General features: G+C 41.5%; 3 protein-coding genes across 7 annotated transcripts; 1 reads left to right on the forward strand and 2 right to left on the reverse strand.

The window, feature by feature from the left end:
* Window positions 1–2,687: 2,687 nt before the first annotated feature.
* Window positions 2,688–202,072, reverse strand: LOC135431192 (RNA-binding protein Musashi homolog Rbp6-like). Of its 5 annotated transcripts, none has more exons than XM_064686165.1 (12): window positions 199,534–200,201; window positions 180,569–180,609; window positions 124,202–124,283; window positions 109,709–109,793; window positions 106,766–106,807; window positions 60,277–60,369; window positions 18,524–18,572; window positions 10,680–10,762; window positions 10,521–10,605; window positions 7,016–7,051; window positions 6,830–6,913; window positions 2,688–5,432 (listed from the first exon to the last, which is right to left on the reverse strand). In XM_064686165.1, exons 1-12 carry the CDS (start codon window positions 199,647–199,649, stop codon window positions 5,185–5,187), a joined length of 1,044 nt encoding a protein of 347 aa, XP_064542235.1. In that variant the 5' UTR covers window positions 199,650–200,201; the 3' UTR covers window positions 2,688–5,184. The 5 variants fall into 5 exon arrangements, with proteins under 5 accessions (XP_064542235.1, XP_064542237.1, XP_064542238.1 ...); XM_064686166.1 differs by lacking the exon at window positions 2,688–5,432 and adding an exon at window positions 6,043–6,237 and having other exon boundaries at window positions 199,534–200,193; XM_064686167.1 differs by lacking the exons at window positions 180,569–180,609; window positions 199,534–200,201 and adding an exon at window positions 169,188–169,274.
* On the forward strand, window positions 32,237–33,184 carry LOC135431190 (GTP:AMP phosphotransferase AK3, mitochondrial-like). The gene has a single exon (XM_064686160.1). It carries the CDS (start codon window positions 32,292–32,294, stop codon window positions 33,018–33,020), a length of 729 nt encoding a protein of 242 aa, XP_064542230.1. The 5' UTR covers window positions 32,237–32,291; the 3' UTR covers window positions 33,021–33,184.
* An 874-nt stretch (window positions 202,073–202,946) lies between the features above and the next one.
* Afg3l2 (AFG3 like matrix AAA peptidase subunit 2) lies at window positions 202,947–207,215 on the reverse strand. Its single transcript, XM_064686171.1, has 4 exons — window positions 206,863–207,215; window positions 206,336–206,802; window positions 204,866–205,258; window positions 202,947–204,798 (listed from the first exon to the last, which is right to left on the reverse strand). Exons 1-4 carry the CDS (start codon window positions 206,944–206,946, stop codon window positions 203,301–203,303), a joined length of 2,442 nt encoding a protein of 813 aa, XP_064542241.1. The 5' UTR covers window positions 206,947–207,215; the 3' UTR covers window positions 202,947–203,300.
* Window positions 207,216–210,270: the final 3,055 nt, after the last annotated feature.

Genomic DNA, 210,270 nt, shown 5'->3' on the forward strand with positions numbered 1-210,270 from the left:
TAAAAATCGATGGGTTAAGAAAGTCGACAAAACAGCAAGAGGTTACATCACGTTTTTTTCCAAAAGCGGAGTCAGTTTGAAAATCAAAACTTTTTTGAACATTTTTTTTAATATCTCAGGTAAGTAACGTTATTTTTAACATTATTATCAACATCATTATTCTTGCGCAGGAGGTCGGCGGAGCTAATTGTTTGATGTTTTATTTGAAATATATCTCAAGCTGTAACTCACCTGACAGTGCCTGTGTTAGGAGCGGTGTATTGTTGTTGGGGGTCAGCTGCCCATTGGTTAGATCAACTGTAAGTGGCAAAAGATTAAGCAGAATTTCGAAATTAAATATGGACCAGAGCAATTAAAATGCAACTAGTTAAGAGTTAGGGCATATTAATAAAATACCTAAGATATATAGGAGTATATGAAAGTAAACAAAGACTGAGTTCTAAGAGGTATATATAGAGTATATAAAAAAATGAATGAACGATTATAAATAGTAAAGTATGTTCTGAATGCTATAAATGGATCTCAAACATAAATGAAGGCACAAATTAAACAGTATACGACTAGCTAACGCTGTTGTAATAAAACCCAAGCCCAAAATGTAACTAAGGTATATAATGTATGTATGTCATGTTAGAGATATGTATATAAGAAACTACACGACAGAAATAGAACTAACTAGAACGCAGGTTATAAAAACACAAAGTGCTCGCTGGGTTATTAAACGAGCGTTGTCGTAGTCCTCTACGCTGGCTGGATAAGGGCGAGGGGGCGCGCTTGGCTAAATAAAACCCAGACCAGAAACGAAACTCAGTTAGAACGCTTCGTTGGGGCGCACTTTTCCTTTTTCCTTTTATTTATTTTTTTTCATTTTTGGCGCTTTTTCTGTTATCATTGTTGTTGTACTTGGTTGTTGTTGTTACGGTCACAGCTGCTGCAGCAAGTAAAAATACGCCAGCGCCAATATTGAAATGACAACAGAATGGGAATGGCAATGGGAATGGGATTGTGAAAGGGTATGCCAAACGGTAGGGGGAGGGGGCTGTGGTATTGGGCTAAGAAGTAACGGGTTATGGCTAACGGATTACGGGGTAATGGCTAGGCGAACGGGCGGTGCGGTGCGGTGCGGCGGGCAGCGACTGTGAATGTAGCAGTTGCATTTCCGGCGGAAACACAAAAATTGATGTAACGTAACGTGATGTTACGTAACGAGGCGTGGCTGTGCCAGACGTTTGCTTATTGTCCTCACTGTCGTTGTGCGTGCGCGTCTGTGTATGCGTGTGTGTGTGTGTATGGCGCCAATCAAGTTTGGCTTACTTTTAGTTTACGCTCTTTGGAAAGCCCTGCGCGCCATGTTGTTTTCATTAGCGACGCAGCAGCAGCAGCAGCAGCAGCAGCGGCAGCGGCAGCGGCAACTGCGAAAGCTTCTGGCTATAGAAATAGCGGTAACTGCTTTTTCTAAATAAATAAGTTTTTAGTTACAGTTTTAGCTGCAGTTGTTGTTATGGTTTTCCGCTTTTTGTAAATTTATTTTTTTTTTTATATTTATTTTTGTCGTGTTGCAGCTGCAATTTTAGTTAGTTTAGTTGTCGGGCTTGTGGTTTTGCTGTTTTGGCAAACAACAGTGTTGTCTAACAAGATGCCAGCGCCAAAGTTGTCAACGTGGTTCGATTTACCAACACTAAAGGAGCAAGTCTGTCTGTCGTAGTCAACACTTATTTGTTAAAAGGAGGAGCACAAGATCTTAAATGTGAAATTGTCAGCCCTGGTTAACTATGACACAAAGTGATTAAAGACGTTTCAACAGCTACTTAAATTAGTAAACAACAAAAGAAATATGTATATAGTTAGATACTTATCAATATCTGAGCTACAGCTTTGCTCCATTTTTCAACACTACACAAGTTATAGTTTTTTTGTTGGCACATAAAATTAGTGTTGACTAAGCTAGTTTTTTTTATAGAAGCTACAATTTTTATCTTATTTTTAGTTGGTTAATAATACAGTTCACAAATTTTCGTTTCAAGTGATTATAAATGTTTTATCTTTTTAATAGCTACTACTAAATGATTGTCTGTATGTATTTTTGTCTATATAATTATGTTTAGTTTTTAGTTGCAATTCATGGACTCGCATATAAGTTTGTTAACTAAAGTTATAGTTGCTATAGTTAAGAAAACACTACACATATAGATATTGAAATAGATATATGTATATATATATATATAGGCATGAGTATACATATGTGAGCTACGGACTGCCGCCGTTGGGCAGTTTACAAATTTAGTTTTGATTGCGCTGCTTGCTAAACTTCTGCTAAAACGAATAACTAACGGTACGAAGTACATTTAATAATTATAAAATGTGTGTTAACGGCTTTTCGAACAGATATATATATATAAATATATGTTAGGTATAGAGAGAATGCTGTGGGATTATGCATTTTGTATATTAAGACGACCATTAGCTGACCTTGTTGGCACTTGATGCTTGTTGTTGTTGTTGCTGTTGCTGTTGTTGATGTTGTGGCCGTTGCTGTCGCCGTTGTCAGGTTTATTACGCATACGCCTCGTTGGCCACTTTGTTCGAGTTAGCTTCCATTTCCACGTTTTTGGCTGCTATTTGAAAGCGCTTTCAAACGCTAATAATACAAAGAGCTGAAGCCTTGCGGCCAGAAAGGATAGACTTGGTTTTTGTTTCGGCTTTTGTATCCGTTTTTTTTTTTGTGCATTTATTTAGTTAATAACTTTTCGTTTTTTGCATAAGCAATTTGAATTCTGCGTTGGCAATTTTTTGTTTTGTTTTGTTTTGTTCTTGTTGTTGGTTTGAAGCGTTTTCTTATAAATCACAGTATATACGTGTAAAATACATAGATATGCGTATGTGTGTGTGTGTGTGTGTGTGTGTATATGCTATATAGTTGTGTGTGTGTAAATAACTCGCAAGCATTTTATAGTTTAGATACCTCGAAGCATTTGCCTCGGCTTTTAGCCTTTGTCCTTTGTTATACATTAATTTAAATTGCCAAAAATTTTGCGATAACTGCATTCAATTAACTAATTAACAGCTTTTCAATTTATAGTTATTGATTTGTATGTCTGTGTGTGTGTGTGTGTGTGAGTGTCTGTGTGGGTGTGTGTTCTTTTTTTGATTTAATTTGATTTAATATATGTATACGCTGCCATAAATATTATATGTATATATAGTATAGTATATATAGTATTGATAGCTAAGTTTAAATGTCAAACTTACAATTTATGCATAAATGGAAAGGACATAGAAAAATTGCATTTTTCATAAACTTAAAGTCGCTCTTCGAAAATGGATGGACATTAATATTGTATTTTCTGTTCGTATATATTTTTTACTTTTTTTAATTTATTATTATTCCTTTTGCATTATTGTACAAATGAAATTTGATTTTGCTTTTTGTATAAAATAAATATATTAAACTTATTTTGTATATTTTTTTATATATATTATAAATATATTTTTATATGTATTGTATATAGTTAATGTATTATTCATATAGAAATTTCAATAAAAAGTTTTCGCTCATTTCGGTAGAAATTTTTGTTGGCTTATTTCAGATTCAGTTTGATGCACCGATGAAAGAACTTATGCAGGCTATGCGATATATATGAGTAGAATTAAAGGATATCCAAAACAAAAAACCAACGCCAAAATGTATTTATTTTGATTTTATTTTTGTGGCTACACACATTATTATGAAACAGAACAAAAAATGTAGCTAATTAATGAACTTTTTCTATGCCAAAAAATCTCTGCACGTGTGCTTATTATCTAAAACTCAGGGGACCCAAACAAAAAACGAGAAAACGAAAAAAAAACTGAAATACAGAAATTATATTATGCAGGAAATTAATTAAAGGATAATAATGATACTACATGTGACAGGCTGGCTAAAATGTAGTTTTTATCTAAAATGCTTTTCGTATGCATTTCGCGCGGTTTATGTTTATTTCTGTTGTTGTTGTTGTCGTTGTTGTTGTTGCACACGACTAATTTATGCAGATGTACTACAAATAAAAATTTGCATTTAAATGCTTACAGTAAAACAGTTTTTATAAATAATAGATTTGTGTCCCTGGGACCAAAGCCAAAATGGTAGATTGGGCTTAATGAGAATTAATGTGGCGAACGCAACGCAACGCAACGCAACGCAAGAAATTACAAAATAATATTAAAAAAAAAGCACAAATATTGGTATCATTTATATGGAGTGTTTACTGTTTGTGTGCGTGTGCATTTTGTGTACACATTGTGTCATAGCTCTCTACGGGGCGCTACACGTACGTCTAAAGAGTTAAATGTGTGTGATTATGCGATTATGTTGACCTAAACACTACTACATGTGGCTATATATGTGTGTGTGTGTGTGTGTGTGTGTGTGTGTATTAAATAGTTAATCGAAAGCTACAGAACTGCGTACGGTACAGTTGCCGCCTTATATGTGCTCGGCTCTATAGATAGATATATATTTAAATATATATATATAGGGGGTATATATGCGCAACTAGGGTTTTAGCTAATCGAACAACGCGTCTAGAACAAATGTTTATATGTAGCTAAGTACGTGTGTGTGTGTGTGTGTGTGTGTGTGTGTTTAGAAAGTTTCCATTTGTCAGCTATACGGAGGCCACATAGTACAGTGTGTACACACATGTATGCGCCAGCAGCTCTATATGTGATTATATATGGGTCTGCAATTACAAATACTTGTATAAGTTTCTGTTATTTGTTTTTATTTATTTTTTGATAAATCGAGTATTTGCTTTATTTGTTTTATTTGTTGTTGTTGTTGTTACCATTCACCGTAGAAACAATCTAAGCTAATAAATTTTATTTGTGGTTGTTGTTGCTGTTGTTGTTGTTGTACCTACTTGTCACAGTACAAATGATTTATTTTGGTTTGCGTATTGTCGTTGAGACCACAGAAACAAAAAAGAGACAAAATGGCAATGAAATATTAAATACAATATCGCAGGCCTCTCTCGTATATTTATGCTTGCTTGTTTTTTCCTTTTTGATTGTTTTTGTTTTAGTTTTTCTTGTTGGCTTGGTGTTCTTTTTTCTGTGTAGCTTGTATTCTTCCCGCTCTCTCAGACTTGCTTTCGGCTTATATGGTTTATCTGTGTTGTATTTTGATTTTGTTTGATCTTTTGTTTAGAAATTTATGTTGCCCAGAAACTGCGATTTGATTGCCGCCGTGCGCGCTGTCAGCGCCGTGGCCAGCGGCAGAGTCAGCGCCTGGTGGTGTTGATATCCCGACTGGGGCTGATTGTGGATAGCAGCTGCAGCTGCAGCAGCAGCAGCCGCACCACCGCCAGCGGGGCCAGTGGCAGCTCTGCTGCGGCCCGCATTCGTGCTACATGTGGTACCATAACTTCTACCGATGCCACAAATAGTTAGGCCTACAAAATCACACGATACACAAGATAGATTGCATGTAGAAAGAGACAGAGAGTCAGGCGGGGAAAGACACAGAGAAAGAGAGAGAGAGAGAGAGAGAGAGAGAGTGGGTGACTAGCTAGGGTTGGGACGAATACGTCATATTCGCATTCGTGAAGCTCGGTAAACTAATTCTCTTTCGATTTGCTTTTGTAGATATTACTTATATTATATCTAACTCTGATCCTTCGCTTGCGACTGTAACTAGTGTTGGATTTGAGTACTTAAATGCTTGCAAATGCATTTCAACATTCGTTCCAACCCTAGCCAAAAAAAAAGAAGAGATTGAAAAAAACAAAATAAACAACACACACGCTGTGCTTGAGCGGGGGCGGCGAGTGTTGGGTGTTAGGCCTAGTAGCGCGAATGTGGTGGGTTTTTTTTTGCAGTGTTCAATTGTTGTTTTGGTGCAAATGATATAAACACAAGACCAAGCAGCTTTAAATGAAAGTAATGTGAGCAATGTCTAAATAATGAATGTCTTAAGAGCTGCTTTTACAACTTTTTCTTTTCTTTTCTTTTGGTTTTTTTTGAGAGTTTATTTTGTGCATTGATATGACGAACGCTGGAGAGTTCTTTGGTTTAGTGTTTGTTTTATTCATGTTTTGAACAACATTTTTGGCGCTGCCGCGAACATATAATACTCGATTAATATCAGATCAGCTATGGATCGTTGGGGGCGTTCCTAGGCCGTGCTGCTGGTCGTTGGGGCAACCATATAATCACCGATCAGTATGCGATTCTCCGGCATTACGCCCATAACACCAGCTGTGGGGCAAATAAATAAGAAAAAGAAGAAAAAAGAAAGAAGAAAATGTCGATTTTTTTGGGTTTTTCTTGATTCAAACGAAACAAATCAGAGGAAAATAAAAAAAAAAACACAATACGAGTAATTGAACAAATTATCGAGCATGAAGTTAGTATGTTATGCTAATACTTATTACAAAAACATACATATGTACATACATACATACATAGGTAGATCGATACATATATGTATATATGTTGTTTACAATTGAACTAGTTCGTCATATCAACTAACACAAACTGCAGTGCGGGGGTTGGGTTTGGCTTGGGTTTTAGGGGCTTCAGTTAATTTCAAGAGTAGTCACAAAACTTGCTCGAATGCACTTCAAATGCATTCACACACGCACACACACACACACAGATACACAGATACACACTCTCACGCACACACATACGAGCAGTTAAGGGCGTACGACATATGCAGAGGATTCTCTATATATTAATTATATATGCATATATAAGTAGTTAATAGTAATAGTGTATCTGTGTGTGTGTGTGTGAGTGACTGGGTGTGTGTGTGTGAGAGAGTAGAAGAGTAGTTAAACAAACTTACCAGTTGGATAGGGTAGTCCGAAGCTCGGATAGCCGGAGTAGCCGCGACCAGCGGCATAGGCAGCATACGCAGCTGCCGGAAAGCCTGCGAGAAAGAGAAATCATGTTAGACAACCGCATCGTAGACATAGCCTAAGATAGCATATAGCTAAACTAATACGAGTGCTAGGCATTAGCTAGTTCTTACCTTCGGGCAATGTCCCCAGACCCCACATGATGTTATCTAAAAATGGCGCATGGCAAACAAGAGAGAGAGAGAGAGAGAGAGCACAAAAAAGAAGAGCATAAACATAAATAAATTACTAACATTCATAAGTGCGCATCTTTAAGAGCTAAGTACTCCAAACAAGATCAAATAAATAAAATTTATATATATATATGTATATATGGTATTTGATAAAAGTCTAAGAATATAGTATTAAAGACTGATTTACTATATATGTATGTATGTATTTCATTTAGTGTATGTGTGTGTGTGTATGTGTGTACTTAGCGCTCTAAATGTGTGTTAGGCTATGTAACTAAGAAACAATCGATTAACAGTTATCGATTATTATGCTATATACTAATTTTTAGAGAGAGAGTGTGTGTGTGTTGTGTCTAAGATATGTTTTTTAAGGCTGCGCTGGGCAGTTGACTTTTTGTTTTTAGTTTCTTAAACAGCCTCGACTTTCTGAGCTATCTATATGGTATATATAGAGTTACAGTTATTTCAGTTGTACCATCGATATATGTAAGTTAAGATATGACACAAATCTAAACACTTATTAAGTATGGTATATAGAGTTGTACGTATGTCTGTTTAGTTAAATATAGTTGATAAATACGTAGACATTGTTCGACTATATTGTTGACTAAAACACATTTAAGAACTATGCTATATGTAAATACTATTATATAATTGAATTGCTTTTTTTAACTAGTGTTCTTCCTGGACACGGGGCAATTCTAAAGCCTCGCTGCGCATTTCTACAAAAATGTCACAGACTGTCGGGCCATTGCATCCCCGTCCACAACTAATTAAAAAGTTGAAAACAAATGACGAAAAGTGTTTACACACACTCACAAATTGACAGTTAAAAACTAAACTAATTATAGATAAAAACACTACAACCAAATAAATAATAAAAAGGTATTCAGAAAAAAAAACCAAGAAGAAAAAAATATGTAAATGGCAACAATTTGACAGCTAGTTAAATGTTAATGTAAATAGTTGTTCAAATTTATTGTAAATTTTGTTAAATCCATGCGCTTGCTCATGGTCTCGTTTTGGCTGCCATCAATCAATCAATCAATCAATCATTCGTTCATCTTTGGCATCAATTTTGGTCGACGGCTGATTTCCTGTGTGTTTTGTTGTTGCTGTTGTCTTTAGGCTTATATGAGAGTACACTATTACAATGGATAAACAGTCAAGTATAAACTAGAAATTCGAAGCACTTAATGCGCTTATCGTAAGTAAGAATATGTGTATTAGTATGTATGTAGAATACATATATATATGTATATCAATAGCTAGGTTCATGTTTAGTCAAATATTAATGGCTAGATGGAAACATGTATTAGTAATTAAGAGGCCGTAGTGGCCCATTATTTTAAGTATGGCCATCAACTGTCCACGCTGTAAGGTTGTAAAGGCTTCTTCTGCGCTCTAATTGACATTATCAATTAACCAGTGTTGGGTTGCGTCCACAGGAAACCAACGAGCAGACAGACAGCTGCCATTCTAATGCCATTCAGCTCTACAAATTGTGAATTGCACTTTCAAATATTTAACTAAAATTGTTTGAGAGACACACACGCACACACACACACACACAAAGAGTCTGGGTGTGTGTGTGTGTGTGTGTGCCTGTCAGCTCAGTTTGTTGCCTACTTAAATGCGGCTTTACTTAAAAGCTAATTCGATACATTTGCTAGTTATGACATATTGTTATTGTTGTTAATTGTATTCGGGACTACAGATATTCATTTTGAAGAGCTATTGTTATGAGCTGAAGTTTAGATATAAATATAGATATATTGTAATTGGGTAACACAAGGTAAATGTTGAATATGCATATTATAATACAAGAATTACATATATAAATGATTTACCTAAAAGTTTTCTGTTTTTTTCTTTTGACAATTTCAATACTTTTTCAATAGTTTTCGATAATAGATATTTTCGTGTTTAGTTTTTTACATATTCTCGGTTCTTAAGTTCTAGTGTTGCACAATGTCTAAGACTTACACGCAGCTTTTGTTTACAGTTACTTTTACGATCGCCTCTAAGTCTCTAAATATCGATTGCGCAAATGTTATCGAACAATCGATGCAAAACGATGTTGAGCAAAATCTAAGCAGGTCTCTAGGACCTGCTCTTTAAGTATGTTTAGCCTAGATCTTAAACAAATCTCTTAAGTTCTATAGAAAAAACGAATGCGTCCACTAGTTAATTATCAAGTTAATTATAAATTAATTTATAAGCGGCCACGCATACGCCGCGTTGCCTAAACGCCGATTCGGTTAGACACAGATTACAAGTAGAGTATGCATGTAAGTTAAGTTAAGATATGTATGTACATTTATGCATATGGAGTACATGGCTAGGGAGAATCGTACACGTAAACCTAAGACCTATGAGTAAATGCGACACGTTCGCGCTTTGGACTTTGAGACGGAATGAGAGAGAGTTTTGTGTGTGTGTGTGTGTGTGCGTGTGTGTGAATATATTTGTTATTCATGTTGTGCAGTTCGCAGCTGACCCGAATTGGATCTGAACTTTGGCATTTAGCCTGAATAGGTTAGAGTTCACGAAAGGAACGCTCACTGCGGCCTGGGCGGTCAGATGCCTGGCAGCTGATACAGAGAGGCGGCCGCTGCCGCTGCCGAGGCTGCGCCGGGCATCTCCAGGCCCGCCGGCATCGCCAGCAGCTCGCTGAGCGGATAATGGGCGGCGGCAAGCGCGGCGTTTTGACGCAGCTGCGCCTGTTGGGCAGCCGCAGCGGCAGCTGCTGCTGCTGGCGCCGACGCAGCGGCCGTCAAGGCGCCCAAAGTGGCAGCCGTGGGCGTGGCTCGAAGGCCGCTGCTCACAGCGGCAGCGGCCAGCAGCCGCTTATAGCCCATAACAGCGGCAGCGTCCGCATAAAGCGAATTGGCCAGCGCGACATTGTTCTGAGTGGCATTGGCGGCAGCCGCATACTGCAGCAGCGATGGGGCGCCGCCGGGCGCCGAATTGCCGAGGGGCAGAAGCGAGGGCGCGCCAGCTGCAGCGGCCACAGCATGGGCCAGCGATTGCTGCTGTTGTTGATGCTGCTGCTGTTGCTGATGCTGATGCTGTTGGTGGGCGGCAACAGCAACTGCTTGCTGCTGCTGCTGCTGCTGATTGGCAGCAGCGGCGGCTGCGGCCACTGCAGCGGCCGAGATGTGGCTGGGCAGCGGATAGGGCGTGTAGCGCAGCGAGGCGGCCGCTGCGGCAGCGCCCAGCAGCTGATGATGATGGTGATGATGTGTGTGTTGTGGGTGTTGTTGTTGGTGGTGTTGGTGTTGGTGTTGCTGTTGTTGTTGTTGTTGCTGTTGCTGATGCAGCGCTGTGGCGGCAGCGGCTAAACTACTTGGCAAGAGGCCAGCGGCGGCGGGCGTGGCAGCTGTTGCCGCCGCCGCGGCCGCGGCCGCCTGATTTGCGTGGCTGCCCCAGACTACCAACTCACCGTAAGCGGAGCGACCGGCCGCGCGGGTCTTGGCCAGATTGGCCGGCAGCATTACCTCCTTGGGCTGCGCCTTCTTGCACTCGACCTGCGGAACAAGTAGACGGTGAGTGGGGCTGTGGGGCTGCGTTTCAGCGTTTCATTTGGTTTCGCTTGACTTACCATTTTGTTGTTTATCTCATGGAAATGAATTTCACAAACTTTGTCTACCACATCTTCGCTTTGAAATGTAACGAAGCCAAAACCTGAAATAAAGAAAGAAAGAACCAAATCAGAGAAGTTAAAAAGGCAAAAGAGTCAGCGAGTCAGCGAGCCAGAGAGTCGGAGACTCGGAGACTCGGAGACCCGGCGAGTGGGCAAACAAGTTTAAGAGCTAGCTGCAAAAATTGAACGAAATATGCTTTTGTGCGAGCGGCTAAATAATTTACTCAAGTGTCGAGACCGAGACGCAACCAGACAGCCCACGGCCCACCATGGCCCACCCTTCATCCATGCACTCCACTTGCCCAGCCCCTACTCCCCCCACTCCCCCCACTCAGCCCACAGCTGACCTCAATATGCGGCAGGGACTCAAGTGCCGGCTGGGCCGAGTAATTCAAACACTGCCCTGCTCCCAGAGTTTACATAGCAAACTTTGCCCAGCTCTGGAAATAACCCAGCCGAGTGCATAATAAGTTTGTCATGAAGTTTTCGCCCCCCATCCCCGCTTTCCACTCACCCAGCGCTAACTCCTAGAAAATGCTGAGTCAGCGCGTTCAATTCCTATGCCGAAATTTTGTTAATTTCTCCAAAATATACAATCTATTATAATCGTACTTATAAATTGCAGCGAGTGTGCAAAATTTAATGGTAAACACTTTCAAAATTGTAAATTTAATCCTTGAACTAGTTAGTCAACAATTTTGCGGAGAATATTAAGTTGAGAATAGCAATAGAAGTGTGCCACAGAAATATCGAGTGCTTTATCGATAATGTCGATAACAATTAGCCTATCGAGCGTTGTGCAACACTAATATGCTCTTTTTTATGGCCCTTTAAGAAGGTTATTAGGATTTTGTTACGAAATAAACATATGTGCTTATATCCAACTACATAAAGTATATATATTCTTTATCAGCTTCAACAGTCGATATGATATAGATATGTACATCTGTCCATCGGACTCTATCTATGCAAACCAGTCTCACTTTTAAAGCTTTCGTCATGAAACTTTTCATAGGTTCGTCTTGCTATTGCAGACAGTAGATATGACGCAATAGGCCATATCGGATCACAATTGGATATTGTTGACATAGTAACAATCGGGCAGAAATTTAGTTCTTCTAAGAAAACTTGTTTGGTTTTTGCTTAGATATCTGAATCAAATCTAGCTGTCACTCGTTTCACTATACTCCCTACATATAAGCACAAGCTTATCAACATCAGACTATCATAGAGCTCTAGAGGAATAATCGGAGGATATGCGAGGAGAACTATGAAGTTTTGTTAAGATATCTCGAAGAAAATAATATTTTTGTACGGATAAATATTTCAGAATTGTGAATTATATATCTCTGAGAGCAGGTCATTTATAACTTAAGCATATACATATTAAAATGTTTTATCTATATAAAAATATCCTGTTCTTCGATATAAATAATTTATAAAAGTGCCCGCAAGCCATTTGGTCACGGGGGTATTTTATCTTCCATTCAATTTGGCCTCTTGTAATGCTTTGGATCTTGGTTCAGGTTTTTAATGCTTGTTTACATGAAAAGGAAAACGCAAGGATAACAAAGACCCAAAAATGTCCTTAGTGAAGCTCCATTTCGCATTTGCTGTGAGCTGTGTGTGTGTAGGTGTGTGTGTGTGTGTGTGTGTGTGTGTGTGTGTGTGTGTGTGTGTGTGTGTGTGTGTGTGTGTGTGTGTGTGTGTGTGTGTGTGTGTGTGTGTGTGTGTGTGTGTGTGTGTGTGTGTGTGTGTGTGTGTGTGTGTGTGTGTGTGTGTGTGTGTGTGTGTGTGTGTGTGCATCTGCTCTCAATTTGCCAGCTTTTCCTGGCAGAGCCTGGCGCTTTGGTCTTATCGAGGTTTTTCAATTAGCGCAATTGTCTCAGATTTGGCCTGGCCAAAAGGGCTGTGCAATTAGCAAGGCCAAGTGCAGACACCTGATGCCACGCCTCCCTCTGTCCCTCTATGTGTGTGTTTGTGTGTGTGTGTGTGTGTGTACGTGTGTTTGCCTTGGCATGCGGGCGTTGGGCGTAGCTGACAAATTAGTTGAAACAAGTAACAGTAAACACGCAGGCTTATTAGCGACATGTGCTGACTCCTTTGCACCCCGTCTCTCTCTCCTCTCTCGCTCTCTCTCGCTCTCTCTCACTCTCTCACTCTGCTTCTTGCTCTTTGAAACAACTTGTGGGCGTTGAGAGTCTCTGCTTGCCCGCCCCCCCCCCCCCCCTCTCTCGCTCTCTCTGCTGCAGCTACTCAGCTGCCTTCTTGGTATGTTTGTGTTTGTTTTAATTATATAAAATTAGCGCACGTTGCAAGTTGCACGTACATAGTTGCCACTTCTATAGCTGCTGGCTCTGCCGCTGCTGCTGCCTCTGCTGGTGCTCTTGTTGCCTCTGGCCACTCATAAATCAGTCGAGCGCCGACCGAGTGGCGAGCAAATGAAGCCAGCAATTTCTTTTTGGATGCCACCCAGCACCCAGACGGCACCCACACGTAACTCAATCAAAAATGTATCTGCTTGCTGCAAATGCGGCAAGAGCCAGAGTCAGAGTCGGAGGCAGCATGAAAAATGCCCGGCGGCAGGAGTCGCTTTTGCTAGTTAATTCTGCGGCTGCTTTGCTACCATTTTTACCTGTCGAAAATTTCCCGCAGGACGAGCCACGACTCGAACCTCTCCTGAGTGCCTGACGATGCTTGTGCCAACTGCAGAAATTGCACACTCATGCATGTTATTGCCAAGTAACGGCCACAGATATGGAATATCTACCTACATATATGCTTATATTACAGCAATAGAGACAGCACCGCCGAGAGGGTGGGGGGAGGGGGGTAGGGTTTGGGGTGCCGTTTGCCTGGCAGCCGTTATGACTGCGCTGCGCCGGCTTGCCAAAAAAGAAAAATTACAAAATTTTCAATTTTAATATTAGTGGCGGCTGGCGACGCCAACTGCCAAGCCGTTGCGACCGCCCCCGCGCCGCCCCCGCCCCCGCGCCAAACACCTCAGTTGCAGCCAGCAGCCCCCGCCTCAAGCGGCTGTTTAGGCGCACGTTGTGCATGTCCTTGGCTTGCCAAATGAAATTCATAGCATAGTTTAGGGCGCTGCTGTCGTGTATCCCCAAAAAAAAGCTACAGTAGTAATTGCTGGGGCTCAACATTGGCTGCCATTTGCCGCTGCAAATTGAGAACATGTCTGTGAAAATATGATATTATATTTTTCTAATTAAGTTTCTTGTTACCCTTTTAAGCCTTTGCTCCAGCTGCTCATATTAATCGATGTGTTGGCCGAGCAAACGCCGCATTGGTTTTTATCGATAAGTTTAGCAGTATTTAATAATTTTTCTCATCTTATTCTATTTTATTCGTGTGCTCATGCTTATCGATAAACTGGCTAACCAACAGCCAACTTTAAGCACAGCCTTGCTTTTTATCGATAAGTTTAGGAGTATTCAAATATTTCCACATATAAGTGTTGGAAACGTTGGAAGCGCAGCCAACTTCAAGCTGAGTGCAGTCTTACTTTCTATCGATAAGTTTAGGAACACTTAATTTTCAGTCTAGCAAACGTAGCCAATTTCAGCGCAGTTTTTTTTTATCGATTACATAAGAAATGCTTGATAATTAACTGAACAAGCACATCCAACATCACGCACAACCTTGCTTTTTATCGATAAGTTTTCCTTATTATAGCTTTATTCTTCACGTATTTTCTTCCCTCGATCTGCTCAATTATATCGAAAAAATTGCCTTACGACATATTGAGTTCCTCAGAAGTATTTAATAATAAGCTTACTAAAGTTTATTTTCCCCCATTTTTTTCTCATTTCTCTCTTTAATTTTTATCGATAAGCATGCCGAGTGAGCGCAGCCAACTTCAAGGTCAGCTCAGCCCTACTTTCTATGAATAAGTTAAGGTGTATTTAAGAAATTAGTTTCTGAAATTTTCTTTTTCCTTTTCAATCACTTAGCTAGCCGAAATTCTTTTCGATAAACCTGCCGAGCTACATTTTATCTATAATGAAGAAGCTTAGAAGATTTAGTTTTCATTTATGCATGTTGAAATTTATAGTTAACTATGCTAAGTGCAAAGTTCTTTCATATGCAACAAAATCTTCAAACCGAGCTCAGTTGCATGTATACTAGGTACTACTGTACTTGCGGCTGTTGTTGTTGTTGTCACTGTTGTTGCTGTTGTTGTTGCAGATGTTAGTATGCCAGCCTATATTGTTTTATGGCATATTCATATAGTTTTCGTTTTCCGAGTCTTCCCAGCCCCAACTCTCCCTACGAACCCCATAGATAAAATGCTTCGCTTACTTGTTTTTTTTTTTGGGCGCCAACTGCAGCCGTTAGTTGGAAAAGCGTCGCTGCAAGTTTCAGTGACCAGGCTGCCTTTTCACTAGCTGTATGTGTGTGTGTGTTTCTTTCAGCCGTGTTGTCTGTCTGTGTGCCTGTATTTCTGTCCGTCTGTCGCTGCACACATGATTTATGAATGAGTAACAAACTTGCTGCCGTGTAGCCCGAGCAACCAGCGACGTCTTTGCTCGCCTTTTTTCTTTTTTTTTTTATTCCTGCCTGTGTGTGTGAGAGTGTGTGTGTGTGTGCACACGCTGGCAATTGCCACATGTACGCTAAGGTACCTTCTCTTCACTTGGATCGATAAAATGCAATTACAGGCATATCGCAAGTGCCAGTAGGCAGCGGGCAGCGGACAGCGGGCGACAAGCCATCGGGCCCTGGAGCGTCCGTTAGTCCAACTCATGGCAAAAGGTCGTACATTGTCCAGGTTGTATAAAAAGTCGCCATCGTCGTCGTGGCAATGAAGGCTACAGCTACAACTAATACCCTTTGATTAACGACACACATTTTCTATTGACTCGCAGCGAAAGCGTTGCCTCGCCGTGTTAATGCTGTTTCGCTGGATTGGTGGGTGGTTCGGTGGGTGGTTCGCCTTGGTGGCTCATTGGGGCAGTTGGCCCTGTGAAGTTGGGCAGTTGCCGCTGGCTCGGTTGGTTCGGTTGGGCCAACTAACAACGCTTGCATATTTCATCGTATATGCATTTTGATCGACCCGAGCAATTGTAATTTGCAAAATTACCGTGTCCTGCGAGTCATGTCAATAGTCGAGTCGAACATTAAACGTCTTCCATGTCATATTCATGGGAAAATCACAAAACGAGGTTACATTTAATGCTATTTTTAACAAACGTACTCAGAAGCCACTGACAATTACAAATTACTCCACTTCACTTGTCATAAGTCAATTTATTTCCACGCTTGCTTAACCATTATGCAAATGTCTATGAATTTTAAATACTCAATCGAAACATTGTCAAAATGGTGTAACTTGATGATTGCTTGAAGTCCAGAATTCAAATTTTAAACATGAACTACAAACGAGAAAATAGTTCATAGATATTAATGTGGAATCTTTCTAAGCCAAGGCCACAATGGTATACCTCATATAAAGCGATTGAGTTTCGGAAGTCTAGAAAATGAATTCTCAAAAATGTGGTTCCTTGAATTAAAGGTAGAACCTAGAGGCTGAAACTGATATTTCTCATGATTAAAGACGATGAAAGATTGAGTTTTAGCAAGATTATGGGAACTTATAATGGTAGTATATAAAATTTGCCTAAACAACATTTTTGTAGAATCAATCGATAATCGATAATCCTTGACAGAAATGAATTCATGAATATCGCTTACGTTTTGGCAAGGTAATGAGAGTTTAAAGTCTAGAATGGGCTTATAATTGTTATAGTTACAATATTTTAGTTTAGTTTTATTTTTGGTTTAGTTTTGTCCGCTTAAGGGGAGTGTGTGCCTTATTGAGGGGGAATGGGTGTGATCTGATTTATGATAGTTCGATTATAAAAGGTGGGCCAAAGATTGGTGTGCGCCTCTGTTAGAAAAAGTCCGTCTATTAGGAGTGTCCCTTAGGCGAGTTTTCACTGTAACATGAAAAAAGAATATGTTTTGTTCAGATTTAAATGCAGAGCCAATCTAAAGTCGATTCCATAACCGAAAGTTTTGCCTCATGAAAGTCGTTTGCGTTTTACCAAAGTCTTATTAAAGTCTGCCAGAGGCATTTGCTAGGAGCTTGGCAAAAAGAGAAAAGCCTTCAATTTAATTGGCTACTTATTTCGTTTTCATTTGAAATGGGAATTGAGCTTGGCAATCAGTCTAAAAAATTAATAAAAATCATTGCGCGCATTGTTCTTGTGTTGTTTCTTCTGTTTTATTTACCCGAATAAATCTGCATGCTGGCTATTTGCAGTTTCTATATATATTTCTCTCATGTATTAATCTCTCAACAGTTGTCTCTCTCTCTCTCCCCCTCTTCCTTGCTCCCTTTCTCTGTCTCTGTTAGTCTTCCGCTCAGTCTCCCGTCTTTCAACTGCAGCGCAACACATAATTTTTAAATGGGGCGCTGCTTGCTTTTATTGCCACATGCAAAGGCTGCTCCAGCTACTGCTACTGCTACTGTTACTGCTGTAACTGCTACTGCTGTAACTGCTACTGCTGCTGTTTCTGGTTGAGTTTTTGTGTTTTTCATATGACTGCATCATGATGCAGCATTCGGTACTCCAGCGTCCAATTAAACGAAATGTTCTGTGGGTCGCGCGCGCTGCTTATCTCTCTCAGCGACGGCGGCGCCCCGAAGTATGCAACAATTTTTTATGGGCCGCATACAAGCAAAAATCATGTTTCCTTATTCCCGTGTGCGTAATTTGGTTGGACAGTGTGCACCGGCCAGCACGTTAACAAGGCCAGCAACTGTCTGTCTGTGTCTCTGTGTGTGTGTGTGTGTGTGTGTGTGCAGGCAACTATTGATGCATGCTCGACTGTCCAACTGTGTGTGTGTGTGTGTGTGTGAGTGAAGCAGCTAATTACTTTTGGACAACGACATTGTTAGCTGGTTGTCTGTGTGTGTGTGTGTGTGTGTGGGCGGCCGAGTTGGCCTCTGGTGCGGCTTTAGCTGCAAAATGGACACATCAATCTTAATGTGCCGTGTCTCAGGTGGAACTGCTGCTCCAGCTGCGCGTCTCCTGTCACATGTCAATGGGCATTGGACTCGTGCGCAATGCGAATTTCGGCGCGTCATTTAAAACTTTAATAAGCAAAATTGACAACGACAAGCAGACGAGAGAAGAGCCTGTGCCTGGCCTGGCCTGTGCCTGTGCCTGTAGCTGGCCTGACCCCAAGCGAGCATATGGCCCAAAAAAGCGGGGCAATGGGCGCACTCGTGCGCTGCAAGTTCGTGTAGCGGATGTGCGCTGGAGATTTAAGCCCTTCATCGGACAACAGCCCGCCCCACCCACTGAGTCTCTGTCTGTGTGTGCGTGTGAGTGTGTGTGCGCCCGGCTATATCCGGTTGCATTGCCAGGTAATCTTTTCGGGTCGCTTTCCCTGGCTATCTATCTCGCTCCAACATCCTGTTGCCTGGCCATTTTAATGCCCCCCTCCCGACGCCACCGCACCGCGCACGTTTTAAAACTGTATTAGCTGTTTGTGCCCGGCTATCTGTAACGGTATCTGTCATGCATTTTGACAGAGCAGTGCGCAAAAACGCTCGCACTTCCGGCTCTGCTCGGCTCGGCTCGTTCTGCTGCATCGTTAAGGCCCGGAAACGGAGCTGTAAGAGCATCGGCATGTGTGCGTGTGTGTGTGTGTGTGTGAGTCGGAACCAGTCAGTCAGTATTATTATAACGAGTATTATTGTTGGCATTATTGTTATTGTTATTATAATCGATTAATGCTTATCGTTTATTGTTCATTGTTATTATCTGTTAGCTCACCTCTGTGCCGATTGGTCTGCTTGTCGAACATCAGCATTGCGTCCTCGATCTGTAAATAGAAGACGAACAACAAAAATTAGCTTTGTTAGACAAGTTGAAAAATGTTCCGCGCTTTCATTTTCTGTTTTTTTTTTTTTGAAGTTTTCAGTGCGCGCAACTCAATTAATGGCCGCATAAAAGCACTGAGCAGACAAAACTGCTGCTAATTGCAAAAGTGAGCGCCAACAATGGCCAAAGCACACACACACACATACACACACACTGGCATACACACATACACACTGGCAGTTGAAAAGTTTTGGCCATTATGAGGCAAAAGGGCAACTTATAATGATAGTTGACTGACAAACCGGCCAAACTATGCAACTAACTAACCGAACAGACTTTGGCAGTTGCCCGCCAACTGCTTCCAATGATGAACTAACCGAGAGTTAGTCTCTCTTCAACTTTCCCTATACCATATTTTCGTATACTTTATTATCATATGCTAATTGATAGATTTTTATTGCTAAATAGAGTTGAGCTTAGTTGTGACGTTAATAGTTTTATAATCGCTCGGGTTTAGTCTATGTCTCCGTCTATTGCTTATATTAGCGAAAGCTGTGTTTTGTCTTTGCAACTAACTAAAGTAGTAGAAGCTAATATAACTAAGTTGACATGCTCGCTAGCTGAGTTATTTAACTAATCGAGTTCGAATTTCAGACTAATTTCGAAGAAGAAGCGCATAATTTGGAGAAAAAGGAAAATTAACTTTTACTGCACAATATGCACGCACAATCATAATAACAATTAAAATAATAATAATATTAAAAATATTCCTTATAATGCGATACTACGAAAAGGCAGCTGAATGCAAGCTTCGCCTGAATTTCCCACTCGGCTGCTCTGAATTTTCCATGCCTGAGCGCGAGCTACTGCATTTAACAGCCACCACCTGCACAGAATCTACCTGTATATTAATTATTAATTAAATCTTGGGGCTATTTTATTACAGCTCAAACACTTTTACCCTTTGCCGCTGGAGTCCTTTTGACATTCTGTTAAGGTTGTTATCATACACAGACTATAGCTTTATTGGTTGGCCACGTCCTTCAGCTGGCGGCTGCTATTCAATATCATAATATGACAACTTTTCGCTTTGCTCCTGACGCTAATTGCACGTTGGCTGTCAAAGTTGGGAGCGTACATTAATGAGCTGCCTGCCGCATGCCGCATGCCGCACGTTGTTGGCCGCGATCTTGTTCCGCTTATGGCCATTGATTAAGTTTAATCAATGGGCTAAAGGCAACTTCTGTGCATTGTAATTAAAGTGCAGCCGCTGCGACGACGACGACGACGACGACGACGGCGATAACAACAGCCTTATAAAAATTAATTAAGCCGCAGTTGAGCCTCGAACTCGAACTGAATGCCTGGCCGCGACTTGCCTCTTGCCACTTGCCACTTGCCACGCATGTCGTCGTTGTTGTTGCTGCTGCTGCTGCTGCTGCTGTTGCGTTTCACAGCTCTTTAAGTGCAGCCGTCGACACAAGAGGGCACAACATTGTTTTTCAATTAACAATCAACAACAATGCCACAAACAATGCGCGTACAAAACCATCAGCTGAAGGTTGCACGCGCCAAATGAGACAAAAATTACCTGCTGCAACGTGGCCGCAGGGTTGGGGTGGGGTGGGGTAGGAGAGCTGCAAGGCGGAACTGCAATTGCAATTGCAATTGCAATTGTTGTTGTTAATTAAGCGGGCAACAGTTGCGAAGGGCGCTATCAATGCTGCTGCCACGCCCTGTCATAATTACGCTCAGCCTGGAAGGCGGCGCTCATTATGTGATTTGGGGGGGGGGGTGGGGTGGTGCGTCCGTCCGCAAACTTTAATTCTATTAGCAAAACGTTAAATGTGCATGCCCCACAAGTGGGCGTGGCAGACAGGCAGCCAGGCAGCCAGGCAGCGGACACTAACAAGCAGGCGCTGCGTAATTTTATTTAAATCTGATTTCATTAATTCGTCATAAAACCCACCTCCCCACCTCGGCCCAATCAGAGCGCCGCCTGCGCTGAGAACTTCAAAAAGCCATCAACGACAGACGTCGCTGCTAGATTTCACCCCGCCCCGCCCCCGCCCCCGCTCACCACAGCCGCTGCCCGTGACGGCTAGTGGCAGCCATTCATTTGGCTCATTTCTGTGCACAAAAATGCTGCGCCCGCTGAAAATGCTGCCGCTTCATTATCGTAATCGCTATATAAAACAGCGGGTAGACGGCGACAAGGACAGACACTTGTCTGTGTGTCTGCGTGTGTGTGTGCGTGTATTTTATGCGTTTTGCGGCACATTATGTGGCCGTGTCCTAGACGAAGGAGCCGCCGCCGCCGCCGCCGCTGCTGCTGCTGCTGCTGCTGCTGTTCCTGACATTAATGAATGTTGCTCAGGGTAAGCAGGAAAAACGTAAAACCCGCAGCGGCTGATTTTTATTTTCGCCTCCTACATGAGCTGCGCCCAAAACCCAAAAAGCAGCCATTGACAAGCGAGCAGCAGCAGCAGCAGCAGCTGCGGAAGTGCTAAGAGGAAGTAAATAATCGCATATATATCTAGATTTGACAGGTGTTTCGAAAAGCATTTTCTGCCTTAAATCAATCACAATTAATTAAACATTAAAGTGGTTCCCAATAGAAGTACAGCAATATATAATTGCATATATTATTATAGATAAGCTTCACTAAGATTCAAATAAATAAATAAAATAAATGTAAAAAAAATAGTTATTTATCGGGAACAAACTCATACAGACGGACAGACAGACGGGCACGGCTAGATCGGCTCGGCTATTGATGCTGATCAAGATTATATATACCTTATGGAGTTATGACTGTTGCATAAATTTGCATAAATACGATATACCCTTTTTACCAATTTTCAATAACTCAGGGTATAGAAATAATATAAAAGATGTAAAATAAAATATATATGCATTATGAAAAGCGAGTCGGTTTCGACTGAAATGAAAATTCATAATTTTCTTAAAGCATTCAAATGTAAAAATTATAAAATAAATATTTTTAAAATATAAATAAATTTTGAAAAATATATAGATATAAATCCGCTAAAGAAATGGGCCAATTATTTTGACAACCAATTCAAATGTAAAAATTAAATAATAAATATTTATCAAATGTAAATAAATAAATTTTAAAAATATATAAATATGTAAATCCGCTATAAGAAATGGGTCAATTATTTTGGGCGCAGATTCAAATGTGTCTTAGGTATTTAAAATTTGCATTGATTACATACATTTTAATTTCCAAAATGGCATAGCAAATATTTTTAAAATTTTGTCGATCTGCCCTTGAATATTTGCCTTGCCTTCAAATTGATGTTGAGTGCATTTGAATACATTTCTATGCAAAGCAATCTCTGGCTCTATCTATGCCTAGCTATACCCTATTCATGTTCAGGCAAAATAGCGTGAAATTGTGGCGAAATTGATTTTTGTACAACTTTTGCCTTTTCGTCTCGTTAAATCGTCAGCAGCGACGCGTCGCCCGCCTTCGGGTTTCTGCTGCAAAGTCCTTCAACGAAAAGTTTTAACTGGATAATTTACAGTAATTCATCTTGCTGTCGTTTTTCCCGTGGTTCTTTTTTCCACTTTCTTTTTTTTTTTTTTTGACATTTTATGCGGCCGCTTGATTGCGACAATTTATACGGCGTCCGGCTTTGGTTTTTGGGCATATTGACAAAAAAATAAAATAAAATAAAATGAAATTTGTTTGGTTTCGCAAATTTTAAAGCTGCACTCGCTGAATAGACGCATTTAATGAAAGCGCAACGGGCGGCAGGGGCGTGGCACTGGCGCTGGGTAAGTACACTTGCACTCCACACACTACACTACACTTACTTATACTTTTTTTTTTGGCTAAACGAGAAAAAAGAGGAAGATAAATGAAAAAAAAGAAGAAGAGGAGAGAAAGCAGCAAAATGAACTTTTTGGTTGCTGGACGTGCGAGTTGTCTAAGTGCCGGATTGGGGGATGGCACATCTTTCAAAAACTTTTCGGGGCGACAGCAAAAAAACAGGCAGCAGTAGCTACTCTATATGCCAAATATCTGCCATATATAGCAAGAGCTAGTCTATGTGTGTGTGTGTGCGTGTGTGTGTGTGTGTGTGAGCACATGACTGCGTGCGGTTGAAATATAGATAAACTTTTTTAAGCTCGTATTTATTACATATTTGGCTGTAAGTAGAATTTAAGTTGCTTTTTGCCTTCAGCGACCCGCACGGCGTATGAGTAATGCGCATATAAAAGTGGAAAGAGTCAACCAGAGAGATGGAGGGGGAGAGAGAGGGGGGGGGCGAGGTAGAGTGGTCTCTCGGTGCACTCGAGCGATATGTTTGCGACAAATTCGCAATCAAAAACGCATCAATTCACCAGGCGGCAGCAGCCGCGCGCATTAATGAGCACGGCGCCACAGCACGGGTCATACAAATGTGTACACTCGCACATATGTATACCATATATATATTTCAATTAAAAAAGGATTCCGATTTGTAATCCGCAACTTGATTTGTTGTTGCTGCCATGAAACCAGCCATGAATCCGACAAACTCAACATTAGCAGCACGAATGAAACGCAAGTATGAATATTAAATTGTGTATGGAGATTTGAGCAATTAAGTGAGACAGAGACAGCAATATCGAGAGAGAGAGAGAGCGAGAGGGGGGGGGGGCTGCGCTTGCACTGAATGGCAAATGGCAATGATGGAAAAGCTTTTGCATAGTTTATGCCCTTGGCTTAGTAGATCAACTATTAATGGAAGAAAGAGTGAAATTTTATGGCACGCAGGAAGCCAGAGGGTGCCGGGAGGGAAGAGAAGGGACGGGTGGGAGGGGGGGGGGGGGGGGTTCTACAATCGGTACACAAAGCTGCCCTTAGTTTAGCAAAGGTCACAGCAGCATACAAAGAGCAAATAATATTTACATATGAATGTTGTGCTGAGCTCGTGCGTGCGTGTATGTGTGTGTGTGTGTGTGTGTGTGTGTATAGCTTGTCACGGAAATGAAGCAGAGTTTTTAATGCGGTTGACTGATTTGGGTTCTCAATTGAATCTTCTGCTGCTTGAATACAACAACAACAATAACTACGACAGCATACGGAATGCCCCCAGCTACTCGTATAGCTATAAGTTCGTTATGCTCTTTGTGTGTGGTCAACAATAGTTGCCAGAGGTCAGAGTATCATAATAATTATATTCCCTTTGATGCCCGTAAGTGAGCAGAGACGTCGAGTTCTTAAAGTTTGTTCAAATGTGCTTATATTTGAAGTCTAATGGCCGATTTATAAATTGTGAAGAGGCTTGGCAACTTTTCACTTACATAAGGCGTGCTTCTATGTGTTTCACAAAGCTGTCAACATATTATAAGTCTTGCAATTAGTTTAAGGCATGTTGAGAAAAGTGTATACACGCTTTTCAATCAATAAGATAGGTTTTTTAATTTTTTTGTTGACTTGACAACATTTTCATAACGCAAGCTACGCTTCTATGCGATTCTCAGAATTCCGTGTACTTGCCTATCTCAATTTACAGACTTAACAGCCCTGTCTTGGCTATTATTACAGTTGCAAATACTTTTTAAAGGTAACTTCGAGGTAATAATGCCTAAGTATTAACATTTTTCCTTTGGCTGATTGGCTCATTATTTTGCAACTACGTTCGCTGCTTCCGTTCATGCTTTTATTTGGCTCTGCCAGGGAAAGTATTTTATAATAATGAAAAGCGCTGCGTAAAGCCGGCAACTTGTCATCACTTTTAATGAGATGGCCACAGCAAAGTTTGCCACCTTTTTTTTATTTGGCTCTTGGCTATTTTTTGTGTGTAGGTTTTTTAAGCTTTGCAGGGGCGGACGCAAAGTCCACACAGATTCGCGCTAGCTACTAAAATTTAATTAATATCGATTTCGGATTTGAAAAGGTTCAGCTCCGTTGGGGTCGGCTTTTGTGCACACGCACACCCACACACACACACACACACACACACGCACATACATAATGTAACGGCCAGCTTTTGCGGCGTGGCCAACAACAACTCGAGAGGGTTATGTACAAAAAATGAAGACGAGCGCACACAAAAAGCGGCCCAGAATAAGAAGTCGGCTGGAGTGGGGGCAGGGGCGGGGGAAGGGGGAGGGGGGCAGGATGAAGTGCCATAGAAAGATGTTACAGCTTAGGCAAGAACTTGCATGCCTCGGCAGTGAAAAACTTTTAATCTTTGCGAGCATAAGTAAGATATATGTACTTTGTGGAGTGCGATTCCACATGAGATCGCACAAAGCGCCTATATACAAGTATATATATATATATATATATATGTATGTGTGTGTGTGTGTGATGTTATGATTCAAACGAAAGCAGCTGCTCAATATTTTGTAAGGACTTGGACTGCAGACTTGCGAGTTGAAATTGAGATTTCTAATGGGATTGGTTTTCGGCTGTGCCCCGGACAGGCGGTTAGACTTGCCCGGCTCTATATGCATGCATATATATCGAGTATATATAAATATATATATATATATGTATATATATAAAACAACTTGCTGAACAATTTTCGTTAATTAAAATATTTTCAATGTGTAGTTATATATGCTTGTTACGGCTGCCGCTGCTGCTGCCGATGCTGCTACAGCTGGTCGGCAGTGGGCCCCCCAGGTCCTGCCGGCCTGCTAAGGATGCTCGAATTACAAAGCAAATTATAATTTCATGAAAGTTAAACGAGCAACTCTCTGCTCAGCTCAGCTCAGCTCAGCTCGCAGCTGAGGGTCACAAGTGGGCATGCAGTCGATGGGCTTGGGCTTGGGCCTGGGCTTGGGCGTGGGCGTGGCCAATGGGCATTGGGCGAACAGCTCTGGCTGCGCACTTGAGTGCAAAGGTGGCAGCGGGTCGCACCGCTGCGCCCCAAGATTGTGAATTAAACATGCTGAGATAGAGAGGGCGAGTGGGAGACACAAAGCAAGAGAGAGAGAGAGAGAGAGAGAGTGGGCGGGAGACACGGGCAGAGACATAGAAGAAGATGGGCCTTTGGTGGCAGGTTGACCGGAAGCATTGGCCACTGCCCCAAAACTCAGCGAAGAACGAGCGCATAATAATAATAATAATAAAAAAAAAGCAGCGAAGAATATAAAGCTAAAAAAACGGGCACTTTTTTGTGCAAGTGCGAATTTATGTCTTCAATTATTCAACGCCTCATTTGTATGCCCCCCCAACCAGCATGCGCCCTGCGACGAGTGGGAATGTGGTAGGGGGGAACCATGCTAAAATGCCAGCATGCATTTCCGTTTCCGGCCAGTGCAATGCGAACGCCAACGCCACCGCCAACATTGCATATGGCTGCACATGTGCGTCGTCCACGTTGTCCTTGTGCTCGCTGTCGTTTGCCTCTCGCCTTTTGTGCTCCCCACCCGTCCGCCCATCCGCGCATCCGCCCGTTCGTCCGTCCGGGCAATTGAAATTTCAACTGGCGCAAAAGTAATTCAATTCAACGGCAGCCCCGGAGACGTAGACCAGCCACCAGCCACCAGCCAACAGGCATCGGCATCGGCAGGCAACCAGTCGAGGCGAGCCGCTCCCCTGCATATCCTTACAGAGCTCGAGCAGATTCCTTTTGCCGGCAAGCGGCAACAACGCATTTAAGAAGTTATTGTCATAAATGTTTGAGTTTGTTTGTTGTTGCCGCTTCTCGCAGGCCCCCGCCTCCTCTCACGCCCCCAGCAGCAAATCAAATTCTGTTGCTGTTGCGGCAAAGACACAACTTTTATTTAGCCATGTTGAATGGCTGCAAAGCCGCCCACCTACCTCCACCCATGCCCCCCTCCAGTTGCGCCGCCTGCCAATTTGCAATTCTAATGTAATTTTTTCGCGAATCATAAGTTAGAAAATGCCTCACACTCGCCACGCCCAGGACTTGTGTCGCCTTTGAATGTGTGCATTGTGCCTGGGGGAACACGCCTTTTAAAATGTCCCGGCCAATGTCTTTGACCAATTGTAAACTGCCCCCGGATCGGGATTTTGGGTCGACTCGTTAGTCCCACAAATCGATCAGAGCACAAACACAATGAAGAATAAAAGAAAATATGCTAATTTCCTGCATGTTCATTGCGTAAGAAAATTAATTCGAAATCTAAAAACAAAAGCTTCAAATTTCCCAAAGACGAACTTTCAATGCTCTAAAGGCCAAGTCTTGTGGAAATAGAGAAGGAAACTTTTGTGGAAAACAAGCCGAAGAAATTACAATTATTGTCCTAAGTTTCGTTTCAAAGGAATGAGAAATAGTTGACAGATTTATCGTATACTAAACAAAACCTAAAAATAATCAAATTGAGCTTTTAAATCTTTTAATTTTTCCCAGAATTATCTGCACTTGGCATTTCCGGGCATTAGTTTGATTTTTAAAGCGCCGTCTTTGTAGAGGACATTTCAAAAAGGGCGCAAAAGGATAAAAGAAAACCAACAACAACACAAATACAAATACAAAGGCAAACAATGCGTCGCATTTACATTTGCATTATTTAGCATTTAAGCGTCACGCGTTGCGTAAACAAATTGTATAAACAACAAGAAAAGCGGGCAAGAAAAAATAAACATAAAATAAAATCAAACACAAGCGCGTAATTCATTAAACAATTTTTTATTTGCCCAAATGATGCTGCTGGCGGAGGCGTTGCAAATAAGCAAAGGCGTGGCTGGAGGCAAAATAAATAAATGTAAATAGGGCTTAAGGGAGACAAATTCAAGCCAAGGCAAGACTCGGCAGTTGCAGCAAATAGTTTACAGGCTACATTTTCATTTTGGGATTAATTACAACTGAGCTACAGTTGAGGATAAAGATATTATTGTTATTGCATTAACATTTAAAAATATTATATTTACAACTTCTGTTGCGAGGCTTTTTATGAGAAATCGCTCTGAGCTTTTGTCAGCAGCAGCAATACGCTTAACAGCTGCTTAACATAATGTTAATAATACAGAGCTCAGTCAATGCTAAGTATATTAATCGCTTTGCAGAAAAAGTTATTTAAAATTAATATTTCTCAATTGATGTTGACTTTTCGTGTTTCGAAAAGCATTCCAATTTGAACCTGATTTTTTTCTTACTTATTAGGCATTACATGACGCTTAACAGATGCCTAACAGAATGTTAATCATACAGTGCTCAAGCACTGTCAATCATATTAATCGCTTTACAAATCTTAATGTACTTGCAATGCTGTCAATTGCAAAGCAGCGAAAACTTCATAACTATTTTCATCAGAAAGAAAAAGACCATCACGATCTTGTTAAAAGTATAAAGCAACTATTAAGCAACAAGAACTTATTATTGGAATATATGTATATACAAACATTTGCCAATGCAGTTCAGTAAGCTATGAATAATGGAAACGAAATTTATGAGCAGCCCGGCTCATGGAAACCTTAGTAATGTGAAAGGAATATCGAGGACCTGGTTGGCAATCAAATGTTGGAATATATGTCTGTGATTTTTACTTGAAGTGCTACTCGAATAACCAGCAGCTGAGGGGCTGCTCTGGACACTTTTAAAGGCTGGTCACACTGACGCCCACACCTGCCCCTCCCACGCCACCCTCCGCTCGCTGTCTCGCTCTCGCGCACTCACACAGTTGCACTTATTGGTTTACTTGTTTACATGACAAGCTGCTCGTTTTCACACTCTTTCTTATTTGCTTTAACATTTTCGCATGCATATGCAAGCAGCCCCACAGCACACACACACACAACACACACACAAGCAACACACACACTAAGAGCACGTCTGTCCAGGCAAGCTCGCAGTCTATCGCTGTAGAGTTGTGCCTGTTAAGTCCTGCGGTGGCATTTTGCACATACATGTGTGTGCTATGTTGTGTGTGTGTGTGTGCTGTGTGTTGGTGTTGGTGCACTTTAAGTGCGCTTGTATGCGTTGCACTTGTTTGCAGTGTTTTTACATCGAATGTTGATTGTACAAAACCACTGAACAAGAAAAATTAATTATACAAAAACGTCACCGCCAAACAGCTACCGAAACAGTTGACCCAACCCAAGGTGATTGTTGTTGTTGTTGTTGTTGCTGCCCCCTGGTGTTGTTGTTGTTGTTGGTGTTGTTATGGCACCTACGCTGACGCTGGTCGAAATTTTCGTATACGCTGCAAATAAACGGGATTTTGTGCCTAACCAAGAGACAGCTGGACAGCTGGACAGTTGGGAGCGACAGAGCAGACAGATGAACATGTGAAGATACATGCATTGTTCAGCATATATGTATTTCATTATGTTTATTTATTATTTAACGTATTTGGCATTAGCAGACACAGACACAGACACAGACACAGAACTAGAAACGGGCATAAAACAATTTTAGTTCTCTATAAATATATACACCAGGGCATATGGGTACGGGCCATGTTGAGTCAACCGCAATGTTTAAAACGAAAACTAATAAATCATACGAAAAGCAGACAAATAACCAGCCACAGATAGAGATAGCTGAGCGAGAGAGAGAGAGAGAGAGGGAGAGAGAGAGGGAGAGAGAGGGACGACAGCAGCTGCTGCCCACATTTCTATGCTGAATATAAATCAATTTATGCAAGCGCTTAAAATACGCAGCAAAATGATTAAAATTGGAAAATGGACAAAATATAGAATTGAAATCAAATAAAATAATCGAAAAAAAGGAGAAGCGAATTTTTGGCGCATATAAATTTGTTGTGGCAAATGCCATTTACGGCCAAAAAATTGGTTCGAATGCGTCCCAGGCGAGGCTTTTAAGCAAATGCAAAAATACTTGTAGCATACTTTTAAGCGCGAGCGCTTAAAACGCAGCCACACAGCAGGTAGGCGTGGCAGGGGGGGAAGGGGTGTGGGCGCGTTTGCTTGGCTTGAGCCAAACGCCGCGGGCTGCTACGTGTTCAAGTGTGAAGCTGGCATTGCCACGCCCACCGACAAACACAAGCACCAGCAGCAGCACCAGCAGCAGCAGTAGGCGTGGCAGCGCCCAGCGTCTTGTGGGCGGCACAAATCGACGCTGGCAACGCTTAAGTATTTTTCATTTTTATTTTCACGTTTTACGCTCTTTTCTGGCGTTGTTTCTTTTTGTTTTTGCTTGTTCGGCGCACGGAAACTGCGTTTTTTCCTCCCCCCCCCCCCCCCCCCCCAACATTTTCTGCTTCTTCTTTTTTTTTCGCTTTGCATTTTTCTATGGCAGTGCATTTAGATGTTGATGTTGTGCTCAGCTTTTGTTGCGGTGCTTAGAATTGCTTGCCGGAGCCGCATGCACCCCCCGGCCCCCCACGCAATCCACGCCCCTGCTCCCCACAGAATTAAGTTTTTATTTCAAGCAGCTAACGGAAGTGTTGCTGCGCTTGTTGTTGTTGTTGCTGCTTTTGTTGTTACTGTTGTTGCTGCTGCTGTTGTGTGTATGCGAAATTGCAGCTAAGAAGTAAGCAGCGCACAGGGAAAAGAGGGGGTGCTGGAAAGGAAGGGGGGTGAGCGGGTCACAGCTGCCCGCAGGGTTAGCAGGAACTTGAAGTTTTATTCTCTTCTGGCCAGTTGTAGCCAACATTGTGGCACATGGATGGAGCAGCAGAGCTGATGACAACGACAATAACTGTAATGAAACTGAGATAAGCTGCTGGTACTACTACCTACTCAGCCAGGACGAGGACGAGGGCGGGTGAGGGCGAGCGGGGGGTGGCAGCTGAAATAGTCGCCGCAGGAGCAAATCGCCTGCTCATTTGTTGCGCCATTGTTGTTCGCCTGCCGCGCTGAATTGTTTGAAATGAAGTTTTGCACGACTCCAAGATGATTATCAAAGGGCCAACTTGCAACTGAAACTGAGAGCTGAAGAGCAAAAAGTCCACGTCCAACTACAAGTCCAAGTCCAAGTCCCAGCAGTAGACAAGTTCAAAGCTGAGTTTTAAGTTTTGATTTGAAAATAATTAGGAAATGCTTTCGGTAAGCGTTTATCCAAGAAAACAAAAAACATTTAGATTTACGCTTGACAACTCATTTTGTGTGATTAATTAACTTAGAAAAAGGGGACCTTTGGATTAATGTCAAATAAATCGAAATAGGCAAAATTCAAATAAAACATTTCTTGGCATATCTTGACAATTTAAGTTGATTTGCTTGGGCAAGTAAAGAAATTGAATATTTCTTGTGGAAATAAAATAGAAAATCTCACAAAATTAAGATTTTCCCAAATTGAACACTTCATGTATATAAGTTAACAAGTTAAATATGATTCTTCTTCTTATTTCACAGCTAGCGCTTATAATTCTCAACTGGTTTTAGCGCGCGCTTCAATATTCCCGCTGCACATAAAATTTTTCCCCTTTTTTGCGTGTTTTCAATCAATTTTCTGTTGAAAATAATTAATGAGTTACTTAGCACTGATTGGCCTGGCCCTGGACAGCCACAATTTTCCGCTCGCTAACGCAACTTAAAAAAACAGCTACTCTGTATATCAGGCTAGCAAGTGCATAATTTAAAAAAATCGTTACTTTGTTACCATCCCCCCAAAAGCGGGAGCAACAGCAACAACAACAATAAGAACAAGAAGAACGCCATTTATCCTGGCGCACGAAGTGGACTGACAGCCTCAGCCTTCAGTTGACGCCTTCTCCGATTCCAATGTCGTGCTTGCTGTCAGCTTCAACTATGCTCCCGCACACACACACACACACACACACACACACACACACACACACACGCACACACACAGCAGAAGAAAGACAGACAAACGGTTGGAACTCTTGGCGTTGACATTGCCAGCCTGCAGAGGCCCAAAAATATATTTTGCGTGCTTCTGTCAAGTCGCATTGCGTGCGGGGGTAGCTGAAGCTGGAGACGGGGATGCAGAGGAGGCTGCCTCTGGGCTCTGAGCGACGCCCATTCCTCATGTTTGGCGAGTGATTTATTTGACTGACACTTTTTTCTGCGTTGATTGCATCGTAATCCCAACATAATGAGTACTGTTATATTTCATGGCCATTCTCGTTGCAGAGAGGCCCAAATGAAGTAGACAATTTTTCAAAAACAAAGACGATATCTAATGGGACGGCAATGGGGGACGGGGCCATGTAAACGTTGGCCACCAAATATGGGGGCTGGTCCATTGTGCATGTGACACACGTAGGCCACTTGAGGACCCCAATAACGGACACGGACACACGGACAGACGACTTCGGCCCTGGCCACAAAAATTATTGCGCTCAAATTTCCATCATTTGTTCGCGTCGTCAAGTTTTGCGCAATTTTCCGTCCAATTTTTTTTATATATTTTTCTTTTTTTTTTTGCGAACTATTGCAACTATTTGTAATGCTTCACTTCAACTGTTTCCAAACGGCCACAAAAAATATGCTCCTTACACTGGCAAAAAAGAGGGAGCTATTACATAAACTGAATTCCATTAGGAACCGAATCGATTTGAGTCCGAAATTCTCACTAAAGAACAGTTGAAGATTAAACTAATAGAAATCATATTTTTCTAAAAGATTAAATAAGAATAAATTATTTGTAAAGTGAGTGAGAGCAAAAGTTCGAACCAAGGCATCGGTTCAAATCGTGAACCGAATCTTAAGAATCTTATATAAGATCGTTTCCCAATCTTTATATATGATCTAGCACCCGTTTGAAGGGCGAACAACCGAGCATATCCGTAATTTTTTTTCCCCAATTAATTGCTTTTGCTTTTAGCTTCAAAATTAGTATGCGTATTGCTAGGAGTAATGTTTATAAACTTTCGGTACCTGCAAAAAGTGCGTGGATTCCGTGCTCTAATCATGGGTCCGCCAGGCAGCGGTAAGGGCTACGTATCCGACAAGATTGTGCAAACTTATGGCGCTGTGCACATCTGTGCGGGCGATATATTGCGCAAGCATATACACAATCGCACAGTACTGGGTAAGAAGGCATCCGAGCTAATTAGCCAGGGCCTTCTGCTGCCCGACCATTTGTTGGCCGGCGTAATTTCGACGGCCGTGTACAACGTGAGCAATCGGAACTTTATCCTCGACGGATATCCGCGCACTCTGGCACAGGCTAAACACTTGGAGAGTCTTCTGAAGCTGGATGTGGTCTTCAATCTGGATATACCTGTGGAAGCCATAATTGACGTGCTCAGGCATCGCCAAATACATGTACCCTCTGGCCGCGTATACAATGAGGGGGACAGGGCGCCGCTCGTGCCCGGGCGCGACGACCTCACGGGCGAGCCCTTGGAACGGCGCCCCGACGACCGACCGAAGGTTGTGCTGGCTCGTTTGGCCGCCTTCGATGGCCAAACGAATCCGGTAATTCGATTTTACAGGAAGAAACACATTTTACACACCATCACTGGGCGAAGCCACGGGAGCTTGTGGCCGTTGGTTGAGAAGTTTCTGAAGAGGCGCTGGAAAGCGTTTCCGCCGCGTACCGTCAGGCCGCCGAGGGAGTTAAACTTGATCAAGCTATGCTAAGTCGAAATTGACGGTATTAATTTTGGATATTATAGGGACATTTGTATACATTTTATTATGTGTTAGGCTTTAAGGGATCACTTCTTAAATATTCTGACAATTGAGCTGTGAAACCAATATAGGATCTCATTTTAAAAGTTTTAATAAAGGATTAATGAAATAAATCCCAATTCTTAATGGAGGATAGGTCTCATAGGTCTCATTAGAGCTATCTAAAATATAACAGTTAGGGTTAAAACTGCCAAAATACAGTATAACAGTTGGCGTTCCAGCAAAGTGCAAGGCAAGACATTTTTGGCAAAACTTATTAAAGCGGCATCGGAACTATTTGCCGTATAACAGTTTTATTCGTTGCTGCCTCATGACAGTATAACAGTTGCTATTCAAAGCTATTCAAGCTACAATACAAGAAATCTCTGGCAAAACTTGAAGAAACATAGATTCGGAACTATTTATCTAAAGTATAACACTTTTGTTTGATGATGACACATGATTATGTGAAAGTTGCAATAATAGCAAGCTGTAATAATAAACTGTTATACCAGCTGTGTGTATATGTGTTTTTATAATAAAAACCCGTATTTATTGTAATCAAAAACTGTTATACATGTAATCTGTGTGGCAAATGTTCCCAAAATAGCTATGTTGGATTTCTCAAAGTGAAATACTTGTATTTGTATGAAAAATGGGGTACTTTGGTATAATTTGCCACTGCCGAAGAGAAGCCTACGCCGCAGTTGAGTTCGTACTGTTGGAATTTGTTTTCGTACTCTCTTGCATTTTTCAAACATTGTCAGACAAAATTTACGACAGAGATTACACTATGCGAGGCAGGGCGGGGCGAGGCGTGGCGAGATAGGTATATGACGAAATTGGCTCAGACGTAGGAGCTAATTTCTAGATCCACTCTACGTCCAGGCAGCAGCCGAGTGTCGTAGCCGCAGCTGTGTGCGCTGGCAATAAAAACTTTTATTATTGTCACACGTAGCAGCAGCAGGAGCCAAGTCCAGCCATAGCTCCAGTTTCAACTCCTGCATAACCTGCGTACACACTTCCGTTTTCCGCTTTGCGTTGTCCTTTGTTTTGTTTTCTTGTTCCTTTTTTTTTTGGGTGGAGGTCTGAGGGGCTGAGGGGAGCCAGCAAAATTGAATAAAATGGCCTCAGTTAATGGTTGTCGGGCTGATTCAGTTAGCGCATAAAATGAGCAGGACCCCGAGCCTCGCAACTACCCGCTCCCAGCATCCGCTTTGCTCCTGCCTATGCCATGCGTCCCCTCCTGGCTGCTATCCGCTCCTGCCACTTCCTGTGCGAGCAGGCTCTGCTCCTGTGCCGTGCCTGTGACTGTGACTGTGACTGTGCCTGTGTCTCTGTATATTTTTGGTCACAAATGTGGCACGGCCTAAATCTCGGTTTTACGAGCGCATTCTTTTGTTTGCGGCCGTCGCCGTTGCCCTTCGCCATTGTTTTGTTTATTATGTATTTGTTTCATTTTTACATACTTATTTTTTGTCTGCTTCTTCTTTTCCAGTCTTTAGTTGGCCCATTATGCGACTCTCTGGGCCGGGGGGTATGTGTGTGTGTGTGTGTAGGAAGGGGCGCGGGGGCAATGTGATGTATGCGTTCGTATTAAAATGTAGCTATGCGCCATGCATATATTCCGCACAGATTACACGTATAACAGTCTTTTTTTTTTATTCATTTGTATAACAGTATAACAATTGCCGTATAACAGTTGGCAATGCAACAAATTGCAGTCAGCACATGAATAAATGCATACGAAATTCAGCAAAAAAAAAAAAAACAAAATGTTGGGAAAGTAAAAGATTTGACGCACGAAAATTGCGAGGAGTACGGCGAATATTTTAGTCGGTTGGCAACGTCAGCCTCCAAAGCCGCATTTAAATGAACGACGAAAAGTGCAGACAGTTGGACATGCAAATGTCAGTGTTCAGCAGAGGATGAGGTTAAGCAGCGGGCTGAGAGATTCCGAGGGGGGGGGGGGGGCGGGGTGGCAGTTCCTGACGAAATGGCCGCTCGCTGGTTCGTTGGTTGGTTGAGTGTTTAAAACGGCTATTGTGCAGCTTGTGGTTGCTTTGCAAATTGAATAAAAGTTCATTCGAGTGTAAGCGAACCGATAGCAGCGCACCAACACAACAACACACACACACACATGGGCAGTCCGGAACAAAAAATTGAAGGGGCGATGGAAGGAAAAGGCAGAAGAAAAAAAAACTGCGAACCAACGAACATTGAATGAATGTGAATGTAATCGTTTTGCAAATGAAAATTGATTTTTGAATTGTGGGCACGGTCCGGTCTCTCTATCATTCGAGCGACTCAGCTCAGGATAAACGTTGCGCAATTTGGGTTTTAATTTAAAACGCAAAATTTCAATATTATTAATTTAAATGCACATAAAAAAAAGAGTGCGAAGCGAACTAAAAAAAGTGGCATAAATGATGCACAGCTTAAATATTTGAATGGGTTGCCTAATAATAGTGCCAGCCTGCGATTGCAATTGTGGCTGTGTGTGTGCGTGTGTGAGCGTGCGTGCGTGTGTGTGTGTGAGGGTGTGAGCGGGTGCTGTGCGAACGCAGAAAACTATGCTATACATTTTTTATGCTGCCCCAAGAAAAGCAACAAAAACAAGCGGAAAATATGCGCTTCCCAGTTGACGGCTCCGGCACCGGCTCCGGCTCCGGCTTGGGCTGAGCCAAAGCTTTTCTTATGCCACAGCGTTTTGCACGATTCAAAGGACCAAAAAAGAAAAGAAAGGAAAATAAGAAAATGGAACTAGCGGACGGACAATCAGACAGCGAGAGGGAGAAAGATAGAGACAGACAGACGGACGGGCAACAAAGTGGATTTGAATTATTCAAAAAATGCGATTGTTATTTGCAAAATGTGCAGTGAATTGAGACGCGCACAGACAGGCGAAGACGAAGACGTCGACAATTCTAGCTGCGATTTACGGTGAAAATAATGTTGTATTTATGAGTCGGAATAGTTCGGCCTGAGAGGCAGGGCGGCAGGACGGCGTGGTGGGGAAACTGCACACCAATTGGATTCAATGATAGTGGGAATTGTGCTGTAACTGGAAGCTGTTAAATGTGAAATTTATGCAGCTGAAAAGCATCGAAATTATGGTGCATATAAAAGTTTGTGTATAACAGTTGTCAAAAAAAAACTTATTAGAAGACAGAAGCACTTATGACATTTGTGAGGAACCCCTTTTGATGGCAGGGCGAAAAGCGTTTTTGGAGCGAAATGATAGGTGTTATAAACTTGTGTATAACAGTTGTATAAAATGTTGCGTAACGACAGCAATTTTTGAATTGATGAATCATAAAACTATTCGAATAGCTCTTCGAACAGTTTGACAGGACATAGATAACAATGAAAGCTGTTTAGAACTTTGTATAACAGTTGTAAAATGTGTGTGCAAATTGCTATGAACGAAAAAATTTGTTGAAGTGATGCATCACAAGAACTAGTAAAGGAGTTTCAATAACATCATGGCAAGGGCTTATAGATAACATTGTCAGCTGTAATAAGCTTTTATATGACAGTTTTAACATACGAAAGTTAAAAAATAGTAACTGTTAGCTATATGATACGTAGTGAATAGTATAACACATTTTATTGCAGCTGTTAAAGGTAATTAGGCTTACATTATGGCAACTTCAATGCGAGTATAAAAGTTTTGAAAACTAATCGACAGAAAAACCTATAAGAAGTTTTTATGTAAACTTTTGCCCATGCATATGTTGTAGTACAAGACTTTTTTCAAAGGCTTAATACTGGAGGAATTATATACATGATGTCTATAATATGAAGAACTTGTCTTAAAGTTTGTCAGCTTGCTTGTCAGCTTGGAGAGTTGTATAACAGTTATTAAGAAACTGATGCAGCTGCCAATGCTGCCCATGCTGCGCAGTATAATAGTTTTCAGGGAAAAACATGAACACGGCCTTGCCGTAATTGACAGCCCCATCATCAGTCTTGGCTGTTTAGTCGTTCGTTTGACAATTTCTATCCATATAACAGCTATTTATCATCACAGCAGGCCACAATAGCCGAGCCAAGCACCGCACCAGCTACGAATCGTTGCTGACACTGCACTTCCCTGTCGGGCGCCAGTGTTGGCAAGTCATTTAAAATGAAAGCGCAGTCAGCGCTAGCTGTGCACCACCCAAGCCAGCAAATCACCAACCCACAGCCCATTCAGAAAGCCTCGCCTCATTCCATCGAAAAAACCAAAAAGGTTTTAATCAGTTATTCATGAGGCCGAGAGCACGACGTCAAACAAAAGCCGCTGCGCCGGTTGACATTGAAAGCCAGGCGGCCAGCCGTGATGCGGCGGTCAGAAGAAAGAAGCAAGAGCTGCAGCATATTAATGCGAACGAGAGAGAAAAAAAATTTATGAGCTGGAAAAAAGGCTGCAACTAAGCTCATTGCAGGCAAGCAGGCAACTCCGGCAATAACAATTGGCTGCAACTTAAAAGGCGAGGCGGGCGCCAAAGAGTTTGTTTATTTTCGGAGCGGGACAAACCGAAATGGAGACAGACACGCGGGCCAGAGGGGAGGGGTTGGGAGACAGACAAACGTACAGACAGACTGACAAATAGAAGCAGCAAAAGCTGCGCGGGATTCAACATGTTTGCTGCTGCTGCTGATGATGATGAGGACTGACTGACAACTAAATGATGTGGAGGGGGGGGCTGAATAGAGGCAGGGGGAAGGGGCGTGGCGTCTTATGTTGACGGAACCACTCCAAACTAATGAGTATGCATATTGTATGCATGTGTGAGTGAAAGGCTGTTTGTTGCCTTTGTTGCAACAACTCAAAATGCACTCGGACGCCTACACGAGGCAGGTGGCAAGAATAGCAGCCCGCGTATGTGTGTGTAGGTGTGTGTGTGTGTGTGTGTGTAGGTGTCAGGGGCTGGGTTTGCTGCTTGACGCTGATTTTGTTTTGTTGCGCTGACAGAGCTTCAAATTAGTTGGCACAAAACATAAATGCAAATGAATGCGAGCACTCCACAAAACGGGGGTTGGCAACGCTCGCAACCCTCGCACCCTCACACCCTCCCGCACTACCAGGCAGCCCTTGCAGCCCTGGCTGAGACTTATTAATGCAGGGCTGATTGGACTTTTTGTTTGTACACGCACACACAGTCGGGCTCATTGCACTTAAGTAGCTGGGTTTTAAACAATTACATTGGACGCCTTAGCACATTACGAGTCATGTAAGCGCTACCTTTCCCCCCGTTCACTCCCCCCCTCCACCGCTCTACACCTCGCGCTGTTTCATTTGTGCTGGTGTGAATGCCGCTGCTGATTGAAAATTCTTGTGCAAAAATGTTGACGTCGACATTGCGTCTGACATGCTGCTGCTGCTCATTACATTAATTGCTTTGGCTTGTCTCTGCGACAGCCACAGACGAGGCCAGCTGCATACGGTGCGTATGCGTATTATGCATGCGTATCTGTGTGCGTGTGCACGAGTGTGTGTGTGTCTCGCTCTCTCGCTCGCAGTCGCAGTCGCATTTCAATTTCAATTTTGCAATTTTGGCAGCTGCCAGGTGGCACTGTCGCTCCAACTGTCTCTCGCTTTGGCCCATATCATGGGCGCAGCCAAAAATTCGAGGCAATTCGCAAGCCTTTTTATCGCCTCCTGCTGCTGCTCCTCATCAATTTAACTGGCTAACAGATTTGCGCAGCTGCTGCCCTGCTGCCCTGCTGCTCCCCCTCTGCCCTTACATCAAGCTGTCCAACTCTCCGACTGTCTGTCTGTCTGTCTGTCTGACTGTCTGTGTGTGTGCAGCACGTGAAATGTATGTCGCCTGTCAAATTACTTGAATCTCTGCTCTGTTCTCTGTCGCCCTCTCTTTCTCTCTCTCTGTCTCACTCGCTCTGACTTGCTGCTGCAGTGTCCCTGCTCGGTTGCCAGCTCAATGCATTTGGACCCACATTTGTGCGCTTGGTTTGTCGTGCCAGTCAAGCATAATATGATTATGTAGATGCTGTACCCTCCACACACACACACACACACACACACACACACAACCACACAACCACACACATATGTGTACACATATATATGTATAGATAGGGGCTTGGCATTATCCCATTTCCCCTACTCTCCACGAATATACGACTATATCTACAATAGTGCGCTGTCAAATCGTATTTATTATTTTATGTTTTCATTTTGTAAATTGCCATTGCTACTGCTGGCTGCTGCTGCTGTTACTGCTGGCTGCTACTGCTGTGATTACACAGAACAAAAAGCACTATCTGTCGATACTCGTATGTGTCTCTCTGTGTCTTCCTCCTTCTGCTCCCTCCTCCAGCCAGCCGCCTGTCTAACTAATCGACTGTTGCCGGCGCGCGTCAAGTGCCAGCGGAGCAGCTCCACCTCGTGCCTGACTGCCATGCCCCGCCATCCTCTTGTCGATTTTCATTGTGTGTGACGGCCAAACAAAACCAAAAAAACAACCACACACTCACACACATACAGAGATTGAACTGAGTGTGTGCCGTCTCAAAGTCCCTTAGCAATCAGAATTTGGTATGCAAATTTGTAAAATGGAATTGCATCAATATTAGAAATCAATATTTGGTTCACACAGCGATTAAAAGATAACCGAAACGGAACCAGTACCGGAACTGGAACCGGTAGCGGAACCGAAGCAACCGCTTAAAACATGACAAAATGCTTTCAGTGTGTCAATTTGCCAAATGCGACGCGAAAAGTTGTAGACACCTTTGGCAAAATGGCTCAGGCCAAACGTGTGCTTGACATGCAGGCAAAAGAGTAGAGAAGGGAGATGGGTGCAACGGGGGAGGGGGTGCTTTGACCTGACGTCTACTGCGTGTGTGTCTGTGTGTGTGTGTGTGCGACTGCTTTGGTGGAAACAGTTTGCAACTAATTAAGCAGCACGCACAATCTAACATGCAAGTTAACACCAGCAGCAATTGCTAACATGAGGAGTTAACATGAGGTTGGAGCAGGGGCTGCTCGTGTGTAGCTGCCGGGCTGCATAGTGGTGCGAAGGTGCTCCAAAATGGAAATGGAGCGGACCTCAGCACAAGATACTTATCACAGCTCTTAGGCAATCAATTAAAGCACACGTTAAGCAACTCGGCTGCTTATTGCGAGCTAACTATTTCCGCAACTAATTTCCTAAACAATTTGCTAATCTTTATGTTTAAGTCTTAATAAAACATGTCTATACAAAGTGGGCTAAACATGGGTCTTAAATGGTTTCAGTTACCAAAAAGCGTAATTTAGTGTAGGTATTAACATATTGTGAGAACGAGTTTTTTTGGGTTTTTTAGGCAAATCGAATTTCTGGGGAAAAAGTACTTTGGGGTAGCTAAGGAAAAATCGTGAGTACAAACGAGCATTTAGAGTATTGTTGCGTAGCACTCAAAAAGTACTCATTGTCTAAAAATAATACTTTAGGGTATCTATCAAATATTGCGAGTATAAATGAGTATTTTGCGCCTTACCAAATTTTCAACACATTTCTAAGCCTGCTTGTCCCACTGTGCCTGCTTGAGTAGGTAATATGCAATAAAAGCGATATGCTGCCGCCCGATGTTGCCCCCAATCGACGCGATATGCTCAACACATTTGACCGCAGTTAACAAAGTTCACACACACACACACACACACGCACACACACACACATACAAAGGACTGTGAGCCTGGCTCGTTGGCATCTATGTGCCCGGGCACACAATAATAAGTGACGCATTTAATCTGATTTGCTTTATGACATGTTCATGACGAGAACAATTAAAATGTGCGGTTGGCTAGGCAGCAGGCCATCTAGACCAGGCCTGGAGGGTAGCTCGGCAGCTGGCAAAATGTTGTTGTTCTTGTTGTTGTTGTCGTTGTTGCTGCTGCTGCTGTTATTGGCCGGCGTAAAAAGCAAATTGTTTAATGTGCTGTGAATAAGTGACAAAACAGCTGAACTTTGCGTAGGCCTCGCACACACACACACAAACACACACAGATCTAACTGCTCCCCAGTGGCTAGTCACGGGGCCAAAACAGCACACGCTCCTCTGTTGACTTTATCGATGCGTTTGATGGCTGTTGGTAGGCGGTGGGCGGGGGGTGGCGCTGGAGTGTGAGCGGGGCCTGTTCTTATCGCACGTAAGGGTTTGCGCGCTTAATGCGGCTGCTGTGCGGCTGACATTGTTGATTAGCTGGCCCGTTGTGTGCGTGCGTGTGTTTGTTTTATTAATGGGCACTGGCCCAAAATGTCGTGCATATATATAGACATACATATATCTATATGTGTATATATAGATATACACTGCCAAGACTTTGAGCCCAGTTGCAGCGACTTGGCTCAAAGCTAGCGCCAAAACTGACAATTGTCTGGCCATAATTGCGACAATAATTGCGCATAATGCGACAATGTGCTCGACTGCTGCTGCTGCTGCTCCGGCTGCTGCTGCTGCTGTTCGTCTTGCTGGCTGTCTACTTACACACGCCCAACTGGCTCCACACCAGCAACTGGAGCCACGCCCCCTACTGGGAGCGCCCCTCACGCTCTTTGACTGCAAACTTTGTTGCAGTTTGTTTTTACTATTGTTTTGTAATGGCAAAATTATAGACCCCAACGTCGACCCATAAGCTTCATTTCGCTGGCTCACTCTCTCCATCTCCCTCTCTCTCTCCCTCTCTCTCTCTCTCTCTGGCATGGCCAAGCAGCCGCCTTGTTCATCTTTGGCATTATCTACTTCCGCCATAAACAGCAACAACTTTTCATCTTTGTGCCAAGGCAACATTTTTGTCTTTGTCGGCGACGCTTTTCCACGCTCGACTCTTTCGTCTTTTTCTCCCCCTCTCTCCCTCTCTCTGCCACTCTCACACAGTTTAACAAGCGCGCGGCACGTTGTGCATTTTTATGATTTTTATTTTGATTTCCTTTAAACTAACTTTGCTGCCTGCCACAACAACAACAACAACAACAGAATCGCGCGGGGACAGCGGCAAGCAATCGTTGCTATTTTTGCAAATTGCCTACAATGATGGCCACAAGTTCAGCTTGGCCGCAGCCCGCTTGCGAGCCAGCCGGGCCTTAGCCGCAGCATCTCAGTTTTCTTCCTCTTTTTTTTAAGGCTTGTAGCAAGGCCTAGAGGGGAGGGGGTTGGGGCAGCCAATTCCAGTGACTGTTGTTGTTGCCTGGTTTTTCCTTTGCCTGTTACCCGGAAAATATTATTTCGCTTGACTTTTACAACAGCCCAAAATGGGCGGGCGTCCCAGCCGCCCCCTTCAGCTCTCCCACCTCTCTTTAGCAACTTTTATTTTTTTTTGTAGTTTTTGTTGTTGTTATTGTTTGTGTCAATGTCGCTGTCGCCGTCGCCGTCGAAACTATTTTGCTATTTGTTTTGCCTAACTCGATTTTTCACTGGTTGCCTTTCGTCTGCTTGGTTGCCCGTTCGCAGGATCCTCTCGCAGGACAGCGCCTGACTCTGACACATCTGAGACAGCACACACACACACACACACAAACACCCTCACACACACACACACACATGGAGATAATACCAAAACACATTTGACAAAGCAATGGCCGAGAATTTTTCTATTTTCAGAGCCTCAGTCTGTCATTTTTTTTTTTTGTCCTGTGTTTTGTGTTTTTCTGATTTGCCATTCATTTTGTGCTTGTAATGATTTTCATGCTAATCACAGCAATTGACGCGTACGCCACTTTCTCAGTATGACAGTCAGTCTGACAGCCAGTTTGTCAGCCAGTCAACATCATCGAAGTGCGCCGCTCGTAATCGCTGCCAAATCACAATTTCATATTCTTTTTATGCCCTTCACTGAGTGTATAACATAATAATTCTGCCATGTGCTTTGTCGCACATTGAGCAAATGATCTTTGTCCACATAAAACTGATTCTTGATTTGCATAACAAGTGGAATCGATGTTTAACTCAGCTCATATCTATGCTAAGTTAGTTTTCGATTAGTTTCTTGGCTATTTCGATATTGCTTAGAAGTTTGCATTACTTTAAATTGCTTTTGACAATAAACTATTTGGATTAAATAGGACAAATAATGTTCGATTTTGAAGAGAAATTGCTTTTTGGACTCGTACGAATCTCTACTAACGATTGGCATTAAATCAAATCATCAATTGAGGGGTTTAATTTAATTTTGAAATATATCGGGTAAATACAGGCTTATTTTGGTTGTTGATTTTAAATTATATTTTATATGTCTACAAAATATTAATAAAATATAAACTGTTCAATTATCTAAAGCAAAAGCCCAGCAAAGCTGCGAATGAGCTTTAATGCATTAGCTGAATGTTATTGAAAAAACTTAAAGTTCTAGAAGCTTTTTATGATTGTAATCAATTGTTAGAAAAATCAATAAATAACAATTATAGAATTTAAATTGAGGAAAGCAACAGCTAGCACAGAACTGCAAAAGGCATATTCTACGAACTGAAAGAAAGTAAACTATAATAACTAAAAGCACAATTGAGTATTGTAAACTGTTTGTTTCTAGGAACTTATGTGTTTTCCGCCGAAAGAGTTCAGTTGAGTGCACTGACAAAGCTTTGCTTCCCGGAGAAATCTCCCTTTTCAAACTGAATCCTATGCTTATCACCACCCGACCTTAATTGGCTTGATTTTAGTAAAGAGCTAAAGCTCTTTATGCAGAATTTTCAACAGAATAATAATTAATGTTGATTTAACAAATTCTCTGTTCATTTGCAGCGCAAACAACGTTAGTCGGATGAAACTTTACAATTCCGGGAATTGTCTAAATCAGGCACTTCCCGGAAAAGTAGTTGCGGCAGGAGTTCAAAGGAATTTTCATATAACATATATTCTGTTCAAGCGCATTTCATGTTTATCGTAACAGTTTGTTAAAAGTTCAAATAGATTATATTTTATTTTTTTGTTCGGTTGGGCGCTTCTGCCCTATTGAGAGTTTGGCCATTGATCTATTTAATGCGAGGGCATTACGTTATCATTTATTGAAAGGAAAATTGAAAGTATTTATCACGTTGCTAATAAATGAATGCCTCGATGGCTCGAACGCTGCTAAGCCATTGCACAATTTTTCAAAGTTGAAATTAATAACGTTCGTTTTTTTTTGTTTGTGCTTTTCTTATTTTTGTTGGCTTTGCTTCGACAACGTCGAGGACTTTCATTTTGCTTGCCTTTAATTTTTCTTTTATCTGCCATTGAACAATGGCCAGCACAATTTGGGTGATGAGCAGCCGGAGGAGGAGATGGGGGAGCGGGATGAGGAGGCTGGGGTGGCAGCAGCAGCAGCCAGCATAATAAATTAAGCGCTGCCTGGGCCCGTTTGGCTGCCACTTGGCCAAAATAAATTGCACTAAGCGAAAAATAACAACTCAATCCACGAAACGAACGGACAAGCGACAAAAACTGGCGGCCAGAAAATTGAAGCAGCTCCAGCTCTAGCTCCAGCGACAACGCCAACGACGAGCACGACAAATGGCAAAAAGTGCGCAACACAATGGCCAAAAGGAGCACAAGAAAAAAAATAAGGAATGAGTGGAAAAAGGGATATAAACAGATTACGTCGTTATTGGCGCTGACCAGCACGTGCCCACACACACACACACACACACACACACACACACACATGGAACAGGAACTGGAACTGGAACCCGGACGCGTAGCCCGGACCGGACAGCGAGCATCTATGCCGGGCCGTTGGATTTCTCGATTGATTTTGCGTTGTCGCTCGCATCACCTGCAGGCTAAGCTGCTTTTCAGCTCAGTCCGGCAAATAGAGATAGTTAGAGAGCTGGACTAGCTGGGCGAGCTGTCCGGGGATGCAGTGAAGCGTTAACGTTAACGTTTCGTATAGCCTTTGTCCTGCTGCTGTGGCACATGTTGTTGCTGCTGCTGCTGCTGCTGCTGGCCCCGGACCAGGTTGACAGCGCTGCATTAATTTCATGTCGCCGTCTCCTGCGCTGACATTCCTTGCCCCAGGCAACGGCCCCCTCAGGTCAGCTACTGGCAATCGTGCAACAATTCACGTGGCTACCACTTCTTAATTAATTTGTTCATTTATTGCATGGGACACACGTTGCACAAGCACTCGGCTGTCTGGTCTGGTCCGGTCTGGGAAGCTGCTTAGAAGCCGCGTTGATTGAGTCTTTAGTGCAAACTTTTAGAGTTATCTTCCGGCGACAGCTGCGTTCAAGTTTCTTTTGCCCGCTTTTCTCACTTTACATTCCGCTTGCCCGACGGCTTATGAAAAACAATAACAAAAGCATAAATCAAGCAAGTCGGATAATTTTTGTGTGGCGCTTCTTTTTTTTCTCCCTTTATTTCTATTTTTAGTTTTTTTCTCTTATCAATTTTTTTGTTGTTGGTTTTTTTTGCTGACCAACGGAAAAAACAACGATGAGAAAAGCACAAAATTTTAGCAGCAGCTGCATTTTTCATGGCCCGCTTCACGGCAATGGCCACGTGAATGGACAGATTGTGAGCCATAAGCCATAAGCTTTAAAGCACCTCCACAGCAGCAGCAGCAGCCGCATTGTTCAATAGAACCAGCTCAAGAGCTGAAGAGCGCCGAAAGAAGATGATTTTGTCACTGATTGCCACGCAAAGTACTTCAATGCAAACAAAAACTATTCCATATGGAAACTAAGCAAGCTTTTAGAACTGAATGTAAAATTGTTGGTTTTGGAGTATTTTATAGACAATTGGATTTATGTTTATGATGCATTCGAAACGTTTTAATACTCTTTATGGAATACCATTTATGGCTGGCAGATCAACTAAATATAACGTGGCTATGATTCGCCTTGAGTTTGAGTTCGTAAAACTGGTTCTTCGTTTCATTTAACTTAGCTTGCGGTTTGAAACTTGGCTTAGATAGCAAAATTTAAGTATCTACTGAACTTTATATCATTATATTCATTAAATTAGCAAATGTTTTATTAAATTTCCTTCGAGCCGTTTTGGTTCAAGCACAAGTTTGCAGCCTTGATAGAAATTTTTATATTTATAAAAATATTTGTATGGGTATTTTATGAATAAATATCAAACATTTGATGCACATTTTATAAAACATGGTTTCCTTAGAGAAAGGGGCGCCATTTATTAACAAGTAAGAGTAGTTTAATCGGGCGTGCTCAACTAAAAGATACCCTAAGCCCATCAACAAGCTAAAGTTAAAAAGAAATCCTTTTCCGCAATTTCGTATGAGTCGCTCTTTGGAAAACGAAGCCTAATCCTTTATGAATCAAAGTTAGAATATTCCTTCTGTTCGATTCCGAGCTCACGCAGGAGAAAAGTGTGACATTGGCCTCGAACAAAGCAGCTTTATATTAGCTCGTAAACAAGGGAGAGTTTAAGTTAGAAACGGTTGCATAAGCTTCTTGATTGTCTCTTTTGTCAAATTAACTTGAGCAGTAAACTTTCGGCTGTCATTAGTGAAAATAAATAAAGCTGGAAAATAGTTTTGAGGCAGCTTCAACCGGCTGCAGGAGAGTCAGCAGCAACTGGCGCTAATCGCTGGCGCATCCTGTGTAAATCACTTGAGCTCCTTTGGCCCGCTGCACTCAACGCTCTCCCCATGGCCACTAATTTAGCATTATGCAAGTCAGCGCTCGGTTTACGCTGAAGACGTCCTTCATTATGCGTCCATTCTGTTCAGGTTGAGGCTGCCCTCTGAGCCGGAGCTGCTGCTGCTGCTGCTACTGCAACTGCTGTAGCTACTGCTACTGGTACTTATTATTTATTGCGCCTTAGGTAATGCCCAAGTTCCAAGTGCCAAGTTCTTTCAGTCAACTTGCAATTTTTCATGCACGTTCATTATTATCATTGTACCTCCACCCCCCCCCCCCCCTGCGCCCGCTCTCTGTCCGCTCACCCACTCGAGTTTAACTGCAGCAGCCGTCGCTGATAAGCGACGAAAATGTGTAGAAAGCTGAAAGTTTTGCACAATTTTTTATGCCAGCGGAAGGCGAAATGAGTGAGCGAGCGGGCGAGTGAGTGGGAACGGAGGCAGCAAGAAATGCAAGAATTTATCACTGCAGGACGCAAGCACCGAACGGCAAAGGCAAAGGCTGAGGCAGAGGCAGAGGCAGAGGCAATGCCATCCTCTCAGAGCTTCAGCTTCAGCTGCAGCTGCTGGGCAAATAAAAGGCGAAAGAAACTGCAACGCGCCATTCAATTTGATTACTTGCATCATAAATACCGGAAGCGTCAGAGTATTGAGGCGCCGAGCTGCACCCCTCTTCCCCACCCTCTCCCTCTCCCTCTCCCTCTCCCTTACCAAGAATTGCAGTCCGAAGACATGTGCGTGGGTAGCTGCCACCCACGCAGCGCACTCGCAGCTAGCTGCTTGAATGACGGCGGTAATATCCTGTGACGCATTGACGCAGTGACGCAGCAAGCGGCGGCCTGATAGCTGCAGCAGCTCCTTTATGCACTCGAAAAGAATCTGCTGCTGCTGCCTCTGCTGGCTGCTGCTGCTGCATGAAAGGCATTAAAATGGCAGCACACTGCAAAAACGTATTAGTAACAGACTATTGAGACGCTAAAGTGAGGCGGGATGCGGGGATGCGGCGGCGGCGGCGGCGGATGGGACGCAGCTCGTGTGAATTCTTACAAGTGCGCAGCAAAATGACTTATGTGCTGCAGGCAACAGCCACAAGAACGACAAGGACGAGCAGCAGCAGCAGCAGGACGACGACGACGACGACGACACTATCGCCAAATCAGCAGCGCAGCTTGCATAAAAAATTTAAAGCGCTGGCGATAAAAAAACATGGGGGTAGAGCACGCAAAATGACTTTGCTGGCACACACACACCCGCACACATGCACGCAAGCAGCACATAAGTGCTTATGCTATAACAGGATGTGCTGTGCTTGTGTGTGTGTGTGTGTGTGTGTGTGTGTAATGACTGATCGTGTGATTTTTTATGCCCGCAGTTGCGTTGAAAGGCGATTTATCTTGGACTGGCTGGTTGACTTCTCGCTGGCACAAATCAAACACACTCCCCCACACACACAAGCACACTCACACACACACACGCACAGCAAACTGTAAGCTGAGCATAAAAAGTGGCAGAAAAATAAGCAAAACAAACAAACAAAACGCGTCTCTGTCAAAATGTAAGTTGTGGTTGTGCATAGGATGCCAGCAAAACAAAAAATATATAAAAAATAAAAAACGGGGCAAAAATATCTAACTAGCTTAGAGCAAGAGCAAAGGGTCAGAGGGGCAGAGGGATTGGAGGGAAAAGGGGCTTGGATTCAGTTCAGTTTGCCTGGTCAGCGGTTGGCAGAGATTAACTTTTGGGTCGCTCAAAGCGACCACAGCAAGTGCTTTACATTTAAAACACGGCGCCAGCAGAGGCGGTGGCTAAAACAACAAGGGGGCGTGGTCAGCTCAACAGAGCTTGTTAGTGGCCAGAGACAACACAGAGAGCAGCAACAGCAGCAACAGCAGCAGCAGCAGCAATTGTTGTTGACAAAAGCGCAAATGGCAAAGCCGCAAGCCGCACAGATTAACAATTAGTTTGCTTTTTAATTTTATTTAATATTTATAAACGCACAGCAAAGTTGAAGAGGGGAGCGGCAAGGGGCGGAAATTTAAGCTATAGCGCTGGCATTTTGTTGCTTAACAATTTATTCAGATAAATTCTGCATTTTGGCGAATTAATTGGAATAAATCAAACTTTTGCGCTGAAAAGTAGGCAACAGTTTATAACTTTTTAATATTAAGTATACGCAACATTGGATTTTAATTGCTAAAGCTAGATACGAAATATAGCAATGTGTAGGAATGTATACTCATATAAAGTATATGCTAGTAGATGTATGAAACACACACACAAGCCAAACTGCTTTGGGGCTGTATTTTGCAGCATGCGAGTATATGTCAATTATTTGAATGTTGTGCGTTTGTTTGTTTGTTTGTTAGCTGTTGTTAGCTGTTGTTTTGATATATATTTATGTTTGCACGCAGCAGCCACACAACAAATACACGAGTGCGACAAACATAGCGACAGCCAACTGCAGTTAAAATGAAATAAAACATGAAAATGAATTATGATACATGTGTTACTTGGCCGCGCCCATTCCCACAGAGAGAGAGAGAGAGTAGCACAGCCAAAAAAAAAGGAGAAACATTGCGACTGCCAGGCAGCAAGTGGCAGCAGTAGGAGCAGAAGGAGCAGCAGCAGCAGCAGCCACTCATTCATTTAAATGCCATTTTAAACTTAAATGAAAGTTTATGGCTTTTTATTTGCATTGTGCGAGCGCACGGCGGCTGTCCTGTTGCCATGTTTATACCTGTGCAACGCATATGCCATATCTCGGGTCTATACGCTTCCACTTCCCCTTCTATTTTCCTCTTTTTCTTTTTTTTTGTGGCTGGCACAAGCAATTTAATATCCAAATTCCATTTCTTTGTGCTGTAGATAAGTCTTTATTAAGCATTAAACTGATGTCCCTGAGTTGGAGTTGAATTTGATGTCAAGCTTGTTTTAAATTGGAACTTTATTATATATGCAGCTTATATGCAGGTTGAGCTTTGAGTCGAAAGTTAAATAAATTATTTTTATTTCATATATCTTATTGCATTTCAAATTTTTGTGTAACTTGGAAATTGTTTGATAATATAATACCTTTTCGCAGTGTTGAAAAACAATAGAATACTTTTTGTAGTGCTAAATAACAAGCTAAAACTTTTTGTAGTTGTTCAAAAAATAACTACGAATACAATTATATAAAGTATCTATGAAGGAATAACTTATTTAATCACATCAGTCCCTAAGCAATGCTCCAAGTTTGAGTTAATTTGAATTTAAGTTTATTTTTTATAAGCTTTTAAAGTTGAATAGGTCGAATTCATGGTTTTTTAGTGCTGTAAAACAGCTAAATGTACTGAATTCTAGTAGGAAGAATAAAATAATAATCATTCAGCTTTCGGCTTCCTAAAAAAGCTGCAATTATTTTGAAGTTAATAATGAATTGAAGAGTTGCTATTGTTTCCAAAGCAATGTTTGGCAGTGTTAGAAAATAGCTGAAAATATGAAATTGTAAAGCAGAATATATATTTGCAGATATACATATATTTAGATTGTGCTTATCTGAAAATAAGTTCAGCTAATTGCCTGTTTGTTAAGCTTTCAGTTTCAGTGGAGTAAAAGAGCTTGTATTAAATCAATACGAGTAAAAGCAGAAAATGTTTAACAGTGTTGGTAAATATTTTTAAAAAATACAACACGGAATATAAAGTTAAGCAAAGCAACACGAATAAAATAAAATAACTGAAGGTATCTGCTAGTCGTACCCGATTTGCATGCATATATGTGTTGCTATTGTTCCTGTTGTTGTTGTTGTTGTTGTATTCGTGTTGTTTTCGCATCTGTTTGTTACATTTTTTAGGGCTGTTTGCATGTAAGACTCTGCACAACTGAGCTAAATAGAAGGGAGCAGCAGGGCATGACAGTATACGACTCTAACCCAGTAGATCAACGCAACAGCAGCCGTATCATGTTGTTGTGCACTGTTGTTTGTTGTTTTATTGCAAAGACGTGCACACACACACAGCCACACACAGCCACACACACACACACATGTGTCATGTAAAAGTCGGCACTTTACATTCGCCAGGGCAATATTTTATTTTTATTTTTATTTTCGTTGTTAGCCAAAAATTCGTTACCTGACCGAATGGCAAGCCAGTCAGTGTCAGCAGCTACAACACGAATTGGAAAACACGCACAGGGAAACGAACAACACACACACACACACACAGAGACACACGCACAAACTGGGAACAGCATAAATCAAATTAATTTTGTAGGCGGCAGCATGCGCCATTTGTAGCCCGCGCCCCCCCTCCATTTTGTTCGCCTGGCGTGCGTGTGTGTGTGTGTGCGTTCTTTTATTTTAGCAGACACTTGCTGGCAAGCCGCGTCGCTGTGCCCAAATGAAAAGTGCGTTTTAATTGCAAAGATGCCGCCGCGTTCGGCATTGCGATTCGACGCTAATTAGGCGCACAATTGCCACGAAATAAAAAGCAAGCAAAACAAAGGCGCGTACGTGACTATCTCAAGCTGTCGATCCTCTGCTGCCTGCCTGCCTGCCTGCCTTGCCTCAGCCATGTCCTGGCTGCCGTTGCTGCTGTCAGTTTGCGATAAAACGTACTTTTAAATTGTCGTCGCTGGCAACGCACGTGTAGTACCCGCCGCTGCCACCGCTGCCACCGCCACCGCACACACTTGTATTCGTATTCGTATCATCAAATGAATATACGCTTATTTGCATCTCTCGCGAGTTGCCCAAAGATACGCACACACACACACTTGCAGCTGTAGCTGGTTAAGTTGTGTGTGCACAGATTGAGGCGTGCCTGAAATTGGGCTGGAGTCGAGACGAGTTGAGTCGCGTCTATAGCTCGCTTGATGCCTGACAAAATGAGTTTTACAGCATTTTCTCGTGTGTGGGTGTGTGCATGTGCATGTGTGTGTGCGTGTGTGTGTTTATGTAAAAGGGCTGCCTGTGCTGCTGAAAGGTTAACCTTTGATTCAACAGCTGGGCTTTTAAATTAAGATTTTGCCGGTGCTGTGGCAAAAAAAAAAAACCAAAAAAAAAGAAAGTAAAAACCAGAATTTGCCGTTGAAAATGAGAAAAGTTAGAGAGGAGGCGCATTCAGCTTTCGAGGCCAGCAGGCCCTGCTGTTTGCCCAATGCAATAATTTGGCCAAGTCGATGAGACCAACGGCAGTTAGTTTGCCTATGCAGTCAGGCGTCTGTTTCTGGACCCCTCTCTGCGATTCTCAAGCCGTGGCAAACTTGGCAAACTAATTTGCTTAGCTTTGACCTTTCGCTCAACTCTCTGAGCAAATCTCATAGTTTTCCAGTTGCCATTTTAGTTGAAGTTCAACTATTACAATATATGCTGCTCTCGGTCCGAACATATGGCATTTATAGCCGGGAGTATTGCTACCTCATCTACATCTAATGATATTGAATAAGCACTTGAAAAACTCATATAAAGTAAACAATTGATTTCCATTACGTACGTGGCCAGACTCTTGTGCAGCTTCCCCACTGAGTTGTGCTGCACAGACGGCACCATTGGGAGCGCAAATCCTGCTGGCGAGGGAAATGGGCGGAATGAGTTTGAGTATGTGTGTGTGTGTGTGTGTGTGTGGAGCGGGCAAGTGGCAGACGCTGACAGGGAAACGAGAAGCCGCAGACTTTACAACTTGCCATTTGCTTACCCAACGTTTACTTGCAAATTTCTTTTGGCTCTGCAGATTTTTGCATTTTTCTTGCCCACCCATACACACACAGCCAACTGTGTGTTTGCGAGTGTGTGTGTGTGTGTGTGTGTGAGCTTCTTGCGAGTTATTTTCATATTTGTTTAAAGTCTATTTACCGCAAGTTGACAGTGAAATATGCGAAACTAGCGCGTAGCCAAATAAGTGCGACAGTTTCCGGTTACAACTGTGGCAACTGGGCGCGGTCGGGGGCGGTGGCTGGAGGGGCGGGGTATTGCGGGCTGCGGGCTGAGGCTTGCGGCAGGATGAGGAGCAGCAGGAGATACAGCCTGTGCTTTGCCTGCATGTCATTGCGGTTTGTTTGTTTGCTTGACTTGCGCCTGGGTAAGGATTTCATGTGCTTGAGCAGCAGCTGAAGCGGCAGCATAAGAGAGGCAGAGAGAGCGAGAGAGAGCGAGAGAGAGAGAGTGAGAGAGAGCGAGTTGGTAAGACCAACCGCAGCGCTGGCTGTCTCTCTGTGTGTGTGTGTGTGTGTGGGCTGCCTGCCTGTCCGCATGACAATTTGTTGTGCATGAAATCTGCTGCTGCTGCAGTCGTCGCTGCTGCTGCTGCTTCTGCTGCTACTGCTGCAATGTTTTTTTGCGCAATTTGCCAAAGCCAAGGCAGGAGATATGCAGATATACGGCAGACGAGACGCATGAAAATCGACTACAGACCCAGAGCCAGAGCCCATAACCCAGACTCAGACCCAATTCTAGTCGCTGCTGCTGCTGCTGGCTCAGGTTTTAGCTGGAGAGGCCATGGCCCAGGCAAATAGTCGTCGTCGTCGTCGTCGTCGTCGTTCTGTGTAAACAAACAGTTATCCCTCGCTTGGCAGGACGTATTAGATTTCTGGTGGTGCTGCGGTTGCTCCTTCTCTCGTTGTTGTTATTATTGTTGTCGTTGTTGCATTGCCTAACCACTGAGACGGAAGTAATGTGTCTATCAAAGCATTAACAACGTCTTCGTCTGCACTGGGGGCTCGTTTCGTTATATTCCCTTCTTTTTTTCTATTTTTTTTTTTTTTTGGTCTGCTTTGACGCCGCCGGGCTTTGAACATCATGTGAAAAATCCATAATATATGCCCCTATATATATATCTATGTGTAGATATGTGTTTATGGCAGCTCTTGCTGGCATTAAACGCCTTTATGCCAAATTGAACACAATTAAATTAGTTGCGGCCAGGCAGGGGGATTAGGCTACAAATTGCCAGCTTCATCAGCTGCAGCTCAGGTGTTCTTCTTGTTGTTGTTGTTGTTGTTGTGCTTATGTACAACTAATTGGCAATGTAAACGACAGTGCAGGCTTTGAGTGCACACGCACACACATATTGCATAAATATAAACATAATATACATATATACTGTTAATTACGAGCTTAGATGGAGGTGCTGAAGTATTTGTGGCTTGTCAGACAGCCAGCCTACCTACCCTCCCCCTCCCCCTCTACCTTCACCCACGCCACCTCAAGAAGCCCACCAGAGCGCCCACATTGACATTTCGAGCAGCATCAGAAGCGGCGGCAGCGACGTTGTCATGAAACCTTTTGCTAAGGATTATGCAAATCTGCCACTCATCATGCACACACACACGCACACTCACGAACACACACACTCATGCATAGGCACAAAGCCTTCATTTACATTTACATACGGCTAACTGAAGATTTGCGCTTCATCATAATTTATGCAGCTGGAAAGAGGCACTTCGCATTCGCAGTACCTCAAAAATTGCCCACAGTTATGGCACACACACACACACACACACACACACACACACATACACACGCACAAGGACAACACAAACAGAACTGACTGACTGACTGATACGTCAGGCAGGTGAGCAAACAAACAAGATTGAAACTCTATCTATGCCACACACAAGTGCATATACCCTTTTTGGGTTATTTGCAGGAATTGCCGAATCTATGAGCCAGATATATAGCCGGATATGTTCTATAGTAAGGGATATTTTTCTATTGTCCTATATAGGTGCACATAAGAATATTAGACGACTTTCAAGGAAAGCAGAAATGGCTTAAAATCTGAGTTAAAGTCGTTAAAAATATCCCTATTAAGAAAATATATTTTCTTCCTTTTTACAAAGAAAAGAAATGTGGATACGCTTAGATAAGTAAAAGGATATAATTATATATGTTTATTTGTATGTTAACATCCTTATATTTATATCAAAATTTCATTCTTTTTGATACTCTGATGCAAATGAAAAGGTAATATTACCATGGAATATATCTAATTGTATTCTATTTGTGAAAGTTACGGTTTTACAATATTAATTAAATTAAATTCATTCAATTTGCATTTAGATCATGAGCTGCCACATTAACAATTTAGTCGCCGAATTATGTGAATTGTAATATGTTATTTCAAATGAAAAACAATTTCTGATTAATGCAGCAAGTAGAACGTTTCAAGCGCTCGACAATGTCTGCTTAATTTTTAATTATAATCCAATAATGTTAAGTAAACAAACGTAGTCGAAACAATAATAAATAAATAATGGAAAATGCAAATGAATTTTATGAATATTAGCAAAGAGCAGCGCCCTCCTTCTGCTTTCTATTACCTTTTCTATTATCATCCAATTAAATGATTAAACTCGCTTTAAATTGAAAAAAGTTCTTTTGTATTTTGCATTTTTGTTTGCAATTCATTTTGCATGATTTGTCATAATTAATGCCCTAAGGGGCAGCTGCTGCTGCTGCTGCTGCTGGGAAGCTGGGAAGAAGAAGCTGAGAAGTAGCCAATGCCAGTCGGTTGGACATTTGGCAGCTTTGGCTGCACTTTTGCCACTTGGCCTGGCCTGGCCAACACGCCCCCTCCCCCTCGCACATAAAATGCTTATGAAAAGCGCTTAAATTAACTAACCCTTGGGCCATGGCAAAGCAAACACCGTAAACACCTTTAAAAGCCACAGGGCGATGTCTGCAGGCTGCCTGATACTGGCCACTGCAATTTCCATACCTCGAGCCATAGTTCAGGCTTGTTGCAGACCGTGTTACGAGCCGGGCTGAGGAGGGGCGGGCTACGGTTGGGGGACGGGAGGCTGCGAAGGGTTTTTGCAAAATGTGTAGTTTATTTGCAATTTTTTAGCCAAAGAGCTTTGCATTTTTGTTGGTTTTGCTGCCTGGTTTTCTATTTCATTCTTTTTTTTTTTTTTATATATTTTTGTTGCTTTCTGTTCTGAATCTCACTCTTTAGTGGCCCCGCCTCGCACCGCTCCGACCCGCTGGGGCACGCCCCGTTCGCCCCTTGCCGCATGTGAAATTTGTGTTATCGCAGCGCTTGCAGCAGCTGCAGCAGTTGCAATAAAATCAGTGGCAAAGGTTGCAGCAGCTGAGGTCAGTTTGGGGTCCACTGCATGTGTCTGTGTGCGTGTGTGTGTGTCAGTGTGTGTGTGTATGCGTTTTGGTGTGCCAGTTAAATGTGAAGCATTTGCACTAAAAACTTGCACAGTGAAAATTTGAAATTTGCCATTTGTTTTGTTGGTTTGGTTTTCGTTTTGTTTTCCTATTTCGGAGAAGAGAAAAACATTTCTCTGATTTGCATTTAAAAGGTGTGGCAACTATCGGGCTTATGTGCGGGCTCGGGTTATGCCAGGGGTCGCCAGATTTGCAAATGGTTGGCCTCTGCCGCCGTCTCTGCCCCTTCAATGTATCTGTTTGCAAATGAGCGCCCCGCACATTCACAGATAGACAGAAGGGGCAAATAGAGCGGTCGGGAGTGAGTGAGAGGAAGAGAGAGAGCTAGAGTTTTATAGCCTCACACAGTGGGGTCTTAAAACTTGGCTGTTAAGCAAGTAACGCACATAAATATAAGCTCTTAAGCAGCATATATATGCACATAATATATGAATTCCATAGGAAGTAAAAACGAAATCTGAACGCTTAAGCTCATTATTTTAAAGCTAGCTTAAGGCAAGCGTTTCGCTCAGCAGAATTTAAGGTAAATCATGAGGTGTTATCGCCAAATGCACGCCTAGGCAGATAAAAGGGCGATAAGAGCAAGGTAGAATACTTAACGAAAACGTTTCTTGAATCTACTTTTCTATATCCGTAAATCCTAGTTTCGTCTCATATTTCCTACAAGAGATCTATTTTATTTATTATCAATTAACTTTAATTTAGGAAAATGAGCCACGTTTTTCATTAATTAGAACTACCTTTACACTTAATTAAGCTTAAACTATTGTTAAATTGTATAAATTAACTAAAAGAAAATAAAAATGTTGTATTAGACAAAACCAACTTTAGAAAAAACATTGGTTCAATTCAGTTTTAGTCTCGTCTGAGCAGCTATTTCGCTTTGATGTTCGGTTCGTGGTTAATTCGAACCGCTTCATTTGAAAACTAGTTTGCAGCCTTGCTAAGAATGTTTATCATATGCCACATTCTCAATAATTTCTTTATTTGAAATGCTGCTAGAAAAGATATCATTCGACAAAAGTTAAATATGTTTTAATTCCACAAAAGTGTCTCACTGCAAGGGCATTCGGAATTCGTGGAGCTATTCGCTGGCGAAACTTTTACAAAATGAAAAAGAATTGCAAACAATGCAGTGCAACATTTAAAACATACAATAAAATGAAATGCAAATAAAATGTGCCGCTGACACGACAGTGAAAAATAATACAAAATGCGCGAAAAACCAGAGGAAAATATATGTATATAAAAAAAAAAAAAAAGAAAGAAGATATTTGCGCTGGCAACATAAAATTGGCTGGTTGTTCGGGCCATAAATTTCTATATAGACAATATCTGGATGTTGTTTGCGCCATTTCGCCTATTCGGGGGCATTCGTCGGTATATTTTGCTATTGTTGTGATTGTCGCCATTCTACGCAACATGCAACAACTATTAATCATATTGAATGGCTCTGTTCCTGCGCCTGACTGTGTCATCCCGGCTAATCAATCTTTACCGTGTGCCGTCCTCTAATGGCACTGACAACGACAAAGGCAATCTTCCTTTCCGCCGGTCTCATCCCCCCCATCTATTGCGTAGAAGAAAAATGGCCGATAAAGTCATTAACGCCTGGCTGGCCACCTGCCCTGGTATACACGGCAGTCCACTGATCCGGACACGGATACGGACTACACAAGGAGCTGGCCGATGTCTGAGCCGGCGGGCCAGGCCAGTTGCTATTTTGTTTATGGGCGGCGGCGCAAATCTCTTTGCGAAGCCGCTGCTCAATGAGGCGGCAGGCAAAAGCCAAAAGGGGATTAGTTGTAATCAATAACTTGGCCAAGTAGTGTGGAGCCAGGGCCAAGGGCTGACTGGTCGTCTGGTCTGGGGGAAGGGCCAGCTCTGCCCGTCCGCTGTTGTTTGCCTGTCGAAACTTTTGCTCAGGGAAAGAAAGTAAGTGGGAGCTTGGGCGAGGACTACCCTCAATGTGAGCCCTTTGTGTGCGCCAAGTTATTATTATAATTTTTCTTTTTGCAAATGCGGATTAATTGAAAAGTTTGCCATTAGGAATTCGCGCTTGGTTAAGTTCCTTTCGCCTTTGTTTCGAGTCGCAATTCGCCAGACTTGGCTCTCGGCCCACGCCAACGCAAACGCCCACGCCCACCTATGAAATATCCATTTTGTTAGGTGTTTCAACTATTTGATCGTTATGGATTTTGACAGCTTCATTCGCAGTTATGATGAAAATTACTTAAAAGCATTTTGCACAGCGCTGATTTGATTGATGGGCGTTTATGTGCCATGCCCGGCAGCGGAGGCAGGTGTTTGGGGCCGGAGGCATCGTCATTATATTCGCATTATCGACTCGTCGTGGGCGCGGACGCAATGAGGCATCGCAAATGCCAGTTGACGTGCTGGCGGTTGAAGAGCTGACAAAAAGTTGCGCCAATTTGTGTCAATTATCAGGAGGCTGCCAACTCTCCGCTTGCCCCTTGCCCCTTGCACCAACCCCTCCACCCAATCGCTCCATCCTCCGATTGGTTGCGTTTCACCTGGCCGTTGAGTGAAGTTTCGAAATCCGTCGAGAGTTTCGCGGAATGTGGGGCAGCATTTAATGAGAAAACAATGAATATAGCCAAGGCTGCAGGAAAAAACTGCGGCTTTCCGCATGAAAATTTGTTGAGAGTTGCCAGCTTTCAGTTTTTCATAATGTAATTTGAGCCGAAAAAGTGCCAACAGCAGATACGATTGCTTTTTTTCGTGTAGCAGCCAATTTAAAAGTGCAAAGCAATTACAAAAGTTAACTAGAGTTCGAATGTACTTTTTAAGCATTGTATTGCAAGAGCTTTAAGGGCGCATTGAAGCTTTAAGCTGTATTCGTTGTGAGCAGCGGTTCAGCTTTTGGTTAACTCCTTCTACAACACTTTTAAGAAACTTGGCTTGAAAAAGCTTCGAAAGCTCTTGAAAGATTTCTTGTGTGCAGCTCAGAAGCTTTTGGTACACTCGTTTTATTAAAAATAAATGTTTGAAAAGCAAGCGAAATTTAGCTAAAAGCTTTAAGAGAATAGAAGAGCTTTAAGTTGTATTTAGCATGTATTTGTGTTGTATTTTGTTAGAACATTTGTATGTTATTTCGCTTAATTTATGCGCAAATATTTTTAAAGATTATTATGTAAACTCAAAATCAAACTAAAAACATTAAGAGAACAAAAGAGCTTTAAGCTAGCTTTACTATGTAAAGTTCGAGTTGAGATAAGTATAATTGAAAGCTTTAAATTCAAAATAGAGCTTCAAGTCGTAAACACTATATGCACTGTATAAGCTCTAGAATAACACTTTTATTTGCAAAAACTCTTTAAAATGTTTGTCTAGAATAACTGAAAGCTTTCGAAAAATTTATGAGCTTTAAACTGCATTTGCATATAAAATTCCCTATTTTCTGAAAAATGCATATATGCCGAAAAAAAATGTGAAAATCATGTTAAAATCAAATCTAAGGCAAATATTGATGTAACTTTTCAACAATATTCAAGCAATTTACACTGCTCGTTCAGTTTGGCTTATCCTTATTAAGGATTTATGCTTTAGCATGCGTAGAGCCTTGAAGGATAGGGCGGGGGCTGGCACAAAACATTTTGCATATCGTTAATGAAATCCTTGCTGCACACACACCGAATGCAGTCTGAAGCATCTACTAGGCATACTGGGCGCTCATTAAAATCGAAGAGCGTCGAAACAAATCGATTTTCGTTTAGTATCGCAATCAAGAACACAACAATTTTTGTACTCGTGCTAAAAATTTGTTTTGTGCGCTATAACAAGTCTCTGTCAGTCACGCCCCTCCCCCACTTTCCCCCTGGCAAACCTGGCTGAATGGAGAACTTAAAGAGCACTCGAACAGCACTCAGCCGCAAACACACACTCGCACACACACGCACACACACAAACACTCGTTATGCATGTGTGTAAGCTGCTGTTTAAGTGGAGTTTGCCTTGCTGCAGAGAATTTTTGGGCAAAATGTTGGGGTTGTAGGCGCCGCATCGACGTGTCGGGCCATCGTCTGTGCCTTGCAGTACTTGTCAAGATTGAATTTGCCACGGATATATAGTACATATATTCCATTTCTCCAATTTTTTTTTAACAAGATTTTTTTTTTTGTGATGTTTTCTTTTTTTTGGCATTTTTATTGATCAAACAAACTGTGGCAAGTGGCAGCCAGTGAAGGTGTCATTGCTCAGCGGGGCTTATAAGCAGATACTACCTATACACACACACACACACACACACACACACACAGAAATATATATATACAGATATATATATAGTTTATGGAGGGAACACGCGCAGTGCGCATAAATTGCATGATTCGTTTGGGCAACTGTCAGTCGGATTTTTCATTTTCATTATTATTATTACAAGTTGGCAGACATTGCTTTATGGTTCGTACAAAAGAACTAGTTCCGTTTTATTTTCTGTGTAGTGTTTTTTTTTTTGTAGCAAGGGGCTTACTTACCGGACCAAACTGTTCAAAGTAGCTTTTGACATCCTCCAGCGTGGTGGGCGCCGAGAGGCCGCCCACAAAGATTTTCTTCGTTCTCGTCACCATCTGCAACAAAATGAGAAAAAGTGGAAAAATGAGAAAAAAATTGTGAAAAAGTATCAGCATAAATGAACGAATGAGCGCGTAAAGCGCAAATGGCAAATGCTGCTTAATTTAGCTGTAGCCTGGCATTTAAAAATGCATTTATGGTAAGTCGCTGAGCGCGGCGCGCAGGGGATGGTGGGTTGGGGAGAGGAGGGCGGGTCGGTGTTGCCCCAAAGTTATGGCCCGCCAGACTGCGAGGAGCCGTAAGAGTCGCTGCTTCTGTAACTTACGGCAACAACTTTCGCTATGCGTCGGACCATTTTGTGCACTTTATGTAGTAGCCGCATGTGTGTGTGAAGTGTGTGTATGAAACGAGTGTGCGAGCGTATGTGTGTGTGTGTGTGTGTGTGTGTGGCAGTGTGTGCAGCTGGCATATTTAAGCTGACAGTTTCAAGTGCCAACTTTACGCAGTTAGCGCAACAGCAGCACCAAAAATGATGGCGAGGCAAAGATGGCGCGGAGTGTCGAGCCGCACATGTATGTGTGCATGTGTGTCTGTGTGTGAGTGTGTGTGTGAATGTGTAACTATGCAAGTGTGTGTGTATTGCAACGCCAGCCTTTTTAGCCCGCAGGCAAGCGTAAACTGTTAACGTTAAGTGACGGCAGTTAAGCGACAGTGGGGCAAAAAAATATACAAAATTTGACTACAACTGGTTCCGAGAACTGTTTTATTTACAAGCAGCTTTATTTGAAATTGCACTTCCAAACCAATTTAATTTCCTTTACAGCTGCTTCACACAATACGAACCCAAGCTGGTTCCAAGAACTGAATCATTTTGTAGCAATACACGTTATAGCTTGTCTATAACAGGAAATTTCTAAAATAAATGTCTGTAATTGAAGTTCTTCACACGAACTGTTGCGGTTCAGAACTAGTTATATTTCTCTTACGAAGAAACTGGCTGCTAACTAGCTCCAAGAACTGAATCATTTGAAAGCGAACAATATTTGCTGATGAGAAACTTTCTATGAAAAGCAGTTTCAATTGAAGTGCTTGTTCCTGTTCCTAACAAGCTCAACTAGTTCCAAGAACTGAATCATTATGTTGATGAATAGATAGTTTTGGCGAAAGTACGTGTCGCGAACCATTTCAAAACTAGTTCGATTTCTTGTGAAAACTTACAACTTTTTTAGTTCGCATGTCGGTTCAATTGGAAATGAATGAATCGAATGATTCAAATGATTCACTTGCTTTTTGATTGAGTCTAGAGTTAAGAATGGGTTCGTTAAGCACGCTTTTTCTTTTTTTTTTTTTGGTTTTATCATTTCGAAATTTTGCGGTTTTTAAACCCGTTCTTTTTGGCCCCATGGTTGGTTTGTTCCAGCTGTAGGGCCGGATGAAGCTGATGACGCTGATTGCACTGAAGCTTGCAAGCTGCAATTTATGAGCACACAGACAACACGCTGCAGGGCCCGCCTGGGCTGGGGGAGGTAAAGGGGGTGGGAAAGGGGTGTGTGTGTGTGTGTGGCAACAGACGGCTGGGAAAGATGTGGGATACGTCCGTTAAGGAAGCTAACGATATGTAACAGCGGTGCTGATGTTTCTGCTGTGCCAGCAGTAAAATTCATACAATGTCGTAAAATTAAAACACTTGTGTTGTCGCACCAGCTCTCACACACACACACACACACACGCAGGCACACACACACACACGCACAACTACTAGCATAACTACAAAGTTAGTCATGCAGCTTTTGGCAAGGCAAATCGCTTTTGGCCCGTGTTCTGGCCTGGCCTGGCCTGGCTGCCAGCTTGGCCGTCTGCCCCAGAGTCCCACTCTCTCTCTCTCTCTTTCTCCTCTGTCTCTCTCTCTCTGTGTTTGTCTGCGCTGCACTTTACACAGGTTGGGCAAATACAGAGCAGAGTTCGGGGTCTGGCTAAGGGTCTTCCTTGTGGAGCCTGCTCGCTGCAGGCGGGCTGCTAACAATTTGCAAAAAAAAAGTAGAAAAACAAAGCGTGGAGAAAAAACCGTCAAGTTGAGTGCGCTGCAAGAAAGTAACAACATGACGTCCAAGACAACGTTGAACTCCGACTCCGGCTCCGGCTGCGACTCCGGCTCCGGCACCGTCTCCGGCTGTGGCTACTGCTGCTGCCGCCGCCGGTCATCAGACATGACGCACAAAATTGCAGCGTTGTTAAAAAGCGATTCGAAACAGCGTCCGCCGCCAGCACTTTGTTGTTACTTGGCTCGAGTCGAACGCTAATCACTGCCAATGAGGCAGCTACTTAAACTAATAAACTGGCTAGCGACCGGACTCGTCCTGCGGCCGGTTGGCCTCGCAATGTCATCATCAAATATATAAATGAGAGAAGGGGTGTTCGCCTGTGTTTGGGTGGCATCAGCGATAGCTCGAAACACGCCCAGCGCTGATAGCGCGGCATGAATCAAAAACAAAACACACCCAGCCGAAAAAGCGGAATACAACAAAGAGCCCCAACTCAGCCCCAATCCAAGCCGAACCGATGATCAGGCCAAGCCAACTGGCGACCTCAACAAATGGAAACACACACGCATACTAACGATGTGACACGGCATTTTAACGGCCACCGCACGGCGCAGCACAGATTAGGAATGTCAATATTAGCTACGGCGAGCAGGACTCGCAGCTAGACTGGGAGCAGGACATGGTATGAGTTATGTGTATATATGTACATATGTATGGCCAGAGTTTGGGCGGGGCCTGGCCCTGGGCCTGCCAAATTTTGACAAATGACGTCAGAAGTGGGCGTAGAGGAACTGTAACTCAGCTGAGGTAGGCGTGCCTCGACGACAGGTTACAAGAAACTGAGCTCGTTCACAGATATCCAGCCAGATAGTCGTCGAAATGTTGTCGAGTACTCGACCGGAACACTTGCAAATGCCAGGCCTGGGCCTGATTACAAAAAGGTGTTGTATTGGGCAGGTCTGTTCAGACAGGCGGCATAAAATGCCCAAAAGCAAAGAAACTTTATTAATGAATGCAATTTAGATGGCAGCATTAAGCCAGAGTGAAAATCGAAAATCAATTCAATTTTGGCCAATCCTTGGGAGCTTGAAGTCTAAGCAGATTGAAGATTTTTAATCAACATTTTTGGCCTGGATTTCGATATGAAAACTCTTGTTTACAAACTAAAATAACCGATATACCAATCTAAGGCCAGCTTTTAAGAAATCGATTGACTCCTGACAAACTTTGGGCAGGTTCTAAAACTTTAGCTACACTCTTCGAACTTCTGAGAAGAGTTTGAAGTCAATAATATATTTTTTTCGATTTGAAATACCAGGTACACGCCAAATATGAAAGAAAAAACATTCTCTATTGACTTTTGACAAGGTTATCTTAATTTTAAGAAAATAAAAGTAATTTACTATGGAATTCCAATTCTAAGAGTCCAAAATTGTCACATAAAATCGAACAGCAAAAATCTAAACAAATTGGCTTTGCAAATTGAATAAGACATTAATCTGAAGGTTAAAATCGTCAAAATCAGTTAAATGGTAGAGAAAGTTCTACAATTTTTCAGGCTAGGCAGAGCTTCGTCTATAATTTGCAAGATTTTTAGACAAAAAGTAATTTGTATTAAGGCATACAAATAAGCAAAAAGGTGTGTCCATATTTAAATGCAGAGTCAATCTAGAGTTTGGCCAAATGGCATTCTTCACAAAAATCGATTTAATTGTGCCAAAATATGGCGTGCATAAAATTCATTAATAATTTCAGATTAAAAGTAGAACTTCATAATATAATATTTCAGATTTATATGCAGAACTAGTCTAGAGAAAAAGTAGAATTAAATATAATTATTTCACATGAAAATCGTGTGATTTTTGACAATCTTATAAAAGTTTTAAGGCCAGGAAACATTTTATTTAAATATTTAAATAAAATAGTTTTGTTTGAGGTTTATTTATGGAATTTTGACATTAAAGTTCTTTAAGAAAACTCCGTTAAAAGATTTAAATGTAAAACATTTGTTTTAGATTTTCTTTCATTTATTTTAATTTAAAATTTGTAGAAAATTGCGATTACATTTTTTTAAATGCAAGTTTCTTTTTGGTTTTCTTCTAGAATTTTTATAGCTGTAAATTTAACCATTCATTTGAAAATTCGTAGAAAAAAGTATTAAGAGATTTAAATGCAAGTTTTTTTGGGTCTGTTCTGTAGTTTTCGTGGAAGCCAAACAATTTTAAAAGTTCTTTTTAATATAAAATATGTAAAACCAAAAAATAGTTTTAAAAGATTTAAGAAAGGCAAGAGTTTATTAAGTATATTCTGGAAGTTTTTGTGGCTAAGGTTGATTTTTATATAAAATTCAAAAAACCTTGTTTTTAGACATATAAATAAATATTTAACAATAGGTTTGTTCTGGAATCTTGTAGCTTAGATTTTTGGCATCATTTAAACAGAAACTACGTAAAAATATGTGTCTTCACAGATTTAAATATATACTCAAAGTTGAGTTTGTTCTGGAATATTTGTGGCTCACATTTATCACATTCTTTGGTAATAAATAAATTTTTGGACAACGATCTCAGTCGTTTGAGTTCTGGCAAAGCTGATAGAGTATGAAATAAGAATACTGCGAAACGAATTGAATCGATTGTACTTCACTTGGTTTACTTTCACATTTGCATTTTCACAGCTCTTTGAGCTTATTTTAGCCAGCATGTTAAATGATATGAATATGGCCCTAAATTACGGCCCAGTTAACCCCGCTGCCTCTTAAAAAGTTGAAGTAAGTAGCTCTATAAACTGGGTTTTAACTGCACAAAGTTAAGCAACTGCGCGTGCAATATTTTGACTCAAATATATAGTTGCTATCATTTCCACCCTCTTAAGCTGCTTTTAATGGCCTGCCAGGTGGGTTGTTATTAACTGTGTATATGGGGGAAATTGGGTAGGAGAGGAGGGGAGCAAGGGTCTGAGGAAATGCCCATCAGCGCTGGCAATCAAGCCAGCAACTGCCATCATCTCCGACGTTTCGGGTGGGGGGAGGAGCTGTGTGTTGCGAGAGGGCAAAATCAATTTAACACTTTCAACTAAATTATTCATTTTGCATAATAATTTTCAAATCTGTCAAAATTCACACACACACACACACACACTGATACACACATTGTAAGCAGGCTTTTATTTGATACATTCAGCGGTTGTCGGCGTCTGCACTTTCACACGCTTAGGATCGCGATAGGGATGTTGACTGAGTGGGTTGGGTTTTAGTGAGCGAGGGGTTCTCGACGCCTGTAAAAAGCACTCAAATAATTCCCAGGCGTAAGCTAAACCAGCGCCAAAGTTGCCACGCTGCGCACAACAATAGCAAACAGCGCACACACACACAGAGGCTGCGGGGGCGGTGTGTTGCTAAAGTGGAACTGAGACTAAAAAGTAAAACCCTTTAACCGAGCGTAGGCAACGGCGCCACGCGAAGCGTCACAAATTCTGTTAAGCGAAAATTTCATCAACGCGGCACGAGAAAATTTCCATTCGCCATTCAGGCTGTGACGCCCGCTCGTACGCCCGCCCGCCCTCTCGCTGCGTCCACCCGTCCATCCGTCCGGTGCCGTCCGTGCGTCCTTTTCGTTGTCAAAATGAAAGGAAAATGTCTCATAAATCCTTTTAATATTAAATGAGCTCGTTCTGCAGCCCACCTTCCCCTCCCTCCCTCACCCCCCCCCCCCCCTCCCTACAACCCTTTCATGCCACAAGTCGCGCCACGCACACACTTAAAATTATGTGGCTAATGGGAGCAACTTGGCTGGAAATTGCGCGAACCTGTCGAGAATGCCATTGCCAGCCAACTTTTGCCAGCCATTCAAGGATCTACACATGTTGCCAAAGCAGAACCCCGATACCCTCCCCCGCCTCCTCTCAAAATTTGTATATCTGATTGTGGCAAGACTTGTGGCGGGAGGTGGGGGGGAGGGCGGTTGCGCCAAAGGTTTTCGGCGCCAATTGTCATTAAATGTAATTTTTAAACCTGTTAGCAGCGCGCATGTGTGCCATAAAAAGGGTACGCTATGCCCAATGTCCTTTTGTCCCTTTTCTTTTATCCCCCTTTTTATTTTTTGTTTGTATTTACGTGCCTTCCCCCAAACATTTGGTTTTTATTGTCAAATTAGTCGGGCAAGCGGGTTTATTAAAGTTGTTTTGCGACAAAACTCTTCATGTTCCTATTATGTTATGTTATGCATGCTGTGTGTGTGTGTTGGTGTGTGCCCAAAATTTGATGCGACACAAGGCATTTACACACCCAACTCCATTACCGACTGCCAATGCCAGCCCCAGCCCCAGCCAGCGCTTTGCTGTCAGGCAACGACAACAATTTGTAACATTTGCCGCACTTCCCGCAAGCATTTTTGAATGCGGCAGCGTTGGGGGATGAGGCTTGAAGTGGGTGGCAGTAGGGGGGCGGCCTAGTCGTCTAACCCACTCAAAAAGCTTCAACATCATTCAAAGTGACAAATTATCCATGCAAATTTTACAAAATGGCTGCCAGGCGTGGGCGGCGGGCAGGCCGAGAGAGAGGGGCATATCGAGCCCGTGGGAAAAAGTGTTGCATACTTATGAGCGCGAGGCGCCATTTGAAATATGAGCATTGAATGAAGGAAAAGTTTGACAAAAACACACACACGCACACACACACACACACGCTTAGCTAAACGTAATGTAATGCACAACAAAAGGCCTCTATGTATATTCGAAACAAGGATACGTTCTGTTTAGGACACGCTTCAAATGTCTGTGCCACTGTCTGCCTGCCTGTCTCTGTTTATCACCGTATTGTGTGCGTGCATGCGTGTGTATGTGTGTGTGTGTATTGTTGCTGCTGCTGCTGCTGCTGCTGGCTATGCATATTCGATATGCTCCATCAATGCCATTGTGCCTTTGTCTTGCTTTCAATTAAAATGACCACACAGCGAGATGGAAACTCTAAGCCTGCCGAACAAACGTCCCGCCCCCTCCGAAGGGACACCCGTATTGTGCCCAGTTGCTTGACCGAAAATTTGTGCAATTTCCGTTACTAATACTTTTTGCTCAATTTCCTTCGCATACACACACACACACACACACAGCACACACTCAGCAGGCAGACACACTGTTGATTTATTGCCCTGGCAAATATTTTGCGCCTTAATTTCGTTGATATTTATGCGGCAATGTGTCCTTGTGCAGAGCCAATAAACACGTTTGTGCCACTGACAAGGGATAATGGGCTTCCTGCCATATATATAAATATATATACATATAGATATATATAATGGTGTGTGTGTGTATGTATGGTAGTTGGCAAATCAGCATTTGAATATGCCCCAGGGAGCTAAAAGCTGTGAGGCCAGCGCCATCAAAAGGAATGCAAATCGTGTGTCCTGTCAGTCGTCCTGTTGCTCCAGCTCCTGCTGCTGCTGCTGCTGCTGACTCGGACGGAGCTTGTAAATCAAATGAAATATATTACGAGAGCCGCATAAATACATTTGAAGATTGATGTGTAGCAAAGCAAGCGCACAAGAAGAAAGAGTTAAGGAGCGAATGGAATGTGAGTGTGTGTGAGTGTGAGTGCGTGTGTGTGCGTGTGTGTGCGTGTGTGTGCGTGTGTGTGTAGTGACAAGCTTAGCTTTGCTGGCATTTTAATGAGCTGCTGCACAAACTAAACACAAGCTAAAATGGCGCATCGCTCACAAATTGACTGCCACACACAGCTTTTGCTGTACTGTATGTGTATGTGTGTGTGTGTGTGTGTGTGTGTAGGGGCAGAGTCGCCTTATTTATGCATAACAATAATGAATATTATACAACAAGCCCGAAATGTAATTCTGTGTAATTAATTATTAATTTATGCGCATACATTTAACTCACACGCATTGTCGTCGACAGCAGCAGCAACATGCTCGCAAGTAGGTGTGTGTGTGTGTGTGTGTGTGTGTGTGTGAGTGGCATTGGCATGCTGGCACAATGGCGACTGGCGGATGCGGAAACTGTTTTGCTGCCGTTGATGCTGCTGCCAAGTCAGGCATTGTTGTTGTTGTTGTTGCAGCTCGACTAACGACCAGCAAGGTCTGCGCTTGTTGTTGCTGCTGCTGCGGCTGCTGCTGCTGCTGGTCGCATGTCGACATTGTTGTTGTCGTTCTAATGTTAAGTTGAATTGTCATTAAAATTGTCGTCCATAATTTCGACATTAAATACACATACACACACACGTGCACACACACACACACACAGCATCAGCAGCAGCAGCAGCAAGAAGGATGTATGTAAATTGTGTGCGGGCTGCAACACTTTTGCGACTACAGCATAAATGCTTGCCGCTGTGCGTGTGCGTGTGTGTGTGGCGCGTGGTTAAAAAGTGCCAACGCAGCATGTTTTCAACATTGTTTAAATTTATATGGCAGACAAGGGAGCATGGCACAAAAACAGGACCGTAGCAGCAACAACTTGTGCTTAAAGTTTTAAATTTGCATAACTGAGTGCAGAGGCAGACAGCAGCAGAGGGGGGGCGGGGGGTCGGGTGGCTGCAGTTAGTTAGTTAAGGGGCAGGAGGGTGGGAGGGGAGGAGGGGTTGAGGGGGGGCTAGTTACACTTATGGCAATTACTGTGCTCATAAACTACAGCAACGGACCCCAATCATCATTAGGCAATGGCCATTACGTAATTATCGCAGTTGAGCCTGAGGTGGGCATATAATTGAAATTTGTGGCCCAAGACAATCACAGAAAGAGCGGGCGGGCAGGCGGACGACTGCTAAAAGGGGGGCGGGGGCCAAAAACAATTTGGAGTCAATTTCGATAAAGTTTTAGTGCTCGTCCGAGCCCGAGTTTCATTTAACGCTAATCACTTGCAGCAACGAAACCGAATGTTACGAAACGAGCCACAACAAAATGAAATTCCTGAATTGGCCAAAAATAATTTGTCTTTCAATTCGCCGCAAACGAACGTGAACTTGTACATAATAGTTGGGCGCCATAGTTGGTAGGGGGTGGGGGAGGGGGAGGGGAGGGAGGAGTGAGGGGGTGCGGTACGTGTGCTATTTGGTTTAGATTTTTGTTTTTGGCCAAGGTCAAATGGCAGCTGAGCGGGCTTAGGTGACGGTTTTGCTTAATTAGAACATTCATTAATCAAATCAAAACCATTTGCCGCCCCGTGGCAGGACTTAAGCTGGGGCTGCCGGCAGCGGCAGAGGAGACCGAGGACTCGAGACTCGAGAAAATGCGGACAGGAAACTTTTGCCGAATGGCAGCCAAACACGCACAAAGATATGCCAAGCAAGAGAGAGAGAGAGAGAGAGAGAGCGAGAGAGAGCGAGCGAGGGAATAACCAAATAAATTCAGTCACATAGAAAAACGACAGACGGCATTACAAAGCGCAGAGATTGGAAGGACGAAGGACGAGGCGAAAAAGGAAAAGGAAACGCGAGCAAAAAGCGACCATTAAAACACATTTGTGTATCTATTTTTAGGGTAAAAGCAAACCAGCCCAATTCCAGCTCGAGCTCCAATCCAAACAGCGGGCGGTAACAGAATTTGCTAAAAACCCGAAACCCAAAACCATCAACAATAGCAACAACAACAACAAGCACTATAAGAGGCTAAAGCAGGAAGAGGAGCAAATGAAAAAAACTTAAAACTACTTTAATTTATGGCGCACGCATTTCTGTGTTTAGTCTCGTCCTGAGCTTTGTTTTTGTCTTGGGCGCCGCCAAAGCAATCAGTCAACAGCACGAGCAAACGATCCAATCTAAAGACCAAACTCAACTAAGCTCCCAACTCTACAGTTTATATAGTACATATATACTCACACACACACACACACATATATATATATATGGGTACATAGTTTAAGGAAATGCGCTAACTAATAACCCAAAGACACGACAGCGCACGAAACGTGCAATTAAAGCACATGAAATTCAAATATTTGTCTTGCCAAACGGACCTTAAATTAAGTTCAAAAGTGCCAGATATAGATTAGCTAGCATACCCTGAACCCCTTGAAAATTGCTAAATGGGGTATAATATATTTGTGCCAAATGCATGTAACAGGCAAAAGGAAGCATCTCCGACTCCATAAAGTATTTATTCTATTATTTATTCTTTACATCTCAGATCCTGATCCCATAACCTATCAGAGGTAGAGACTTTAAACGTAGGTCCTCCTATTGCACGCGCAGTATGAGTAGTTTTCCGATAATCGATAACTTGCCCCTTTTACCAGAAATCGATAAAAATCGATATAGGAATACCTGTTTTTTTAACCAATAATTCTTAGGATCGGCATATATTAATTCGTTTTTTTCTCGTCGTATAAGAGAAGTTAAATGAGGGTTCAGGGTATCACCTAGTTGGGCACTCCCGACTAGAGCCTCTAACTTGTTTTAGTTTGCTTTTCAGATATCATTACGATTTAAATTTATCTGGCATTTTATTAGAGTCCATTAAGAAAAAATACCTACGAGATGGATCCTTAAACTTTTGTAAAGTAATAATTACAATAAGAGATTTACATGCCATATAAAAATATGCTAAGCACATAACAAGCTTGAATTGAAGCATGTAAATAAAATCATTTGAAATGGATTCGGTAAAAAAATGCATAGCAAAGCAGAAATATATGAATATTCCAGATATCAATCTATGCAATTTGTAAAGGAAGGAAAGAAAAAAACAACTAACGACTTTTTGCCATAAAATATGCATTTGATTCATGCTGAATATAAAGTAATTTCTTTTCATTGCATTTACGTTAAGCGGAATTAAATATAATAAAAAAAAAGCAGCTGTCACATTTTTTAAAAGGACACAAAACGCATATCCTTATGCCAATGTCAGTCACATATTGGATATATATAAAGCGAATGAGTCTGATTTTACCATAATTATAATATATGTATTATTCAAATGATATGATGATAAAAATCAAGAGCTGTTAAAATTCACTTCTCATTTTATCTTTTCTTCTTCTTCTGCTAAGTAGCATAGACATATTTTTTTGTTGCAATTATTTGTTTATGTTTTTGCTTCTTTCATTCGCATATCGTTAAGGTTTTTAATTCCGTGCGACTCTCAACTAGACGAGTCGCGGGAGCTTGAGGTCAAAGTGAGCTCCCAAAGCGAAGTGTCGTCTGTGACTTTGGCTCGGCTTTTCAGTTCTGACATATCTTTAGCTGTCTCCTGCTCTGCCTCCTCCTTCCCCCCCCTTCTCCCCCTGCCCACCGCTCTTTCGCTCACTCTGCGCCCTGACAAGCGGCTAAATTATGCATAAGCGCACTACCCGCCGCCACATTATGACGAGGCAGCGAGACGCAGAGCTGATGCAGCAGGCGGCTGCCAGGATTATGCATGACACTGCGTGGCCAGAGGCGGGCTTGCAGGCGGTGGCTACGCAAGGGGGGGTTGAGAGGTTGCTTGGGGAGTGTGCAGCACTCTTGTCAACGTACTCATCACATTTCCCTCTCTCTCCCCCTCTCCCTCTTTCTCTTTCTGCCTACCCGCCCCGCATTAAAGCAAACAAACAGCAAAATATTTGTATGCTAAGCCAACACATGCGACAGCAGCTGCCACGCCCCTGCTCCCATATATCCCTCCCCTCCCCTCCCCTCCTCCACCCACTCTTGGCAGCCGCCTATTGCGGCTCAAGTATTTTGCATTGCTAAGCAGAAATTATAAATCAGGGCAATTGTTGAAGATTTGCAGCCGCATAACAAAATTTGCGCAGCAACGCTCGTGGGAAGGGCGGAAGCGGGGCCGCGGGGCGGGGCCGGGTTTGGTATGCCAGATTCCAGATGCCGTTTGCCGGCAACACCAACAACAACAAGAACAAGAGGGCGGCCGGCACGCACACGCCCCGCTGCGGTCGTCCCGAGCGACGGTTGACTAACTGACTGACTAAGTGACTGACTGCAGGGACAAACGCAGCCGGAACGTGCACAGGCAGGCAAATACTTTGGCGCAAAGTGACAAAAAAAGCAGAAGAAGGAAGCAAAGAAAGGTAAGCTTTGGCAAGCCGAATACTAAACACCCTTTGCAGAGAAGTGTGCTGGGCTTGAATGCCGAGTTTATTGAAGATATCTAGAGAAATGATTACCAGGAAAAAGTTTTTGATCGATGGGAAAAGCTTTATAATAAAGCATTTCGCAAAAGATAAAGTAGTTTAAGTATATGCCAGTATATGGTTAAGATATCTAAACACATGGAAGCTAATTATATAATATTGTAGTCTTATCCGGCCAGATAAACGAGCATGGCTTTATCGACTGATCAAGACTTATATATACTTAATAGGACTGAAATGTCTTTTTCTATACATTACAAATTTCATAACTATATTAATATACTCTCTACAAGGGCATCAAAAGTCATAGGAAGCGAAAAACGCGCCAAAATGAATTTAACGAATATGAAAACAAGTAAAGCAGACAAAGAGACAGGCAGAGAAAGAGAGAGAGGGAGGGGGGGAAATGGAGAGAGGGCAAGCAGAAGAGGGAGAGGCGCGTAGCTGAAGGAGATGAGATGCGACGACTGAAATCATAATTTAATTTAACGTATTTTTCGTTTACCCAAAGACAAGACGAAAAATCACACACACACACACACACACACAGAGAGAGCTGGGCGGGCGGGTGTGTGCGGGGGTCGTCACAGTGCTGCCAGACAGACTAAAAGCAGCGGAAATAATGCGACGTTTAAAAGTGTAAAAGCCGTCAAGACAAAGCAGAAGAGCGGCATAAAAATAGTAGTAGTAACAGCAGCAGGGCAGCAGAAATATTTGGAGCAACATTTTCCTGTTTTTTTTCTGTTTTTTTTTTTTTTTTGTATATATATATTTTTCGGGTGTGAGTCACTTTTGGTAATAGAATCGCGCCAAACGCGTTTTTCGCCTGCGATTTTAATTTTAGTAATGGAAGACAAAGGAAGACGACAGCCAGACAAACGGACGGACAGCTGCTGAGACGGACAAATAAGCTTAGCCAGCGTTGCCAGCTGCAGCGCGAGAAGACACTCAGAGAGCTAAGAGAAAGGGGCGGGGTGGGGAGATGAGCTGCTGCCTCTTGAAGCTGAGATTTATTACGCCACGTTGCAGTTTGAAGTTGTCGGGCCACATAAATCTGTCAGAACGTCGACTGGTTTGAGAGCTGCATGGGGCAGGGGCAACAGCAGCAGCAGCAGCAGGGGGCAGCTGGGCAGCAGGGGGGCAGCGGCAGGGGGCATGCGGGTGTTTGCAATGCGCTGCAAAAATTTACACATGATTGTTATTATTTAACGTTGTTGCTGGCGCCGCGCGGCTGCTGCTGCTGCTGTCATGCGGTTTTTTAAACGATTTTTATTAGTGGCAGCGCGTAAAGCGGAAATAACGGCCACGCGCCGTACAGTAGACAACACATTCGCATTCACACACACACACACACACACACGGCCGCACATTTGCGATGCATTTTGCATGGCGTGCACGTAAATGACCGCCAACGATTTAAATTGTTATCCACCTCCCGCTCGGCGGGCGCGCGCGCGTGTGTGTTGTTGCCTGAAATCAAAATGCATTACGTATACGCAATAAAAAATTACGTAAACGTAATGTGTGACGCACAACAAAAACAGCATACTGCAACTGGCGACTGCGACTGCAACTGGCGACTGCATTTTATGCGTGCCGCGCATTATCATTTAACATTTCCTGTGCACAAAACGGGCCAAGCAGGATGTGGTGCTGGCAGGATGAGGCCAGGTCAGCACCAGGAATTGCAAACGCACTGCGAATTGCAAATAACAGAAAGGTGCAGTTGGGGGAGGGGCAGACAATTGATTGGCGATTCAGACTAGATACTGCCACTGCCAGTGCTGTAAAACGCTCACAATTTCTATTTAGCTTGCAATCAAATTAGAATTTCAACGGAACATGGCCAACTTTTATTTGCCAAATGGCAAATGAAAATTGTGGTGTGAGAAAAACTCATGAAATGTTTATTAAAAGAGCGCAAAATCATAAAAAAAAACATAGTAACATTGATGCATTGACAAATTGAGCTTAGTTTACAGGCGCGTCGTATAACATGATTCGTAGTAAAAGCTTTTTATGGCCAATTCTCGGCCGTCAACTGCGTAAAATTCTGTAATCAACGCACTGCAGCCTTCTAGGGCCATAACAACAACAAGAAATTCACGAGAGACACCAAGTTGAGCAATTCGAACCGTTTGTGACTATAATTCTCAACTGGTTTGCACAACAACTGAATGCCCAAACAAGGGCAATGAAATGGATTTCTATCAAGCAAAAGTATAAATATCTTGGGGAAAACTAGCAGAATTTACCATAGGCATATTTTATTTATGATTTGTAGATATTTTTGCAGAGACGTTAAGGTCACATGCAAAGGACAAAATTCCAGCTGCAAATGTGAAAAATGAGCGGAAAACTTAAGCTCATTTTCATTTTATTCACACTTTGACGAAAGTCGACTCCGCTGAGTGGAAATGGGAACCTCAGATAGAACAGTCCAATTTAAGCTATCTGCGAGCGCGGCAAATTAATAAAAAGTATCATTTGAAAGGGAAAACAAGTTTTACAGCCGCTGGTAAATGTATATAAATAGCTCGCATTCCCCGGCCTTGTTCGTGGCAAGTTTTATGCTTCACATTTTAGTTATAACCTCTCTTCCGTGGAGAATTAACCCGCACTATCTTGATCAATCAAATAGTCAGTCAATCATTCAGCTTGTCAGTTTGTCAGTACTTCAGTCAGTCAGTTGGGTTAATCAGTCAGTCAGTCACTCAGTCAGTCAGTCAATCAGTCAGCTTAAACAGTTTTATATATGAAGAGAGAGAAGTAAGAGTAGAGTAAAATTTCCAAAATGATTTCCAGATTATCAGCTAAATCTCAAGCGTTTTCTCTATTAGTTTAGCTCTAAAACGTTTTTGACTTTTCTGCCCCCCTCCCCGGGAAAAAGTGTTTCATTTTTTAATGCACATTTCGCACAGTTGCCAACGCCAGAAAGGAATGTTTATTATTATTGTTGTTGGCCTTACACACATTCTAAATGCACTCCAGTGTTGTGTGTGTGCGTGTGTATGTGTGTGTGTGCCCCCTGTTCAGAGCGAAAGCAAAAGCGAAACCAAATATTTGCCTGCTGGCAATTTTACTTGCTTATATTTTCCATTTTTCTTTTTCCCAACTGAACACGTTTTCTCTCTCTCTCTCTCTCTCTCTCCCTCTCTCTATCTCTGTCTTTTTCCGTGTTGTGCTCTGTCAACTAATCATATAGAAAGCACTCGCGCTGTCAATCTGCGACTTACTTTTGCTTCTACTCATATTTTTTTTTGTTATAAATTTGGCACAATAATTTGTTAAATTATTGCGCATACGCCGCGTGTGTTTGTCAACGCAAATAACTTGGGAGATTTACGTATTTTTTTATTTTTCTTTACTTTTTTTTTTTTGTGAAGAGCGACTTTGCACTTTGGGGCCAGAAGCAGCTCATTGCCAGCGCAAATAATAAGCGTAAGTAAATTTATAAGACAAACAAACAAACAACAAAAACAACAACACGAGTGAGCAGACAACAAAAATAAAAAAATGAGAAACTTGCAGCCGGGACAGGTGGTCGCCACCAGCTGTATGTATATGTGTGTGTGTGTGTGCTCCACTTGTCGACGCCAGGCCAAAGCCAAACAGCTGCGGGCCAGGACACGGGCAACTTGGGCAATATTCATTCTGGTGGCAAACAAACACGCAGCAGCAACAACAACAATCAGCAGCAGCTACAACAAGTATAATAACGCTTTTGGACGCTGCCATTTGCGGGCCAAGCCCCCCAACCCCCAACCCCCTAACCCCCCTGTCGCCAAGCATCGCGCTAGTTGATGAACTTCGTGTTCAAGTTGTGTAGCACAAGAGTTGACGCCTGCTGCTGCTGGTAACTGGGAAAGCAGCAGCAGCAGCAGCAGTCGGAGCAGTCGGACAGCCGCCAGCTGTAACACTGATAGCAATTCCAAGAGACAACAGCAACGTGTGGCGGGACGGGGGCGGGGGCGGTGCTTGCACCTTGGACAGCGTCGCTTTTGGTGAGTTTTTGTTTTTCTTTCAGTTTATTTTAGTTTCGTGTGATGGCAGCAGCGGCAGCGGCAGCAGCAGCCGCCGCCGCTTGGTTTGATTTTATTATGTTTTTCTTTTGGCACCACCAAAAGCAGCGCACCACGCCCCCCCAACCACCCAACCCCCACCCAAGCCACTGAGTACTCAGTCAGTAGATGGTTTTGGTGTTTTTGGCCACATGCTGCCAAAAGTTCTTTTGGCCCGTTGGCTGCTTTGTTATTTGGACTACATCGACAAGGCACAAGCTGTGCTCCCCAAGGCACGCTCTGACCTTACTTGAGATGGCGCTGCGGAGTGGTGCGGGGTGGTGTGGCTGCTGCGCCTCGTTTCCCTTTTTACAAAAGCCCCGTTACAATATCAAGTTAATTGTTTGAAATAAGTGCCGGCAAACCCAGGCAGCAATTGCCTAGGCTCGACCACGCCCACGCCCAAGCTCATCGCAAAAAAACCCATCGGCTGGGCTTTTGCTTTTTGCTGAGGTTGCGGTTTCTTTTGTGCCGCACACTCATTTCGGCGGCAACTACCCACATTTATAGTGTTGCGGTCTCTGTTTGCCAGCCAGCCAGCCCCAATCTCCCTACCCTCCCTTCCTCCCTCCCTCCCTTCCTGCCGTCCCGCTGCCCCCTTTCTTATCAACTGTTGTGTTGTCACCGCTCGCAGAGCCCAGCCCCAGTTTTCTTTTTGACTGCTGTGTCTGTCTTCTGGGCGTTGCATGAACTTTTTGCCCCCACTCCTCCCCTCCCCCCACCCCAGACAGCAGCACGCTGCAAGCCCGCACACAATTTCACTTTGACTCACTTTGCTACAGTCGCAGTTTTCGCCTTCGTTGCCATTTCCATCTGCCAGTTTCAGTGTTTGGAGTGCACTTTTCCGTACAACTTGAAATGAATCTAATAACTTGGCTGCCCACAGCCACACACACACGCATATACGCAGTCGAAAAACAATTGTTTGACCCTGCCGCATGTTGCAAGCTGCAAGTCGGTGCACCAAAGCGGATTGTTGTCTTCTCTTGGCGCAACTTGTTGTCGAGTGCTTTGGCATCAATTTTTATGCACTTGCGTTGGGTATTTTAATTTTCAGCTGCGATAGCTCCAATCTTTTGGAATATATATATATTCCTGATCAGTCAGCTGCGATCTATTGGCATATATATATTCCCGATCAGTACTAACAGCTGTGTCGATATAGCCAGGTCAGTCTGTCTTCGTCTATGCGATCTACTCGTTCATTGTTTAAGCTCTATTCATGAAACTTAGGCTCGTCTTTCTTTATATGCAGAATATAAGTCCGAATCAGCCGAATCGTATTACTATATCATATATCATATAATAGGTATCGACAGTTAATTTTTTTTGGTATAAGAGTTTTGTTTTTCACGATTTAACCAAACTCAGCTTCTAATAATTTGCCTTTGCTTTCTAAATATGCGCAAAATATTATCAATTTCGAACTCCTTTATCACATAGCTTTATATAAGCATAGAAAACTTTTTTGTTTTACAAGATATCTTAACCCAGCTTAGATTTCTTCATTTACAATCAAAATCATGTCAAGATAGAAGATGGATCGTTCGAAAAAAGGATTTGTTGTCAGGAAAACTTTATTGATTTTTAAGCTAACTTAACCCAGTTAGAAATATTCAAATTCTACCATGTTGCTTAACTATGATCAACATTTTATCAATATGGAACAACTATATAATATAGCTATAAAGGAAAAGTCGTTCTCAAAGCGATTTGTGCTAAAACTTTTCCATTTCTTAAACTTCTCTCTAAGCAAACTGGCGATTTGCGAGTTCTACTATGTTCAACATAGAGCCAATCGAAAAATTAGATATTATATAAAAAACCTTTCTGTTAACTTCTTACTTAAATGTTAAATACTTAAGAGCATTTAAATTCCACTCATATATCTCCAAAACCCTCAGCCAAATGTCTGCAAGGGTATTTAAACTTCAACGTGTTGCAATTCGCGTTTTTTCTTCGTTTTTTTGTTGCTGTTGTTTCTCGTTTGGTTTTTTGCAATTTTCCAGTTTCCTGCACTCAATTCAAATATATTTTACAAGCAGCCATTTTTGCTTTTCTTGTTGCTTTTTGCTTAGTTTTTAAGTTTTTCGCACAAAGCAAAAACGTTAACAGCTCCATTAGTGCAATTTATTTGTCAGACGCTGGCCCACACACACACACACACACACACACACGCACACACGCACACACATACACACGCACAGCCGGGGCTGGAGTTAAAGACAATGTAGACAAAGCCCAGGACTAAAGCCAATTCAAAGGCTGCTTGTCAACTTGATTGTGTTTGCAATTTCATAAAATAACAATTCACAGCTGCCGCCCCCCCCTCCGTTTCCCCTTCTTAACCCCCCACCCGCCCACATGCCGAGCTTGTTATTTTGTGTTGGATGCGCTGATTGCCGCCGGCGGTTGTCACTTGGCGCCTGCTTCCTGTCGCCTGCCTAAGTAACTCGAATGGAATGCGTTTGCAAATAATTTGCAAGGTGTGAGAGGGCCAAGTTTTTGCTTTTTTCTTCTTCTGCCTGGATGCCCCCCCGCCCCCCGCCAGCCCACGCTCCTGGCATGCCAAATTCAATTCACACAAAATACCCGTAATTCAACACCCCGGCAAAAGCCACTCCGCTGACTGATTGGTTTTGCCAAGCCTTGGAGTTTTCATTCCCAATGCCCCAAGACCCCCAAGACTCTGCCCAAGACTCAACTACCCAAGGCACATTGAAATGAGCTAAAAACCGAGCTGTTTCTTCTGCTGCTGCTGTTTCCTCTGAGTCGGCTACTCCGTCTGTTGGCTGCGCTGACTGCTGGTGAAAGTTTCTCTCCGAGATTTTCGCCGTTGTCGTCGTCAACGTCGACATCTCAAGCGGCTCGTTGACATATTTGTATTGTATTCAATCGATGAATTTTCTGCGCGCTTCTGGCTGAGTCAAGGCAGCTTTACCCTTAAGGGAAAATGACTTATTTTCTTACGCACACATTGAAGTGGCTCCCAGCTCAAAGCAGCTGGCAGCACAACTGCGTCCTGACGATGTCCCGACGATGTCCTGGCATGCTGCCTGCCTGCCTGGCTGCTCGACTGCCTCGACTGCCTTGGCTGGGGTTGATTGCTTGTGCGTCGACATTCGTCCTGGCAAAAAGTTTGTGCCGCACACATTTTTTACTTGGCTGCCTGCCTCGACTTTTGCCGTTGATATTAAAATTTTAATAAACCCACGCACGCTGACTGCCAGCTAGTTGCCCCCTTCCCTTCCCCGCTCCCCCTGCTCATCTTCTGCTTGTTGCACTTGACGGAAACGCGTCAGTTGGGTTACCCCTCCCCCGCCCAGCTTATGCTCCCAGTGTGTGTGTGTATGGCACGCACATTACGATGCGGCGACGCGTAAAACGAAAACGTCGTATTTGTGTGATTGCCTCGACCCTACAGCCCTCCCGTCCCCCTGCCACACCCCGCCTCATAACTTCTTGGTCCCCAGCTGGGCTGACAATGCCAGCGATTTTTGTGTCGCACGTGAAACATGTTGATAAATCAAATCTCAACGCAGTCAATGCCAATGCCAATTTGGCTGACAATTGCTTTTGGTTTTTGCTTTTGATTTGCGGCTTCCTTTCTTTTTGTTTGACTCCGTCTCTCTCTTTCTCTGTCTGCTCCCCATCTGCATGACAGCTAATTGCTTGTGGCTACCCATTCCTACACTCACACACAGATACACCCACATACACACACACACTCACACTCACACTCACATGCTGGCTGGCTTCATTGTGACAGTTTTATGGAAGGCAGGCATCGCCTAAGCCCCTCAAGCAACGCTTAACGGCAGCTGCAAAAGGGACTAAGCCAACGCTTGGACTCCATGGTTTCCTCTCAATATGGACGGACGAACAGACGGATGGACGGACGGACAGATGGAGGGATGAACTGAGAGCCTCACTGACTTGTTGGCTGTGTGTAAGCAGTCGGATGAGCTCTGTTATTCGCCAGCTGATCCACTCGCAAATACGACAAAGTCAACGAAATAGCAAAGCACCTTACAAAAGCATGCCAAAAGCAAAGGCAAATGTAAGCAAGAAGACAGGCAATTCATGTAAATACCCTGCTGGGTTATTATTTCAAGAAAATAACAAAGTGTGTGTGTTCTTCGCAATTGCTTTTTGCAAGTAAAACACATTAAAGTCAACATAACAGCAAAACACCTTACAAAAGCATGACAAAAGCAGGAGAAAAGTAGGTAGAAAAACTGAGGTGCTTACAAGTTGAGTTGCACGCAATACGCTTTCCATTTTCAAGCTCTTAAGTATTTAAAGCAAATTAAATACATAAAATTGAGCACAAGTCAACGAAACAGCAAAACACCTTACAAAAGCATGCCAAAATCAGGGAAAAAGTAGGTTGTAGTAGGTAGATAAGCAGAGGTGTTCGCAAATTCAGTCGCAGGCAATACTCTGCGTTGTTTTTAGGATCTTAAGAATAAATTAAAGCAAATAAAATACATAAAATTGAACACAAGTCAACGAAACAGCAAAACACCTTACATAAGCATGCCAAAAGCAGGCGAAAAGGTAAGCAGAAATGGGAAAATCATGTGAAAACAGTCGCTGGCAATACCCTCGACTATTATTTTTATTGAAATAGTCAATTTTAAGTGTTGTCACGAATTAAGCACACAAAAATCTAACTAAATTTAAACAAATCTTATTTGTGGAAAGTTAAAGAATTTAAATACGAAATGAGTTTTCCCAAAACCTGCTCGCACTTGAATATTCTCTCAGCTAACATACATGTGTCTCGACCGTAAGCCCGGCTTCTGTTGTCAACCACATAAGCCTTGTAGAACCCATTATAACTATTGCTAAAACCTTTCTATCGCATTTATTTGATTGCTTAGATTTTGGCTATCTTATTCTTTTGTTGCTGGTAAATTCCGAAAGGACTAGACATTGATAATCCTGTGCTGCAGCTTTTGGCATGTCACGAAAATGGGCTTTGCGGTTGGGCTGGCGAGCTAAGGCCTTTAAAACTGGCTAAAAGGCAGCAATGGCAGCTGCCTTCAATTAAATCAAATCAAATAAAATAGTTAGTAAATAATAAAACAGTCGAGAGTCGAGTGCTGAAGTGGTTGGCAGTTTAATGCTCGTTTACGTAGCCAGCTTTTATGGCCACGGCAATAGACGAGAATTTTATTATAGTACTCGCACAAACGTCTTTGGGATCCAGTCGCCCAGGCAGTCAGCCAGGCAGCTAGTCAGCTGCGGAGGCTCTGGCTCTGGGTAAAGCAGTCAACAAACCATTAAACTCAAGTGTTTACCACAAGCCAAAGTCACTAGACACAAATCTAAACTGGCAGTTAGACAAGCACCAGAGCCCCGAACCAGCAGCAGGCAGCCAGCACCAGGCACCCAGCTAATGTGGCTTACGACTCTTCCACTTTGAGGCAGGCATCATCAATAGGTGTAGCCTGACACTGCACATTGCACTATGCCAACTACTTGAGCACGGAGACCGGAGAGTGGAGACCGAAGAACGGAGCGCTGTCGGTGGCAAGGGCCAGGCAATATTTATGGAGCAGGCGGCGTTGTTGGAATATTTGATGAAGATTTGGCAGTTAAATTTAACTGACAGCTTAAGCAATGCTCTGGGGCTAAGCTCCGCTGATAACATATAAGCGAATTTCGAATTTCGCTGCTAAAAATATATATATTTCTAGCTGCGTTGGGTTCGGTGAGAATAAAAGAAATCGACAAGAGTTTATGGCAGGTGAAGAGGCTAGAGGAATGCAAGAGCACAACCCAAAAGGATTACGTTTGCGCTTATAATTCTCAAAGTGTTCAGGCGCTGACTATGACAATAGCTGAACAGCGTTGCCAGATGTTAGATTAGGCAAGCACCAGCCTGCTTGGTGGCAGGGCAAAAGGTTTGGCAGTGTTGCCAGATCTTGGAGCAGAGTTTAGCAGGCTTATAGGCATTATATTCCCTATAAATATATGTTGGAGTAGGGCTTTTAGTTTATGGCATAGAACTAAGCAGCGTTGCCAGATCTTGGATCACACTGAAGCTGACCCTTAGATTATTCGAAGACAAATTAAATATAAATTAAGATACTATTTTTTTAGCACAAGTTTTATTATAATGTGTATAAATTTCTAACTGGCAGGTCTAGCTGGTTTTGTCAGATGACTAAGATGACTAAGTGTTGCCAGATAGTAAACATATATCATATATACATATACATATACCAGTCGCAAAAAAGCTACTGATCGAATGTATATGGCTTATAAAACAAGTTTTTAACTAAACTATGTAAATATATAAAATGGCAGGGCTAACAGGATATGGCAGATTACTGAGCAGCGTTGCCAGATATCAAATCAAACGCAAGCTTAAGTTTTGAGTAAAACAGCAGCTTCTAAAGGACTTAATGCTGCTTTGTGCCGCAAATAAAACATATTTAATTGATTTTTTTTATTTCTTAAACTTTAACTCCCATTTAAGCAATTTTACGGCTAGTAATAAACAAAAAATCAGAAGCACTTCAAACAATTCAGTTTATTTGATGGCATCTTAACGAGTTTTTGGCTAGTTGCTTGGCGCAAACGAATTTAAAATATTTCTGACCAACAGTTAAAATGCAGCAAGTTTTGCCTTCCGATTTTTATGATTTAAACAGAGCCAAGGCGCGCATTCATCAAAAAACAGCTGTAGGCCAACAGCCAGCTCCCCTCCCCGAAAAGAAAGGAAGAACCGCACTATAAATACTTGTATATATATTTATATATATATATCAGCTTATTTATGGCCACTTTTCGATCGAGCCTTTATTCGCGTTTACAGCTGTGCTATAAAATTTATGAGGCAAGTCTTGCCAAGCGGCCAGTTTGAGGCGGGGTACGGAAAAGTCGCGTTGAGACACGCGAATTGCCAACGCGTTACGTTTTATGCGCGCGGTGCGTAATTATTTTTATGACATTTTTTTCTTTTCTATTTTTTTATTCTGTGCGCGCTTGTCCTTTGTGTTCTGTGTGTGTGTCCGTGTTGAAGTGTTGGCGTTTGCCAAACAAATTAAAAGCAAATTACAAGCAACAATATTATAAACAGGTACGAGGACGCGACGCGACGCGACGCGAAGCCAACTACAGTTTAGATGCGGTGTCCTGCAGCAAGGATAGCTGGAATTTTAATTTCTCTGTTGTGCTTGAGGCGGCGGACGGCGGGTGGGCGGGCACACTTGAAACGATTTACTCGCCAAAATCTTATAAACGACACGTTGTAATGGATGGGCACACACACACACACACACACACACATAGGTGAGTAACGAGCGCCCCCAGCGAAGGGTGACGCTGCAGGGGGGGTGAGGGTCAGGTGTCGTTCTTTTTGGGTGCGAAACGTGCCCGACTTTTGGACATAAATTAATTTATTGCGTGCGAAGCGAAATATGTAAAAATAATAGCAAATGGAAAGGAGAGCAAAAAAAAAAGAACAACAAATAAACGACAAGAAATACAAAAATAATTCATTGCATACTTTTCGGGGGGCGCAAAACTTTCATAAACAAAAACAGTCGAGAGAAAATTGGGCAAAGAACAATAATTAAGCAATGTCTTATGGTAAGGGGGAGTGGTGGGAGGGGGGGGGGTGGGGTAGCGGCTACTTACAACGAGTTTCTTTGTTGGAATTGTGGCGGTTGTCGCTGACAGCGGCGTCGGCGTCAAGGGCGGCGCTGCTACTGCCGCTGCTTGAACTGGCGGACTAATCGCTTTAATTGTCGCCGGCGCTGGCAGCGTTGGCAACGGCGGAAGCGGCGGCGGCTGCTGAAATAACTCCGCTGGCTGCTTCACGTAAAACAGATTTACTCCAAAGTGTGAAATTTTGATTGAATTTATAGCAACACCTTCGACAGGAAAATTTCTGGATGAAAGCGCCGAGCAACCGTCGGCCGAAAAGCAAAACAAAGAGCGCGTTTACTGAGCTCTTCCCTGTTGTTGCAAGTTGTTGTCGTTCTTGTTGCAAGTTGTTGTGCTTGTTGTGCTTGTTGTTGTTGTTTTGTTGTTTTTTAACTATTTGTTGCTTGTGTTCGTTTCGTTGTTTATCGCTATGTTTCACAACTAATTGAGAAGCTCTTGAAATTGCCGTTTAACTAATTGCATTTGCGTTTTTATATGTTTGTTTTTTATTTACGTTTGTTTTTTTTTTACACTACTAAAGCTCAATGTTAGACAGCGCGTAAAATATGTCCTGCTTCTTAGTTGCTTGCTGGCGTATTTGATTTGTTTTTTATTTGTTGTTGTCGCTGTTGATTGCACTTGAACGCGTTGCGAATCACGTGAATAAAAATCTCGCTACTGAGTGAAGCGCGTCGTCGTCTACCGAAAAATTCGCCGCTATTGACAATAAATTGAACTGCGTCGTGAGTTGTTGTTGTTGTTGTTCCTTGACTGAGAATTCGAGAATTGATTTCCTTTTGGGCTTTTCTTTTTTACTTTTGCTGTTGCTTGTTGGCTTTTGTTGTTTTCACTAGGCTACTTTTGCACGGCTAAGGAACAGAACGCAACGACTGCTGGACTCGCTTGTCTGATAACGACTGAAGGACTCTCGCGAATTGCGTAGGATTTTTAGCAAAGGCAAAAACGCAGCCAGCACATCCAAAGCGGCGACGTCAGCAGCGGCAGCGACAGCGGCAGAGCGTCCTGTGGCAGCAACAGCGACAGCGGCAGCAGCGCAGAAGCATTACAACAACGGAAGCGACTAACAGTGCCACAGGCAGCGCGCGCGAGAGCGAAAAGGAGCAGCGCGTGTGTGTGTGAGAGAGTGAGAGAGAGAGACAGGGGGAGACAGTGACAGCGAAGGAGAGAGAGACAGCTGTGACGCGACAGCGCGCTCGTGAACACCCCCGCATAAGCACGAAGACAGTTAAATGCTTCCATTGTTGTTGTTGTTGTTGTTTCTGATGCGGGCCAGCTGGCAGGGTTGCCAGGCTCACTTTGGTTGCAAGCAAATAAGCTCAGGACTTGGCCTGAAGTTTGCTCAAATTAATTAATATTTAATTTAAGCTAATTTTATATATTAATTAAAATTTAATATGATTTTAAGGGCAAGCAAAAATAATGCGCCTTTTGGGTATGCAACACTTTTTGTGCAGTTGCATCGATCGATGCTGTTAGCAAGTATGCAAGTGTGTGTGTGTGTGTGTGGCCACTGTTAGCCAAGCAGCTTGTACTTGGCTTCCCCCACACGCCCCGCGCCCCCCGCTTGCCTAGACAGCCGCACAATGTTGCAATCACACAGAAAACAGTCTCTAAAAATTCACTTTCACAGGCCAGAATGACTTAACAGAGTGGGAGAGAGAAAGAGAGAGAGTGCGTATGAAAGAGAAAGGTAGAGAGAGAACGCGCTAATTGCAACTGTAGAGGCAGCCAGAGAGACGCACACATACATGCACAACAACAGAGAGAGAGAGTGTGTAAGCGAGAGAGAGAGAGAGAGAGAGAGAGAGAGAGAGAGATAGAGCGAGAGAGCACGGGCACGCGCCGCTTTGGAGAGCTCGGAAAAATCTACGCGCGTCATTGTTGCACCTTTATGTTTGTTTTCGTGGGTGGCCGCCGCACACACACACACACACACACACACACACACATAGCCGACGGCAGAGCAACAGAGATGGGCAGATGAGAGATGGAGGCCGCAAATGGTGCAAACAAACAACAATGGCAAATGTAACCTCTGTAGAGGGTGTCCACTGCCGCTGTAGGCCGACTGTTAATGATGTTGCATGCAGCAGCGAGCAGCAGCTACACCTTGTGGCGGTGTGCATGTCGGTATGTGTGCGGCATGTTGAGCAATTAATGCATGTTGCTGCTACACTTATAGTTAATATAGTTAATAATTAATTGTTGTCATCAGCAGCAGCAGCAGCAGCAGCGGCAGCAGCGACAACATCATAATTGCCTAAGCTGTCGTTAGGCGCCTGCTCCCTGTATGTGTGTGTGTGTGTGTGCGTGTGTTGGTGAAAGTGTCAACTTGACATTGCCTGGAGTGCACGCGGCACCGCTCACACATAGCAGAACACACACATGCACACTCACACACATGCACACTCACACACACACAGGCAGGCCGCGCAACTTGCGTCAAATATTTTGTTGCCTACCGCCCCGGAGGCAGGTTTTCTGTTGTTGCTGACATGCCGAAAAACGCTCGCAGCGCCACTTGTCTGAGTGAAATTTCCCTCAAAAACTGTAAGCTAAACTGTCGCTCTCTCGAACTCTCTCCCTCTCTGTCGCTCCTGCTCTCTCGGCTGCTCGCTGCGCGGGCGCATTGGCGCGCCTTACCCCAGTTTGCTGCCAGCGGCGGCGGCAGCGCTGTCGACGTCAGCAGCGGCTGCTGGTGCCGCTGCCATGGCAGCTTTATCAGTGCCATGAAATGTTGTTCCCGGAAAATAACCCAAAGGAAATGCTGTATGTGTGTGTGTGTGTGTGTGTGTGTGTGTGTGCCAGTGTGTGCGTGTGAGCAGCAGCAATAACTGTGTACATGTAAATCCTGGTTTGTTTCATTTGCCGATTCGAAGCAGCTCCCCGCTGGCCATCCGCTACGCAGCCGAACTCCGCAGCCGGCGGCACTAACTTTGTGCGCTTGATGATGATAATAATGTTGCCCCTTTTGCCTTTGCCAGGAATCCAGCAGTCAGCAGGCAGCAGGCGGCAGGCGGCAGGCACCAGCAGCCAGAAACCCACAAAGCCAGACATCGTCTATGGAAATTCGTACGCCGATTTTCGAGCGATTGCAATTGATTTGTAATGTATTTCATTGTTGTGTGTGGCTGTGTGTGTGCGTGTGTGTGTGCGTGTGTGTGTAAGGTTATAAAATTTGTATTGATTATTTCGATTGCCTTTGTTCGTTGGCTGCGCTTTGTTCGCCCATCTAATGATAGCTATGGGGGCATTAAAAATGTCAAAGCTGACATTTCAGCACACTACAACTGTAGCCGGAAGGGGGAGACGGGGGGCAGGGGCGAGCACTTCCGCTAGCGGGCTAAGGATTAGTACTAGAGCAAATATATAAATATATAAATATGTTCATATACAGATATGCCTATGTGTGCGTATCCTAATGCCGCCTAGACACGCATCGGCAGCAGCTGAAGCTGAGGCCAAAGCTGAAGCTGGAAGCTGGAGCCGCAGGAGGAGCTGCCGCTGCGGCTTGGGAGTTGGCATGTGTACAAGTCAATTATGGGTCAAAATCCACACAGGAGTTGGAGTTGGGCGGCCAAACAACACTTGACGCCCGTCGCTCGCACAATTTTATGAGTTCCTGGCCCATTGTAAGATGAGAGATGTGTGTGCAGCAGCAGGAGCCCAAGGCAGGGCCCAGTAGCTCGAGCTGTGGATCCTCTGGCCCATTGCAAATGAAACATGTTTGGTTTTATCGCATTTATTGACGACTCCATGGGGACGCTTTGCCTGCCCCGCCCGACCCCCCCTTGCCAGCCAGTCACTCAAGTCGGGCAACAAGATCAAACAATGGACGCCTACAGAAAGCTGGCAGAGCTGCCTCTCCTGCAGCCCAGCTACTCAAATTGCGCTATCGAGCTGCTCAAAACAGCCACATAAAAAGATTATTTTATGCATGTGTGTGTGTGTGTGTGTGCGTGTCTTGATATACAAAAGCGTGGCACGTTATGGACTGGGTGGGGTGGCAGGGGGTTGCGTGGTGTAAAGGGGCAGCAACTAAATTCACTTAGAGCAGCGATTCGTATGCGAATGTTGCATTGAATTGGAATGTGCGTGTGTAGCAGAGGCTAACTCAGGAATTCTTCAGTAAATTCAAAGAATTTTAAAACGATAAATATCTTCGTAAAACGTTTCACTAAACTCTGAAAGACTTACAGATTTTCACAAAACCTATTTCCGATGTGATTTCAACGGAAATTTATTATTATATTATTTCTATAGAAAAGACAATTTTTAAGCATCACAAATAGCTTGAGACCCAATCATTGCATATCTCCAACTATATTTGGTAGATGCCAATTTCGGGTCGAGCTCAAATTTAGCCCCGTTTTGCACAAGAAAATAGACACAGCTTGCAGTATTTTCAGTACAAAGGGCAAATATAATATTAAAAATTGAACCTAATTGCGAAGCTGTGCAAAACAAGCTTTCCGAGTGAGCTGGTTCGAACCCATGAACCGAACCAGCGACAATTTTTTTGCTGGTTTGTAAAACTGCTTAAATGATAAATATTTGAATATACATTAATTTGATTTATTTTATGCACATTTATTATTTTGTTCTTGCAAAGATGAAAAGTATTTGTATAAATTTATGAATATTTATTGCAGCAATAAATAAAATGCATTTTAATTGAGATTCAAATAAATATTTAAATTTGTTGCCAGTTTAAATTCAATTCTTAAATTGAGAATTTGAGGGTTTGTAGCAGTAATTGATAAAGCTTAAATCCCGAATAGACATTAAATTTAATTCCTATTAGATTAGGGCTCAACTCTTCAAGCAGTTAGGGTGTGTATTGTTGTATATTTTTTTTGGTTTTGTTTAACCATATCCAAAAGCACTCAAGTTGCGTTAAACCGCAAAACAATACTTGATATGAATAACTTATTTAGTCATGCCACAGACTCGATATCTACATGACTACTTAACATTCTCATGCACTTTCGCAATGTGCTCCACCTGCTGGTTAACTTTAAGCCAGTCGGGCGAGTAACTCAAGCGCTGCCTCCACTTCCCCTCTCTCTCGCTCGCTCTCTCTCTCACTCCAGTCATGTATCCTGCTGTTGTCCAGCAACATTTAAGCAATTTCGCTTGTTAAAAGCTTACGCCGCGCACTTTACTTTAAACCACACTAACAAATGCCACTTCATTCAGCAGATATTTGCGGCCAGCAGCAGCAGTGGCAAAAACATAGCGCCACACTCGCACACACACACACACGCGAGCTCAAGCACACACATATGCGAAATCACACACATCCTTTTGCCATCAATTCTCTAAGCACAAACAAACAGGCGAGCCCCACACACTCACACACACACACACAGACGCCCACAAATACACACGCATGCAGCAACACGCAAAGCTCTTTTCACTACAAAACGGAAGTACATAGAAGCAGCAGCAGCCAAAAACACAAAAAAAATATATTCACACACACACACACTGTATTGTATGTGTGAGCAGAATAGAACAGAGCTGGGAAAACTGCGAGCTTATAGAAAAATACAGTGGCAAAAACTACACACACACACACACACAAACACAAACACGCACACACCCGTTCTCACAGCCGAGTCGAGCAAGAGTAGCGCAAGATATTCATTCTATCGTAAAATAGGTGAGCAACAGCATTTGCTTGTGTGTCCCTGTGTGTGTGTGTGTGTGTGTGTAAAAAACAAGCGCCAACGCTCTGGTCAACGGATAACAAAACATAAATAATAACGACAGTCGCAGCAGCAGCAGCAGCAGAGGTAACAGGGGTTGGGTTGGGGGCAACAAAGGTAATGCCAGCCAAGGCTGCTGGGAACAGCCGCGGGGCATCTGCAGCCACCTTAGATATCGTTCTGGGAAAATATAACCATAGCCACTGGCAAAAAAAAAAAAACACAGCTCCTAAAAGCAAGCTACAAGTTTTGTGAAAACTAAATCAGATCGGTCAAAAGCTGGGAAACATACATCGAACTAAACTAAATAAAACTAAATATAAATTATGATATATATTGAAAGATTTCAGTCGAAAGCTAGAAAGTGTAAATCTAAGCTTAAATGGAAAACTTTTAGTATAATCACAAAAGCAATATTTCAAAATGTTGATGAGAAGACTTAATATATTTTAAATTATTTATTGTACTTTTAGCTAGGCTTAGCTGTAAGTATATGTTAGTATACATATAATATAAATATATTATTTTATATATTTTTCTTTAAAAATACTCTCAAGAATCTTAAAGCTCTTTAGGTGAGAGATAGGCATGTACATAATTGTTAAGTCTTTAATCAAGAAATGCTCTTCAAATTGTGGAAGACTTTCCAAGACCCTTTTACAAATTGGGGAAACCCTTTCTTCATTAATTTTAGTACAAAATCGAATCATAAATTCAAGCATTGAATAATTTGAATATATTAATTTTACTTTGAAAGCATTTCGAAGGCATTTGAATTTATAAATATTGATGTAGAATAAATATATAGCATATGCAAAGCATAATAATTCAAATATACTTTTATATACTTCCAACACGAAACACTCTTCAAGCTGTTTAAAACCTTTCAATTATTATTTGTATCTATTAATTATTTTTTTAATTGCTAAACAAAAACTTTTCTTAGTGTCCAACTGAGCCGTTTCTCTTTTGCCTGCTCTAAATATTAATAAGAAATTATCAAAAAGAATAAATCGCTGCAGCGGCAATAACAAATTCGTTTTGTTTTGTGGTTTATTTTTTTTTGGCTGAACATTTATAATGCATAGTGGGGCCAATTTCAGTTCAATTTATTTCTGTTTGCCCGAGCCTTAACTCACTTCCTGGTTCCTGCTGGGTGACTTACTTACTAACGGGCCAGCGCAGCCATAATGGCCACGTCGTATCGGTTTCCTGAAAGATGAAAAAGAAGAAAATATCGAGAGAAAAAAAACGGGACACGCGCCGGTCCAATGCCAAAAACTGGCAACCTCAGTACACACAGGAAAGCGCCAATGCCATGGAGAATAATGTGAATGCGAACAGCGCGCATATAACTCATTTATTTATTTACTATACACACACTCACACACATGTATATATATATATATTTATATATGAGTAGATGCGATTGTGTGTGCGTATCCATATCGCTATGCGTATGTGTGTGCGCGTGTGTGTGTGTGTGGCTTGCGTGCAGTGAAGCTTGTGTTTGATTTAATAGTTTATTAAGATACGCGCAGCAAGTGAAGATTAAGGCGAGCGGATTTGCTCGACGGTGGTTGTTGGCGCACTTAAATGCGACGACCACTGGATTTTGGCTGTGGTTTATGGGCTTTAAGCAGCCGCATAAATAGATTTCCCCATCTATCTGATGCTGTTGTTGTTGTTGCGAGTATTTGGAATGTTTGGGATATGGAATTAGGGAGTCATTGAGAAGATCTCATCGGACGAGTTAGATAACAATAATAACTTTACTGGCACAGCATCTGCGGAGTGAAGGCAAGGGTGTTAACAGAATGACAGCATGGGAAACATTGGAATTGGAGCAGCGATAACGGAACAGCGAGTACGTGGAACAGATGTTAATGAAACAGCGAAAATAGCCAGTTGAATATAGAACAAACTTCAAAGCAAATTGTATAATTCACAGAAATTCACTTGGATGAATTGGTCTTTGGTGCATGGAACAAGTAGAAATGAAACAGTACATGGAACAAGTGGAATTGAAAGAGCAAAAATAACAAGTAAAAAGTGAATCACCCTGAATCAATCGATTTAAATACAGTTTGCATATGTAACAGAAACGCCCTTAATAAAATTGGTTTCTAGTACATGAAACAAGTGGCAATAAAACTGCGAATATAGCTAGGTTAAGTAAAAGTATTGGAACAATTAGAAATGGAACATTGCACACAACCAGCAGGAAATGAAATACAACCAATTAAACCAAAAACAATCACAAATTCAACAGTTGAAATTTAATAGTGGAAATTAGAAGTGCGTGGAATTTAATTAACCAATTAATTGGAATTAAGAAATGGAATTCGCCTATGTGAAAATATATATAAATATATTAATTATTAGTACAACAATAATAATTCGGAATTTCAAAACATTCAGTACAAATAAAAAAAATATAGAAAATATGTTGAGAATTTCCATGCACATAAAAATGAATTATAAATTTAATTAACTAAGGAAAAGCAACGAAAATTTGAGCAATTCGGGATATATTTCATATGCCTAGTTTAGATGACATTTTAGAAATAATTTCTATGGATATCATCAGCTGCATAAAAATATAAATAGCTATTAAAATCGGCATTAATGTGATATTTATTTGATATTTATGATATATTTGATTGAGTATTTATCGCATGTTTTGGTATTTAAGTTGAAAATGTTTGCTACTTATTTGGAAATATCACACACACACACACACACACACATACATTTATAGCATATTTTCATAGCCGATTTGTTGTGTGTGTGAGTGTGTGTGCACAGGCAACTCATTTTAAAAGCCCATAAATTAATATTTTCACGCTTTAAATGCCGTGCACATACACACAAGCACACACGCACACCCTTAAACGGACACGTACACCCTTAAGTGTGTGATTGTGTGAGCGCGCGTGTGTGTGTGTGTGTGTGAGTTGGCAGCGATTAAAATTGCTGTTAATGACAAGCGAATGTTATAAATTACAGCAATGAAGCAATTTTTTGCTGTCTGCCTGACATGGCACGGGGCTAAAGTTGATGACTGTCTCTGTGTGTGTGTGTAGAGAGTGTGTAGAGTGTGAGTGTGTGTGTGCCTGACTGCCTGTAGCAGACACAAAGTTTGCCTAATTATTTAAGATCAACGCTACAGCTGCCATTTCAAGTCAACGACAAGAAAGAGCAGCAGCTAAAATACAGGAAACAAAAAAAAAAGAAAGATGAAAAACCAAACAATGAAAATTGAACTTGTCTGATGAGACGCGCTGCAGGACGAGGCCTTTGATAATGATGTTGTTTCTGCGCCGAGTGTTGGCTATGTTTCAGTGTTATTAATGATGCCGTATATGAGGCAGGCACACACACACTAACACACACACACTAACACACACACACAGAAGCAGGCCTGCAGCACACCTAAAAGCTTGGGCTAAATTGAGGTTGAGGTTTCGAAGAGCAGCGTGTGGTTTGGGGTATCCATTGCCTTAAAATTATGCGCCATATTTTCTGTCAGCATTTTGGCTCGTCGATGTCGGATGTGGTGATGGTGGTGACGGTGGTGCGGGCGCGGGTGGGGTGTGGGTGGTGCCACCAGCTGAGCGGGCTGTAAGTAGGCGCTGCGGTTGCGTTGCCAGTGCGACAACACACGTTGAAATCAATGTGTGTGATTTGCCAATTATGTGGGTTATACATGTACGTCAGTGTGTGTGTGCGTGCGTGTGCGTGTGTGTGTCTGTGGCTGCGTTTGGCTCGTCATTAGCGCTGTTTCCATTTCCGGCAGACAGCAGAAAACAGCAGTAACAGCAGCGGAGGCAGCCGTTCCTGTCAGAGATTCGCTGGCATTGGATGTCAATTTCATAAGCAATTTACGCAGCGACAGAGTTCGATTTGCCAACTGTTGATGCCGCATCAAGTGGCAAGCAGGCTGGCAGACAGCCTGGCAGCATTAGGCTGCACTGGCTCAATTGGAAATGTGGCACGGGAAGCTGATGCTGCTGCTGCCAAAATTCTGTGTGTGTTTGCATATATTTGAATGTTGGCCCCTCCATCAATGGCGGCGTCTAATTAACTAATTTTGTGAGGCGAGTGGCATTCGAACATTCGAAATATCATTTTCCTGATGGGCCAATATGTTGGCGGAACAGCCAAACGAGCTGTAGGTGGGGAGGCGATGCGGCGGCGAGGAGTTGGACGCGTCAACTCCATCGCAACGCTCTTGTTCAAACTGATGCGTTGCGCCATTGTCCTAATTATTGTCCTGCCATAAACAACTAACAGACGCAGAGCTGAAACAGCAGCAGCAACAGCAGCAACAGCAGCAACAACGACAACAACAATTGCCAATTCACCCTCACAAGCAGGGCAAAAGTAATGGCCGCTATAATTCACAGTTACTTATTGTTTATCTGTTCGTTTGCTCAGCTCGATGTGCTCCATAACTTAAATGGTCGCAACAGCAGCAACAACTAGAGAAGGTCTCTGCCACAAAGCGTGTCACGAGACATTAATTAGACGCTACTCAAGAGCTGGATTTCAAAGCGAAGCAGACTAAAGATTATACTGGAGGATATCTATATATCAAAAAATTAGTTACAGGTTCTGTTAAGGCTTCGCATGCTCGAAGAGAGTGAAGGAGAGAATAGATGGGAGATAATCCAGAATATAATAACAAAGAAGAGTATTATAATGACTGGACGATTCGTATTTGTCGTATGTATATAACATATTTATGAATCTAGATATTTATATGCATATAACCAATACATGTGCATGAATTCAGCAGGCTTGAAGATATTACCTTTCCTATGCAATATAGTTAAGTATATATAGTATCGAATAGTATATAGTATATTCATATAAAACCAGTTCTATGAAACAAAGAGTTTAATTAGTTTAATGTTTACGAAATATATGTTATGTATAATATATGAGTATATAATGTGTCTTGCCTCAATTCGGCATTTTGAACTCAAAACATCGTGCTCTTTTGCCCTGTGCACAGTCAGCTAAATACCTAGATATAAGAGGAAAAAGTCCAAAATATAGGATCTAAACTAGGTAAGCAGCAAATATAAATGTGGCAATCGGGTGTAGACCATTGCGTCATATTTATCACAGTTAATCACAGTTTAATATCAGCTTATAACAGGCAACTCTCACTAAGAATTATCGATAATTCTGATATATTGTGATTGTTCCATATAAAGGTCATCATGCAGCACATAAAAAGCAAAAGTTCTTAGAGCACATCAAAGTTAATAAGTTAAGCCCATCTTCATTAGAATGGAATCAAAGCACATTGCAGGTTAGTACATCATTTAAATCCTCATTTTATTTCTTCTTTATTTTTGCATCTAAAGATTTTTATTGAGATTTGATTGCCCGAAAATATGCCACAATCTAATTCACACATTCATTGAATCACTCGGATATTTCGTTAAGTATTTTATAGAAAACTTTTCGGGCTGCTCAATATTCACACTTTTCCATCTCTAGCTGGCAGCTAACTAGGACTCTCTGTGTGTGTCCTTTGTGTAAGAGACTCGATTCGATTTTGTGGCAGCCTGTTCGAAGATTTTGCCCAGCTTTGCTTTGGCTGAGTGTTGGGCGCTGTCTGTGATTTAAATGATACGAATTAATTTGAAAATTTTCAATGTTTTGCAACCTGGCCGGCAGCACGGAATGCTCTTCGGCTGTAGCCAAATGTTTAAAGGGGGGGGGGAGAGAAAAAATAAACTGGGGCCCAAGGAAAATCAGTGCACATAGCCGAAAAAGCCAAAAAACCGTGGCCATAACTATGTGCGGCCAGCAAAAGGAAACGAACAACAATGCAACAGCCAAACTGAGGCAAGGCTCAGAGCAGATTGCACAAAAAATAGTTGAAGAGCCGGAGAAGGAGCAGGAGCAGAAGGAACAGAGGCGGGGGCAAGCGGCAACAATGAGAGGCAACCACATTGGTGGCAAACGGCTGTTGGGGCAATGGGCAAAAGTTTAAACAACTATTTATTATGAAATACAACAAAAAGTGGCAGGCAGAAAAAAAAACTATTTAACACACACACACACACGCAGAGAAAGAGGAATGGAAACAGACAACAGCTGAGCGCGGAGGCGGCATCGGTGGCGACTCTGCGGCAAGCCTTTGAGCAGCAGGAATCCAGCTGGGCATGTTGCAGCAGCACAGGCACAGCCCAAACGATAACAGCCCATCCATCCATATCATACATCCATATCCACAGCGCGAAGCCGCCATCGCCAGACTCGCAACCGGAGCAGGAACTGAAGCTGGAGCTGGAGCTGAGGCTGAAGAGCCAAAGGAGCAACTTTTACGTGAAAATGTTCAAAATTTAATCAAATTAAAGTGAATGCGCCGCAGGCGAACATATTTCGCACGCGCCGGCGAGAAGCGATGCGCCGCTGTGCCTGGCCAGGATCTGGCATGGGAATGTGTAGCGTGGGCAGAGGCGCCGGCAGCGGCAGAGGCTGAGGCTGAGCCAGAGCCTGACGCAGACAGCAAGTTTAATATGTAAATTGTTTTTGTTGCTGTTGATGGTGGTGGTGGCGGTGGTGTAGGTGGTGGCGGTGCTGCTGCTGCTACAGCTCGACATTAAGTGGTTATCATAGCCATTTATGAGGCTGTTAAAAAGTATCTCATTAAACATAAATGGGCAAGCGGCGGGCGGCACACTCAACTAGAACTGGATAATAGATACTCGAGTCTGAGTCGGGCAACAAATTAAAGCACAACTATGCGCCGCAACAACAATTCAGCTCGCAAGCAAGTCGTATGCGCATTTGCCACGCCCAGCCCACCCGCCTACTTCTCCCAGTTATCCGGCACACATTCTACCAAATTCCGTTTACCTGTCAAACTTTTGCCATTTGTGGCCAACATATTTTGAAGTTAGCCCCAGCGTGCCACACAGCAGCCTGCCCCTGCCCCTGCCCCTGCCACACACGCTGTGTGGCCGCCAACATACAGAGAGACAGTGCCACGTTTATGCCTAAACTTTGTCAATTATTTGCGGATTTAACATTTGTAGCCTTGTGCGGATTTTGATTTTTGATTCCAGTTTAAAAAGGCAACAGCAACAACAACAACAACAATTCGACTGACTGCACATTATCATTAGAAATTTCATTTTATGCCATATTCAAGTTGTTAGGAGGACTTTCAGCGAACCAAAGCCAAGCTTTAAGGCATAGTTGTTAATGTAGAGTGAGAGTATAACGAGAATTGTAGCATATGAAACAAGGAAAAGCCAAGTCAGGTTCCTATTTATGCTCTTAAGCTATCGTGGGAGCGGCAAGGAAGTTCCTCTTTATCAATTTTCATTAAGATTTCGTCAAAATCTTAATTTCTCTTTAAAAACTGACGTAAAGTTCACCAAAAAGCAAGGCTACTTTACTTAAAAATATCATTTTATTATCTCATTTATTTTAACAGACATTTTCCGTTATGCGTGTCCCTTTTATCATGACATTTTTTTGCTTATATTAATATTTTTGTTTTTTCAAACTCATCTTTATAATTATGATACCCTATTCCTAAATGCAGATTGAGCATATGAGGCTGTAGCATATATAAATATTTAAGAAACTTAACAGAGTATCATTGAAGCATTAAAAACATGGAATTCAGATTCTGAATTAATATTATAATGAAAGTTTGTGTGGCATTTGTAAGAAAGTAAAATATTAAAAGTAATACGGAATCAATTGAATATATTACAGTATACAATTTATTCTTTGCTTAAGCTAAGCATCAAATATAATTATATTTCCAAGCTGTTTTCTGTTAGAAAACAGAAATTTGCAATCAAAACATTTTATAAATTAACAATGTCAGCCCAAAGGCAATTAATAAAGTAATAAGGAGTCAATTAAATTAATATACAATAAAAAAAAGACAGTCTAAAAGCAGTCGCTTCTGCTTAGTGCAAATAGAATTCTATATCCAAACTGATTTTAGTTATAAAACGAAATAAGGTACAGAAAATATATGTTAATGTGAAAACAAAGTTCGCCTCTACAAGGCGATTTTTAAACCAGTATAGAGAAGAGCAAGCATTAATGTAAATCGAGTGAAGATCGAGCAAACTTGATGAATATTGATTAAAAGCAACGTATTGCCCCACTTATTCAAGAACGTTAAAGATGCACTCTGTCGCATCTCTTGCTATACCCCCAAATCCAAGGTAACTCTCGAGTCTAGCATCGGCGAGGGAGCGCGTTTTTTTCTTTGTTGCTTACCTGCTTTTTATTTACAAGCATTTCAATATTGTTTTTATGATTTTTAGTCAATATATGCATATCAAATAACTATCAAAGCCGCACGGCTGCCACTCGCAAATGTCAAAATCTCGCAACAAATTATCAGCAGAGCCGTCAATAGCACCTGCTGCGCAGGGGGTAGCTATACCCTAGCAGAAAAACAATATGGAAGATGAGAGCAAAAAATACAAAAAAAAAGGATGGCACGCGACACCGAAGTTTAAATACGCTTTGCAGACATATAAGGAAGAGTGAGACTTTTAGTTGCTGAGTTTGACGAGGATGTCTTGAGTAACAGAAAAGTTGGCTATGCAAAATTCGTCCGATGCTGTCTATAGAGCTAAATGATATATTAATACAATATTTATAATATTATGTTTATATGTGAGGAGCATGAAGGATTCAAGTTTGTGAAGATATCTTGAGGAACAAAGAAGTTGTTCATACAAAAATTTCATTTACGAAGGATTGTTTCTATTGCAACTATCTGTCCAAAGAGCTATATGATATAGTTATGCTATATTGGTAAGATTATGTTTATATGTGGGGAGCATAGGGAAACCAGTAAACGTCAAGTTTAGTGAAGAGATCTTAAGGAACACACAAGTTTTTCATACAATTACTTAAATTTCCAACGATTGTTTCTATTCAAGCTATTTTGTATAAGTCGTAGCCTGATGCGGCAGGTTCTGATAGAAAGACGTATCCATGAAAAGTTTCATGAGTTATATTCTATTATTCATATTTATAACATGTGAAGAGAATAGTGAAGCTCATAAATGCTGCGTTTGCTCAAGATTTATTGAGAAACTACAAAGTTCTCCAAAAACTTACTTTTGCAATGATTTCCTTGCTAGATCCATATATAAGTAATTATAGTATAGTTAGTTATAGTTATATCACATACTAGTTATAGTTATATACATATATAGTTTTCCGACATTAATAAGATTTTCCTTTTATGTATGAAGCATAGTTAACGAGTAAATGCCAAGCTTGGTCAATATATTTTAAAATATAAGTTTTCCATGATTAATTTTGGACTTGTTACTAGAAAATTATATGAGAGTTATATGATCTAGTGCTCAGATCGGACTGATTATAACATATATATACCAACCACAAGAGTAAGTCGCACTTCTGCAAATAAATATACAGACAATCATGGCAATATCAACTCGATGTTGATACTAATCGTATGTATATATACTTAATGGAGTCAAAGATATCTCCTGCTATGCGTATCACATTCTATGACAAAACTATAATGCTCTACATAAGAGTATAAAACCAAAAAAAAAAAAGATGATAGTTGACGGCGGCAATGACAAGAACGAGAATGGACTTTGCGACTGGGGTTAAGGTTGGGGTTGGGGTTGGGGTTGGTTTTGGGGTTCAATGCTGAGGAGAAGGACAACCAGCAAACGCTGCAATTTTGCAATTTGATTATTTCGCAAAGCAATATATACATATATATAGTATATATGAAAGGCAAGAGTCAGGTGCAAATGATGTAGGGTGGAGGGGGCGGGGCGGTATAGTTGAGGGCAGCACCTGGCAACGTTTTTGGGGCATCTTCAAAAAACGAGTTGACGTTGGTGGCTGCCGTTTATTATGCGTAGCTCTGCACAACTTTTGCAAAGTAATAAAGCCACAAAAGTTCAACTTCAATTGAAATAAATTAATTTCAACATTCGGACTGACAGCGCCAACTAACTGACAATTACACACACCGCACACACACACACACACAGAGACGCACCACACACACACACACACACACACAGGCAGAGGCACAGCACGAGCTGAATAGCTGGGGCAGGAGCTGGAGACACATGCTCAGCGGTTGGCTCCGCTGCATGAAATAGTTGAGTAACTTTTCACTTTTATTCTCTATTCTCTGTTTTTTCTTTTTTTTTGGTTTGCTTTTTGCCTTTTGTTGTAAATGTAAAATAATAACGACAAAATTGCACTTTCAACTTTTGACTTTAGTTTTTTTTTTTTTTGGTAGTGGGCGGTGGATCGCTGCCTAGGCTGAGGCTGGCTTCTGTCTGTCTGTCCGTCTGTCGCTCTGAAGTGCCAGTGGGAAGCGCTATTGTCTGTGCAAAAGTTGAATTAATCACCCCGTCGCCCCCGCCACCCGCAGCATGCCGCGCAGCAGGCCAAGCTCAGGCCCAGGCCCAGGCCGAGGCCGAGGCAGTCTGCAACTGCAGTCAGACGCATACTTTCAACATAGTTTGGCTGCCTCAACGACTGTTTCATCTTGATTGATTACATATTTTACAAGTTATTGCACACAGCCACTAGGTGTAGGGTGTGCGTGTGTGTGTATGTGTGAGGGTCGGGGAGCGAGTGCAGCGGGAGTTGGCGTGAAGCACACGTATTTATTAGATTTATGGCTGAGTTTCAACATCTCCGTCTGTCTTCCTGTCTGTCCGTCCGTCTGTCTGTCTGTCTTTATGTGTGTATTGTAATGGATTCCGGCAAGTGTATTCATACAACTTTTAATGTATTGGAAATAACTAATATGTCTGCACTCTTCATTTTATTATGTTGCCATGCTCCTCGCGCAGCCGTGTGTTGTTGCAGTGCGTCTGTTGAAGGTAGTAAAAAGTAAAACTCATGTCGAAAGCGGTAAGCTGTGGCAATTGACTGAAACTGCCGGTTTAAATTAGAAAAGTTTGCACAATGTACACAAGATATACACAAGCACACACACACACAAACACACACATATACACACACACGCACACAGACAGAGAGCAGACATTCGAGCGTGTTAATTTAATGGCAACATGAGTGAGGCTTTCGCTTCTCTCTTATATGGCTGATATCTGTCATTTAGCCAGGTCCCCAAAATGTGCTTCATTATGACATGGTCATGCAATCGAAGCCACACACACAACACACACACACACTCACCGACAGGATTTGCGCCTTAATTGCATATATACTTTGCCCTTGCATACTTATGTGGCCAGAACTTTACGTTCGCCTCTGTTTTGTAATCTATTTTGAATTTTAAGCCCAATAGGCTTACAGATTCCATCACACAATCGATTATTTGACAGCTGCATTTGGCCAGTATTTAAACACATTCCCCATTTGTTGTTGCTGGCATCATTTTGAACAACTGTGGTTGCAGGCACCATTTGCCTGCCTCCGACTGCATTTGAGGAATGTTGCCAGGCAGACTTAATGTCAGTTAAATAATTGTCAGTTGTGTTGCAAACTGTCGCTTTGCAAACGCAAATTAAAATATATTATAAGCCAAGCACTCAAGAATATAGAGATATGTAACTATAGAACAATAGTTGGATTATTGGTTTGTACAATATTTCAAGTTCTTATGCCCTGAGCAAAAGTTCACAGGTTAATAGGCCACTTAAATTGTTATTTATTTTTTATAAATATTCTTAAAATGATGTTTAAGTGAGGCTCTTACGCGTCAGATAATAAGGGTATACACTTTGTATGCTTTTAACCAGCTTTTTCTAGATATAATATCCTTTAATAAAAATTCAAATTTGAAAAATAATTTTTCATTCACAAACTAAACACCTTTCTTTTCTTTTCTGTTATATGATTTAAGAACATTTTCATTTCTGTCAGCATATTTACAGCTGAGTTTTCTAAGTGAACCAGCATGAAGGTTCGAATCCTTGGCTAGCCCACGCTAGTGTGTGGATAGAGTATGCTATCATGCCAAGCTCTGTTAACTTTATCTTGTTCTTATATTAATTCAAATAATAGATAGTGTATATATAATGGACTAGAGGGTATACCCCGGCCTTGACAAAACTAGTGAAATATATAGAATATTTGAATTTTGACCAAGAATAATGTTGCCAGATTTAGATGCCAAATTGAGCAAGAGGCCAAACCATGAGCAAAGAGACAAAACTAGTAAAAACCGAAAGGATTCTGATCAAGTTATGAGGGTGGGAAATTTTGACCCATGTCTATATAGGATATTTGAGGGTATATTCCGTATATAATATAGGAGGGCCCACGTACCAAAATTCTTTTTAAGAACTCTTATAATCTTTGATTAATAAGGGATCATTGATCTTCATATTTATCAATATAAGTGAATTGGGCAGGACATCTAGATTCATACAGACAGAGAGATAGACTTAGCTCATCCTCTAGATCAAACACATATATACTTTATAATGTTTGAGAAGCTTTTTTCTCCCAACAACATACATTGGCCTAAGATATATGTCTGACATATATATAAAAATTCCCTTTTATCATGCCAAGTCTTTATTTGTTTTTAATAATCGCAACTCATCTACATTCCAGTATTTAGAGTTCCGTAAAACATGTTTCAAGATTTCAACGCTGCATAACAAACATTTGATTTCTTGCTTCCTGTGTGTGTGTGCGCGTGTGTGTGTGTGTGTGTTGGTGTTGGTGTGTGTGCAGGGAAATGCCGCTTACAAGCATTCATAAATCCTCACCAAGTTCAACGCGCGACAACTCTGCTGTCCGTACAGATTCCGTTTGTTTAGTTCAGTTGGTTTTTTTCTTTGTGTTCCTTTGGTCGTTTTTGTGCACATAGTTTTTTATAGCATACTTATGTGGGACAGCGGAGCGAAATCCATTTCACTTATCCCATGCACTTTTATGGCTTTGGCCACCAAAAATTTTGCACATTAAAGCGAACTTTTTAACATGACATATGTAAGCCAGTCGTCGCCCGTGCCCAGCTCCCCCGTGTAGCTGGGATTTGCGGTGCCACCCATTGGCCAAACACACAAGTTGCACAAATACACATTTCATATTCATAGTCTGAGAGCTTAAAAGCAAAGAAATTAACTTCACAAAAGTTTGCACAAACGTTGAAAACGAGTCGTCGACTCGTCGAGTTGTCGAATGCGACGACACACACGGCGTATGTGTAATATGTGAATATGAAAATGTGTTGCGCGCGCGTGTGTGAGTGTGTAACCCGTAGCCCAGAACACACCCTTGCACAAGGCCTACTCGAAATGTGCTTCGGCTGCGGCTCTCCACACTATTTTTGTGCTTAGTCGGCTCATCTGCATTTTATGGTCCAAAAATATCATCATCATTTTTTCGCATTTCATTATGTTCCCTCTCTCTCACTCTCTCTCTCTCTCTGTGTGTGTGGGGCAACATGCTAGCAGCTGAAAACTTAGCAGCCTCATTTAGTATGCTTCATTTCATTATATGGCTCGCTTCCCAATCCCCAGCTCCCCACAACTGTCGCCTGCCTATGACTACTTTAAAAATAAGAAAGAAAGCAAAAATGAAAAAAAAAAGCAGCTCTTAACTTTCGCTGCAACCGCAAACATTTTGGGCCACATTTTGTGGGCAATCCTTCTGCCTGGGCCTCCGACAAAACGGTGCGAGAAATTGTCCTCTCGTCAGTCGTTTTTTATATTATTTTTTTTTTTACATTTATTTCTCTTCTTCTACTTTTTTGCGCTTCTGATGTCGCATGCAATTTTTGTTTTTTTTTTGCGCTGCGTAGCAACTCCTTTGGGTCTGTCTCCACGCTGGGCGCTGCTTGTCCTGGCTGCCAGCCGGCCTGCCTTTCCCGTCCCGCCCATTTTGGCGCCCGCTAAGCTCATCTACAGCCTTCCGCCTCGTTGTTTGCACCCCTCTCCCGTCACTCATTTTTTTCTTCTCGTAATTTTCATAAGCAGCCGTTAGACGTTGGATTTATGTTTTTAAACGCCTTTTAATATGCGAGAGGATCTTCGCGCGCGCCCCAACAGAAAACAGAGCAGAGCAAAGCAGAACACAAAGCCACTTGCAAATGCCGCGTAGCCAGCCTCGTTGTCCTAGTCGCCTGCGTCCTTAGCCCAACCAGCCCCAGCCCCCCTCGCCCACCGCTTCCTCGCTCGACGCCCTTCGTCCTTGGCCTGGCTGTGCCTTACGTTGCGCGTTCCGTTGCGTGGCAGGGCGCAAATCCAGTGAGAATGCGTTTAAAAAAATATTATAATAATAACATTACGTAAATAATTGTTGGGCGCTCGGCGTCGGGAGGTGCGGCAGGACGCGGGTAAATGGCAACGGCAACACGCGCCGCAGGAATAGCTACGGAAATCAGCTGCGTGTTGATAAGCAAAGCGAGAGAGAGAGAGTGGAGAGAGAGAGAGATAGAGAGGAGAGAGAGGGTAAACTGAGGGACACTAAGAAGTTGCTGCCTACGGGTAGGTCCTGTTCTGCCTCAGGCTTTCGCACTTGGCGTGCGTGTGCGCGTAATATAGCTGTGCTTTGCGGTTAGTCGCAGCATCACGTTAAATCGAAAAGTATTTTAAAGCCGCATTAGTAAATACCCTTAGAATAATAACAGATAAGCTGACTGCAAGAGTATTATGGTTAAAGAAAAGTATTTTGAGATTCAACTTTAAAGAGATCATAAAACAAAATAGTTCAGAGCTATTTCAGCAGCTACGCCCAAAGCAAAGTTTAGTCTTAGAATTAGTTATATTAGTAAGATGTTATGGTATATTATCGTTTATTATAAGTTAAGTTTATTATCGTATGATTAACCTAATCCCAAATAGTAACTTTAAATCATAAGAGCTAAAGCTGTTGAGATTAAGGGCAGGCCGATTTTTTATAGTTTACTATGAACCGAACCTTAGCCCAAAAGTTTTAGATAAAAATTTAACTCAGCCGAATTAAGAAAATGTTAGACTTCAAATAAAAAACTTTAAATGAAGATCCAGCATCAAATTATAAACAACCTAGCTTCCAACCATTGCATTTATCTATCTATTATATATTGAGTAGATGACAAATTTGGTTGGAAATCAAATCTAGCCCGCAATTCATAAATGTGAATATATGAATGGCTTGTCATATTTTCCGCAGAGCGGGCAATTGTAAATTAAAAATTGAATAGATGCATTTAAATATGGAAAGCATTCACCAAACCACCAAAACTCTTGAAGCGAATCTAAGTGCTGGGAGTTTGTTTGAACTGTAAGGCAAAAATTTATTTTGCCCTGCGGCCCAAAACTAAAATTGGACTCAAACTTATTTAATTAGTAAAAAGTTTAATTTATAGAAATTCATAATTTATGAAATATTACTTTCATTCTTGGAAGACCTTACATATTTAGATTTGCCTTAATATTTAAACTACTTTTAAATCCCTCTTAAGTCTTGTATACTTTCGGATCTAATGCAATTGCACTCACTTTCCCATTTAACTGCTTTTCTAACACTGTTTTTTTCCAAAAATATCAAAGCTTCTTAACACTTAACCATAGCTTTATAAGCACAGAAAAGCTTATGTTATTTAAAATTCAAATTCTATAAATTTTTAAAATTTTTCTGCTTTTCCAACACTACTTATCCCCAATTTGATCGTTGTTTAACACTTAAGAACAGCTTGAAAACCACAAGAAAGATTTTGTTGATTAGAATTGAAATTAAATAAAATTTGACTACTTTACTATTTTTCCAACACTGTTAATTCCCAATTGCCTCGCTTCTTAACACTTAAGTACAGTTTTCAAAGCACAGAAAGGCTTTTGTTAATTAGAATTCCTTTTTTAAAATATATATAAAAGCTTTGTTGGCTTTTATTCCCAGTCTCTACATTTTATTCTAGGGAAATTGAAAACGTTTCGGATATAATTATAGTTTCCCATATTTTGCACAATATATTTATTAAGAGTATAATATGAAGGAACAGACTATCAAAGTAACTTTTTCAATGGCCACTTTATCCTCATATTTCTCATCATTTTTACTATATTATTATTATGAGTAAAATATATAAAAACAGACTATCAAAGTTTTCAATTGCCACTTTATCCTTCAACTACGATATACTTTGAATCATATTTATTTATTCAGCCAGTAGTTCTGTAGTTTTCCCCAACTTGTCTACGCAGTGCCATGAACAGTTTGGTTTCCTTTTCGGAAAGTATCGCTGAATATTCAAAATACCTTTGGGGCATATTCCCGTTACGCGTCATGCTTCACGCGTAACTCCCTTTTTTTTCGCTAGAGTATCTCGTGAAGGAGGGCGAAAAAAAAAGGCGCTACATAGATGAGGCACATTTGTAACTCTGTCTAACCGAGCGCAGTGGCAGGCAGCAAAATGTGCGTGTGGCATTTAGTAGGCAGTGACAGCGGCAGTGGCAGGGGCACAGATAAAGACGGAGGATGGTGGCAGAAGGAGGTCCTAAACGGGCACCCACACACACACACACGCACACCCATTGCTGTCGAAATTTTGTTGTCATCATCACTTTGCAGGCGAAACAACTGAAACTGATGGGAAGCAGGATGGGGGCTAGGCTTGGCGTTGGGGATGGGGTTTGCTGGAGATGGAGTTGAAGCCGTAGCCGTTGCTGCCTGTCAGCCACAAAGTTATCTGCCTGCCAGTTTTTTTTTGTCAGTAATATTGTTGTTGTTGCCATCTTCCGTTTTTAATTTCATCTGCCATTTGCTGCTACTTATGACACATCCTTTGCCCACAACCCGCCCAAGATGCTCCCTCAAGTGCTCAGCTTTTGCTCAAGCATTCGGTAAAAAAATAACAACTTTTTCTTCCTTTTTTTTTGTGGTAATATTTCTGTGGGTACTTACCTTGGGATGTGCACGTCGCGGAAAAGCTACTTTCGGGTCCACCTGCAAGCAGAAGAGAAAAAGTGAGTGAGAGTGAGTGAGAGAATGTGTGAGAGAGAGAGAGGGAGACAGCTGTAGAATGCGTAGCAAGGAAATCGTATGCTTAATGACATTTAAATGAAAAAGCATTTCGAGCAACTCTTCATATTAATAGCCGAGCATAAATCTTGCATAAGCCTGCATTGCGCATTAAGCGGGAATTACTCCTAGGGGATGCGCGGGATGGACAAAGGGGCGAGGGGGCGTCTGTGGGTGTCATGATGGTCTGCGGTATATGCTGAACTTGGAGCTGAGCACGCACGAATTAACGCATAACAAATTGCGCGTCCAGCGGAGAGCCCCGCAATCCGGCGGCGCCAATAAGCAGCGTCATTAAAAATAATTAAAAATCATAAAAATTCAATTTTAAGTGCTTTGCTTTGCCACTCATTTCGGCTCCTTCCTGTTACGCCAGCCCAGCGGGCTGCTCCCTAACACACACAGACACACACACACACACAGTGAGAGCGCTCGTCCTGACAGCTCACGGTAAGCCCCAAGGGGTCGGATTGCGGGGTGGGTGCGGTCTCCCTGGGGTCTCATTTTTGTACGCGCCCCCCAAAACTAAATCTTTTTGTGAAGTGACTTTGCGCTGCATTTAGCTGCAAGTGCGGGTAACTTAAGCCAATGCCGCAAATAAAATGGCAAATAAAATGAAGAGATATTGGCTAAGATAAATGCAGCTAGAGAATGGCGCGAGAGAGAGAGAGGGAGGGAGAGGGAGGGGGAGAGCGCGGCAACGCAATATCCTCTGGCGATAATAATTCGCACAGAAATTGTCACAGGACAGCAGCAAATGTTGACAGGACGGCAGTTTGCCGTGTTGATTTCCTGTGTGCAGCACGACAAAACAACAACAAACAACAACAACAACAACAAGAACAACAAACAGCAACAAGAACAAGAACAACGTTGCAGGGGCAGCCTGGCCTGGCGGGAAATTGATTTTTAGATTAAAATTAAAACTAATCAGCGCGGAGTGGCAAAAGTCGACGTCGACTTTTTGGTGAAATACATCAGACCGAAAAAGCGTAACGAAATGAAATGAAATGAATTCGCATCGTTTTCAGTTTTGGCCCTGCTGTGTGTGTGCAGCCAAACGGAAACACGAAACACTGTGCTACACACACACACACACACACGCACGCAAACAACCCACACACATGTGTGTGTGTGTGTGAGTGTGTGCGAACTGCAGTTGGTTTCGAAAAAAGTGATATAAATATACATATAAATGATGGCTGCGCATTTTATTTACAGTTGGCCAGCTGTGTTGCCATAAAAGAATGACCAACAAATACAGACAGACACAAACAGACACACAGACAGACACACACACACAGACAGCTAATTAAGCTAATGCCAATGTGGCGTATGCGTAATACGAGCTGCCTTCTGACAGCCTGTCTTCGCCAATTTTGGCCAATCCGGCTAATCAAAGCGAATTCATCAATGACATGCATTGCCCAGTGTTGGACAACGTTCAAGCTCCACTTGACTGTGCACTTTGAAACACACACACACACATATTTATGCGAGTCTGTGAACTGTAAAGTTAGCCTGGAGCAAATTTAAATCTTTCATTAGTTGCCCAAAAATCAACGGATTTTCATGATTTGTTAACTAGTAGATGAGCTGACTCGTGCATTTGCATTTGGAAATATTATATTTGCGAATTGCAATGTCAAAACTCATATTAATATGGTATTGTGTTGGGAAATTTCAGGCTCTAGGCTCCAGGTTAAGGCAAATACTAATATCTAAAAAAAGTGGATGAACATACAAAGCTATTTATAGCGCTCTCTAAATTTGAATATCCATAATTAAGTCAAAACTCCTGCGATTCTAATAAAGTATACACCTTTGGTCTGGCCTCTAGATTTTGAAAATATATTAATAAATTTAAAAACTCGTGTCCGAAAAAGTGGATAAAGAAAATTCGAAAGTAGGGATGAATGAAATACCTTGTCAAAATACATGCACTTTTAAGTAGTTATTTTCAGGATTATTCTTTTGAATTGAATGTCAATATTATAGTCTAAAATTTGGACTAGAACAAAGCCAAAAATAACTTTACATAAAGCAATTATTTAGCTTTTAAACCTTCCAAGCACATAAAAATCATTTTTGCTTTAGAGCTTTTCAAAACTTTGTCAAAACTTTAAAGGATAACATTTGGACGGAATATAATTTCACATAATTTCAAAAAGTCATTTTATTTTTTCTCTTTTTTGGCCTTGTGAAATCAAAAAAGTTTATAAATTGGCAAGCTCAATATTTAATTTTTAATCGCAGTTTATTAAAAAAGCACACAGAATGGCAAAGTGAAGCTGCTCATTTTGATGCTCGGGCACCACCAGCTGCACCACCCGCAGCACCACCCGCAGCACCACCCGCGTTGTAGTCGAGCACATCACGTAATTAAAAATTGTTTGGCTTTTAAAAAAATGCACGTTTTTGGCTAAAGCTTTCCATAGACAGGTTATTGTTTTCTGTCTTCTGCAGCTTTGAGTTTTTTTTTTTTCTGACGTGTTTTTCATGTTTTTTAACTTTTGTGATTTGCTGTTTTTGTTAGTTGCCTGTCATTGCTTTGAGTTTCTAATTGCTGTCAATAGAGAGGGAGCGCGAGAGGGGGCGAGGGAGAGAGGGAGAGGGAGTGCAAGCGAGAGACAGGAGGCAATTTATGAAGCGCGCGAGTTGCTTTGTGCAAATATTTTGCATAGCTGGTGAAGTTTTTTTCTATTTTGTTTCCCGCTGGGTTTGTTTGTCAAGAGTCGGGTTCGAGTTACGGATTGGTGGGTGCATATTCTTTTTTTTTCTTTTTTTTTTGGCAGTAGCATATGTGAGGTGTGTGGGGAGATTTACCTTTTTGCCATCCAGCTCGTGTGTGCCTTGGGTGAGTACCTTATCTACGCTATTTGGATCGCTGAATGTGACAAAGCCAAAGCCCCTGCAATAGAAAGAGAGAGAGAGAGAGGTGAGAGAGTGAGAGTGAGAGAGATGAAAGTAAATATCAACACGGTTAGACAAGTTGCTTAAATATTTGACAAGCAGCTCGATAAACCTGAACTCAACACAAACTCGGCAACTCGGCAAACTGGGAAACTGAAATTCAGCTACGGTACGAGGCAGCACGTGCGCCAATTAGAGGCTCAAATTACATCAAAAATATTGGCTAAGCAAGTCGAAGACTGACTTTCGTCGACTGCTCTTTGCCTAAACCATTTTGCCCAATTGCCAAGGCTCGAATGAGCTCGACTAATGCTCGACCTGAAAGACGCTTACAAGCCATTACACACACACACACGCACACACACACACACACACCCCAATATATACACACAGCCAGACAGGCTGCCTTCCCGTGTCGTGTTGTGATAAACTTATTCTTGTTAAATATTTAATTAAAATGCTTATTATCTCGCACTGCATTTTAATGAGTCTCCCATGCCCATGTACCAGCCAGAGCCAGAGCCAGAGCCAAAGACAACAAACCAGCTCACAGATTTTGGCTGTGCCACAACACACCAGCCAGCCCTCCCCCCTCTTGACTGTGTGTGCACGTTTATGTTTATTTGAGTTTTGCCACTTGGCAGCGACGCTTAACGATGCGCCAGGCGTTGCTGCTCCAGACTCCGTGCCTTCAGCTGGCACCGGCTCCGGCTCTGGCTCCAACTTCTTTGCCAGACACAGCAGCCACAACGCTCGTATTTGTCTTGCTCTTTTAGGCGCTGCACACACACACACACACACACACGTATCCAATCCAGCTAGAGGAGGTGGGACGGGGGTGAGCGGAAGCCTTAACCGCAAGCACAGACAGTAATTAACGACGATTCTATTGCAATTGTGGCGATTGTTATGGTTTTGATTATACCACTCCTCGCAGAGCCAAGCGGAACCGATGGCCAGCTACAGCTGCTCCTTGTCCACTTGGCTTTTTATTGCAGCAACTTTATACACAAATTGCTATGCAATAGCAACAACAACAACAACAACAGCAATTACAATGAGAGCTTGTTGCAAATTTATAAAAACAATTTGCATATGGAAAAGCTTCCCACACACACACACACACACACACACAATCGTTGCAGCTAAGCTTGAGCTCGGGCAACTGGAAATGGAATTGGATTTGGGTATTGGAAATGTGGGCGCTGTGCGTGCAGCCGTGCACCCGGCTCGGTGTTTTGGTACGTACTCGACACCGCCTGGCACATATTAAATAAACATTTCTCTTCGTATTTATAGACAAGCAATTTGTGCAAATGCATTGCGAAAAAGCGGCCTACGCCTATTAATATTGATTTAAATTGTTGACGGTGCGACGAGGCGGGGCAGTGCGGTGCGGGGGCTTAGCCTTTAGGTCATGTGGGTGGCACGCGCTGTTGAGTGGTGGGCGTGTCTCCACTCAAGTGGGTCACACAAAATTGCCAAACGGAAAGTGACACAAAGTTGAAGCCAGAGACTGCTGCAATGCCTCCTGCACTTATATGAGCAGACGTGCACCCCCCCCCCCCCCTTTCCCTTTCTCTATCTCCACTTCTCTGTCTCGCTCTCGCTCGCCTATTGTCTCTCACAAAGTGAAAAGCCACAAATTTAAAAGGCAAAACTCAAAAATAATGTGTCTCCTGTGTGCAATTTACTCACAAATTCAGATTCAATTTATGCAACTCGAGGCAAGGCAAGCGGCAGGCGCACCGAAAAACCCAGCGACAGCAGACAGCACCAGGATAACAACAGAATAAGGACGTGCATGCGTGTGTTTGTGTATGTGTGTGTGTGTGTGTGTTCTGTGCACAATAAAAAGCAAAATAACAACAAATAGCTATACAGCTACGATTATAAGATACCCTGTACGACAGATTCACAGAAAAGTTGCTGCATTTATAACTCCCATCGAAACATTTATCGAAGTGTGTGTGCAACAGCATGAAAAAAGCTTAAAAATGAACTTTTATGCAGTCGCATTTGTATACTCAAATACCTATTAAAGCTTTAAAGCTTCTTCTTCCACACATTAAGTAAAAGTTTCATTAATTTACAGTATATTTTCTATAACATACTTTCTTCCTGATTAACAATTTAAAAAAGATCTGAAAGCTTTTAACAAGCATTATTTTTTCAATTTAAATTACTATTCTAACTACTTAAGTTACTGGCTACAACTCTGATCTTCGCTTTACAACAGCTTTTGCACGCTATAACAACTTCAAAAGCTAAAAAAAGCTTTAGACAAGCTTAACTGCGCATTGATTGCATTAAAGCTGACTTAAAGCTCAAAGCTTAACTAACTTGTTAAAAGATAACGGTTATTCATCTCCTACATGTTATCTGCTCTACAGGAAGAAACTTTAAAAGTAAAAACTTGAGAGCTTTTAGCTTTAAGCTATTCGCTCAAAATCAATACTTTGATGTTTTACAAATTATCGTTCATGTAATGTTGTTTAAATATGAAACACAAAACTATTCTTGAAAGCTTCAAAGCTTTAGGCCAGCTGTCTTTGACTATGTGAGCACTGTTCAAGAACCTTAATAGTTTTTGCTTACTAAAATATTTCATACAATTTTAATCTTACTTCTTCTACTTAAAAATTACGGCTCAAGTGCAATTGTTTAACTAGCTTCCCACACTCAATGATCGTTTAAATGTTGAAAAGCTTTACACACGCTGAATGATATGAATAAAACTAACTCTCGACTAATTTATCTAAAAAATAACGGTTATCCTTCTCTTACTCTCGCTACTTCTGTGTTTCATATGAAAACATGGAACTTTAATAGTTTTTGCCTATAGGAAGCAAACGATTCCGCCAAAAGCTTAAGAGCCTTAGCTATGTAAGCTCCAAGCTTAGGATCTTCACTGCTATTGCTCACTTCTTGTATTTGTGAAGTTTCAGTCCAGTAAAGCTGTTTAACTTTGCCCCACTCTGCTTTTAAAGACTAAAAGCTGAGTGATATTTGATAAATGCAATTAAGCTGACTTAAAGCTTAAAGGTCGGTTAGCTCAAGCTTTTATTATACATATATATTTACACCTTATTGTTGCTTTTTCCATGAAATTTTTCATTATTCAAATGTACTTTTTTATCAGCTTTAAAGCTGCCTAATTAATCTGACAATTCAGCAAAGCTTAAAAGCAGACGGGCTGTCATCTCGAATAACCCTTTTACCCTCTTCGCATACAGGGTATTTAGTGTAACAAACAGAGACATGCAGACTAGAGGATCTAGAAACATGCAGCCCGAACTGGGCAGGTGGCGGGGTCGCCGACGTAGGTGGGCTGCCTGAAGCTGAAGCGGAGGCTGGGAGTGTACAGAGCAGCGGGGCAGCGGGGGCCGGAGCTGATGCTGAATATGGTTTGGTTTGCTTTGGTTAGCTTTGTTGCTGTTGCTGTTGTTGGTTCGTTGGATTGTTGCTTGTTGAATTTTATAAAGCCGTTTCAGAATGCTAATGAGCGCACGCACAAGCTGCCAAGGTAAGCAGCAGCTGTGGATGTGGATGCGGGCAACGGGCGGTTGAGCCGGGCAGGGAGGAGTAGGGTGGCGGGGGGGGGCAGCGTGGCAATCATGTAACACACACGCCGCAAACACGTACCAGCTACGAGCCAGCCTCAAGAGTCGTCGCTGCCGCCGCTGCTGCCACCGTCGCCGTCGCCTCAGTGTTGCAAGGAAGCAACATAAAAGTCTTATTTGAATTGCCTTGCAGAGCTTGAGAAAGTTTCATAGTCGCAGATCCTTGTTGTTGCTACAGTTGTTGTTTGCATTATTGTTGTTGTTCTTGCTGATGCTATTGCTGGCTTACGCACAATTTAGCAAAACAACTTGCATGTATTTAGCCTATGGGTTTGCCTGAGTCGCCATCTGAGCATGTGTGTGCTTGTGTCTTTGTGCAGCAGTTGGGGTCCTGTCTCTGGCAGCGTCTTGGATTACCGTAAATAATCTAACTAAATGAGTTACCAAACGGTCAAAGTTCAGTCGAGGTGTTGCCAAAAGGCGTCCTCCAGCCCAGCAGCAGCATTTCGGTTAGTGAATATGTGTTGCAAAACTAAACTTAAGATAAGCGCCAGGATCCACCTACTACTCCCCTTTACCCGGCCAGCCCGAGAAAAACAAACACATCCAGGACTTGACTAGTTAATGCTTACGTAGCTGGCAGGCAAACTGAATACGATATTTGAGCACTACATATGTCCAGTAAGCATGATAATGTGCCCTTAAAGACTGCGCACGGTAAGCACATTCACCATACTGATACTAGATTAGCCTCAAAATGTCCCAAAGGACTCTTAACTATATGGCAACGGTGCATGCCTCTCGAATAAGTTACGCATGCTACATACACAAAATAGTTTAAAGGAAACATATTTATTGCCCACACATGCTTCCAGCCTTAGATAGCTGTAGGTATTAGAATTGGGGAATTCCAGAAGAATCTTAAGAATTAAATCAGAGTCTAGGGTACTTAAAATGGACAGGACTAATTAACGTTCAAGGCTGTAAACAGCTTACGAGACGAACACGTTGGAGTCTAGAATTCCCATTTGCTTTTTACTAAGAGCCGAGAAGACCTCGTTCATACAAACATTTTGAAACTTTCTAGAATGTATTTAATTATATAACCAGAAATCATAAAACTAACAGAAAACTGATTGCGATGAAAGTAACCTAAACTAAAGCTCTATGCCAAAAATATTACACTAGCTCAACACACAACAAACAATAACTGAACTGACCTAGCCGAAAAATGCAATCTATGAGAATCGCAAAGAGAGGCGGCGGCAGCAGCAGCAGCAGCAGCAACAAATGACGCCTGCTCGCATTGATGAGTGCGCGCAAGAGTGTTTTATGTACAATGTACTGTTTATTGTCGCCATTTGTTGCAGCAGTCGCCTGTCAAGGCTGCACGAAGAACATTAATGGCAGCCGCAAGTCATGCCCTCAACCTTAACTAAAACTTGGAACTGGCAGCTACAAGCACGAAGGCAGGCAGGCAAGGCAGGCAGGCAAGGCAGGCAGGCAGGCAGGCAGGCAGGCAGGCAGCACGACGAGCAAAGTAGCTGACGGCTAACAAAACTTTCAATCCACTGCGAGAAAGAGAGACGCAGTCGAACTAACATCAGCAGCAGGATGATGGCGCTGGAGGTGCCAGGACAACGCGACGCATATTCAAATGACTTTTTCGTGTAAAAATTCAGAACAAAACAAAAGCGCCCAAAGAATTGCAAAGGAATGCAACTCAAGATGAGCCGAGAGCAGAGAGAGAGAGAGGGTATGTTGCCAGAGAGAATAGGGGAGACTGACTGAGTGTCGTCTTGAGGGTGGGCGGCGGCTGAAACTGAATTCGACTGGTACAGGCGGGGGAAGGGGGAGGTGCGCGAGGGCACTTCTAAGCTTTGGCTACAGTCAACGTCAATCCCGAGCGCACTAACAAGCACTTGCAGCTTGCCACGACGAGGCCCAAGACGCTGCCTGGCGACTCTTGGCGACAACGTCGACGACGACGACGATGCTTTTGTGGTGCTTCCTACCGTGTTTTGTTTTTTCTTTCTTTTTTTTTTGTTGTATTTTTTGCTGACCCCGCCCGCCCGGACCGCCGTCTATGCAGCTGAGGCTGCTGTCGTGTGAAGTGGGGCCGCGTGCATGAAACTTTCACAAGTGGCTTCCTGCCTTGCTGCCCGTGCTAGCACTTTATAAGCCTATGGCTCACGCCCACGCCCATTTTGCACGTTTTTATGTGCCTTTGTCTTGTTTCGTTGTCGTCGTCGTCGTCGCTGTCGTCGCTTTCCTGGGCACCAAAATGCATCCTTGAACACGCACACTTAACTGGGCCTGCGTGAGTGCCAAGCTGCTCTGGCAGTTGAGCTACTCAAAAGCCTCCAGCTCCCCCAACCCCAACCCCAACCCGAGCAAAGACCAAAGTCGGGTAACCGCCTCCAAGTCGGACGCGTTCTCAAGAGGCGACGCTCTAGCCAGGACTTAAACTGGGGCTGGTGCGTGCCCTTGCGTTGATATGACAGGCAACCAGCCAGTCCTCGACTATGGCTATCTATGCGGCTCGTTTGGTAATTTGATTAATCCAGCGAAAAAGAAAAGACGGCCATTCGATGTTGTTGCAAGGGGTTGCCACTGCCGCTAGGGCTAAATATTTAAATGGCCCGGCCATTATGAAAATTTATCGATTTAGTGACAGTTTAAGGACACACATTATGGCGCCCATTTGTTATGTTTTTATGGTTCGTATGCCTGCTGCTAATGTCAATTTTGAGTGTTGCCTTCTTTTGTGACGCGGCGCAGACATTAAATTCGCCTCTCTCTCACTTTTTTTTTTCTCGTCTTTTGTTATTGCCCAGCCCTGGCAAGAGGTGCTGGGCGGTGGGCGGGCGGGGCACATCATTTAGTTGGCCCAACGACGAAAAGGTAACTTTATTTTATAATTCATTTTATTATTATTATTATGTAAAAGTGCTGCGGCAAAGCAATTACAATGGAGTGAGGCGGGCTCGTAAAAAATAAACATAACAAGCAACAACAATGCAGCAGGGCTAACCCGACTATTAAATGCCCTGCATTTAATTTGATTTGCATTCAAAAAGATGATTCATGATGAAAATAAAATTAAAGATTATTTACAAAATTATTTATAGACATTTCTGAGACGTAGAAGAAACACGTTTCTTTCAAGGCTATTAATACATAATGTGCTTGAAGAAATTACCCGGCATTGCACGGCTCAAATGAGCAATATTTAAAATAAAAGTGATTATGAATTAATTTGTTCAATTTTCGCAAACAAAAAGCTACACAAATTGCCAACACACGACTTTGCAGCACTTTTTATATTGTGCTCCGTCTTAAAGGGGCTTTGACCCTCAACTTTCTACTCAGAGATTTGACGAAGCGCAATGCAAACGATTTCTTGTGCTGTTTACCAAAATTGTTGTAAATTTTGATAATTTGTTCTTATATTTTCTTGTATTATTTAACAATACTCCAAACTTTCGACATAAGATATAACTTATATATATTTATTTTCAAACCTTCAGCCTTTGCGCTGCGACAGATACTGTACTCCAGGACAAACGCAATATACCCCTGCGACGCTGGACATAAAATGTGAATTGCTGGGCATACGAGTATTTGTACTTTTCGGGGGATTTCTTTATAAAACTCTCGGTGTTGAAGAACCGGCAAAAATACAAACATAAAATGCGCATAAAAACGCGCAGAAAGCGCATGAAATAATCAACAGCAACACACACAATGCTGCGAGCTGATGGGTAGCACGGGTGACCAGGACAGGGGGGAGGGGGTTGGTCCATTGGGTGTTGTGGATGGGGCAGAGCAGGTTGCTATTGCCGCTTGTAATGCTGCCACATATGAGAGTGCACACACACATGCGAGTTGACAACATCCGAGTGTGCGACTGACATCTCAACAACAGCGGCAACAAACAAGAGCGTAGCGATTCCTGGGCAACAGGAGAGCAGGGCTTTTGTAGGCGGGGAGGGGGTGGTGCAACGGGCGGCCGTCCTAATGGTCTTTGGCTTCGTTTGTTGCTGCTGGTGCGGCTGACTGATGTTTGCCACAGCCAACGCCATAATTAATGATGAAAAATTGCTACACACTCGCACACACAAGCACACACACAATTGGTCACATAACATATGCAGTTGAGCTGCGCTGAGAGTGGGAAAAAAAACAAAAAAATATATATATGTATATGTATATGTATATGTATATATAAACCCATTTGGTATTGTGCTGCAAATTAACATGAAAAGGGCAAAGCGGCGTTGCCAAAACAGCCGTCGACCAGTTGTCGAGTGGTCAAGTGTGATCCAAAAGCCAGCAGCGGGAGTGGGAGCAGGAGCAGCAGGCAGCAGGAGCAGCAGACGGAGGCTGAGGCGGATAAAGGTCAACTGCTGGCCGGCTGCTGGAGGGGCCGCATGACAAACACAAGTGAGCCACTAAAGCGTCGTGGGGACGTGGGATTGGGGCGATTAAATTGAGTTAATTATGGCCACGTTTTTGGATTGTGCTGTGGTAAGTGTAATGAGTGATTTGAAGCTGACAGCCAGTCAGGGGGGGAGGAAGGGGGAGTCCGGGGTAGAAGGCGCCTTGCCTTGTGATGAGAGCCAGCAGCCTACGTATACAAGGCTCATAAATAACATTTAAGTGCCGGGGGGGTGGGAAATTAAAGTTATCCCAAATGCAAAGCAAAGCGTTTGGCATTTAATCAAACGGATGATAAATGAAAATACCACAAGCGAAAGTAAATAGAGAATATTGCAATTATGCGCTTGTGAAATGCAACGTTTTGTAATTGCAAAATCATTTTCCAGACCATGCACTGTAAATTTGCTAAGCTATTTGCCTCGTTTCAAACTCACAATGACACTGGCAGCAAGTGTAAGCCACATTTTTGATTAATCTTGGAGAAGTTTAATTGACACAGCTTGCAAAAGTAACCTGTACATGTTCTCTCTCTATCAAAAAGTTGCTAAAGAGCTTGCAAAAGCAACCTGTTTATTGTCTGCCGTAAATCAAAATCTTCTAAAAGCTCTTTGCTGGCTGCCAATTTTTAACTATCGATTAAAGCTATAAATGAAAGCTATATTTCTGATTAATTTTCGAGAAGTAAAAGTTGGCAGAGCTTGCAAAAACTACCTGTTCATGATCTCTGCTTATCTAAAAGCTGCGAAAGCTCTCCCCTGGCTGACACATTAAAGCTTTTAATGGCATTTGAATAATTGATTAACCTTTAAGCAATTGCTCAATTGAAGCTCTATTCTCTATTTACGTTAAATTTTAATAGTCTTTGAATATCAGCTCCCAAAGCTTTCTCTAAGCTGTTACTATTCTGGTTTACGCCGAAAAGAAATACTTTAAAAGCTTTTCGTAAGATCGATTCCAATTAAAGCTCACTGTTAGCTTAAAGCTTTCGCAATTTTGTTCTCGCCCCAAACACAACTTGTTCAGCTTTTATCGTTGGTCTCCACTATCCGATTTCAACACATCTATTTATGACTTTTAACTTTAACATCAGCAATCTGTACCTAATGTAAAACACTTCAGGCACACACAGACACATATATTCGCATCAGAGCTCTAGAAAGCATAGCAGACTGTAAATGTTTATAGATTCTAAACAGTTAATGGTTTTCAAAGTGTTTCGTGTTGTGTTTACTCTTCGACAAGGACTTCTTATCTAAGACCCATTAAATTTATGTGCCGCATTGTGCACCAAATGTGGTTCTGAGTTATATCGCCGTCTCCGATACAGATCCAGGTAAATTTATATACACACATATATATATAAAACATGCGCTGAGCGTCCAGCAAATAAATAAAAATAACATTTTTGGCGCGTGTAGGAAAAAACGAAAGGCAACGAGCAGCTGGCTGTTGCGGGTATAGCCGACAATTGAATACTCTGCCTGAGAGCAAGAATAAGGTTACATGTTTATACGTATTGCAGGAGTCTTGATATGAGAACTTGGGTAATACAACATGAGTACAATAAACAAATCTATGTTCTTGGGAGGTGCGTCTCAACCAAGACTGCAATCTTTTTTTTTTACGTACCAAACCTTTAAGCAGAATTGTTGCCCAAATAACAACGAAACAGAACCTCGAAATAAACCCGAACTCGAATTTTTAAATATAAAACTTTTAAGCCCTTTCCAGCACCAAGCATAAAAGTCTGGCCTCCAATCATTGCATTTATTTAACCATATTTGGTGAATGACAATTTGGAGTAGACATCTAATGTAGCCCGCGAATTCTATAAGAAAATATCGAAGATATGCAATATTCTCAGTAGAACGGGCAAAATGCACATTTAAAATTCAATTTTTCTATCAACATTTAGAGAACAGTTCACAAACCTAAGCTTAAGTCAAAAACATAGGATTATGAATATCCAGTTACACGAACTGCAATACAAGGCGGAAAGTGGGTTCGAACCACTGACCTTTCTTTTTTAGGTTTTTGCTGCCGTGTTCTCAAATACTTGCTGTACATATACTTATTATCATTTGAAGTCAGTTTTATTCATTTTCACCTCATATCAATCAGCTGCAGGTGAATTTTAAACTTCCCAGCTGAAGCCACGCCTCCATGAAAGTGAACCATTTCAAAGTAAATTGTATTCACGCCTTTCTACTTTTCGGCAGGTAGCCAAAAAGTTTGTTATGCTCGCGTTGCAAGCTGAATGACAAATGTTAAGTGCCTTGCCCCCGAAAAGCGAGGGCATAAACATTAACAAGAGAAAGAAAAATTTAACTTAATTGCCATGCACAAAAAATGCGTGAGGTGGCAAACGGCAGGCGTGCCACCGCACCCCGCCCATCACCCACCGCCCACAAGCCTGGCAGTCATAAAGGGGTGTTATATTTGTTGTTGTTGTTGTTTGTGTTGTTGTTGCTGTTGCTACACGGCGTATTTGTGGGCTTGCTTGTGGTTGTTGGCTCCGGCTACCCGCCGCCGTCTCCGTCTCCGGCTGCGGCTCCGGGTCTGCATTGGGCGTGCGTGCGCCCCGCGATATAATTTATGTTTCAATAACTTTCGAAACTCATTGAAAAGTCGCTTATGTTTGCTTCAATGGTGGCAGGCAACAGCAGCAGCAACAGCAACAACAACAACAATGCTCATGAGAAGAATGTTAAAAGTACAACAATAAATTGTTTGGATTTACTTATAGTACTGAGGGAGGGGCGGGAATGGGGGTGGGGGGAGGTGGGGTCGTACGCGCTCGCTTCTACAGCTGCCATTTGCCATTTTACTCAATTTTTATTGTTGTTGCACTTCAGCGACCCGCTTTGTCTTTGCTGCCGCAACAACAACAACAACAACAACAACAACAACAGCAACTCGCTTAAGTTGCAAAAGTTTTGCTATTTTTTGTACACAATTTTACCCAACCACGCCCCCTAGCCCCCGAGCCAACCCCCTGAACCCAAGCGATCTAATGCTTTGCTGAATGTGTTTTGTTTGCCATTTGCTTTGGTTCTGTGCGCTGCTTTTTTGCTTCTTTTTTTTTGTTCCTGTTGTTATTTATTCTATTTTTTATTTTGTTTTTCTGTTGTTTTTTGCTGTTTTCATTTTGTGCTTTTAAATTTATTTGCAAGTTTTCTAATTTGTACTTCACTCCATTTTATTGTAATATACAATCTCATTTGCACAAGGCACGAGAGCTGTGTGTGTGTGGGGCATGTATCTCAATCTATCTGCCTGGTTGTAGTATCTAAACCAGCAACAGGCAACAGAGAAAGATAGAGAGAGGGAGAGAGAGGTAGAGAGAGAGAGAGAGAGGGAGCGGGGGGCATGTCGCCTACGCGCATGCAATGCTTTCTTTGCCAGCGGTAAAATGTCTGCCCTGGTGCGCATATTTATTAACCGCACTGTTGACTCTCGCTGCGGCGCCACCAGCAACAGCAACAACAACAACAACATTAGCAACAGCAACAAGAACTTTGTGTGCAGCTTGTTGCTGCTGGTCTCAGTTTGAATTTTGTTGTCGCACCTTTTCAGGAATTCTGTTTACATTTATTACTTTGCGCAAGTTTAAGTGAAAAATTTCCATAAACATTCTTTTAAGCGACATAAAGTTTTTATTAAATTTTGCTAGAAATCCCTGACACGATGATATCAGCAGCGACATCAACGACAACGACAACGACAACGGCAACGGCAACAAATAGAGCTGCGGAATTTACAACTAGCAGGGCCTTAGATTTTCAACGACCCGCTGATTCTGGCTCCGGCTCCGGCTCTGCCTTGTTGTCCCAGGCGCAGGTCCTTGCTGCCGCCTGCTGTTAAGACAGCAGCCTGCCTGTTGGAATCAGTGGAGTTGTTACTGTTGTCGCTGCCGCTGCCGCTGCTGCTGCTGCACGCAGTTCATAAAAATTTTGCCAGCCAACGTGACATGCACAAAGGCAAAGGACACGTGGCAGCAGCAGCAGCAGCAGCAGAAGGAGCAGCAGCAGGACTCGCTGTAGAATGTGGCATAAAGTTTGCCCGGCAGCGTGGCGCTTGTTAACCTGAGCCGTCTGTCGCGCGACCCCTTTTCAGCCCACTTTCACAGCACATTAGACGAAATTCAATTAAAACAAGGATATATTTCGCAATTTGGCATACCAGTGTGCCAGTTCTTTAGCTGGAGACAAAAAGAATGCGCTTAACTTTGGCACGCGCTGCGCTAAGCGTGTGTTAACATTGCGCGTACGCCGCGTGGGACGCCTATAAAATTAATTTAACTGGCACGCACACCCACACACACCCACCCACACACACACACACAAACGCACGTATTAAGTTACGCGCTAGTTTATAAGCTGTCAATTTTGTTGCTTCTGATGTTGCAGCTGATTATCGCAGCTCAAATTCAATTGCAATTGACTCATTAAACGCCGCTCATTATTCAGCGCGTCCGCAGAAACCAGCTAATTTACGTTAAGCATTTTTGAATACGCTCAAAAAATGGCATACAGCCAGGCTGGGGGCGTGGCTGTGGTGCAGGTGGCTGATGCAGCCAGCCAAAAGCTGATCGAAACCGCAACAAATGACAAACGATTCGAATAAACACACAACACACGCACACTGCAGCCGGAGGAAGGTAGAGGCGGGGGGGAGGTTGGTTTTGGAAAAGAGGAAAAATAGCAAACACATACATACACACACTGCACACACATATATCATGTGGAATGTAAAGCAGGCAAAAAAAAAATAACAACAAGAAGGAAAATCAATGAAAATGAAAACCAATTAGCGGTTAACCAAACTGTTCAAATTTGGAAATGGATGCAGTCGCGCATGGCCATAAACAACAACAACAACAGCAGGCAGCACAACAACAACAACCAGAACAACAACAAGAGCAGCAGCTATGGAAATTGTAGTCGAAAGAGCAGCCCTAACAAGCGTCAATAACAGAGAGCTGAAAAGGTAAACGCGGTCACCGAGATTTACCAGAATAATAATCAAAGTCTGGTCAGAGCCAAACGCCTGCCATGAGAACAATTACAAAAGAGTTTCAATATATGATTTTAATTTGAAAATGCGGGCATAGAAATCGATCCGACCTGCTCAACTTGTTAGCCACAAGCGAAAGAGTATACATGCCACATATTCGCTGCTAGTTAGCTAGAAATGCAGCCTTAATGTTCCCAGATATGACTTCACCTGGCTTTGATGCCAAGTTTTGTTGTAATTAATCAAGCTAGCAGTTAACAGGAAAGTCTGTTGTCTATGGAAGCGGCAGGTTCTTAATAAATATATGAGTAAATGTACATGGATTGGTTCAGGTTAAGGTTCGACTGAAATCTAGTGTGAGCTATGCAAAATTATTGAAATTTCGGCTTCCAGGCGTTTCGGTATAAAATTGGTTTGCAGTCTTACCAAGAATTAACACAGTTAACTAGTTACGAGTACTTTAAGGGCTCTGATTATTTCCAGTTGGTCTACTGTGCATTCTCCTAGTATCCAAATTGATTAATCATATATTAATTATATTAAAATATATTATAAAATATATATTATACCCTGTACCCATTGAAATCGAGTAAAGAAAGTTATTATAAACTTATTTGAAAAAAGGGACATATTCAGACCTATATATATTATCGGCTCAAGCCAAATCAATTGGAAATGTATGTTCTCGCATATGTGTGTTAAGTTTATCCTAAATTAAAAACAAAAACAATTAAGTTTTGATAATGTCAATTAAATTATCGATAACAGCGATTAAGTAATCGATATAATCGATTAAACGGTAGATAACATCGATTAAAATATCGATTTCAGCGATTAACTTATCGGTAACATCGATTAAATTATCGATCTAAGCAATAACATGATATTTAACAGCGATTAAATGTATCAATAACATCAATTAAGTTATCGATACAATCAATTATTTAATATTTGCAACCCATATTTTCTGATAAATAAATAAAAACTTAATTTAGGAGATTTACCCATGGATACCTTTCACGAGAGTTAAAATTTGTAAGCTTAAAGAAATACATTTTGATATGAAAATGAGTTATTTCACAATGTGTTCAGCTCATTTGAATTCTTTTTCATTTCATATTTTCAATTTTCTGCAGAAATGTCCAAGAGCATAAACGTTAAATATAATCAGATATTCTGGAAAATCTCACCCCACACAGACTACCGAAAGAGAACAATACACAAATTTCTTGCTCACTTTAGAGAATCAGCCGAGAGCCCCCAAATAAAGCTCTTTGCTCGTAATTTACTCAGCGCATTTGCTGTAATCTTTAAGTTAGGCATATCAATTAACAGCCCGAGCGACAGGGCCTCACAATTAGATTACTTTAATTGAATAACTCACCTGGATCTGCGGGTTGTGGGATCCTTCATGACCATTGCCTCAGAGATATCGCCGTAGCGGCCAAAGTAATCGCGTAAGCTCTCTGCAAATACAAACAGGACGGGAAGCAGAAGAAGTGTACAGAAAATGAAACAAGTGTGTGGTAAATAATCAATAAGCGCAAGTTTATGAAATGTCAGGGAGCAGTCATCAAAAAATATATATACATATTTGACGAAATCACCGCCAGGCGAAATTTACTAATTTTTGTTACGGTCTTCATAAAAATTCGCGCGCGCGTTCGTTGCCGTCATAAATAAATGACGTCGTGCCACAACCAAACACACACACACACACACAACCACACACAAGCTGTGTGCCCTCCAATAAAACCCCAAACACCAACTCGCAGCGCCGCCCAACTCCAAAGCCAATTGCTGGACATTATTCACATGCACACGCTTCAAGGCTCAACAAAAACCAACAGAGAAAAAAAAACATAACCAAAAATCCATTCCGTGCCGCCTCTTTGGCACTCGCAGAGCCCAACCCAGCCCCAACTGGGCTGCTGCTGCTGCTGCTTGCCACGGCAGCTGTTGTCTGCGGTTTTGCCGAGCTAATCTGGCAGCCAGCGAGCGCACTTCAGTGGCACGTACGCACACAAACGCAAAACTGAAGTTATTTCAACAAAATTGCCAGACAAACAGCGAGTCTGTCAAGGGCTAGGAGACTGGGAGGCTGGGGTCCCCCCGTTGATGGGCCCAGCTAACAGTTTGGCTGCGATTTAATGCAGCAAAAAGCCGATAAAGTCATCTGCGCCAAGCTGGCAAAGAAACCCTAATCCAGTCCGACTGGATGCTAGCGTTGGGCCGCAGCAGCAGCAGCAGTCGCGTCATAAATTCAAACTACAATAAAAATTCAATAAAACAAACGATTTTTTGCCGCACACACACAAACACGCAGCAGCAGCAACAGCAACTAGTTGCGCTTGTGGCAGCAACAGCAATGTTGTCAGCGGTTCGCGTGGCAAGGTTTTGCAGGGAGTGGGAGGGCGGGGTGGCATGCAACGCAAAACAAGTCGAAATGCGTCGCGTGATTTACATAAGTATGCACAATAATTATGAACAATAAAAAACAATTTGTTTGCTTATGACAGTTTCGTTGGCCATAAATAACAGCGCCAACTGGCTGGCAGCAGCATGCCGGTGGGGCACGGGGCATGGGGCAGCGTGGCAGAGAGTGCTGCACTGCTGGTATCCTCGCTATGCGTGTGTGGCATGTAAATTGATGGCACACACACACATGTACAGGCAACTACAGCTCTGTACAACGGGTCGTATGTGTAATGCGCGCGCCCTACGTGGCATGCTACACTTTAAGTTTTAATGGGGCGGCTCGCTCGACATTTGAAATTGAATGACCTGCCAATTAGCTGCAGGTGTATACAACATTTCAAATAAACTTTCTATAAAGTAGCAAAAAGTCAAGCGTGCGTCTGAGTTAAGCTTTATTTATGAGTTGTCGCCTCGGTAAATGGCAATTGCAATTGCGCTGCAGTTCACCTGCGATTTGCCACACTTTGTGGCAGTACTTAAACACACATTGTGTGTGCCTAGATGCCAGTGGAAATACGCGAATTCGAGGCGCAAGTTTCATAGTTAGTTGAGGCCTTTCAAATTTACGAACTTGCAAGCATATAAAGCTTATTAAAAGTTTAAGCAACTATCATTTTGACAGGTTCTTTTGGCAAAAGTAACTGAAGTAGGTTTACATAAATTATATTTCAAAATAGTTTAAATATTTTTTAGCCAACAGCCTCTTATTTGAATTTGACCTTTCGGTTAGCAAAGTTCAACAAATTGTCTGTTTATTGTTGCATTTTGATTTAAATGGAATTTAGAAGAGCTCCAGATCTATGCTAAACACTTGCATCAAGTTTCAAGTAGATTTTTATACATGCCTTTTCACATTTTATAAATAGAATTCGTAGCCATAACAATATTAATAATAATACCACAAAAAACAATAATGCATAATAATTAACGAATACTTATAATAATAAAAATGTACTTTAAATTATCAAAAATAATCCTTGAAAGTTCATAGCTTAAATAATAATACACCTAAGTCTGTTTTTACACGGTCTTTTTTTACACGGTTTTGATATAACACGGTTTGAAAATTGAATATTTTTAATTTTTTTACACGATTTTATTCCATTTAGCACGATTTGAAATTTTATGTACATACTTAAATTTTTTTTGTCAAATTTAATTTTTGCGAAGTATGTTCATATCACAAAAAAGTATTTATGAAAGAAAAAAATTATTCCAGCGATGATAGTGAATGTATACGCGTTCGAAGCAAGCGAATGCGAATAACTGATGACGACAGCAATTAAATTTATGTTGCTGTATTTATGATTATCACTTATTTTATTTTATTTTATTTTATTTTATTTTTTACCTTAAAAATTGAATAACCTATTCTTTTCGTTCACAACATAGTTGTTTAGTTCCTGAACTTGCCATACATTTAATTTATATTATGTACTTTTAAGATTAGAGTGCATATCTTTTTTATCATTAATTACTATGCTTGTGAAAATAAGCATTATATATTTGATTTAATAAAATAAACATGAATTCTTGTTCTTAAAAATTCTTGTTTTTCACTAATTTTAATAGGTTTTAGAGATTAGGAACAAATCACCCATTTTTGTATACGATCAATGTCTTTTTTACACGGTTTTTTTTTACACGGCTTCTTCTGGAACCAATCTACCGTGTAAAAACAGACTTAGGTGTACTTTTATTATTTAAAAGTCATGATGTAAATAAGTATAATAATAAAAAAAATTGAAACATCAGAAAAAAAACTGCTTTTACAAGTTAATAATTAATAACTAATAATATTATTGGCACTAAATATCATACAAATAAAAATATGTATATATAAATAAAATGCATAATATAGTGAATATTCGCAAATCTTTATTTAGCTGGCTCGAGCTCCAGGGTTTTTTTAAAAAACAAAAACGAAACACATTTTTTGTTTAAATTGATATTTTCCAACAAAATTCGTCTGCACATCGACAATCGGCTTCAGGGCAAATATTTTACACGTTTGCGCTTCTTGACGTTGAGATTTCAACAAAATTGTGTTTCATTTTTATTTTTAATAAGCCCAGGACGGCGAGCTAGCTGAATAGAGATTTAAAATGCACAAAAATTTACAATATTTAAAGAAATAATATCATAAACAATATATATTTATAAAACATTTATTAATCTAGCACTTCTTGATTGCTATACACCAGAAATACGACCTAAGCTTTGCTTGAAGTGCATTAAAATAATATTATAAATTGAAATAATATAATAATAAATATTAATAATAGAAATTCTAATAGGAACAATATTAAAAATGATAATAATATTAATAATGAATGCTCTGCTAGAATTTCACAACGCACTCAGGAACTTTAGACGTTAATTAAGTCTGGCATCCAAAATGTCAATTTCTCCAGTTAAAAAACAATTTCAAATCGATTTAAAATAACTTAATAATTTGCTCAAAATGTAATTGAACTAGTTTCTCCTTCAAAGCGCAGACAAGTTCGTTAATTCACTTACTAAAAGCAAGTTAGGCTCTTCTGCGATTTATTTCTAGCATCGACCACTTGTGGGCAACTTATTTTTTTAAGATTGTTTCCACTCAAACTGTACATCCAGTGCAAACATATGTCACTTGTTATCCAAAACATGAAAATCGTGTATCCACAAACAGCTTCGTTTGTCGCCATTTGCGCTCCCTCTTCCACGATTCTGCTCCTTCGCCCTCTCTCTTTCTTTTACTCACTTGCAGTGTGTGCAGAGCTCATAACTCAATCAACTGCCCGAAATTAACTGTCCGTCAACCTTTCATTTACCTTTCTAACCCACTTTGTCGCTGCTGTTGCTGCTTTTGCAGCTCGCATTGCGAACTATTCGTTTCATAGAGCGACGACCATTTCGCATACCCAAATACCTTTCCGCCCAATTAACTACTTCACATTTCTCTCAGTGCACAGCGCCAACGCAGCCCCTGCCACAGTCATTCCCCCCCGTCCACCTACCGCCCTCTTGGCACTTGGCATGTGCATTGCATCGCTTTGTTCGCTGTCGGCCGCTGCGACGCTCATTTTTGAGTGACAGCTGCAAAGTTTGTTTTGCATTTCATATTTGCGCGCGCTCTTACCCCCCTCGCTCCCTCACTCGCCCTTTCTATTCGCGTGTGTGCGTGTGTGTGTGTGCACAGCGACAACTGTCACTTGACCGGCTGTCAGCGTTGCCCACAGCCAACCCCCCCGGGCCACCCGCATCAGGGCCAATAGAAGAGCTAGCAAACAAAATAAATGCGCACATGCATAAAGTGTAAATGCGAATAAAAACACAGAAAATCATAATAAAAGAAAGAAAAAAAGGAAATTAATGCGGTCTTAGGCGCAAATTAAATACCCTTCTAGACATATGGTTAACGGCTTTGCGTGCATCTGAGGAGAAGAGTTAAGCTCCTAATTGCTGAGTTTGGTTGGCAATTCTTGAGAAACTGCAGACTTTTTTATTCTAAGACTTATTTTTCCAACGATTTGCTTTTTGGATATATGTTATATAGTTTTTCGATATTAACCAGACTTAACTTTTATTTTAGAAACATAGTTAACTAGTTCATGCCAAAGCTTAATTAATATATTTTAAAATAAATCGAAGTTTATCGTAGTTAACTGTTGAATGATTGCATGAAACAGCTAGGTATAATGCTTACAAAAAGTAAGTCGAACTTATGCAAACATTCGTGAGGATGGCTTTTAAAAAGAGGAAAAGAGGACAAAGAAGCAGACAGACAAACATGGCTATATCGATGGCTTTTCTGATCGACTCTAATCGCGAATATATATCCCAAATGCTGTAAAAGTTGTCTTCTTCTATGCATTACGCACTGCATAACAAAATTAGACTACCCAACCGCAGCAAGGGCAAACGAAAAAATACTCATACAAACGAAGGAAGGATAGCAAAAAAAGTGGACAACAAATTAAAACGCGGCAAAATAAAATTAAAATTTATTTGCTACAGTAACAAAAATAAAAATAAAGAAAAGCCGATGTATATAAAATAGGAGAGCGAGGGCGAGAGCGAAGTTGCGGGCGGGGCAGCAAAGTGGCAACAACGACAACAAAATATATTGTTGTAACGAAGGCAGAAGCCAAACTTGGATTTAATTAAAATGTTTACCACAGTCATTTCATTTTCATAGCCAGCAAACATAAATTTTGAAACGCACAGCCACAGCAACAGCAGCAACAACAACAGCAACAACAACAACAACAACAACAGCAACAACAACAACAACAGCAACAACAGCAGCAACAACAGCGCTGGCAACCACAAAGCGAAACAGCTGCAAGAAAATGCCCCAAAAAACCATTAAACTTGGCCCAACACAACACACACTCACACACACACACACAACACACACTCACACACACACACGCACACTAACTGTATATAAATACCGTTATAGAGCCAACTCTCAATTTGGCCAATTTTGATTGTTGCATTTCGTAAGCAAAATTTGCCTGCCAACAAAAATAAAATAAATTTGCAGGTAATTAGTTCAAGCAGCTACCAGACGCACACACACACAGTACACACTTACACACACACACACACACATACACATATACGCACACACACTCACCCGCATACACATGCTTAATGTCAGTATTTATACCAAATCCATTTAGTAAAATTATTTATAAGAAAAGTCAACTCTAGTCTACCGCTCCACAGCCGCCCAACCCCAGGCATATCCAAATCCAAATCCGAAACCCGTTTGCGGTTGCAGGCATATTAACCCCTTAACGTTACAACACAGCCCGCCCTCTCACCCAAAGCCCCGCTCCCCCCCTCACCGCCTCACATGGTTGTATGTCAAAAGCACAATGCTGAAACCATAAATTTATGTGCTTTCTATTGTTTTTGCCAAAGAAAGCGGAAGTTGTGTGTTTTCTGTGGCAGAGCTAAGCCAGCAGCAACAGCAACAACAACAGCAGCAACAGCAACAAAAATAGCAACAACAACAAAACAAAGCAAAGCTACAGAGAAAAAGGTGTGCGCTTAGGGATTTCAATCAATTGTGAACCCAGGCAAAAGCAGTAACAACAAAAAACTAGACTATTTTCGGCACGGCGAAGATTAAATACCCTTTATATATGAACTTAATTTACGACCGACTGTTCCCATAGGAGCCATACCCAGGTTTGTTCTACCTTAAGAAACAAAAAAGATTTTAAATGCAAAACCAAATTTTCCAGCGATTCGCTTTTTAGATTCATAGAAGGTATAATTTTCTAATATTAATTAGGTTTCACTCATATGTAGGGAGCATAGTGCAAATGGAAAATTTCAAGTTTGGTCAAGATATTTTGAAAAATATGAATGCTCTTTTCCAAAGATTTATTCTATAGAACCTGTATGATATAGTAATCCGATTTGTATACCCTGATCCCATTGAAAATGGTAAAAATGTTAAAATGTATTTTAAAGATTTTTTTGGTATTTTAGGGCTATACGGCAACTAGTCTGCCAAGTTTATTTAAGATATCTTAAGAAACAAAAAAGTTTAACAGATAAAACCTCATTTTTTAAGCGATTCTTTATATAGATTCGTATGATGATATGGTTTGGTATATGTCTAGGTTGGTCAAAAAATAATTTTCTCCAACGATATTTCCTAAATTATATAGTTATCTGATCTTTAAATATTTTTGCTGGTGATTTAGGGGTCTAGGTCTGCTTAGTCTAGTAAATATCTTCAGAAACAAAAAAGTTGAACAAACAAAACCTAACTTTTAGGCGATATAGCTTTGTCAGCTATATGACATACTGCTGCGTTTCCGTTTTACAGGTTTGCCTAAAACGACGAGGACTTACTGATTAAGAAAATATACACTTAATGGATTCAAAGAAGTCTGCTTACATCCGTAGCACAATTTATAGCTTAATTACAATACCCTTTAGAAGGGTATAAAAAACTAAAGCTCTGCTCTCGGCTTGTTTTGTTTGAAAACGCAAATTGCTATTTTGTCTGCACACGCACACAGCGTGCAAGAGAGAGAGAGAGAGAGAGAGAGAGAGAGAGAGCAAGAGAGAGATAGACAGGGAGAGTTCTCTGTAACACATCCCGTGCCGTGTGGCATCATTTTTCATGCGCTCGAACAACTTTTGACAAAGGTCGGTCAAGCAAGTCTTAAAAACTTTGCGACAAGACAACGCACGTTTCATCTCCTGGTGCCACGCCCCCTGTGCCCGCTCACCCCTCAACCCCTCAACCAAGGCACACAGTGCCATCTGCATCTGCGTCTCGCTTTCGCTTAGTGAATTACGTCGACTTTAAGGGGTTAAAGTTCAGGTCGGTGAGCTACCGGGTAACAGTTGTCGCTGTTGGCTCTTGGCCCTAAGCCGTAAATAATAATATTTAGACAAAGAGGCCGCCCACACCAAAGTAAGCCCCAGCAACGTTTTTCGCACTGACATTTTGATGCCCTAAATCCATGGGGAAAATTGTACACTTGATAAGCTTGAAGGTCATATTATGGAATTACACAAGCTGAATATAGTTTTATAGTTGTTACTTGCGTTAAGTGAAAAGAATGTGAAAAGCATTTTCTTTCTCTCTTAAAGAATTTTAAGCAATATTATCCCTGAAATATTCTCCTCTCCTAACTTTCTAATATCTCCGTCACATTTCATTTCTATGTAAGAATATTTGGTTTCTTCTTTTTTCTCATAACAACCGCACAAAGTTTTCAATAGTCACGGTTCCCAAAGGTCTTTATAAAATTTATAGGCCCCGACGGCACTATAAAACTAGCAGAAAAATAAGAAAAGGTCGTTGTCAAATGTTCTGCAAATAAAATTAAAAAACGAAATAATAATAATATAGAAAATAAATATGCATGCTCTGACGCTCTCAGCAGCATTTAAAATTTAAACTCTCATTTCATATTTTTAAATTCACACATAAATTTCATATTCCCATATAAAAAGCAACCAGTTCCTGTTGACAAGCTTTTAAGATTATCAAAATCCGAATAAAATATAAATTCAAATTCAAATAAATTTGCCAAACGACAACAGACAATTCGGAGAGCTAGAAACACACAGAAAACTTATATATTCTAAACAATGACAAATTAAAATACCCATTAGCTAAAATGCTGCGTCACACACACACACCCACGCACACACAAAGACACACGCACCTTAAGCCCCAGCAGAAACTCGGAGAATTTGAAAGTTGTTTACATGCGTCGACATTTTTACCTTTTGGCAATCGAGTTAAAAGAAAGTTGCTAGCTGAAAAATTTGCCTAAGTTTGCGCGATTTATGGTTAGAAAAGTCATAAACTTATGGATTTATACCTTGACTTATGTAGCACTTACGATAATTGCATTGAATTGAGAATCGCCAAGAGAGGCGCGCGCGTGAGACGTTCTGGCAACTTTGCATAATTTATGTGAGCGCCGGTTCAAAGTTGAAACGACGCACAAATTAAAATCAACGCACAAAATGATTGATGAATGGCCAGCCGGGCGACGGGAAATTCTGAGTGTGTGTGTGTGTGTGTGTGTGTGGGTGTGTGTGTGTGCGTGGGCCCTTTTGTTTGGGACCCGCACAGTCATTTTAATAGTATATATGGGAATTGGGGGACGGAGCCGGACGGACGGCGTTTCAGAGTTTGCTGGTCTCCGATAACCAAGCAAAACAATGGGCCAAATATATATGGTATATACTTATGCGTATAAATAGCACAAGGTAAACGGGGCCCCAAAAACCAAATAGAATGTCAAAAATCAAAGTCCAAGCCAAAGTGCTTGCGAAAACAAAAGCCAAACAAGTCGCTGGGCAAACAAAAGGTGGCCAAAAACTTTTGGCACAAAACAAAGCACAAAGTGGGCCGCAAAGGCAAAGGCAGAATCAGAAAACTTTCAGTCAACTGAGCGAGAGATGCCTGCTTATCTACCAAATATAACCCCAGAGCCCCGAGTACAGAGCCCCAAGTCCAGAGATGCCTCAGATGCCGCACCACGACATGGGCGCATCAAAAGCATGCTAATGTCCAGCTCTGGCCGCAACGACCAGGACCTGAGGAATAGCCAAGGCTTGGCAGGAGGCGGCAGCCGAGAAGTCAAGCACGAAAAAGGGTCAAGAAATGAAAGCTTAGAGAGCTCTGATATGCGAATCAATTGATTTTGAGCCGTAACCGGAGAGAGAGAACTGAAAAAGTGGGCGGACGGGTGTGGCATGGGGTTTGGGTTTGCGGAAAATGCAAAGTTTGTTTTTGCGAATGCAGTCGCACGGAATAAATTTCTCGCAGCGCAGGTAAATCGTCGTGGAAATCACTGAAGGCAAATTAAAAAGTAACTGACAAAAGAAAAGCGAAAAGAAAATAGAAAGCAGAAAGGAAGAGCAAAGAAAAAGCGGAGCATCCAGTCAGCTATAGTCAGCCGATACGGAGCCGATTGGACAAGTCAACTCAATAAACGGCATAAGTAAGAGCCGAACAAAAGGGTCAAGCGTTGCGAATAAACTGAAGTGGGAGGCCGGGTGGGGGGGAACTTCGAGGAGGGGGCTGTGAGGCAGGCTACGTCCGGGTGGTTTGCTTGGGGTGCCAATAAACCAAAAATGCGACGCTCGACGTAAATGAAGCCGCCTTTTGTATTATTATAGCAGTAGATATTTGAGAGGGGGTCGGATGGGTGTGTGCGTGTGTGTGTGTGTGTGTGTGTGTGTGTGTGCGTAGAGACCTGTGCTGCTAAGCATTTCCTTATATAAATTATTGTGAATTTATGCGAATCATTTCCAGTCGGATTGCGTTCAGCCGGGCAGCGGCAAAAGCCGCCATGGATTTTAACTTTATAATTGAATCCATTACTTAAGGAACGTGCAGCAGGCAGGCTTGCCAAGATTTCGATGTATTAAAGTGTTGGCAGCAGCGCTCTAGCTTGGAGTTAACCAACAACCAGACAAACCCCCACAAAAAAAAAATTAAAAAAAAAAATGAAACAGGCAACAAGCCCAGCTCTGATTGAGGGGGTAGGGGTGGGGGGAGGGGAGTGTTGAACGCGCGGCGAATTAAGTTTTTGGTTTGTTGGCTACACAAAAACCTCGAAATAAGTTTTAATTACGGGCATATGATGGTGGCCGATAATACGATGAGAGAGCGAGACAGTGAGAGAGAGAGAGAGAAAGGGAGGGCGAAAGAGTGGGTGGGGCAGCGGGCGGGAAAAGTTTGCAGCCAAGGCAACCGGCGTCGAAGCCGTTGACTGACTTGAAAAATTCTATTATAATTAATAGCAGAAAATTATGAAATTAATGCAAGACGCAAACGCACACACACACAGCCACACACACACAGACACACACACATACGCACACACCAAATTGGATTCATTAAAAATGAAGTGGGTTTTCGGGCTAAAGGCTTATCCCAAACAAATTAGAAATGCTGCGAAAAACTGCACGGGGCACGGGCAGCCAACAATTGAGGCCAGAGTCAAAGGTTTACGAATGGGTTAACGAGTAAGAAAAGACAGTCGAAACCAAAAGGGGTTTAGTAGCTAGGGTTATTCGGGCTCTAACAATGGTAATCATAATGGAATAATAAACGAAAAGTTAATGCAATGAGAAACTGGATTAGAAGCTGATTTCAGTCGCTTAAATACAATTACAATAAATGATTGCAGCTTAAGCAGCTCAGAAATGTGAGAGAAAAGAAAAGAAGAAAAATGAACTTTTCTTTTGGGATTTTTAATAGAGTAAAATTGGTGCATATTGAGAATCATTTATAATTTTAAATAAATAATTAATTTTAAATTAAATCATAAATAAAAAACTATTCATTTCACAAGCATTTCCTTAAGAGCCTTTCTTAAATTAAAGACTGTTTTATATAAGTATTTTTATTTTTATATGTGCCCATTTGTCCTCTGTACACAACTTATATTTGAGCACAGATATTTTATGATCGGGCTACTATAAAATATGGCTGATACAGATATAATTGGTCGCAAATTGATGGCAATTTAATGGACCATGCATTTGTTAGAGCTTTAATGTAAAGCAACAAATAACTAATATAAAAGTGTTTTAATTCTGAGAAAATTGCTATTAAGCAAAAATTTCTCTTAGTTTTTAAAAAACTGGAATTGTTTTTAAAGCAATTTTCTTTAATTTTAAAAAAATGACCCAAAACACATTTGCCTATTCTCATTTTTCTATACATTTTACCTCTCAGACTCCAAGTCTATGCCAATTAAGATTTTGTTTTCTGAAAGTGAACTATGTTGTGCGCCCATCAAATAACCAAACCTCAGGAAAGTTGGAGAATGCCAACGAAAGCCACTCTATATGCACTCGGTGGCCACTCTTTTGGCTAGCTCATCCAGTCAGCGAGGCGGTTATATCAGCGCGCTTTCAAGTATTCACGCAATTTTTCATACTAATTACCAAGCAATTTACTTTAGTGTTTATACTCAGAGTACCCTCCTTCCCAGGCAACAGCATTTGGCGACTGGGTGGCAGTTGATTGGCATTGGCAGCGGCAGGTGGCCGCCTCATTAGTGGCTTAGCTTGGTGTACAAAATGCCGCACTTATGGCAAACGGCAATGGGCAGAGGCGAGAGGTGTTGCCAGTTAGCCAGCATGAGACATGAAAAAGCAGCAGCAGGAACAACAACGAAGGCGGCATCAAATTGACACTTAACCAAAGCGCAAAGTGCTGGCCGGGGGAGAGAGCGAGAGGGAGAGTGAGAGAGAGTAATCGGAGACAGCAGTGGCAGCAACAATAAGGCAGCCACACGTTGACCAGCAGCCAGTTGCAGAAGCAGAAGCAGCAGCAGCAGAAGCAGCAGCAGCGGCGAGCAGGAAGCAAAGAGCTGGCGACTGTGTAAACAAAGACGAGAACAACGTGCAGCAGGACACACACAGAAGCAGCAGCAGCAGGAGGAATGACAAGCGACGAGGCTGCCTGCCTGCCTGCCAAGCTGCCTGCCACATATCAGTCAGCAGAGAGCAAAAGCTGAGGGCGCCTTTAAACTGTTTTTTCGGTAGATGGGAGGGAGGGAGGGAGGGGGTGTGGCACTTGTTGGTGTCCATAAGCTGGCTGGGCAAACAGGCAAACAAACGCAACTAACAAGCCATAAGATGACAGCCAGCCAGTGACAAATTGTGCCAAATCGAAATGGTAAACAAATGCCAAAGAGCAGCAACGGGGCCAGAGATCAGTCACGCCCAGAATCAGGACGAGTATAAACCCCTGCCACATACCACCCCGCCCCTGACCAACAAATATGCAAATATTGCGCACAGCTGTTAATTTGCTAAGCGCATAAAAAATATGAGCAACAATTGCTCGACGGAGAGCGAGAGATTGGTGTCCGGCACAAACTGTGGCAAATCGATAGCATTACATTATTTATGCAGGGCAATCAAATGTGCCACGGGGCGTATGCGCAATGGCAGCGACAGCAGCAGCTAAGAATGGACCTTGTCCAGGACGAATACGTTTGCCTTAGCTGCCGCGGCCACTTTGTGCGGCATTAGCTAAACAAATAATCATTACTTTTTCCATTTGTTTTTGAATGCTTGATGTCTGAGCTGCACACACACACGCACATGTGTACCCTCTAATGTGTGTGTGTGAGTTTTTCTCTTAGTGTATCGATAGCCTCCGACTGGCAGGCAAATAAAAATCTCTCACGCATTCGCAGCACGTAGCAAACGCCACCCTCCCGACCTACCGCCCTCCCACCGCCCCCTGTCCACGCCCACCACTTGACTAACACTGAGTTACGGCAGCAGCTCTTGAGGCACAATTTACTCCCCATTCTTTACGCACCCCCCCCCCCCCCCGCATCTTCTAGACTTATTTAAAAAAAAAAAGAAGAAAGGAAAAAAAGAAAGAAAAGTATCAATTTCATTGTTACGCGCACTCGATTCTTTTTCTTTTCTTTTGCTTGTGCACGCTTCCCCATTCTCTGGCATACCCTACGGCTAGGGTATTAGAATATTATGAAATTAAGCTGCAACTTGTAACACTTCGCCAGCAGTTGATTAAAGCAACGCTCAGCTCGTAGAGTCAAGGATTACAAAGAATACAAAGTATTCGATTTCTTTTATGAAACTCTTGAGGAAAACTTAATAGTAATTTTATTATTATTTTTTATAGTTTATTCTTTTTAAATAAGTAATTAAAAGTTCCTTTAAGGCTTAGACGTAATCTCAGGCTTTAAGATGACGTATGCTTAAAAATAGTGACAAAGAAACTTTTCCAGAATTTAATAACTTATTAAAAAATAATTTTCGAATTCGATTAGAACATGTTGGTTGTGGAATTATAATTTATATATTAAAAGAATATTTAAACTTGATTCAAATAGGATTTTATATTGGATCGAATCTATAATTTGTATTTAAATCTTAAGCCAAATAACGAATCGAACCATATTTTGCTTCAAAAAGTTTATTGTATATTCAGCAATAAAAAAATAATTTATAAATTTATCCCCAATCATTGCATTTATCTAATCATATTTGATAGATGTCAACATTGAGGCAGAGTTCAAATATAGCCCGCATTTTGTTTATGAAAATATGAACGGGCTGTCATATTTTCTACACAATGGGCAAGAGATAGTTAGGCATTTCATTTTTGTATTCAAATTCTGAAAATGTATGACAAAGCATTAGGCGAAGCCTTAAACCAAAAGCTGGAATCCTGCTTCCACATTCACAAACTCAACCTCAAGGCGAGTGGAGGCCATATAAATATTTGTAGTAGTACATATTGTATTATGTGTAATATTGGAATATATATTCGATAAGTTAAAGAAATGCCTTCCTTACATAATAATAACTTATTTCGATATGTGCATATAATCAATAGTAATTTGAGAATTTATCTTAAGTACTCTATGTATCGATATATCGATACGAATGAAAGGCGTTCGTGGAGGCAATTCGTCGAATAAAAAGGAATTAAGATTGTACGCATTCCTTTTTGAACTTATTTTGCCAAGAATCGGTCAGACATATTGCCCACTTCGTCAAACAGAAAAAGTTTTAGGGATAAATATCCAAGTCAGAGTTTCAAGATATGCACAAAATACAACAAGAATATTTACCGATACTTATCGATAAATATCTCATTCTTAGTTTTTAGTTCAAGAGTTAATAGAGTTTCATGTATTGATCATTCTCGATATATTTATATATTCTTTTGTATATATTTCTGTATATCTAAATATCTGTATATCTATATAGCCTAATATCTATATGTCTATCTATCAATATATCTACATCTTAAAGAAAATGTTTAAAAAATCTATCTTTTATATTCAGCTTCCACATATAATTATTTATAAATAATAACATTTTTTAATCCTTAAAGCAGGTCTGAAGCAACATTTCATGCACTTCTTACAAGAAATAATATATCTATCACGAAAGAGTATACAAAATTTGTTCTATTCAGTGTGCAATTTCTTTTTATATGCGTTTGCTTTATTTTTATTTGGCAGTGCAAAGTGAAATAAATTTTGTAACGCCAATTGCAGGGGCCAGGGCCAATATTGGAAAATGTTCAGCGAGGGGTCAGGCATGAAAATTATTGGCCAGTCATGACGTGAGTTTCGAGTTTTTCATTTTCTTCAATTCATTTTCTTTGCCCTGCCTTCCGTTGCGTTGCGTTGCGTTGCGTTCCGTTGCGTTACGTTACATTACGCTGCTGGACATTACGTTACGTCTTGTGACTTTTGCATAAAATTTCAATAAGCGTGGCGTCTGCTCCGTCACAAATGAGTTTTTCCCAACTGCTTGCCATAGATTACGAATAGTTTGGAGTTTTTCCTGTGCTTTTCTCTGTTTGATTTTTATTTTTATTGGGGGTCTGTGCTTTGTTTTGTTGGCTGCCGTTTTCCCTGGAGGCAAATTTTTGAGCTAATCCCGTGCTACAGCTGAGCTGAAGGGATAATGCATCATTTGTGGTCAAAATGGCAAACGCGTTAAGTTTTTATGGCCAACGACTTTTTGGATCTAGACCAAAATCAGCTCTTCCCTGTGTACGTGTGTGTGTGTGTGTGTGTGTTTTGCTTAGCTCGTTTGCTTTGTACTTTATTTTATCGCTGTTGGCAGCCGCCACCGAAAACCAAAACAACAATAAAAACAGTCAAAAAGCACTCGAAATGCCAAATGAGCTGCTTGGTCAGACCCCCCCCCCCCCTCTCTCGCCCCTTCCGCGCCTAGCTAACTGGTACGCCTTCTATTTGCCTAATGGGCCCCTAAAGTGAGGGCCAACACAGCACAGGCACCGCCCGCCTTCGGCGCGCACCTTTGCAATTAATCCGCGCGCCCCAGCCACGCCTTCGGTTTGACTGCGGCCAAGGAATGCCAGAGCTTTGTCTCCGCAGCGCTATGCCACACCCCCGCCAGCTAGCTGCCGCCCTTGCCCACAAGTTTTTCATAAACAAAACTCGGAAAATCTGCTGGCTGCCAGCAGCAGCGAAACATTTGAAGCACTCGCTCCAAAGCCACGACTGCAATTTGGCAGCGATTTCGTTTGCCCACAGAGAGTGAGAGGGAATTCGCTGCTCCGATGGCCCCGGGGAACAGAGAGAGATTTGTGTGGGGGGAAGGTGTTGCTGTGCCGGAGAGCAAATGCCGGCTGCTATTTTCGGTCTCAAGTGACAAATATTAGAGCAGTCTTTATCGCTAATTAGACTTTGTAGCCGTAAATCTGTTGTCATTTCTTGTTGCTGCTGCTGCTGCTGCTGCTGTTGCTTTGCTATTGTTGTAAATTGTTGCTGTTGTTGTTGTAATCGTGGCCAAAGCCAACAGACCACGGCAAACACACACACATTGCCCCTCACTCCTTACTCCGTACGCACCAACTGAGACATGGCAAATGCGTTTCAAAGTTTGCCAAGTTTGTCGAAACTGATGCCGGAAGCATTTGGTAGACTCTTGAGACTGGAAATTGAGCAGCGGCACAGCGCATCGTTTGGGGAAAAGGACATTCAAAATAAACATATGAATACATATGTGAATGCGGCGAAATGAGTCGAGTGTGTGCACTCATGAATGTTGCATGCACTGATTGCAGACAACGGACAAGTGATAAAATAAATTAATGCAAGCCAAAAACTTCGAGAGAAGCCAAAAACTACTGTCAGATCGTTAAGGAAATTAATGGAATATGGAAGAGTTGATGACATATATGGAATATGCAGATTATGTTAATTTTATTAATTTGACTATAAGAAGTAAAATATAATAATTGCCTGTAATAATCGAGAAAAGGCAGAGATCACATAAATATAATTTATTTATTATTTAAAATAAAATTAATTAATGCATAAACAAAAACTTTCAGGGTCCAGAAACTAAAGGAAATTGTTAGAGATATTATCTCTCTTTGTATGTCTCTCTCATTTTATTTATCCGTCTTTCTCTCTCTCTCTCTCTTTCTCTGCCTCCCTCTCTTTCTCTAACCCTCTCGACCGCGCCCTTTCCCTCTCTCTGTCATGCTCTGTCTCACTGTGTATTTCTTTCTCCATCTCTTTACTTGTTTTCGCTTTCTCTCTGCCTCTCTCACTCCCTCTCTTTCTATCTTCATTAATTTTTATATTTTACTCTTTCTGAATCTCATTTCGTCTATTCTTTTGCCTTTTGTCTCTCTATATTTGCCTTCATTTTGCCATCTTTCTTTCTCTTTCTGTCCTTTTTTCTGTCTTTCTTTCTCATTTTTCGCAAATTTTTTACCTTTAGTTTCCCCTTGGTTATCTTAATTTTCACCCAATATCTTTATGTCTCCCTATCTCTGTCCCTCTATCTCATTCTCTCTATCTCTGACTCTGACTTTCATTTTTCACTTTCTCTTCCCTTTCTGTCTCTTCTTCGTAATTTTTCTCTCATTCCCTATTTTCATCTTCATCATCCTTCTATCTTTTCTTGTCTCTTATCCTATCTGCATAAGATGCCATTTGCTCGATCTCCGAGTCTGTTAGTTCCTGTTTCTTTTTGATCTTCTTGTCCTTCTTCCCGCTCATTACATATTCGTACACCTTACTTCTTGCTAGTTATTTTTCTTTCATCACTTGATGTCTCTGTGCTCCCCCTGTATATTTGCCTCTCTCTTTTCTTATTTTTAATACACATGTAACACTCGTTTCATTGGAATCTTTTGAGTAAACCACAATGTAGGGGTTAGAAATCAGTCTAGCATATAACCGGAGCCGAGCTAGCTACGAATGCACTTGTAAACTGTGATGCAGACATATAATACACAATATTAATTAAAGGCAATGCAAACTCAGAACCATGCTGGGCCCATGGCGGCAATTAGTTGTCTCAGAGCGAGAGAAAGAGAGAGAGTTACGCTTCACTTAATTTGTATACCATTTGGCTTGTAGCGCATATTATTTCCGCTTTCGAGTGCCATTTTGTGCACAATTTTCATTATTCTTTTGGCCTCAAAACAAACAACAACGGAAAAGCGATTAAGTACTGTTATTGCACTGACTGCAATGGCAGCTAACTAGGAAAAACAATGGCCTTGGATGGCATCCAGCTGCCAGTTCGAGTTGGACTCTCCGCTTCAAGTCGGATTCGATGGCATTAAAAAACGGCACTACGATTATACGAATTTTTATGGCACATATGAGACTCATAGACAAATGGATGCGGAGCGCAGCTTGCCAAGAAAACAAGCTACAATATTGTGTGTACGAGTGTGTGTGTGGCAATTTATGCGGCGCAGTGTTGCATTAAATGTACAGTCAAATGCTTGAGTTAATAAAAAACAGAGGAGCCGCACAGCTGGAAATCCTTCAACAGCAGGCGCATATTCTGGCCAACTTGAAGTGTGGCCTCAAATGAAGCATGCCCGAGGCGTGGTAATAAGCGCCGAGTTTCTGTACAATTGGGCCGGGTTTTGAGCCAACTCAAGCGCAACCAGAAAACTTAGTTAACTGCGGCTGTAACTTCCACTCACAAACACACATACATACAGGCACACGTGCACACGCACACGCATATACAGCTCTTGTATATGTATGATAAATAGCTTTCAATTTATATGCCTCGAGGGCGGACCATGCCCAAAGTTTTGGCTGGCGAACGGTGCGGGCCTTAAAGGTGTTCAAGGGTCATTTATCAGGCAGAGCGGCAACATTTAGCGCTGGCTACATAGGTGTTTGCATGAGTATCTGTGCGCGTGTGTATAAATGTGTGTGTGTGTGTGTGTGTCAGTGTGTGTGTGCGACAAGGAAAATTTATGCGCCCCTGTCGCACCTACCACAGCGCTTTGGACATGGATACGCAGCAGCAGCTGGAGCTGGAGCTGTAGCTGTAGCCGGAGCTTTAGTTGGAGCTGGAGTCGCACCGTGGAGACCTCTCGCTCTCGACTAGTTTGGCGCATTCGTTTCGATCTGAAAGTGAAAATCATTTGCAATTGTGGCAGGCGGCGGCGGCGGCGGCAAATGCCGTTACATGTAATGGCTGTGCCACAGAGCGGTCGAAATTACTTTAACCCGGCAGCAGATGGAATCTCAAGCGGAATGGTGGGCGAGGGGCGAGGGGCGAGGGGGCGACGGGGTGTGCTTGTGCCTGTTAAATGAGTGAGTAAATGTGTAGCTGTCGACAGGTGTGCAAGTAACTACACACACTTACACGCACACACACACACTTATACAACATAAGAAACCTTTGCATACGGGCCCACACAATTTATATTTGCCAAAGTTTTCCCTCTGCTGCTGCTCCAGCTGCTCAACGGGGCTTGCAGGTGGGTTTTAGAGTAAAGTGGTTGGGGGAAATGGTTTTCAACATCCATCGCCTCGTCAAAGTTAATTAATTTGCAGTCTCAGCCCGTTCTCCACAGCTCATTCAAGGCAACGACAAGTGGCAAATGTCTCGCTTACAATCTAAAACTAACGTTTCGTCCTGAGTTCAGTTCAAGCTGTGCCACGCCCACAAATCTGCGGCTACAGCCAACAGGTATTTATGAACCATAAACTTGAATAAATTATTTACATAGACTCAAGAGCCAATTTCAGCTGAAACTGTTTAATTGGCAGCTTCTGTTGCCTACTTAGCCTACTTATCCTACTTATCCGCACAGCGGATAAGATTCCACGCTGGCTGTGGCTGGCAACTAAAGAAAACCAAAACTTGGTACTTCTTCACTTGTTAACCGTCAATTAACCATTAAATTACTTTTATAAGCTGCTTATTAGACTCTTTTTAATTTGGTATCAATATATTTAATCCGTCTGAATCCGTTCTTTATCCGATTTATGAATTTGTTATCCATATATTTGATCCGTCTCAGTCCGTGTCTTTATCCGATTTATTGATTTATTATCCACATATTTTAAGCGTTTCACTTCGTTTCTGTTCTTTTAATTTGTTATCCTTATATTTTATCCATCTCAGTCCGCTTCTTTATCCGATTTATTTATTTGTTATCCATATATCTGACTCAGTCCGCTTCCTTATCCAACTATTTCATTTGTCAGTCCGAGGCATCTCAGAACGTTACTTTATCCGAATATTTAGTTTCTTATCCATACATATTATCCGTCTCAATTCGTCTCTTTATCCGATTTTCTAATAAGTTATCCATATATTTTATGCGTCTCACTCCGTTTTTGTATCTGATTTTTCAATTCGTTATCCATCTCAGCTCGTTAGTTTTTCCGAGATTTAGTTAGATACCCAAGTAGTATATCCGTCTTAGTTCGTTTCTTTATCCAATTCATTTATCCGTTAATCATAATATAATTTTATATACAAACTTCTTTAAGTTAAAATTAAATAAATAAAATAGCTATGCTTAACCGTTTTTTGTTCTCTATCATTTTTAAAAATTAGTTTCTCATCAGTTTTATGAATTCATAGAAGTTTAAGAAATTTGAGAAATAATATAATTTTTAAAGCTGAAGCCTGCCACTAAACTTTAACTATCCGAAGTTGAATATAAATGAACAAGCCATAAGTTGACCAAATCGTTTGTCAATCTTCTAAGTTTGTATTCTTTTTGTTGATTTTCAAATGAAAAACACTGGGAAAATTTGTTGCACAGTGTTGCAGTGTTCGCCAAATGCGCCAATTGAATTGAATTTGTGCTACAAATCAAGTAAGCAACTTAACAGCTTAACAATAGCCCCAAAGCAACGCACAATGCCAGCCCCTAGACGCTTACCCACAGCCCCTACACCCACCCACACACACACGCACACACACACATGGCCATCAAGAATGGGTCTGACCCCAATCAGGGAAACAGCGGACAATGTATACACACACCACATACCACACACAGACCACGCACACACCACACACACACGCACACTCATACACACACTCGACACACACACGTATCCTTACGAAACGGAGGCAATCAATTGCAAGGAATGCGAGAGAGCAAAAAAATGCACAAGCGCTTTGCCTTTGCCTTTGTGCGTTGAACACCTTCAGCAGAAGGGTCCCACCTAGCCAAAGCTGCCGCTGCCACGGCTGAAGTGCAGCTATAAAATACTAATCCGCATCAAATGAATGCTACATCAATCTTGTGTCGAGCGCAGGCAGCAAAAGCAACAGCAACAGCAGCAGCAGCAGCAGCAGTAGCCGCAGCGACAGGTGCGTTGAAGCAACCGGGCAGCAGGAACGGAAGCGGGAGAAGCAGAAGCTGCGTCAAGGGGCCAGAGTCCTGGCAACTGGCAACTCAGAGGCGGCACTTTAATTTTGTTACTAAGCCCGGGCCACAGTTGACAGACTGGCAGTCCACTGGCGGCGACGCCATATGCCGAGGAGCCGCTCAAAAGTCATTTCCGCAAACGTTTCCAGCTGCGGGGAAGGACAGAGCCAGGGAGAGACGGAGGGGGGGGGGGGGGGAGAGAAAAGACAGCGAGGACAAGAACAAACAGGCAGCAAAAACTAGGGATTAGGGATTTGCGTGCACATAAATGAATTTTGTGTACGCAGCCGCCGCCAGCGACGAGCATGAGACGCACATGATAGGCAAGCGGGAGCGGTAGCACATGAGGGGGGAGGGAGGAGAGAGCATAAGCCCAAAGTAGCAAACCCAAACCCGAAGCGCAGCTGTGTGTTATCTGCACACGTGCAACATGCAGCAAGCAGCAAGCAATGCAACCAATGAGCAAAACTACACTCCGACCCCATAACTTGCCACACGTCCTGCCTGCTGTTTGCATTGGTGAGCTGCACTACAGCAATTGTTGGCATTACGTGCCACTCTCGATTGCCATTCAATGCCAGCAGCAGCATCGGGAGCGGGAGCGGGAGCAGGAGCAACGGGAGCAGCCGCAGACGCTGGAGCGACGCCGGAGCCGCCAACTATTGAATTACTTTCAGCCTGCGACTGCGAGTGCGACTGAAGATTGCACTTGAAATAGGATTCACAGCTCACTCGCTCTCCAAAAGCTTCAGATTTTCAATTTCCGTTTCCCTTTTTGCGCCATTTTTTTTCCATTTTTTTTTTTACCAACAGTCATCGCCGCCCGCTTCGGCTTCTTTTTTTTTTGCTTGTGTCTAAGCAAATGGAATAAGCGCGCTCATTGGTTGGGCTTGTTACTGAGAGATGGATACATGGATAAATTGACGGATGGATAGATGGATGGATGGTTGGTTGGTTGGATGCATGTATGGCTGGCAAGCCATGAGGATGTGGGCGATTACGGTAATGCGCTACAATAAGCAATGTTGCAGTCAAAGTGAAAGTGAAAGCGGAGAGTGAAAGTGAAGGCAAGTGATCAAAAATGTGAGATTGTGAGATTATGAGAAGAGAGAGAGAGAGAGAGAGAGAGAGAGAGAGGGAGAGGGAGAGAGGAAGGGAGGGAGAGAAAGAGAGAGATTGAAAGGAGAGAGCAAGAGAAGGAGAGAGTGGGAAAGAGCGAGAGAGAATAAGAAAGAAGCAGAGAGGGAGAGAGTGAGAGAGAGCGAAAGAGGGAGTGAGAGAGAGCGAAAGAGTGAGAGAGACGGAGGGAGTGAGAGAGAGTTAGAGAGATGAAGACAGTGACAGAAAGCGAGAGAGAAGGAGAAGCCTTAGGAACTATCAGATATTTTTAAAATAATCAAATACACTGCCAACAAAAATTATGGCACATGAAATTGAATAAAATATAAGAGTTTAAAATTGTAAATAAATGACAATATTTATGAAATGTTATTTGTAAGTTATTACGGAAATATAAATAAAAACCCAACATAGACCTCGATCCGAAAATAAAGGTGAAGTAAGAATTCAACTTTCAGATTATTTAGTCCTTTACGAACCAAATAAAATTATAAAACACAGCTGGAAAAATATTATGAGTTTCCCAAGTAAAATACTGGTAATTATTTGTACGGGTTCCACGTTGCAAATTTATGAATCTAGCAATTTCTTAGCCAGAAGACACAGAAGTAGCCACTTTAATGTTCTATTCCAATATTAACGATGATAATAATAAAATAAAATAAAGGCCAAAAAAGCTGCACTTGATATCCTCTTAATATTATCTCCTTAACTTATTATCGGAAAAATTAACAAGCAAATAAATACTTCATTATATCTACAACATCATTAAATGTATTTGGGTCAAACTACATGCAATAAGTGCATAGAAAATATGTAGTTGCAGATGAACATATATACAAAAAATATATATATATAAATAGAAATATATTTTTCCATGGACCATTCGGGCTGCCGTTAACAGCTCAGAGCTGTCGGCGGTGCCTGTGCTCATGTGTCTAACGCATAATATATGTACTTGGTAATAATGTGCACCTGCAGATGATTGCAGGGCATTTGCAACCAGGAGCAACCAGGAGCAGCAGCAGCAAGCAGAAGCACTCGTTTGCCGACACGTGCATCATTGACGTTGTCCATGGCAGCGCACACACACACACACATATATATATATATAGAGTGTATGCCACGCCCCTGTCCGCACCCAAGCAGCCTGGCAGTATATCAATCCTTTAAGACGCAACATTCAGTGCCAATCAACAAGTGCGTTCCATCTTGAGCTGAGGCAAGACCCCTGTGCACTCCACCCCCCCCCCCCTCCCCCCCGGGGCAAGACAGGGCAGGGCAAAACTGTGGCATTCAGGAGCAGAAAGGACGCCTCAGCATATATGCAACAGTGCGCTGAACGCTTTTATTGCTAACCATTTCTTTCTGCTGCTCCCGCTGCTGCTCCCGCTCCTTCTGCTTGTCCTTTTTGTGCGCTAGCAAGGATTTGTACATACTACATGTTGGCCAACGGGGGAGCGGGGGTGTTGGGAGCGTCGAATTGAATGGAACTCGGCACGTATTTGTCACGTATTATATATTTATAGCAACCAATGAACCGTTGAATGCACGGACGCACGCTCGAGGGGGAGCCGGAGACGGATTCGGTTCAAAATGGTTGGCTGGGAATGCATAAAATGGTAGAATTTGCTCATTGCTCATACGCCGCGTGTGCCGTGCCGTGCCGTGCCGTGCCAGTTGGCGAGCTTAGTTCAAATTGAATACTTATGGGCTAGTGGCAAGGAGCTGCAGATGTGCCACATCTACATATAGAAAGAGATAAAACTCTATCAGCTGCTGCTGCTGCTGCTACTGCTGCCGTCACAGTTTAATTATAATTTTAATCACTTTTGCAGCAGCGCGGCGCGGAAATGAATTTTATGAAGCGTACGCCGAACTGTCATGCCCAACATAAACTGTTGTCAGTCCGGGTTAGGGAGGGGGCGGCAAAAAGGGACCAGGCGGGCGGGCGGGCGTACAGACGAAGGGACGGTGGGACGAACGGACTGTCATGTCAATTCAATTTTCGTGCTTCCGTGCGCGGCGACAAGTTTTAGCCAGAGAGTTGTTGGCAACCGCTCACCTCTCTCGCCTCTCCTCGACCGCCCCTTTTGGAATGCCAGAGCACGGATTGTCAGCCCAACGGCACTTTATGTACATCATCATCATCGTCATCATCAACACCTTTTTGCCAGGCGCCATTTACACGCCGTCGTCTATCCTCGTCTCCAGGTCTAATCAGCACAGACAGCACAGACGTCCTGGAGGCTGCTGCTCAATCTACTTGCCACCGCCCGCCCCTGCCCCCGCCCCCGCCCTTGTCCTATTCCACCTGTCTCTCCCACTCTGACCTCGCTCGTCTCTGTTCGGATAAGCGAATCAATTTAAATGCCGCATTTGTTGCATAGATTTGTGTTACCCAAAGGAGAAACGGCTAAAAAGCATACAGCAAATAATAATTTTATAGTCCTCGAGTGTAATTGGGGCCAGGCTACCTGTAAAATGATTAAACTAAGTGCTTTTCTCAGCAGGTAGTCAGGCTGAATGTCAGTGGTTTAGCAAAAATATGAAAATCTTAAATTCCCAATTCAAAAGTTGAATTGAGCCCGAGCAAAGCCTAATGCATTACTTATTCAGCGGGTTGTAAGGCTAAAAATCATATATGCATGAAATATTCACAGCTATTTTCAGGGGTTTGGCATGTCTTAATCATAATTAAGCGTGTTAAATAAGTTAAGTGAAAGAAAATTAAAGGAATAAATATAAAAAATAATTTCGAGGGATTTGAGAACTTGTAGCCTTAAAAAGGGAAAGAAAAGGAAGTCCTTGGTAATAACTGCTTTATAAAATAGAAAGAACCCAAGTTCCCGTATTCAAGTATTTTATGTACCCAGAAAAGTCAGAACTTTTCTGGCCGGAAAAACGCACACACCTTATCTAATTTGCTTACAGGGCATAATTATGAAACTTGGCCCCGGGGCAAAGAAATTGAATCATATTTTTAACACAGCAAATGCAAATTATAATTGCCAACTGAACATTTGCCGAACATCCCCCCTTCCCCCTCTTGGCATACCACAGATCCCATTCTCGTTTCTCGGAGCCCATTCATGGGTTCATCATCCATTTTGTTATGAATTAAAACGAAGGCGAAGACTGCCCGAGACGAGGCTGATGACATGTTTTGTCCACAGGCACGCATTCTCTTGCGGCGGGCCTGGTCTGGTCTGGTCGGGTCTGACTGGCTGGCTGGCAACTTTCCCAACGGCACGCGTTGCCTGCTGAATGCCGCTTGCCGCATGCCGCATGCTGCCTGTTGCCCCTGCCACATCAGCTGCTGTTGCTGCTTCTGCTTCTGTTGCTGTCGTGCCGACAAGTCAGCCTGCCTGTGTCACTCATATGCGCCGCAAATATCCCAATCTCGAGTACCCGCACCCCGCACCCCTTGCCACAAGCCACGGCTCCCCTCTCTCCCTCTCTCCCTCTCTCCCTCTCTCTCTCTCTCTCTGTCTCTCTGTCTCTCGTCCAAAATGCTCGTCGCTGCCACGCACGAACGCTTACTTTGTCGCATGCACAACTTTTGGCTATTAAGTCATTTTTTGGCTTTTTAGATTTGCGACAAATTCTCTGGCATCATCAACCGACAGCAGCAGCATCAGCCTTCACTAATTGCCCGCACTCCTGCCGCATTTTTGCATTAAATTTGTGCGCTGCAACTTTAAACAGTTTAATGCCGACATGAACTTAGCCAAAAGAAACACTTTATCATTCAGCGTCCAAGTGCCGGACACTGTACAAGACACAATCGAAGATGTTGTTGCTGCTGCCGCTTCTGCTCCTGCTGGTGCTTCTCCTCCTGAGCACTTCAACTCTTTTATAAGAATTTAGTTGAATGAAGCTTCAAGTGGCAGCACAGTCTGAGGAGTTCGTCTGTTGGGTAGGGGGGGCCTATCATCAGGCTGGCAGGCGGGCAGCAAGCCTTCCATAACAATGACAAGATAATAGAATGGATACAGCGTGCGATGCTCAACTACGGAATGCACTCTATGAGCTCTCAATTTAAGCTATTAATATGAATAAAAATAGCGTAAAAATAACTTTGTTTTAGCAGGAAGCTATAGCAGTTGATGTTGTAGCTGTTTGCTATGCAACTGATCTTAAACGTTAGGGCAAAAATGTTAAGTTCATAACATTTTCTGTAAATAAAGCAAGAGCTTTTGAAGAGCCTCATAACAAATTGTTGGCTATATGTGATGATATTTTGATTAGATCTGAAACCCGTAAGCATCTAGTACTCCCCCAAGAGCAAATAATATTTATAGCAGTTTCTGTTACAAGTTTCAACGATAAAGCTTCAAAACCAATAAATTTATCAATAAATGCAAACAATTGTTTATGGCTGTGCACGGCAAATTTTAAATAAATATAGGAAAACTTTAATCATAAATGCATAGCGAATACTTTAACATATATAGAGCAAATATTATTGATATAAATTTATAAAGGCTTCTGTATAGGCATAGATGAAAACTCGAATAACTAAATGAATAAAGAAATACTATAAAGGACCTGCTTAAATTTAAACAAAGCAAATAAATAAACATATTGATAACATAGTTATTTTTTTCGAAGACAAATCAAAGGCAAACTTATTGCTAAAGATAAGAAAATTTCAAATAAGCAAAGCATCTTATAGTTCAAAGCAACCCACATACGGCCTGATAAAGTGTAGAAACCCCTTTTCTGGGGCCAGTTATTTGAATGGAAAGTGTATGGTAAAAACTTGGCTCAACATTGAGTGACAAGACAAACAATAGCCAAGAAGGAAGAAGAAACAATTCCCAACTGCTGCCTGCTGGTGCTGCTGTTGGCTGGTCCTTGCTACATTCTGCCGCACCAGTGCACTTGGTAGAAACAGAGCAACCCAGCCCAGCTCTGACCAGAAGGAAAAGTGAAAAGCAAGATTTGTCACGCACTGATGCGTCTTTAAGCGTTTTAATTACCCACGAACGGACGAGCGAATACGCAACGTTTTTGGTACAACGAAAACTTTAGCATAATATGCAAACCAGGACAATAATTCACTTTGGCAGTTGACTAACTTGCCCCAAACCGAATGCGACAGCCCGCCCGCCCCCTAACTGACTGACTGGCAGGCAGGCAGGCTGACTGGCTGACTGGCTGGGCGGGCAACTGGACATTTGCAGTTGCATTTGCAATTTGCATTTTGGTGCTGTGGCAATTAATAGCGCAGACGTAAACAAAACAGAGCACAGGCTGGTTGGCTGGTTGGCTGGCCAGGACCAAGGACTAAGGACAATGCTGTGGCTATCAAAATGCAAAGCAGTCCGGGCAGGTAATGAAAATGCTTAATGGCTTGCAAAGTGTCACAGTGGCTGCGCCTGTGGATTGGCAAATGCAAATGCCCAAACAACTTGCAACTTAAAGCGCGTTAAATTCAAACTTGCCACATAGTTTTTGGGGCAGGGTCTCGGGCGATCCAGCATGCAATTGCAACTTGGAATTGGCAGTGAAGGAAGTGAAGTGCGCAGCTCAGCGCATAAAAAGTCAATTAAAAGCGAAGCCAGTTGCTATTGCAGCTGCGCTCAGTTTGTGAGTTTTGTGTGAGTCTGTCTGTCCGACTGCCGCCCACTCGGTAGTATGTCTGCCTTTTAGATGGGTGTGCCTGTGTGTGCGAGTGTGCGTGTGTGTTCTGGTATGTGCGAGCGTTTCAAGTGCATGAGTGTTGGCCAGCGCTTTTAGCAGAATAAACAGTGAAAGTTGCGCAAAAAGGACACGCCAAGACACCAAAGCGACAGACAGAGAGAGAGAAAGAGAGAGCGAGAGAGGGGGAGAGAGGGGGAGAGGGGGAGAGAGGGGGAGAGAGAGGGGGAGAGCGTGCGAGCGGGTTAGAGACACAAAGACAGACAGCGCATAGCATGTCGGACCTTTGAACGTGTTGAACTTTCAAATGGCTTTGCGCGCGGCTGGCAGCTAATGGCATTACACTACACGTTACCAGTTACCCGTTACCCATAAGCCCTATCCACACCCACACCCACCCACCCCACCCCCCTCACACACACACACACGATCTCTCTGTCCGCTCTTATGCACTGCTTGCATACAAAGAGCTTGCAAAGAGTCTAAAGTCTAGCTGCAATGCGTTTATGTCCTGCTTGTGTGTGTGTCCTGTGTGTGTGACCTGTGTGTGTGTGTCTTGTGTATGTGTCCTATGTATGTGTGTGACTCCTGTGTGTGTGTGCGCAATTAGAGTGACGTACGCTTTATTGATGCGAGCGCCATTTGGCATGCATTAGAAGTAGCACAGTCCAAGGTAAAATATCAAAGTTGAAGTGCAATTTTTATGACACTGCATGTGCCGGGTATTTCAACTATGTCCTCCATTTGAGCAGCTTAGAAAAAGTACAAAAAAAATAGTACCATAAAAAACAAAATTAAAAAAATAACAGAAGATGCGTGTTGGCATTCGTTGGTACAACATGCATTGAAACAAAGTATTTCAAACTTTTGTGAAAAAAATAACACAAAAATGTACTAACAGCGCATCTGTTAACAACTCTTTTACATAATAAACTTAACATAAAAATGTATAAACAGCGCTCTATCTAACAGCTCTTTAACATGACTTAGAAATGTAAATCAATGTCAACAGCTCTTTAACTTGACTTACAAATATTAATGAGAGACATAATTATAGCTTACAGATGTGTATATATTCTTTACCTAACAGCTCTTTAACATAGCTTGCAAATGTCAATGAGAGTCAACCCAAATGTTTATAGCTTGACCAATACAAATGTTAATGAGAGTCAAAACAATTGTCCCCAGTTATATATTTTCCATGTAACATAGCTTACAAATGTTAATGAAGGTTAAAAACTGTCAACTGTTCGAAGTTTATGTGAAGTTTATACAAACACAGAAGCACACAAATAATAGGCCCCTCTTGAACCGAACTGAAAAAAGTATTTAGAATTCCATTACATTATTAACAGAAGAGATTTAGCATAAACAGAATTAAGCATTTATGCAATTACAGATAAGATTTTCCATAATTCAATTAACACATTAATAAAGCTTTATAAAAGCTTTATAAATATCCAAAATATTTTAAAGGGTATATTAGCATACTTCAGCAAAGGTTACGAAATTCGTCAGATGTTTGTTGTCACGTTCTATAAATTATTTCTTATGATAATTGGCAACAAGCAAATGCGACGCGTGGGCGACGGACCACAAAGCTAGACAACAACAATAACAACAACAGATGTTAAAACAACTAAAGCGAAGCCCTGTCAAATGTCAACTCGGTCATAGAAAGTTAAACAAAAACAACAAGAACTGTAATCAATTGTTGTTCGAGCAAAAATCACAAACATTTGCCCCGTAATTACCTTGCATAGGTGTCATGCGAGTGTGTGTGTTTGTGAGTGTGTTTGTGAGTGTTTGTGAGTGTGTGAGCGTGTCTGAGAGAGTTGAAAACTTTTTGCCAAACAACAACAATAACATGAGCACGTTTGTTTAGAAAGCCGAAAACTTAATACCCTAAAAGCTATATTACAACAACATAGGGATAAAGTAAACATATCTTAACCCAAATCTGGTTAAATTCTTAAAGGCAATGCTGTATTTATGGATAGTAAAAACATTTTAGCTAACATATTTCTTATGACTGCATTATACGACAAAGTAGGAAAACTTGCGAAGAGAACAGGGGAACGCTTTCTAAATGGAGATTTTATATGCCCATCAGATCTGTTTTAATAATATTATATTATTTCTTTAACCGTAAATTAATTTGATTTAATGTGGAAATCTGATCATGATTATATATACTAAATAAGATTTATACTACAACTAATTTTCCTGATTAATATATATAATAATATATTTATTTAAAAATGCAAAAGAATATATAATATAAAGCTAAGTTTTTCGATTTATTTATTAATTATTTTACATTTAAATATATTTTTCTGATTGGAAATGTATTCACTCTGGGAGTTCGGAAATATTTTCTTCGAAGCGTTGCATAGCTTTTGACTAAAATGCAACAGCCTGCTCAAGAGTGCAAAAGCAGACCAACTAGATAAAACAGATAGACAGAGGCACAAATAGAGAGAAGGTGAGAAGGAGAGAGTGAGAGAGAGAGAGAGAGCGAGAGAGCAGTTGGGATATGGCAACCACATCTAATCGCTGCACTTCACGTAAATGACACGAAAATGTTTTCAAATTAAATACGTTGACGACACTGACGATGACGTTGACGTTGCAAAGCAGAGCAGCAAGCGGATGGCAGGTGGCAGGCAGCCGGGGGCAGGTGGCAGGTGCGCAGGCAGCCGGCTGCAGGTAGCCGAAAGCCGTTAGCCGCTGGCTATGCAGCCGTCGAGTTGACAGTTCGCTGGGTTACGAATGGGATGGCGACTAACGGACCCAAAATGCGACACATTTGAAGCCACTTTTGTTAACTGCAAAGCGGCTGCCGGCACAGTTCTTGTTATTGTTGTTGCCATTGTTGCCAGCCAATTGGGCTCACGCGGCGTATGAGCAATAAAATGCAGGTTTTAATGGGCATGGCAAACAGATACAGTTAATACGCGCACCGTTACAGCTATGATGGGCATATTAAATAGATTGCTTTGACATATTTGCATTTGACTTTATGATATGCCAAGTTCTAGATAAGTGCAGTTTAGAGAAGAAGAACCTCGAATAACTATGGAACAACTGAACCGATTTTAATGAACTTTTCCCATCTAGACTTATTCTACATTTAAATATGGAAAGCAAGCAAAAATTGGATTTTGAGAAAAAGAAAATCACGAATCCCGAATACCGAGGTACATAGAAGAATACAAACTATAGATTTGACGTTCGACTATAGACTAAGGCTATCTACTTGCTAAATAGTTTGGAATAGAAGATTTCATACGAGGAAGAGAAGGCTCCGAGTGGAATAGTCTGAATTGCTTGTTGTTATAATTACAGAGGACCCGGACTATGAACATTTAAAAAACCCTTATACTGCCTTCAATATATATCTTTTTGGTAAAGACTCAAAAGATTTTCATAAGGGCTGTCATTTTGTCTATAACTTCATCTCTAGCTTAATTGCATTTAGCTTTGAAAACATATTTTGTGAAAATATATGTTGGTCTCAATGCATAAAAATCCATAAATCCATATGTATGTATTCCTAGCTTTTCCAGAGATCAAAGTCCCATAGCTGTGGCCGAAACCGAACCCTTTCAAGACTTCAAACTCTCATATCATTGACATAACAATAGCGTCTTCATAAAATAAAGTATTATTTTTGTTTGCCATTGTTCACGTATATGAAATGCATATAAAACTTGCATCATTAATTATCAAAATCCCTCATTAAAGATAAGCGAAGATCTTAAACTAAGAACGATTGGTATTTCCTCTAATTAATTAATATTGTCAGGGATTTACTTCGTAATTTGCCAGAACACAAATATTGCCTATAATAAACATATTATTATATTTCAAACAAGTTCGGGTATTTTATAGTCAGAAACTGTCCATGTTGGGAATCAGAATTGTTTTTACACTGGCATGAAATGCAAACAGTATTTGTGCGAAGTATTTGTTATGCATGGCCAGTTGTCCTACTTGTTCGAATAACTAACACAGTTTATTGAAATAATTTGCAGCAATAAAAGTTGCAGTAATTTTACAATAGGGCCAACTATATTTGAAAAGAAATTATCAAATATAACAAAAGTTTTACCAATTTGCAGTCTAGTTGTGAATAGCAAGCATTTGAAATAAATATGAAAAATATAAAATTTGAAATATTTCAAAGTCAATTTGCAAATCTCGTGATTGACAAAATATTTTGTTTGTGCTTGTTCAAAAATAATAACTAAAAAACATATTTGCAGCCTAAACAAATATTTGGCCAATAAATAAAAGTGGCCATAAAAGGCAGCTCTAATGAATAATAATTTTGTGTAAGCCACAGTTTAGTTGCACATTTTATTATTTTTTAAAAATAATATGGTAGATATACATATGAAAAGAAAAGTTTGTCCTGACTTATTTGTGGGAGATCAGAGAAAGAGAGAAAAGGACAGAATGAAAGAGAGGGTGAAATTAAGGCAATTATAAAGAGACAAATGTCAATAGAATAGACGAAAAAAGATTTAGAAAGAAACAAAAATTAAAAGAAATGATAATAGAAAGTAAGAGAGAGACAGAGGGAAAGCGAAACGAGAGAGTAAAAGAGCGGGAGAAGAGAGAGAGAGGGGAACTACAAAGTGAGAATGAGAGTGACAGATATTGAGAGAGAGAGTGAGAGATAGAGAGAGAGAGAGAGAGAGAGAGAGAGAGAGAGAAGAGAGGGAGAGAGAAAGAGAAAATGAGAGGTAGCAAATGAAGGCTGAAAGCTAGGAAGACTAAAGGCAGTTAAATGGTCAAACTGAGATAGAGAAACGAAGAGAAAGAGAGAGAGAGAGGGAGAGAGAGAGATGGAAGTAAAAGGCAAAGAAAATGAGACATGGATAAAGATAAGGACTATTAAATCGAGACCTACAAAAATTAGTCTACAAATTAAAAAATACTATTAAAGATAAATAAACCAACAGATAACTAAAGATAAAGATAACTAAATAAATAAATAAATAAATAAATAAACAAACAAAAAAAAATAAAAAAATAATAAATAAAATTTAATTGTGGTCAATCTTAAACTTTAATAAAAATAATTACATTAAGCAAACACCTAGCTGAAGATTTTGTATTATTAAGTTTAATTCTCGAATATTATTCAAGAAAACTTTGCATTTTCTTGTGGCTAAAACAAAATCCAGCACATTTGTTTAGCTGGCATTTAAATTGGAATTATTTGGCATATATTATTTTGGCCAAATGTTTAGCCACGCCCACTTGATGATGTGTGTGTGTGTGTGTGTGTGTGTTGGTGTGGGTGGGTGTGGCAAAAATGTACATATGTGCCTATTATCTGAGCCGAGCCGCTCACAGAAATGCATATGCAAAGCACTTGCCAGCACTTGCTGCAGCTGCAGCTGCAGCTGTAGCTACTGTATCTCATAGATACGCATACGCAATTCATATACGAAAGTGTGTGCTTAATTTAACTGGTGCTGCTGCTGCCAGAGAGACGACGTCCTTCCCAACCAAAGCTCTCGACGTTGTCGTTGTCGCTTGCGTAGATGATTTAAAATGTGCATAATAAGCGGCACTTGGAAAATAACAAAAAATAAAAAAAGCAAAAAATACAAAAAGCAAGCAAAAATTCAGTCTACAAAAAAAAAAAAAAAGGAAACCAAATATGTAGTGAGCGGGACGCGGGGCACTTGCTGAATACATTTGAATCGCAAAACTAACAAATAAATAACACAACGAGAAATGTGTAAGACAAACAAACGGGGCAGACAAATGGCAAAGGCAACCTCGGACAGCAAAATCTTTTCTCAGAGCGAAACAGAAAAAAAACATATTCAAATTTTAAATTTCTGCTTGATTTTCTTAACGTGCAGTTGCTGCTGCTGCTGCTGCTGCTGCCAGCAACAACAACAAATACTTCAGCTGAATCTTTCTCTCTCTGCAACCCCTCCACACTCCCCCTTTGGGGCTGCCGCCGCTGCGCTTCATTGTTCTCGTCGACGTCGTCGTTTGCATTTTGCCAAAACAGCGCAACGTGGAACTTTTCACACATGTGTAGAGTGGCTGCGGGGCAGGCAAGCAGGAGGGGGGCGTGGGTTAGGAAGCGGGCTGAACTGCTGAATATTTGGCGTACATACATATGTATGTGTTTACAGTTAGCGGGCGCCAAACCAAGGTGTCGCCGTGCACCCAAAATCGTTTCAACGTGAATACATTTACGCCGGCGTCTGCCACACAGTATCTGTATCTGCAACACACACACACACACACACACACACACGCGCGCGCGCGCGCGTATGTAGAGAGGCAAAATGGCGAAATGTATTCGCATTTTCGCAAACGCGCTGCATTAATTACCGCAGCAGCCTCTGCGAGTATGTGTGTATATATTGCTGCCGCCACCCCCCCCTCCGCCACCCGCCACCCGCTGCCCGTGTCCGTGCCCCAAACATGACCAGGCCCGGCAGGTGCTTGGGGCAACGTCGTGGAGCAGGCAACCAAAGCTGTAGCTGGAGCCGTAGTCGTAGCTCGGTCAGCGGTTCGTTTGCCGCGCTGATATGTTAAGCTGCATTTTGGCTTACAAAAATATGGCAGAGTTGAGGTATAGAGAGAGAGAGGGGGGCTGTGTGGGGCAATGGCAATGGCAATGAGGCAACTGCCATGGAAATCCTTTTTACCTTGTTTGGACATTTTGTGATGTATTACGTAAGTGCGGCTTTTGTGGCGTACTTTTGTGTACGATATATACTATATATATGCAATTTACTATATAGAATCGAGACGGCGAACAAGAGAGAGAGAGGGCGATTGAGAGGGGGGGAGGGGAGGGGGGAGCGAGAGTGTGTTGCAAAATGGCCAACAAAATTTTGCAAATGGAATGCGTAAAATTGGAATGCTTAAATGATGAAGCGAAATGTTGCTTATTGTTGTTGTTGCTGTTGCTGTTGCTGCTACGTTTAAGTTGCCAACACAAATATTTTGCATAATGGTCCTGGGATAAGTGCTGAGCACAGATATAAGCAAAGGCAATGATGAATGTGCATATCAAAGGGCTAACGGGGGGTTAGTTGAATCAACTAAGTGAAGTTTAAGCTTTTAAAACATTTAAAAGAATTGATTGAAAATCAATTACCAGATGCGGTAAATAGATATTATGTTCAGGTACTTGCAATACTGACTATGGTTAAATTGTGGTCACATTTCATAGTTTTGCAACACTGAAATGCACAATGGTCGGAAATGTAATGCAGCTGGCAATGCTGCTCGTAGAATGTGGCAATGCATTGCGAATTATTGATAATTCACATTTTTTATGACACTTCTTTACTTTTATTGCACTTAAAACCCCTTTTCAGTGTTATTTAAAGCCACCTTTCCATTGCTTTGCAACACTTAAAATGAGCTTAAGTTAACTTTGATGCAGCTGGCAACACTGCTAATAAAATCGACTACACAACACTCAAATAAAATTAAAAAGACATTTACATATTATTGGTTGTTTTAAGTTATAGTTATTGGAGGTTGAAATTTAAAATTAAATGGACATTTTTTGTTTACATGAAAGGGACTTTGGGAGAGAAGATCATATCAAGCGTGTTTTAATACAAGCTATTTATTCTACAGTAGTCGAGATAAGAGCTTTGTGAATTGCGGATAATAGTGCAGTCAGCAGTAAGAAATAGCTGCAAATAAGAATCAACGAAGCGTTAATTTTTTGCAAACAATTCCACAATTATTTTTTATCAATCAATTTGACTGCTATGGACGCTATGTCTGCGATCTGTATTAACTTTTTATTTGGTTCCAGGCCCGTGCGTAATGTTTACCAAGCGTGACAACTTAAGCGCTTTTCGTTAAGCATATTTATGACTCTGGCATATAGAGCGATGGCTATATAAATCAAAAGCTTTTCCAACTCCATCTATCATAGTGGGTTACGAGCAGCTCCCCCCCCCCCCCCTCTCTCGCACCACCTCTCTCTCGCTCTCTCTGTTCAGCCATTTGCATGCACAAAAACGAATTAAATGCGCATTTGCAGCGCTCAATTGCAGACACTCCAAACTGGAGCCCAAACCCACCTGTACCCTCAACACACACACACACACAGAGAGAGACGCACACACACACACAAGCTGCAGTTACTTGGCCAAGTTTAGCAAGCATTTCACATCCAATTACAGGAGCCGCAAGGATGCAAGCGACGCCAGCGCTTGGGTCGCTTTGGGCATTGTTATGTTACCATAATCCCAAGGATAAACGATTAAGGAAACCAAAGCGTGAAACTAGGCGAAAGTAGAGCTGGAAAGAAGCAGAGCAGCGCAAGAAAGAAAAAACAACAGAGAAGCATTATGCTTGGCACGCCGAAGTTTAAATACACTATGCCTTAAGATATAATACACTCAACGAAATAAATTGGTTAAATAAAAATTTAGAAAATTAAATAAAAAATAATAATAAATGAGGTAATTTTTTATATAAATTATGTTAAATATTAGTATATAAAAATTATTATTATAATTATTTTATAGAAATGTTATTGTAGGGATGATTTTTTGTAGGTAGAACATAATTTGTAAAAGCAATAAAACATTCAGTAATAAAATTTTATAGACTTATAAACGACTTTTCAGTATTAAGGAAAAACCCAATATCTGGACTGTATACTTTAGCTACAAGAGGTAATAGATATCAAAATAAAAATATATAGATATATATCAGATCGATCTGATATGATTCTGCCGATATCTTAGGGAGTATAGAAAAGCGTCTAGATGCTGACTTTGGTCAAGATATTATAAAGAAGATGCACTTTTAGAGTTTTTCAAACAAATACTCTTATGTTTTACCAATTCTTCCTATTTTAGTTATATATGATATACTTGTCCGATGCCGATAAGATTTTGCTGAAATTTTAGGAGCATCCTACGGCTTCCACAAGCTATCTTAAGGCACAAAAGAGTTGTTCATGCAAGAATCTAGTTTGCAGAGAAGCGATAGATGGACAGACAAACCTATCAATATCGACTCGGCTCTTGAAACTGAATACAAAAATATATACATATATATATATATCTCCATTTTAGAATCGGACGCATTACACACATTTCATGACATTATAATAATACCCTCTGCGAGGGCATAACAAGCAGGTGCTCCACCTTTACCTGTAGTTTTGTAGTCGCCGTGAGTTGTGCGAACCTGAAGCTGAAGTTGAAGCTGAAGTTGGCGCCTGCAGCTGCCAGTTTGGGGCAAATTGAAGGCAGCCAAGATGCAAATTGGAAATAAAAAAAATATAAAAATCAAAAACAAGCAACGGAAAAATAAAAATATAAAAAAAAGAAAGAGAAAGAGAAAAGCGAGCTGAAGCAACGCATCCGCGCGGCCTGTCGGCAAATTCAATTCAAATTTTGTTGAGCATTAAAATGCTGCTGCAGAAAGAAGTTGCTGGGCGCACGGCGTGGCACGCGGGGTGGGGGGGTGGGGGCGGTTGCACGAAGGAAACGCGCCGCGAAATAAAAGTGATTGTAAGTGGCACAGGTTGGCGGCAGGGTGCGGGGCGGGCGGGGCGGGGCTGGTGGGCGGCGCGGCGCGGCGACGGCATAAAAGCGAAAAAAATTTATGAAAAGATAAAAGACGCGGGCGTTCATTCAAAACATAACACAGGTGAGGACAAGCGCCAAAGCCAAGCAATTTTAAATGGCAGCCGGCACACACACACACACACACACACAGAAACACACACATATACAGGCGCAGGCACAGGCAGCGGCATCCTGCAGCGCGGCAAGGACGACTTCGAAGGAGGCGACATTGTGGGCTGCCGCCACTTGAGGGCCGCATTACTTCAACTTTGAAGATGCTCGAACGCGCTGCACGCTGGCGACACCTAGCGTGCGCAGCTGGAAGCTGCGGCGGGCGTAACCCAAAACGGGAGGCTGTCGCGCAACTGTCCCCTGTCAGCCAGCTACCCCCCGCCGCCGCCCCAGCTGCTGCTGCTGCTGCTGTGTAATATGCAAACAGATTTTTTTTTCACTTTCATTGGGGGTTGTTGTTGTTGCTGTTGTTGTTGTTGTTCGGCTCGTCGCTTGTTTGCGGCAAACACAGAGCCAGCAAACCAAACCCCAATTTCACAAAGCACCAACCCAGCCCCCGCCCACCCCCTCGACAGCCGCCTTCAGCCAGTGCTTAGACCGCAGAGCGTTTGTTGAAAAGAAGTTTTTTAGCAACTCAGCAGAAAAAGAGGAAACACAAAAGCGTTGAGTGGGCCAAAGGGGGGTGGGAGAGAGAAAGAGAAAGAGAGAGGGGCAAGTGTAGTTGTGTGTGTCCGTGTGTGGCTTTGTCCTATGGCAGCACATTTACAAAATGTTGCACGACAGTGTTGTCTAATGTCGCATGTGCAGATGTATCTGTATCTGTATCTGCGCGTTCCTTTGTATCCTTGTGTGTGTGGCAATAAAAAAAAGGAGGTGGGGTGGGGGGAGTGCAAAAAAAAAGTACGCAACAAAAGCTGAAACACATTTAATCACACTTTGGCAACTGAATCAGAATGCAACTGAGCTGCACGAGGCGTAGAGGGGCAGAGGGGCAGCAGCAAAAGCGGAGCCGGGTAGCAATTGGCAAATTAGCTTTCATTGCAATTCATTGGCGAGCATTTGAAAGATAGATTTGAGCACAGATACATTAGCACCTGCCATTCAAGCGTTTTGCAATTGAATAGCTGACTGGGGTCGGTTTGGGGTCAGGGGTTGGGGAGTCGCCTGCTGTTGTTGTTGTTGTTGCTGGCCTTTGATTGGGTTCGCCTGAATTTTACGACGTTTTACAAATTTTTCATTTTCCCTTTTTCGCAATTTATTTTTTTTATTTTTCATTTTGCAGCTGCAGCTGAATAGGTTAATCGCATCAATTCTTTTTTGGCTGATAGTTTTTCAATTTTTCAAATCCCCCACCATCTCCCCTCTCCCCACAAACCACTCCCTCAACCCCCCTCAAGCTGATTCGTTGGCATTTGCATGCGAATTGTGGCAATTGCGGAATAAGCGGGATTTGGTTTGGAGTGAATTAGCAATTGAATTTAGCATAAATTAAACTCAAGCCATGCGACAGAGGATTTCATTGATTCTAGCTAGCTAACAAAAAGAAAAGTATTAACACAAAACGAACTAGTTCTCAAGGCAAGCTGATTGAACTGCATTTTTAAGAGCAAAAGTTAAAGTTCAAAATAATCTTGTTCACATTTTATTTTCACTCTTTAGACATTAAATTGATTGCTAGAGAAAATGTATTGCATAAAAAATAAAATGAACTAGTTCAAAAGGTACGCCTACGACACAAAGTTAAAATGAACTAGTTCACAATTTAATTTAACTTTTTACACATCGTATACCAGTTCATTTTTGCACTTAATATTTCACGATTATTATTTATTTATTTTGTTTAAAATGAATTGAAACTAAGTTTTTCGAACTATTCAACAGAAATTTGTTAGCCCGTGTTAAATATTTTATTGTTTCAGTTCCATTGAAATCCAGTTTCAAACTATTCAATTAGAAATTTATTTCCAATTTGCTTTGCAAGTTTCTGCATTCTTTTGCTTGCACTTACACAAGGGGCTTAAGTACTTTGATTTATTGTTAATGATTTCACAATTTGCAACTTTGATAGGGATTTTTGTTTTATCGATTACAGTATTAACAACCAACAATAAGAAATTCTGTAAAAGTAGAAGAAAAAGTCTTTAAAACAACTTCAGAGTACTTCGACACGACTTTTTTTTTGCCCATTCTCTTGTGTCTCGTTTGCCTTTGAATAAAATAAAAGAAAATATTCCGGTTATCGTCATAGTCTCTAACTTTGACGATATAGATTGAAGGATTGATTAAACAGCAAGGGTAAAGGATTAAAGTGAAGTCATAGAGACTGTTAAGAGGGTATCTGATGGTCTTTCGTTTAAAGTGAGAAACTTCTATACGTAACTGTGGAAAAGTAGTGGAAAGGTTGTCTGAGCTAGAGCAAAGTTTTTCGGATTTAGGCTTATTTTCAAGGTTATTTCTCTTTTTTTAAATAATAACTATATTTAAAGTCCTTGTCTTGGAAGAAAAATGGCCAGAAATATTTGATACCAACCTCTGATTTTATAATACCCAAGAATAATTTGGGATGTCTGGTAAAAGGAAGTAAAAGTAGATTACTTATGGGAAAGTAAATCTTAAAAAAAAACGTATGTTAAAGTGATATCTAAAATTTGAAGGAAAATAGCCACTAACTATAAATAAATACTAAATCTAAAAGTAGCTTGTGATAAAGTAATAACTAAAAGATGAAGGACAACAGCTGAGCCCATCAAATCAGGATAAGTATCTGTAATTTTCTAGTAACCTATAGTTTTCTCAACCAGCTTTATAAAAACTCTACCAATTTCTGCTCTCATAAACAAGCCAAATAGTTGGCATTTATTTCAGATTTTAACTACATGTCCATATAATAAATGCCAGCGCAGACGAACAGTTATTGCACAATATTCATGTTGCTCGGTTGGCATTCTTATCAGCAGCTCCGAAACACTAAATCAACTTTTGCTTGAATGCCCCCGCTTTGAACTCCGACCCTAGCTGAGCTGTCTATACCCCCCCCCCCCCACCCCACCCCCCTCCCCCATGCCTGCTGACTGAAAGTTCTTGCTGGCTCCACAAGCATTTTATGGTCTACACCTTTTATGCGATGTCACCGCAGACTTTTTGCCAACGCTAAAAGATAAACCGAAGCCAACAACAAATCCAGCAACAAAATCCGCATCAGAAAAAATTCGTCGCACTTAAGCCGGCTGCCTTTGCAAAAGGCTCAAAGGAGCGGCAAAAACAGCAACAACAACAACAGGAACAACAAAAACAACAAACTGTAACACAAAAACAACAAACGGCAAAAGAGCGCAAAAAAAATGAATAATTGCCAATATGCCACAAATTATTTCAAATGAAATGTGAGTGTATTTATGATTTATAAGCCAGGCGAGGGGTATGGAGGGGGGTATGCGGCGGCGGGGAGACATTGATGCAGCGGGGGCGGGGCTAGCATCGCAAATAAAACATTTCCAAACAGAGATAAAAGTTTGCCAGCTCTGGAGGCGTGGCACATCATTTGCAATGGCAGCACGGCGCGCTCCCTGCCCCCCACTTCCCCTCTCTTCCCCTCCCTCATGAAATGCAAGTCGTGAAATTTGAAACTTGGCACGCGGCTTGATGGATTTTTTTGCTGCAGTTTTTTATACCCATCTTTTTTATTTTCTGCAGGTTTTTCTAGCGCTTGTTTGCCCAGGAGCCAGGACGGGGCCACTTAAGCTGCCTTTTTGGCCTGATCAGGCGACGTAGATTGGCGACGCGTAAGGTAACAAGAAAAAACAAAGAAGAAAGAGCACTCGACTAGGAGTTACCCTGTACACAGTCATAGCAGCGACATTCGTATTTCCTTTACGTATATGAAAGCAGGCAAAAGCACACTTTCTGTGCGTCTTCTTAGCTCAGCCACATACAATACAAAACTTATTCTCAAGTAACTTCCATTTTTACTGACGAATTATTAAAACATGTTATATAGGCTTAGTTTAGCATTCAAATGTTCGCATACACCAAAGTTCTATCTCTTTAAATGTGGATCGGGGAAAGGTATCTAAAAAGTGGAGAATACTTGATCTGTGTAATCACAAGAAGAAGCTACATAATAAATTTGGTATTTCTAACTCTTATAAACTTCGAAATATGCTCAAATCCTAGGCGGATGATCGATATTTATCGATTTCAAAGTTATTTCAGAGGTATCGCTCTTTAGGAACAAGTCTTTTGGGAAACCCTTCCTTCAATATGCAAAGTCCCTCATTCTTATCTAATCCACAAACAAAAGGAAACCTAACCAGGTCGACTCTCTTGAGGCTCATCAGGATGACATATACACTAAATAAAGCCTCCCAGCTGCCTGTTACACAAACTAACACAAGCCCGTCAGAAACCTTATTCAGCTAATTTCAATAAGTACAGGGTATTCGAAACCCAAAAGCCCGTTACAAATGTCTGCGTTGCGTTTCCGCTGGGGCGGCGTATGTGTGCACTATTTGTGCTCAATGCAACTTGAAAGGCAGCCAAACAAATTTGGCCAAAAAAAAAAACAAAAAGAAGAGAGAGAAAAGGTCCAAAGGCAATGATAATAAGTTGTTTACGGCGCGTGAGCTTGCATCAAAACAAGCGCTGACATTAGGGGCGGACATGAGCAGCGTCAGGATGTGTCCAGAGGACACGCCGCCAGGATGCAAGACACAAGACACATTGCAATACGCTACAGTTTTTTTTCGGTTTTTTTTTATATCTTTATATTTTTTGCTGTCGCCAGCTGAAATCTGTAGCGGCACAGTGGCGCCAGCTGGCGTCGCTTTTGCGCAACAGCCGGCAAGCAAGCAAAAAGCTTGTCGGCCATTTTTATGAATGAAAAGCGCTCGGTGAAAGCTTTGCACGTTCGTGTGTGCGTGCGAGAGCGAACGAGCATATTAAGAGCGTGCGACGGCGAAGAGCGCGCGCTTAAGAGAGAGCGACGGCCAACGGCTGCTACAGCTGTTAACAGTTAACAGACTTCTGATTGTTTCTTTCTTTTGCAAATTTTAACAGCTGTGAAGTTGCAACGACTGCTGTTACTGTTATTGTTGTTGTTATTGTTGTTGCTGCTGGCAACTTCGTAAACAGACACCAAAGTTGTTGTTAGACTCGATTGCATTGTTGTTGTTGTTGCTGTTGTTATTGTTGTCGTTGTTGCTGCTGCAGTTGGCGGGGTCATGCAACTTTAATATGTAAACAACACCGTCAGCAGGCGCGTGTCTGTCTAACTGTGAATTGCAGTGCATGTTACTCTCTTATTGAGTGTGTATGTGTTTGTGTGGGAGTGTGTGTGTGTGCACCGGAAGCAGACATGTTGTGACACTCTTTGACTTGACCTCGCCTCGCACCCAAGCAGCCCCCAGGACAGACATACAAACATACAAAGAGACAAACAGACAGAAGCTCGAAATATGCACGCGTGTCAATCAGGCAGCCCAGCTGACATAATAACAAAACCCAGACAATAACAAGGTGCATGGAGTAAGATGCCGGGGCAGGGGCTGGGGCAAGGGACGCGGGGTCGAAGGGGACTGGCAGGTAAACAAAATTTGTCTGCAGCGATACAAAAATTTTCGGTTATGCAAAGCGAACGAGTACGAAAATTTTGACCCAGTTTAAGGCGAAGGCAAAAATTACGTGAGTCCTGATGCGGTGCGGTGCGGGGGTGGCAAGCTGCAGGCTCAGACTCAGCCACAGACGCACACACTTGCACACAGACAATGCTGATTGTGTATGTGTGTGTGCGTGCATAGGCGCAGCATAGTCTTGTGTGTGTGTGTGTGTGTGTGTGTGTGTGTGTGTGTGTGTTTGTGGCAAAGAAGACGCTGCACGTAGCGCACATTTCGTAATAACTTAATCGATGTCGAGAGGCGGCTCTAGAATTTTTAGTATATTTGAAATACCCTCTAAAAGTGTACGACGTAGGGCATGTGAGTAGATAGTAAACAAAAAGCAGCAATAGACTAAATTTGTTCAACCTATTATCGATAATTTGAACCATCGATTATCCTATGCATATGTATTTTAAACTATTGTTAGACTTGGATATATTAAAATAAAATAATTGAATTTATGTATATTTGCCTCATTTTGCAAAGGGAGAATACGCAAGATACACCAACAAAAACAAGTTATCGATCATTTTAGTATCGATTTCTTGTGTATATTATAAGTCGGGCATAAATATTCGTATATCTCTTAGAGCTGGAATACTGTAGAAAGTATAAACCTGTTGCTATTTAGGCAGGCCGACTTGCACTTATCGAATGTTGAACTTACGAAGCTATCGATATCTGGTCTTACGTTTATCGAAACTGTTAATAATCGGACTAATGTTTATCGAAGTAATCGAATTTTGGGCTTATGCTTATCGAAATTAGATAAAGCAGCGTCAATCCAACACAATGAACTGTGAGGTGTATAATGGAAATGATCGATAGTTGGACTGACGCTTACCGAAATTATCGATAGCTGATCTTACATTTATCGAAACTATAGATAGTCAGACTGACGCTTATCGATTATTGAACTTTCGCCTATCGAAATTTTTGGTAATACTGCCAATCCAATACAATAAGATTAAGAAAATGCCCTGCCGAGGATTAATTTTCACTTTAAAGCAAAAGAGAGCATCAGTACAAGATTATTGCTCATTTATCCACAATTTTTTAAATATTCGGTAATAATAATAATAAATCTTACACTAAAAAATCCTTAACATTCGAAAGCAGGATATATATTTTTTAAAGCTGTAATTAATATTTGGCTTTTATAGTATACTTTTTGGGGCACATGAGGCAATATTTACGCAAGTAAATAGACTTGAATAAATGCAATAATATTTTACTATGCATAAATTCGCAATTTGCAATTTGATACTTCAGTCTTAACACACATTAACATAAGAATCCAATTAATGAGTTTTTTTAACCGATTCTCGGATATTATAAAGCAGACATATCTGTCAAAATGGGCCCTCTAGAGTATTTTTGCGTAGTATATTCAAGAGTGCTTCTGACTGCAATTTTTTGTTTTGGTCTTTTTCGTCGGAGTTGTCGTCGACAAAAAGCCTATCAATAAGGTGGCTGTGCCGGGTTCCTGACTAGCCGCTGCTGCAGGAAGTTGGCAATATATTTGACTCAGTGCAAGCGGAAGCGCGACAGAGGCACAGCTCTGTCTGTCTGTCTGTCTGTCTGTCTGACTGCCGAGTCCGTCTGCCCAATCGCTTTGACTCTCTGTCTCACCCCCTCTCTCTCACCCTTTGGTTTTGCCAGTTCCCTGTTGACAATGTCTGGCGGCGGCAATTGTCGGAAAATGTCGCCTCTGCTCGAAGACGAACGTCGTGCCTCGAGCGGCAACGAGCAGCCGCATGCAACGAACTGGAAGCAATGAAGGCTAAGTTGTTGTCGAAGTTCGTTTCGGGCAAAATCGCGCTGATAAGCCAGCAACTAAGTAGCAGCCGAGGCTGTAGGAGTCGCAGGAGGCACTGCCTCAAGTGCAACACGGCGAAAACCGCAAAACCAAATGCACGACCTGCAACTGAAGCCCACTTGTAGTGCGCCCTTTTGGGGTGATAAATTTTGTCAACTTCCAAATATGCCGAGTGACATATTTAGTTGTACTATTAGAAAACCGAGACATATTAAATGAAAAACAAAAACAAAAAAGTTGCCCGGGCCAGACATGCATGTATATTGCACATGTCTGGCATATTTTCCGCTCAAGTATGTGGTCATTCACTGCTACTAAGCATAAGTTAATCTATTACTTAAATTTGAGTTCATTTCACTCACCAATACTGTATTTTTTGTATATTTATTTCACCAAATTAATTTCACCAACTTATTTGCACACATTAAAGAAAACTAGAGATGATATTTGCTCGCTTTGGCCTAATCGATCAAAACTATCGAAGTGTGCTTAATTAACAGCGCCAGCTGAGCTTAACAGCCAAACTTAACAGCGCCAGGCTGATCCAAGCTTACAATGTAAATGATTACGACTTGAACTAGAATAAATATGTAAAACTTGTATGTGCATATATATATGCTGATTTTAACAGCAACACTTAACAGCGCCAGGAAGATCCAAACTTACAATGTTAAGCCTAAAGAGTTCAGATAAAATAAATTTCTAATGTTCTTTGACTATTTTGTGTATGTAGTATACTGAAGCTTAATGTTTAGCAAGGGGTATTATAATATTGTTAGGTCCTAGCAAAAGACATCTTCGAACACATAAAGTATATATATTTGTTATCAGTATCAACATCCGATTCGATGTTTAAAGGAGTTTAAATATTTATCATTTTGTCTTGCTTTCAGGAATATGTCGAAACCGGCCAAATCAGAAAGATCTTGCAATGGTTCCTAGAGGAACAATAATTGAGAAATAAAGCTTTTAAATAAAAGTTTTCCTTTTAGTTATTTTGAACTCTTTTCTCGACAGTAAAAAATGTATTTCTTTAAACATTTTCAGGATGTCAGGTTATTTAGAGCTCTGTATCTGACCAGCTGAAGATTCGCTTGGAATTGGAAATATAATATATATTTAATATATTGGAAGAAATAAATAATTGAATGATGAGTATTAACAATAGTTACCAATAAATATTATATTAAGTTTAAATATTTGGAAATAATAAAATTATTTTAAAAAGTACTCAATGTTTGAAGCACACAACATTTAGATCATGAGCAGGAAAGGAAACCAAAAACTGTTAAGGAAAATGACGAATGATTATTATTTATAACGTCACCCACCAAAAAGAATTGAGGAGAGTAACAATTAAAAAATTATTAATTTAATAGAAATGAAAATAAGTTTTTGATTAGGCTTTAGTGAATAATTGTACGCACATATTTAAATTTGTGATTGCTTCAATAAATAAATATGTTATGATAATCAAATATGATATGAACAAAATAACTTAATCTTCTTCGCCTTTAAATATAACATAAGACATACTGAACTTTTACGAAATTCGATTAATTAATCGAGATTCGATTGTTATCGCTGTAAATACCACCTTTTGCAGATTTTAGTTCACGATGCTTTGGCTTAAAATTGCCGAAAAACTTGTAGCAAATCAATGCAGCTGTGCAAAAGACGGCCGTGTACAGCACCTACAAAGTGTGGCAACAAAGGCAGGCAACTGCAGCAGCAGTGGCAGCAGCAGCAGCAGCAGCAGTAGCAGTGGCAGCAGCAGTTGCAGTGGCAGTGGCAGTAACGACAGCGTCTGCAATTGAAAAGGGGCCCCAAAAGACAAGGAAACGGCGCCTGGGAACGGAAAAACAACAAACACATAAAGTCGATAACCCGGTTGGGTGCCACCGGCTACACCCGAAATCCCCAGCCAATGCAGCGTGCATGTGTGTGTGTGTGTGTGTGTATATGTGTGTGTGTGTGTGTGTGTGGCAGCTCCAGCCTTTTGCCTTTTGTAACTGCGAGTGGCTCACGGCTCGTGTGCCTCTGCCTCTGCCTCTGCCTGGGCCTGGGCCTGGGCTTCATAGTTGCTCTTCTGCTTTGCCTATTTTAGTTTTTAGCCTGCGTTTGCGACTTATGACTTCCCGTGCAACCCAACCCACGCACCACCTCACCCCCCCCCCCCCCCTCCCCCTCAGGCTTTTTGTTATATTGGACTGGCTGGCTGTTGACATTCACGGCGCTCATTAAACCGCTTTTACATAGACCCAAAAGTTCTGTTTTTTTAGCTGCTTAAAGTTTAACTACAATTTACTCAGCTCTATCTCCCTGTCTCTCCCTCTCCCTCTCTCTGCTCTCTCATAATAAAAGCTGTTGTTATTGCATAATTTTAATGTGTCGTCCTTAATTTAAATGCTTCCGCTGCACACGGCACCAGCCGCCAGCCGTATCCTTGGCAACAAGCAAAGATCCCGCCCAAGCCCTAACTTAACCCCAGCCACCAAAACTCCAACCCCCGCCACCACCCCCGCCTCGCAAACGACATAGTTTGTGCTGTCGTCCTGCGGCACGTTTATTCCATTTTTGGTTGCCAAAAAATTGTCTATTAGTTGGGCCCGAATGAACATTCCATGATAATGGCATATGACAAGCGCCACATGCGGCTGCAATCGAGCTGCAAGGAAGCGACTTGTGTCCTGCACCATCGACACCACCGGCACCACCGACGCCAACGACACCTCGGGGCGTATGCGCAATGCTTATTAATTTAAAATTTACGTTGGTTGCATTTAGGCCCGAGTCGGGGCTTGAAATTGCCAACGCCACCAAAGGCTACGGCTACGACGGTGTTTGATACACGTACAAGTTAATTAATTGTTGCCCAGCACCAAGAGTATTCCATGCATGTGTGTGTGCGGCCGTGCGTGTGTGTGTGTGTGCGTGTGTGTGTGTGCGGCGTATATGCTGTGTCACTTATGTAAATATTCAAACACCACAGCGGAGACAAACGCCCCCTAAAGTTGAAAGCCAACACACTGTGAAGAAGACAACACACCAAAAAAAAATATAAAAATAAGAAAGAAAATCTAGCTGAAAGCTGCACGACTATGAGATGCCCTGTAAGATGTGCAAGGTTAAGATAGATAGATAGATTATGTCGTGGGGAAATCATTTCACATGATATAAACTACATTTATTTGAACTAAGCACAATTTACGGGGTATTGAGTTCGAAAAGACCAGCCCTAAGGTTCCGCTGGCCTAGCCTAACCTATAAAACCATCCCAAGCTAATCTGTCCGTTTCTCTTTCTCTCTCTATTGCCTCGTTCTCTCTCTCTTCTCCTTCTTCTCTTTCTCCTTTTCTTTTCATATCTCTATATCTTTCTCTCTCTCTCCCTCTCATTCTCTTTCTCCTTCTATCTCTCTCTCTCTCTTTTTAATATTGATAACTTATTTTATAATAAGGAGAACTAGGTTATGGTTGGTGTCTTGGGTTTTGCTGGTCTTCTCATCGCTTATAATTCGCAATGAGTTTTAGCTCAGAGGTAGGTATTAGGCCTAGATTGAGTAGCAAATTCTGCTTATAATAGAAATTGCTATACATGCAAAACAAGCTCATTTTTCTTCTTTATACCTTGTTGTACTTAGGTTTTATTATCAACATTGACCTAGAGAAAGCTTCATATATAAAAAGAGTTTCAGCTATGCTTTATAAAGCTCAATATGGCATGCTCTATCTTTTTATTATACTTTTATTATTCCCTTTCTAGCCGCAGTCTAAGTAAAGGGTATAGAAACAAGAGCGAGGCAAGCGCCAAAGGCGCAACAACATGACCAGGACACACGCACACACATGAAAAACGCACACGCACACACACGAAAAACGAGTACAGATGTGTGTGTGTGTGTGTGTGGGGGCGGGGTTGTCACGGGTTGGCGTGCGGCATGTGTGAACTTTTTAACCAAACTCGTGCCAAAGTCAACAAAACAGCGAACAAGGAGCCAGCACAGCTGCTGGTAGCCACTTGGACAAGTGCAGGACATTAAATGCAATGCAAAAGTGCAAAAGTGTAGGAAAGGCGGACAGCCAAAGACGGGCCAACAGACAGACTGGCAGCCAGTCAGCCAGCTAGTCAGCGAGTCAGCGAGGCGAGCATCTATCAAAGCGAAGATGCGCTTGCCCACAGCCTTAGGATAATCACATTCAAAAGGAAAATGAAGCGAGCTGCAAAAACATGACCAAAGATTGGCAGCAGTAGCAGTCAGCAGCCCAGGCCAGTGGTGGGGGGTGGGCTGAAGATGAGGGGGAGGCGGGGGCGGGCAGTACAAACAGGAAACGTGCAACAAGAAAAAAACCTTACTGATGATGTGCGGAAGGTGTGCGGGGGGCAGGGGGGGATTGCATGCATCACCCAAGTGAACTTTTGACTGATGGACTCACCGAGTCGTTGAATGACTTGCTGACTGACTGACTGATTGACTGACTGACTGACTGACTGTCTGACAGTCGTTCACTTATTTTATTGACAATTTTTTGCAGCATTTCAATTTTAACGAAGCTTGCGGCAAATTGTTGTTAACTGGCTGCCAGCTTTGCCCTCGACTGCATAAATTAATCAGGAAATCGACAGCGCCAACCCACCCACTCCCCAACCATCCCCTTCCCCTTCAACATACCTTCGGCCCGCTGCCAGTGTCTTTTAGTCCGTCTCTAATTTTTTTTGTCACCTGTCTGCATCCTGAAGTGCTTAGTCGCACAAACGCCCAGGATATTTCAACAATTTTTTAGACGCATCGTTTTTTTTTTTTTTCCTTTTCTGTCTTTCCAAAAATCACGCAAATATTTTCATCATCGTATCGTTTCCTGATTGAGTTCCCAGTGCACGATAAACCGTTTCCGTTTAGCCCGAACCAATAGAAATTCCATAAATGACAATTTAAACCCTCGAAATAAATCTAATACCATTTCTAATTGGCTGCTATTTGGGCGAGTGTCACTTGCAATGTGGAGTTGTATCTGAATCAAAGCCTTGGCAAACCCGAATTTCATAAAACTGAGTTAGCTTTATGCAAGACGAGAATGCCTATATAGTACAAAGGGAGAGTAGTTGCCTAGCCTTAAACCCAACCAGTTGCACATAAAATAGCTTAACCAAACCTAATTCTTATAAAGCATATAATTATGAATATTGAGTTATCGACCGATCCTTCCCATGACAAATATATGATGTATTGGTCTAATCCGGCTGGTTCTGACATATGTACTGCCCGTATCAGAAATACAGTCCTATGCAAAGTTTCAAAACGCTAGCTTTAAGACTGAGAGGCTAATTCACATAGAAACAGACAGACTGAGAGACGAACAGACGGAGGGACGGACGGACAGACGGACATGGCAATATCGACTCGAGTTCAAAATGTCAATGCAGGTCGAATTCGGTGACACTAATTTTTACAATCAAAGAGATTTGCTGAAAAAATAAGATTTCTATATGTTTTTATCGTTTGCTTGAAAACGGTGCCAGCTATCGATTATCGGAAACAAACTCGTAATGCGCGGGCACTCGGAGGACCTACGTTCAGACAGACTAACGGACATGGCTAGATCTTCTCCAAGAATATATACAGTTAATGAGGTCGGAGATGATGCTTTCTGCCTACATACATTATATACGTTTGCACCCCTTTTAGGTACTTTTAATGGGTTCAGGGTAAAAAACATAGAGCCTTGCTGCTTAGTATATGCGAACTTTGGTTGGACATATTTAAGACCTAAAAATTTCAAAGATCGGACTCCAAACACCGAAGTTAAACAAGGAATGTGTGGCAAATGAAAGAATACGCACATCCGCAGCATGCATATGTTTGCATAGAAGGAAGCTTGAATATGTATAACAACAGCTTGTCGCTGGGTTCTACGTCATAAACAACTCAAGAATTTCCTCGAAAATCGAAGGTATTTTTGTACTTCAACTTAAAAGCAGCCTATTGTAACTACTTAGGTCCTAAGTCCTTCAATTGGCAACTAACTTTTTGAACGATGGATCGTTTATAAAGTTAATGACAATCCGAAATGAGGGCGGCAACAAAAATAAAAATATTAAAGAAAAAGTCAAATAAAGCAGCTGTCTCCATTTTTGTTTGCATGACAAAAAGCAACAAAACGACAAACAAACAAATAAATAAAACAGAAAAAAAAAAACAAAAAACAAAAACAAAATCAAAGGGCGAACGCGATTCGGGTAAATCGAGAGAATGCATATTTATTTGTCCAAAGTATCTGTATCTGCGGCTGCAGCGCGTATCTGTATCTGTAACTGAGTCTAGCTGCGCGACTTTATCGCTAAGCGGCATCTAAATGTGAGCGATATGTGAATAGATTCTCCATTTGCCTGCTGCTGCTGCTTCTTTTTGTTTTTTTGTTGTTTTGTTCGTCACTTTTTGTTGCTTGTTGCATGAGTAATGGGCGTCTGTTAGCCGCTGCAGATGCAAATGTATCTGCGTATCTGAGCGCATGTATAAATAGTATTTCAGTTGAACGCACAGCCAAAATAGCAAAGGCGGGTAGCCTTTTTCGCCTTTTTCGCCTTTTTGCCGTTTGCGCCTTGCCTTCGGCGTATTGTATTTCAAAAAATTTTCGTTTCAAATTGACACAAATCTGCGGCACAAGTAACCCCCAGCCGCCCCTCTCCCCCCTCTCCACATAATGCCCCTCAAGAGGTGAGACAAAAGCAGAGGAGCATAGACTTATTTACATATGCGCCGAAGATTGAATACCCTGCTAGACTTGTTATCGAAGAAGTGTATAATATTATTTCTATTTATCTTATTCAAACATTTGCTTAGCTTGTGAAAAGGTAACTAAGCTAGGGTATATTTACGAATGTGCCGAAGATTGAATACTCTGCCAGATATGTTATAGAAGTAGGCTATAAGATTATTCCTTTTTGAAATATACCAAATAAATAGATATAAAATATAGTAAGTCGATGTAAATATTATTTTTCGAATATGTAAGAAGCAAAGAAAAAGTTCATAAATGCCAAGTTTGGTTGAGAATTCTTGAGAAAACATAGAGGTAATAAATAAAAGAACTCAGTTTCAAGCAAATTATCCAATGATATGATATATGATATGAAAGATATGTAATATATGATATATGATATAGTAGTGCAATATAGATGAGTTTTTGCTTATACGCTGGAATCATAAAAAAGTTCAATTGCCTAAGTTAACTATGTGTATAGTTTTAAGGGCCCAAAAAGATTGAGATGGTTCTCAAGATTGTATAATGTTGTAGCATAATATTTATACAATAGGTATCTCTTAATTACCAACCGATTATTCTTGCATGATATAGTAATCCGATGCTAATAAGATTTCGCCAAATATAATAGCACTCGGTTCTCGATAGCGTGCCTGAATCTTAATATAAATAAACGAACATCAACTACTAGCTAAAATCTAGGCCAATAATTCCTATGCCAGCTAAACGATATAGTTATCGGAAGCTTATAGTTTTTGGCCAAATAGTTAGGTGCATAGAAACGAAAATATTGGATACGATTTGTCAAGATAGTGGCTGGGATTTGGGGACAAATTTAAAATTTTTACAAGCTTTGCATAAGATATGTATAATTTCTATTTTATTTTTAATTGAACAGTGGCTTGAGCCGAAAGACTTTGATTAATGTCTGACCTGGAGAAACATTAATGAATATGTGCGAATAAGTTTTGTCAAGTAAACTTCCAACCTGAAGGATTAAAATACATAAAAATAGACAAATACATAAAATTAAAAGCGAGTAAAATTCAAATACCCTCGGAAAGGGTATTGAAAGCTGGCGAGCATGAGTTTTGACACTGCGTATTTTTCGTTTGAATTGGGCGACTGTCTGTCTGTCTATCTGTCTATCTGTCGCTCTGTCAGACTCGAACTCGGCAGCATTGTCGTCAGCGTCGAGTGTTTTCCATGCGATAGCAGCAAATATATTTTCAATGCATACAAAATTACTTCCAGTAAACTGCTTGCGAAATTAAAATTAAATTACGCAGCCGGGGCGGGTTGGGGTGGAGTAAGGTGGCGTAGATGGGTGGGGGGTTGGTGTTTTTTGAAAAGTTCATTAAGTTATATGTATATGCAGCCTGGTAGTTGACACGAAAATGACACAAAGAGGCGCCTCGGCACCTATGTGAGATATGCGGCAGTCGGAGTAGTGGGTCGGCACACTTGGGCACATCATTAAGTAGCCAAGACAATCGTGCCAATCATTAAAAATCTGGGAGCTCGAGCGCACTGCAATGCGGATGGCCGTCCCCCACCCACCCAGCCACAGTCTCTCTCTCTCTCTCTCTCTCTTTCAGTCTCATCTCTCGGCAGTTATCAACACGTACGTCGCCGACCTGTCTAAGGCAGGCCCCCAAACTATTGCAGTTAGACTTTAGAAACCGGCGCATGTTTATAGACGCCCTAGATTAGGTCTTTGTCAGCACATTTTTCGAGTGTCTACTGTGTGTGGGAGATGCCACTGCGTGTCTCTCTGTGTGTTTGTGTGTGTGTGTGTGTGTGCTCGAGTGGCGATAGCTGGTGTAAAAGAAATCCAAAAGCATAAGCTCTGGCGCGAGTGGTTGCCACTTGAGCAGCGAGCCTCAGCTGAGCCGCTTGTTCCGGCTGTCCCAAGAGACTCGACTGGATCCACTAGAGCAGCAGCTGCAGCTAAGACCGCATCGCAGGCAATGTCTAAGACTCAAACATCAGAAGTTACGGGCGAAACAGCTTGAAGGCGAGTGCCAGATTGCATGATCGCAGTCTGTGGCAGTTGTTATTGGTGTGAAGTGTGCAGTGCGGGTGCTTAAATGCTGCAAAAGGCATAATTGTCGCATAAACGGTTGCAAACGGGGCTTATTGATACAACCGGTTCATAACCGTTTCAGTGGCATGTCAAAATTAGGTGTTTTTAAATTATTTCACCTATCAAATAACAATCAAACAGGCATTTTTTTACTTTAGTATTTCCGTTTCATAACCTTTACACAAATATGTATTAAAAAAGCATTTCAAAGTATTTTACAGCTATCACATAACAATTTCATAGTCATTTCATGACTATTACACTGCCGTTTCATAACCGTTTCATTAGCAAGTGTTAGAAAACCATTTGCTAACTTTCATATTACATTATTAACTACTATATTTCCGCTTTTAAAAGGTACATTGAAGAGTGTTAGAAAACCACTTTTAAAACTTTACATATGTGTCTTAACCAATTTATAACTATAACATAACCGTTTCGTAACCATTTCAAACCCATTAACTATATATGCATACCTTGATACACATTATAGCTTACAAAACATTTATGTCCGTCTCTCCTTCTCTCTTCTTTACTCGTTATTGCATTAATATTACCGATCTATAACCGTTTTTACCGATTCACATGCGGCCTTCTACCGTTTCGTGTATCTCAAAGCATTGTTTAGACATCAACTTCAGCATAAACGTTTAATAACCGATTCATAACTGCTTTAACCGATTCGCCCATAGTCTGTAATTAGTTATTAGAAATACCAGATATTGGTATCCATTTCAGTTTTTCCTACAGACTGTGATTTGTTATAAAAAATACTAGACATTACCATCTAATTCAGTTTTTCTCTTTTATAAATCCGTTTCACAAGAACTTGAAGATACTTTATTTGTGTATAACCGATAATAACCGTTTCGAAGCGAATAATAAGCTGCTCTACATACCGTTAACCAACACTGTGTGACAATAATGCTGCACTTTCTGAGCTAAATAAACATTTGTGGGCAAGTCTTTAATTTAACACAAGATATTTCAGACTTTGTCTAATTTACCAAGCCAACCAACCAGCGTATGCCAAAAAGCAAAATTACAATAAAAGCAAAAGCAAGAAAAAAAAACAATAAAAATTAAAAAAGATTCAAGACACACAGCAAATGGGCAAAGATAACAAAAAAGGGCAGCAGGGAGGGGGGAAACACACACACACACACAAACACACACACATGTTCGCGAAATTTCAAGTTGGGTCCCAACGATTGAAGAAGCCATTTGAAAATTTGAAAATTTTTTTGGCACAGGTACAAAAAACGTGAAACCAAAATAAAAAAAAAAAACGAGGAAAAAAGGCAAAAAAACAAAAAGAGACAAACCAAAGACCGCATTGACTCTTCAACTATTGCGGCATATATGCGCTGCCATATGAATGTGTGTGTGTGTGTGTGTGTGTAGATATGCGCTATAGGTTATAATATGTTAGCGTAATGCCGAGTGCCATTCTGATGATGGGCGGAGCCAACAATTTCGCTAAACAAAAACACAAAAACAGCGACAACAACACAAAAAGGCAATGCGGCTGACTCTGTGCAAGTGTGTGTGTGTGTGTGTGAGTGTGTGTGTGTGCACTGCGGCGGCGGATGTGTTGGCGGCAGCAGCAGCAGCAGAGTGCAAAACTCCAAGTTGGCCAAGCCGAGCATCAAAAGGCATCTTGCCGTCGTTTATTTTTTGGCCAACATTTCGAGTGGCCCGTTTTTTTTTTTGGTCTGGCATCAAATTTGGTTAATATGAGGCACAGTGCAGCCGCCTTTTGATTAGCCTAATGAAACTATGCAGCATATAATGGTTGACCCTTCAACTGTAACGAGCCACCCCCCCCCCCCCCCTGGCCAACAGTTGCCCCGCCAGCGATCGCATCTGTGCAACTGCCGCCAATTGACGTCGAATTACGTCGCGGCAGCAGCAAAATCTCAAGCATTTCATCAATTACAATTTCAATTTAAAAACAAAAACCCGATTGTCGTTCATTGTATTCGATCGTCAAATAAACAACTCAACTGAATAATGAATCAATTTGTTGGCTCATTTAAATTGCGCTACGAATATATAAATCTATATCTATCTATATATACATATGTATTGAGCAAAGCAGCCGCACATATTTTGTGTAAATTGAATTGGGCCAGTTTGGAAATTTAAGAAAATATTGAACATTGCATTAGAACTATAAATATCTAATTTATGTGTTTTCTATTAATAAGTCATTTATCTATTTTTAAATCGAATCAAAGTTGAACGTTAGATTTTGAAAGAAAAAAAAAACAATTATTAAATGCGGCAAAAAGGTTTTTAAATATTTAGCTGAATAATTAGGAAAAGTTTTTTAAATTTTAACATATTCAAAATGGTTTTTCTTTTCAAGGTGCGCTTCAAAATTTTAAAATACCCAGCTTGATCAATATTTATTATTATTAAATATTAATATATTAAAAATAAAATAATTAGTAACAATGAAATAATATTTAATAAAAATAAATATTAATCGTGCTAGGTATTTTATAATAACATAAATAAAAACTCTAATTAATATTCAAAGTTCTTAATAAATATTCTTATGTACTGATTCTTAATAAAAAATTTTAAAAAATTAGTCGTTTTTCGCTTAGATTGTTTCAGTCAAGATTGCATTTCTACCTAACCGGAAACTCTGAGAAATCTTTTTAGCTTTCAATCCCAACGAAACGTGTGTTTTCTCTATCTACACCCGAGGTATATATTTGCATTGATCTAAAAGTCGACTCATTGTGGGCAGCTCATTAGCACAGAACTGTGAGCCAAAATGGAATATATATATAACGAAATAAATGCTAATTGCCGTTGGGCATTGCCAAACTTAACATGGCTTAACTAATTTCCGAGATTCGCTGGAGATGTGGGCCAAGACTTACCTGGACTGGTCTGCCAGCTGAGGCCGCCAATGAACATTTTGCTGCAATAGAAACACAAAAAATGTTGCATTAGACAAATTTGCTATTGGCAATATATTTATGTAAATGGAGCATGCTCTAAGTGTAGAACTACAAAAGATTATTGTCTATGATATAGATGGACACAAAAACAAGAAGAAAAGCTATACTCAGCACGCCGAATATTAAATGCTCTTCTACAAAAGCTTTCTTTTCGATCGATTCTATCTTTTATATATAGTAGTCCGCTCTGATACGGAATTGTAGATATATTAGGCGCATAGTGTAGTTTGTATATCCTGAGTTTGATGAAGAAATCTTGAAGCACACAAAAGTTTTCCATTCAAGACTTCAATTTTTGACCTTTTCTTTCTTTAGTTGTTATATGATATAATGTTCCGTTTTTATAAAAAAAGATTTTGCTCATATATTAGCAGTTAAGTAAAACGAATTAGTTCCAAGTTTGGTTAAAATATCTTTTAATACAAAAATGTTTTTCATATTAGAACTTAATTTTCGACCAATGATTCTATATGATATATCAACTATATGATATTGTAATCCGATCATACTTTAACCAATAAATACCAAGTTTGCTTCAGATATCTTCAAAGGCAAAATCCTTGTTCACAAAATAAATAAATAGAATCTTACACCGATCGTTCCTTTGTCAGCTAAGTATATGATATAGTTCTGCGATTCGGCCGATTCCAACGGACCTATGCATACTCATAGATATAGCAATACTTTATGTGTACTATATACTTTATAGATATATACTCATAGCAACTCATACACTTTATAGATGTCAACCTCTGAGCGTCACATTCTGCTTGACAAAATGTATCTACCCTTTACGCTGTGTTTTTTCAAAAGCCAACAGCAAATAGTCTGAGTTATATCTTATATCAATGTCTCTTAGCCATTGTATCAACTGCAACATCATCATGATCATTGTGATTATGATGATGGGCAACTTCGCGAGGCGGCCGCAGTGAAGGTGGCTGCTGACTGTTGTCTTCGTCATTATTTAAATCATAGAAAATAAGCCGCTTTCCCGGCATTGTTTTCATGCTGGAAAATCTCCCAGACCCAGCCAAAAGCGACGGCGGCTTAAAAAAAAAATCAAAACGTGCAAAAACAAAAGCAAAGGCGGCGACTGCAACAACCACGACGACGACGACGACGACGACAATGATTATGAAAACTTCAACAAACTGCAAAAGAGCGCAACAGTGGCAACAATGTTGCAAGGGGAGTGGTGGGGTGGGGAGGGGGGAGAGGGCAGTGTGGGTGGCGTGCCAACTGGGCAGTGGGTGGCGCGACACGAAAACGAATGTAAAACACACACAAAAATGCATAGAAACACAAATTGCAATGAAAAGAGAGAGAGGGAGAGAGAGAGAGAGAGCGCATGCAACTAAATGAAAATGTTAATAAAATGTGCAACAACAACAACAACAGCAAAGTAAGCTAAAAGAAAAACTAAACCAGCGAACGGAAGAAGCGTCAACAACAGCGTCAGGAAAAGGGGGGGGGGGGGCCTGTCTCTGGCTGTGTGTGTGAGGGGGAGGGGAGGAGGAAGGGGAGTGCAGGATAGTAACAACCTTTTCTCTTTTTTTTTTGTGGGCATTGCAACCACTTTAAATGACTTGGATGATGGCCAGTGGAATTGGGTCTAAAGCATTTGCTGTTTGCATGCCGCACAATTTGTCATTAATCAGTGCTTCGCAATAGTTTTCCCTTATTTTTCTTTTTTATTGTTTTTCCAAAAGAAAATACTTCAAAAAGCCAGCAGCCAGTCAGGCATCCTTCAACTGAAAATTGTATATTGCATATTGATAGCACATTGAAATCAAACATTAGCTATCATTAGTCAGCATAGAGAATGTTTGGGCCTTAGAGAGAGAAGAGGCCTAAGTTTTCTAGCTGAGATACAATTTGGCATATGTTTAATATGGCAAATGGTTTCAAGTTCTAAGTGAGCTCATACTTTCTGAAGACTACACTTTGATCTGGACATTTAAAGAGCTTATGAACTTAATAGAAGAGTAGTTTCAAAGAATCAAACCAGTGTGCGTAAGTTTATGCCCCTCGATTTGATCAAGATTCAATCCAATGCCTCGCCTAAAGGTTCGCTTTGTGAGCCCGATTTTCCTCATTGAAGAACCCACCATTAAACCAATATATATTAACAGGTCTAAAAACCAAAAGTAACTAGAGGCAAAACCGGGTTCAAAAAGCCAAATTTCGTGAGAATCGATTAAGCTTAGACCGATTTATTATGAAAATTGGACCCATGTCAATATCAACGCCTATATCCGATTTAACATGAATTTTATCATGAATTTCGACTACAAAATATGTTGCCAGATTTAAATGCGAAGTTAAAATAGAGACAAAACCATGAATAAAAAACCAAATCTCGTGAAAATCGGTTGAGTTTTGATTGAGTTATAAGACGGGAAAATTTCGACCCATGACCATATCCAATTTCAGAGGGTAACATATTGACATGAATTTCGACTAAAAAAGTATGTTGCCAGATTTAAATGGCAAATTAAACTAGAGGCAAAACCATGAAAAAAAAACCAAATCTTGTTTAAAACGGATGAGTTTTAACCGATTTATAAGAAGGGGAAATTTCGCCCCATGAATATATTCAATTTCGAGGGTAACATTTTGACATGAATTTCGACTAAAAAATATGTTTGCAACATTTAAATGCCAAATTAAACTAGAGGCAAAGCCATGAATAAAAAACCAAATCTCGTGAAAATCGGCTGAGTTTTGATTGAGTTATGCGAAAGGGAAAATTCTATATATATTCTTGGTCAGCATTAATAGCCTGGTCGATCCAGCCATGTCTGTCTGTCTGTCCCTCTGCCTGTCCGTCTGTCCTTTCGTGTGTAAAAGCGCGTCGATCTCAGAGCTTATAAGAACTAGAGGCTTTGAAATGTTAAACGTTGGTGCTTCTAGTTCCCGCGTAGCACGAGTTTGTTGCCGATAATCTATAAATCGATAAAAATCGATATCGATATCTACCTCGATTTGGTGTTGGTAGAATAAGTTTCAGGGTATCCACCCAGCCGGGCATTCCCGACTAGAGCACTCGAAATTCTATATATAAATAGTCCAAATTCTGTTCGAAATTTGTTATTAGCTGCAAATGTTGCAGCCTAAAGCTGACTTATTCAGGCGGCGTTTCAAATTTGATTGCGATTTGTGTTTTGTGCGCTGCTGCATAAGAACCAACAAAAAAAAGCAAATAACACTGAGCATTGAGATCATCCATCACATTTGATTTGCACTTTGTCGCCCCATGCTGCCCCATTGAAGGCAACATTCAATGGCGATGACTCTTTCGCTCTGTGTTTGTGCAACGTCGCAACGTCGCACTGATCCGCAAATATTTGTATTCATTTCATAATTTTTCAGTATTTCTGTCAACGTCTCCATGGCTGAGGGTGTGTGTGTTTGTGTGTGGGTGTAGGTGTGTGTGCTTGTGTGCGTGGCGTGGCGTGGGCGAACTGCAGGTAACCTTCGTGCACAGCATGCTGCTCCTCTCCCGCGACATATCCATACAAATCACAAACTCATAGCCATTGCCTGCCCGACCGACCGCCCGCCCGCCCGAAACGGCCCCCTCTGGTTATCCACTGTTGTGGCTGCCCAATTGCGGCTGCACCAAATAAATGCGACCTTGTCCTACACTGGCAATTTCTGTGAATCTCTCTGCGTGTGTGTGTGTGTGTGTGTGTGCAGCTCACCGAACGAGCTGCGTACTCGGAGCTCGCAGCTCGCAGCTCGGAGCTCGGAACTCGCGTTCTTTGCCGCGGCGTCCAGCTGCGTGACGCGTAATTGCCGCCTGGCATGGCAACAACAAAAAATAAATAAAAAAAATGTAAAGCATCTAAAACCAAATGCATGGTTAAGAGATACCCTGCATTCAATTTAAAGTTCTAAAACTTGCCAAACCTCTATCGAAGGCTTTGAGGCATATAATTTTGGGGAAATTTAAAGCTGTAAACCAAAATTACAAAATTAAGAAAAATGGAAAACGACTAATTAAGATTTTTGAGGGTAAAATTTTTATATGAATTTCGACTAAAAAATATGTTGCCAGATTTAAATGCCACATTAAAGTAGAGGCAAAACCATGAAAAGAAAACCAAATCCCGTGAAAATCGGTTGAGTTTTGACCGATTTATCAGAAGGGGAAATTTCGACCCATGAATATATCCAATTTAAGACATTGACATAAATTTCGACTAATAAATATGTTTCCAGATTTAAATGCCATATTAAACTAGGGGCAAAACCATGAATAAAAAACCAAATCTTATTTAAATCGGTTGAGTTTTGACCGAGTTATAAGAAGGGGAAATTTCGACCCATGAGTATATCCAATTTCAGAGGGTAACATATTGACATGAATTTCGACTAAAAAATATGTTGCCAGATTTAAATGCCAAATTAAACTAGAGGCAAAACCATGAATAAAAAAACAAATCTTATCTAAATCGGTTGAGTTTTGACCGAGTTATAAGAAGGGGAAATTTCGACCCATGAGTATAGCCAATTTCTGAGGGGAACATATTGACATGAATTTCGACTAAAAAATATGTTTCCAGATTTAAATGCCAAATTAAACAAGAGGCAAAACCATGAATAAAAAACCAAATCTCGTGAAAATCGCTTGAGTTTTGACCGAGTTATAAGAAGGGGAAATTTCGACCCATGAGTATAGCCAATTTCTGAGGGTAACATATTGACATGAATTTCGACTAAAAAAAATGTTGCCAGATTTAAATGCCAAATTAAACTAGAGGCAAAACCATGAATAAAAACCCAAATCTTATTTAAATCGGTTGAGTTTTGACCGAGTTATAAGAAAGGGACTTGGATGCATGTGTCAATGAGATTTTCGAGGGTAACATTTTTATATGAATTTGGTCGAGCCACTTACTTTTTTTGGCAGTTTGCTGAGTTGGTCTTAACTGCATTTAGTTAGAGATTTAAAGCAACTGCGTAAAAATGGATAAGAAAATAATAAGTCAAAGATTACGCATACGCCGCGTGCGCCGCAACAAAAATCGCAGTCAATGTGTTGATTGTATTGTTGCCTGCCTATCTGGCTGGCTGACTGGCTGTTGTTAGTCCCGCGGGCAATGCCGGGCGACAACAACAACGGCAACAACAACAAGAACAACTGTGGGAGCATCAAGCACGACAACAACTTTGATGACGAGTGCTTTGTCTCTTGGGCGACGTCGATGGCTTCTAGTTTTGCAGCTATTTACAGATTTCCCACAAGTCCGTAAACATAACACACAACACGTCTCGAGTGTGTGTTGGTGTGTGTGTGTCTTGGTGTGGGTGTTGTGAATGTGTTTATGTGCGTGCTAAGCTGGCAGTCATAAACAAGTCAACGCAACATGTCCGATTAGTAGTGCAACCACCGACTGACATTTGTCAACGCTGACGCCGCAGCAGCAGCGGCAGATAGACTAACGCTAGCGCGCGGGGGGAGGGGGAGGGGGGGGTGTGGGCGACTGGGCGGCTGCCACGCCTCTTGGTGCCCCTCCGGGCTGAATGCCTCGGTCACATTTGCTTGCATTACGAAATAATTGTAAAGCGCACGTCACTTTTCTATAGGCCTGCAAACGAACGCCAGATCCCCAAGCCCAAGCACGGCCACGCACCCAACCACCCAACCACCCACCCACACACGCACACACACACACATACACACGCACAGTCGCACACACACCCGCACACCCACTTGTGCCATTCATGCGCAAGTCGTCGCCCATTCACTGCCGCCTGCTCTCCCTCTCTCTCTCTCTCGCTCTCTCTCGCTCTCTCTCGTTCTCTCTCTCTATCTGGCTGTGACTTTGGCTCTGGCCCGGCTTTGGCTCTGAGCTCTCGGTTTGAGTTCTGGGCTTTGCTCTTTATAAAGCGTACCCCGCCCGCGCGACACTTCCCGCCTCTAATCCACGACCGCCGTTTGCCGCTTGCCGCTTGTTTGCCATTCAAAATCCGTTCAGACTTTCTATGCGCATAGAAAATTTGTTGCCCTCTCGCTTGCACACACACACACACACACACACACACACCTATCCCCCCGCCTTGCACCTCCTCCCCTCTCCGCTGTGCCACTCACGCTGTGTTCCCTGCACTAGTTGACGTTTTTCTATTGTGGCTTCATTGTTGAATAGAAAAATGTGCAAAATAGTAACGAAAAAAAAATAAAAAAAAATGTGGAAAAAAATATAAATAATACACATAAACGAGAGGCAAGAAAATAGCAAAACAGCAGCAGCCGTCCCCCCCCCCCCTCCCCCGCCCCTCCCGCATCCTACTCGACGGGTTGCACACGCACATGCAGCGAGGAGTCGCCACACATGGAAATAAAAGTGCAGATCTTGTAACTTTAGTAATTTTTCACATGACAAATTATGTGAGCGGGGCGGCCGAACACAAAAGGGCGAACGCTCTGCCCGACGACGTCTGGAGTGCCCGCAAAATGCAGCACAGTTGCACGCTGCTGTGGCAAGCAGTCGAGTGCGCTGCAGCACACACAGTCTCTGTGTGTGTGTGTGAGTGTGTTGGTGTGTGTGACAAAAAGGCAACTGCAAATGGGCCAACGTTATGCAATGCGAATATACGAACAACTTGTGGATGGTCAGTTCGGTTGGGCTTTTTGCCGGGGACGGGGATGGGGACGGGGCAGCGAGCGACTTGGCCCGGTTGCAAGCGCAATTGAGCGTGGCAAGTTGCGAGAGAAGAGAATTGAGAAATAACATGAATACGATCAGCAAAGAGAGCGAAGTTGTAGAGAGAGAATGTCGATCTATACTTATGAAGAGGGTATATTATTATAAGTAGTAACCTAGCTTGTTACGCAGAGAAGAAGATTAAAATATATATTCGTGATCCGTATCAAAAGCCGAGCCTATATAGCCATGTTCGTCTGTTTCGTTGTAAACTTGTCTGCCAGTCTTAATGCCAGATAGGACCAATCTCTACATATAAAACTAACTAACTGACTGACTAACTGAATGATTGACTGACTGACTGAGTGAGTGATTGAATGACTCACTGAGAACGGACTGACTGATTAACTGGTAGACTAATTGACTGACTGAATGACAAACTGAATTCCTGACTGACTGAATGATTGGCTGACAAACTGATTGACTGACTGATTAACTGAATGACTAACTCACTGACTGACTAACTGACTGACAGTCAGTCCTCTAATAGATTGAATAACTAACTGACGGACTAACTGAAAGCTGAAATTTTCACTTACTAAGACATGGTTTTGGGAAATGCCACCCACAAGTATACAAAAATAATCGGTTGTATAACAGAAGATCGGAATTTGGTAATCAAAGGTTTTAACTGCACAAATTTAAGTTTCTTTTTAGTTTATACGTTGATTTTTGGTTGCGGATTTAGACTCTATGTTGTATAATACGTTACCTCCTTGCGCGGACTTAGAATATATTGCACCAAGAATAAATTGTATCCAACAAAAAATCCCTGTATTGATTGAAAAGTTGGCACGAAGTGCATGCCTAAGCTGGTTGGGATTTATAAGCACCAAAAAATAATTTCTTTAAATTTGAATTATTCGAATACTAAAGACCTAAAGTTTTTAAATCTATAAGTTAAATTTAAATAAGCTTGAGCTGATCTTGAATTATAACATCAAAACAAGAGCTCCCTTATAAGTCCATAATTTAATTTTCATACATATAGCTTTGAATTGTTTTTCAAGAGGTTTTATAAAAAAATTGTATTACTTGTAATAAATTGATATAAGAACTAGATTTGTTATGTTAAATCAATGCCAAGCCGCTTTAACCATTGCCTAGCTGAACTTCTCATAAAATCTGGTTGGTAAAAGTTCAAATAACCAATCGTCAATAAACATATCATAAATATCTCATAAACTTTAATATTATAAATAAAATTTGCAGTCAAATGTTATTAATATGAAGAGAATCCATTTATTTCCACACAGAATACCAGAGCATATTGTGTTGTGACTATTAACATATCGATTGCCATTGCATATACGCGTTCTCAACGCCACACAATTCTATTTTGCTCTCACCCTTCCTCTGGCGTTCTAATGGCTGGTCTTTAAACAAATTATAAAAGAGTTTTTCATGCATATAAACGCCGGACCACACAAACCAATGCACAATCTTCTGCTAACCATTTGAGATACCCTAAACAAATGCGTTCACAATTTACAGGGCAGTTTAACATGCATGTTATATATGGAGGTGTGCGGAAGAGAAGCCGCAATCATTTTATTAAATATTTCTCTACAATCTATGCTTTTTTATGAAAGTTTTCAAACTTGCGAAGATATAAATATTAAAGATTTTAAAGATTACAAGGCAGTTTGACATGCATTGCAAATATCAAAGTGCGTAAAAGTGAATCAAAATATTAATTCTTTGTCTACGATCTATGTGTTTTCTATGCAAGTTTTACATTCAAAGTTTACAAGGTGGTTTGACATGCATGGCAAAAATGGAGGTGCGTGGGAGAGAAGACGCAATCAATATATTAATTTTTCGTCTACGATCTATGCAAATATATGAACGTTAAAACCTTTTAAAGTCTACAAGGCAGTTTGACATGCATGTCAAATATGGAAAAGTGTGGACAGGAAAAAGAGAAGCTGCAATAATTATATTCATTTATTCCATGGGATCTATGCCTTTAAAGCTTGACGAACATGTGAATGTATAAGTATTAGGGTTCTGTGTGGAACAAAAATCAAACCAGTGTTGGACACTCATTTGCAATGCAAATTTCTTTGGATTTCATTGCACATGGAAACATTGAAAAACCTTAGACTATTATAAGCTTAAAACAATGCAAATCGTTATAATTCCCAAACGTTTATGGTCCTGGGCGAAATTTGTACTTTTGAAAAATGAAAAATGTCATAAAAAATTATTTTAAATATATATTATACAATTTTGTGTATATATTTTAATTAAATAGTTAGGCATAGTTAGTGTATTCGTTATTCGTTGTTTGACATATTAGTATTATATGGCTTTCTATTCTTTCTCATTTTTCCTCTACACACATACACACACACACAGAGACAGAAACCTCTGGACAATTTGACTCCCGGTAAAGTCAAAACGCCCGATGACTATCATGTGCGGCTATCAACAACATCATCAAAATGCGGCAACAACATGCTGCCTGGAATGGAAATGGAAATGGATATGGAACTGGCGAGAGAGATGATGATGAAGAGTTGCTGCAATTGCAGCGTGGTTACAACCTTTTTCTGTGTGTAGTCTGCGTGTGTGAGTGTGTGTGTGTGTGGAATATGGACAAAACTAAAAACTGAAGCACTGAGCGAGAGCCGGAGCTATGCTAAAGCATAAATATGTTTGCCACACACGACAATTGTCTGAGTAGGCGACACATTCAAGGCGAGTCTGTCCTGGCAGGGGGCACTACACGCAACTGGGGCATGGTTGCGGTCGGCAGGGGCAGCGGGGGGGCCAGGGGCAGCGGAGACGACGGCGGCGGCACTGAAAGGTGCCAGACAAAGCTCGAGCAGCGTCTAAATGTTGAGCTCAGGCCATGTTTTATATGCAGCGCCCACTGTTAGATGGCCATGGCAGAAGCCAGCCACACCCCCACGCTCCACACACCACTCCCTTACGCCCACCCGCCCACTCTGTGTGTGTGTGTGCGTAATAGAAAAAGAACTTTTACAGTTGCATCGATTTAATCGTGCGGAAAGCTAAATACACGAACTGCGAACTGCTCAAGGCGAGCGGACGGCGGACGGTGGGCTGCGGGCAGCGGGCAGCGACTGCCGGCGGACAACCGGCGACTGCGTCTGGAACGGCACCGGCGGCATGCCACAGAGCGAGGAAGAGCCTAAATTGGGATACGCTTCGTTCGGCGCGCGGGCTTTTGGCTCATTTAAAGCAATTCCGCTGTGCCCTACATGCAATTTATGTATAATGAATATGGTGGGTGGGGGTAGGCGGGAGGCGGGAGGCGGGCGCTTGCTGCACTTTGCGGTTGAAAGGATGCATTGTGCAAATCGCTGGCGATACATTTTTCTTAGCCGCCAGATAGAAAAACTTTTCTGTGCCGCTCATATTCATTTTGTTTTTCATTCTTTCTATTGCGTAAGGCCGCGTCTTGTAGGCGGCAAAGGCGGCGACCAATAAAGCGTTACAGGCCGCCCGCTAGCCGGCCACCTCGGGCCCCGGGCACTAGATTTTCTAATGGCGGCTTGCCTTTTCTCTCCCTCTCTCTTTCACTCTTGGACGCCGCTCTGGCTGTCGGCTGCTGCCAAAAGTTATGACTGCATTTAGCAGAAAACGGCAACGGCAAAAGTTTGCTTTGATTTGAAAAGGATAGTGGAAATAAATACACACACATATATATGTGTTTGTATTTGTATAAGTGCATTATATCTATATACTTTTAGGCTAAAGCAATTCAGGCATTTCCCCCCACCTCATTGCCCCCCTCACGCCAACGAAAGCGCGCCTGTCAAGTTGCGCCATTTTAATCGAACTGTTTACCCAAAAGTGCAGCTAAAGCAAATGAAAAGTTTCGCAAATGCCTTGTCAGAGCGAATATAAGTTTCTCTAACTCCTTTTCCCTTTTCTCCGTGTGTGTGCATGTATGTGTGTGCGGGAGATTGTAAATTGAATTTTGATAATGTCAATTGGATAAAATGAAGTTTCTTTTTTGCGGTTGAAAGTGCCCGAACTAGACAAGCAGAACCAAGCACTGTAACATAAGAGCACCATGTAAACACGTTCATGCAAAAAACTTAAGCTTTAATATCAGGTTGAAGTAAGTGTTGTGCATGCAATAACAGTTCACAGCCCTGTCACTAACTAACAGAACTAAGCAGCGTAAACATACTCACTCAATAAACTTAGCTTTTACAGCAGCTTAAAGTAAGCCCTGTGTTTTTTACACTTACAGAATAATAATTAACAGAACCATGCTTAGCTTTAACAGCACCAAAAGTAAGCCTCGTTTTGCAACACAGTTGACAGCACATCCATTTGCAGTTATACAATGCAAACTAACAGAATCGAGCACTGTAACATAACAGATCCATGTAAGCCCACACAATAAGCCAAGCTTTCACAGCAGCTTAAAGTAGGGCTTGTTTTTTCAACACAGTTCACAACACTGTCATTTACAGTGGCAGAACATAAGCTAACAGAACCAAGCACTGTAAATTTACAGTTCCATTTATCGCACATACCGTTAGCTAAGCTCTAACAGCAGCTTGAAGTAGGCCTTGTTTTTTCCACACACTTTTCAACACTGTCATTTCCAGTGCCACAATCTTAACTAACAGAACCAAGCACTGTAACATAACAGTTGCATGTAAATGCACACACAATAAGCTCAGCTTTAACAATCGCTTCATGTAAGCATCGCTTGCATTGCAGCAGTTCACAACACTGCCATTTACAGTGGCAAAATATTAGCACGTTATTGCCCATAAAACATTTGTAAACAACGGGCAATCACATATTTAAGTCATAGCTAATTTATGCACATGACTAACAAGGCAAAACAAAAACCAAAACAAAACAAAAAAACATGCTAAAAGCAAATCACAAATGCAGCACGAAATTAAAATTATTGTACAGCAAAAAGCCTGCAGCCTTTTGTGCACATACACACATGTAAATATTTGTGAATGAGCAATTTGTGTCTATTAATTCAACAGTCTATTTATGTGAAAACAATACTTGCATTAAAAAAAATGTAAACAACGTTGACTTGTGCCGGCGCCGCCCGCTGTCAACTGTTGCTCAGCTGTTATCAACAGGCAAACGGCATCGATCAGCGGGTAGTGTTGTTAAACGGCTTGAAGCAATCAAAACAGCCCTCATATGCATTAGGAATATTAATTAAATTAAATGCTAATTCATCTAAATACGTTACTTGCTTAAAAAGTTGAAAGCATTCTTGGCTAGAGGTGGAACTGTCAGCTGTTATCGATAGGTAAACAGCGACGATAACCGACCAGTGCCGTAAAGCGGCTTACGATAATAAATTAAATTGTAATTAAAGAATTTATACATATTAATTCAAAAGCCTGTATTGAGAAATCATTACTTTCTTTAATAACATAATTTAAATTAAATGAAGATGGGGCTGTCAGCTGTTATCGATAGGCAAACAACATCCATCACTAGACAGTGTTGTAAAGCGCCCTTAAAAAATGATGACTGCAGAATACAGAATAATTACATATTCATTTAAAAGCCTATCGGAGAATTGTTTACTTTTTTTAAAAACCAAGTTCAATTTTAGCTTAATCCGGCGCTGTTATCGATAGGCAAACAGCCTCGATAGCTGGCTAGTGTTCTAAAGCGGCGTAATACACTAAAAAAACATGTGAATAATGAATTTAAGCACTTTAAGTCGAAAGCCCATCCTGAGAAATCCTTATTTGATATAAAATCCTAATTCAATTTAAGCTCAAAATGACCCTAGCAACTGTTATCGATAGGCAAACAGCATTGATCGCCGGCCAGTGTTGTTAAACAGCTTTGGGCAATAAAATCCGTACACAACGCTGATTTTTGGCGGCGCGCAACATGGCACACTGGAACACTTTGTGCTAATGACTGCCTGCCCTCTGGGCACAAATTACCACAGGTCTCATTATGCATACAGAATGAGAGCTTATTGGCAGGCAGACGGCGGTTATAAACCAAAAATGACGACAACAATATGGAATTGCGCACACAGCGACACAAAATCATTTGAAAGCAATTACAGCGAGCCCCGATCCGATGAACGGGCAACGGGCAACGGGCAGCGGGTAAGGGGAAGGGTGTGCAGCGGCGACGACCGTGTACAATGAATCAATTTACGAAAAACGTAACAAAGCCACAATTACAAGCGGCCATAGACAAGAACAAAACGACAATTACGAAAAGAGCAGCGAGTGCAATTGCATTTCCAATTGCAAGTTGCAGTTGCCAGTTGCCAGTTGCCGGTTGCCAGTTGCAGTTGCATTCTGCAGTTTTTCGGGCCAGGCACACGCTTCAAATGATGCGGCCTGCAGCTGGCGGTGGGGGCCCATGGGCTTAGCCAGAGCGACGACAACGACAACGACGATGACGACGAGAGAACGCAATGTTTGCGACACTGCACGCTGTTTTTTTAATTTTATTTTTATTTAGTTTTATTTTTTCTATTTTTTTTCTATTTATTTTTATTTTTTCTATTTTTTTTTTGTGTACCCGCGTGTCAGTTGTAATGGATAATTGTCGAACTCGCATGCCAGTCGTAGCTCATTTTCTATACCCTGTAAATCAGCTAGCTATTAAGCAGGATCTTTAGATAAGCTCGAATAGTTGACTGCAATATTATGAACAACATACGACAATATGCATGTTTGTTTATCTCTAGCAACAAAAATAATACTAAAAATAATTAAAAAATTCCAAAACTTCATTGTTAAACAACAAATATTTCTACTTCATATCTAGCGTAAATAAGAAAATTAGTTAGAACTATGTTATAAGTTAGAACATGGCACGAAAAATAGTGCTCGCTCGCAGAGAATTTTTTTTTGGTTTTTCCTTTTTAAGTTTTAAAGTTAATAAGATAATTTAATAATATTTATATGCATTATACGCTGATCTAAGCGCAGACACACTGAGCACCAAGTTTAGAGATCGAACAATCGAAAACAGTTAAAACAGAAGAAGAAAACGGAAGAATTATAAATATTAGAAAAGTGTTTAGCTCGATTTTTCAAAGATTTTCCACACTGCATTATAACACATTAACAAGCCTAAGCTAAAGTTATTTATTACAAATTTTTCGGCTCGTATTTTCAACATTTCTCAACACTTTCCCAATTCTGAGATAACATTTTTAATAACCATTTTTTTTATATAAATATTTCAACACTATTTGACTCGTCTACATTATATTGTCTTTGCTATACCACGCTTAAATTCATAATTGATATATAATATATAATTAATTATATATAATTTTTCAACACTATATTTATCTGGGCAACAAAAAAGAATCAACCAGAAAAATATACCCACACACAAACAAAATAATATTTAATATTTAAACAAAATATTTAACCAATTTATTTTAAATAAATTCAATTAAAGTGCTTTATAGGGTATTCAAGTAGTGCATCATTTGTGACTTCCATGCGACTCGTGTTTGTTTTTTTTCCCCTTTTTTTTTGTATTTGTACTAAAAATACATTGGCAAAGTGAATTGTATTAATAGCAGGGCATTTATTTAGTTATTTCTTTCTATGTTGTTTTATTTGTTTTGTTGTTTCTATTTATTTTTTATTTATTTTTTTTTTATAATTTTTTTATTTATTTTTTTATTCATTTCTTTGCGCGTTGCTTCGCATTTGTGTTTATTTACTTTGCCGCTTTGCGCGCTGCAAATCTTTTCGTTTCGGGGCCCTTCAAAAGATTTATAAAGTAGCCGGCTAGGTAAATGCCGGGCAGGGGGCGGTGCGGGACAGGGGGCGGGGCTGCACAAGTGCCGCCTGCGTTTCGGGGTGTACATTGAATAGAGGACGGTCCAAATTTACTGAGCCGTGACGCGGCGATCGCCGACGAAAGAAAACTGTGAATGGAATTGTGTTCGCAGTGCATAAACCGAGCGCTATTTGCAAAGTTGCACAACGCTAGCGCTAAAAGATACATTTGTATCTGTATCTGGGAGTGTGTGCGTGTGTATCTCGCAGCGTCATCAAAAGGTATTTTACATTAATTCAAGATTTATGCATTCAACATTCGCTAGGTGCTGCATTTGCCATTCGCGTCGCCATCGCAGACATTGCCCCAATGCTGCAGCCTGCCTGTTGCACCTGCCGTCGCCCAGCGCTGCTGCTGCTGCGCAGTCGACGTCGACGTCGGCGTCAAACGTGGAGCTGCCAGCAGCAGGTGATCCATTTCTTTTATCCGGTGGCTGTAGCTGCTCTCTGGGATGTGCCCCGAAAATGCCGCTGCCAGCAGCGCCTATTTTCAGGTGTGTGTGTGTGTGTGTGTGTGTGTGTGTGTGTGTGTGTGTGTTAGCCAACTAATGCAGCTAGACAAGATGAGCTGGGGGCCAGTTCAGTGCTTACCCTTTGCGGAGTGCTGAAATTCGCTCGGGTTATACAATTTGCAGCGCTTCGATAATAGATATATGCACATATTTTCCACATAAATATATATTTATATCTATCTGTCCATCTCTAGAGATATAGGTGCATATACTATATAAGTATGAACTGCATAATTTATAGGCTTTGCGTGTTCAATGGGTTGCGACGACGGCGACAGCGTTTGTGGCCATATGGCAAAGGCAGAAGGCAGCGGCAAAGGCAGCGGCAAAGGCAGCGGCAAAGGCAACGGCAGCCGCATGGAAAGCGGCCCAGTTGCATTTGCAGCGGCAGCGGCTGTTGCAGTTGCAGTTGCACTGCCAGTTGCAGTTGCAGATGCCGATGCCGATGCCGATGCTGATTACCGGGCGCAATTTGCTGGAACTGAAATTGTGAAGTGATGGAAGACAATTCACAATGTTGAACTCTGCTCTGTATTGAAGATCTACATTCAACTGATGCGTAGCTTTTACTTGTTTCTATACGCTTTTCTCTATCTCTATTTCTATCTCTATCTCTATCTCTCTCTCTCTCTCTCTCACTCTATCTCTCTCTCTCTCTCTCTAGAGTCACCAAATTTGCCATGTAGCTTCTAGAATAGTGTATCAAGTGTCTTTCAGCTTATGTTGGTAGAAGAAGTTTCAGGGTATTACCTAGTCGGGCACTCCCTACCAGAGCACTCTTACTTATACCTATACTCTCGCAATTTAGAGCAGTTCAATTTTAAACTTATTTCACATTGTTGAAGATTTCCCATTTGGGCAAAAAGATCCCAATTTATCTATATATATAATTTACAAGTTAGATATACTATATTTGCAATCTAAAGATTTCTATATCGCAATTAACTAAGATATTCCGAATATTTTATCTAAGAAAGTATTTAATTTATAAAATTTAATGCTTCAATTTGACAGCTGTTTCACATTTTCTAAGATTTCCAATTTGGGAAGAAGAAGCCGGTTTTTTTTCCATATCAAATTTTACAAACTATTGAGTTTAATATGATATATTTTTAATAAAAATATTTCTATAGCTCAATTTGATTGGATTTTTTGAATAATTTATCTAAGAAAGTGCTCAAAGTATATTTGACCTTTTCTAAGATTTCCAATTTTTAATTTTATTATGTTTATCTTAAGAATTTCCTAATATATTTAGTTTTCTTAAAAGATTGCACACAACAAGAAACTAAATGTTTTCCTACATGAAATAAATTAGTCGCTATTTTTCACAGCTCGTGCAGATCATTTTTGTGTAGACGTCTTCGCGCTATTTTATTCAATTGTCTTGTCACTTGTTGACAAAAATATCCCACTTAATTGGTCGTTTTCGCGTTGTGTGGTATTTATTTTTGGATAAAAGACGCAACAAATCTTTGTTTCTTTCGCTTGAACTGCGAATAGCTAATAAAAAAGCCGCGCAAGCAATTAGTTTACGTAGATTTTAAAGCAACACACTTGATTTATTTTCTTAGGTGTATAATTTAATAAAGACTTTTAACTTCCAAAATACATATAAATAAGTTATCATCAAAATCACGCTCAAATTCGCTGCTCAAGCCAAGCTACCCAAGCCTAGCTGCTTGCAATTGCATAATGCGCCCTTCTTTGCGCTTCTCAAACACACATTAGCTGCTTTCTCTGGGAGTAGCTAATGAAAAAGTCGCGCAAGCAATTAGTTTGCTTAGATTTTGAAGAAATACACATGATTTATATTCCCATAGAATAGATAGAGTATAGAATATTTAACTTCCAAACAAATTTTTTATAAACCATCAAAATATACCGCAAGCTTTTTCTTCCAACATAACTACCCAAGCCTAGCTGCTTACAATTGCATAATGCGCTCTTCTTTGCGCTTCTCAAACACACATTAGCTGCTTTCACTGGGAGTAGCTAATGAAAAAGCCACTCAAGCAATTTACTTATGTTTTTACAGCAATCTACTTTATTTATATTCATAGCTATATAATTAAATACAAAAAAATGTATCGTTAACTTATCCTCAAAATCCCACTCAAATTCGCTATTCCAGCCAAGCTACCCAAGCACAGCTGCCTGCAATTGCATAATTGCGCTCTTCTTTTCGCTTCTCAAACACACATTAGCTGCCTACATTAGCCGCATGCATATGTCATTTGGTGTTCACCTGTTCAATTTATATTTCGTACATATCACACTTGGCTCTAATTTAGCCTTCAAACTCGTACACGCTCTTTCAGCTCATTTAGCCCAGTTTAGTGCCAATCATTTGGCATTCATTTGCGTTGTCTGACTTTCTGACAGTTTGCGCCCAAAAAGCACAACTGATGCAAATTATCAGCAATGCAGCTTGCAATTAATCTGCTGCATATGACACCGCAATCACAACTTAACCCATTTCGGGCACACAGACACACAAACTTTGGGGTCCGAGCAGGATAATAAACTGTTGCCAATGGGGTAAACTGGTCTAAATGCGAGTCGTGGCCAGTTCGGGACGTTGGCAAACTGCAGTGCACTAAAGCACTAAACTCAATGGCTTTAATTGAATTTTGATGTCCTTAGCAAATTGTTTTCTAATTAGTTTCAGCGTAGGGACAGCCAGGGATGTATGGCTGCTAGCTGACGAGGGAGGGGGCGTGGGGGGCGATGGGGGGAGGGCTGAAGCGGGGCACATTCTCTCATCCGGCTGGACAGTTGACACAGAAAAAGTTTCTGTCAACAGTTCAACACTCACTGTTGCGGGGGGAGGGGGCGGGTCACTTCAGTCGCGTGGGCGTTTCGCACTTGGCTTCAATAATGACAACTTAAAACTAAAACAAGCAACAGCGCACCAAGTGTCTAAAGTGCCCGACTAGCAGATACCCTTTACGAGTGCTAACAATAATTTTAGATAAACTGGAGATCTGACATACTAGAAATTCTTTTTGGAATCTCAAGTCTACAGAGAATTGTAGTCAAACAGACTGATATCAACAAAGGCATAAAAAATAGACGCTTTTAATCGATATTTATCGATTTCGGAACAACAGACTTTACAAACAATAATTTGAAATAAACTTGATCAGTTAAAAAACCTATTTTTAAAATTTTAAGTATCTAGAGCAATTTTAACAGGCAGAAATGGTTAAAACCCAAATACTAGAAATCGATATTAATCGATTTCACAGAAATACGTAACTAGTAATACTTTGAAATAAACTTGATCTGCTATTCTAGAATGTATTTAACATTTCAAGTATCTAGTGACCAGATCGAGAAAGGCTCAAGAACTCTGTTCTTGAAATCGATATTTATCGATTTCGGAACAACAGGCGGAGTAAGCAAAGATTTGCAATAAACTTGATCTGACCTAGGAGAACTTCAAGAACTCCCTAAAGCCGCTAGATGAAAGTGTTCAGACAGGCAGACATGACTATATGAATATATTTCGAGACAGGCTCATAATGCCGGTGCTGTAAATCGATATTTATCGATGTCTGAAAACAGGCGGAGTTAACAATAACTTGAAAAAAACTTAATCTGATAAACAATAACTTTTTCAAACAGAACGTTATAGACGGACAGACGAACAGGCAGCTGGACATGATTAGATCAACTGGGTTGCTGATCAAGAATATATATATATACTTAATGATAGCAAAGCTATCACCATTTATCTGTTACATACGTAAGCCCAGAGGCAATATGGCCATTTTTTTAAGCATTTACAAAGGGTACAGGGTATAGAAAACTAAAACAATTAATGCCACGTCCACGTCGACACTTACCCAGGATCATTGGGCACCTCCGAAGGCGAAACGGGTCCCAGCTCCGTTTGTTGCTGCTGCTGCTGCTGTTGTTGCTGCTGCTGCTGCTGTTGCTGCTGCTCAATCTTGATGTCCATGTTGGCTATCTCTCTCTATCTCTCTCTCTTTCTCTCTGTCTAACTCTCTCTCTCTGGAGCCGTCTGGGTCCTCTGGAACTGTGTGTGCTTTGGCTAATGTCCTAAAAACTGTTGATGTGACTGTTGCTGCTGCTGCTGCTGCTGTGCGGGCATCGAGGAGCTTGGTGTAGGAGGTGTGCGTGTATGTGTGTGTTGGTGTGTGTGTCTACGTCTAACGCTAACTAAGACGACGGCGACTCCGGCGACGGCGACGTTGCGAGCTATCAATCTAACGCCGTTTTAATCATTGACAATGGCTGCTAATACGCTACTCGACGCGAGTTCCATTGGTGTTGCTTTTGCTGCTTTTATTTTTATTATTAATTTTATTATTTTGCTTATCCAAAACAAAATTGTTTACGTTTTTTGTTACATTGCGCACTTTGAATCACATTTCTGGGTTGTTGCTTCGTTTTGCAGGCCACTTTTGGTTAACAAGTTGTTGGATTTTTGTGTTTTTTCTTTATTTTTATGTTAAGTTTTTTTTTTGTTTTTTGAGAAATGTTTAGAAACGTTGCGTTAACTATTGTTGTTGTATTTGGTTTGAAGGCAACATATTACTGCAATGAATTTTGGTTTCAAAAATAACACAACAACAACAACAAAAAATCACGCCATTAAATTGGCTGAGACCTAAAACAAATTGCAATTTCTAAGCAGCTGTAGTCGGTAGTCTCTGCCCGTAAATTCCAAATGATTCGAAACGTATAATCGTAAAACTCAAACAACTGTGCGAGGCGCGGGGCTGCGGGGCGGCAAATCTAGATACGTTACAATGAATATCGCTGTTTGAAAAAACAAAACATTTTTTGGTTTTTCTTCGTGTTTTTTGTAATGCTGAAAGATGCAAATTAAGTGCAAAGGTCATAACAGAACAGAATAGAGCAGCGCAGATAAATGAGTTGAGTTAAGTTTGTCAGCCCTTCTATGCGATTCTCAAACAGAATAGCAGCTGTTGTCTTTCATTGCTAAACATTGACTTCTATGCGCTTCTCAAGCTGACCTTTGCCCTTTGGAGTGGAAAATCCGCTGCTATTGTTTGATCTTGGCTATTGGCGAGAATTACTTTTAAGCTCTCGCATCTTTGCTTGCGCTCTAATATTAAGCTAAGCTTGGCCAGTGTCACCACACACTGTTGTTCAACATAAAAAAATGCATCGCCCTTTACAACACTGCAGCCTAGCTAATCTCTTAAGCTGCTTCCATGACATTTTTATTTTGTGCGCGTTTGCGGCTGTCTACGCAAAGCGCCGTTAGAAATCCTTTAACAAGCTTTACTTCACGAAACGCGGTGCAAAGCAACCGAAAAAAAGTTCGCAAACGAAAACGATTTCATAGCAATGCGCTTTTTGTTGTTGCTGTTGTTGCTATTGTTTTCAATACACGCCTTGATCTTTCCCACACCCACACGCACACACACACACATGAGTATATAAATGTAAATAGTGCATTGCATGCAATGGGGACAGCATGTTGACTCCCCCAAGCAACAACAATAACAACAACAACAATAACAACAAGCTTTATAATAACGCGCAGCATGCAAGCGACACACACATACGCCCTGGGTGGGGGGCGGCTAGCTGTTACGGTACATGCACCGTTACAGCGAGAGCAGAAGTTAACTGGCGGCGGCAGCAAACACGTGACCCGCCAATTGCGACAATTGGCAGCAGCAACAGCAGCAAAAATTCGCAGCGAAAATCAAACGAAAAATTTGCAATGCACAAGTGATCGACTAGCTGCAGCAAACTGCCGCCAGTTGGCGCCACGATCGTCGTTAAGACATGTGTGTGTGTCTAATTGGAGAGTTTCAGGTTGCCGCTGCGACTGCGACTGCGACTGCTGCTGCTCCTGCCGCGTTATTGTTGTTGCTTTAATGGCTTTGCCGGCCGGCCGCCATTTTGCACGTGCGATCGACAAAAGCTGATTGCTGCTGGCGTGGGCGTGCTGCCAGGGCTGTCGCCGCTTTTTATTTATTTCCGGCCTAAAACAAACACTTGGCCTAAAAAAACCAAACACTTTGCCACCTCTCACAGGCGCACACACACACTCACACGCACGCACATACACATGCACACACTCAAATTGCACTTTATTTGTCGTTGTTTGTAATTAGAATTGAATGCCGCGCACTTTTATATAATCGTATATAATTTTGCATTGACACAATGCCCTGGTCGCCCGCCTTTAAATAAACAAACAATTTGTTGTTGTTAAGTGTTGTTGTTTATGCCGTTACTGGCACGCACTTCACTTGCAACTGCAACGAGCGAGCTAAATATTATATATTCTTTATTCGATTGCAATTGCTTCTGCTGCTGCTGCTGTTGCTGCTGCTGCTGATTTTGTGCGCGCACACGAACGCGACAACCAACAAGACGACACTGAGACACGGCCACGGCAGCCAGCCCCAACGTAGCTGAAGCCCCCAAACAACACACTGACACTGAGGCAGCAGCAGCGGCATCGGCAGCGACAGCGGCATCGGGTCACAGTAGCACGCGCTGCACTTGTATTGGTTGTAGTAGTTGTAGTTGAGCGAAGCTTTGCGGCCGCGTCGCAAACCTACCGACGTCGGCAGAGGCTGTGCGAAATGTTCACAGTGCACCAGCCAGCCGGCTGCATTATGCCGAAAAGCCAGCGCACAGCTGATAACTGATAAGCAGTGCAGAGAGCGTGCGTACGTCTGTGTGTGCGTGTGTGTGTGTGTGAGCGAGAGAGCGCACGCCACAACTTAAGAGCGTCGAGTTGACGCTTAAGAGCGATACATTTGTTTCCATTGCGCTTTATGCTTAATGCGTTTGTGTTGAGCTTTCAAAGCTTACACTGCGCACAATTTAAAGAGAAAGCTTTGCGAAATGTTTGGAATATAATTAAATTTGATTTTTGATTCGAGTGAATGCCAATCGAGTGCTAAATTTATCCAGCTATATATTTTAAATACTTCAAACTATTTTAACTCCGTTAAAAGAAGGCTGATCTTGAAAAGAGTCTAAAAGTTGGACTTAGAAGTAAATGCCAATCGATCCAAAACGAAAAAAAAAAAATACTCATTTGAAGATCTGACTTTTTTACCCAAGATTTTTCAATTGAGTTTTAATATACGAGGAAAATTCAAAAAATGTTAATCAAAATACGTAATATTTAAGTCAAGAAAATGTGTTTTACCCTACGCTAAAAATAGTTCGAAACTTCACATTTCTTTACATCTTAAAAATGTTATGTCACAATTTTCGAAGGTTACGCAACACTGCATTTTAATTTTCGAAAAGTTTATAGTTTTATTGCATTTTACATATTTTTTAGAATACGATAAATTTAGCACAGCTCAGCTTCCAACTAGAATCTGTTCGAAATATCGGCTAACATTTTCGTGGGCGAAAAGGAAAGACTTCGAAACACCTCCCAATAGTATGGAAAAGTGTTGTAAAAAGATAGATAGCGTTTACTTTCACTTACAAGGTGTTGGAAAAGGGAAAGATTTGAGTTCATTTTTAAAGCACGACGTGAATTTCAGCGATCCAAGCCGGAGTCCGAACAGCCAAACATTTAACCATCTGCGACTAAGACTACAACAAAAACAACAGCAACCAAAAGTAACGCACGCATTTAACTGGAAGCCGTCGCTGGCTTCGTGGGCGGCGACGGTGGCGTTGTGTCTGTCGTGTCCGGCGCAGCGGGCTCCTCCTTTTCCTTATTCCAGCTCTTCAGACCCTCGGGCAGCGTTGTATCCTCCTCAAAGGAGCCGGTACCCTCGACAAACTCCTCGTACGTTGACTTATCCTTAAATGGACGCGGTCCCAGCAGCTCAATCATATCTTCGCGACTGAGCACCTCATTCTGCAGCAAACGCTCCGCGACGAGACGCACATCCTCCTTGTGCTTGACCAGCAGCTCGGTTGTGGTCTTGTGCGCGCACTTGATGATGTCCCTCACCTCGCCATCGATCATCATGGCGGTATCCTCGGAGTAGGGCTTGCTGAACACCGGGTCGCCGCTTTGGCCCAGGTCGAAACTGACCTGGCCCACCTTTTCGTTCATGCCAAAACGCACCACCTGCGAGTAGGCGATGTCTGTGATCTTCTTGAGATCGTCCTGTGCGCCGGTGGTGATGCGATTGAAGAACAACTCCTCCGCCACGCGGCCTCCCAGGGTCATGCACATGCGATCAAATAGCTGCTCCTTGGACAGCAAGTAGTGATCCTTGGGCAAATACTGGGCATAGCCCAGACCCTTGCCGCGTGGTATAATCGAAACCTTTAACAGCGGATCGGCGTGCTCCAGGAACCAGCCGGCCACCGCATGACCAGCCTCATGGTGAGCCACCGTTCGCTTCTCCTCGGGCGCCAATACATTCGTCTTCTTCTCCATGCCCGCGATGACACGCTCGATGGCCTGCTCGAAATGCTTCAGGACAATGGAGTCCTTGGAGTCGCGAGCCGCTATCAGCGCCGCCTCGTTGCAAACATTGGCAATGTCGGCGCCCGTGAAGCCCGGCGTCAGTGCAGCCATTTTACGGGCCAAGGCGTTCTTGTCGAGGTCCGTTTTGAGTGAGCCCAGATGCACCTTAAAGATGCTCGCGCGTCCCTTGATATCCGGCGCCGGCACATAGATCTGACGATCGAAACGTCCCGGACGCATCAGCGCCTTGTCCAGAATATCCACGCGATTGGTGGCAGCCAGCACCACCACGTTCGTCGTGGTATTAAAGCCATCCATTTCGACCAGCAGCTGATTCAGCGTATTCTCCTGCTCGGAATGGCCGCCAAACGTTTTGCCGCCACGTTTCCGGCCAACAGCATCGATTTCGTCAATGAAGAGAATGCAGGGCGCATGTTTGCGCGCCATGGCGAACATGTCACGCACTCGGGAGGGGCCGACGCCCACAAACATTTCGAGAAACTCCGAACCGGATACGGTGATAAATGGTACATTCGCCTCGCCGGCTGTCGCCTTGGCCAGCAGGGTTTTACCCGTGCCGGGCGGACCGGTTAACATGGCGCCTTTGGGTATCTTGGCGCCCAGATCAATATACTGTTGCGGATTCTTCAAAAAGTTGACAAATTCCATTATTTCAATTTTAGCCTCCTCACAGCCGGCAACGTCTCTGCAAAAGGGGGGGGAGGAGAGTATGTTAATTGTTTCCTTGAGTTAGTCAAATAGAAAAATCTCACTTAAAACCGATGCCAATCTCTGCGGGATTAATTAACTTCGCCGTCGATTGCATGACACCGCCAAATAGGCCGCCGCCCTTGCGTCCACGTCCGGCGCCCATCATATCCGCCGATTTTCTCATCATATAAACGAGAAAACCAATTATCAACAACGTGGGCAGCAGACCCGTTAAACTAGATGCCTCCACTTCGTTGCGATAGATGACGGGCACAAAATTGATGGACTCGACGCCCTGTTCCGTTTGCGCGGTCTCCAGATTGCGCTCAAAGGAGTCAACGCTGCCAATGTTGAACCACATGACACCGCTGCTGCTCTGGCTGGGCTGCAGGCGCACACGCACCCACTTCTTGTTGACCACCTCCAGTTTCTCGACGAGACCCTTGGACAAGTAGCTGCGAAAAGTGAGAAGCATTTCATAATCATTTATATATTTGCATTTCCAATCCTTTAAAAGTCTTTTTCAAATCCTGTTTAAATTATAAAATATCACTTTGTGTCCTGAAAGTCATTAACCGGCTTTGCCCGATTATCTACATCTATATTATGGCAATTTATATTAAAGCTGAGCGCGAATCAACTGAATTTTAAGCTGTTTTTATGAAGAAACAAGTTTCATATCGCAAGAATAATTTTCCCCGGAATCGGTGGAGAATCTTATGATTTAGTAAGTAAATTTTAGTCCAATTGGACAATAAAATACTTTAAAAAAAATAAAAGCCTAAATTTTTATCAAAAAACCGACAAAGGGTTTATCGCAATATTAACAAACATTAACTCGACCTCGAAATCAAAATATTTTGAATTTTAAATAAATATATCTGGGGTAAATTAAATGAAATCTTTGCTTGATTCTAAATTCAACCATTTTCTAGATTTGTTTGAATATAATGGTTAAAACATCTGATAAAAATGAAATAAATTTTCATACAAGACTGTAAAAATGAATTAAATAATTAATGCAAAAAAAGGTTCACACATTATTTAACCTTTCGGATGAAATTAATAATAATCCCCAACTAGAGTCTTACATCACAAAAACAAATAAGAATGCACGAAAATTTGTACATGTACAGTGAAAGCTCCAATAACGAACAGCTTCCTTGGGCGGACACAAGATTTAGCCGGCGAATTTCGTAAGTGCCAACCAGTGTTGCCAAATGCAACTTAAAAACCTCGAATTGATTTTTAAAAATAATAAAATTCGTTTTAAAAAAAAAAAATTAATAATAAAAAAATCGAAAATAAAGCTGAAACGGAAAAGTTAAACTGTTTCAGACAGTCTAAAAAAGCCAAATTTAGTTAAAAACCAGCTGCATTTTTCCACACTGGTCAATTTTTGGCTATTTGCCTTCGTCTCAGCGAAAACGAAAGTCGTGTCCGCTCAAAAGAGCTTTCACTGTACATGAATATGAACATGAAATGGATGATGCAATTGCTTGCGCAGTCTGATGAAATAGAATTTGGCGCACCTGTTGACAAACTCCTTCCAGGAGATCTCCTTGTAGCCCATCTCGAAGAAGGCGAACGAGCCGATCAGGACAACGGCGCCGATGGCGCCAAACAGAATCCAGCGTTCGCGATCGCCACCGCCGCCCTCGCCCAGCGGACGGCCGCCTGGCGTGCCGCCGCCCCGAGCGCCCGGACCACGTGAACTGTTGCTGAACATGCCGAAATTCCAATCCGATTTGGTATCGCTGGCAGTGCTGGGCTTAATCGCGGGTGGTTTGGGCTTGCTGTTGCCGGACGTCGGCGGTTTGCCGCCCGACGCCGGCTTCTTGTCCCCCTCAGCGGCGGCGGTTTTGGGTTTGCCCGATTTGCCGCCGGCCTCAAAATACTTCTCAAAGCCCTTGGGCGGCTTTTTACAGAACAACTGCAGCTGCTCCACAATGTAGCGCACGAGCGGCGTCAGCTCAAAGGCGGCGCTGCTGCGCTGCATCTGCAGGGCAAAATATCACAAAAATTAATTACAATTCATTTCATTGTGTGTCCCACGCACCTTGTCTGTGAGCGGAGCGTGTGTGTAGCTGCGTTTCATAAGGCTTTTCATTGCCTTGGCCGAGCTGAGCAGCCGGAAAGCCATGTTCCTCTTTGGTGTCTACGACGGCGGGCGGGGGGGGGGCTGTGTTGTGCTGAATATTTTCTTTAGGTTAAATAACGACAGCGGCACCGTTAATTTTTACTAAAAAATTTGTCAATTTTGAAACAACTATTGAGTTACTGCGAAGAGCCAAAAGTTGCCGCCTCATATAGCGCAAGGTTGTTTCAGGTTAATGCTTTAAAAATAAAAAATAAACTGTTTTAGATTTTATGGTGCGCTATTGTGAAATTTCGATTTTCAGCTAATAGTTGAAGGCAGAGCTGATTCGATAGTTGACCAGGGCTGGCTAGCGGTTGTCAGTGTTGAACAGCACACGCAGACAGAAATCCTCAAAAACATCTTTGAAGAATTTTCTAGTTTTTAAACTAAATTCGGTAATCCATAATCGAAATGAAAATCGTTTAAGCTGCATATACAACTAATGATAATCTAAATAATAAGTATAAACATGATGACGTCACAATTGCTCCGCAATTTATTTGCGTCGTTCAGCAACACTAACCAACATGGCGTCCGGTGTTGTGCTGTGTCGTGTGGTACGTATTGCTAGTCGTGAAAATTTTCTATTCTTCGAATTAGCTAATAAATTAACTCAAATTTGGCATGAAAATATGCACAAAACGTGTACCAATCAATATGCTTGTGATTTAACATAAAACGTCGCCTTGGGCGTAACGTTTTTGTATATTTGCGACGTTTTCCGCAACTGTCTGCGCTAAGGGTACGCAATTTGCAGGCGAAAAAAAAAAAACGAAAAAAAAAGTTTTGCTACCGACTTGACATCGTGTGTGTGTGTGTGTGGCTGTGTTTGTGTGTGCTCATGTGTACAGTTGGCTGCTAAAAACCATAACAAAAATGTGTAAAAATAGTTTAAAAATGCCTTCAATCCGTTTCTCATTAGCGTCTGTGTATTTGTGTAGATGTGCGTGCAATTTTTTCCGGTAGTCTGTTGTATGCTGTCGTGAGTGGTTGCGGGGGCACTATTATAGTAAAATCTCTATGCAGCTGCTCTGTTCGTGTCAGTGTGCGAATGGAAAAGTGTGTGCATGTGTGTGTTTGTGTGCGAATTGTACGAGTCTCCGGTTTGCAACACTAAAAATCAATAAAAATGCAGCAACAACAACAATGCACACTTTTTGGTGTAGATTTCACTGGGTGGCTGCCGCTCAACAGGGGGCGCTCTATTAAATAAAAAACATATATGTATACGTATGTATGCAACTGTGTACTAATTATTCAACTTTCTTCTCATTGCAGCTTTTGTAACTAAAACTCCGTTTTGACATCACTTTCATCATAATCTGAATAAAAATAATAATAATAAAAAAAAACCATCGAAAACGAATCAAAAAGCAAATAATAATAAATCATCTAATAAAAAAACCAAGTTACATACCAACAAAACAAACAAACCAACAACAAACAACTACAACAAAGCTCAAAAAGTCTAAGAGGCGTTTAATACCGGAGGGGCATCTGCCATAAACTTTTAGTTTTGAAATTTCCTTTGTTTTCGTTTGCAAATTCGCTTTAAACTCTACAAAAATATATGCCGAAAAGCTCACTAAGTCTACATTTCAAAAATCAAAATTTGCGAAAAGACGAGAGTCCACGCGAAGAAAGACTGCAAAAAGCAAAAGGGAAACGTCGCCGTCTGCGGTAAGCGGCGCACAGAGTCAAGAGTCTGTTAGCGGGTGTGAGCGAGATAGAAAGCGCGAGAGAGAGAGAGAGAGAGACGACATAGCGACTGCGCATCTGTGCAAAAAAAAAAAATAAAAAAAAACAAGCCAAGCTTAAAACGAAGACTTTCAAAACCAACAACAAAAACCAAACAAAATTCAAACGCTGTGAAATTAACTCGTCAATACTCAAAGCAACAACAAAAAAGAAAAAAAAAACAAAAAACAAGCTATAAAGAGAAATCAACTGAAGTAAAACGGAGTTGAAGTCTTAACAAATACAATTACAATTCAAAAACACACGCACGCACTAAAACAAAACAAAAAAAAAAAAAACAAAAACAAATTACAAATAATAAAAACTGTCTAACTAAAGCAGCTAAAACGCGACGCTGAGGCGTTGACGTTGACGTCGAACTCGAATAAAACTAAAAGAAAAATCAACAACAACAACAACCATACACACGTTTAACAATCCCAAAATTCCTCATTTTTTTCCTGAAAGCTTTAATTTAATTACGAATTTTTGTTAAGTCAAAGTGAATTCAATTTGCTAAAATTATTTAAAATTAAGACAACAAAAACGCCGCCTCTAATACAACAACAACAAAAACAACAGGAACAAAGCAAGCGAGAAGAGAAACACAAACAGCAAAAGCAACACCAACAACTACCAACAAACAACTGAATTAAAGTTTTAAAGTACAAAATAACCGGGAGTTAAAGAGAGAGAAGAGAAAAAAACAACAACAACTAATTTAAACATATTAAAAACATTTAATTTAAACGCAACATCAATTTAAATTATTTTATAAAGAAAATAAACAAAAAATATTATAGCCTGTAAGCCCAAAAACAAAAACGAAAACTTTGTCGCCTGTCGTGCGGCGGCCGTGTGTAAAAGTGCAAAAGCGCCAGAAGAGGAGGAGAGAGAGCGCGAGAGAGTGACGGTGCGATCGTGAGAGAGTCACCGTTAGAAAGTTCCGCCTTGTAAAAGAACAGAAAAAAGAAACGATAAAGCAACAATTGTGCCGCAAAGAAAAAAAAACACAAAAATAAAAAAAAATGTACTAAAAACAGTAAAAAAAAAAAACGAGCAACTAAAAACGGTAACAATAAAGAAAAACATTTAAAACCAAAAATCTACAAGAATTCTATTAGTTTTAAGTAACTTTTACAACAACAAAAACACAATATGAAGACCCCAGCAACAGAAACAACTGAGTAACACAAAATAAAAAATATAAAAAAAAGAAATCAACAAAAAATACCGCAACTTAGCCAATAAAAAACAAAATTGTAAATAAATGAAATTAAACAACGCCCAGCTAAAACCATAAAAAAAAAAAACAAACAAAAAAAAAAATCAGAAAATAAAAACTGCGCGGCCTTGTGCCCAAAAACCAAACAGTTTTTTATTTTTAATAACAAACTATTGTTTATTTTTAAATAGTTTTCATTTTTTTTATAAGTGTACCTAGTGAGAAATGTTAAAAGTCTAAATGCGATAACGATTAAAAGCAACTAAAACAAAAACAACAAAAACAAAAAAAGAAGAAAAAAAAACAAATTCAAAGAAAGATTTAACAACTCTGTGATAATTACTGTAAATTTATAAATATAATTA

Source organism: Drosophila montana, unplaced genomic scaffold (assembly GCF_035044405.1).
Source record: "Drosophila montana isolate Dmon_TW-CO22-7 unplaced genomic scaffold, ASM3504440v1 contig_3175_1, whole genome shotgun sequence".
Lineage (NCBI taxonomy): Eukaryota > Metazoa > Arthropoda > Insecta > Diptera > Drosophilidae > Drosophila > Drosophila montana.

Bases quoted from the DNA above. Each gene is read 5' to 3' on its own strand.
- LOC135431190 (XM_064686160.1), top strand. From the start codon at position 32,292: ATGTTTATAAACTTTCGGTACCTGCAAAAAGTGCGTGGATTCCGTGCT.
- LOC135431192 (XM_064686164.1), bottom strand. From the start codon at position 199,649: ATGGACATCAAGATTGAGCAGCAGCAACAGCAGCAGCAGCAGCAACAA. The intron at 109,794-124,201 runs GTGAGTTATTCA...TTTCTATTGCAG, and splicing joins CCCACAACCCGCAGATCCAG to GGGCTTTGGCTTTGTCACAT. The intron at 106,808-109,708 runs GTAAATCTCCCC...TTCTGCTTGCAG, and splicing joins ACGAGCTGGATGGCAAAAAG to GTGGACCCGAAAGTAGCTTT.
- Afg3l2 (XM_064686171.1), bottom strand. From the start codon at position 206,946: ATGGCTTTCCGGCTGCTCAGCTCGGCCAAGGCAATGAAAAGCCTTATG. The intron at 206,803-206,862 runs GTGCGTGGGACA...TTTGCCCTGCAG, and splicing joins ACGCTCCGCTCACAGACAAG to ATGCAGCGCAGCAGCGCCGC. The intron at 205,259-206,335 runs GTGCGCCAAATT...CACTTTTCGCAG, and splicing joins TGGAAGGAGTTTGTCAACAG to CTACTTGTCCAAGGGTCTCG.